The sequence below is a fragment of the Anomaloglossus baeobatrachus genome, chromosome 3 (assembly GCF_048569485.1).
Source record: "Anomaloglossus baeobatrachus isolate aAnoBae1 chromosome 3, aAnoBae1.hap1, whole genome shotgun sequence".
Classification (NCBI taxonomy): domain Eukaryota; kingdom Metazoa; phylum Chordata; class Amphibia; order Anura; family Aromobatidae; genus Anomaloglossus; species Anomaloglossus baeobatrachus.
The window spans coordinates 491,271,966-491,492,642 of record NC_134355.1 but is presented as its reverse complement, the minus strand read 5'-3'; the positions used below and the strand labels follow the sequence as shown (position 1 = coordinate 491,492,642).

Below are 220,677 nucleotides of genomic sequence, written 5' to 3'. Positions count from 1 at the left end.
TCACTTCCACAGCAAGGCAGCCAACTGCTGAGCTCAGCCACTCTGCCCTTGTAGAGGGAATGCTCAGTGATGAGCTGCAGCGCTGATATCACATCCTGCTGAGCTCAGCCGCTCTACCCTTGTAGAGGGAATACTCAGCTCAGTGATTTAGATGCAGCGCTGATATCACATCCACAGGAAGGCAGCCATCTGCTGAGCTCAGCCGCTTTGCCCTTGTAGAGGGATTTCTCCGCTCAGTGATTAGCTGCAGTGCTGACATCAACTCCATAGCAAGACAGCCAATTGGTGAGCTCAGCCGCCCTGCCTTTTAAGAAGGAATGCTCAGTGATTAGCTGCAGCGTTGATATCACATCCTGAAGAACTCAACCACTCTACCCTTGTAGAAGGAATACTCAGCTCAGTGATTTAGATGCAGCGCTGATATCACATCCACAGCAAGGCAGCCATCTGCTGAGCTCAGCCGCTTTGCCCTTGGAGAGAGAATACTCAGCTCAGTGATTAGCTGCAGTGCTGACATCAACTCCATAGCAAGGCAGCCAATTGGTGAGCTTAGCCGCTTTGCCCTTGTAGACAGCATGGAATTGTCGGATGGAATAGCATGCCGCTGCAAGATGCTATGGTAGCCATGCTGGTTCTGTATGCCTTCAATTTTGAATAAATGACCAACAGTGTCAGCAGCAAAGCACCCCCACACCATCACACATCCTCCTCCATGCTTCACGGTGGGAACCAGCCATGTAGAGTCCATCCGTTCACCTTTTCTACAAAGACACGGTGGTTGGATCCAAAGATCTCAAATTTGGACTCATCAGACCAAAGCACAGATTTCCACTGGTCTAATGTCCATTCCTTGTGTTCTTTAGCCCAAACAAGTCTCTTCTGCTTGTTGTCTTTTCTTAGCAGTGGTTTCCTAGCAGCTATTTTACCATGAAGGCCTGCTGCACAAAGTCTCCTCATAATATTTGTTCTAGAGATGAGAAGGTGTGTCCAAACTTTTGGTCTGTACTGTATGTGTACGTGTTATGTATTGTACTCCAGGGGTACAGTTACAGTCGCCACTCGCTATGATATGCCTATGCTGGCATCACCACTAGGATTCAAAGCTTAGTTAATTTCCTCCCGGCAGCAGGGCACTCAGGGCGGACACCGAACTGCTTCACAGCGCTATTAGCCTGCAGATTAACCCCATATCTGCATATTAATAGCATTTTGTTGTTGTTGTTTTTTACATAAGTTCCCTTTTTTTATTATTATTATTATTATTATTATTATTATTATTATTATTATTATTTATATTATATAATACATATATTATATTAATGTTAACCTTTTAATGGTTAACTGCAGGGCTGTGGAGTCGGTAAGCCAAACCTTCGACTCCGACTCCGACTCCTCAAATTCTCTTGCACCGACTCCGGCTCCGACTCCGACTCCGACTCCGGCTCCGACTCCGACTCCTACATATATTGCTTAGTTAGGTGAAAAATTTATTGTAGTACATGAATATGTGTATGTGAACATCAGACATTTAATAATTTTTATGATACGATAATCAAGATATTTGGATATAACATAAAATATATTTATTGGAATACAACTTTAGAACACAAAAAACTGTAATAAATTGTAAATATGTAATACACTATGTAATATACAGTAGATTACATATATATCTTGTGTGTGTGTGTATATACACTGTGTGTATATATATATATATATATATTACATATTTACAATTTATTAGTTTTTTGTGTTCTAAAGTTGTATTCCAATAAATATTTTATGTTCTATCCAAATATCTTGATTATTGTATCATAAAAACAATTAAATGTCTGATGTTCACATTGTACTACAATAAATTTTTCACTTAAATATAAGCATTATACTAAATGTTATTATTTAGTAAAATATTCAGCACATTCTGCATTGCACTCCTGTCCCCAATTTATTATATATTTTAAGAGTCGGAGTCGGTGCATTTTATACCGACTCCGACTCCGACTCCACCAAAATGAGCTCCGACTCCGACTCCACGACTCCGACTCCGACTCCACAGCCCTGGTTAACTGTAAAAATGGTAACAAATAGCAAGGTTTCCAAACTCCTCAGGGCTCTTTATTAGGCACACTATATCTGATGGAGAGACCTGAGGAGTTTGGAAGGCTATTTGTTACCATCTTTTCAGTTGGCGATTAAAAGGAATCAACCACTGAGGAGACTCAATTTTTGAAAATTTTCTTTCATCTATAAAAATAATCTCTACTGCCACCTATTGGAAGTAGCATGTGACCTGTCTCTTACATGAGTGAAGAAATTTGCCTATAGAACAGGTATAATACATAATTGTAGTGGAGTATATTAGATCACAAGTCTCTAGTTGGATGTTTTTCTAGTAGTCAGATAATAAAAACATACATTACTCCTAGGATTGGCCTCATTTCAGCCTCTAGGCCTTTCGTTGTCTAACTTGCTTTACTGCCTGTTGTAAAGGACAATCCATCTCCAGCAGCAAAGACTCCAAGACAGATCATTGGGATTGTAGCCGGTCTTTGGCTCTCTGACCCTGCTGTGATCTCATTGGACCGTGACATGAGAAAATAATGAAAAAGAATGTGCCACAAAAAGGAGGATCACCATAAAAGTAAAAATGTTATTGAAAATGGTGATCCTCCTTTTTGTGGCACATTCTTTTTCCTCCTTTTCTCATGTTTAATATAATTGTGCTAGGAGTGATCCCAGAGAGAGGATTGGTGCCCTCCAATTCATTCAGTTTTGCTCATTTGACAGTGACCAGTGCAATGCATTTAGGAAGTTGGGGGATAAAATGGGCCTAAATAAGAATCTCCCACATTTAAAATGACGTCATGACTTAATACAAGAATCGGGACAGTTCCTGGATAAAACAAAAATAGACTGTGCACCAAAGTAAACTTGTTTTGGCGATGGACAAGCAAGACCATTTTTTTCCCCAGGCTTTACGTAAAAGGACAGGTACGGTATGTTTTTGAAAATGAGTCATAATTACTAATGATGTATTTTTTTTTATTTAAAAGAGAAATTCTGTTTGTCAATTTATAGTAGTGCCATGTCTGACCCCACAAAACACCCAGAGGTGCCCGAAAGCTTCATTCGAAAGTATGTTATTTACATGAATTTATTCCTGCTTTTACAATATTTACATTTAAATATATTCTTTTTGAGCCTTCCTAGAACCTTGTATATACATTTTATCTTAACAAATTTCCACTTCTATAACCTGAGACGAAAATCCTCTTATTTAAATGAGAATGTGTTTTGGATGTTGCTGCGAATCATTGTGTTTATTCCTCTCTGATGAGAACATCTCATTCTTCTCCTCAATTCTGGGGAAAAAAAGAAAAAGAATTGTATTTTTACTATATCACCATGGAGAATACCAGTGAATGGAAATACTTCGGTGTTTTAACCCCCTGATGCTTACAACCTTTACACACTCATTGCCGTGCCCCGTCACACACAGAGATAAATCTTTGGCAGATCTGTGGTTGCAGTGAAATCATGGACATATTGTTCCATTTGTACACAGCCACAAACCTGGCACTGATTGTCCACAATTTCACTGCAACCACAGATCTGCCGCAGATTTATCTCTGTGTGTGACAGGGCCAAGGGAGCAGCTTGGCTGACACATGAGCATGGTGAGAAGCAGTATGGGGACAACTTCAGGCTTGGTCTGATTACTGACCGGTTTAACTTTGTCATAGAAGCAGGCAATGTCACTTCATGTGCTGATGTAGAGCCGTTGTTGCCAGTCTATAAGAGCTGGGATTTCAAAAGCTAATTTTCCTCTTGCAGAGCAATTGTGTGGTGGCAATGTGCGAAAAACTTTCACATATGAAAAACCTACATGTATGACTCACAACTAATACGGTCAGACCTTTCAGGTGGCATTATCTGATCTATAGCTGGAAGCAGAAAAAGCAGATTTGGCTCCAGTGAATTTTTTTGATGCATATTGTCTGCTCTGTATTACTAATGCCAACAACTATCTCCTTTGATAACCTCACCTCCCTATCTGGTTCCCAGATTTTGTCCACTACAGAATAATCATAATCTGATTTGTGCCTTCATGACTGCAATGGCCATTGCTCCTTGAAACCCTTAGGCTATGTGCCCACGCTGCGGAAAATGTGCGGCTTTTGCCGCGGATTTTCCAGAAATCTGCAGCACAGCTACTCCCCAGCCATTTCTATGGCATTTGGGAAATGCTGTGCCTACGCTGCGGATTTTTCCGCAGCGGAAATCGGATTTCCGTGCGGAAAAATCTGCAGCATGTCAATTATTGTTGCGGATTTCTCCGCAGGGTCCCATATACTTACCTGCCTCACCGGAGTCCCTTTCTCCGTCCAGTGTACAGGAGCGCGGTGAATCCAGGTCAGGAAGGAAGAGGTGGGCAGAGCCTGCACGAGCTCCGGTCATGTGACAGCCGGAGATAGTTCAGGCCCGCCCACCTTCTTCTGCAGACCCTGAGAGAGTGACCCGGCTGCCGGAAAGCGAGGTGCTGCATGATGGAGGTAAGTATGAACTCCCCCGATCACTGCAGCACTTGTTCTGCATTGAGGATGCAGTGCCGAAGCCATGGTACTGTATCCTCAATACAGAATGCCCGCACCATATCCTCACGACATTCCGCAGCATGGAAACAGACAAAAGTTGTGGTGCTGTTTCCTGGGAGCTCCTGCGGAATGTCTTGCGGATATATCCGCAGGACACTGTCCCCGTGGGCACATAGCCTTAATGTATTATCTCCCTGATATTTGCCTCGGCTGAAAGTGTTATTACTACTGAAAGTGTCTGTCACATTGGGACGTAGGGCCTACATCACAAGTTTACTTACAATGGTGTTCCCCATCACCACCATCAACATGTCTTAAGAAAATAAAAGCTGATTGTTCATCTCTTCAAAAAAATACTGGAAGTACAGTACAGACCAAAAGTTTGGACACCTCTTCTCATCTCTAGAACAACTGTTAAGAGGAGACTTTGTGCAGCAGGCCTTCATGGTAAAATAGCTGCTAGGAAACCACTGCTAAGGACAGGCAACAAGCAGAAGAGACTTGTTTGGGTTAAAGAACACAAGGAATGGACATTAGACCAGTGGAAATCTATGCTTTGGTCTGATGAGTCCAAATTTGAGATCTTTGGATCCAAAGACCGTGTCTTTGTAGAAAAGGTGAACAGATGGACTCTACATAGCTGGTCCCCACCGTGAAGCATGGAGGAGGAGGTGTGATGGTGTAGGGGTGCTTTGCTGATGACACTGTTAGGGATGTATTCAAAATTGAAGGCATACAGAACCAGCATGCCTACCACAGCATCTTGCAGCGGCGTGCTATTCCATCCAGTTTGCGTTTAGTTGAACCATTTATTTTTCAATAGGACAATGACCCCAAACACATCTCCAGGCTTTGTAAGGGCTATTTGTCTAAGAAGGAGAGTGATGGGGTGCTACGCCAGATGACCTGGTCTCCACAGTCACCAGACCTGAACCCAATCGAGATGGTTTGGGGTGAGCTGGACCGCAGAGTGAAGGCAAAAGGGCCAACAAGTGCTAAGCATCTCTGTGAACTCCTTCAAGACTGTTGGAAATCCATTTCCGGTGACCTCTTGAAGCTCATGAAGAGAATGCCAAGAGTGTGCAAAGTAGTAATGAAAGCAAAAGTTGGCTACTTTGAAGAACCTAGAATATAAGACATATGTTCAGTTGTTTCACACTTTAAGTATTTCATTCCACATGTTTTAATTCATAGTTTTGATGCCTTCAATGTGAATCTACAATTTTCAGAGTCCTGAAAATAAAGAACTCTTTGAATGAGAAGGTGTGTCCAAACGTTTGGTCTGTACTGTAGGTTTTCTGGTCTAGTATGTTCCTTAGCACCCAAGGTGCGTTGGGTGAGAGGACTATGAGCTAGAACAGAACAGGTGGCATTGACAGATTGGAAATTTTGAAATGTACAACATTAAGCTTTATTGCTACAGTGGAGATGGACTGAGCAGAACACTCACTGCAGTTGATTTCACTGTCAGAGGCTACATCATCCTGTTGTGATTGAGATGATTGAATATATACTCTGTTAGGCCGCATTCACACATCACTGATTCTGGTATATATGTTGCTGTATTTATACATACTGGAATCATGGACATATGCAGACCCATTAAAATCAATGGGTTTGCACACACAGTGATTTCTCTCTGACTTTGTTTCCGTGCAGCGCACACGCGTGTCTGTGTGTTCTGCACAGAGACATCTTCGTTTTTCTCTGGCATCACTGATGTCACATGGACCATACAGTGGTGTGATCCATGGGACACGAACCAGAGAAAACACTTCTCTTTGAAATAAAATCAGTTTTATACTCACCTGGGTCCAGTGATGCTGTCTCCGGCCGCTGCTGTCTCCTGCTTCCAGGCCAGCTAATTATGCTCATGAATATTCACTGCACCATGACCCAGAAGTAACAGCAGAGGAGAGACAGCAGAACCAGAGACATCAGCAGCACCAGGGACAGGTGAGTACAGGAGTGCCTGATCTTTGTGGCCTATCATGGATAGCACACAGAGAACAAATCTGCCAAAATCACGGCACACGGAGGGCCAAATATATCTTTAACACGTCAGTGAAAAGCGTTTGTGTTTTTGACTGATGTGTGAAAGAGGCCTTATTCCCTTCACTTCTTCACCACTAATATGCTAGCCAGGGATAAATGAGGCTAACTGTGCCTCGTGTTTGGTATTACTACTGCAGAGATATTTGCCAGCAATGCCAGTGGTGCTGATGCTAGTGAGTAACATTCTTACGTTAGATACCCTAACACCTTTTGTTGCTCATGCCACATTTGGGTTCAGCATACATTCTGTAGTAATAAACTCAGATTAAACCGCATTTTCTCCACTCGTGTGTCCTGGAATTCTCCCTCACGGATGGGCCTTCACAGCAGTGCAGAACAAACATTTTTCGGTCCGATTTCCAGTGTGTGACACAACGTTTTTTGTTTTTGTTTTGTTTTTTTTGCTGATCCTTGCTAATCAAATCACAGAGTGTTTTTGAATTTGTCGAATAATGCCTTTCAAAAAATTCAACTCCTTCGATCCTGTGCAGATTGATCTACTCATCTCTGCTCCATACAATATATAATTCCCCCTTTTTCAGCTTTAGGATTGCATATTTATGTGCAATTTACAACTTGTTAAGACTTTGCTTACACTAAAAATGGTTCAAATTGTCTCTCCAGGAAAGGAGACAAACTCTGCTACTTCCAATAGGTGGCGCTAATCTTAAAAATCAAAAGTGGCCTTTTAACAAGCCTTTTCATGTAACCTAGGATATATGCCAGATCAGAATCCTAATTTGCAGACAAGGTGTTTCGGGGGGATTGACCCTCGTCAGTGCAAAGTGTGGGTAACTGATCTGGCTTATGAAAAGCTATGTGGGGAGCACGGGGGAAGACTATTCTCCTTACGTAGACCTGACACTCCAGTCTGGCTGTCAGTGGTGAGGGGACTTATAGATGCAATGCCCCTCTGGGAATTATTCAAATTGTCTCTCCAGGAAAGAAGACCAACTCTAGCGCCACCTATTGGAAGTAGCAATCATAAAAGTTAAAAGTGGCCTTTTAACAAGCCTTTTCATATGGTGTAATCTTTTTCATTAGTGTGGCCGACTGTCTCCTGCAACTCTTATCAGGTGGTGGTCAACTAGCTTATAGTTACTAAGGCATTTCAGTCGCATTAATTTAAAGAACTCGATCTGGTGGCAGAAACGTTTTTCTTCACATCACAATGTGGTACACAAAATATCACGAGACCTTTTTTTTTTCTCTCGAAGTATAAAGATGTATATAGAAAATGATAGAGGTTCCACTTTTTAGCTCATGAATTGGTGTAGAGTTAAGAACCCAACATTTTCTGCTTCAGCCATTGCAGATTATCCCTTCAGGAGTTATAGAAATGAATCCTAGTGTTTTTGGGTTTTTTTTTTTTTTTGTTTTTTTTTAAATTTCAAAAATGTAGCTTTGTAAATACCCCATATAAGAAGTCATCTTTAGCAAATTAGTATTATTATTTGGTGTTGCTTCCTTTGCCTTCAGGAAGGTCCATTTATTTACCTGAAATACCATTTCCCAGGCTCTAGTCCAATTATGTCTCCAGGTATCCCACTTCTTGGCCATAGACGGCTAGGAATTATCCTTTCCAGCATGACTGTAGTAGCTGCAACCTAAGGATACATTTAATTATACTGTTACTATGCATGTTGAAACTGTCATTTTATTGATGGTGTTATATATTTTTTTTTATTATTTTTTTTTGGTGGCAAAATAAATTTTGTTACATTTTGTCACATTTTTTTTTCCTTTTCATTAATGAATTCCTATGAAGAAGCTGATGGGAAAAACGCCAAAAAAACCCATACCCAGAGCATTCTGTATGCCAATTCTACCCATACCCAATTCTGCCCATACCCAATGCATTCTTCCAATACCCTCCATGTTCAGGGTACTTTATAGGCAGAACATTGTCCCTGTGAATTTAACCACCTAATGACTGATTTCAATTTTTATTTTTTTTTTCTTAAATCTGGTTAGTTCCGCCAATCCCAAATATCTGCGGGTTTGCCCATCACTATTCCTGACATTGCTAAGTGCCGGAGGACTTTGGCATGCACACAGCGCATATGTCTGCACTTATTGGAACAGGAAGAGTACAAGAGGGGGCTGGTGGAAGACTTCTCTGGTACCGAGGTACCTTGGGGGGCTTTGAGACACTTTTTTTTTTATTTTTTACAGTAGATGTCACTTTTTTTCAACTTTATTGCTGTTATTTCTTGAATAACAGTAATGACATGAATGAGGACTGTAAAAACCAGCACCAATCGTGTTCTTCAGGATCTGATACCCCTGGTAGCTGAAACCTCTGAGGTTTTCCGATGCTGGGGGGCACTAATCGCTTTATACTTAGTGTCATTAAAAAGCGACACTGAGGAATAAATACCCTTATCTTCCGCCGATAAAAGGCATATCGGCAGTCGTTAAGGGGTCAAAGGAGTTTTCTGAGCTCATGAGAAATTTATGCTTTCACTGACTGACTGCAGATGACCAAATTGTGAACGTGTGCAATATGCACACTTTCAGGATTCCCCTCTAACTCCAGCGTCCTCCTTCCACAAGTATGTGATTTACATACTTTTGTTCATGTGCCGAGTAGTTTCTCATCCATTTCTCTAAATCTTTTTTTAGCCTTTTATAAAAATTTTATCAGTAATATACATTTTAGTGGAATGATTGTAAATAAATTTTTATTTTTTATGTAAATGAAGGCACTTCAGTACACATATTGTGTGGCCTTTGCATCGTTATGCCTTCTCATTGGCATAACCAGCACTGTGCCTGATACTGATTGACAGACTTCGCTTGCCAAAAGGGAGTGCTGACTAAACTTAAATCCCTGTTTCTGCATGTGCGCACTGACACTTGAGAAGCCCAGCGGAGCACACGGTGTTAGCGTGGTTTCCGGTGTTCTCTGATCACTAGCACTTGCCTGTCGCCACCTGTAAGTGTAGCAAGTGAAAAGCTTCATGGAGGTGCCAGTGATCAGGATGCCCCTGCTGGGTTAATGTCCACCTTGACATTATGTGTGCACCGCTTGGCTCCTCCAGTGTAGGTGTCAGTGTGCATTTAATTTTAGGTAGCACTCGCTCTTGTCAAGCGTGAACTTTTAAACCGGAACAGTGCTGGATATGCAAGTTGAATGGCATAATGCTTAAGTAGCTGAATTTGTATTTTGGAGGTGACCGACTCCCCTATAGATCAATTGATAATGTCTGCTATAACAAGGATGATGTCCATACACTTAAATGTATTCTTATAATTCTTAACTCCCTTTAATCACCTTAACTCTTACCTGAGCATGCCATAATGTAGTGCGTTCACTACTGACACGAAAATGGGTGTCTGTCATCAATGCAATTAATAGATTCAGAAGTAGAACAAAGGCAAAGAACATGTAGACCATGTAAAGAACGTGGATGATCTTTGGAATAGGAACGTTGTGTGGCACTGGTAAGTCATTTAGACCCATCATTAATTGGAATACGGTAGAGAGAGTAACAGGAAAGTCTCTGAAGTGTGTAAATATGGTAGCATTCATGGTCTGAAAGTGGACATGGAGAGCTGGAGAAAAATAAAAATAATGTTATTACACTTATGTAAAGAGGACTGCTGGCAATCCTGTTTTATGCTATGCCAATTAGCGGTGGCCAACCCTCAACCTGGGCATAATAGATTTCAGCTATTTTTAAAGCAGAGATGTCAAACTCAGAGGGCCAAAGTTAAAAACTTGGACAAAATCGTGGGCCAACCTAATCACAGGTCCCACATAATCCTCGCATAGTCCTCCATATCATGGAATCATGGACCACACATAGTCAACCATACAGATTAATAAGCCCAAAATAGTTCTCTATACACAATAATATGCCCCAAATAGGTCTCCGTACAGATTAATGAGCCCCAAATAGTCCTCCATAAGGAATAATGGGCTCCACATAGTCCTCTATGCAGAATAATGGGCCCCACATAGTCCTCCTTACAGAATAATGGGCCCCACATCGTCCTCCCTACATAATAGACCCCACATCATCCTCTCTACATAATAATGGGCCCCACATCATCCTCATACAGAATAATGGGCCCCACATAGTCCTCCATAAAGAATAATGGGCCCCATATAGTCTGCCATAAAGAATAATGGGCCCAACATAACCCTCCATATGGAATCCTGTACCCACATAACCCTCCGTACAGAATCATGTATCCCCTATAACCCTTTATACAGAATAATGTACCTCACATAGCTCTCCATACAGAATAATGTGCCACACATAGTCCCCCATACAGAATAATGTACCCCACATAGTTCTCCATACAGAATAATGAGCCTCACATTATCCTCCATACAGAATAATAGGCGCCACATAGCCCTCCATACAGAATAATGGGCCCCACATAGCCCTCCATACAGAATAAGGGGCCCCACATAGCCCTCCATACAGAATAATGGGCCCCACATAGTCCTTCATACAGAATAATGGGCCCCACGTAGTCCTTCATACAGAATACTGTACCCCACATAGTCCTCCAAACAGAATAATGTACCCCACATAGTCTTCCATACAGAATAGTGGGCGCCACATAGTTCTGCTTACAGAATAATGGGCCCCACATAGTCTTCCATACAGAATTGTGGGAGCCTTGCATCACGGGCCAAATAAAATTAGTCTGCGGGCCAAAGTTTGAGATGTCTTTTAGAGAAATGGCAACCTCACATGCACATTCACTGAACATAGAAAGAAATTCAGTTGTTTCACACCTAAATTTACATTGGAATATAGTAGGTTATAGAAGTATAGGTAATACCTGCAGCAAAGCCAGTAAGGACCGTGAACAGGATAACGCAGAATCGTAAAAGGTCATTTATGATCATCTACAACGAAATTGCTTTAAGTTACTACACAATATACAAAAGTAATGAAAAACTTTCATGGTTACATAATTATTTAATAGCACTGATATGTTTAGAGCTAGGTTAGGTTAGGTTACATTTACCAAAGATGTTATTGGAATTATCATTTGGCTGAATTTATTCTAACTTTAATGGTATAATTTGTGAACAGTCAGATCATTGGCCTGGACGGACCTGTATAACATGATTTTGCTACTTTATTGGAAGAAAGTGACCTCTTCAAACACGTGAATAACAGTAAGGCTATGTGCACACTAGAAAAAGGATTTTTCTTAAGAAATTTCTTAAGAAAATTTCTTGAGAGTGAAGGATTAGCTCACCTGCGTTAAAAAACGCACCAAAAACGCACCTGCGTTTTTACCGCAATTTGGTGGTTTTCGGCGCGTTTTTGGTGCGTTTTTACCGCTGGTTGCTCCCTGCGTTATTGTGCCATTATCTATGGTAACTAACGCAGTTAGCTGCAAAAAAGAAGTGACATGCTCATTCTTTTTCTTAAGAAAATTCTTTCAGTAGATTTTCTTAAGAAAAAAACACAGGAAAAAAACACAGTGTGCGCACAGCTAATTTTTTTTGCCATAGGTTTGGCTGGGGAATGTCTGCAGAAAGGTTACAAGAATTTCTGAAGAAATTTCTGCAGCAAAAACGCACCAAAAACGCAGGTAAAAAACGCAGTGTGTGAACACAGCCAATCCGCTTTACAGTTTGTATTACTTTTTGCTTTAAATTTTTATTTTTACAACTTGGCCCTAAACAAATATAAGATTTTAACTTTAAAGAATGTGTTTTGTTTTTGATACACTTATCTGTGGAATGAAACATGATGAAATAATAAAAGAAAGTGTACTGAGTAGCTAAAGGTAGGTAATGAAAATCCAGCAACTGCGTCCAGTAAAATAAAAACTTCGACTATTTTACTGGACGCAGTTGCTGGATTTTCATTACCTAACTACATGCTGTGGATTCGACTTCCATCCATGCACCGTCTCAGGATCACATCTTTATATTGGGGGTGAACTGGACTTTTTTGTTTGTTTACTTATAGTAGCTAAAGAATAGCTGTATTTTCAAGTAACTTTTCAGAATGTGTACATGACAAATAACACTAGATTAGCCTGCTCTATGACTTATTTTCTGCAATTTCACCAGCATTACCCCCTGCATGCTCTATCTTTAATTTAGGCCGGTTTCAGACGTCCGTTTTTAATCAGGTACCAGTCACATGTATGGTTATGGTCACACGTGTGGCATCCGTGTTTGCATACGTGTGACAGGTATCTGAGAAAACACGGGTCTGTGAAATAAAAAGATTTTTCATATTTACCTGTGTTCTCCGGCTCTGCTGCCTCCTGCTCCTGACTGCCGCTCATTATATTCATCGATTATTCACCGCACTCAGGACCTTGAAGCCGGAGCTGCGCGGGGACAGCCCCGGGTACAGCACCGATGAGGACAGCACCGCGGGGACAGGTGAGTATTCTGCAAGCACAGTGACATCCAGGAGGTCATTGAAGTTCCCAATGAACTTTGATGACATCCTGATGACCCGCGCTACAGCTTCACGGGTTCATCAGAGTTCATTGTGAACTGTGATTAGTCCTCGATGTTCCCTCGATGTTCCGGCTTCCAGGTTCTCGCTACAGCCACACACACACACACACGTGTATACATTGAGCACATATACACACATATGTATACAAACATAGCAGACACACATGGATAATAAACCGAGCACATACACAGACATAGCGCACATGCATGTATACACTGAACACACACACTCTGCTGTGTACTCACCCAGCGATGCGGTCCCCAGCCCATGGCACTGTGGCTAACCTCCTTAGATGTGGAAGGAAAAGAAAAATTGACGAGAGTTTTCAACACAAGATTGTGCGGATGGTGGATAAAGAACCTTGACTAACATCCAAACAAGTTCAAGCTGCCCTGCAGTCCGAGGGTACAACAGTGTCAACCCGTACTATCTGTCGGCGTCTGAATGAAAAGGCACTGTATGGTAGGATACCCAGGAAGACCCTACTTCTTACCCCGAGACATAAAAAAGCCAGGCTGGAGTTTGCCAAAACTTACCTGAGAAAGCCTAAAATGTTTTGGAAGAATGTTCTCTGGTCATATGAGACAAAAGTAGAGCTTTTTAGGAAAAGCCATCAACATAGAGTTTACAGGAAAGAAAAGAGGCATTCAAAGAAAAGAACACGGTCCCTACAGTCAAACATGGCGGAGGTTCCCTGATGTTTTGGGGTTGCTTTGCTGCCTCTGGCACTGGATTGGTTGACCGTGTGCATGGCATTATGAAGTCTGAAGACTACCAACACATTTTGCAGCATAATGTAGGGCCCAGTGTGAGAAAGCTGGGTCTTCCTCGGAGGTCATGGGTCTTCCAGCAGGACAATGACCCAAAACACACTTGAAAAAGCACTAGAAAATGGTTTGATAGAAAGCACTGGAGACTACTAAAGTGGCCAGCAATGAGTCCAGACCTGAATCCCATAGAACACCTGTGGAGAGATCTCAAAATGGCAGTTTGGAGAAGGCACCTGTTACGGTTGCTGCGAGCACTGGAGACTATGTCCAGATTTCTTGCTACTGCACATGTGCGAGCGCTGGAGACTAAGTCCAGATTTCTTGCTACTGCACATGTGCGAGCGCTGGAGACTAAGTCCAGATTTCTTGCTACTGCACATGTGCGAGCGCCGGAGACTAAGTCCAATCTTGGAGCCATTGCACATGTGCGGGTGACATCATCGCTGACACGAGGTCACATGTCTCTGACACCTTCTATGCCGATTGGTTGCTGGTCATGTGCTTGTGACGTCTTGCTCGGTGATAGGCCAGCATGACGTCACTCCTGTCGTTCTGGAAGCGGATTGGCTCTGGTGTCCTCCATCTTGGATGAGGCACAGAGTCTATATAAGACCCTGACACACGCCGCATGGTGCTCAGTCCTCTTGGTTCATGCATATGAGTAGACGCTCTGTGCGCGTTCCTCTAGGCATTCCTCTGTCTATGCTAGGTGAGCGCTACCGGCAGGGTAGCGTTCTTATACCTTACAGCTTCGGCTGCTGTCCGTATCCTTACCTCTTAGGGGAGCGGACATAGGCAGGTGCCTGAGGCACATGGTCTGGCTGGGCCTTGTGATTATACTCGTAGGTGGACGTTGCCGCTAGGGTAACGTTCCTTATACTGCGTCTGGCAGTTGTTCGTATCCTCGCACACTAGGGGAGCGAACAGAGGTAGGAGCTTTGTGCGGCTTACGCTGCTGTTCGTCTCTTTTGCACCACTAGAAGAGCGGACCTAGGCAGGTGCCATATCTAGTGGTTCGTGTCCTCGCACACTAGTGGAGCGAACGCAGGTAGGAGCTTTGTGCGGCTTACGCTGCTGTTCGTCTCTTTTGCACCACTAGAAGAGCGGACCTAGGTAGGTGCCATTTCGCACACATTGCCTTTGTCTCTGTGATTATTAACAGAGATCATTCCACACACCCTCCAAGTAAGGGAGGAATTGCTTTACTTTCTTATTATATCCTTCTGTGAGTTAACAGAGGTATTGCACTCTGCCATAGTCTGCAGCAAAGTCTTTGCACGGTGGACCCTGACTGTCTGATACTCCTTTCGGTTATTATCAGACAGCCCCCCGTAACAGCACCCTTCAAATCTCAGGGACCTGGAGCAGTTTGCCAAAGAAGAATGGTCTAATATTCCAGCAGAGCATTGTAAGAAACTCATTGATGGTTACCGGAACCAGTTGTTCGCAGTTATTTTGGCTAAAGGTTGTGCAACCAAATATTAGGCTAAGGGTGCCAATACTTTTGTCTGGCCCATTTTTGGAGTTTTGTGTAAAATTATCAATGATTTGATTTTTGTTTCATTCTCTTTTGTGTTTTTTCATTGCAAGCAAAATAAATGAAGATAATAATACCAAAGAATTTGTGATTGCAATCATTTTCAAGAAGAAACTGAGTATTATCTGACAGAATTGCAGGGGTGCCAATACTTTTGGCCAGCACTGTACACTGTGAGCTAGAGCAAGAGACTAGCTTTAGTAATCTGTCCCATACATCACACAGCACAAAGAGAATTTCCGCTTTTCGTTCATTTTTTAGCATTCAAAGATAAGCTGCAACAACATGGTCTCCTTATACAGCCATGGTGAGATGTCTGGACAGAAATAGGTTCTGGAGTGAAGGTAAATGACTGGTTAGAAAGTTCATCTTGATCCTTCTATTTCTCCCTCAGCCTGTTTCCTTTCCCTGCTCCTCTACTTTACCTTCTCCCTCCTTTCTTCATAGAGAATATTGGGCTGTATTAGGATATGTTCACACAGGGCTTTTTTGTTAAGTTTTTTAGCTGCAGGTTTGCCTTGGTTTTATGCTCATCCATGCTAATAAAAATCAGCTTTTTCCAGTACCAGCCAAGTCTATGAGATTTCTGAAATCTAATGCGCACACACAAACACCTGCAGATTTTTTCCTGACTTTTGTCAAATACCTGCGTTTTTGCAGCAGATTTCAAAGAATCAGCATGTCAATACTTTACAGCATTTTTGCAACGTTTTTTCATTGATTCAACCCATTTTGTAAACAAAACGCACCAAAAACGCCACTGAATAACACACCAAAATTGCAGATGACTCAAAGGAGATTTCCTGCCACAAGATCAGGTTTTGGTCAGGAAAAAAACTAACCAAAAAAGCCCTGTGTGAACATAGCTTTACATGTATGATATTGCAATCTTTCTTGTCTAAATAAGATTGAAAAAACCCAGCTAAAATCTAAGTGTATGACAAGTTAATGGCGGAGAGGAAGAACTGTCCGGTAAGATTTCTCAGAGTATCTCCCCATCCTCTGAAATTCTGTGCCCCAACACATCCTACTATCTACTACATTTGGAACTTGAAAACACATCTCTTCAGAAAAGCTTACAGTCTGCAATTATCCCACTGCTGCTTCACCACTACCAAAACTGCTGAATCAACCATACACACACCTTCTGTCTCCTTCCCCATTACCCTCAGAATGTAAGCCCGCAAGGGCAGGGATCTCTCCCTTCTGTACAAGTCTCTCACTATCCGTTTGATTACTATTTATATTTGTGATCTGCATGTCCCACCTTCTCATGTACAGCACAATGGACTTAATGGTAGCTTTTTCTGATGAGACATATTGCAGTGTGTTATATATTATATATATATAATATGTATATGTGTGTGTGTGTGTGTGTGTGTGTGTGTGTGTGTGTGTATATATATATATATATATATATATATATATATATATATATATATATATATATATATATATATATATATATATATATATATATATATATATATATATATATATATATAATGACACCCTGGCCTATCAGGTCGTCACAGGACATTGCAATCTGCCCTTCTGCATGGTGTCCATCTCCTCCTTCCTTGGTTACGGGTCCCTGGCTTGTTTTAGCAACACCAAAGGCTGTTCAAAAATCCTAGAAACAATCTGCACCACACCCACCAGACACACCAATGGGTAACCTGAAGGGAATAGGGCCGCCCACTTGGGGGGTTGGTTAGAGTGTCAGGAGTACTCAGTTGTGTGGTAACTCTCATGAGGAGAGGTCACAAGTTAGTTGGAGGAGGTTAGGAGCTGGGCTCCTCAGTTACTAGGTGGCAGACGTTGGTCTGGGCATGGTAGGAGCTGGAACACTGGTCGCAGGGGATTGTGTCAAGGGGCACGGAACTGCCGAGCAGGGCAGCCGGCGGCCTTGAGCCATCTCCGGGCAGGGGCCAGGGCATGGTGGGGTACGTGGACCCTAGGCCAGTAAGTAGCTTCCAGCGTCCTGGTAATTTACCCGATGAAAGCGAAGACTTCATGATTTGTCCTCAACCCGCTCCAAAATTGGAGTACTAATGCAACGAGGGGGACAGGACTTTCCCAATACACAGAGCGAGGCGGTACACCTCGAAACTTCTGGCGTCACGAACAGGATATGAGCAGGACTCACCTGGGTGACGTGCGCCTTGAAACCGAAAACTGCAAGTCAAAATTCCTCTTCCCGCTGATTCCGCCATCTTTTCTCGCCAAAACGCCGTCTTCCCCGAGAAAGCACGCGAAGTCTAAGCCCCGCCCTTCGTCTTACTTGTGAGGCCGGAACTGAAAGTCCCCAGAGGACCACAGCGCGCGAAAGAGTGATGAGTGAAAACCGAGGGGGCGTGCCAGAATGTAACAGCAGCGGAAATTAAGCAGGGACGACGGGACTCTGCGATAACGTTCCTGGACAACGCAGAGGCAAGAAGGCGAGCAGAGCTGGTCACCGGAACGTGCTGTTCCTGGGACCGTGACTTGGATAGAGGAAAAGATGGAACAACTGTGCAGGATAATGCGGATGCAGTTCCTCTTCATACTAAACACTGGAGGGAAGAGATGAGGAGCTTGGCGATGGCAGTACGAGCCCGTGAGATGGAAGTCCCACGAGATTAGAGGGTTAGCGGTTACCCAGTCCCTGTCGATTACCCTAATCCGGCCACTGTGGCTGAGGGATCCGGACCGCCCCCGCTCGCAGCAAGCATTCCACCATCACCTACCCCGTCCTCGGCTGACGCCGAGCTGCCCACACCAATTCTGGCAGTGGAACTCACAGTGCTAGTGTATGAGTCTCCAGCTACAGAAACCCCGGTCTCAACCATCATCCTGGTCATGACAGTGGTCGTCCAGACCCCAGCTAGACCAGACCTGGCCGTATCACTGGGCCTGTCCTCTGAGGCGGAGCACCCGGACCCTGCAACCCCGGCTGTGGAGCAGTCGGTCTCTTTCCCTACAGCTGCGAAAGCAGAGCCTGGAGACCTGCTCGTTCTGCCACCCTAACGGCATCCCGAAGGCTTTTGTGGCCGAAGGATTCCACATCAAGCCAGAGCCAGTTAGGTAGCTGAGGCCGGACGCTGATGCCCCCTGCTGGGAATGACACCAGCGACAACTGACACCAGCAGTGACAACTCCAGACCAACAGCAGTGGGAGATTGTTGCCCGTACAAAAAGAGAGAAGAATTTAAGGAAGGCCACGTTCTGCGTGCGAGGGCCACAGAGAAGGGGCCTCGTACGACGCTTTGACCCTAAGAAGGGGTGGGGTTTCCTCTGGGAAGCAAGTCTCCCCGATGAAGTCTTCATAGCTCGCAGGGATATCGAGCAGCATCTCCCAAAGGATCACCCGGGCCGAAATCTGTAGCGAGGGGAGGTGGTCACTTATACACCGCACTAGAGTGAGCAGGGCTGGTATGCCCTTGATGTGAAATGGCTCGCTATGGTGAATGAGCAAATTATGCCAGCTGCCGCAGTCAACTACCAGCCTCCCAGTGAGCGGTACCAGTGTTGAAAAATGTTATAATGCCAGTAGTTTTACGATGCCATAGAACTGTTAGGTATCGGTGTTTTCGGTTATTATTTTCCACAGTTTGTTTTTTCATGTAGAAATGTTAGCAAATAAATGCTTGAGTAACCAATTGCAAATGAACAAAGAAGTTACCTGATTAACAACCAGATTCCTTTACAGAGTATACACCTGGTACATGAACTCCGTTGCTTTTATATCTATAAGTAAATATGGACCATGGTCATAGGACGGGCGTGACCAACACAAACTTATATATTGTATGTAGTTGCACCTCCTGTGCCAACCAAAATCGTCTAAGACCATGCCCGGGACCTTACCTTGGTAACGGACCCACGGATAGGTTTCCAGGGGGTCAGGTTGTTTGGGTGGCGGGTTATTGGGATCCGGGACATTGGGACTGGACTGTCGCAGGAAGGGGCTGCAACAGAGCAGGTTGAGCCTCCGTTACCACAAAAAACGGTAGCGTCCCATCGTTGGGCGATGAACTCTTTAAAATTAAGTAATGTTTAAGAAAAGTGCCTGCCCTGCGAGGGATAAAAATTTCAAACGAAAAAAAGTTAACCCTTTTTTTACTTTTTCTACAGTTAAAAAAAATAAATAAATAAACCTCTGGTGTCCTGTAGTTTGGGGATGAGCTACGTTTAACCAATGGGGAGTGTGACGCCCTGGCCTATCAGGTCGTCACAGGACTTTGTGCAATCTGCCCTTCTGCATGGTGTCCATCTCCTCCTTGGTTACGGGTCCCTGGCCTTTGGTGTTGCTAAGAAGAAGCCAATCAAAAATCCTATAAACAGTCTGCACCACAACCACCAGACACACCAATGGGTAGCCTGAAGGGAATAGGGCCGCTCACTTGGGGGGTTGGTTAGGGAGGGTCAGGAGTGTCAGGAGTAGTCAGTTGTGTGGTGACTCTCGTGAGGAGAGGTCACAAGTTAGTTAAAGGAGGTTAGGAGCTGGGCTCCTCAGTTACTAGGTGGCAGACGTTGGTCTGGGCCTGGTAGGAGCTGGAACCCCGGTCGCAGGGGATCGTGTCAAGGGGCACGGAACTGCCGAGCATGGCAGCCGGCGGCCTTGAGCCATCTCCGGGCAGGGGCCAGGGCCTGGCGGGGTACGTGGACCCTAGACCGGGAAGTAGCTTCAAGCGTCCTGGTAATTTACCCAATGAGGGCGAAGACTTCATGATTTGTCCTCCACCCGCTCCAAAATTGGGGTAATATCGCAACGAGGGGGGTAGGACTTTCCCAATGCACAGTCCAGAAAATCCCAAGCGTGAACCCTGAGAGCAAGCTCACTTCGTTAGCCATACGGGTGAGCGGGACCCGACTAGTTCTATACTACAGTGGCCAAGAAGTAAAGAAAGTGCCAAGGAAAAAGTCACAGGCTAACAAGCAACAACATCGGGCACTGGATCCCATTGTGCTCCCTCCCTGCTACAGCGGTGCTAAGAATTCCGGTTTACCAGTTGTCGGTGTCAGCGTTATTGGACTGAGTGAGTACGCGGTGACACTTTCCATGACAACGGTGCTCCCCGCTCACCATCACCAAGCCCCGGGGCACTTTCCCCTACCCACGGAGGGGTTAGACACCTGGATGCCATTCCATCGCCAAGAGGCGCTCCCAACAGCAGCGGTGGTATCCCACTTTACCACACACCGTGGGTTGCGTCATGAACTCTAACCAAAAAATCCCCTGTAAATACCCCCTTTTATTTCGAGTGTCCGCACGACCCCTTCCGGGTCCGGAGACCCCTCAAGCCACCGTGGATCCGGATCCGAGCAGCAGCCCGGCTGCTGGGGCGGTACATATAATAAAAATATAAAATCTAATATATAATCTAATATATTTACAGTGCTGGCCAAAAGTATTGGCACCCCTGCAATTCTGTCAGATAATACTCAGTTTCTTCTTGAAAATGATTGCAATCACAAATTCTTTGGTATTATTATCTTCATTTATTTTGCTTGCAATGAAAAAACACAAAAGAGAATGAAACAAAAATCAAATCATTGATAATTTTACACAAAACTCCAAAAATGGGCCAGACAAAAGTATTGGCACCCTTAGCCTAATATTTGGTTGCACAACCTTTAGCCAAAATAACTGCGAACAACTGGTTCCGGTAACCATCAATGAGTTTCTTACAATGCTCTGCTGGAATATTAGACCATTCTTCTTTGGCAAACTGCTCCAGGTCCCTGAGATTTGAAGGGTGCCTTCTCCAAACTGCCATTGTGAGATCTCTCCACAGGTGTTCTATGGGATTCAGGACTGGACTCATTGCTGGCCACTTTAGTAGTCTCCAGTGCTTTCTATCAAACCATTTTCTAGTGCTTTTTCAAGTGTGTTTTGGGTCATTGTCCTGCTGGAAGACCCATGACCTCTGAGGAAGACACAGCTTTCAAACACTGGGCCCTACATTATGCTGCAAAATGTATTGGTAGTCTTCAGACTTCATAACGCCATGCACACAGTCAAGCAGTCCAGTGCCAGAGGCAGCAAAACAACCCCAAAACATCAGGGAACCTCCGCCATATTTTACTGTAGGGACCGTGTTCTTTTCTTTAAATGCCTTTTTTTTCCTGTAAACTCTATGTTGATGGCTTTTCCCTAAAAGCTCTACTTTTGTCTCATCTGACCAGAGAACATTCTTCCAAAACGTTTTAGGCTTTCTCAGGTAAGTTTTGGCAAACTCAAGCCTGGCTTTTTTATGTCTCGGGGTAAGAAGTGGGGTCTTCCTGGGTATCCTACCATACAGTCCTTTTTCATTCAGACGCCGACGGATAGTACAGGTTGACACTGTTGTACCCTCGGACTGCAGGGCAGCTTGAACTTGTTTTGGATGTTAGTCGAGGTTCTTTATCCAACAATCTTGCACAATCTTGCGTTGAAATTTCTCTCAACAATTTTTCTTTTCCTTCCACTTCTAGGGAAGTTAGCCACAGTGCCATGGGCTTTAAACTTCTTGATGACACTGCGCACCGTAGACACAGGAACTTTCAGGTCTTTGGAGATGGACTTGTAGGCTTGAGATTGCTCATGCTTCCTCACAATTTGGATTCTCAAGTTCACAGACAGTTCTTTGGTCTTCTTTCTTTTCTTCATGCTCAATGTGGTACACACAAGGACACAAGACAGAGGTTGAGTCAACTTTAATTCATGTCAACTGGCTGCAAGTGTGATTTAGTTATTGCCAACACCTGTTAGGTGCCACAGGTAAGTTACAGGTGCTGTTAATTACACAAATTAGAGAAGCATCACATGACTTTTCAAACAGTGCCAATACTTTTGTCCACCCCCTTTTTTATGTTTGGTGTGGAATTATATCCAATTTGGCTCTATGACAATTTTTTTTATTTTTTTTCATTGAAGACAAATTAAATGAAGATAATATTACCAAATAATTTGTGATTGCAATCATTTTCAAGAAGAAACTGAGTATTATCTGACGGAATTGCAGGGGTGCCAATACTTTTGGCCAGCACTGTAAAGCTCAGTGTGTGTGTGTGTGTGTGTGTGTGTGTGTGTGTGTGTGTGTGTGTGTATGTCCGCTAAAGGAATCCGCACCGTTGCATGTACAATCACGGAATTTTGCACACACTCCATGTGACTCAGGGAACGTCATAGACTATGTTTGGGCGGGAAAATTTAACCCCGTCCTTTCCAGTTACTCTACAAAAATCCTGCAGCTATTAAACTGAATGGAGCTGGGAGCTCCAGGCTATAAATAGCAACTGTCAGTAGTTGCTATAGGAACAAAATAAACTGTTAGTATACGAAGCTTATGTGTGAGGTAAAAAGATGTCGGTGGTGAGACGGATAGAGAAAGACAGAGACAGACTGGGAAAGAGACAGCGCGGGAAAGAGGCAGACCGGGAAAGAGGCAGACCGGGAAAGAGACAGCCGGACAAAAAGACAGCCGGACGAAGAGACACACTGGCAAAGAGACAGAGAGAGAGAGAGACAGACAGATACAGAGATTGAGACAGACTGATGCAAATACAGACAGAGAGAAAGAAACTGTGAGACAGACAGCGACACACAGACAGAGACTGGGAGAGAGACAGTTAGTATCCCGGGCAACGCCCGGGTACTAGAGCTAGTATATATAATATATATATAATATATATAATATATATATATACATATATATATATACATACAGTGTGTGTGTGTATGCATATATATATATATATATATATATATATAAAAACAATAAATAAAGTATCTGTACTATTTGTGCAGAGTGTATTGAAAGTTGTAGCTATTGTTCTTCGTGCCTCCACAACATTGACTGTTTATTTGGCTGCAGTGTTGATGTGCTGTTTACCACGTGAGAATTACATCCAATTACTGGCCTCAAATGTGATACACCACTGAAACAAATGGTTGACTGCAGCGGTCACACTAGTACATCATTGCTGCAACCAAGTGACTGTTCTGCAGGAGACCAGAATAGCAGTGCTGGAGAGGTAGGTGATTTTAGCCTGAGAGTATGTTTCACTGTTAGGATATCTCGGGAACCTGGGAAAACTCCTTTTAAGTTTCTGATTATTTAAGGGGAACCTGTCATGTTCTTTTTTTATATGTATTAAACCGCACCCTTTATGTGTTTTAAATTATGCAGGTATTTATCTTAAAAAAAAAAAAGACGGGTAAATGCAGCCTTTTAGGTTTCAGTCAAAAAGACGGCACTTTTGCTTGGTTCAGTCACTGTCACTCAAATTCAGGCATGATTCTTTATTTAACTTAGTCACGCCCCCCCATATTGTAATTGATTACACCACAGGTCCTTCACCACCACTTCTCTGCTGAGCTTTGCCCATTATGGTCACTTGGTCACAACATCACCACAGGTCCGTCAGCTCCACTTCTTCAATGCTGAGCCTCGGAGCTAAGCAGAGGAGAAGTAGTGGTGAAGGACTGTGGTGGTGAAGGACCTGTGGGGGTGCTATAACTATGTGACCGTAATGGGCGAGCTCAGCAAAGGAGAAGTGGTAGCGAGGTGTGACAAAGTTAAAAAAAAATCATGCTAGAACTTGAGTGACAGTGACTGAACCCACTAAAAGCGCTGACTGAAACCTAAAGTATGTACTGCATTCACCTAAGCATAAAAATACTTTTTTTAAGATAAATTCATGGAATATTTTCTTAAACCATGCTAGTGATTCACATTACATCATCTAAAACACATTAGGGGCGGTTTAATATAAAAAATTAACATGACCAGTTCCCTTTTTAAGGTAAAAAATCTCAGGGAATTAGGAGTTTAATTCAAGCCCTGTGACATGAAATTAGCTTAGTACTTAGACAATACACACAATCTCATTGCAGAGAAACTACCCTAAGATGAACTGATGTTCAAAAACAACTGCTCATGGTTTCCTCAAAAGAAAGCAGAAGAAAGCTATTATAAAGGGCAAGTCTAGAATTATAGCTTAACGTGCATCCTCAACAAGCACTGTCCTGAGTTATTGGTTTCCTGGAAGAGTAGAGAACCTTAATGGATTCCGTAATGGAGAAAAAATATTGGAAATCACTGATTTTGGAATATAAATTGAACGCTTATCTTAATGAGTGCTTAGTCTTGATGCCAGTAAGGATAAGTGGCCACTGAGGCCAATGAATGTCTTTTTACCTTCTGAATCATTATACACAAAGGACCAAGCAGTTGAAATCCACGAGCGAAATAGATCACATTGCACCAACCACTTATTAGCGATAGTGACATCACGATTGTCTCCACTTCATTGTTTAGCAAACGCATTATTGCCATTGCTATAATAAAGCAGGCATAAAGTAGCCTGCAAAGAAAAATAAAAGTTATACATCCAATGCAGCATATTCTTGCTTTCTTATTTAAGTACAAGCATGTCTTATACAGAGTCTGTAAGTTTCTTCAAACTTGATGGTGTCCACCAGAATTCAACTATATTGTGTATTGTCATTTAACTTTTCAACCATGGGACTTTTTTTTTTTTTTATAAGTGAGCATTCAGTCCATTACTGCTTTATAAGTTGGCACACATGGGACATAATTATTTCCTATGAAGTATTATCACTATAAGGCACAAAGTCTTACTTAGAAAGATAAAAAATGGTGGACATTCTTCCTTTGTGGGGTACAAAGAGGTGTACTACACTCCCTGACAGAAGTTTTGTCACTTATCCATGTTATGTAAATAAAAGCTTGTAACCTGACTTTAAATTCATCCATTGATTTTATAATTATTCTTTTGAAAGCTGAAACCCTCCCAAATTTGGTTTAGGTTATGAAAATAAAGTTGCTGAAATATTGATCATTTAAAGGGAACCAAACATCAGGATTTTCATGTATAAGGTTCAGCCAATGCAGTACTGGCACTATCAGGCACAGTGTTTACATACCATCAGGGGGCAGCTCGTGTGTTTAGGCAGTGAAATTCAACTTTATAAAGTTTGAAAATTCGTGCACTTTTTGATTGACGTGTGCACCTCTCTCCTAATGTCTGGGCGGGTTATGCACTTGTATCCCTGCCCCCACGCCGCCTGTTCCTCCCTCTCTCTGGTTGTTTGTAAATTTCTCTCTTCAGAAACATGATGCCGGAGTTGGCACCTGCGCATAGCGCTTATCTCTGGCGCCATGTTTCTGAAGCCCGCAGTACTTAGTATTTTGCAGGAGAGGGCGGCGCATGCGCCCTCGCTTCTTCAGTTCCCGTTGTGACCGCGTGAGCGCGCTTGGTCACAACAGGAGTGCAGAACAGCTGATGGGAGGACGCGATTACCTGCAGCTACGAAGCAGGGTGCTGCTGGATTGGAGTAAGTAACCCTGGAAGCTCTGAGGCACGGAGATTCTAATCCCTTGTGAGCCAGCGGAAGGGTGAGACTCTGTTGCCTGTTACATTTGTGTGTTTTGCTGGTTATGTGCTATGTGCCGTTACTTGTTTGGGGATCCACTAAAGTCTTAATATTGTGATTCCCTCACCCTGTGTTGTCTGAGTAGTGTTCCACGGTTAAGGAGGTTGGCGTTTAGTTGGGCTGAGCCCTGGGCCACGCTGTCTTTCTAAAGGCGGCCAGGCCAGCGGATGAGAGCACAGACTCACCCCCGGGTCTCCACATATAGCACAAGTGATCAGTCTATATTGTAGGTTCAGTTGTTCTAAGGTGAATAACAAATACACTTAAATGGTTAAAAAAAAAAAGTTTAAAAAAAAATAAAAATTTGAATCACCCACCTTTTCACGCATGAAAAATAAAGATATGAAAAACGTATAAAAATAATGGGGTACCATTGCAACCATGAAAGTCTAATCTATCAAAATATAAAATGAATTAGAAAAAAAACATAAACCGAAAAAAATTTAAAACGCTAAAATTGCAGGTTGGTTGGTTGCAAGGTCTCAAAAAAATGCATTGAGTTCAAAATGGGCGCACCCTGCAAAAAAAGCTCTCACACAGCTCCATTGACTAAGAAATGAAAACATAACAGGTCTCTTAAAATGGAAGCACAAACAAAAACATTTTTGTATCATAAAGTTTAGATTTTTTCACCACTAAAATAATCAAAAATTGATCAAGTTTGGTATTACTGTAATGCCACTGACGTGGATAATCATTGATGCCAGTTAATTTTTACCACAAATTGTGGAGTAAAAACAATCACCCTCCCAAACAAACTGCCTAAATTGCTTTTTTTTTCACAATTTCACTGCACTTAGAATTTTTTTTCCTGTTTTCCAGTACACCATGTGGTAAAATGAACATTGTCATTCAAATCGTCATCTCGTCCCACAAAAAACAAGTTCTCATATGGCTATGCGGATGGATACATAAAAGTCATGGCTCTAAGAATAAGGGGAGGAAAACTGTTTAGCTCTACTACTTTTGGAGCAGTGCCTGATTGTTTTCATAGGGGGTGTTGCCACTATTTATGTGCGGTCATTATACTATTGACAACATTTTTTCTGATTTACAGTATTTGAAGGTACTGCTGTGTGGTGGAGATGCAGTTTGTGGGCAAATGGATGGGCAGTTTGTGTAGGTTGGTAATAAGTAAGGATAGAGATGGAAATGTGAGAAGTCAATTGTTTGCATTGCTTATTTTGCAGACCAGTTGTTGTTGGAAGAAGTCATCATACCTGTATGGGCCAGATGGAAAGACTGAGAAGGTAACAATAGAGCATTACCAATGGTGGCACTGTCAACCCCACCATATGGTCACTGTGTGGTGGTAATATTGATCAAGTGTCTTATATTTACACTGAACAAAAATAGAAATGCAACACTTTTGTTTTTAGAAAAGAAGAAAGGTTTCCAGCGCCTGGGAGGAAAATTAAAAGTCCATTTTATTGAAGAATTATATCAAATATTAAAAATCCAGCAAGTAAGGCATGAGTGTCTGATAGCCAGCAGAACAACGCGTTTCGACGTTGTGTCTTAATCATGTTCTGATAATACCTGCGTTCAGCTTCCTTCTGTTAGTTCCCCCTACTTCCTATAATCAGATACACATGTGTTTGTTACCCAAGATAACTCCCATGTCATTGGCTGTGGGATATCTGGTAGGGTGGAAGTAATTAAAGGAAAAGCTGAAGTGGGAAGATATAAAATAAAACATACAATAACACATATGTTAAAAATAGAGACATAGATAATTCTCTATAATTGGTAGTGGATAAATAGGTTATAGATATACTCAATATTTACAAGTGTAGGGCATATATTACATTACCAACAACATATAAAGCATATTTCAAAATTATATATTTATAGTCTAGATCGGTACTATAATCCGATAAATACAAAGAAAAAAACTTGTAAAATACAAGAATATGTCCCTGTGGAGATCTCCAAAAATATAAATCTGAGACAAGACACGAATAAAGTGTATATAGTCCAGTTTATGTGGATTAAATTATGCTATGCAGAGTTCAGGCGCAGTTGCGATGTACGAGATACCTGATATACCTGATCTGTCTGAACCCTGATATACCAGGTTATATCAGGGATACTAAAGAGGTTGTAAAAGCCTTTGACAGTTATAGATGGGAACCACATTTTTCCTGGCTTTCCTGCGATGTGGTATCCTTGTACCCATCTATACCCCACAATGTGGCACTACGTTGCCTTTTCCAACACCTGGACAGATTCAGTAATTATGACATTTGTCTGCAAGATTTTTTGATCTCATCAATTGATTTTTTACTCAAACATAATGATTTTTCCTTTGATAAAATTTTCTTCCTACAGTGCAGAGGAGTCAGCATGGGGGCTTGCTTCTCCCCCTCGCTGGCAAATATTGTAATGGCGAGGTGGGAGGAAGATTTCCTCTTTGCTGACAATAACCCGTTCTCCAGATATCTGCCATGGTATGACAGATATCTGGATGATTTGCTTATGATTTGGTCTGGCCCAGTAGATGCTATACATAGTTTTGTTCGATACATGAATAATAATGAATTCAACCTAAAATTTACATATTATAACCATCCAAATATTATGAACTTTTTGGATATTACTTTATCTATCAATAATTTGGATCTGGTTACAATTACTCCATACCGCAAACCCACAGCCACCAATTCCATTTTAACAGCAGATTCCTTCCACAGTTTGCCCACCAAAAATAATATCCCGGTAGGGGAACTTATTCGAACAAAACGCAATTGTTCACAACCAAGTGATTATGTTAAGGAAGAAAACCAGGTCTGCGATAGTCTTTCTAACAGAGGGTATCCCCACTGGGTTTTAAATAGAGCTAGGAAAATTGTGGGGGAAATTAGCAGACAAGATCTACTGTATTATAATAAATCTTCACATAAAAAGAGGAATATGGATAACAATATAATTTTTTCCACTAACTACAGTAACCAATATACTGCCATCACCCATATAGTAAAAAAATATCTATCGATTCTAAATGAGGACACAACATTGAAACAACTTACACAGGGTAAAATCAAATGTGTCGCTAAACGGGCTCCGACTCTTAATAGCATCCTTTCCCCAAGCCTTTTTAATAGTGATTGTGGACATACTGAGAAATCCTCCTGGATTATCATCAAGGGCTTTTATAAATGTGGTGCAACCAGATGTAAAACATGTAATTTTGTTCAAAAAGGAAAACATTTCCATTCTACTGTCAATCAAAAAATATTTACTATAGGTTCTTTAATCAACTGTAACGCAACCTATATTGTATATCTGATTACATGTAAAATTTGCAATGTTCAATACACTGGTTGCACCACCGAACCATTAAAAGTTAGGATCAGGAGGCATCTCTCAGATGTGACAAAACAGAATGCGGTCGCAAATTTCTGCAATATCGAAACATTTTGCATTAGTCCATAAGGGGGATGTCAGCGGTTTCCAATTTATGGGCATCAAACAAGTTCACAGACCAACCCGGGGTGGGGATCACAGAAGGAAGCTCATAAACTGAGAGACCTTCTGGATCTTCACCCTGGGCACTGGACATCCGAATGGCTTAAACAACCGTCAGGATCTAATCTTACATTATTAGCCCTATAACTTGGACATATATCTATTTGCCCCTTTCACTTCAGGTAAAATCAGACAATATGTGTAAAAGGGGTTGTTTTTCAATTTTAATATTAATATATCCCCCCCATAGCTCTGCCTGTGATATGTTTCTGCTTATTACATCCTAGTTTATATAATGCGCTACTCGTACATCGCAACTGCGCCTGAACTCTGCATAGCATAATTTAATCCACATAAACTGGGCTAAATACACTTTATTCGTGTCTTGTCTCAGATTTATATTTTTGGAGATCTTCACAGGGACATATTCTTGATTTTTTACAAATTTGTTTCTTTGTATTTATCGGATTATAATACCGATCTAGACTATAAATATATATTTTTGAAATATTCTTTATATGTTGTTGGTAATGTAATATATGCCCTACACTTGTAAATATTGAGTATATCTATAACCTATTTATCCACTACCAATTATAGAGAATTATCTATGTCTCTATTTTTAACATATGTGTTATTGTATGTTTTATTTTATATTTTCCCACTTCAGCTTTTCCTTTAATTACTTCCACCCTACCAGATATCCCACAGCCAATGGCATGGGAGTTATCTTGGGTAACGAACACATGTGTATCTGATTATAGGAAGTAGGGGGAACTAACAAAAGGAAGCTGAACGCAGGTATTATCAGAACATGATTAAGACACAACGTCGAAACGCGTTCTGCTGGCTATCCGACACTCATGCCTTACTTGCTGGATTTTTAATATTTGATATAATTCTTCAATAAAATGGACTTTTAATTTTCCTCCCTGGTGCTGGAAACCTTTCTTCTTTTCTACATTGATTGGTGGCCAAAGCACTTCCGTGCGCAGGATTGGATCATACCAGCAAGGCAGTGTGGTGAGCTGGACTGCTTTTCTCTCTTGCACTTTTGTTTTTACTCCCATTTTTCAAAAGCCCTTTTTCTCAGAAATTGTTCACAAATTTGTCTAAATCTGTGTTAATGAGCACTCTCCTTTGCTGAGATCCATCCACCAAACAGGTGTGGCATATGAAGATTCTGATTACACAGCATGATTACTCCACAGGTGTACCTTAGGTTGGCCACGATAAGGCTATGTTCACACAGGGCATCTTTTACTGCGTTTTTGGTGTGTTTTTGAGGTCTTAAAGATGCACCTAAATGCATGCATTTCCTTCCCCCAGCAAAGTCTATGCGATTTTGATTTTGCTGTTCACACTGGGCATCTTTTTTTGGCTGCATTTTTGAAGATGCAGCATGTCAATTCTTTTTGCATTTTTCCAGCGTTTTTGAGCCCTTCGGTCAATAGATTTGACTTAAAAAACGCACTGGGCAAAACACGGTAAAAATGCGTGAAAAACGCATTACGTTTTTTGATGTGTTTTTGCCATGGTGCGTTTTTGGTGCATTTTTGGGAAAATAATGCTGCATCTTTACGGTAAAAAAAGGATGCAGCGTGTGAACATACCCTAAAAGGCTACTCCAAAATGTGCAGTTTTCAGTATTAGAGGTGGTAAAAAAAACAGTCCGTATCTGGTGTGACTACCATTTGCCTCACGTAGTGCAACACATCTCCTTCACATAGAGTTGATAAGATTGTAGACTGTGGATTGTTGGACCACTCCTCTTCACTGGCTGTGTGAAGTTGCTGGATATTGGCAGGAACTTGAACACACTGTCATATACACCAATCAAGAGCATGTTAAATATGCTCAATGTGTGACATGTCAGGTGAGTATGCTGGCCATGCAAGAGATGGGATGTTTTCAGCTTCCAGAAATTGTGTAGAGTCTTGCAACATGGGGCTGTGTATTTGTCGCGGGCAGAGGGGTCGGGAACGCCGCTTGCCTTGGGAATCGCTGCCGCTTGGGTCCGGTGCTTCTGCTCCTCGGTGGCTCGAGCACGGAGCCGGACCCGGGGGCTCGAGCAGCGCCTCCTCGCCCACGAGTGAAAAGGGGAGCTTTGGTGGAGGGATGTCGGTTGTGACGCCACCCACGGGTTGTGGTGATCGTGGGCACCACCGCTGCTGGTGACGGGGGATCCCAGGAGCGATGGCGGAGAGCAGCTTAAGGTGTTGACCCCTCCGTGGGTAGGGGCTGTTGGTCCCGGGGCCCCGGTTGGGTAGTAGGGAGGAGGGGATAGGTGCAGGTGCCGATGCGGGGAGGCAGCGTTACGGTGCAGCGCTGTGCCGGATGGCACTGGTGTACTCACTCAGGTAGTCAAAAACAGAGTCTCTGGTAAACCAAACGGCTGGATGGACGGGGCCCGCAGTCGGCTTCGGTATCTTCCCTCTCCCCGGACGGGTTGATGGTGTCTGTCGTTCCCTGCACCTATGTGTAAGTGTTTGACCCCTATGGATTCCCACGGGTGGTCCGCTCCCCGGCTTGTACGTGTCGGGAGAGCCCGTTTTGCCCACAGGCGCTGGCCCTTGGATCTCTGGCCGTTGGCGGTGGCTCTTATCCGGACGGGTTGGGCTGTTGCCTTCTGACGGGACTTGGTTGGGAATGAACCCCTGAGGTCCAGACTGCAATCAGAGAATTTGACCGTTACGGCAGTTTGCGAGCCTAGTTGGAGTCTGAGTACCCTGCCTTGGTGCTTGGCTTCAATCCGCTCTCCGGTTCGGTACCGGCGGGCCAACGCCCGACCCCGGTCCTATGGTTCCGCAGACCTCCACCTACTCCTGCAGACAGCCACCACCATCTGCCGACCTTGCTGATTGTGCCTGGGCTCCGACCCAGACACACACAGTCTCTCTCCTTCTCTCTCTACCACCTCTCCACTTCAGCTCCAAAAGTGAACTCTAACTACTTTTCCCGCCTCCAGGCCTGTGAACTGCTCGGTGGGTGGGGCCAACCGCCTGGCTCCGCCCCACCTGGTGTGGACATCAGACCCTGGAGGGGGCAACAAGGGTTTTGTTTGACGGGTGTTCCTTACCAGGGGAGGGGGTGTGTGTGTATGTGATGGTATTCTGTGACCCCAGGGGTCCAGGGAGTCACACTCCCCCTTGTAAAACGCAGACCGTCCGTGGGCTGCCCGTCCACCACCGGTTTTATTTTTTCTGAAAAAGATAAATAACAAGAACAGTATGCATTTTCAAATCTTCCCTTACGGGAGGCATGTCACTTTAAACGTTGCAAACATTAATGAAAACACTTTTAATAACACGGACGGGTCCCATTTCTTCCGCTTCCCCACCCAAACAACCTAAACCTTGATGCTGCCCCTAAGAAGCGGGCAGCACCCCTTTTCCCCTGTCCGGAAAACAGAACCTGGTTCAGGTTGCCCAAGCGGGAACGGGTACGGTATCTCGCACCCGACTGTCATTCAGGGGGCCCCACATCCAGGGGGGACCCCTGACCCCGGAGGATGGTCACCGGTCCTGGTGGTGACCGGACCCCAGCCTGCTCTGCTGTGGGTCCCTCCTCCAACCTGCCTCTACGGAGGCGGTCAACGGGACTCCAGCCCTCAATTATTTACAAGCCCACAAGTTCGTGGGTGGCCTGCTAGTTCTCGGCCGTGTTCATGAGTAGTTTCTCATGTGGGCATGGGCTTTTAAGGCAAGCATGTAACTTAAGGTCCCAACGGAGACAACTGGTCTTCTCAATCAGGTGACAGTCTCGGATAATTAGTGCTCATTCATTCAGATATTTACACAATCAACATACGGCACCCCTAGATGGCAGTTTCCCTATACCTAAGTGGGGACCTACCTAGGTTGGGGCGTGTGGACCTTTGGGCCCAATGACGTCATTGGGGGGCACTGGGACAAAGGAGACAACTGGTTCCTCTTCCCATCTGTCGGGTATGGCAGGTGGAGACCTACGGGGGCTTGGTATAGGTGCATCCCTGGGCACTGGTTCAAGCGGTTCACTGGCGGTTATTTCCGTTTCCACTTTTTCCGCGGGTTGTGGGAAAATTATCACCGGAATAATCACCGCACCGTTCTGCATAGGCCAGTCTACGGGAAAGTCGCCCATCACTGTGTGGATCACCTCTTTCTTTTCCCCGTTCGGTATGGAGACTGGGACTTCATCTGACAATCGTAAGGGGTGTGGGCATCTCTTTAGGTGGTCCCTGGAAACTGTAGCCGTGGTTCTCCCCTGGTCGCGACTAATTAGATAAGTCTTCTCGTTCTCCCATCCAGTGGGCTGTATGACATACGGGGTTCTTTCCAACTGATCATCAAGCTTATGGGTTCTCCTCTTCCGTTTCAGCACTACATCTCCAGGCTCAAAAGGAACAGCTGGGGCCTGTCTGTTGAAGCGCTGCTCTTGTTTTTCTCGGCTCTGACGCAGATTCTTTTCCACATATTCCTGGATCCATCGGTACTGCGCCTGCCGCTTGGTATCCCAGTTTGCAGTGGAGGGAAGAGCCTCCGGAGCGTCCAGGCCCATTTCCAGGTCTACCGGCAGCCGGCCCGGTCGGGCTCTCATCAGATATGCGGGTGTGCACTTGGTAGAACCACAGGGAATGTTGTTGTACATGTCTACCAGGTCAGGCAGCTTCTCCGGCCACAGGTTTCGTTCTTCCAACAGTAGTGTCTTGAGGAGACCCAGGACCAGGTGATTCATTTTTTCACACATCCCATTGGTTTGGGCATGGTATGGCGTGGTCCTGATTTTCTTGCACCCATACAACTGGCAAAACTCCTGGAACACTTCTGCTTCAAAGGCCGGACCCCGATCCGTGAGCACCCTCTCCGGGTACCCATGCGGTCGACAGAAGTAGGCCTGGAATGCTCTAGCTGCGGTACGGCCTGTCAGATCTTTAACTGGTACAACCACCATGAACCGCGAGTAGTGGTCCACGATGGTCAGGGCATAGGTATACCCGTTTCGGCTGGGTGTGAGCTTGACGTGGTCCAAGGCGACCAATTCCAGCGGTTGATGGGTGATGATCGGCTGTAGGGGAGCCTTCTGGCTGGCTTCATCCCTTCTTCTCAGTGCACAGGGACCACATTCTCGACACCAGGCCTCCACAGACTCCCGCATCCCACTCCAATAGAACCGCTCTCTCAGCAACATTTCCAGTTTCTTCCAACTGAAGTGTCCAGCGCCATCATGGTATGCCTGTAGGACTTTGGGTACGCTGGCCTGAGGAACCACCAGCTGGCGAACCTTCTCATGAATTTTTGGGTTGATCAGCTCCCGATACAGCTTCCCTTGATGCAGGTATAGCCGGGCTCTTTCTTTCCACAGCCGCTGGGCTTCAGAGGGAGCTGAGGGATCCATTTTGGAGGAGCCCTGTGCAATCATGGTCTTGACCAACTGGACGGCAGGCGCCTGGTCCTGGGCTTCTTGCCACCCCTGGCTGCGTAACTGGTCCAGGTTCACCTGTTGCTGATTGACAATGTTTTTCGGCCGGTGGAACGCGGGCAACTCTATTTCCTCGAGGTCGTCGTCTTCTGACCCCCCCGTCAGGCAGGTGGGGCATTCGGGATAACGCGTCTGCGTTGGTGTTCTTGCGGCCGGCTCTGTATTTGATAGTGAAGTCATAGTTGAACAGCCGAGCCACCCACCGCTGTTCCAGTGCGCCTAGCTTGGTCGTATCCAGATGGGTCAACGGATTATTGTCTGTGTAGGCAGTGAATTTCGCCGCCGCGAGGTGTGAGGTAAATCCGGAGATATGACGATAAATCATGATATTCAAGTCATGTCCGTAAGCCCTCTCCTGGTGTCACCCCCCCTTTCCTTCACACAACTCCTTCAATCAGAAAAGTTACCACAGGGATAAATGGTTTGTTTAGCAGATAGGTGTCAGAGGAACTGGTCTGTGTTCCACTCACCCAGCAGAAGGCCATCTCCTGTGATATGTAGATCGCTTGTCCTCTCAGGCCTTTACAACAAAGAGAGAGAGGAAGACCCCCTGGGAGCTGTGTCCACTCATCAAAGAAAGTGGACAGTGACCTGGCAGAACCAAAAGGAAGCTAGGCACCACAGGAGAGCATACTGCTGGCTCCGTAATATTATACACAGTTATGATATTACCGTGCGTCTCAGCCATACACCACCTACATCGTTAGAATCGGGACTTCAAGCCGAATCTGTGCATATCCTCGGAGTCTATGTGGCACCCTGGGGCGGTGAGATATAGAGAGCTGCTAGTAGGAGTCCGGTAAATGAGTCGTGCTTGGACTCAAAATGCAGAGGGGACCCGGGCGGATCTGATGGCACCAGAACCGTCCCAATCGGACCTCCCAGTCCGGAGTTGCGGGTAATAGCCCCTTCTGGGATATTACTCTGACTCAATGCAGGGGGAGTGACAGTGCTTCCCTGTGAGGTCACTAAGGTAGGAGGGGACCTGGATTTGCCCAGGTTGATAACCCCAATTCGGCAATTTTCCAGTGTTCTTTCGCCGGGGGTCACGTGTAGGAAACATCTGTGGGAAAGATCCTAGATACCTGGTCTACAGCGCCCCCCTGTGGCCAGACGCACAAGGTAACTGAGTGAATTGTATACCTGTTTGTAATCCATATCTTGCTTGTAACTGTACTCTGACCTATGTATATTCTGTAGATCCCCTATTGTATATATTGTAGTTCTAGTGTGGCTTAGGCCGATTAAATTATATAATTAATCTTGGGCTGTTCTGTTATCTCGATCTTGAACCCCACGTCTGTGTATTCGGCTAATAGTTACCGTAAGTCGGTTGGTGGCAGCGAGTGTGTGCCAAGGATCATTGTGGGACGGCCAGTGAGAGGCGAGGAGGTTCTTATATATTCCATCCGCAGAGGTCGGAGGAATATATACCCTGCTCTCACCGGGAGCCCTTCAATCATCGGCACAGGAGAATAGCGGCCTCCTTGCTTATTTTCGGGCAATTCCATAATTGGCCTGACTATAAGAGGGGCGCTAGAGAGCGCGTCACGTGCTCTGTCGGTCGGGAGGTATAAAGGAGGGGTGTGACTCCCGCTTGTTGCCCCCCCGATCGTGACATTGGTGGCCAGCACGGGGGATTTCTGAGTGACCCCCCGGCTGATCGTGACATATTGGTGGCATAGCGGTGGGATCGAGATAATAGTGTGTGTGAGTGTGAGACCCATACTACCAGACACTAAAGACTGCCTGCAGCAGCTGCGGCTGCCGGGGTCTTCAGACTAGACCAACACTAGAGTGTCAGAGTGCAGATACTGTAAGGTGTGTGGGCGCATCAGGTGTCAGTTCTGTGTCAGTGACCAAAGTCTGCAACAATGGCTGAGAGCACCAGGAGCAAAGCTAAAGAAATGGCCGATGCTCTGGCCAAAGGCGAGGAGGTAGAGGACGGTGCTGTGGACAGCAATGAGGAGGTTGACCACGAGTCCTCCAGGAGCCTGATGCCAGAGAACCGTTCTGCAGAGGACAGCGCACAATCTGGCAATTATGGACAAGATGAGGAGCAGCTCACCCAAGGGTCCTCAACGAGCCAGATGCCAGTCCTCCGCTCTGAAAGGGACAGTGAATCGCCTAGCTCTGCAGCGTGCCGCAGATCACCACGTGCCATTCCACCGAGCCTGGCAGGCTCGGATAGCCTTCTTCAAATGGCTATGGCCCTACTCCAGGCTGGAGACCGGGAGGGCTACAAGGAACTCATGGCAGAGCGCAAGGCAGAGCGTGAGGCTGCGGAGCGAGAGCGCAGGGCAGAACGTGAGGCTGCGGAGCGAGAGCGACAGGCAGAGCGTGACCTCCGGCTGCAGCTAGCTCAGCTCTGGCCCTCATCAGCCACACGTGACCTTCAAGACACCAAACTTCCAAAGGTCCGTGTTGAGGACTTCCCAGTGCTGGAGAAGGATGGAGACTTGGACTCTTTCCTGACTGCTTTTGAACGGACTTGCCTGCAGCACCATCTGGACAAGGATCAGTGGGCCAAATACCTGACCCCCCGTCTAAGGGGTAAGGCCCTGGATATCCTTGGGGACTTGCCTGCTGAGGCAGATCAGGTCTACGACACCATCAAGCGGGCCCTGATCCAACAGTACAACCTCACTCCGGAGTCCTACCGCAAGAAGTTCCGGAGCCTACAGAAAGTACCAAAGGACTCCTGGGCTGACCACCGGCGGGCACTTGCCCGAGCTGCCGACCCCTGGACCCAAGGCCTGCAGCTTTCCACCGGACCGGAGATCCTGGACTTGTTCATCACGGAGCAACTCTTGTGGAATTGCCCGGAGGATCTCCGCCAGTTCATCCGAGACCAGAAGCCAAAGGGGTCCACGGCTACAGCTGCCCTGGCCGATGACTACACCAACAATCGGGCTCCTGAGGCCAGGAGAGCGGCCACCAGCAGCACCTGGAGAGGGGGTAAGATGAATTCTGCGACTGCCCCACCTGCCCCTAGACCACAGGGGGTGTCCCCCTCAACTCCCCTCTCCAGGCCCGTGGCAGAACCAAGACGGTGCCACCAGTGCAACCAACCTGGACACTTCAAGGCCATGTGCCCTCAGCGTCCCAAGGCCCCGTCCCCGTCCCAAGGGCCGCTCAAGGTGTATTGTGTGGGTGGGGGTGGTGGTAGGTCCCTGGACAGCTTCCAACCTGTCACCGTCGGCCGGTCTACGACCATAGGACTGCGAGACAGCGCCTCGGAGGTGACTCTGGTGCGGCCTGAGATGGTGTCCCCACAAGACTTGGTACCTGGAAAAACCCTCGCTTTCTCCGGAATTGGAGGCACTGACCCAGCGCTGTCCGTCGCCAAGCTTTATTTGGACTGGGGCGCAGGACGAGGGGTGAGGGAGGTGGGGGTAACTGATCGGATCCTCGCAAACGTGCTACTTGGGACAGATTTGGGGCAGATAACCTCCCAGTTTGGGCCTCCCCCAAGGGCTGAACCTTCAGCCAGTACTGACATGCCTCCTGACAATGTTAATGTGTTATCTATGAATGATGTAAGGGAGGAGGGAGTGAACTCTGATTTTTCTGCTTGCACAGACACCATAGACAGCTGCAGCTGTGACAGGGGAGGCGGTCAGAGAAAGGTGTGACAATGCCTCTACAAGTAATCAGCCAGTGAGCTGGGATCTGTTGCCCTCTGCAGGGATAAGCAGAGAGCAGGGTGCTGCAGGGGGAGAACCAGTGTGTGGGGTGGGGGCTACCACAGCAAATGTGGGGTCCCCAGAGATTTCACAGCGGGGTTCTGTTGCTGCAGGGGGGGAACAGGCAGGTGAGATTGGGGCCGGTCCAGGAGCAGAAGTGCTCCTAGGTAAGATCTCGGTGCATGGTTCCCCCACAACCGGGGTGTCAGGAAGCCAGGTAGGTCTGCCTGAACCGGCGGCTTGGTCAGGAACGGAGGAGGAGCAGGTACGACCCACGGTAGCAGCGTCTGTGGCTGCTGTCACCCGCAGTGGGAGTGCTGGAACCCAAGGGGCCTCCCGGAGGTCCGATAGCTCTTCCCCTTCTGACCAAGTGGCAGCCGAGTCAGGCGGAGGCCAGGACACAGGTCCCGGGGTACTGACCGAAGATGTGACAGTCTCGTCGATTCTGGCCACATCTAGTCAGGGGTTTCAGGCAGCGTTAGAAGCTGACGACAGCCTGAAAGCTCTTAAGGAGCAGGCGGCACAGCCTCTCTCGGACCCTAAGCGAGTGGTCTGGGACCAAGGACGGCTTTACCGGGTCACGGTCCAGCAGGGTTCACCGGAGGCGTGGCCCAGGGACCGACAGTTGGTGGTACCCTATCCATTCCGGATGGAGTTGTTGCGGATCGCACATGAGATTCCGATGGCCGGACACCTAGGGATCGCTAAGACCAAGGCCAGGTTAAACCAGCATTTCTACTGGCCAAAAATGGGGGCCGATGTGGTTGCCTACTGCCGTTCGTGTGAAACCTGTCAGAGAGTGGGGAAGGCGGGGCCACACCCCAAAACCCCACTGGTATCTCTGCCCATCATCGATGAGCCTTTCAGGAGGGTGGCTGTGGATCTGGTCGGCCCGCTGACCATCCCCAGCAGCTCCGAGAAACGCTTCATACTGACGATAGTGGACTATGCCACCCGGTACCCTGAAGCAGTGGCCTTGTAGTCCATTCGGGCTGACAAGGTGGCCACCGCATTGCTGGAGATTTTCTCCCGAGTGGGTTTTCCCCAGGAAATGCTCACTGACCGGGGGACCCAATTCATGTCACAGCTGATGGAGGCCCTCTGTAAGCAAGTCCAGGTGCAACATCTGGTGGCCAGCCCGTACCATCCACAGACTAATGGCATGTGCGAGCGGTTCAATGGCACCTTAAAGCAGATGCTTAAGATGTTGGTCGACTCCCACGGGCGTGACTGGGAGCGGTATCTCCCACACCTGTTATTTGCTTACCGGGAGGTTCCACAGGCCTCAACGGGATTGTCACCGTTTGAGCTCCTGTACGGGCGACGTGTGCGGGGCCCCCTGGCTCTGGTGAAAGAGGCTTGGGAAGGGGATTTGGCCACCCCTAGAGTGTCGGTTATCGAGTATGTCATGTGCTTCCGGGACAAAATGCAGGCCTTGACGCAACTGGTACACGACAATATGGTTCAAGCCCAGGCCGATCAGAAGCGTTGGTACGACCAGAACGCTTGTGAGAGGACCTACCAAGTGGGTCAAAAGGTGTGAGTACTGGTCCCCGTACCACAGGACAAGCTTCAGGCAGCCTGGGAAGGCCCATACCTCGTGTACCAGCAGCTCAACCCTGTAACGTACCTTGTCACCCTGGACCCTGCCCGTGGAAGGCGGAAGCCCTTCCATGTGAACATGATGAAGGCACATCATGAGCGGGAGGCATGTGCGCTCCCCGTGTGCAACCTGCCCGAGGAGGGAGAAGCGGAAACCCTCTTGGATATGCTAGGGCAGGTGGATCCATTGAGGATGTTGAGGTTGGCCACCAGCTCTTGAAGGTCCAACGGTCCCAGCTGTGGGCCACCCTACACCCCTTCCGGGGGTTGTTTACCAACCAGCCCGGAAGGACTGACTTGGCTGTCCATCACGTGGACACTGGGGATCATCCCCCGATCCGGCGTTCAGCATATCGTGTCTCCCTGGAGGTGCAGCAACACATGCGCCAGGAGATTGACAAGATGCTGAAGCTGGGGGTGATCCAGGCATCCAACAGCGCGTGGGCCTCGCCTGTAGTCCTCGTCCCTAAGAAGGACCGAACCACTCGGTTCTGCGTGGACTACAGGGGGCTCAATGCTGTCACGGTCGCCGATGCGTACCCAATGCCATGCATCGATGACCTGCTCGATCAGTTGGCCGGGGCTCAGTACCTGACCATCATGGATCTGAGCCGGGGATATTGGCAGATCCCACTGACTCGAAAGGCCAGGGAATGCTCTGCCTTTATTACCCCATTTGGACTGTACGAGTCCACGGTGATGCCATTCGGGATGAGGAATGCCCCTGCCACTTTCCAGCGGATGGTCAACACCCTGCTCAAGGGACTTGAAGGGTACGCGTTCGCGTACCTGGATGACATTGCCGTCTTCAGTCCCACCTGGGAGGACCACGTAGAGCATCTAGCACAGGTGCTCAGTCGGATCCACCAGGCAGGTTTGACCATCAAGCCAGGAAAGTGTCAGCTGGCCATGAGCGAGGACCCGTACCTCGGTCACCGGGTAGGCGGGAGAACTCTGAAGCCCGAGCCTGAGAAAGTGGAGGCCATCGCATCCTGGCCCACCCCCAGGACCAAGAAGCAGGTGATGTCCTTCTTGGGGACTGCCGGGTACTATAGGAGGTTTGTTCCACGCTATAGTAGCCTGGCAAAGCCCTTGACGGACCTCACCAAGAAGAAGCTCCCCTCTGCAGTCAATTGGACAACGGACTGCGAGACAGCCTTCCGGGCCCTAAAGGACACCCTGTCCAGCCCGCCCGTGCTACAGGCAGCCGACTTCACGCGGCTGTTTGTAGTACAGACCGACGCCAGTTACTTCGGCCTCGGTGCGGTGCTCAGCCAGGTGGACTCTGCGAGCCAAGAGCACCCAGTCTTGTACCTGAGCAGGAAGCTGTTACCAAGGGAGGTGGCCTATTCCACGATGGAAAAGGAATGCCTAGCCATAGTGTGGGCCCTGCAGCGTCTGCAACCCTATCTATACGGGCGCCACTTCATCGTGGAGACGGACCACAATCCCCTCAGCTGGTTACACACCGTCTCCGGGACGAATGGCAGGTTGTTGCGGTGGAGCCTTGCGCTCCAGCAATACCACTTCACCATTCGACACAAAAGGGGCCGTGACCACGGTAACGCAGACGGGCTGTTCCGACAAGGAGAGGTCGCGGACGGGCGCACGGGGGAACACCGGAGTGTGCTGCCCCCTAGCGCCCTCAAAAGGGGGGAGGTGTGAGGTAAATCCGGAGATATGACGATAAATCATGATATTCAAGTCATGTCCGTAAGCCCTCTTCTGGTGTCACCCCCCCTTTCCTTCACACAACTCCTTCAATCAGAAAAGTTACCACAGGGATAAATGGTTTGTTTAGCAGATAGGTGTCAGAGGAACTGGTCTGTGTTCCACTCACCCAGCAGAAGGCCATCTCCTGTGATATATAGATCGCTTGTCCTCTCAGGCCTTTACAACAAAGAGAGAGAGGAAGACCCCCTGGGAGCTGTGTCCACTCATCAAAGAAAGTGGACAGTGACCTGGCAGAACCAAAAGGAAGCTAGACACCACAGGAGAGCATACTGCTGGCTCCGTAATATTATACACAGTTATGATATTACCGTGCGTCTCAGCCATACACCACCTACATCGTTAGAATCGGGACTTTGAGCCGAACCTGTGCATATCCTCGGAGTCTATGTGGCACCCTGGGGTGGCGAGATATAGAGAACTGCTAGTAGGAGTCCGGTAAATGAGTCGTGCTTGGACTCAAAATGCAGAGGCGACCCGGGCGGATCTGATGGCACCAGAACCGTCCCGATCGGACCCTCCCAGTCTGGAGTTGCGGGTAATAGCCCCTTCTGGGATATTACTCTGACTCAATGCAGGGGGAGTGGCAGTGCTTCCCTGTGAGGTCACTAAGGTAGGAGGGGACCTGGATTTGCCCAGGTTGATAACCCCAATTCGGCCATTTTCCAGTGTTCTTTCGCCGAGGGTCACGTGTAGGAAACATCTGTGGGAAAGATCCTAGAAACCTGGTCTACAGCGCCCCCTGTGGCCAGACGCACAAGGTAACTGAGTGAATTGTATACCTGTTTGTAATCCATATCTTGCTTGTAACTGTACTCTGACCTATGTATATTCTGTAGATCCCCTATTGTATATATTGTAGTTCTAGTGTGGCTTAGGCCGATTAAATTATATAATTAATCTTGGGCTGTTCTGTTATCTCGATCTTTAACCCCACGTCTGTGTGTTCGGCTAATAGTTACCGTAAGTCGGTTGGTGCCAGCGAGTGTGTGCCAAGGATCATTGTGGGGCGGCCAGTGAGAGGCGAGGAGGTTCTTATATATTCCATCCGCGGAGGTCGGAGGAATATATACCCTGCTCTCACTGGGAGCCCTTCAATCATCGGCACAGGAGAATAGCGGCCTCCTTGCTTATTTTCGGGCAATTCCATAATTGGCCTGACTATAAGAGGGGCGCTAGAGAGCGCGTCACGTGCTCTGTCGGTCGGGAGGTATAAGCTTGTTACCCCCCAATCGTGACATTGGTGGCCAGCACGGGGGATTTCTGAGTGACCCCCCCGGCTGTTCGTGACACGAGGTAATGCCGAAACCTTTCAGTGATTGCCCACACCAGGGCTAGGAATTCAAGCTTGAAGGAGCTGTAATTCTCGGGGTTTCTTTCCATGGGCCGGAGTTTTCTGCTGGCGTAGGCGATCACTTTCTCCTTCCCGTTCTGGACCTGGGACAAGACTGCCCCCAGGCCCACATTGCTGGCATCGGTGTAAAGGATGAACGGGAGGCTGTAGTCGGGATACGCCAGGATTTCTTCCCCTGTCAAGGCTGACTTCAGCTGGCGAAAGGACTCCTCGTGCTTCTCTTCCCACACAAATGGGGGTCCAGGGATCCTACCACCCTTAGTCTGTCCCACGAGGAGGTCTTGCATTGGTGCAGCCATCTTTGTGTACCCCTTGATGAAGCGGTGGTAATAGCCTATTGGGCCCAGGAACTGCCTCACCTCCCTCACTGTGGTCGGCTGTGGCCAGTCCTGGATAGCGGTAATCTTTCCTTGATGGGTGGATGTATGCCCGTGGGGATATGATGTTGCACTCCTCTAATCCTCCCGAAGTTTAGCGGGTGTTTGCTGAAAACCTGCTCATACTCCTGTACTACCCTGTATACCCCCTCTTTGTGATGCGTAGGTGTAGCTTCAGTGCCTACATGTAATTCCTGACACCACTCCTCTAGTTGTTCGGGGGGTGTGCCGCTATTGGTGGGGGGGTGCAGAGGTAGGAGGGGTGGCTTTGTGAATGGCGTGGGGATCTATGGTAAGCAGCTTGGCAATGGTAGCGTAACGGGGAAGCCTAACTTCTTCCTCCCCACAGTTCAGCACTCTCACAGGCACTCTCCCATTTTTTATGTCAATCACCCCTCTGGCCGCCATCACCATGGGCCAGTGTTCTGACGGCATGGGTTCCACCATCGCCGGGTAATCACGCCCTTGGGGGCCTACTGCTGCCCTACACCAAATGATCATCTCGCTCCTTGGTGGCACCACCAAAGGGGCCACGTCCATCACCCGCACTCCACCAATCTCTCCACCCGTCAAGTTCACTTGCTGCCGATGCAGGAGGGCCCGGATCTCACACTGCACTGCCCTCTGTCGGCCTCCTCCTGCAGTGGCGGACAACTGTTGCAACAGACTCAGCACTTCCCCCATACAATGCTCAATTACATTAGTCCCTAGAATTACTTTTGGGTTACAGTCACTGGATTCATTCAGCACCACAATCATCCCTTGATGTTTTAACTCGGTACGTCCCACAGTCAGGGTCACTTCTTTAAAGCCCGCCTGTGTCATAGGGAGCTCATTGACCGCAATAATGGTCAGACTGTCATCAGGAGGGGCAAGTTCACTATCATCCCAATACCTCTGGTACAACGTATATGGCATAGTGGTTACCTGTGATCCTGTGTCCAATAGGGCCATGGTCGGGATGCCGTCCACCGCCAGGGGGAAGATGGGGCGGCCTCCCATGTACCGGTCTCGCCAATCGGTAGGGCCGTTAGGGTCTACTCCTGAGGATTGGCCCTTGGCCCCAGGGGTTGCTCGTTTAACGGGCATCGCCGAGAGTAGTGACCAGGCTTGCCGCACCTGTAACAGGTAGGGGGTCCATACCGCTGGTCGTTGATCTTTTTCCACTGCATCCAGGGGACGTCCTCCGGGCTGTCGGCGAGCTGGATTTTCTCTGAGGGCTTGACTCTCGTCGGGAGCTGGAGTGTGGCGAGGATCCGGGCGAGGTCTCCATCCATGCGGCGGACTTGTGCGGCCAGCTCCTCCATCAGTCCACCGGGTTCTGCAGGGGCTGGTAGAGCCAGTAGGGGAGGTGCTACCGAGACAGGAGCGGTTTCAGCCAGCCACGGGGCTACATCAGGGGCGTCAGGGTTTGGGGCTTGCAGAGCCTTGATAGCCCGCTCTTTCAATACGGTAAAGTCCAGATCGGGCTGTTCCAGGGCCCACAGCCACAGCTGCTTGCGGTCCTCCGTGGACCCCAGCCCCTGCAGGAATTGTTCCACTAACATCTTATTGCTGTCCACATCGTTAATGGTGTCCACTCGTTTCAGTGTACGGAGGGCAGTCTGCAGGCGCAAGGCATAGTCTCTTATGTTATCTGCAGGTCGCTGTCGGCATTGATAGAACTGCATCCGCAATGCAGCTTCTGTGCGGGTCTCGAAAGCGGTTTGGAGTTTCTCAAAAATGGTAGTCACTGAGGCCCGGTCCGTGTCGGTCCAGGTCTCCGTCTCCTGCTCAGCCGCGCCGGTTAGCTGCCCTGGCACTACCGCCGCCCGCTGCCTGCCGGTCATGGCATACAGGTCAAAGACCCGGCTAATCTTTTTCCGGAAGGCCTGCAAAGCATCAGGCTTCCCATCATATTGCGGCAGCCAGGTAGCACCGGCGGCGGGAGCGAGGGCTGCCATATTACCATCTCCGGGCGCCGCCGCGACCACGACCGGCGCCCCACCGGCAGCCCCAGACATCTTTTTCTCGCCCACCCTCTTGGTTCTCTCCGGCACCTCCTTCTCCTGGGGGCGGGGCTTCACTTTTCGCGCCTTCCCTGCTCGGGGAAGACGGCTCGAGCGGGAACTTGTCGCGCCCAAGATGGCGGAATTTCAAAATTTTCGGTCAGACACCGCCGGCGCGGACTGCAAGGCGCACTTCTACTGGTAAGTAGATGGGTAGGATCCTGTTCGTGACGCCAATTTGTGTCACCCGGGGGTTAGGGGTACTCAGATCCGGGCCAAGGGTCACTTCAGTAAGTATCACGGTGGCGCGACCCGGTCTGTGATCCCAGGCTCCACAATAAAAGGGGGATTAAGTAGGGGAAATTGTCCGTGACGCCACCAGTGGGTTGCGGTGATAAGGTGGTGGCACCACCGCTGCCTCTGGGGATCGTGACCGGGACTGATGGTGTGGGAGCAGCAAGATGGGATCCCCTCCACGGGTAGGGGAGTTGTAGTCCCGGGGCCCAATTGGGAGTGGTGGTTTGGGGAATAACTGGTGCAGTCCACGGCTTGGTCCGGGTAGTGCAGGAGTACTCACAGTATAATCAATAACTGACACGAGTCCAGAATTGAACCAAGTTGCTGGTAACTGGTGCCCACGGCCGGTTGCTGTGAGGACGGGTCCCACAGCCATGTGTGTGATTCAGGTGCTCTTTTCCTGCCCGAGGTCTGTGTCTGCTTTGCACACTGGTCCGGACTGGGTCCCGACAGCTGGCACCGGGGGGGGCCCACTACCCTCACCCAGTCCACTCCGGGTCCCCACAAGTGGCTGGCCTGCTCCTGAGGCCCTTACTACCACTTCTCTGCTCCCAACGGAGCTGCTTCCAGAACTCTCTCCTCCTGCAGACTGACTCTAAACTCAACCCTGCTCTGCTCTTTCTAAGCTCCTCCCGCCCCTCCCTTTTCCTGGGGAGGGGTCGAGTGGGACCTGATTGGATGGTGTGTTTCTGTGTGTGGGAAACTTCCCAAGGGAGTGTGATATCTGCACCAAAAACATGGATGCAGACCTTTGTGACACCCTGGTTTTGCCAGGGCGGCACATATTATCATGCTGCAACACGAGGTGACAGTCATGGATGAATTGCACAATAATGGGCCTCAGGCAGGATCTCATCACAGTATCTCTGTGCATTCAAAATGGCATAAAAAAATGCACCTGTTTTCATTGACCATAACCTACACCTGCTCATACCATAACCCACCACCACCCTAGGACACTCTCACGACATTGTAATAAGCAAACCGCACACCCACACAACACCATACATGCAGTCTGCCATCTTTCCTGTACAGTGAGAACCGGAATTTATTTGTGAAGAGAACACTTCTCCAACATGCCAGATGCCATTGAATGTGAGCATTTACCTAATCAAGTCGGTTATGACAACGAGCTGCAGTCAAATGGAGATCCTCCAATTAGGACGACGAGCAGCAGTTGAGCTTATCTGAGAGAATTTCTGCACAAACTGTCTGAAACTTTCGTAATGCAAACGTATTGTTACAGAAGCTGTCCAGGTTGCTGGTGTCAGACAATCTTGGAGGTAAAGATGCTGGATGTTGAGTCTTCGGCTGGTGTGGTTACGCATGGTCTGTGGTTGTGAGGCCGGTTGGGTGTACTGCCAAATTCTCTGAAATGCCTTTGAAGACTGCTTATGGTAGAGAAATGAACATTCAATTCACGGACAACAGCTCTGATGGATATTTCTGCAGTCAGCATGCCAATTCCACACTCCCTCAAAATGTTCAACATCTGAGGCATTGTGCTATGTGAGAAAACTGCATATTTTAGTGTGGCCTTTTATTGTGTCCAGCCTAAAGGTGGTGTCACACATAGCGACGACGACAACAACGTCGCTGCTAAGTCACCATTTTCTGTGACGTAGCAGCGACGTCCCGTCGCTGTCGCTGTGTATGACATCCAGCAACGACCTGGCCCGTGCTGTGAGGTCGCCGGTCATTGCTGAATGTCCTGCTTAATTTTTTGGACGTTGCTCTCCCGCTGTGAAGCACACATCGCTGTGTGTGACAGTGAGAGAGCGACGAACTGAAGCGAACAGGGAGCAGGGAGCCGGCGTCTGGCAGACTGCGGTAAGCTGTAACCATGGTAAACATCGTGTAACAAAGAAGCCCTTTCCTTGGTTACCCGATATTTACCTTAGTTACTAGCGTCCGTCGCTCTCACGCTGTCAGTGCCGGCTCCCTGCATACGTAGCTGGAGTACACATCGGGTAATTAACCCGATGTGTACTCTGGCTAGGAGTGCAGGGAGCCAGCGCAAAGCGGTGTGCTCTCACGCTGCCAGTGCCGGCTCCCTGCTCCCTGCATACGTAACTGGAGTACACATCAGGTAATTAACCCGATGTGTACTCTGGCTAGGAGTGCAGGGAACAGGGAGCCGGCACTGGCAGCGTGAGAGCGGCGGACGCTAGTAACTAAGATAAATATCGGGTAACCAAGAGAAGTGCTTTCCTTGGTTACCCGATATTTACCTTAGTTACGCTTCCACGCGTCGCTGGGGGCTGGTCACTGGTCGCTGGTGAGATCTGCCTGTTTGACAGCTCACCAGCGACCATGTAACGACGCAGCAGCGATCCTGATAAGGTCAGATCGCTGGTCGTGATCGCTGCTGCGTCGCTATGTGTGACACCACCTTAAGGCACACCAGTGCAATAATCATACTGTCTAATCAGCATCTTGATATACCACAGCTCTGAGGTGGATGGATTATCTCAGCAAAGGAGAAGTGCTCACTAACACAGATTTAGACAAATTTGTGAACTATATTTGAGAGAAAAAGACATTTGTGTACATAGAAAAAGTCTTAGCTCTTTGAGTTCAGCTCATGAAAAATGGGAGCAAAAACAAAAGCGTTGAGTTTATATTTTTGTTCAGCGTAGTTACACCATTCAGTTCTTCTTCTCACCCTGTGCTGGACCCTTAGGGCTCATGCGCACGTAACTGCAGAATATTCTGCAGCGATTTGACAGCACATGCGCGTGTCAAATCACTGCAGAGAGACTGCATAATGAATGCAGTTTTTTTGTTAAAAAAAAGCAGATGTCATGCGCTAGGGATGCTGCCCCCACCATAGACAGAGCGGGACCTGCATCCAGAACGCACGGAATAATTGACATGCTGCTTTTATGAACGCACGGATTTGGGTCAAACTTTTAGCACCCAAATCACTGCGTTCATTAAAAGCAACGTGAGCCTGTCTTATGCAGAATCTTCATAGATTGTGCAGGGGACGCAGGACGCATGCATTTACGCTGCAGTGCAATACGCAGCATAAATGCATGCTATTACGCAACGTGCGCATAAGCCCTTAGGCTCTATAAGAATTAACAAAAAAGCACTTACATGATGATATGAAATGGTCCTCCCCTCACTGTGTTTCCAAAAAAGCGTCTTGGCCCTTTTCTGACTAATTGGACAACCTAAAATGTATGTATAACACAGAACCAAAATGTAGTATTAATTTGGTGATATTTTATATAGGAGCAATATCAATCATTACTATGCACAGATTTCATAACAGGCTTTATCAATTCTGCTGTGGTCAAGTAATCTGATTTAATCATACATATACAGTGCCTACAAGTAGTATTCAACCCCCTGCAGATTTAGCAGGTTTACACATTTGGAATTAACTTGGCATTGTGACATTTGGACTGTAGATCAGCCTGGAAGTGTGAAATGCACTGCAGCAAAAAAGAATGTTATTTTTTTTTTTTTTTTTTTTTTTTTTTTAAATTGTGAAAAGTTTATTCAGAGGGTCTTTTATTATTCAACCCCTCAAACCACCAGAATTCTGTTTGGTTCCCCTAAAGTATTAAGAAGTATTTCAGGCACAAAGAACAATGAGCTTCACATGTTTGGATTAATTATCTCTTTTTCCAGCCTTTTCTGACTAATTAAGACCCTCCCCAAACTTGTGAACAGCACTCATACTTGGTCAACATGGGAAAGACAAAAGAGCATTCCAAGGCCATCAGAGACAAGATCGTGGAGGGTCACAAGGCTGGCAAGGGGTACAAAATCCTTTCCAAGGAGTTGGGCCTACCTGTCTCCACTGTTGGGAGCATCATCCGGAAGTGGAAGGCTTATGGAACTACTGTTAGCCTTCCACGGCCTGGACAGCCTTTGAAAGTTTCCACCCGTGCCGAGGCCAGGCTTGTCCGAAGAGTCAAGGCTAACCCAAGGACAACAAGGAAGGAGCTCCGGGAAGATCTCATGGCAGTGGGGACATTGGTTTCAGTCAATACCATAAGTAACGTACTCCACCGCAATGGTCTCCGTTCCAGACGAGCCCGTAAGGTACCTTTATTTTCAAAGCGCCATGTCAAGGCTCGTCTACAGTTTGCTCATGATCACTTGGAGGACTTTGAGACAGACTGGTTCAAGGTTCTCTGGTCTGATGAGACCAAGATCGAGATCTTTGGTGCCAACCACACACGTGACGTTTGGAGACTGGATGGCACTGCATACGACCCCAAGAATACCATCCCTACAGTCAAGCATGGTGGTGGCAGCATCATGCTGTGGAGCTGTTTCTCAGCCAAGGGGCCTGGCCATCTGGTCCGCATCCATGGGAAGATGGATAGCACGGCCTACCTGGAGATTTTGGCCAAGAACCTCCGCTCCTCCATCAAGGATCTTAAGATGGGTCGTCATTTCATCTTCCAACAAGACAATGACCCAAAGCACACAGCCAAGAAAACCAAGTCCTGGTTCAAGAGGGAAAAAATCAAGGTGTTGCAGTGGCCTAGTTAGTCTCCTGACCTTAACCCAATTGAAAACTTGTGGAAGGAGCTCAAGATTAAAGTCCACATGAGACACCCAAAGAACCTAGATAACTTGGAGAAGATCTGCATGGAGGAGTGGGCCAAGAACTCCAGAGACCTGTGCCGGCCTGATCAGGTCTTATAAAAGACGATTATTAGCTGTAATTGCAAACAAGGGTTATTCCACAAAATATTAAACCTAGGGGTTGAATAATAATTGACCCACACTTTTATGTTGAAAATGTATTAAAATTTAACTGAGCAACATAACTTGTTGGTTTGTAAGATTTATGCATCTGTTAATAAATCCTGCTCTTGTTTGAAGTTTGCAGGCTCTAACTTATTTGCATCTTATCAAACCTGCTAAATCTGCAGGGGGTTGAATACTACTTGTAGGCACTGTATCACACTAGGACAGTATGTTTTTTGGGTGTGGGAGAAAAACGAAGCACCAAGGTAATTCTACACAATCCTGGGATGAACATATGTTCATACTAAGCAGATATTTTCTTTGGTAATGTTAGAGTGTAGCACTTTATCCCAAAATTGTATCCAGTCAGTAAACTACTGTGCTGTTAGATGCACTGAGTTTTCATATTTACTTTAATTATATTATTTTGTTTACAACTGAGTTCAGTTAATAAAAAAAAATTATATCCTATTTTCCAAACGCAATGATTAGAAGCTTGTTCCATACATTTTAGGCAAACTTTGCACGTTGCGACATCGCAAGCCGATGCTGCAATGTCGCACGCGATAGTCCCCGCCCCCGTCGCAGGTACGATATCTTGTGATACCTGGCGTAGCGAAAATTATCGCTACGCCAGCTTCACATGCAGTCACCTGCCCTGCGACCGTCGCTCAGGCCGGGGACCCGCCTCCCTCCTAAGGGGGTGGGTCGTGCGGCGTCATAGCGACGTCACACGTCAGGCGGCCAATAGCGGCGGAGGGGCGGAGATGAGCAGGATGTAAACATCCCGCCCACCTCCTTCCTTCCGTAGAGCCGCCGGCGGCAGGTAAGGTGAAGTTCCTCGCTCCTGCGGCGTAACACACAGCGATGTGTGCTGCCGCAGGAACGAGGAACAGCATCGTACCTGTCGCGGCAGCATAATTATGGAAAAGTTGGAGCCTGCAACGATGATACGATAACGACGCTTTTGCGCTCATTATTTGTATCATCTAGAATTTACACACAACGATGTCGAAAGTGACGCCGGATGTGCGTCACTTTCGATTTGACCCCACCGACATCGCACGTGCGATGTTGCAACGTGCAAAGCCGCCCTTACACTGAGGACCTATCCTTGAGATAATTCATCACTATCAGATTGGAAGTTGTTTGACACCCAATACCACCGCCGATCAGCTGTTCCCAGTGCCGGCAGTGATGGATGGATGTTTGTTGAGCTGAACAGAACTCCGTCATATGTATAGTGGTGGTTCAAATAGGAGCTGATAAACAGTACCCAGTGGCCACTGGACAGTTGACACAGCTGTGATGCGATGAACATCCGTCCCTTCACCAGCAATGAGAACGGCTGCTCGTGGGGGTGTTTGGGAGACAGACCGCTTCTGATCTGATATTAATGCCCTATCCTGTGGATAAAAGTAGTGGAATAACCCTTCAATGTGCTTTACTTATTTTAAATATGAGTTATCCATTATTATCTCTGTTTGTAGAACCTGTAGTCAAGGTTACATTTTTTTTTTTAGCCTCTAAAAAATATTATTTAAATAATTGAGTCAAAACTAGGAGGCAGAAGCTACGTAAAAGATGTAATGGGAGCTGTGGAGAATCGGTCAGTAAGGCAGGCTTTGCACGTTGCAACATCGCAAGCCGATGCTGCGATGTCGCACGCGATAGTCCCTGCCCCCGTCGCAGGTACGATATCTTGTGATAGCTGGCGTAGCGAAAATTATCGCTACGCCAGCTTAACATGCACTCACCTGCCCTGCGACCGTTGCTCTGGCCGGCGACCCGCCTCCTTCCTAAGGGGGCGGGTGTGCGACATCACACGGCAGGCGGCCAATAGCGGCGGAGGGGCGGAGATGAGCAAGATGTAAACATCCCGCCCACCTCCTTCCTTCCGTATAGCCGCCGGCGGCAGGTAAGCTGATGTTCCTCGCTCCTGCGGCGTTATACACAGCGATGTGTGCAGGAGCAAGGAACTACATCGTACCTGTCGCTGCAGCATAATTATGAAAAAGTCGGAGCCTGCAACGATGATACGATAACGACGCTTTTGCGCTAGTTAATCGTATCATCTAGCATTTACACACTACGATCTCGAAAGTGACGCCGGAAGTGCGTCACTTTCGATTTGACCCCACCGACATCGCATGTGCGATGTTACAACGTGCAAAGCCGTATTGATTGTTTTATCAATTTTATTTTATTATTATATTTTATATTATTATTATTTTATTCCAACTTATATCCTTTTTGAATTTTTTTTTTTTTTGCACCTATTTGACGACCTCTTTCATTTGTTTTTAGTAAGGTGTTACAATACATACCTCAATTATAAGAATTAGAACTCCACCAAGAATGACAATTATTTCTCCACAAAATCGAACATAGTCTTCTTTTGTTTTGTAAGAATCCTAAAAATGTAAATATTATTTACTTTAGGCCTTATGTAAACTGTAAGCCCTTGGTCCATTAAATTAATCTTGCCAAATGGGATAACGTTAGAGGTAAGAGCCCAGGCTGTTGTGTAGAACGTAAAAAACACTTTCATAGTAGTCATCTAGGGGGAGGTCCAGTCCAATGGGTATTGCTGCTCTCCGGTCCAACGCCTCCTCTCCTGTCTGGCGCCTCCTCTTTGCAGCAATCATCGTCTTCCTTGTTCTGAGGACCTTGTGCATTACGTGTCCTACGTCATGCACATTAGCCAGCATTGAGGTCCTGCACAGGCACGCTTTGATCTGCTGTGCTGAGGTCAGATCAAAATATTGTAGTGCACAACCATTCCTCATGCCTGCACATGACAGTACTTTGATCTGCCCTCAGCAGATCAAAGTGCGCCTCCGCAGGACCGCAATGTTGGCCTGTGTGGATGACTTCGATACGTCATCCAAACTGTGCAGGGTAGAAGGAGGACAGAGATCACAACAAAGAGGAGGCGCCGGGCCGGAACGAGGAGGTGTCGTCACGGAAAGCAGTGAAACCCATCGGACCGGACTGCCAATTACAAAGTGCTTATACAACAAGCAACTGTACAATTTGCCTAGGCAGGAAGTGCACACTTACAAGCTGTTTGTTATACAGCTTGTAAGCCCTGCTGTGAAGTTGCTTGGATCACTGAATCAGAGCAACTTCAGTATAACACACTCCTATTATGTTGCAGAGACAAAAATGTATGTTATCTTCATCTAAAAACATAATAAGAGCCATCAGAAAGTTGTATCTACCCAGAAGTGGCACCGAAAAAAAACTACAGGTTGCCCTTGTAAAAAAAAACAAAAAAAAAAACCCAAGAACTCGCACAGCTCTATTAATGAAAAATTTAGAAAAAAAGGTTCTAGGTCTCAGAAAATATTGAGACAAAATGATAGTTTATCAAATATTAGTTTGGCAAAACAAGAAAACCTCTATAGGTTTGGCATCAAAATGATTATATTGTGCTGCTAGGCACTGCCCAGTGAACACCATAAAAATGAAGTAGAAAACAAAATGTCGCAATTATTTTATTTTTTCCACCATTAAACCACACATGGACCTTTTTTTTTCCTATTTTTCAGTATATTTTATGGTAAAGTGAAAGGTGTAATTCAAAACTAGAACTTATACAGCAAAAAATAAATCCTCATCGACAAAAAGATGGATTGATCAACCTTCAATTTATGTTGCAAAGAAGAAATTGGAGCACACAGCATTATGCCCCACTTCATCAAAAATTAATATTATATAAGCAAATAATACCCAATAATAGGCACAAAAAGAAACGTTTTCTTTAATATTTTTTATTTTTCTATCCTGATATCCAAATTAGATTATTACACTGCACAGTCAGGTTCATCAACCTAGGTTATGTGTGGAATATTTTTCTTTGATATAAAATATCCACTTGTACCAGTATATGTAGGGATGAAATCACTGGGCTGTCTAGAGATCCAGAGAGAGTGTAGAAATTTTATTGCCCACAGGAGAAGGAACCCAGTAGTGCAGTGGATATAGAGGAATGTGGTGGTATGTCCCTTCTTATACTGGTGCAAGTGGAATTTTTGCATTTTTTCATCTAAAAAAGATGTTCCACACATACAATCTTAAGTCTGACGAAGGGTACTTTACCCGAAACATTGCTGTACTTTGCCGTGTAATAAGCTTTTTTGGATATGAGGGTAGAAAAATAAAAAGCATTCAAAACAACAATCCTTTTTGTACTGTAAGGACTCACTCATTATATATGATTAGGGTCACTCACTTTGCTTGCTTCAGCGAGGTAGTATAGGAAGACAATCCTTTTCAAAGTCTATTCGGTTTATTTAGCCATACATATACCATAACATAAAACTATATACCAGTCCATTTACCTCACTGGTACGCTCGCACACATTTGTATACACTTCTCCAGAGTAGTATCTTAGTGTATCAATCTTGGGCTCCACTCACTGACCCTGGTCAATAATCACATGGTTTTCAAGTCCGTTATGTGCAGGAGGTTTGGCCACCTCCATACACACTGCCTTCTGTCTTTCAGAGGCTCCTTCCAACAAACTGACCTGCCCCTGTCGACAGGCATCTCTCTTCAGAGGTACCTTGCAGAGGATTCACAAAACCTCTATACACTGACTCCTTCAGTACACACATTTTTAATCTGGCCATGTGTCAAACAAACAGACACCATTAAAACATAAGAGACACACCCATGGATGGAGGTTTGTGTAAAGCCAGACACATCCATACCTCTATTTATCTGTAACCCTGGTCCAGAATGCCTTAAAGGGAACCTGTCAAGTGCAATATGCACCCAGAACCAGTTCTGGGTGCATATTGCTAATCCCTGCCTAACTGTCCCTGCATCTAGTAGCAAACATAAAGAGATCTTCAGGAAAATATTTCTAAAGATCCTATATAAGATGCCAATGAGTGCAGAGACTAGTCGTAAGGGCATTAGTTCCTGCTCTCATTCCGCCCTCTTAGCACATTAGCACGCCCACAGGGGTGAACTTACATTCTTTTCAATGCCCATTGCCTAGTGTCATCAGCGGTGATACCCGTACCTGTGTCCGTTGTCACCGCATAAGACACCAGGCGGTGCGCATGATCAGGAACTTCCGGTCATGCGCACTAGACCTCTCTGATGCCAGAGAGCTAAATGAGCACGGGAACTAGCGCCCTTAAGACTAGTCCCTGCACTCATTAGCATACTATAATCTTTAGAAATGCTTTTCTAAAAATCCCTTTATCTATGCTACTATAGGCAGGGACAGTTAGGCAGGGATTACTAATATGCATCCAGAACTGCTCATGGTTCTGGGTACATATTGCACCTGACAGGTTCCCTTTAACACATCTTGTGGCACTACAGGACTACAGGTACCAGAGAAATTTCCAGTTTTACATCCCAGAAGACAGCAACCTCTGTGATATATACTGGCCATTTACAATGTAGCCGGTTGCCATCTCCTAGTACCTATTATTGATGTGCCACTTCTTTAATATTAATTTTCTGATGTCAATGGATTAATCTTGAAAGAAGGGAAGTAAAAAATAAAATACAAAAACGAAAATGTGCTTATTATACTGTATATTTCATCTTTATTGCAAAGATTAACCTTTAAATCCTAAATTATCCAATTAATCTAGAATTCTCTGTGTTAAAGCAGTAAAGAGCCACATTCATTCTAGAGATTGATGGGAATTAAGAATCACTTTAGCCAAAATATTCAGCAAACAGGTAGATAGATCAGGTCTAATATTCGTAATATTTTTTATCAGCAATCTTAATAATAAAAATAATAAATGAAAATCTACCGTGTCATCACTTGGGGCCGTTATATTACTGAAACGGCTCTGGATGACAATTTCTTTTTAAACTGCCTAATAATAGTTTATCAGTAGCTAGTTATATTACACTCATCCAAAACATATACTTCATACTTGGCATTTTGGAAGCTTTTAATTAGTGCTTGATAAGCAATAAACTATAGACCAATTTATGGATTTAGAGAAATTGTTCTAATCTGTGCAGCAATGCCTGGCAGCATTTTATTAGCAATGGGGCCATTCATTGAAAGACAGATGTATGAGTGCATTACTGTATTGTGCTGTCTCAAGGCATTCTGCAATGAGGATGGATTGCTGTAATGAAATGAATAGAGCATATAACACTTACATAAAATGGCCTTGTGATGATCTTTCTCTTTTCTCCATCTGTGATCTCTTCCATTAGCGGCCGATACAAGCAGCATAAAGTCAAGATTATAGTGTAGAGAATGTACAAAAAAGTGCACAGCAAAAAATATTTATATCCATAAGTAGACAATTTGTACTGAAGCAGCTCCTTTAAAGGTGTAATTTCCAAAAGATTTCTTGCCTTGGGTTGGAGCAAAAAAAATAAAATAAACTAATACAAAGTAACAAATCAGAAGTTAGAGTGAAATAATACTCTGTTATCAGAGGGGTTTTTTTTCATTAGGATGAAACATTATATATTTCCTCTTTATAGAACAGATTAACCTTTAAAACCTAAATTAACCTCAATGAAGCCAAAATGGACTTTGTAATACAACAGATTAGACATCACTTTGTTAGAGAATTGGTAAGATATAAAGCAAGTTTCGTCTGGACAAATTGAACAATTTAAATTAAATTAAAGGTCAGCTCAGGAACAATACAATCTTCTCTTTTTTCTGTTCTTTCTGGCAGCTCCTGTGAGATACAGCATACTAAATGGAGAGTTCGGAGTATTTGGTATGGATGTGAACCTCACTCCTATAGCTCAGGGGTTTCATCTGTACTCTAGACCCCGGGTCCCATAGGAAATGTATACTAGATTATTTCTGAGACATGTGCTTGGTTTTCTATTCATGATATTTTATATCAAACTGTTTAAAGAGGACTTGTTATCTGGTCAAAAGTGGCCAGGCTATGATCATATTTTTATTCCTGCTGCTCCTGGTTTTTAGTTGTTTTTTTTTTTATTTTAATATCCGCCATATGGTCCCAGAGATATGGGCCTCTATATATTTACCTCTAATAAATAAAAAGGCGTGACTCATGGGATTCTCTGGAAGTGCAACTTTAGGCTGCTCGGAAGTATTAAACTGTAAGTCACACCTACTTGTAAAAAGTACAGATGTGAATTTTTTGAAATTCCAATTCACCGCTTTTGCCAAATGGTACCAAAAAATTTGATCTGTGGTGAATACATTTATGTGAATCTCAATACTAGAAGGCTTGCAATTGCTCAGAAAGTGCACTTGGGGGAGAGAGAGAACTCTGCTGACTATAAGAGCTTACACTCTACAAAAAGAGGGCCCTGCTTATCAAAAGAGCTTACAGCCTACAGGAGAGAGAGAGAAAGAGAGAGAGAACCCTGCTGACTATAAGAGCTTACATTCTACAGGAGAGAGAGAGAACCCTGCTGACTATAAGGGCTTACACTCTACAGGAGAGAGAGAGAGATAGAGAACCCTGCTGACTATAAGAGCTTACATTCTACAGGAGAGAGAGAGAACCCTGCTGACTATAAGAGCTTACACTATACAGGAGAGAGAGAACCCTGCTGACTATAAGGGCTTACACTCTACAGGAGAGAGAGAACCCTGATGACTATAAGGGCTTACACTCTACAGGAGAGAGAGAGAGAGAGATAGAGAACCCTGCTGACTATAAGAGCTTACACTATACAGGAGAGAGAGAGAACCCTGATGACTATAAGAGCTTACACTATACAGCAGAGAGAGAAGCCTGGTGACTATAAGAGCTTACACTTTACAGGAGAGACCCTGCTGACTATAAGAGCTTACACTATACAGGAGAGAGAGAACCCTGCTGACTATAAGGGCTTACACTCTACAGGAGAGAAAGAGAACCCTGCTGACAATAAGAGCTTACACTCTTCAGGAGAGAGAGAACCCTGATGACTATAAGGGCTTACACTCTACAGGAGAGAGAGAGAGAGAGAGAGAGAGAACCCTGCTGACTATAAGAGCTTACAGTATACAGAAAGAGAGATCCCTGCTTATCAAAAAAAAAAACAAATAGCCTAGAAGAGAAAGAGAGAGAGAGAGAGAACCCTTCTGACTATAAGTTCTTACACTCTACAGGAGAGAGAGAGAGAGAACCCTGCTGACTATAAGAGCTTACACTATACAGCAGAGAGAGAACCCTGCTGACTGTAAGAGCTTACACTTTACTGGAGAGAACCCTGCTGACTATAAGAGCTTACATTATACAGAAGAGCGAGAACCTTGCTAACTATAAGAGCTTACACTTTACAGGAGAGAGATAACTCTGCTGACTATAAGAGCTTACAGTATACAGAAAGAGAGATCCCTGCTTATAAAAAAAAAATAGCCTAGAAGAGAGAGAGAGAGAACCCTGCTGACTATAAGAACTTACAGCCTACAGGAAAGAGAGAGAGAGAGGAGAGAGAGAACCCTGCTGACTATAAGAGCTTACACTATACAGGGGAGAGAGAGAGAGAACCCTGCTGACTATAAGAGCTTACACTATACAGCAGAGAGAGAACCCTGCTGATTATAAGAGCTTACACTTTACTGGAGAGAACCCTGCTAATTATAAGAGCTTACACTTTACAGGAGAGAGATAACTCTGCTGACTATAAGAGCTTACAGTATACAGAAAGAGAGATCCCTGCTTATAAAAAAAAAAATAGCCTAGAAGAGAGAGAGAACCCTGCTGACTATAAGAACTTACAGCCTACAGGAAAGAGAGAGAGAGGAGAGGGAGAACCCTACTGACTATAAGAGCTTACACTATACAGAAAGAGAGCCCTGATTATTGAAAGATCAAACATCCTACAGGAGAGAGAGTGAGAACTCTGCTGACCATAAGAGCATACACTCTACAAGAGAGAGAGAAGCTTACATTCTACAGGAGAGAGTGAGAACCCTGCTCACCATAAGAGTTTATTGTAATACAGGCACTGGCATTCCCACACTGTTCTGCCCCCCCTCCCCCAGGGGGTGGATTATTGTATAGAGATTATATTCAGTAACAGGGCGGACATCTGTTGAGGTTCCTACAAACCCACTATTAGGGAGTTAATGGCAGCAGACCATAGCTGCCACTAAGTTCTAGGTTAATCATGGCAGGCGTCTCCCCATGATTAACCTGTAAGTTAAAGAAAATAAACACACATCCAAAAAAAATCCTTTATTTCGAATGAAAGACAAAAAAACACCCTTTCACCACTTCATTAACCCCTCAAAAACACCTCCAGGTCCAACGTAATCCACGCAAGGTCCCACGACGCTTTCAGCTCTGCTACATCGGAAGCTGCCAGGAGCGGCAGTAGAACACCACTGCTCCTGTGAGCTCCATGCAGCAACTAAAGTGAGTCACACGATTAGCTGTGCTGTCACTGAGGTTACTCGCGGTCACCACTCTCAGGTGGAGGACTGCATCTGTGGCCGCGAGTAACCTGAGTGAAAGCACAGCTAATCGCGTGGCTCACTGCAGTCACTCAGGGGATTTGCGATCACAGGTGAGTCCTTCACATGTGACCGCAAATCAGGCTGCGACACAAAGCGAGACCCGCGCGATGTCAGTGAAATCAGTTGAAGCTTTGACGTCACTTCTGTGGACTCCTGTGTCCTGGCACTGACCTCGGAGGTTCATCCGAGTTCATGACAGCACACAGAGCCGCGGGATGACAATGAAGTCGGGTGAAGTTCATCCAAGTTCATTCTCATCATATGGCTCTGTCTGTGTCTGCTGTCAGCGGGCATGTAGCAGAGCTGGGGGACCGCACTTACAAAAATGCATGCAAAATGCATCCAAAATACATGCGTTTTGGATGCATTCTTTTTGTCAACACGCAGCGTCACGCCTGCCAGAGGGTGCATTTATTTCTGCACTGGCCAGGACGCAAAGTGCGCATGAGCCCTTAAGGGTGCTTTACACACTGCGACATCGCTAGCGATCTCGTTAGCGATGTGACAGGCCAGATCGCAGATGCGCTCTGCCAAGATCGCACATAGGTCGTTTTTATAGCGCCGGTCACATGTGCGATCTCAGCAGATCGCATCTGCGATCTGGCGTGTCACATCGCTAACGAGATTGCTAGCTATGTCGTAGCGTGTAAAGCACCCTTTACTCTATAAAAGTGGATTGAGTGAGGCGGGATATGTTTAGTCAGAATGTAGCTAGAAATATGCAATTCCCAATTTGCAGTCACATGACTTTCTGATCCCTGTGCTGACACGGGAGAATCGTGATAGTGTGCATGCTGTAAAGATTCACAAGTCTGTAGTCACACAGTGTAAATGCAGACTTGTATGCCAAGACTGGAGAACACTTTTAAGGCTATGTGCGCACGTTGCGTACTGTCCCTGCAGAAATGTCTGCAGCGATTTGAACAGCACACGTGCGCTTCAAATTGTTGCAGAAACAGTCCGTAATGGAAAAAAAAAAGCCGATTCCATGCGCTCTGACTGCAGCTCCTCCCATAGACAGAGCAGGAGCTGCAGGCAGAGCGCAGGAAAGAAGTGACATGTCACTTCTTAGAACGCGCGCTTCGGGCAGCAGCCGAAGCGCTGCGCTCTAAGACGCCACATGCTCACGTCTCCTGCATAATCTTCATAGATTATGCAGGGGACGCAGGACACATGCAGTTACGCCGCGGTGGAGATCGCAGCGTAACTGCATGTAATTACGCAACGTACATAGCCTAAGTTTGTTTCTTGTACCATATCAAGGTATATACAGTCATATGAAAAAGTTTGGGCACCCCTATTAATGTTAACCTTTTTTCTTTATAACAATTTGGGTTTTTGCAATCGCCATTTCAGTTTCATATATCTAATAACTGATGGACTGAGTATTATTTCTGGATTGAAATGAGGTTTATTGTACTAACAGAAAATGCGCAATCCGCATTTAAACATAATTTGACCTGTGCAAAAGTATGGGCACCTCTACTTAAAAGTGACATAAATATTTTGTAGATCCTCCTTTTGCAAAAATCACAGCCTCTAGCCACTTCCTGTAGCTTTTAATGAGTTCCTGGATCCTGGATGAAGGTATATTTGACCATTCCTTTTTACAAAACAATTCCAGTTCAGTTAAGTTTGATGGCCGCCGAGCATGGACAGCACGCTTCAAATCATCCCACAGATTTTCAATGATATTCAGGTCTGGGGACTGGGATGGCCATTTCAGAACATTGTAATTGTTCCTCCGCATGAATGCCTGAGTAGATTTTGAGCAGTGTTTTGGATCATTGTCTTGCTGAAATATCCATCCCCTGCGTAACTTCAACTTCATCACTGATTCTTGCACATTATTGTCAAGAATCTGCTGATACTGAGTTGAATCCATGCGACCCTCAACTTTAACAAGATTCCCGGTGCCGGCATTGGACACACAGCCCCAAAGCATGATGGAACCTCCACCAAATTTTACTGTGGGTAGCAAGTGCTTTTCTTGGAATGCCGTGTTTTTTTGCCTCCATGCATAACGCCTTTTTGTATGACCAAACAACTCAATCTTGGTTTCATGAGTCCACAGGACCTTCTTCCAAAATGTAACTGGCTTGTCCAAATGTGCTTTTGCATACCTCAGGCGACTCTGTTTGTGGCATGCTTGCAGAAACTGCTTCTTTTGCATCACTTTCCCATACAGCTTCTCCTTGTGCAACGTGCGCTGTATTGTTGACCGATGCACATTGACACCATCTGCAGCAAGATGATGCTGCAGGTCTTTGGAGGTGGTCTGTGGATTGTCCTTGACTATTTTCACCAGTCTTCTTCTTCTGCCTTTCTGATATTTTTCTTGTCCTGCCACTTCTGGGCTTAACAAGAACTGTACCTGTGTTCTTCCATTTCCTTACTATGTTCCTCACAGTGGAAACTGACAGTTTAAATCTCTGAGACAATTTTTTGTATCCTTCCCCTAAACAACTATGTTGAATAATCTTTGTTTTCAGATCATTTGAGCATTGTTTTGAGGAGCCCATGATGCCACTCTTCATAGGAGATTCAAATAGGAGAACAAGTGGCCACCTTAAGTACCTTTTCTCATGATTGGATACACCTGCCTATGAAGTTCAAAGCTCAATGAGGTTACAAAACCAATTTAGAGCTTTAGTAAGTCAGTAAAAAGTAGTTAGGAGTGTTCAAATCAAGAAATTGATAAGGGTACCCATACATTTGCACCTGTCAAGTTTTGTTTAAATGCGGATTGCACATTTTCTGTTAGTACAATAAACCTCATTTCAATCCAGAAATATTACTCAATCCATCAGTTATTAGATATATGAAACTGAAATAGCTGTTGCAAAAACCCAAATTGTTATAAAGAAAAAAGGTTGACATTAATAGGGGTGGCCAAACTTTTTCATATGACTGTATATAATATTTAGCAAATCTGTATTATTGAGCTGCTACGTTGTTATTCGGGGAGAACCTGTTTGGATTAAATTAACAGATTATTTTAACACAATGTCAATATTTTCCAAATAAAAGGCCAGGGACTGAGAAGTCTGCACTTTACTTATCTATTCCCATGTAGAGAATGGGTTAATCCGTCCTTGTGGGAATTTTATTAACTTATTTTATTACCACATTACGACAGGATCTGCTGTGATTACTGTTTAAAACAACATTCTATCATCTATGTAATTATTCCTATTTTTTTAATCGTATGTAGAATTTGCTATACTGAAGCGCAATCAGCGGTGCACTGTACATCGTCTGTAATTAGACTGCAGTCACTTTCTCAGTCGCTCTCCAGATGGCTTTAATTATTCTGTGGAGTTTTAGAGCTCATTATTTTTTTAATCTTTTAGCTATTACTCACAATGAATGCTGCTGCGTGCTGCTATTCCAAAGTGCTATACTCACAGCATTGTTGTCACTGGTGCATATAATATCAACCACCGAGGATTTGTCTCTCCAAGAGTCGATTCCAGTTAGATCGTACAATGTGGACATTACAGGTCCAAATGACCAGAAAATGCGCTTTCTCTTCGTCATAAAGTAATTAAACATCTGCAAAACATGTAACCATTGAGCGTTATATACAGGTTTGTAAGCTCAGTCCCTACTACTATATTTTACAGCCGATAAGATGCACTGGACAATAAGAAGCACCTAGGTTGTAGAGGCAAGAGATAGGAAAAAAAAACTGAAGCAAAAATGTGGTCATGACACACTGTTATGTGGGAGATCTGCTGCTGACACTGTTATGGGGGTAATGTTCCCGAATTCTGTACTAATGTCCTCCATTCTGGGCACCTTTCTGGTATATATGATCCCATCCTGGGCCCATCCTGGAATTTATATCCCCCCTCCTGGTATATATGTCCGACCTCCTGGTATATATCTGTGGCGCCCCTGAGGCTTCAGTCGCCACAGAGTATTGCACCTAACATTGGGTGTAATGCTAAAACCGGTTCCTGAGTAAAGGGTGCTTTACACGCTGCGACATCTCTAATGATATATCGTCGGGGTCACAGTGTTTGTGACGCACATCCGGCGTCGTTAGAGACATCGCAGCGTGTGACAGCTAGGAGCGATGATCAACGATCGTAAAAACGTTAAAAATCGTTGATCGTTAACACGTCGCTCCTTTTCATAATATCATTGGTGGTGCATGCCGCTGGTTGTTCGTTGTTCCTGCGGCATCACACATCTCTATGTGTGACACCGCAGGAACGACGAACATCTCCTTACCTGCGTCCACCGGCAATGAGGAAGGAAGGAGGTGGGCGGGATATTCTGCCCGCTCATCTCCGCCCCTCCGCTTCTATTGGACGGCTGCCGTGTGACGTCGCTGTGATGCTGCACGAACTGCCCCCTTAGAATGGAGGCGGTTCGCCGACCACAGCTACGTCACAGGGAAGGTAAGTCCATGTGACGGGTGTAAGCGATGTTGTGCACCACGGGCAGCGATTTGCCCGTGACCCACAACCGACGGGGGCGGGTTCTCTCGCTAGCGATATCGATAGTGATATCGCAGCGTATAAAGTGCCCTTAAGTCAGTTCCGGTTTCACCACATTGCACATTCAATACACATCAGGTTGCCCTATTCCCACTGGGGACTGGGCTAGGCTCGGGTAATCAAGGGGTCGCCAACAGAGGAAGCATTTACAGGATACCCTCAACAGGGGCCCCAGTCCCACTAGCTTAGAACCTGGGAGGGGGGATGTGCAGCCAGCAGGGGGAGTCAGGAGCCAACACAAGAGTCTAAGGGAGATCTCCAGCAGGAGAGCAGCGGAGCAGTCGCATGTACAGATGCTCCGGTGGGAAGGAGGAGAACTTCACCACGGTTGCTGCGTGGAGAGGGATCTCTGCTGCCCACAGAACCGTTGCCACACAGGGCGGTAGGACCCTAGGGAAGATCATACTTCACGTTGGTTTTCCAGAATCTGCCTAGACGGGGAAAGTTTCAAGCTTCCCTGACCACATCGCGCCCGACAGCACAGTACCATATAGGATCCAGGGAGTCGCTTCAAGCTGGACCCCAAATCAGTATATGGAGATAAGGTATGCACACCAGTGACTATGCAAGGGGAATACATGTAATAGCAGAAACTGCTGTGTGAATACTGACATGAAAAATTCAATAGCTATATGTAAGAATAAAATGTGAAAATTGGAACCTGCATTACTGCCATGAATGTATGAATAAAGAGAAATTTAGGTACTGAATTGATCAATGCAATAGAGCCCCAACACTACGCCAAAGTATTTCTCTACGTTGGGGTCCCTAGCTTGTGTGTGTCCTCTCATGTAGTTAAAAAACTTACCGTGTATGGGAAGCTGAGACCCAGGCTATATATACGAATCATGTGGATTGGCAATAGGTGTGAATGGGGTGGGTTCACAAACGAAAAACTACTAACAAATAAGGAATAACGTTTGGAACTCCATTCTATGTCTGAACTGGGTGCAAAAACCTAAAAAAAAAATCACTATATGGAGATAAGGTATGCACACCAGTGACTATGCAAGGGGAATACATGTAATAGCAGAAACTGCTGTGTGAATACTGACATGAAAAATTCAATAGCTATATGTAAGAATGTTAGTAGTTTTTCGTTTGTGAACCCACCCCATTCACACCTACTGCCAATCCACATGATTCGTATATATAGCCTGGGTCTCAGCTTCCCATACACGGTAAGTTTTTTAACTGCATGAGAGGACACACACAAGCTAGGGACCCCAACGTAGAGAAATACTTTGGCGTAGTGTTGGGGCTCTATTGCATTGATCAATTCAGCAGCTAAATTTCTCTTTATTCATACATTCATGGCAGTAATGCAGGTTCCAATTTTCACATTTCATTCTTACATATAGCTATTGAATTTTTCATGTCCGTATTCACACAGCAGTTTCTGCTATTACATGTATTCCCCTTGCATAGTCACTGGTGTGCATACCTTATCTCCATATAGTGATTTTTTTTTTTAGGTTTTTGCACCCAGTTCAGACATAGAATAGACCCCAAATCAGAACCGCGGCACCTGCATATAGGAACAAGAGTACATCTCATGAAACCCAGGGTCCCCTTGTCACTTCAAGCCAGGGGATCCACAGACAGGCGTTACAAGGAGAAACCCACCGAACACCAAACCGGGCTGACCTCTAAAAGTATTTGGGTTCAATGGAACCCATCATAACAAGTGACCGGAATTACCTGGGTGAGCGGCATCGTACAAAAGTGAGTAAAACAACCTGGAACTGCAGCTATAGACTCTGACTCTTTATTACCTGAACTGCTGCTCCCCGCCGCTATTACTACTCTTCTCATCATCCTCCCCGGGACCCGCTCTACCTCTGTAGAGCAATACCATCCCTGGCTGCTACTACCATCTGCCCTGGAGGACAGAGACCGCAGCGGCGGCCCATTCCCTGGCCGCATACCACAGGTGGCCTCACCACTACCCCCAACATCTCTCCCCTGCCATCTTCTATACACCTCGGGGCAACAGAGCCGGGCTAAGGCCACCTGTGATGATGACAGTCGATGGTGCGGCACAAGTAGGTTAAACACACCTGCCCCGTGGAGCACTAAATATCTCTCATCCTGGTACATATGTCCTCATCCTGGGTCCATCAATGTATATATGACCCCATCCTGGTACACATGTTCCCCATCCTGGTATATATGTCCCCCTTCACAGGCCCATTCTGGTATATATGCCTCTTGCTATGCCGCACACATTAAAAAATATTATTCTGGTCATCTTCCATCCACTCCCCCCGATGCATGGCATTCACTTCGGATGCTGCCAACTGACTTTGGTGTGTATGTAGCACCCCAGCCGGTCGGGTGAAAATACTCGTCACTGGGCCGGTGAGGGTCACGGTCGCCCTGCCTGGTTTCGTGACCCCGAGGTGTACTCGGAGGGAGAGGGGGTAATGAGGGTGATGGTGGAGGTTGATTTTGTTATGCCACCTGCGGTATGTGGCCAGTGCATCTTATAGTCTAAAAAATATGGTACTTAGGGCAAGGGCATTTTTTTTATAACATGACAGTAACAGAATCATAACATGATAGTAAAATATTTTGAATAGGAAGAAGCGTATTTTAGAACTCATGCACTTTGTCATATTTCTACAGAACGGGGCTAGGGATCCTATTAAGGCAAGTGGGGTATTTTGGGTACATAAGCCTTATATTTCATATGATGTGATACAGTAGTGTTTTGTTTTTTTAACATAGCATGTGCCATAGGATTTGTATGAATGGTGGCCAGGCCCTCTGATGCCTAGCTATAATTGCATGACAGCTACTATATTAATTCCATTGGAAGTAATTGTTGTTTAGCCTATACACTATAAAGTAGACTTATTAACTCTGGCATCTCATATACCAGTTAAAAAAAAAGAAGAGAAGAAAAAATTGCACCAAATACATTAAAAGTCGCATGCCTTTAAATACAGTAGGCACATGTTGGACTGTCCTACACACAACACGTCTGGCTTTGTGCCAGAATTTGCACCATTTTCTGGCATTTAAAAAGAGGAAAAAAGTCTGTACCACATGGAGATCATTAAAACAATTTAGATTTCAATACATATTTCAATGTCCATATACAGAGTACAAGTATGTGCTGCATATGTGCCGCCCTGGCAAAACCAGGGTGTCACAGAGGTTTGCATCCATCTTTATGTAACATAATGCTGAGCTTTTCAGCTTTTGTGAACATTTTCTACCATTTACACAAACTGTGTTTCTTTAGGTCCCAGTTTAAGCCACAAAGGCCAGTTTCACACATCCTTCTTTTTGCTGGTTTCGCGGATCCGGCGCGCTCCCGTACAGTGAATACAGTACAATGACAGCGCTGTAACTTCCGGGTCATATGCGCCGGTCACATGACAGCACATGACTGGCGCTTGTTGCGCTGTCATTGTACTGTATTCACTGTACGGGAGCGCGCTGCATCCGCGAAACCGGCAAAAAGAAGGATGTGTGAAACTGGCTAAACTGGTGCAAACTGATTAATAATAATAATATGAAAGGTCCTCCACTTTTATGTTCTTTTTTAGGCTGGATTCACATGAGCGTATGGCATCTGATACATCGGATGTGATATGCTAATGACCCCTGGCTCAGGTTCTGCTGCGAACGTGAGCCGAGTGTCATGCAACTGTGACCCAATCCTGCAATCAGGTCACAGCTGTGAATCTGAGTGCGGGCACTGCAGAGGAGAGGGAGGGGTTAATCCCTCTATCTCCTCCATTGTCAGCCTGTGCATATATTGCACTGCACTGGGATAACATCCAGGTGCAGTCCACTGTATCTCTCGCACCCATTCACTTGAATGGGTGCGAGAGATACGGCTCTTGCAGACAATCGCAGCATGCCGCTACTTTTCTCGCATCGAGAATCTGGATGCGAGAAAAGTTGACCAACTGCTCTGCCTCATTAACTAACATTGGTCAGAGTGCAAATTCGAGATTTTCTCACATTGCACTCGTCCGATTTCAACACTTGTGTGAGCGTACCCTTAATATGACCTTTTAGTCTTAAAAAATGTAAAAGATCAACAGAAAATCCTCCTCTGTGTCTGTGCAGGATTTCTAAAAGACAACAAAATGACACATAATGTGGGCAAATACTTCTGCTCTTTTTTGCATTCATTCCTAGGATTTGCATCCATGTATATCTAGATATCATGAATCTATAATAAAACATTAAAGGGATTTTCAGCTTTGTTTAGGTGTTTTTCAAATGTAAATATATAGATCTTATTAATATAATGGTTTTATTAAATGTGCTTCAATTTCCAGATCTCAGTCTTTTTCCGGGTCCAAGTAGCTCTACTTCCAGTTTGTGTTGACCACAGGAGTGAGTTTCCTGTCAGCGCCTCATCATTGCTTTATGTAAAGTGGGCTGGATGATGGGCATGTTTCAGCTCCTTCTCTATGCATTAGCCATTACTGATATTAAAATGAACCAGCCAGCCACCTTTATGCAGAGCTCTGATGACACACACACAGGAAACTCTTAAGGCCATGTGCGCGTGTTGAGTATTTGGTGAATTTTTTACCTCAGTATTTGTAGCCAAAACTCGGGAGTGGGTAAAAAATACAAAAGTGGTTCCTTTTTTACTTTTATACTTTTCCCCCTCCTGTTTCATGCTTGGTTTTGACTTACAAAACATGAGGTAAAAAGTCACCAAACACTGGACGAGTACACATGGCCTATAGTGCAGAATACAAACCAGAAGTGGAGCTGTCAGGACTGGGGACTGATATAGATATCTAGAGATCAGATATACCTTTGCTAGTTAATAAGTTCCATATTATGCCAATTCATACACATTTATACATTCCTTAAAGGGAATCTGTCAGCAGGTTTTTGCTACCTCATCTGATAGCAGCATAATGTAGGGAAGATGATTCTTAATCCAACAATGTATCACTTAGCTTACTACGTGCAGCCGTTAAGACACAATCAAACATTTTAGCTTTAGTTATGCACCAGAGGGCAGTCCCCACCCATACCAGGCTCTCAATAGAGATTATATATTGACAGTGAGGTACCAATCATTGCTGGAGGCGTGTCGGACTGGTATGCATGCCAGTTTCTGGTCCTGTAATGATAAGGGTCCTGCTGCATAAACAAATATTGCAAATAAAAAAAAGATTGAACTGTGACAAGACAGGAATGCCTGAACCTTCTGTGTTAACCCTTGCAGCATGCTGGCTTCAGCTTACATAGCAATGACCTGCTGACAGATTCCCTTTATGGCTCATGCGCACGTAACTGCTGAATATTCTGCAGCGATTTGACAGCCCATGTGCGCTTCAAATCACTGCAGAAAGACTGCATAATGGATGCAGTTTTTTTGTAGAAAAAAGCCGATTTCATGCGCTCTGGCTGCTGCCCCCACCATAGACAGAGTGGAAGCTGTATCCATAGCGCACGGAATAATTGACATGCTCATTTTATGAACGCACGGATTTGGGTCAAAATTTTAGCAACTAAATCGCTGCGTTCATAAAAGCAACGTGCGCACGTATCATGCACAATCTTCATAGATTGTGCAGGGGACGCAGGATGCATGCATTTACGCTGCAGTGCAATACGCAGCGTAAATCCATGTGAGTACGCAACGTGCGCACGAGCCCTATAAGTAGCTTTTCAAATAGCTGTGCAGATACAAATGTCTCCGTCCTCCGTTACAGACCAAAAACAACTGCAACTGGTTAGAGAATACTTATAGAGATTTTACTAACTCTTTATGTCCCTTCAGTTTTAATTCTATTTTTGATGTTTCATTCCATTTATAAAATTGTAAAGTGATTTTTTTTGCGCTCTTACCAGCACATCTCCTTCTTGCGCAGCTAGTGTTAATGCCGTCAATCCTTTGTTGTTGGTAATATTTTCTAGATACCGCATCTTTTCTTTTGAAATCAGTGACATTAAATAATCATACATCTTGCATGCCATTGATTTGTTCGGGTGCAGAACAAGAATATGGAGTACTGTGTTACCTTAGGACAAAAAACTAAAATGTGTCAGTAGTTTTTCAGAGTGAACTCTTGAGACTTTTTGTATTAGGTGTATAACATGCTTTTTATTTTCATATCCAAAATTGACTTCATATTTAGCTATAACCATAACCAACAAATTTATATTGTTTATTAGTATGATCTGATTCAGATTAGATTGTTTAGTTCTCCAACACAATATATAAATACTAGATGGTGGCCCGATTCTAGCAGATCGGGTATTCTAGAATATGTATGTAGTTTATTTATGAACACTTAAGAATAATGCAATGAATATACAGGGTAAAATATATACATTATCATTAAATGTTATTGTTCATAGAACATAGAACGTAATACAACTGAATGAAATTATTAAACAGATCATCAAAATATATAAACTATTACATGAATATCTAACTGTATTTAAATAAATCATCGGACGAAAGACGTACATCGACACTATAATTTATCAGTTAACAGTATCAACCTAAAATATTTTTGTACACCACATTTCTTTTGAATACCTTTTGACTATCTATAAGCAACTTTCCTTGTAGAAGGGTATCAAAAGCCTGAACCTTGACATTGGATCTCATTTTAACTCTTGAAAATGCAACGTAGAGTTGTCCATGACCAAAAATGGAATCTGGTAGATATATGCCAACATACATCATGCAATCACGCCGCAATCATTCTTTTCCCCTGCATTTGCTAATTTTCCCCTCTCCCCTCTATTTGCTCTCTAACATAGGTTCTGTGGCAGTCTGTGTCACGTTGCTAAGGCCACAGTCGGGTATCTAAGGGGCCTGCCCGCACCACTCCCTCAGCAACCCATCCAATCAAGAGGCAGCTGAGCAGAGAGGAGGGCGGGACATGCCGAGGAGGAAATAGGAAGCAGCCGCATCTCCCAGCCTGCAGGGCCAGCGAGGGGAGGGAGAAAGTACTACAGAGTATGAAAAGAGAAGAAAGTGCAAGGTGGGTATAATCGTTTTTTTTGTTTTGTTTTGTTTGGTTTTTTTTACTGTGTGCTGGAGGCTGCTGCTGGGGTGTATATAGAGGATTTGGCTTGTGCAGTGTATATAAAGGCTGCTGGGGTGTATATGCTGGGGTGTATATAAAGGCTGTTGGGGTGTATAAGGAGGCTGCTGGGGTGTATATAGAGGCTTCTGTGTGTGGCAGTGTCTGTGTGCGGCGATGTCTGTGTGCGACGAATCAGCAAAGCGTGGTTCAAGACCCGCGCCAATTCACGGCTGGACTGCGCCTGTCGCTGATTGGTAGCAAGCGGCTGGTGCAACCAATCAGCGATGCCGGATTTCCGTTACAGACAGACAGAATTAGATAATTACAGTACAGACCAAAAGTTTGGACACGCCTTCTCATTCAAAGAGTTTTCTTTATTTTCAGGACTCTGAAAATTGTAGATTCACATTGAAGGCATCAAAACTATGAATTAACACATGTGGAATGAGATACTTACAAAAGTGTGAAACAACTGAAAATATGTCTTATATTCTAGGTTCTTCAAAGTACCCACCTTTTGTTTTCATTACTACTTTGCACACTCTTGGCATTCCCTTGATGAGCTTCAAGAGGTAGTCACCGGAAATGGTTTTCCAACAGTCTTGAAGGAGTTCCCAGAGATGCTTAGCACTTGTTGGCCCTTTTGCCTTCACTCTGCGGTCCAGCTCACTCCAAACCATCCAGATTTGCTTCAGGTCTGGTGACTTTGGAGACCAGGTCATCTGGCGTAGCACCCCATCATTCTCCTTCTTAGTCAAATAGCTTTTACACAGCCTGGAGGTGTGTTTGGGGTCATTGTCCTGTTGAAAAATAAATGATGGTCCAACTAAACGCAAACCGGATGGAATAGCACGCCGCTGCAAGATGCTGTGGTAGGCATGCTGGTTCAGTATGCCTTCAATTTTGAATAAATCCCCAACCGTGTCACCAGTAAAGCACCCCCACACCATCACACCTCCTCCTCCATGCTTCACGGTGGGAACCAGCCATGTAGAGTACATCCGTTCACCTTTTCTACAAAGACACGGTGGTTGGATCCAAAGATCTCAAATTTGGACTCATCAGACTAAAGCATAGATTTCCACTGGTCTAATGTCCATTCCTTGTGTTCTTTAGCCCAAACAAGTCTCTTCTGCTGGTTGCATGTCCTTAGAAGTGGTTTCCTAGCAGCTATTTTACCATGAAAGCCTGCTGCACAAAGTCTCCTCTTAACAGTTGTTTTAGAGATGAGAAGGTGTGTCCAAACCAAAGGAGAAAATATAAATGCATAACAAGCCTAGCTTTTGTTAAACTACATTGCTGCACATATGTACAGTAATATTTCCAGCTATTAACTGGTCTGAGACTCCGAGTATAGCATTATTTCATCTTATCATCATATTGGCCCTCCTACTTTTGCAGATTATATTGTTGCATTCATGCACTGATTGGGGTTTTATATTTCCTTATGATATTTGATCTTCTTGTGACCATTTTATCTTTGTTCGAACCCTGATTTTCTTATTTATAGATACAAGCATTCTGTGTGTCCACATGATATAATGGTCTGTCCTGAATAATTTTGTGTCTCTCTCTTTTGATTAATGTTATGGAATGTTAACTAATAAAGTTTACTATATTACTTGGGCTTTTTTTAATGTTTCCATATTTTCTCCTGGGGTAAAACATTGATATGAAGTGACCTTTAGGCTACCAGGCTTGTTTAGGTATTTATCCTTTCGGGGCAATCAGGAGAATTCTCTTATATAGAAGATCTCCACTGAGAGGTTCCGATATGGTAGGGACCTCCACCTGCAGAGCCGCACACTAGATATATGGCTATTGTTTAGGTATTTACAGTATAAAAATATACTGTAATTTATTTATTTTTGATAACCCAGAAATATGTATTATGTCAAAAGGGTTGTCTGGAACTATAAAGTGTAATCGTCATTTAAATTTTTATTTCATAAGTGGCAGTTGTTACTGATGAGTCTATGATGAAGAAGAGGGAGGACCTAGGAAAAGATGGAGAAGCTAGGGGAAGAGGGAGCAGTTAGAGGCAGAGGGAGGAGCTAGGGCAAAGGGAGGAGCTAGAGGCAGAGGGAGGCGCTAGATGCAGAGCTCCGCCCACTCCTCCCTCTTCCATCTATATAGAATTTCATTAGTAACAACTTCCATCTCTTATATCAGTGATGGGAAAGTCTTCACTGAATACAGATTTTACCTCTTTGATAATAACTGATAAATTCTTTCAGAAAAGATACAAATTTGTCTGATAAGATATATTACAAAGTTACATATTTAAATGTATACTGTTGATATCTAATATATAAAGCTGAGTGTATGTGTGTGTACACTGAATGCAAAATTATTAGGCAAATGAGTATTTTGATCACATGATAATATTTATACATGTTGTCCTACTCCAAGCTGTATAGGCTTGAGAGCCAACTACCAATTAAGTAAATCAGGTGATGTGCATCTCTGTAGTGAGGAGGGGTGTGGTGTAATGACATCAACACCCTATATAAGGGGTGCATACTTATTAGGCAACTTCCTTTCCTTTGGCAAAATGGGTCAGAAGAGAGATTTGACGGGCTCTGAAAAGTCCACAATTGTGAGATGTCTTGCAGAGGGATGCAGCAGTCTTGAAATTGCCAAACTTTTGAAGCATGATCACCGAACAATCAAGCGTTTCATGGCAAATAGCCAACAAGAAGCATGTTGGGCAAAAAAGGCGCAAAATAACTGCCCATGAATTGAGGAAAATCAAGCGTGAAGCTGCCAAGATGCTATTTGCCACCATTTTGGCCATATTTCAGAGCTGCAACATAACTGGAGTATCAAAAAGCACAAGGTGTGCCATACTCAGGAACACGGCCAAGGTAAGGAAGGCTGAAAAACGACCACCTTTGAACAAGAAACTAAGATAAAACATCAAGACTGGGCCAAGAAATATCAAGACTGATTTTTCAAAGGTTTTATGCACTGATGAAATGAGAGTGACTCTTGATGGGCCAGATGGATGGGCCAGAGGCTGGATCAGTAAAGGGCAGAGAGCTCCACTCCGACTCAGACCCCAGCAAGGTGGAGGTGGGGTACTGGTATGGGCTGGTATCATCAAAGATGAACTTGTGGGACCTTTTCAGGTTGAGGATGGAGTGAAGCTCAACTCCCAGACCTACTGCCAGTTTCAGGAAGACAACTTCTTCAAGCAGTGGTACAGGAAGAAGTCAGTATCGTTCAAGAAAAACATGATTTTCATGCAGGACAATGCTCCATCACATGCATCCAACTACTCCACAGTGTGGCTGGCCAGTAAAGGTTGTTGAGTGTCATCATAAAGAAATGTGGCTATATTGGTCACCAATTTTTTTGGGTTTTGTTTTTGCATGTCAGAAATATTTATTTCTAAATTTTGTGCAGTTATATTGGTTTATCTGGTGAAAATAAACAAGTTAGATGGGAATATGTTTGGTTTTTATTGTTGCCTAATAATTCTGCACCGTTATAGTTACCTGCAAAAACAGATATCCTCCTAAGATAGCCAAATCTAAAAAAACCCACTCCAACTTCCAAAAATATTAAGCTTTGATATTTAAAAGTCTTTTGGGTTGATTGAGAACATAGTTCTTGATCAATAATAAAAAAAATCCTCTAAAATACAACTTGCTTAATAATTCTGCACACGGTATATGTATGTATGTATGTCCGCTAAAGGAATCCGCACCGTCGCATTTACAATCACAAACTTTTGCACAGTCACGTCATTTAACTCAGGGAACGTCATAGACTATGTTTTGAGTGGAAATTTTAAAGCTGCACTTTACAGTTATTCGCCCCCCAAAAAATCGCTTACTTACTGTTTGGGTGTGTGAGGTAATATATTGGCTGTTTTGACAGTTATCCTGGATATTTATCAGGTGGCCTATAGCAACCAATCACAGCTTTGCTTCTATTTTTCCACAGGCCAATAATCGGAGCAATAAATCCATGGAATAAGGCGTTGTCCGGCACCAAAACCTATCACACACCTACCTCCACTTAGGTGTCTCCAAGCATAAATAAAAATAAAATAAATAAATAAATCTTTATTTTTATATAGCGCCAACATATTCCGCAGTGCTTCACATACATCAGGAATGCTGTCCCCATTGGGGCTCACAATCTAAATTCCCTGTCTGTATGTCTTTGGAGCGTGGGAGGAAACCGGGGTACCCGGAGGAAACCCACGCAAACATGGGGAGAACATACAAACTCCTTGCAGATGAAGTCCTTGGTGGGATTCCAACCCAGGACCCCAGCGCTGCAAGACTACAGTGCTAACCACTGAGCCACCGTGCCGCCTCAGCATACAACAAAATCTATTTGATATCGGACCCAAACAGTGCGGTGCTCCACCTAATAATCAGCACAGAAGTCAATATCCAGCAAGAAGAAGGAAAGACTGGTGGCACTCACCCTTCGTAAAAAAAACCCCTTCTTTATTTCATCTGGCAATTAAAATCACAGGAGGGTGATGTGGGAGAGGTCTGGGACGATGGTGAAGCGCACGTTCCTGACACAGTGGAAGAGACGCCCCTTCACTTCCCTTTCAGGTGAGCACATCCCCTTTCTGTGATTTTAATTGTCGGATGAAATGAAAAAGGTTTTTTACGAAGGGGTGGTGCCACTAGTCTTTTCTTCTTCTTGCTCAATAATAGGAGCTCTGATTGGTTGCTATAGGCAATGAAGGACATGCTTAGTGTAAGAGCTTATGTGTCAGTTAATATGATTTTGGTGGTGAGAGAGGGAGTGGGAGAGAAACAGAGAAAGAGTGGGAGAGAAGGAGAGAGAGAGAGACTTATTTACTATCCCAGGCAACGCCATTTACTACAGCTGGTATGGAATAAAAATTAAAATGGCGGTTAGGTTACAGTTCAACATTGATGAAATATCCTTCCGATAGATCATCAATGTCTTATCTGTAAGGGTGCGACACCAGCACCCCGGCAATCATCTCCCAATGCTGCTGCTGGCCGGAACTACTCATATTGTGCTATTCGAATCAATAGGGAGCAGATGCGCAGTACCCGGTTGCGGCTACTATTCTGTTGATGGTGGTCAACAGAATAGTAGCAGTAACAAATTAGTTGCAGCCAGTAGCAGGTCCCGAAGCTGTTTGGCAGAGTGCCTTGTGTCGCACACTCACAGATAAGACATTGACACCCCTTTAACTATTCTTGGATCCTTGAATCTAAAATCATAGTTCTTTATTTTCTACTTCTTTTTCTCATCTTGGCTCCACTCGATCAGTATATATGAAACAAAATGGTGAATAGAAAGTCCAGACAGTGTCATATATATAGTGAGTAGTGCATAGGATGTACTAACCAACACCCAGATAAATGCAGTACATAGAAAATCATTAAACTGCATTATAGTAAAAGTACAATTATTTCTATGGGGTACAAGGCCATTTCCCACCTTGGTTGTCCTGAGAATCCAAAGGAGCTCCATTTTCTACTAGTAGCCGTAGTATCTCCTTATTACCCACACACGCAGCAAATGAAGTGGCATACTCTCCTGTAACGTCAACAGAAAATCAGTTTGTCAAGTTTCTAGCAGTTGCCTCTCCAAATTTGCTGTAATATCTACCTCTACCTTACTTCACATCAGAAGGTTTAATATACTCAGCAATATGCTAGTGGGAAAGCCTATTAAATTTTTACTATTGAATACTATCTACTTGTACAAATTACCAAATTATTTAATCATTTTCCAATATAATAATTTATTGACATATTGATAGAAAATTGCTTCTTGCAAACATTATTTAAAGGGGTATTCCCATCTTCAAGATCCTGTCTCAGTGTATAGTAGGTGGAATAATAATAAAATTAGCAAATATGTCCAATTAGAAATGTACTATAGTTCTCCTGACATAGCCATGTCTCTTATCTCATGTGTAGGGCATTGCAACAGACAGGATAGCATTGCCCAGGCACCTCCCCTAATGGAATAGTGCCTTAAATATATGGGCTGAGAGGCATTTACAGGAAATGGCGCCCCAGCCGTTTAAGAGGAGGGCAGGTGTGCGCACGCATGTCCTAAGCAAACTCTCGGGAGACCTAAGCTGTGTGCACAGGCCCTGGGAGAGGAAAGAAGCAGGAGCACATGTAGATGGCTGTGGGAGTGTAGGGGATGACGCAGTCTGGCTGCGGGGGTGAGTGGGTCAAAGTCCCTACCAGTGATGCCTGCACTACAAGTGGTTTCTAGCACTTTCATTGAGATTTATTTGTCAATAGTGGCATTGACCACAACAGTAGTTTTGACGCTTAAATGTAAAATTCTGAGGTTTCTTGATGTGAGCAGATAAGGATGACCAAGGTGTTATCCTGACTTGGTCTGTTCGTCATATAGCATTGTACGTGACTTTTTAATGTGCTTAATTGAGTTTATTTAGAGTAATTCAGTGTGTGCATACCTCTTTCTTTTTCTTTCTGTTTTGTTTTGGGTTTTTTTCACAATTTCTCTACACTTTATTTTTAATGGGACGCCCTGGACACCCCAGGGGTCACAGGTCATTACACTCACCACATACACCCCCACCCCAGTAAGGTACCACCAGTCAACCAAAAGACCTGATTGCCTCCCTCAGAGTCAGACAGACACACCAGGTGGGCGGAGTTAGGCGGATAGACATGCCCTCCGAGGAGTCTTCTGGCAGGAAAACACAAGTAGATAGAGTTTTGGGAGTGAGGAGAGAGGAGTGAGAGGAGTCAGTTCTGCTTGGGGCCTGGGTTGGAGCCTAGGACCCCAGATCAGTCAGGCAGGCAGACGGTAGTGGCCGCCTGCAGGAGACCGGGAATATGACCGGCGGAACCGTAAGGGACTGGGACAGGGTAGTGGCCCGCTGGAACCGAACCAGGAAGCTAACTGGATACCGGAGCACCAGGCAGGGTACTCAGACCCCGAACTAGGCTATAAGCCACCACCATAGTCAAATCAACTGATTGCGGTCTGGACCTCAGGGGTTCATTCCCACCTAAGTCCCGATTGAAGGCAACAGCCCAACCCATCCGGATAGGAGCCACCGCCAGAGGCCAGAGATCCAAGGGGCCAGCGTCTGCGGGCAAACGGGCTCCTGCGATACATATACGCCAGGGAGCGGGCTACCAGTGCTCAGGCACAGTAGCCAAGATCACATACAGGTGCAGGAGAAAGGCGGACATTACCAACCTATCTGGAGAAACTGCAGCCGGCTGCAGGCCCCGTTTGTCGCCCCGTTTGGTTTACCAGTGACTCTGTGGTTTAATCGTGAGTACACCAGTGCCCTCGGGCACTGCACCGCACTGCACCGTAACACTGTGCCCTGCACCCCGGCCCCTCGCCAACCGGGCCCCGGGACCAACATCCCCTACCCACGGAGGGGTCAACAACTAGCTGCACCCCTACACCACTCCCGGGAGTTCCCGTACCTTTACCGCAGCGGTGGTGCCAATAATCACCACAACCCGTGGGTGGCGTCACGAACTTTACCAAACAATCACCCCAAACACCTGCGTGCACCACCACTACACCCTTCCAGAGCGACGTGACCCCTGGGTCCGGAGGTGCTCGAACCACCGACACACACGAGCCCGGACCCGAGCGGCTCGGCGGTCTCAGCCGAGGCCGCGGGGCGGTACACTATGTGGTAAAATGAATGGTGTCGTTCTAACGTACATCATCTCATCTCGCAAAAACCAAGCTCTTATATTTCTATGTGGACAGAAAAATAAAAACACTTATGGCTCTTGGAAGAAGAGGAGGAAAAAATGAAAGTGCAAAAAGGAAAATTGACCACGTCACGAAGAGGTTAATAAAAAAAGAATCTGAACTTTGAGATGGTAGAATATATTGTAAACAACAGACTAATGAAAATGCTGCTGAAATTCAATAATAAACCAGTGATTTCTAACATTTATACCATCATTACACCACAGATAACATTTTTATTGATTTCATATCTTGGGCTGTGAATGACCTACATGTTTTCAAATAATTGGAGGTGAGTTTAATACTATTGGCTAAGATATTCGATATACCCTGACCTCTAACACTAAATATAGTACAATAGAATTTAAAGGGAACATTTCATGTCCAGAAATGCTGTTTTTCTGCAGATGTAGTGTTAATATTCAGGTAAATAACATTGAAATCCTGCCTGGATGCATTACTGGAGCAGAGGGAGAGAATGAAATTGTATTCTCCATGTAGCCACTTGCTCTAAGTCATAGGGTTGGTGCTGGGGGCTGTTACAGTCACTTTAAAGGGAAGGTGTCGTCCAAAAAAAAAATGAAATAAATGAAAAAATGTAAATTATTAATGTTTTAATGTTTTGTTTAAATATTATTATTTGTTTTTAATTGAGCAAAATGTAAAAAATAATAAATAAAAAGTTTGATATATTCCACATTTAAACACTAGGGGGAACAACTGCTGAAATCCCACTGCAGTGGAGAGCTACTGTAGAACTAGCTCACATTACAACTGCAGTAAAAGTGGGTGGAATCTGCTGTCCTGTGTGTGATGTCACAGCTCCCCCTCCCAATCTGGGGGTTTCCAAAAGGATAAGCGAAAAGGAAGTTTAGGATCACAGTGTGGAGCCATTTTGATGGTGACTGAAAACTGATCCTAATATGTCTAAAGTGTCACCAAGGACAGCTGCATAGTGCTCCCCACATAGCGCTGTGCACGCCCTAAACCAAAAATACTCTGCTGCACGCACATCCGCCTGCAATGCTCTGCCGCACACATGCCTGCAATGCTCTGCTGCACACACACCGGCAATTCTCTGCTGTATATAGCACGTCCGTTCGCAATGCTCTGCCGCACGCATGCCCACATGCAATCCTCTGCTGCACGTATGCACACCTGCAATGCTCTGTCGCACGCACGCCCCTGTATATCGCACTCCTCAGTATACTGTGCTCTGCTGAGCTGAGGAGCGGATACCTGAGGTGAGCACACAAGAGCAGGGGGAGCAGCATCGGGTAAGCTGCGGTGGGAGGGTATCGGCAGAGGGGGGAGTGGCGGCAGCAGGGAGAGCGGCGGGGGGAGGGGGAAGAGTAGCAGCTGCCGCGGGGAGGGTAGCGGTTGCGACCCAGCACTGGTACTTACACATCCCGGGTGACAGGGGGAAAGTACAGCACACAGCATATGCAGTCAGCTACACAAAGATGCTGCCGATCTCCCTCCGCTGTGATCTGGACAGCCCAGGAAACATGTCCAGGTCATAGCAGAGAGCTCTCAGTGTTAAGTCTAGGGGTTGGATCACGACTATGAGATTAAATGCCCAAGGCACTGCCATAAATGCGGTGAGTAACTGTCGTTACACACAGCAGATCCAAGATGGCAGCCCCCTGTGTTTCAGTAAAACTAGAATTAAATAAAAACTAATTAAACTGTGAATTTAATTTTGTATTAAAAATACTTGATTCCATAATCACTATTATTAATACAAAAATAAAAAAATGCGACCTTACCTTTAATATGAGCAGTGTTATCACTTTTAGTATTGCTCTAGCCAGTAAGTGGCATAAGTAATAAAGTCCTTTTCCTTCTGAAGAGCTTATTTGCATATTTAAATTTCCAGAGGAGCATTGCATGACTTGTATATGTCCTTATGTCGGCTTGGTACTCTACACAAGGAGAAACGTTCCTCCTCAGTCAGAGGCCTCTCACCTATCAAAATCAGATCTGCTGCTTTGCACAGAGGAGCGGCAAAGCCGTGAAACACGTGGCTGCAAAGGAATTTTCTGGTTTGGCCGCCTATTCTAAGTCATGTGGCAAGTTTGTTAATACATATTGACTTTTAGGATTGCTACAGTGCCTACAAGTAGTATTCAACCCCCTGCAGATTTAGCAGGTTTACACATTCGGAATTGACTTGGCATTGTGACATTTGGACTGTAGATCAGCCTGGAAGTGTGAAATGCACTGCAGCAAAAAAGAATGTTATTTCTTTTTTTTTTTTTAAATTGTGAAAAGTTTATTCAGAGGGTCATTTATTATTCAACCCCTCAAACCACCAGAATTCTGTTTGGTACCCCTAAAGTATTAAGAAGTATTTCAGGCACAAAGAACAATGAGCTTCACATGTTTGGATTAATTATCTCTTTTTCCAGCCTTTTCTGACTAATTAAGACCCTCCCCAAACTTGTGAACAGCACTCATACTTGGTCAACATGGGAAAGACAAAGGAGCATTCCAAGGCCATCAGAGACAAGATCGTGGAGGGTCACAAGGCTGGCAAGGGGTACAAAACCCTTTCCAAGGAGTTGGGCCTACCTGTCTCCACTGTTGGGAGAATCATCCGGAAGTGGAAGGCATATGGAACTACTGTTAGCCTTCCACGGCCTGGACAGCCTTTGAAAGTTTCCACCCGTGCCGAGGCCAGGCTTGTCCGAAAAGTCAAGGCTAACCCAAGGACAACAAGGAAGGAGCTCCGGGAAGATCTCATGGCAGTGGGGACATTGGTTTCAGTCAATACCATAAGTAACGTACTCCACCGCAATGGTCTCCGTTCCAGACGAGCCCGTAAGGTACCTTTACTTTCAAAGCGTCATGTCAAGGCTCGTCTACAGTTTGCTCATGATCACTTGGAGGACTCTGAGACAGACTGGTTCAAGGTTCTCTGGTCTGATGAGACCAAGATCGAGATCTTTGGTGCCAACCACACACGTGATGTTTGGAGACTGGATGGCACTGCATACGACCCCAAGAATACCATCCCTACAGTCAAGCATGGTGGTGGCAGCATCATGCTGTGGGGCTGTTTCTCAGCTAAGGGGCCTGACCATCTGGTCCGCATCCATGGGAAGATGGATAGCACGGCCTACCTGGAGATTTTGGCCAAGAACCTCCGTTCCTCCGTCAAGGATCTTAAGATGGGTCGTCATTTCATCTTCCAACAAGACAACAACCCAAAGCACACAGCCAAGAAAACCAAGGCCTGGTTCAAGTGGGAAAAAATCAAGGTGTTGCAGTGGCCTAGTCAGTCTCCTGACCTTAACCCAATTGCAAACTTGTGGAAGGAGCTCAAGATTAAAGTCCACATGAGACACCCAAAGAACCTAGATAACTTGGAGAAGATCTGCATGGAGGAGTGGGCCAAGATAACTCCAGAGACCTGTGCCGGCCTGATCAGGTCTTATAAAAGACGATTATTAGCTGTAATTGCAAACAAGGGTTATTCCACAAAATATTAAACCTAGGGGTTGAATAATAATTGATCCACACTTTTATGTTGAAAATTTATTAAAATTTAACTGAGCAACATAACTTGTTGGTTTGTAAGATCTATGCATCTGTTAATAAATCCTGCTCTTGTTTGAAGTTTGCAGGCTCTAAAGGCCCCGTCACACTAAGCAACATCGCTAGCAACATCGCTGCTAACGAACAACTTTTGTGACGTTGCTAGCGATGTTGCTGTGTGTGACATCCAGCAACAACCTGGCCCCTGCTGTGAGGTCGTTGGTTGTTGCTGAATGTCCTGGGCCATTTTTTAGTTGTTGCTGTCCCGCTGTGAAGCACAGATCGCTGTGTGTGACAGCGAGACAGCAACAACTAAATGTGCAGGCAGCAGGAGGCGGCTTCTGCGGAGGCTGGTAACCAATGTAAACATCGGGTAACCAAGAAGCCCTGTCCTTGGTTACCCGATATTTACCTTTGATACCAGCCTTCGCCGCTCTCACTGTCAGTGCCGGCTCCTGCTCTGTGCACATGTAGCTGCAGGACACATCGGGTTAATTAACCCGATGTGTGCTGTAACTAGGAGAGCAAGGAGCCAGCGCTAAGCAGTGTGCGCTGCTCCCTGCTCTGTGCACATTTAGCTGCAGCACACATCGGGTTAATTAACCCGATGTGTGCTGTAACTAGGAGAGCAGGGAGCCAGCGCTCAGTGTGCGCTGCTCCCTGCTCTCTGCACGTGTAGCTCCGTGCGGTGGTAACCTAGGTAAATATCGGGTTGGTTACCCGATATTTACCTTAGTTACCAAGTGCAGCATCTTCCACGCTGCGCTGGGGGCTGGTCACTGCTTGCTGGTGAGCTCACCAGCAACTCGTGTAGCGACGCTCCAGCGATCCCTGCCAGGTCAGGTTGCTGGTGGGATCGCTGGAGCGTCGCAGTGTGACATCTCACCAGCAACCTTTTAGCAACTTACCAGCGATCCCTATCGTTGTTGGGATCGCTGGTAAGTTGCTTAGTGTGACTGGACCTTTACTTATTTGCATCTTATCAAACCTGCTAAATCTGCAGGGGGTTGAATACTACTTGTAGGCACTGTACATCCAATACGTGGCGCTAAAGATAAAGTCCTTTTTCTTCTGAAGAGGCTATTTACATAATCACTCCCGGGCACTTTGACAGTCTGCTCTGTATACATATGCTGTATACGGACAATGCAGAGCAGGCTGTCAAAGGGTCAGGGCGTGATTACAGCACGCATGACACTTGGCTTACGCTGGCAGCACAGCAGGAGCAGAGTGTCATGCGAGTGTCACTGCGTCTGAGGTTCGATTGTGCGATCGTACCACAGCTGCGGGGGGCGGGCCAGCTCTGCAGATGGGTGGCCAAGCACTGAGGAGGGGCGGGCTGGCCTGCTGAGGGGAGGGAGGGATTTATCTCCCTCTCTCCTCCGTTGCCGGCTATTGCCATTCTCGCCCTGCACTCGTGGTACACCGGTGTACTGCGAGTGCACTGCGATTTTTTTCCCGCCTTATAGACTTGAATGGGTGCGAGAGAATCTAGGATCGCATTACAGTCGCAGCATGTTGTGATTGTTTTCTCGGTCCGATTAGGGCTGAAAAAATAATCGCTCACGGGTGCTGACACATAGGTTAATATTGGTCCGAGTGGGATGCGATAAACCATTGCATTCCACTCGCTCTGATTTTCAAGCCGTGTGGCTTAGGCCTAAAGTGAATAGTGACTTCCACTGCTCCCTGCATTGACCAATGACTGGAATTTAGTTGCTTCCCATAAGACAAGCGGACATGATTTTAATGTTATCGCTAAGTTAACCCTTTATCTGCAGGTAAATAGCATTTCTGCACAAGTTTTGTTTAATGAAGTTATTACACTATTGGACATGATTGGTCCTTGAAGATTACTAAACTCATAGTTACATGTCCATCAAGTTCAACCTTTCTTCACGATTATACATGAGCAGAGTAGAGAATGCACAGACTTTTCTGGCACTAATAGTATGTCTCTATTAGACAAAATCTCACTATTCAATAATCTTTTAACCAAAAGACATTTAGTAATTTTAGTCCATGCCCCATAGATACGTTTTTGTTTCCAGGGAATGTCTCCGTAAGATACTTTCAACATATTTCCAAGAGTACACATTTTTTAAAAGATCTGGAATAGATGGAAGGGAACATTTTTTACCAATATTTAGAGCACTAAGTGTTGCTTTGAAAAGCTGTTAAGACAAAATAAGGGGGAAAATGATTCCTTATGTGACCAGAACGAAAAGAGATAACAGGCAGAAATTTCAGCTGATAGCAGCAAGTATAAAGAAAAGTCTCAAGAGAAGATTTTTAAAGTATACTTGGATAAAATGGATCTACATAGTTTTGAAAAAAATGGAGAAGCTTTAGGATGATGAGGCGTAAACAAAGCCCTACTTATATTGTAATAATGAAAGATATTAAAGGGGGTGTTGTCTCTGATCCAAATCTTTGCTGGTTATTTATACAATGCTTATCCTGGACGATAACAGACCAAAGGTCTATTCAGAAGAATACTTACTTTATGCTTCTATAGATCAGAAAGTCATAGATGTGGTTAAAATATAGCGTTGTGAAAGCTTTTGGGGTCTGATAGATGTTTTTTAGTTGTTACCTCCAGTGACTTAAATCTACCATGAAGCCTAATTGGAAGAGTCGGTAATTCTTGGGAATGGTCATTCCTAATTATCAGCCTGTCTAAATAGGCCAGCAATTCCCCAACTTACCAGCAAAACACTCTTTTGTCTGGTAAGATAATTTTTAAGTATGCTTAAAAAACATTGTTCTCGGCAGCACATTGTCCAATGTAAACATCATATGTGCTGCCGAGAACTTGATATTCTATGCTCACGGAGAGATCATAGTAAGTGCTGTTGACCTGTCTAAACAGTTAGGCCCCAATTCATCAAAGCAACTTCTGCCATAAATTGTTTTAAAAAGTCACAAAATTTTGGTGCAAGACAGTGTTGCAAAAATGTAGCAATTTTTGGAGTTTTTGTGCCAGTCTCTCTGTTACACCAGAATAGGTGGAGCTGGGGCGCAACATGGGTATGACAGACTATGCTGATTTATGATGACGAGCTCTGTGATGTCAATTACGCCAGAAAGTCAGAGACTGGTATAAGATATCTGGCGTGACGCACACCACGCACTACATGCTCCTTATTTATGAAGAGGCAGGTACCTCTTCATAAATGAAGAACATCTCAATCCACCCCGCCCCCTCACCAAGATTGGAGAGAAAATTAAATGTGGTCAGCTGTTAAGGGCAGAGACAGAATCAGAATCAATCAAAAGATACAGAGCTGCTGTTTTAAAGTACCTGGAAACAACAGGGAGCACATAAAAATGTGAATGGTTTTGGACAATACCTCACTGAAAGTTTTAGAGCTTGAGGGGTCAGATGGAAGAAAAGGAAAGACTTAAAGCACCACTCAAGTGTTCTTTTTAAATGTCCCCACTGTAATGATGCTTTAAATGTAAGTCCCTTGACCCCCTGTCTTATACTCAACTGATGCCGTCTTCATCTTCTGCTACCACCAGTCAGTCTCCAGCAATTTGTGACCTGCCAACAGCTCCAGTGTTTCATGGAGTAAGTGGAAGTCAAAACTCAATGCATGTCTATGAGAGCCTCATTCTGGCCTCATTCTGACTCTCATAGCTTTGCATTGAGAACTTGTGATGCAACGTCTAACTTCCGGCAAGTCAGAGGTTATGGGGACAAGATGACGCCGCCGACTCGGAGCAGCGTAAAAAAAAGGATGAAAATGTCAAAGGGTAAGTATAAGATGAGAGGCAAGGGGATTAGATTTAAAGCGCCACTCCAGCGTTGAAAACCCCCCAACGAGGTGGTGCTTTAAGAATTGAAAGTGTGATGAAAATAGGACTTTTTTTTTTACAAGCTATAACATGTGTGAGACTGTGACCGGGGTTATCTATGACGGCCGGTATGTCTCGCCCCGGTTGTGCTCACTCCATGATAGAAAGTAAATCCACTCTAGGGTTAATGCTGTTTCCCTACAGGCTGAAGGAAGGGTTAAATGGAAACAGGAACAAGGGCAGGTGTGCCGGGTGTGAGGGAGTGAACACAACTCCCTGAGTTCTCTGCTGGAGAGGCACATGTATATTGTTGTGGACTTTTGTTTGGACATTAAACCGTGTGCTGTGAACCTTAATGCCTGGATCCCGTGTCTTCTGCTGCGCAGCCGACCACGCTACCTCACATATGGTGGAGAATGCGGGCATGCCAGCCCGGTGAGGTGTAGCTTCCATTTCTGGTGACCCGGTAGCACATGTCCTGGATTCAAGCGGCTATACTACAGCCCAAACCCGGCAACGCCATGGAGGACATACTAAAGCAGCTGGCTCAGGCTACTGCACAGCAACAACAGATAAATACACACCTGCTCCGGACGTTGGATCATCAGCAGCAACAGCACCAGCAATCCTTGAAATTGCAGGAACAGAGGCACCAAGAACAGATGGTCCTCCTGGCCAAGTCGATCCGTGCCGGACCGGCAGCAACAACCCCGGGACCGGGTGACGACGGCAGCGTCCGGAAAGCGGTGAGACAAGCGTTGCAAAAGATGACCCCGGGGGATGACGTGGAAGCGTTCCTGGCGGTGTTTGAGCGGGTGGCCGAGCGGGAAAAGCTGCCGACCCCCCAGTGGGCTGAGGTATTGTCGCCCTATCTGACGGGGGAACCCCAAAAAGCGTACCTGGACCTCTGTACCGAGGACGCCATTGACTATGTGACCCTGAAAGCCGAAATACTGGCTCGGTTGGGGGTGAATACCTATGTACGGGCTCAGCGGGTAAATCAGTGGTTCTATGAGGAAGCCAAACCCGTACGCTCCCAGGCCTATGACTTATTGCATCTTGTAAAAAAGTGGTTGCAGCCTGACACTCTGAGACCGGCGCAAATGGTGGAAAGGGTAGTAGTGGATCGTTTTGTGCGCACTTTACCCGTCACGGTTCAACGGTGGGTAGGACAGGGTGACCCGAGTACCCTGGACCAATTAGTGTCCCTGGTAGAGCGGCATGTGGCTACGCAGGACTTGATACGGGACACTGAGACTTTGCGTACCGCCCGTCGGTCCGGCCCCTCCAAGCCTAGGGCCAAGGACCCACCGCTGACAACGGTGCAGGAGTCCCCTACCGTCCCGTCAGAGGCCGCGCCCGCCATTCCTGAGGTCCGGAAGGTTCTGTACCCTAAACGACAACCCGTCAAGGGGGTTTCCGTCCCCATTAGATGTTGGTGGTGCCAGCGGGTGGGACATATGGAAGCCCAGTGTCCACTCACCACGGAGCCCATGGATTGTGGGGTTACCCGGCGGGGTTCAATGTATGTTCAGGTGGTGTGTACCGCTGACCTGGTCTCCCCAAAGACGGAGCCCCACTTGTGCCAAATACAGGTGAATGGATGTCCGGTTACGGGATTGTTGGATTCCGGGAGCTTAGTGACCCTTGTGCGATCCACCTTGAGGGCTAAAGTAAAGGCCACAGGACGTACCGTGGGGGTGGTTTGCATACATGGGGACCGCCGAGACTATCCCACGGGGATTGTCACCATCACAGCACCTTGCGGTCAGGTGCAACATGGGGTGGGACTTCTTAACACTCTTCCTTATGACATGATCCTAGGAAGGGATCTGCCCTATTTTTGGACTTTATGGAGGGGACCCCCTAAGTCCCCTCAGATATTGTTCAGTCCGGGACCTGAGCCCTACAATCCTGAATCCGGGACGCCTGCCGTAGGGGTCACCATGATAGGGACAGAGTGTGAACCCGATAGGTCACCCCTAGAGGTATTGGCAGGAGAGGCTGAAATGGTCGAGCCCATCCCGGAGTTGGAGGCGTCCCCGGATATGTTTGGGACAGCCCAACTCCAGGACCCTACGTTAATACATGCCCGGAGTCGGGTGACAGTAGTTGACGGGGTGGCACAGCTGCCCGGTGCCCAGGTAAGGTACCCCCATTTCGCTCTTAAGCAAGATTTACTCTTCCGGGTAGATGAAATACGGGGCGTGGGGGTAGAACAGTTGGTGGTGCCCCAGCCGTATCGCCGGCGGGTCCTCGACTTGGCTCATAAACACCTGATGAGTGGCCACCTAGGGGTCAAGAAAACGCAGGAGCGAATATTGCAAAGGTTCTATTGGCCTGGGGTTTTTGGGGAGGTAAAACGGTTCTGCGAAACCTGCCCGGAGTGTCAGCTTACCGCACCCCTGACCCATTTTCGCAGTCCGTTGGTACCGTTACCCATTATAGAAGTCCCTTTTGAACGGATAGGGATGGATCTCGTGGGGCCCCTCGTAAAGTCCGCTCGAGGGCACCAACACATCCTAGTGATCGTTGACTATGCCACCCGGTATCCCGAGGCGATACCTCTCAGACATACTGCAGCAAAGCTTATAGCTCGGGAGTTGTTTGCTGTGTTCTGCCGGGTGGGGTTGCCCAAGGAGATCCTTACGGATCAGGGGACCCCATTCATGTCTAAAGTGACCAAAGAGCTATGCCGGCTACTCCAGATCAAGCAGTTGCGTGCGTCTGTGTATCATCCTCAAACGGACGGTTTAGTCGAGCGTTTCAATAAAACCCTGAAAACCATGCTCAAAAGGTTGATTTCAAAAGACGGGAAAGACTGGGATATGATGCTTCCCTATTTGATGTTTGCCATCCGTGAGGTGCCACAGGCATCCACGGGGTTTTCGCCTTTTGAATTGTTATACGGGCGACATCCCCGGGGATTGTTGAACCTGGCAAAGGAAACATGGGAGCAAGAGCCCACCCCCCATAAAAGTGTGATTGAACACATTTTGGGTATGCAGAACCGCATAAGCGTGGTCATGCCAATTGTAAAGGAGCATTTACAGGAGGCTCAGGCCGCGCAAAGCGGCCGCTACAATAGACAAGCCACCGTGAGGACCTTTAAACCCGGGGATCGGGTGTTGGTATTAATCCCCACGGCGGAGAGTAAATTCCTGGCTCAGTGGCAAGGCCTCTACGAGATAAAGGAAAGAGTCGGGGCGGTTAACTATAAAGTATTGCAGCCCGGTAGGTGGAAACCTGAACAAATATACCATGTCAACCTATTTAAACCTTGGCAGGAACGGGAAAGCCTGATGGCTGTTTTTTCCCCATCTCCCTCCTCTTCGGGTCGTTCACCTCCGGCTCCAGCGACCTCCGGAGAGGACGAACCGGAAGTAAGGATTGGAGAAGCCCTCACCAAGACTCAGAGGCGAGAGGCCAGACGGTTGGTTCAGCAGAACCCCGATGTCTTCTCCGAGCTGCCCAGTAGGACCAGTCTGATACGACATGATATTGTCACCGAGCCCCACCTGAAGGTACGCCTGAAGTCATACCGGGTACCGGAGGCTCGACGACAAGCCATATCGGAGGAAGTAAAGACAATGTTACGCCTGGGGGTCATCGAAAAATCCCGGAGTGAATGGGCTAGTCCGATTGTCCTAATACCAAAACCCGATGGCTCCTTAAGGTTTTGCAATGACTTTAGGAGATTGAACGAAATATCCAAGTTCGATCTCTACCCCATGCCCCGGGTGGATGAGCTGATTGATAGGCTGGGACAGGCGCGATATTTTACCACGCTCGACCTGACCAAGGGGTACTGGCAGGTGCCACTGACGGAGTCCGCCAAGGAGAAAACCGCTTTTGTTACGCCGGAGGGTCTCTTCCACTATGTTGTCTTGCCTTTTGGGTTACATGGCGCTCCGGCCACGTTCCAGAGGTTGATGGACTTAGTGCTGGAACCCCACCAGGCGTATGCATCAGCGTACCTTGATGACATCATTATTTACAGCTCCGATTGGCAGACCCACTTGGAACAGGTACAAGCGGTGGTGGACGCGCTTTGAACAGCCGGATTGACAGCCAATCCCAAGAAATGTGCGTTGGGACTCACGGAAGCCCACTACTTGGGCTACGTGATAGGCCAAGGAGTGATTAAGCCCCAAATTAACAAGGTTGAGGCGATCCAGAAGTGGCCTAGACCCCTGACCACGAAGCAGGTTAGGGCCTTCCTGGGTATCGTGGGGTACTACAGGAGGTTTGTAAAGGATTTTGTCAGCCCCCTTGACAGACCTTCTCAAAGGCAAGAAGTCCGTCATGGTGCGCTGGACTCCGCAGGCCGAGGACTCCTTCCGGGCCCTGAAGGGGGTCCTGTGCGGACAGCCCGTTCTCATACACCCTGATTTCCGGAAGGAGTTCATAGTACAGACTGACGCCTCAGAGGTCGGCCTGGGGGCAGTGTTGTCTCAGGTGGTTCAGGGGGAGGAACACCCCGTCACCTTCTTAAGTAGGAAGCTCACCCCTCCCGAGCGGAATTATAGCGTAGTGGAGAAGGAGTGCCTGGCGATCAAGTGGGCCTTGGAGTCCCTATGCTATTACCTGCTGGGACGGCAGTTTCGCTTGGTGACGGATCACTCTCCACTGGTCTGGATGAGGTCCGCCAAGGAACGGAATGCCCGGGTTACCCGGTGGTTCCTTTCTCTGCAGAACTTCCGGTTTACGGTTGAACATAGGGCCGGTGGGTTGCAGGGCAACGCCGATGCCTTGTCCCGCGGCCCGTGTTTGATGGCGGGAGTTCAACCCCGCATGCTTGAACTGAGGGGGGGGGTATGTGAGACTGTGACCGGGGTTATCTATGACGGCCGGTATGTCTCGCCCCGGTTGTGCTCACTCCATGATAGAAAGTAAATCCACTCTAGGGTTAATGCTGTTTCCCTACAGGCTGAAGGAAGGGTTAAATGGAAACAGGAACAAGGGCAGGTGTGCCGGGTGTGAGGGAGTGAACACAACTCCCTGAGTTCTCTGCTGGAGAGGCACATGTATATTGTTGTGGACTTTTGTTTGGACATTAAACCGTGTGCTGTGAACCTTAATGCCTGGATCCCGTGTCTTCTGCTGCGCAGCCGACCACGCTACCTCACATATGCTATTGTAGTATAATAAAAAATACTTCTAAGTTTTTTCGGAACTTGAAATGAAATAAATTGATTCATGGTGCAGGCCAAATGTTTCCGCCTTGAAAGATATAATTTTATTAAATGAAGGTTCAATGCCCAGGTATGGCAGAAGAAACAGGAAAATAGAGAAGATAGTTTCAACTAGGACTGCCAAAACAAAGAACTAAACAATCAAAATAAACTCAGAGAAGTAGAAAAAGACAATAGAAGAGTATGAATAAAGCCCCTAGATCCTTTTAATGAGCCTTGTTTAAACTACGTACATTAAGCAGTTTAAACAAGAATGCCCTAAATGCAGTTACATGAATGCTGGCTTAACTGATTGCCTGTGGCAATGCCCGCAGTCAAAAAGATTTGGAAGGAATTTAAAGCTCTACCCCAGGGGGCTGCTGGCTATGAAACAGTGAGATATGGTTATTCATACTTCATTACATCCAGACACATCTTCTCGTAGAGTCAGCAATTGCTTGAAAAAAAATATTATGGCTGTGTAGATGTTATAACATTTGCCTAATAAATGAGTTGTTAAAAATGTTTGAAATGGTGAAGTGTTCAGATTTGTCATTTTTTGCCAATGTTAAAAAATCTAATTTACAATTTTGGTAGAGCTCGGCAAGGTGGCTGCAGAAGATATATAATAAGAATTTTGGAAGGATTATGAGATCTCAAATGTTAATGAAAGGTTAGAAATTATTGTGAATTCAGGTGAGGAGAGAGGTAAAGATATGAATAGGATATGTTATTATGTACGGTACATTTCATACATATTGCCTCAGTGATGCTAAGCCAACCCCCTTAATATCTCTGCATTACAGACATGAGTGTCATCTTAGAAGAGGACTACATGGTCTAACAGTAAGACAGTCAGACCCTTTTCAGTTGCCAACTACTCAGAGAGAGCAATGAAGCTCCTTGCATTTGTTAAATTGATCAACCTGGACCACACGTGGGGGCTTGAAATTAGGACATTGATACTCCTTTTCTCATCAGTGTACACCAATGTTTTGAACGTTTGACTTTCAGGCTCCATATCTCACAATCCACTAAATCTTCGAATGTAAGACTAGATTCATTTTATAGATAATAATCTTGGCTATTTGAGATATAAATTTGACTTGCAACTATTTAGTGCGTGATTAGTTAAGCAGATTCTTGTCATGTCACTGCATTGTTACTGTTTTGCTCCTGCTGGTGGAAAAATATTTTTATTCCTGTATACTACAAATTACAACCTGTTCTGACAATTCCTAATAGCTTATTTTGTTATTAGGTTGATACCCAAGCAAAAGGTCACTGTTTCAAATCAAGGAGCAGCCATGAGGAAGATTTCCCAAGAAAAGAGACACAGCATCATCCAGCTCATCGATAGCTGTTTCTCGGCCAAGAAAATTGCCAAACTGGATCATGTGTGTGCTATGACAGTTGGAAGAATAAGAAGTGCTTCCATCGGTTCAAAAGCCAAAAGGTGGACGTTTAGGCAAAATATCGGAGTCAACAAGTTGGCTCATAACAAGTTCTGTCAGTTCTGGTGCAACAAGCATAGCAGAGGAGGCAGCTTGTATACGTCATAATAGTTGAGCTCACAGATGTCCATGCAAGCACTCTGCGATGCATGTTACACAAGTCTGAAATGGTGGCCTGGAAAAAGATGAAGAAGCCTTGACCTCAACATCATTATAAAAAGCGCTGGCTCAAATTTGCAAAAAAGTAAGAAAAGCGGACAGTAAAAGATTGGAAACAGGTGATTTGGAGCAATGAGATGAAAGTCAATAGAATAGGCTCTGATGGGTGTAGATGAATCTGGAGGAAATGGAAAAGGGGTCTAACAAATCGAGAAATTAAAGGATCTGTCAAGTTTGGCGGAGAACCCTGATATGGGGTCGTTTCACAGCCAAATACATTGGATACTTGACCAGGATTTGGTCTCTCCTGAGCTATATGTGAGTATTCTACAAGATGAGTTACTTTGTACACTCGAGTACTATGGGTATGAAAAGAACGACATAGTGTTCCAGCAGGAGAACAACTTAAAGCATAAATCAAAACTGCCAAAGTAATGGTTCAATGACAAAGCTGAGGTGCTATATTGGCTCCAATGGTCCCCAGACGTCAACCCAATGAACACTTCTGGGTAGAGTTGAAATAAAAGCTGCATGCATACCCAAGTGAGTCGACCAGTATGCACCAACATTGGGAACGTGTAGAAGAGACCTCGGATCAGATTTCTGTCAAAACATGCTTCAATCTGATCTGATCTGCCCAGAAGGATTCAGGCAGTGTTGAAAGCCAAAGGTGGATTTACAAAATAGTAATAAAATAATAAAAAATAGAATATAGAACAAAACAGTAACAATGCAGTGACATGAAAAAAATCTACACAGCTAATCATATGCTAAATAGTTGCAAGTCAAATTTATGCATGAGATAGCCAAGATTATTGTCTACTCGTATAAAATGAAGGTAGTCTCAAGTTTGAAGCTGCAGTGGATTGTGAGACATAGAGCCTGAAAGTCAAAAGTTGAAAACATTGTTACCCTTTTGCTCATCAGTGCAGATTTCATATCAGAGGCATGGTGAGATAGAAGCAGGTGAATCATGTGCAGTAGTTTTCAAATCGAGAGTAGTAGAAGAAAATACCCACAAGATAGAGTGTATCTGTCAGTAGAAATCAATAGTTTAACTCAGCTGACACTGGCACTTTGCTTGCCAGAAGATTATCACAGAAATTAAAGAGTGTTAGGGTGAAAAGATGGCTGGAGCATGGAAGGAGGAGAAAGTTATCTAGCGTTATTTGTTTTATATTTGTTCTCCCTTTGTTTGGTCTGATCCTTGTTCAGTTTTTTAGTTTGAGATTTTCTATCTGATAAAGGGTTGTGCCAAATATTGTGCCAGCTTCCATCTGACAGTGATTTGTGCATGCTATGAAGAGGTAGTATAGGACTGCAGAGAGCACTTGTACTTCAAGTGGACAGAAGTGTGAATGAGTATACTGGAAGACTCAGCAAAGGGAAAGAATCCTTACTGTTATCTCTCTTATCAGAATATTGCAAGAAAGCGTTATACATAAATATCCTTTTTAGTTGATTGAGAAGTTAACGATGCCCAGTTAATTAGTCGTGAAAGGTTACTGGATGCTGGGCAATGATTGTCTTTGGCTACAGCTGTTCCTTACTCGTGTTTGCACGGGTTGTCTAGGCATTGTACTGCTATTGCCACCATTTTAGGAGGACCATTAAAGTTACAGACATAGCAGCCATAAGTAACTACAAAATGACAAACTACTGTACTTAGGTTGGCCACTACTTTAACATTGACAGCCTAGCCTAGCCTTAGAATAAGTCATCAATGTCTAATTGGTCGGGGTCCGACACCCGGCACCCCCACCAATCAGCTGTTATAGTGTCGGCGACAACAATGGGCGGCCGGAAATGCTAAGTTCTGGAGCTGCCCTCTCAACTGTTAGCAGCCTTGGCCGTGTGCTGCATATCAGACACCCATTCACATCAGTAGGAGGAGGATGTGCAGTACCCGGCCGCCACTATCAGAATATCGGGCAGCTCTAGAACTGAGCATTTGCGGTGGCCTGCTGCCACTGCTGGGACCAGGAACAACTGATGTGGGGTGTCGGACCTCGGGCAATCAGATATTGATGACCTAACGTAAGTCTAACTTAATGTTAAAGTAGTGGCCAACCTCTTTGGTGTGGTAGAGACCTATAACGGAATTCAGTACAAGCTACTGAGCCTTCAGTCACTATGGCACAAACTAACGTTGTGGGACTCCTAGTGTGGCCGAGTTCACAGACCTTAATCCATGATCAGCCTTTCCTCTGCAAGTTACTCAATAGGTAAACTAATCTTGATTTGGCATAGGCTGGGATAGGATATGTTGGGATTTACTGTTTTCATTGTGCATGACAGTTTACTGGTCTACACTTCCTATGCACAGGAACATATGCTGCTTGGAATACATTTTGTATAACTAAAGTCAATGGCCAATGTGTGCTATTTGTATGCTTATACCAGTGTTCCCCAACTCCAGTCCTCAAGAGCCACTGACAGTGCATATTTTCAAGAGTTCCTCAGTATTGCATAGGTGATAATGTAATCACCGGCACATGTGATGGTTTCAACACTTATGCAATACTAAAGAAATCCTGAAAATATGATCTGTTGGTGGCTCTTGAGGACAACAGGTAGGGAACACTGGCCTTTACAGTGCAATACTTCAGTAGTATATGTCGGGGAGTACTTCAGTCATATCTCAAATGAAAACATAAAATGAAATGTGAACAGATCCTTAGTGATATAAAACAATATACATATATGAAAAAAAGTTATGTTTCTAAATTGCTTGAAGGGTTGGGGAGACAAAGCTTCTGATGGGTGGTGATGACGTGTCCATTTGAGTTTTAGTTACATAAAAGCTTGTTATTCTATTATCCACATAATGATCCAGAACTCCACCTTCATATATTATACCATAATAATATTGTCCTTTCTTTCTTGGAGCAAAAAAAGTCCCCACAGCTCGAGCGTTGTGCATGTCTGTCTTCCTGTCAATTAGTTCCTTCACCATCTCGGGATTCTGGTTCACAATCGCTATGTGTAAAGCCGTTTCCCCTGGGTACAAGGAATGATAAGAATCATAAGTCTTTCATTTAAAGCCCATAACATTCTTAAGTAACCTTCTACTTGCCAGGTACGTTCCATCTGATCTGCCTCGAGGAGGAATAATTGTCCATCTCTAACTCTAGATTTATGAAGCTCTATTATAGAGTTTAATATCATGTTAATCTCGGGACATTATATTCAGTAAAAACAGATAATGTGATATTAATAAAAGGTAATGTTGCATCAAAGGCAATGAATGGGGCATTTCAGCGATTGATGGAAATGATTTGCTAATATGATAGAATCACAATTATCCTATTCATTAAGCTTCGGCTTGACGACGCCAGCAAATGGGCTGCTGGTATTTAAGTCATGTTTAAACTTGCACCCATGCAAATCTGGAAAATGTTAATGATTAGTTTTGAATTAGCAAATTCTTTCAAGCCACCTATTCAATAACCGCTCACATTTCACTGCTATGTATTACAAAATTAGATATGTATAAAACATTGCCAAGGCTGACTATGGCATGAGTTATATCAGCATAGATTATAATACAGTAAATATTAAGCATCAATTCAAGGGGTTTCCTTTTAATTTGTTCCAAAAATGCAAAATGTTGAATATACTTTGTGTTTCAATGCCCAGTAAATCTTTTCAGTTCTGGTAGTTTTCTATTTGTAACAGTGCAGTCAAGGTTGTGTTTGCACACACTTGCCTCATCTCCACGCTACTATAGCAAACCCTCAGTTACTGACCATAAATGGAGATCTTGATAATGGTAATGGATTAAACTACACAGTATATTAGAAAATTGATTGACCTGTAAACTGTTAATGTGCCACCAACGAAACTGATGTCATAAATGCCTGGTCAGTGGCGATCCAGCTACTGGAACAGCCACCTTCTAAAAATGATGGCTACACCACTCCCAATCAGAGAACTTTGGGTCAGGAGAGTCACTGAAAGAGAAGAAGATTAATTTATTTTACACTCTGACCTCTTTGATGTATAACTCCTTTTGGGTTCCCAAAAATTCAGATATTTATGGCGTATTTTAATAATACGATATCAATTTTCCTGGTGGACATCTTCTTTACAAAACCAATATCTTAAACACAACATGGACATCAGTAGATGGCCAATTAAAGGAGTGACAAGGATAATAGTAAAATACCAATCTTTATTTATATTCATTAAAATACTAAAATATAGCATAAAGGTACCGACAGTAAATAGAGAGACACAGACAGTTAATATATTGAGTCCCAATAAATAATCAAAAGGATTTTTTAGTGAATCTAAGACAAACACATCAAAGACACCAGGTGAATATATATCAACCCTGAGCCAAAAGACCATTCATTGAAGAAAAGTGCGATTCTGTGGTTCCATCTGCGCTACTAATAATGCATCGGAAATAGTTAATTTTTACTGATAAGTACCCCATCCAAAATCTCATACCCATAATATGGGAATAAATAAATAAAAAAAGAGTATATGGATGTGGGGTTCCTTACACAGGAAAAAGGGCATAAATGCCTAGTAAATGCATAAGACGCGCAGAAAGAAAGCACAGAGGCACAAGTCACTAGCTATTCACAGTATGGAAGAGGCAAACAGTAAAATAGCCATTCAAATTACATCACCTGGGGACCGATGAACTGCTGTGACCCTCACACTCCGACACGTGTTTCGCAATAGCTTTTTCGAGGAGCGTGTCAGAGGTGAGGGACAGGCTGGTTAAAAAGGGCAGAGTGGCCAATGTGAGGACAAACCTCGATCATGTTCCATGTTGTGTTTAAATTATGCTGGTTGGAGTGCTAATATATTTGGATATGTGGTTGAAAACCAATATCTTTTAGACTTGTCACAATAAGTCTGAATAGGTATCCCCTGAATACATCTATCTCTTTCTTAGGTAAACGGCCCTCAATACATGGGTTATCTATTACTTCCAAACTTTTTGTTGCAGGAGTTTGTCGAGGCCACCATAGCCAGTGCAGAGCAACAGTACCGGTTGGAGAGACAGGCACAGGTTTGTTACTTTTTTTTTTGATCCTGGACCCATACAAAATAAAATATTAATCCTTTGATATTGAGATAGGTCATTGGTAGGGGTACAACTGTAGTACCTCTTTTCTTTTTTGTTCTCTAAAGAACATGAATATGCAGATCTGGCCTTCAAAAATAAACCATTTATGTACATCAGGGCTGCCCCTGTGAGTTTGTTAAATCTAGGGCAGATTGACCAGCTCCCCCATACCCTCTTTTTAGGGGGAGGGGCATTGCCCCTAGGCCACTAGATTGTTTTTCCTTGTTTTATTGTTGAGGTTGTTAGTTTCTTAAGGCCCCGTCACACTAAGCAACATCGCTAGCAACATCGCTGCTAACGAACAACTTTTGTGACGTTGCTAGCGATGTTGCTGTGTGTGACATCTAGCAACAACCTGGCCCCTGCTGTGAGGTCGTTGGTTGTTGCTGAATGTCCTGGGCCATTTTTTAGTTGTTGCTCTCCCGCTGTGAAGCACAGATCGCTGTGTGTGACAGCGACAGAGCAACAACTAAATGTGCAGGCAGCAGGAGCCGGCTTCTGCGGAAGCTGGTAACCACAGTAAACATCGGGTAACCAAGAAGCCCTGTCCTTGGTTACCTGATATTTACCTTCGTTACCAGCCTCCGCCGCTCTCACTGTCAGTGCCGGCTCCTGCTCTGTGCACATGTAGCTGCAGGACACATCGGGTTAATTAACCCGATGTGTGCTGTAACTAGGAGAGCATGGAGCCAGCGCTAAGCAGTGTGCGCTGCTCCCTGCTCTGTGCACATTTAGCTGCAGTACACATCGGGTAATTAACCCGATGTGTGCTGTAACTAGGAGAGCAAAGAGCCAGCGCTAAGCAGTGTGCGCTGCTCCCTGCTCTGTGCACATGTAGCTGCAGCACACATCGGGTAATTAACCCGATGTGTGCTGTAACTAGGAGAGCAGGGAGCCAGCGCTCAGTGTGCGCTGCTCCCTGCTCTCTGCACGTGTAGCTGCGTGCGCTGGTAACCAAGGTAAATATCGGGTTGGTTACCCGATATTTACCTTAGTTACCAAGCGCAGCATTTTCCACGCGGCGCTGGGGGCTGGTCACTGGTTGCTGGTGAGCTCACCAGCAACTCGTGTAGCGATGCTCCAGCGATCCCTGCCAGGTCAGGTTGCTGGTGGGATCGCTGGAGCATCGCAGTGTGACATCTCACCAGCAACCTCCTAGCAACTTACCAGCGATCCCTATCGTTGTTGGGATCGCTGGTAAGTTGCTTAGTGTGACTGGACCTTTAATCTGCTTTAAAGTAGACTTCCATGAGACAAGTTTACTACACTTTGCATTTGATACATCGGTATACGCTTGTATATCTGCCTCTTTGTATGCCAGTTAGTCCCGGTGATCCACTGTGCACCTGAATGTCTCCCTCTATTACGGTATTATAAAATTGACTTTTGCAGTCTCATTATACAGTTTATCTGTATATATTAAAAACAAATTCTGGAGACAATAAATACCTCATGTCTTCAAAACCTTTCTGGTTTTGTTGAAGGAAAAGTAAACCTAGAAGTGTACTAGAACTCTAAACAGGGCAATTGTTAATTTGTGCTAATCTCTTCCATTTTAGACTAGCCCTTGCGCTTAGGGTACCTTCACACTTTAGCGATGCAGCAGCGATCCGACCAGCGATCTGACCTGGTCAGGATCGCTGCTGCATCGCTACATGGTCGCTGGTGAGCTGTCAAATAGGCAGATCTCACCAGCGACCAGTGACCAGCCCCCAGCCAGCAGCGACGTGCAAGCGATGCTGCGCTTGCACGGAGCCAGCATCTGGAAACTGCGGACACTGGTAACTAAGGTAAACATCGGGTATGGTTACCCGATGTTTACCTTAGTTACCAGCTCACGCCGCTTAACTTAGCGTATGCAGGGAGCAGGAGCCGGCACTGGCAGCTTGAGAGCTGCGGAGGCTGGTAACGAAGGTAAATATCGGGTAACCACCTTGGTTACCCGACGCTTACCTTGGTTACAGCTTACCGCAGGCTGTCAGACGCCGTCTCCTGCTCCCTGCACATTCAGGATTGTTGCTCTCTCGCTGTCACACACAGCGATGTGTGCTTATCAGCGGGAGAGCAACAATAAAAAAATGAACCAGCACTGTGTGTAACAAGCAGCGATCTCACAGCAAGGGCCAGATCGCTGCTCAGTGTCACACACAGCGAGATCGCTAATGAGGTCACAAAAAACGTGACTCAGCAGCGATCTCAGTAGCGATCTCGCTGTGTGTGAAGTACCCCTAAGTCTGCTTCAGTGATTGTGCTATCAGGACTAGAGATGACGAACCGGTCGCGGTTCGGCTCGAGGTCGGTTCGCCGAACGGGGGTCCCGTTCGAGTTCGGTTGGTCGAACGTTAGACGAACCGAACTCGAACGTATAGGCTATAATGGGAGGCAATCACAAACACATAAAAATGCATTATAAATGTACACAAACAGTTAATAAACATTGCCATAACACTTACCGGTCCTCGCGATCCTTTCTGCACTCTGTCTCCTGCCGCTATTCCATCCGATGATCGCTGAATCCTCCCGGTGACGGCACTGCCAGCAGAGATGCAGGACCTATCGTGACGTCAAAATAGCCATGTGACCAGTCACGTGGCTATTATCTCATTGGCTACAGACTGGTCACATGAATATGACGCGTCATGTAGGACCTGCGAGTGCATCTCTCCGGTACACGGTGCACATATGTGTATCGCCGTGTACCGGCGACATGCTCTAGCACACGGTCTACTCCCCGTTCCGTTAGGGACCGGCTGACACAGCCAGTCATTAACGGAGATCACCGTTGCCATAGCAACGCAGTTAGCGGTGACGTCACCGCTAACCGCGGCTCTGAGAGCACCGTTGCTATGGTAACGTGTCTGTCAGCGTTACCACTGTTACCGCTGACAGCCAGCACTGATCACTCACGGAGTGAAGGCTGCACGCTGCTTCCCGATTGTAGTGAGGATTGTAGTGAGGATGAGGTTCCCCAGCCCCAAGTGATGAGCTGGTGCACCTCATCCTCACTACAATCGTCACTACTACTACACTAGTGAGGATTGTAGTGAGGATGAGGTTCCCCAGCCCCAAGTGATGAGCTGGTGAACCTCATCCTCACTACAATCGTCACTACTACTACACTAGTGAGGATTGTAGTGAGGATGAGGTTCCCCAGCCCCAAGTGATGAGCTGGTGCACCTCATCCTCACTACAATCGTCACTACTACTACACTAGAAAGAAAGAAGACAGAAGAGCAGGATCGTGGAGGGCTGACAGGGGGTAATAAAGATGGAGTCTCTAATGTGTCTGTGTATTTATTTCTATTAAAGTATTTTTTCTCTGTGTGGTGTTTTTTTTAACCCTTTATTGGAGATTCTTAATGGCCGGGTCAAACGTTCCTGACATTAAGAATCTCTGGCTTAATACTGGCTAGTAAAACAAAGCCAGTATTAACTCATGATTACCCAACAAGCCACCCGGCTCCAGGGCTGTTGGAAGAGTTGGATACAGCGCCAGATGATGGCGCTTCTATGAGAGCGCCATTTTCTGGGACGGCTGCGGACTGAAATCCGCAGCAGAGGCGCCCAGAAACCTCGGGCTAACCTGTGCTGCGGATTCCAATCCCCAGCTGCCTAGTTGTACCCGGCTGGACACAAAAATGGGGCAAAGCCCACGTCATTTGTTTTTTAATTATTTCATGAAATAAGTGAAATAATTAAAAAAAAACGGGCTTCCCTATATTTTTGGTTCCCAGCCGGGTACAAATAGCCATCTGGGGTTTGGAGGCAGCCCGTGGCTGCCTGCTGTACCTGGCTAGCATACAAAAATATGGCGAAGCCCACGTCATTTTTTTGGTGGGCAAAAAAATTCTGCATACAGTCCTGGATGGAGTATGCTGAGCCTTGTAGTTCTGCAGCTGCTGTCTGCTCTTCTCCATACAGACAGACAGCAGCTGCAGAACTACAAGGCTCAGCATACTCCATCCAGGACTGTATGCAGAAGTATTTTGCCCCCTGAAAAAATTATGTGGGCTTCGCCATATTTTTGTATGCTAGCCAGGTACAGCAGGCAGGTACGGCTGCCCCCAACCCCCAGTTGCCTATTTGTACCCGGCTGGGAACCAAAAATAAAGGGAAGCCCTTTTTTTATTATTTCATGAATTTCATGAAATAATTAGAAAACAAATGACGTAGGCTTCGCCCCATTTTTGTGTCCAGCCAGGTACAACTAGGCAGCTGGGGATTGGAATTCGCAGCACAGGTTGGCCTGAGCTTTCTGGGCCCCACTGCTGCGAATTGCAGTCTGCAGCCGCCTCAGAAAATGGCATTTTCATAGAAGCGCCATCTTCTGGCGCTGTATCCAACTCTTCCAGCACCTGCCTGCTATACCTGGCTAGCATACAAAAATATGGCGAAGCTCACGTCCTTTTTTTGTAGTTTTTTGGCAAAAAAAATAAAAAATGCTTCCCTGGATTTTCCATTGCCAGTGAAGGTAACACCAAGCAGTGGGGGTTAGCAGCCAGTAGCTGCTTGGATTACCCTTAGCTAGCAATACAAAAAATGCAGCGGGAGCCCATATATATTTTTTTTAATTATTTATTTAAATAACTAAAAATAAAATGGGCTTCCCTGTATTTTGATTGCTGGACATCACAGTGCTGTAAAAATAAATCTTTAAAAAAATGACGTAACGCTCCGCGGTATTTTTGATTCTCAGCGCAGATAAAGCAGACAGCTATGGGTTGCCACCCCCATCTGCCTGCCGTTACCTTGGTTGGCAATCAAAATACAGGGAAGCCCATTAATTTTTTCTATTTAAAAAATAGTTAAAAAAAAATGACGTTGGGTCCCCCCATTTTTGATAGCCAGCTAGGGTAAAGCAGACGGCTGTAGCCTGAAAACCACAGCTGGCAGCTTTACCGTGGTTGGGGATCCAATGTGGAGGTCCCCTCAGGCTCTTTTTTATAATTATTTTATAAATATTAATAATTACACAATAAAAGTAGGGTCCCCCCCAAATTGGATCACCAGCCAAGGTAAAGCGGACAGCTGTGGTCTGGTATTCTCAGGGTGGAAAGGTCCATAGTTATTGGGCCTTCACAGCCTAAAAATAGCAGGCCGCAGGCACCCCAGACGTGGCGCATCCACTAGATGCGCCAATCCTGGCGCTTCACCCCAGCTCATCCCGTGCCCTGGTGCAGTGGCAAACGGGGTAATAAATCGGGTTGATACTAGCTGTAAAGTAACCTGAGATCAAGCCCAGCAGTTTGTGATGTCATGGCGTCTATTAGATACTCAACATCATAAACTGTCAGTACTAACAAAAAAAAAAAAATCGACAAAAGAAATTTATTTGAAAAAACAGTCCCCAAAACATTTCCTCTTTCACCAATTTATTGTAAGAAAAAAAATAAAGGGGTCCCACGACGACTCTGGACCGTCTAGAATATGGGGGGGAGACACTCAGGGAACGTATCCACCATTTTCTAGGAGTGCGGACCCTTCATGTGAGGAGTGTGGGTGCAATGAATCTGCACTCACTCTTCTCGGGTCCACAGCAGCAGAGTCCATTTCGTAATGGTTGCTACCAAAGCTGCAATGCCCTGCTCATGAGGTAAGGGCATGCCTAATCAGGAGAACTACTGTAGAGGAAGCTCTGCTCACTGGTATATAGGTGCTCAGAGGTAATAATAGATAAAATTAGTGAGTAACCTCGGCACTCTAAATCTCCCAGACTAAGTCAGTAAGTCACAACGGATAGTAATGCAAAATCACTCTTTATTGGTCCGTATTAAGAAAAAAATTTTTTCATAAGCATATATGTTTTTGTCCAAAACAAGTTACAAATGACGTTTCGGCCTGAGCCTTCGTCAGATTGGACTTATCTGCATGTAATCATGAAAAATGACAATAATCAGTATCACATAAGAGTGAGAGAACAATAACATAAACTCGAACAATATAGAGGTACAATTGGGATGCAGCAAAAAAAATTGCAACACAGCAAGAAATGAAACACATGATACAAATGTCATAATACAGTACAAGGACAATATAGTAATGACAAATATGGGGTCAGGGTAGACTTAGACAGCTCTGGTACGAAAGAGATGTCAATCGTAAAGTAACATGTGCAGTAGGTGTAGAGCTACAGTATGCATGGCAGAGCTAATGGGTAGACCGACCATAGAAAAAGAACGGAGAAAAAGTGGAGAAAAAGTGGAAAAAAAATGGAGAAAAAAATGGAGAAAAAGTGGAGAAAAAGTGGAGAAAAAAATGGAGAAAAAGTGGAGAAAAAGTGGAGAAAAAAATGGAGAAAAAAATGGAGAAAAAGTGGAGAAAAAGTGGAGAAAAAGTGGAGAAAAAGTGGAGAAAAAGTGGAGAAAAAGTGGAGAAAAAAGTGGAGAAAAAAGTGGAGAAAAAGTGGAGAAAAAGTGGAGAAAAAAATGGAGAAAAAGTGGAGAAAAAGTGGAGAAAAAGTGGAGCACCCTTTGGTGCCTTTCATGTGGCACTAAGGGGTGCTTAGCTTTGTATTTAGCCAAAAAATGAAAAAAAAAATGACGTAGGGTTCCCCCTAGTTTTGTAGCCAGCTAGGGTAAAGCAGACGGCTGCAGCCTGCAGACCACAGCTGGCAAGCTCACCTTGGCTGGTAATCCAAAACTGAGGGCACCCCACGCTGTTATTTTAAATTAAACAAATAATTTTAAAAAAAACACGTAGGGGTCCCCCAAAATTGGATCACCAGCCAAGGTAAAGCAGACAGCTGGGGCCTGATATTCTCAGACTAGGGAGGTCCATGGTTATTGGACTCTCCCCAGCCTAAAAATAGCAGGCCGCAGCCGCCCCAGAAGTGGCGCATCCATTAGATGCGCCAATCCTGGTGCTTCGCCCCAGCTCATCCCGCGCCCTGGTGCGGTGGCAAACGGGGTAATATATGGGGTTAATACCAGATGTGTAATGTCACCTGGCATCAAGCCCTGGGGTTGGTGAGGTCAGGCGTCTATCAGATACCTGACATCACCAACCCAGTCAGTAATAAAAAAAAATAGACGACAACCACATTTTTATTTGAAAAAACACTCCCCAAAACATTCCCTCTTTAACCAATTTATTAGAATGAAAAACAAATCCAGGTCTGGTGTAATCCAAGGGGTTGCCATGACGATCCACACTGTCCCAGTCAATGAAGAGCAGGATGTTCCCCATTGGCTGGGAGAGCAGTGCAGTGACCTGAGCTAACATCAATGGGTCAGCCCAGGTCACTGCAGGGCATGACAAGTGCTGCTGTCAGCGAGGTACATTACCTGCGCTGATCTCCAGCACACTGACAGCCCCTGTCACTGAGTTCAATGATCGGCGCCTTCACACCAAGTATCGCGAGAGGCCCGTGACGTCACCGCTAGTCAGTCTCGGGTCGGAAGCGAGAGGTGATGTGACAAGTGGCGGCCATGGAGGACAGTGACAGCGCTGAGGTCGGGATGGCTGGACTTCATCACCGCAGGTAAGCCGAGCGGGACCATGTGTGTGTGTGTGTGTGTGTGTGTGTGTGTGTGTGTGTGTGTGTACGTGTGTACAATACATGCCGCGGGCAGGAGGGGGCGGAGCGAGCTGAGCGGGGAAGTGTGGGCTTCCTGCATGTAACTAGGATAAACATCGGGTTACTAACCAAAGCGCTTTGCTTGGATACCCGATGTTTATCTTGGTTACCAGCTTCTGGCAGGCTGCCAGCGATGGCTCCTGCACACTGTAGCTGTAAAAAGCCCTGCTTTTTGCTGCTAGAACCGTTCTCGAACGTATCTAGAACTATCGAGCTTTTGCAAAAAGCTCGAGTTCTAGTTCGATCTCGAACAGCCCCCAAAATCACTCGAGCCTAGAACTGGAGAACCTCGAACCTCGAACCGCGCTCAACTCTAATCAGGACAGATAAAAACAATTCTGTAGACAGTTCTTCTTTAGTTTTATATTAATTTTACAATCTTTTTTTCCCCAAGAAACATTACCCTTAACACGGACAACCAGCTTCATAAGAGGAGATTAAAATGGTCAGAAAGTTTTCATTACATTTTGTTCATACACTCCACAATATTGCAATTACGGAGAGTCGCTTGCATTTTTTTCTTTGTATTTTCTGCATTTAATATTGCTCTAAGTGCAAAGAAATCAGATATTTTTTATTTATTTGTTATTTTGATTTTTTTAATTTGGAAGTCTTGTGACTTTGGTGTATTACCTTCTCATCACCTATAAGTGGCACTGTTGTCACTGTCCTATTTTTTCTAAAGACCAGCAGCTACTACCGATACTACCCATCAGTGCATGCTGTTCATGGAGAGCAGCGACTCCACAAGAACTAACAGAATGTCCTTCTGTTGTATAAGTCTAGTAGTATGCCGCATAGACTATTTTACGTTTTTACTAGACTTCTAGATTCTCTCTTCATATTCATTGTACCCGTTTAGTTAATGCCATTCTACCCGGAGAATCTTATCTGCTTGAGTTAAAAAATTGTTGTTCTATTCACAAAACTGTAATGGCAACAGAATTCCTTGTAGACCAAAAATATTGAATTGGGCATCAAGTCTCACTGCAAACCATTTACATTTCTTAAATGCAGTGGTGTATGAAAAACTTCACAGTGCCCCTAAATCACAAATTTTGATGCAGTTAAAAGGGTTGTTCCTTACTCAGATATATTGTTCTCAATTTCTGTATTGAGACTATACTCCTCTCTGGTGTGGGCACTGTGACGCCCTGGACTAGCCAGGTAGTCACAAACATACCAACATACACACCCCCACCCTAGGCAGTTACAGCAGCCAAACACAAAATCCTTGTTGCCTCCCTCCAGAGTCTGATGTTCACACCAGGTGGGGCGGAGCCAGGCGGTTGGCCCCACCCACCGAGGAGTTCACAGGCCTGGAGGCGAGAAAAGCAGTCAGTTAGAGTTTGGAAGAGTTCAGTCTTGGAGGTGAAAGTGGGAGGTCACATACTGCAGTGTCTGGGTTGGAGCCCGGACACTGACAGCAAGGTTGACAGACGGTGGTGGCCGTCTGCAAGAGTTAGTGGAACTCCGCAGAGCCGTAAGGACCGGGGTCGGGCGTCGGCCCGCCGGTACCGGACCGGAGAACGGAGTGAAGCTAAGCACACAGGCAGGGCCATCGGACCCCGACCAAGCTTGGAGCCGCCGTCAATAGTCAAATCCGAATGTGACAGGAACCCCAGGGGTTTCTCAACTACCAAGTCCCGATTGAAGGCAACCGTCCACCTAGAGAGGATATACAGCCACCGCCACAGGCTAGAGATCCAAGGGCCAGCGCCTGCGGGCAAAACGGGCTCCTACGGCACCTATACGCCGGGGAGCGGACTACCGGTGGGCAACCATAGGAGTCAAGAACATTTTCAAAGGTGCAGGGAAAGACAGCCACCATCAGCCGTCCGGGGAGAGCACAACAACAACACTGCAGCCGGCTGCAGGACCCGTCCATCCGGCCGTTTTGGTTTGCCAGAGACTCTGTCAGTGATTGTCTGAGTGAGTACACCAGTGCCGTCCAGCACCGTGCCGCATAGTCCCTGCACCCCAGCCATCCAGCCTCCCCGTTACACCATCTGGCCCCGAGATCACCAACCCCTGCCCACGGAGGGGACAACATCTCTGCTGCACCATACCATCTCTCCCGGGATCCCCGTTACCAGCAGCGGTGGTGCCATTATCACCACGACCCTTGGGTGGCGTCATGAACAATCTCCCTAACCAAACCACCCCCCTTTCACTCACGGGTGAGGAGCGCTGTTCGAGTCCCCGGGTCCGGTCCACCACTCGAGCCACCGAGCAGCAGCAGCAGAAGCCCAGGACCCGAGCGTGGCGAGCGCTTCCCCTCCGCCCGCGACAACTTGGCGTCTGCGAACAGGATCGAGCCGATCTACTTACCAGTAGAAGTGCGCCTTGTGGTCCCCGCCGGCGGCGTCCGGCCGAAAAATTGAAAGCGCCGCCATCTTTGGCGCGAAAATCTCCTGCTCGAGCGTCTTCCCCGAGCAGGGAAGGCCGAAAGCGAAGCCCCGCCCCCAACTAACGGAAGTGCTAGAAAGAACCAAGGGGGGGCAGGCGATAGCCTGCCTAATGTAGCCGAGGGCATAAAAAGCGAGGATGCCAGGACTCGGCAACATATCCGGTTACTGGAAGTCTGCTAGCAAGCATGTCCATCCCGTCCGGTGATGCCGAGATTCCCGAGCCCACGCCAGGAACGACGGCGTGGGTGGAAGCCCGGACCGCGCAAATGTGCTGCCGCCTTCAAACCCAGGTCCGGTTCTTGATGGAGCGCTGGGTGGCCGAGATGGAGGAAGTGGCGGCAGCCGTGCGGAGATGCGAGGTGGAGGCAGTGTTGGAGGAGCGGGTAAGCGACCCACGCCCCTGTGTCCGAGAAGGACCGGCCGCTGCGGCTGAGGGGTCCGGCCTGCGCCCGCTCACCCTCCTGCCTCCCCCGCCATCCGTACCGGTTGCTGTTACCCTTTGGACCGCTACCCCCAACACCGGTAGCGGAATCAAACCCGTCCACCCTAGAGGACCGACCTGGGGGCGTTGTCTGTGAACGGCCCGCATCCCTCCCGCTGCCATGGAAGATCCCGCGGGAGGTGCCCATCCGCGACAAGAAGCCGTCAGCCCCGGAAGTGGCCGAACCCGAGACCGTCCCGGCTCCGGCAGTCCGCCCGGCCGTGGAAGAACCGGCTGCTGCGGGCCCGAAGGCCCAACCGGTGAGGCCAGCTGTCCCTGAGTCCCACGCCTCAGCTGAGGCTGCACCGGGCCACCACTGCAAAGCAGCAGTTCAGGCCACGTCACCGCAGGACCCCCGCACGAGAGTACTGGTCGTGGCCGGAGTGGGTGCAGTCCAGCGGGGCCCGACCCGAGCGCAGGGGTCTGCCAACGCCCCTTATTGGGACAGGGAACCAAGTCAGTTGGACCGAGAGATTGCCGCCAGGGAGCAGTAGAGGGCCGAAGTGATGGCGCGAGTGATTAAGGAGAAGGATGCACTCCGCCATGCCACCTTTCGGGTGCGGGGCTCGGTGTATGAGGGCCAAGTCCGGCAGTTTGACACGCGAAGGGGGTTCGGTTTCATCTACGAGCCGGGCCTGGAGGCCGAAGTATTTGTGGCCCGCCGCGATGTAAACTCACACCTGCCCACGGGCCACCCAGGTTGTGATCTGTTGCCTGGTGACCTGGTAACCTACACCCGACACTGCGGGGAGAGGGGCTGGTTCGCCCTGGACGTTAAACAAAGGGAGAGCCGTGGTGTGCAGATGTGGCCCCAGCCCCCTCCTCTTCCGTGCCGTCCGGATATCGAGCTGGAGGAGGTCCTGGATGAGTGCGACCTCAAATAGTGGCAGCGGTCCTCCGTTGCAACCAAGTTGTCGCTGTTGGGACCCTCAGCAGTTTGAATGAATGAAAAATAATCCAACCGAAGCTTCATCTGATTGTCTACTTGATTATTCCGGCCGTTGACGGCAAGTTGTCCCCGGAGGGACCCTATATGTTTACCGTATACATGAGGAACTGCTCATGGACAAGGCCGAGAACTGGCAGGCCACCCACGAACTTGTGGGCCTGTAAATAATGTTGTGGGATGGATACCGTTGCCGCCTCCGGAGAGGCAGATTGGAGGAAGGGCCCGCAGCAGAGCAGGCTGGGGCCTGGCCACCACCAGGACCGGTGGCCATCCTCCGGGGGTCAGGGGTCCCCCTTGGACGTGGGGTCCCCTGAAGTGACAGCTGGGTGCGAGATACCGTACCCGTTCCCGCTCGGGCAGCCTGAACCTGGACTGGGGTAAAGGGGTGCAGCCCACTTCTTAGGGGCAGCATCAGGGCTAGGTTGCTTGGGTGGGAGAGCGGAAGACATCCGTCCGTAATAAAAATGTTTATATGTGCAACGTTTAAGGTGACCTAAAAAAAAATGCTTATGTTTTAAATGTTTACCATTTTACATGTTATTTATATTTTTACAGTTTTTGAAAAAAAATAAAACCGGTGATGGACGGGCAGCCCACGGACGGTCTGCATTTTACCAAGGGGGAGTGTGACGCCCTGGACTAGCCAGGTAGTCACAAACATACCAACATACACACCCCCCACCCTAGGCAGTTACAGCAGCCAAACACAAAACCCTTGTTGCCTCCCTCCAGAGTCTGATGTCCACACCAGGTGGGGCGGAGCCAGGTGGTTGGCCCCACCCACCGAGGAGTTCACAGGCCTGGAGGTGGGAAAAGCAGTCAGTTAGAGTTTGGAAGAGTTCAGTCTTGGAGGTGAAAGTGAGAGGTCACGTACTGCAAGTGTCTGGGTTGGAGCCCGGACACTGACAGCAAGGTTGGCAGATGGTGGTGGCCGTCTGCAGGAGTTAGTGGAACTCCGCAGAGCCATAAGGACCGGGGTCGGGCGTCGGCCCGCCGCTACCGGACCGGGGAACGGAGTGAAGCTAAGCACACAGGCAGGGCCATCGGACCCCGACCAGGCTTGGAGCCACCGTCAATAGTCAAATCCGAATGTGACAGGAACCCCAGGGGTTTCTCAACTACTAAGTCCCGATTTGAAGGCAACCGTCCACCCAGAGAGGATATACAGCCACCGCCACAGGCTAGAGATCCAAGGGCCAGCGCCTGCGGGCAAAACAGGCTCCTACGGCACCTATACGCCAGGGAGCGGACTACCGGTGGGCAACCATAGGAGTCAAGAACATTTTCAAAGGTGCAGGGAAAGACAGCCACCATCAGCCGTCCAGGGAGAGCACAACAACAACACTGCAGCCAGCTGCGGGACCCGTCCATCCGGCCGTTTTGGTTTTTCCAGAGACTCTGTCAGTGATTATCTGAGTGAGTACACCAGTGCCGTCCGGCACCACGCCACGCAGTCCCTGCACCCCAGCCATCCAGCCTCCCCGTTACACCATCTGGCCCCGGGATCACCAACCCCTGCCCACGGAGGGGACAACATCTCAGCTGCACCCTACCATCTCTCCCGGGATCCCCATTACCAGCAGCGGTGGTGCCATTATCACCACGACCCGTGGGTGGCGTCACGAACAATCTCCCTAACCAAACCACCCCCCTTTCATTCACGGGTGAGGAGCGCTGCTCAAGTCCTCGGGTCCGGTCCACCGCTCGAGCCACCGAGCAGCAGCAGCAGAAGCCCCGGACCCGAGCATGGCGAGCGCTTCCCCTCTGCCCGCGACAGCACCATTCCAGCAACATCCGCGCCTAGTTTTCTAGGGCTTGTGTTACACTGGCTGCATGGCTCACGTGGTATAACAGTAAGGCTATGTGCCCACGGGACTCTGTAAGCGTGGAATGTGCCACAGAAAACCTCGCAGGGTTTTAGCAAGCACAGACACTCCCCATGTTATCCTATGGGACATGAGGAGTATCTGTGTCCATGCTGCGGTATGTGCGGCTGCGGAATATGCTGCGGATGTGCCTCAGCCGCACATAACTGCATGTCAATTATTCCTGCGGAAATACCTGCGAAAATCCCGGCCCTCCACTATGAAGATAGAGGGCAGGACTTCCGCAGGTAAGTCACAGGAATGTCCGCAGGTTTACCACAGCTATTTCTCTGGAATCCCGCAGCTATGTATAGCTGCGGTTCTGGGGATAAGCTGCGGGAAACCTGTGGCTGTACCTGCAGATATATCTGCGGGTGCAGAGTCCCGTGGGCACATAGCCTAAGTGGCCATTTCATTCTCCTCCTTCCCAGGTAACTGACATTCAGATGAAGTTAAGAGAGCAGAAGCATTTGTCACTTGTTCCAGGTTTCCATTTCGTCTGTTGGAAGTGAGTGTGAAATGGCCACTGGCTCCAGAGCTCACCGCATAACAACGCCACACAAGCTCCAGTAAACCAGTCATCGATGTCACTGGAACAAAGTTGATGTAGCAGGCCATATTTACCCCTTCCCATATTAAGCCCATGTATAGTTTGGCCCAGGCAAGAGTATACCCCTGAGATTAGCTATCCTAGGCCAAACTGTACCCTGGGGTTTAACTCTTCACCCCTGGATGATTTTCCATTTTTAGTTTTTTTCTTTTTTGCTTCTTTTTTATTTTTCTGTTAATCTTGCCAGATGAGGGCTTGTTTTTTGTGGGACAAGTTGTACTTTTAAATAAAACCATAGGTTTTACCGTATAGTGTACTGGAAAACAGCAAAAAAATTCCAAGTGCAAAGACAATTGCAAAGAAAGTGTCATTGCATGATTGTTTTGGGGGTATTTTATTCACAGTGTTCACTACATGGTAAAACTGATATATCTATATGATGCCTCAGGTTGGTGTGAGTTCAAAGACACCAAACATGCATAAGTTTATTTTTATCTAAGGGGTTAAAAAAATTCTAAAGTTTGTCCAAAAAGTGGCGTACTTTTTGGGCCATTTTCCGTGACGCGTAGCAGTCTCATTTTTCGGGATCTATGGCTGAGGGATGACTTATTTTATGCATCTCAAGCTGTTCTTTTTAATAGTACAATTTTTGCACAAATGCTACACTTTGATCGCCTGTTATTGCATTTTGCGCAAGATTGGCGATGACGAAAAAAAGTAATTTTGGCATTTGGAATTTTTTTGCCGCTAAGCCATTTACCAATCAGATTGATTAATTTTATATTTTGATAGATGCGGCAATACCAAACGTGTGCATATTTCTTATTTTTTTAACCTTTTAATTTTTAATGGGAGCGAATGGGGGTGATATGAACTTTTTATCTATTTTTTTAAAACTTTTTTTTTTTACTTTTTTTTTTACTTTATTAGTCTCCCTAAGGGACTATAAGGATCAGCAGTCTGATCGCTCATTCATTTCTCCTGGTTAGAGCAACATATATAGTTATACTACACAAAATAGTAACTAACATTCCCTATATGTCTACTATACATCAGCGTTATTTTCCAAATGTCCTTTTTTATTTTGTTAGGATATTAAAAAGTTTCAAAGTTCAACAGATGTTTTTCATATGTTTCAAGTGAATTTACAAAACATATTTTATAGAGACCTTTTCATTTTTGAAGTGACTTTGTGGGGCCTATATTTTGAATGATCCCCCAAATTCCATTTTAAAAACTGCATTCTTCAAAATATTCCAAAGTGTCCAGTAGTTTAACCCATCAGGTACATAACATGAGTTTGTATGTTCTCCCTGTTTTTGTGTGGGTTTCCTCCGTGTACTCCGGTTTCCTCCCACACTCCAAAGACTTACTGATAGGGAATTTAGATTGTGAGCCCCAATAGGGACAGTGTTCCTGATGTATGTAAAGCGCTGCGGAATATGTTAGCGCTATATAAAAATAAAGATTTTTTTTTTTATATAACCGGAATTAAGAGAAATGAATGAAATGAAAAATATTTTTTATTTCCACTGATATGTTGCTAACATCTTAACAGGCCACCAAAGCTAGCAGACCCCATGGCCCATAGTCTCAGACTGTCATGGAAACCATCAGGACCACTCAATCATAATCTCAGGGTGTCAATATGGTTAAAGATGGAGCCACTCCCCTCTGTTAACCATCTAGATGCCACTGTTGCTATTGAGGGCAGCATATAGGGCATTAGGCAGCCCTATAGTACACACCTGGCACCCAATGTATTTTCAACTGTCGAATGAAGTTATTTGTTTAAGGCTATGTGCGCACGTTGCGTATATACATGCAGTTACGCTGCGCTTTGTAGTGCAGCATAACTGCATGCGTCCTGCGTCCCCTGCACAGTCTATGGAGATTGTGCAGGGGCCGTGCGCACGTGGCGTTTTAGAGCGCAGCGCTTCGGCTACTGACATGTCACTTCTTCCGTGCGCTTTGCTGGCAGCTCCTGCTCTGTCTATGGGAGGAGCTGCAGGCAGAGCGCATGGAATCGGCTTCACTACGGACATTTCTGCAGCGATTTAAAGCGCACATGTGCTCTTCAGATCGCTGCAGAAATTTCTGCAGTGAACTGTACGCAACGTGCGCACATAGCCTAAGTCTCAAGTCAGCAAAAAGACATATTGGCTGTCAATAATGGGTTAAGACTCATTATTTAACCTGTTAGTGGTCAAGCAGTTGATAATGATAATACTCTCCTTTCCGTATTCAGATGATTCCTCCCTTTTAGTTCAACAAATGAAAGATTTACCATTACACTGCTAGCTAATTGGCAGGGACTTGAGGGTAGAGTGTGTAAATTCCCAAACCCTGACCTCCATGACTGGTAGTGTATACATGTGATGGTCAGTGTCACACTCTCTTACCTTTATATACGTCACATTCAATAGGCGTGTCTATCAGTAGAGGGAAAGCATCCAACAATGTAGCCAGAGCTTCTTTATTATTGTATAGTGCTGCTATGTGGATTGCATTTTCTCCCATTGCACCTAAAGCATAAATTAAATAAATTGTGTGTTTACATAATGTTCCCAGCAATATATTTTCTTGGAATAATAACTCGATTTTAAAGGATTGTACAGGTTTATAAAAATGACTGGTTTATTTCAGAAACAGCCCCATTGAAATGAATGGAGCTGAGCTGCAACCCATGAAAGAAAGCAAAGAAAGCAGCCATGTTTATCTAATTCTGGAAATCACCGTTATAGATCTCCTTTATTTCTGCCACAAAAGAGTGATGTAATTCCACCCAGGATGATGGTTCTACTTTAAAATGAGTAAAGGGAACCTTTTAGGTCCAATATACACTCAGAACCACAAACAGTTGTGGGTGCATATTGCTAATCCCTGCCTAACCGTCCCTGTGTACACTAGCATAGATAAAGAGATCTTTAGAAAAAATATTACTAAAGATCCTTTATGATATGCTAATGAGGCGAGGGTGTTATTTCCCCCAACTAGTCTGCCCTCTTAGCATGTTAGCACACCCACAGGACAGGAGTGTGCTAACATGGTATTCATTGCCCATTGCGCAGTGTCATCGACAGTGCCACGCATGCCTGTATCCGTTGTCATCACCTTAGACACCGGGTTTAGGGTCAGTGCACATGATCAGAATGCAGATTACACTTATGGAGAATTGCTGCCAATGTCTCTTGCTCTTTATGCTTTTCCTCATTAGTTCATGGTTGTATAGAAAGTCTTCAATACATTATGGTATTAAGCTCCAATTTGTTTGTTTTTTTTGTAAGTGTGATCTTATTTGGTGCATTATAAGTATTCATCGCATATGTTGAGTATATACGTTTGTCCTGTATGTTATAAGAATCATACATATTTTTCTTTCCTTTGTGGATCTCACCGTTGTGGCATTGATTTTTTTAACCTGTTACTTGCCATAAATATGTTGGGTTTTTTTTTACCTATTGCAAATGCTGTTTTTTTCCTGAACCTGGCATTCATTTTTTTTCCTGCGCCTCTCAATTTCCAATTTTCCCCACCAGTCCTAATGAACCTCACCGCTGGAGTAAGGTGCACCTAATTCATTAAAACAGGCACTGCACTACTTGCGTGCCTCTCCCAGAAATATTACTCCCCTGACTGGAGTACATTTCTGCATTATTTTGATTAACTATATGGGGAAGTGGGCTCTTCGCCATGCCCAGTCCCGCCCAAGCTCTGCCCACTTTGACAACGGTGGCTGGGACTGGTCTAAAAATGGCAAAAGTGCCAACATTTTTATACAGTTTCTAGTTGTGGCAAAAAAATTTCCAACATTTGAAACTACAGTATTTTATAACAAAATTCTGACAAAAAACACCTTCATAAATTTGGGGAATAATATTTTTAGCAAACTGGGCATAGCCCCCAAGAAGGTGACCAGAGAGAAGAGTTTAATTAATATCACTCCCACTTAGTTGAAAAGATGAGATTTACATACAGGGAAGAGGGAGCCATATCTCCAGAATGGAACGGTGACGGGAATAGAAGACTAAGTCAGATTCAGGAGAACATCGACATTTACACCAGGTAAAAAAATATTAATTTATACCAACTTACAGGTTCTCCTATAGCATACATTGAAAATTGCATTTTAACATGGAGTGCTGTAAGTGAATTTGTGACGTTAAACAAAAATGTAATAACTAATAAAATATTTAAAGTTGACAAGGGAATCTTATGAACAGTAGTGAATCTAGTGTTTTTACAGTTCAGTGTATATAAATACTTGAGTCACCATGTATTTGATCAATTTCAGAATTAGAAGACTAGAAATAAATCATAGAGGAAGGAGCCAATTTGGTAACAAAGCTGAGCCAATCGGCATGGTTGAGCAACCCCTTGACTTAAGCTGGTGTCACACTAAACGACAGCGACAACGACGTCGCTGTTACGTCACCATTTTCGGTGACGTAACAGCGACCTTGTAAGTCGCTGTTATGATCGCTGCTTAGCTGTCAAACACAGCAGAAGCAGCGATCATAAGGTCGCTGTGCTACATGTTCAGAGAGCAGGGAGCCGCGCTTGGCGCTGGCTCCTTGCTCTCCTGCAGCACACATCGGGTTAATTAACCCGATGTGTGCTGCAGCTACATGTCACAGTTCAGAGAGCAGGGAGCCGCGCTTAGCGCTGGCTCCTTGCTCTCCTGCAGCACACATCGGGTTAATTAACCCGATGTGTGCTGCAGCTACATGTCACAGTTCAGAGAGCAGGGAGCCGCGCTTAGCGCTGGCTCCTTGCTCTCCTGCAGCACACATCGGGTTAATTAACCCGATGTGTGCTGCAGCTACATGTCACAGTGCAGAGAGCAGGGAGCCGCGCGCACTGCTTAGCGCTGGCTCCTTGCTCTCCTTGCTACAGTATGCATCGGGTTAATTACCCGATGCATACTGCAGCCACATGTCACAGTGCAGGAGCCGGCACTGGCAGCAAGAGCGGAGGCTGGTAACCAGCGTAAACATCGGGTAACCAGGGAAAGGTCTTCCCTTGGTTACCCGATGTTTACGCTGGTTACAGCTTACCGCAGCTGCCAGTGCCGGCTCCTGATCGCTTCATTTCGTCGCTCTCTCGCTGTCACACACAGCGATGTGTGTGTCACAGCGGGAGAGTGACGACCAAAAAATGAAGCTGGACATTCAGCAACGACCGGCGACCTCACAGCAGGGGCCAGGTCGTTGCTGGATGTCACACACAGCGACAGCGACGGGACGTCGCTGCAACGTCACAGAAAATGGTGACGTAGCAGCGACGTCGTTGTCGTCGTCGTTATGTGTGACACCAGCTTTACTTAAAAGGAAGCACAATCTCACATTTCCAACATACCTTTCAGAAATGGATCAGCATTGTCTCCAATTAGCATTTTCAGAAGTCTGACATTATTTTCTTTTGCTGCTTTGAAGAAAAGATTTTCCAAACTGTTAATATAAAATAATTGGAAATGTTAATACTTATAGATATATAAATAAGTATTTGATATACTGCCAATTTTGCAAGTTTTCCCACCTACAAAGAATAGAGAAGTCCGTAATTTTTAGTGTAAGTACACTTCAACTGTGACAGACAGAATAAAAAAAAAATCCAGAAGATCACATTTTATGATTTTTAAATAATTTGCATTTTATTGCATGAAATAAGTATTTGACCACCTACCAACCAGCAAGCATTCTGTCTCTGACAGACCTGTTATTTTTTCTTTAAGAAGTCCTTACCTGTACTATTTTACCTATGTAAAAGACACCTGTCCACACACTCAATGACACTCCAACCTCTCCACCATGGCCAATACCAAAGATCTGTCTAAGGATACCAGGGGCAAAATTTTATACCTGCACAAGGCTGGGATGGGCTACAAGACAATAGGCAAGCAGCGTGGTGCAATTATTAGAAAAGGGAAGGAACACAAGATGACTGTCAATCTCACTTGGTCTCTGCTCCATGAAAGATCTTGCCTCATGGGGTAAGGATGATTTGGAGATCGATCAGGAATCAGCCCAGAACTACATATGAGAACCTGGTCAATGACCAGAAGAGAGTTGGGACCATAGTCTCAAAGACGCAAGCTAGGTCCCTCTGCTCACACCAGCACATACCCCTTTGAAGTTCATCAGTGACCCTCTGGATGATCCTGAGGATGCATGGGAGAAGGTTATGTGATAAGATGAGACCAAAATTGGGGTTCGTGGATGGGGAGGTCTGCAGTAGGGTTAGCCTTTGCTGGGTTGGAGGTGGCTTGAGCAGATCCACTATGATTCGCTATGGCTTCTTCTTGAATTTGAGTCACAGCCACCACGTACCAGCCTTGCAGTCCATCTTCCTTGAGGAACTGGACTCTCTCTCCCTCCCTTAGGCTAGGTCTGTGATGGAGATATCGAGCATTCACATAGATTGTGTGGCCGGTTTTCTTTACCATCATGAAGCCAAAGCCCTACATGTGGTCAGAATACATGATGGTGCACGAGTTATCTGTAGCTCAAACTCTTCTGCTTTCTGCTGATCGATGTGGTGCAACACCCACACTTTCCTTCCCTTCTTGTCCCTTATGACTCCCACTATCTATCCGGTCTCTATGCTTGGACGTTTTTCTCCGGAATCAAGTATGTTCTTTGGGACAGTGGGCCCCAATGGATGTGGAGTATAAGCAGGGGGTGGGACAGTTGGTAGGGCTGACGGAGGATCCACCAAGCTCTTGGCCATTAGGGCTTTGAGCTGTTTGGCCTACCCATGAGCTGGATGTCTTGCTGAGATGTAGCCCTTTTCTTTGGTCATGGGTTTAGGGGACCAGACTGTGATGACTCAACTTTAATCTGGCTACTTGTTTAGGGTTGAACTGTTCTTAATTATGCCAGATGTATTGTTTCTTTGTTCGGTAAATCAAGAGACATTAGCAAATGTTTCATGCTAAACTGTCTAGAGACCCCTTTTGTTTGCTAATTTGTGGAAAGCCTGCTAATTGTGGATTACCTCAGACTCCTAAAGGTACCGTCACACTAAGCAACATCGCTAGCAACATCGCTAGCAACATCGCTGCTGAGGCACAACTTGCTAGCAATGTTGCTTAGTGTGACATCCAGCAACAACCTGGCCCCTGCTGTGAGGTCGTTGGTTGTTGCTGAATGTCCTGGACCATTTTTTAGTTGTTGCTCTCCCGCTGTGAAGCACACATCGCTGTGTGTGACAGCGACAGAGCAACAACTAAATGTGCAGGCAGCAGGAGCCGGCTTCTGCGGACGCTGGTAACCACGGTAAACATCGGGTAACCAAGAAGCCCTTCCCTTGGTTACCCGATATTTACCTTCGTTACCAGCGCCCGCCGCTCTCACGCTGTCAGTACCGGCTTTCTGCTCTCTGCACCCGTAGCCGGAGTACACATCGGGTAATTAACCCGATGTGTACTGTGGCTATGTGTGCAGGGAACAGGGAGCCGGCACTGGCAGTGTGAGAGCGGCGGACGCTGGTAACGAAGGTAAATATCGGGTGACCAAGGGAAGGGCTTCTTTGGTACCCAATATTTACCGTGGTTACCAGCGTCCGCAGAAGCCGGCTCCCTGCTGCCTGCACACGTAACAGAGTACACATCGGGTAAATAACCCGATGTGTACTGTTGCTAGGTGTGCAGGGAGCCAGCGCTAAGCGGTGTGCGCTGGTAACCAAGGTAAATATCGGGTTGGTTACCCGATATTTACCTTAGTTACCAAGCACAGCATGCTTCCACGTGTAGAGATCCCTGCCAGGTCAGGTTGCTGGTGGGATCGCTGGAGCGTCGCTTAGTGTGACATCTCACCAGCGACCTCCTAGCAACTTACCAGCAATCCCTATCAGGTTGTATCATTGTTGGGATCGTTGGTAAGTTGTTTAGTGTGACTGGGCCTTTAGACTACATTATTCAGAGGACAATTGTGCAGTCAGATTAAACTAGGGACCAAAGAGGGAACTGCCATATTCCACCACTCCTGTAAAACACAATACCCTGAAATGGAAACTGAGCTCCTGTCACCAGTGTCATTCTACAGGACTTCAGCCTAGAGTACATGGATCCAGCTAGAGGGTTACAGAACTGCTCCACTGCCAAACACTGAGCCCATAAATTGGCTTTGAGAACCCAATAATAATTCGCTCGGCTACACATACTGTGCTATGCTCGGTCAGTTTCCTAAGTTTGACCCTATTTCTTCTCAGTGGGTGCCCACCAAAAGCAGAGTGCTGTTTGCTGGCATAGTTGGTCCTGGATTTCCCAAAGTCATGAAGATTGTAATCCCTGATGGGCCAGAGGTAGGGTGAGACTCTGTTGTTTGAAGCATCTTGTGTTCTTGCTGAGAAAGTACTATATGCTATTGACTGTTGGGAACCCAATAAAGTCTTACCGAAGTGGGATACCTTCACCCTGTTTTGTCTGTGTAGTGTCTTGCTCATGAGGAAGGAGTACTGGTATTCAGTGGGATGAGCACAAATCCGTGCAGACTTTCTAAAGACAACCAGGCCCTCATAACTCTACATGGATGACATTCTCCACCAAGCTGCCATGTTGCATCCCTTCTTCCACTAAGGCAATGAATCGCTGCCACTTACAGCAACCTGGTCCTCCCTGAGTGGGTATGCCATACCATAATCCAGTGAGTTGCAACCAGGATTTCTAGGCCACCATTCTTGCCCCTACTCCTTTCATTGCCTAAATGGCAACATCCTCCTCCCTAGCCAATTAGTTTGGCTGTACCTCAGACATAGTGGAGTATCCTCCGGCTGAGCCTCCCATTTATTCCAAGCCTCCGTTTGTTATGTGCTGTGACACTGCCGTGGGCTGGCCTTCTCCTTCCATTTTGTCCATTGAGGGCGTACACCGGTAATTGATAACTTCCATCTCTAGGCATGGCACTTCTGTCACTGGGTATAGCTTCTCAAGGGCTGGCCAGATGTTCAGACCCTTCCACTCTGTTGCCGTCCGGGGTCTTATAGAACTGTGCCACCATCCGCCATCTTGGAGTCGATGTTTAGAGCAATTTTCAACCTCACCATAGTCCTCATCTTCAATGTAGCTCATGGCTTCCCTGCAACACTCAGATGTTCCATCAGCAAGGCTTGATCCTGCCGACTACACCAAATGTAGAGTGGTGCGCGGCTGTAGTTAAGGGCGAGAAACTTACTCTAGATGCCTCAGCATTCTACATGAATTACCCAGCCCTGGCAGGGTGTGTGGACTTCAGTCTTGTGGACTGGCAACTCCTGCATGCCTCATACTGCCACTGGTGTCAGCTAGCTAGGACTAACACGCACAAGGAGATCAACTGTTCACTTTAAATTACAACTCTTACCTAGATGGTTCATTGACGGCATGGAATTGATGGCGCTATAATAATTAATAATAATAATAATAATAAAATTGTCTATCACAATTGTACACTCCAGATAGTGGGCACATATCTTCCAGAATGTTACATTTTCACTTAGCATTAATAGACGTCTCATCTAATTGGGCCGGTGAGTTTCAGTGCAACCTAGTCTAGCTTTACAGTCTACACCGTTACAGTCAACTTCCCTTCGTTCAGTCCCATGTCTAGTCTACAAGGGACCCAAATTGACCGAACTAAAGTCATGGACACCCACCCGTCTATTGGAAAACTACTAGGTTGGTTGAACCACTAGGTTAGCTGAATATGCCAAACGCCAGTTGAAGTTAGCCGGTACCTTGACAGTTAAAAGGTCTGGTCAGTAGATCCTGCACCAGTAAAATACTCAGTACCTTAATGGTTAAGGGGCCTAAATGTAAGGAATGCATCCCCTGGCTTCTATTGAGGATCACGCTATCTTCCCTCCTGTCTCCTTTGCTCCATTTCCACAAAGCACCCACTGTATGCGACCTTCACGACTGACTGACTGTATGTCTGTCACATTTGCTCAGTAGACCTTCACTAACTCCTTCCAGAATCAACCTTCTTTTCGCTGTCAGCTGACCCCTCTCTTTCAACACTGCTATGCATTACATTACTTTACACATTATATGAACACTATACCTTACATTATCATATCCTACATTATATATTACTCTATCTCAACACACACTATGCATTATACTTTAGATTACACATGAAAATATCACATTACAATATTATATATTTTTAAATTACAATTCATATATCACAATATTTGCAAAAGACAAGACATTATTCACACTGCATGAAATGACATTACATTGACACATTCAGTGTCTTTAGTGGCAGGAACGTGACCTCCATTGCTCACTCATGCACATACAGTTTTAGGATTTATTAGCTTAGTATCTTAGCACATTGAAATGTATTTGTTTTTTTCAGATATGCCTCATTCTTGCATTAAGAAAGCAGATAGTTTTTGCTACATATGCGGAGAAATCACTTTTGCATCACCAAGACGCAATCTGACTACCATGATAAGGAAAGCCTTCAACCTGAAATTTAGCTGCAGAATAACAACTTTGGACAAAAGTTGGGTTACACACATATGCTGCCATAAATGTTCATCACATCTTACCTATTGGTTTCATGGGAAGAAGAAATATGCCTTTTGCAGTCCCAATGATCTGGAGAGATCCAGCCAATCACACTATCAATTGCTATTTCTGCATGGTGCCACCATTTGGAAAGGAGTTTCAAGAAAGAAGAAGTGGACTTTACAGTATCCAAACATTCCATCTGCAATACTGCTAAGTATCATGTAAAGAAGAACTTCCACTTTCAAATTCACCATAAACATTTTCAGTTGATTCAAGTATGGAAGAAGAGGGCACTTGGCGTTATGAAGCATCTTCCTCTCTTGACCCAGACTTTCTGCCAGCAACTTCAACTGTACCACACCTTATAACACAAAGTGAACTGAGTGATCTTGTTAGAGATTTGGATCTGCCCAATAGTGAGGCTGAGGGCTTACGTTACAGGCTATAGCAGTTGTTAGGGCCAGGTGGACGGGCAGACCCAGGAGGTGGATCCACTGGGCCGAACACCTTAATGAAGGCAAGGGGTCCGGTAGCCGGAGCACTACGGGTAGCAGGACAGTCCGTGCAAAAGAGTGGAATGGAGAAGTCCCTGGGACCACGGAGTCACTGATGGTAGTCCGGGTGACGGAGCTCAGGTTCGGAGGCCGAGATGTTGTCAGGCAGAGTCCGGAACCGATGGAGCGAGAGGACGGGTCACCACAGGGATCAGAGATGGTATGGACTGACGGGATGGCAGATAGTCAGCGTTCGGGGTTCGGGAATCGGCAGGACCGGATGGCGAGGCAGGAGCGGCTCTAGAAGAGAGATAGGTAAGTATATCACAGAGACACAAGGAGACCTCACTCCTAGCTTAGGAAACACGAAGAACAGGCCCCGCCCACTTGGACATTAAACCCCTTTATACCCTGTACCTGTGTGTTCAATTTCCTGTCAGTGGACGCTGGCCCTTTAAGAGAGGGTCAATGACCGCGCGCGCGCCCTAATGCGCATGCGCGAGGCCCGGGTGCCAGAAGCCAGGGCAGGGAGCGGTGAGCAGGAAGCAGGAGAGCCGGGCTGGGGCTGAGTAGCCGACGGGCGCCGGGAGCGGGGACCGGGCCGCCTGGGGACCGCAGGCGATGGAGGCTGGAGACCGTGGAGCGGGGGACGCCTGACAGAGGAGCCGGGGAGTGAAGCAGGGAAGCCGGGGAGTGTGGCAGGTGAGCCGGGGAGCAGAGCAGGGGACCCGGAGAGCGTGACAGTACCCCCCCCCCCACGCCCCCCTCCCCGCAACCGGAACAGGAAGGCACGTATCAGGGGAGTACCCACATTCTCCCGGGGTTCCCAGGACCTATCCTCAGGACCATACCCTGCCCAGTCCACCAGGAAGAACTGTCGGCCCCGTACAGTTTTCATGGCCACAATATCCCTTACCGCATAGATGTCATCATCAGCAATAGGAGAAGGAGCCGAACTGGCAGCAGCGGAGAAGGGACCAAGGACAACCGGCTTGAGCAGGGAGACGTGGAAGGAGTTGGGTATCCTCATCGTGGCCGGGAGCTGCAGCTTGTAGGAGACCTCATTTATTCTGCAGAGGACTTTAAACGGCCCGATGTAGCGAGGACCCAGCTTGTAGGATGGTAGCTTCAAGCGGACGTACTTGGAAGCAAGCCAGACGAGATCTCCTGGAGAGAAACACGGAGGATCCAGACGCCTCTTGTCTGCGTGTCTCTTCATCCGCAGGGAAGCACGTCCAAGGGACGCCTTGACAGAGTCCCAAATTGTTGCAAAGTCACGGGCTACAACATCAGCAGCAGGGACAGCCGAGGAAGAGGATACAGGTAATGGGACGGAAGGCTGAAGTCCGTAAACGACATGGAAGGGAGAGCTGGAGGAGGACTCACTGACGTGGTGGTTATGGGAGAATTCAGCCCAAGGAAGAAGCATGGACCAGTCGTCATGATGGGCGTTGACGTAGTGACGTAAGAAGGAGGTCAAGATCTGATTGACTCGTTCCACTTGGCCATTCGACTGAGGATGGTAGGCTGAAGAAAAGTCCAGAGTCACTCCCAGATGTTTGCAGAGGGCCCTCCAGAAGCGGGAGGTGAACTGAGTTCCTCTGTCGGACACAATGTGTGATGGAAAGCCATGCAACCGGAAGATGTGCTGTATGTAGGCGTCAGCGAGTTCCTGGGCTGAGGGCAGTCCAGCCATAGGGACGAAATGAGCCATTTTGGAGAACCGATCCACCACGACCCATATGACTGTGTGTGTGTCCGGAGGACAGGGGCAAGTCCGTAATAAAGTCCATTGCAATGTGTTGCCACGGAACAGAGGGTATAGGCAGAGGCAGAAGACGGCCATATGGCAGATGTTTGGGCGTCTTGTTCCTGGCACAAGAGGAGCAGGCTGAGACAAAAGAAGCGACGTCCGTGCGAAGGGATGGCCACCAGTAATGACGTACAATCGTACTCCATGTTCTCTTCTGACCAGCATGGCCGGCTGTTTTCGAGGCATGGCCCCAGTGCAACACTTTTTGCCTGTCAGTCTCAGAGACATAGGTCTTCCCGGGCGGTATCTGGGCCAGGGTGACAGGGGCCACCGGAATGATTTTACTAGGGCAGATGATGGGCTGGGATGTCTCCTCCTCCTGCTCCATGGGCATGAATGACCTGGACAAGGCATCTGCGCGTACATTCTTGTCCGCAGGTCGGAAATGGAGCTGGAAATCGAACCTGGCAAAGAACAAGGACCACCTGGCTTGCCGTGGGTTCAGTCGCTGAGCGGACCGCAGGTATTCCAGGTTCTTGTGGTCCGTGTAAATGATCACGGGGTACACTGCTCCCTCCAGAAGGTAGCGCCATTCCTCCAGAGCCAGTTTGACTGCCAATAGCTCTCGGTCACCGATGGTGTAGTTGCGTTCAGGCGCTGAGAAGCTCTTGGAGAAGAAACCGCAAGTCACCATTTTCCCGGAGGAGGACTTTTGCATGAGCACTGCTCCGGCTCCCGAGGAGGAGGAATCCACCTCCAAAGTGAACTGTCGGTTTAACTCCGGACGGTGGAGCACAGGGGAGGAAGCAAATGCCCGCTTCAGAGAGCCAAACGCGGCGTCGGCCGCAGGTGACCAGTCCTTTGGATTAGCCCCCTTCTTGGTCAAGGCGGAGAGAGGTGCAGTCAGAGCCGAGAAGTGAGGGATGAACTGACGGTAATAGTTTGCGAATCCCAGAAAGCGTTGGATTGCCTTCAGTCCAGAAGGAGGGGGCCAGTTGAGAATGGAAGAGATCTTCTCCGGATCCATCTGCAGGCCGGTATCGGAGATTACGTAACCCAGGAAGGGAAGAGAAGACTGCTCGAAGACACACTTCTCGTACTTGGCGTACAGACGATTTTCCCTCAGTCTTTGTAGTACCAGCTGCACGTTCTCTCTGTGGGTCTGGAGGTCCAGAGAAAAGACCAGGATGTCATCAAGATACACCACCACACAGATGTAGAGAAGGTCCCGGAACACGTCGTTCACCAATTCCTGAAAGACTGCTGATGCGTTACACAGGCCGAAGGGCATCACACAGTATTCATAGTGCCCATCGCGAGTATTGAACGCGGTCTTCCATTCGTCCCCAGAGTGGATGCGGACCAGGTTGTAGGCACCCCGAAGATCCAACTTGGTAAACACACGAGCTCCTCTAAGCCAAACAATTCGGGGATGAGCAGCAGGGGGTATTTATGTTTCACGGGGATTTGGTTCAATCCCCGGTAGTCAATGCATGGGCGTAGGTCGCCCTCTTTCTTCTTAACGAAGAAGAAGCCTGCTCCAGCAGGAGAGGAGGATCTCCGAATGAATCCCCTTGCCAGGTTCTCTGCGATGTAGGTAGACATGACCCTTGTTTCGGCAGGAGACAGCGGATATATCCGTCCTCGAGGTGGTGTAGTTCCCGGGAGCAGGTCGATGGCACAATCGTAAGGACGATGTGGCGGCAGTACCTCTGACTCCTTTTTATCAAAGACGTCAGCGAAGGACCAATAGGCCGAGGGCAGTCCCGGTAGGGACTCTGGAACCGGAGGTCGTCGGATGGGTTGAATAGTCTTCAGACAGTTCTCGTGGCAAGAGGAGCCCCATCGGGTGATTTCACCAGTACCCCAGCTGACTGAGGGTTCGTGTGTCCGTAACCAGGGGAGTCCCAGCAAGATTTGATGAGACATGTGTGGGAGGACATAGAGAACCGATGTTCTCGGTGTGCAGGGCACCGATACGCAGTTCCACCGGCTTGGTGATCCACGAGATGGTGTCAGAGAGGGGTCTCCCATCTACAGAGGCAATCACTAGGGGTTTGTCGAATGGAGTAACAGGCACCTGGTACTTGTCCACCGTGGCCTGCTGGATGAAATTGCCTGCTGCCCCGGAATCGAGGTACGCCTCGGCCGTGAACCGCGTCTCTCCCGTTGTTACTTGAACAGTCCACGTAACCGGGCCTGAACTATGACCCACATTTGTGGCCCCTTTGTGATGACTTTAAGGTGGTTGTCCCCTTACTTGGTCTCCAGGGTGGATACACAAATTACTGCTACTTTCTGTGTGAGTGGGATAGTCATGCAAGTGAATATTACTACAATAAAAGAAACTAGCCTCTCTGACATTCACCTCAGCCAGGGATTAAAAGTGTCCAGCATCAAACACTTCTTGACCCACAACATTTTGCTACTACCATTGCATAGCAAGTCGGGCCTAATGAAGAACTTTGAAAAGATAAATGGATAAAAATGCAAAAGCATTCAAGTATCTCATTGATACATTTCCAAGATTAAGTGAAGCAAAGATTAAGGAGGGAATCTTTATTGGACCTCAGATTTGTACGTTTCTTGAACATGAAGAGTTTTTTTGTTTCAGGGCAAGGAAAAGGCTGCATAGGTAGCATTCACATTAGTGGTAACTAATTTTTAGGGACACTCAAGAGCAGATAACTATGAAGAGTTGGTGGAAAACCTCCTCAAAACATGTAAGGATCTTGATTGTAACATTTCCTTAAGCATTAATTTCTTAGGGGCACTTTGCACACTACGACATCGCAAGCCGATGCTGCGATGCCGTGCGCGATAGTCCCCGCCCCCATCGCAGTTGCAATATCATGGTGATAGCTGCCGTAGCGAACATTATCGCTACGGCAGCTTCACATGCACTCACCTGCCCTGCGGGTCGTGCGGCGTCATAGCGATGTCACACGGCAGGCGGCCAATAGAAGCGGAGGGGCGGAGATGAGCGGGACGTAAACATCCCGCCCACCTCCTTCCTTCCGCATAGCCGGCGTGAGCCGCAGGATGCAGGTAGGAGATGTTCCTCGCTCCTGCGGCTTCACATACAGCGATGTGTGCTGCCGCAGGAACGAAGAACAACATCGTAACATCGGTATTTCCCAATTCATGGAAATGCCGGACCCTACACCGATGATACAATAACAACGCTTTTGCGCTCGTTAATCGTATCCAAAAGGATTTACACACTACGATATCCACTGCAACGCCGGATGGGCATCACTTTCGATTTGACCCCACCGACATCGCAGCTGCGATGTCGTAGTGTGCAAAGTGCCCCTTACAATCACTCCTAGACTTTTTCCACCAAACTTCGAAGCAGTGAGCAACGAGCATGGTGAGACATTTCACCAAGACTTTGCAGCTATGGAGAAAAGATATCAAGGAAAATGGAATCCATTAATGCTTGCAGATTACTGTTGTACAATTGTAAGAGGTGATTTGATGGAGGAGCACAAAAGAGAAGCAAAAAAGAGTTGTCATTGAATGAGGACCAGGTTTTGTAGTGCAATTTCTGTAACTGTTTATAATTAGAAGTAGTATTTAGAAATGTTTTTAGTTATTTGAAATGGTGGTAAGTTTCCTCTAAATAAAAGCAGAAATTTGGCATAAAATATTCTGCATCTTTATATTTATAAAAAATAATAATGTTTCAAAGTCATTCAACTTTTGTGCAATAATTATATGTAGAAGTAAGAGGAAAACTCTTTGATATCATAGAAAAAAAGCGCCAACTAAACATTTTCATTGTCAGATTTGAATTCAGGAGATCAAAACCATTAAGAAATGGCTCATTTCATATCTGAACCTGACAACGTTTGAAAATATATAGAACAGTGTAATACATAGATTCAATTGATAGGAGGAGGAAAAAAGAAGAGCTTGCATCAGCAGTGCCAGTGATTGATTACATAGTGATTTAGTGTATCTGGCAGCTGCTGCATTTCAAATATACATTTGTTTTCATTCTTCATGCAGACACAAGTAGCAAGCCAACAATATATTATTTCCAAAAGCAAAAAAAAAATTAAACTCAGTGTCTGACAGAAAATGTGCATGTCATAAGCTACTGTGCTGAGTGTTTCTTGTTTAGTCTTCTTTAAGAAGGGGGAAATAGCTGTTAAAATTTCAAGATAAAATTAACAAGACATGTATTCCCCTATTAGGGTACGCTCAAATGAGCGTGAAAAACGGACGAGTGCAATGCGAGAAAATCTCGCATTACACTCTGACCAATGTTAGTCAATGACGGAGAGCAGTTGGTCAGCTCTTCTTGCATCCAGATTCTGGATTCGAGAAATGTTGCAACATGCTGCGATTTTCTGTGAGAGCCGTATCACTCGCACCCATACAAGTGAATGGGTGCGTGAGAAACATCGGACTTCACTCGGATATTATCCCAGTGCAGTGAGATATACGCACAGGCTGACAATAGAGAAGATGGGGGATTAACCCCTCCCTCTCCTCTGCAGTGCCCGTCCTTAGCTTCACAGCTGTGACCCGATTGCAAGATCGGTTCACAGTCACATGACACTTGGCTCACGAACCTCCTGAGCTGAGGTTCATTAGCAAATCGCATCCGATGCTCTCGCATCGGATGCCATACGCCAGTGTGACTCCAGCTTTAAAGAAAGTGGCTTGTGCATGATGGTTTAAATGGAGACCAACTACAAAAACACCTTACTCTTGTCATGAGTAGGTACTGAAATCTGTATTATAGTATATGTTGCGTAGTTTGACATTATATATGTTGTGATTAAACTGTGACTGTCTACCTCACAGACTGTGCGTGTCACAAATTACCATTTATTTGCAGACATAACAATGTTGCATCATGCCACTCCTGGTGTTTGGATGAGTATTTAGCATTTCTTGTTTAGTCCCTACTGCCAATGGAGATATTGTGGTTGAACACAATGACAAATATGAAGTTTAGTGTAATAAAACATGTATGGGAAAAGGAAAAGTGGCAATGGATGGTGTAATATGAAAAAAAACATACCACAGCTAAGAATGTGTGAGCTGAAGCAGCAGCACCACCCTCATCACCGATACCAGTTGTCTAGGCAGTAGTGTTACCAAACGCAGGTAACGATTGGTCTCCTTTGCCTCTGGCAAGCGCTTTAGTGGGCAGGAATAGAATGGAATATTTGCACATCATTCATCTGACAGTGACACCACCAGTTTAACCCCTTCATGACCAGCCGATTTTGCACTTTCCATTTTTTTTTTCGCACCCTTCTTCCAAGAGCCATAACGTTTTTATTTCTCCGTCAATATAAGCATGCAAAGACTCGTTTTTTGCGTAACGATTTGTACTTTTACGTGTAATCATAAGTTTTACCATATAGTGTACTGGAAAACGGCAAAAAAAATCAAAATGCAGAAAAATAGCAAAAAAAGTGCAATTGCACAATTGTTTGAGATATTTTATTTACTGTGTTTACTATATGGTAAAACTGATGTGTGTGTGATGCCTGTGGTTGGTGCGAGTTTGTAGACACTAAACATGAGTAGGTTTACTTTCATCTAAGGGGGTTAAAAAAATCAGAAGTTGGTCCAAAAAAAGTGGCGCACATTTTGTGCTGTAGCGTTCTCATTTTTCGGGATCTATGGCTCAGTTATGGCTTAGTTCTTGCATCCCAAGCTGTTTTTAACTGTACCATTTTTGCCCAGATGCTACATTTTGTCGTTTGGAATTTTTTCGCTGCTATGCCGTTTACCAATCAGATTAATATATTTTATATTTTGATATATCGGGCATTTCTGAACATGGTTATATGTGTGTATATTTTGTATTTTTTAAGTCTTCAATTTTCAATGGGGTGAAAAGGGGATGATTTGAACTTTTTAGTTTTTTTTTTTTTTTTTTTTTTTAATTTTTCAAAACGTTTTTTTTACTTTTTTCTTTTTTTTATTTTACTAGTCCCCCTAGGGCAGTCATGGCGAACCTTTTACAGGCCGAGTGCCCAAACTGTAGCCCTAAACCCATTTTTTTCCGAAGTGCCAACCAATCCTATTATGTAAATAATTGATTGTAACCTTACCTTTGCCGTCTTCTCTTCTCTTCAGCAGGGGGCATCACGCTCATTCGTGCTTACCACACATGAAAGCTGAGCCCTTTCCAGACACAGCAGTTGGATTGATCCCTCTGGAAAAAAATTGCAGCATATTAGACAGAGATTTTAGCCTAGAATGCAATCAGATGTAGCCCTATAATCCACATCTATATTTCAAAGTGTGAACATCCTGAAATCCCATAAAGACGTGTGAGTTGCTCCTCTCCCCTTCATTGTGTAGTTCTGTCCCCCTTCCTGGCCACTTCGTGGTAAACATGTCCCCCATCCAGATATATATTTCCTACATTCCCTTATCCTGGTAAATGTGCCCTTTCCTGCTAAAGGTTCCCCATCCTGGCATTTGTCCTCATCCTGGCATGTTCATGTACCCCCATCCTGGCATATTTCCCCCCATCCTTTCATGTTTCCCCCCATCCTGGTAAATGTATCCCCCATCCTGGTAAATGTACCCCCTACTGGCATGTTCCCCTTCCTGCTAAATGTACCCCATCCTGGCATGTTTCCCCCCATCCTTGCAGCCATGTTTCCCCCCCATCCTTGCAGTCATGTTTCCCCCTATCCTTGCAGTCATGTTTCTCCCCATCCTTGCAGCCATGTTTCCCCCCATCCTTGCCGCCATGTATCCCCCCATCCTTGCAGCCATGTATTCCCCCATCCTTGCAGCCATGTTTCCCCCCATCCTTGCAGCCATGTTTCCCCCCATGCTTGCAGTCATGTTTCCCCCATGCTTGCAGTCATGTTTCCCCCATCCTTGCAGTCATGTTTCCCCCATCCTTGCAGTCATGTTTCCCCCATCCTTGCAGTCATGTTTCCCCCATCCTTGCAGTCATGTTTCCCCCATCCTTGCAGTCATGTTTCTCCCCATCCTTGCAGCCATGTTTACCCCATCCTTGAACATTTCCCCCATCTTTGCACGTTTCTCTCCATCTTTGCATGTTTCCCCATCCTTGCAGCCATGTATGCCCCGTGCTCTGTTTGCCCCGCGCTCTGTTTGCTTGCCCCGCACTCTGTTTGCTTGCCCCGTGCTCTGTTTGCTTGCCCTGTGCTCTGTTTGCTTGCCCTGCGCTCTGTTTGCTTGCCCCCGTGCTCTGTTTGTTTGCCCCGTGCTCTGTTTGTTTGCCCCGTGCTCTGTTTGTTTGCCCCGTGCTCTGTTTGTTTGCCCCATGCTCTGTTTGCCCTCGTGCTCTGTATGGTTGCCCCCGTGCTCTGTATGTTTGCCCCCGTGCTCTGTATGTTTGCCCCCGTGCTCTGTATGTTTGCCCCGTGCTCTGTATGTTTGCCCCGTGCTCTGTTTGTTTGCCCCATGCTCTGTATATTTGCCCCGTGCTCTGTATGTTTGCCCCGCGCTCCCATGTTTCCCCCGTGCTCCCCATGTTTCCCCCATGCTGGCTCTGTCCCCTGTGCTCCCCATGTTTCCCCGGTGCTCCCCATGTTTCCCCCATGCGCTCCATGTTTGCCCCGTGCTGGCTCTGTCCCCCGTGCTCCCCATGTTTCCCCCGTGCTCCCCATGTTTCCCCCGTGCTCCCCATGTTTCCCCCGTGCTCCCCATGTTTCCCCCGTGCTCCCATGTTTCCCCCGTGCTCCCATGTTTCCCCCATGCTGGCTCTGTCCCCCGTGCTCCCATGTTTCCCCCTTGCTCCCACGTTTTCCCCGTGCTCCCCATGTTTCACCCGTGCGCTCCATGTTTGCCCCATGCTGGCTCTGTCCCCCACACCTTAGCACAGCCGCACACAGCTTAAAAATAAAAAAAAAAATAAAAAAAACTCACCTTGCAGCAGCCGCTCTATCACTGCGTCCTCAGTCAGTTCAGTTCCCGCGCGGCAACAAGACACTGGCGCCGCCTACTGATGCTACTCCGTCTCCTAGGCAACAGGCCTGCAGCTCAGGAGAGGAGGCATGTCAGAAGGAGGAGAAATGTCTCCGCTGCTCCAACACCACTTTGCACTGTCGGCGCGACCACACCGACAGTGCAAAGTGGCTGAATGTGGCGACAGCGCGCGTGCCAGCAAAAAGGGCTCTGAGTGCCCAGTCTGGCATGCGTGCCATAGGTTTGCCATCACTGCCCTAGGGTCAGAAGAATCTGCAATCTGATCGCCCTTCCATATCTGCTGATCACAACTACACAGCTGTGAACACCAGATATGCTCATCTCCTATCTCACACAGCTCTCGGCCATGTGAGACAGGAAGTGAGTCATGTGAGTTACAGGAGTCATCACATGACACTCTGCTACCATGACAACCATCGGATCGACATGATCATGTCACGTGACATCTGGTGTCAGGCGGTGAGTAAACAGAACACCGTGACCGCTATTATAATGCCACTGTGACAGTTTCACAGTGACATTTAAGGGGAAAACAGGTACAGGCGGATCGCTGTATAAATCAGCTGATATGTGCGCAGATCCCTCCCGACTGCGGTCGTTAAGGGGTTAAATCAGTTTTCTGGACAGTGTGCCTCTTCCACCTACATAACAGTTAAGCTTTTACATTGCAGACTTTCAGAGTCATCAATAACACCTCCATCTTTTCTGTCTCTTAAGCCACAGTACCTTGGGAGCTAAAGAAGATCTTTCACAACAGCAACTTTTTCCACTTGATTTATCGGATAAGATGAACAGTCTGCATTTGTACTTGGATGAGATGAGGGAGGATGAGATGAAGGACATAATCCAAACACCTGGCTATGTTAGTGGCTTTACTAGCCCTGCTGGTAGGAGTACAGGCAGTACAGCCAAGGTGGAGGTGGAAAGCTCAGTTAATCTGGAGATGGGAATCAAGAGGGATGAAGTCACTGCTTCTCCATTTTCCAAACAACAAACCAGTTGCTACACCCCAAGAAGGAAACATTTTGAGACCCCAACTTGTCAACACTCCATGGCATCAGCTTTCAAAAATGGATAATTTTTTATGCACCCATGCAGATTCCTATCCACTGCTGAAATCAACTAAAGTGGATATGCAAGCATCCGCACTGTACCATGCCACTGTTTGCACGAATGTGTGCATGGGCATTGCTTGCCTATAAAAGAGAAAGAACCAGGATGCACTATGGTATGAAGACAACCCTGCAGCGGATTACCCTGAAAAAGATTCTACTTGACATCTTCAGGTCACGGCATTCATGTGGATTTTACTTTGACACACAACCACTGAACATAAACATTGTTGCAGATGAAGAACATCCACTCAGGATAATGGAGTTCCTTTAGGGCAACATTCTTTAATGGGAAATATATCCTGCCACACAAACATCTATTTAGAATTGGTTTGAAGATCATGACAAATAGATGATCACTTCTATCCAAATTCTGATTCTTGTTCAGTGAGATGAGCAGCTGCCAGAGGTGTTTTGCAAAGTTTCTCTCGAAGAACACAGGAGCGCTTGGCTGAGCACCGTGTTCCTGTGTATGGGGGGGGGGGGGGTGTCATATGAAAAGGTTTGGGCACCCCTATTAATGTTAACCTTTTTTCTTTATAACAATTTGGGGTTTTGCAACAGCTATTTCAGTTTCATATATCTAATAACTGATGGACTGGGTAATATTTCTGGATTGAAATGAGGTTTATTGTACTAACAGAAAATGTGCAATCCGCATTTAAAAAATTTGACCGGTGCAAAATTATTATCAATTTCTTGATTTGAACACTCCTAACTACTTTTTACTGACTTACTAAAGCACTAAATTGGTTTTGTAACCTCATTGAGCTTTGAACTTCATAGGCAGGTGTATCCAATCATGAGAAAAGGTATTTAAGGTGGCCACTTGCAAGTTGTTCTCCTATATGAATCTCCTATGAAGAGTGGCATCATGAGCTCCTCAAAACAACTCTCAAATGATCTGAAAACAAAGATTATTCAACATAGTTGTTCAGGGGAAGGATACAAAAAGTTGTCTCAGACATTTAAACTGTCAGTTTCCACTGTGAGGAATATAGTAAGGAAATGGAAGAACACAGGTACAGTTCTTGTTAAGCCCATAAGTGGCAGGCCAAGAAAAATATCAGAAAGGCAGAGAATAAGAATGGTGAGAACAGTCAAGGACAATCCACAGACCACCTCCAAAGACCTGTAGCTTCTTCTTGCTGCAGATGGTGTCAATGTGCATCGATCAACAATACAGTGCACGTTGCACAAGGAGAAGCTGTATGAGAGAGTGATGCAAAAGAAGCCGTTTCTGCAAGCACACCACAAACCGAGTCGCCTGAGGTATGCAAAAGCACATTTGGACAAGCCAGTTACATTTTGGAAGAAGGTCCTGTGGACTGATGAAACAAAGATTGGGTTGTTTGGTCATACAAAAAGGCGTTATGCATGGAGGCAAAAAAACATGGCATTCCAAGAAAAGCACTTGCTACCCACAGTAAAATTTAGTGGAGGTTCCATCATGCATTGGGGCTGTGTGGCCAGTGCCGGCACCGGGAATCTTGTTACAGAGTTGAATCCATGCGACTCTCAACTTTATCAGCAGATTCTTGACAATAATGTGCAAGAATCAGTGACGAAGTTGAAGTTACGCAGGGGATGGATATTTCAGCAAGACAATGATCCAAAACACTGCTCCAAATCTACTCAGGCATTCATGCAGAGGAACAATTACAATGTTCTGGAATGGCCATCCCAGTCCCCAGACCTGAATATCATTGAAAATCTATGGGATGATTTGAAGCATGCTGTCCATGCTTGGCGACCATCAAACTTAACTGAACTGGAATTGTTTTGTAAACAGGAATGGTCAAATATACCTTCATCCAGGATCCAGGAACTCATTAAAAGCTACAGGAAGCGACTAGAGTCTGTTATTTTTGCAAAAGGAAGATCTACAAAATATTAATGTCACTTTTATGTTGAGGTGCCCATACTTTTGCACTGGTCAAATTTTGTTTAAATGCGGATTGCACATTTTCTGTTAGTACAATAAACCTCGTTTCAATCCAGAAATATTACTCAGTCCATCAGTTATTAGATATATGAAACTGAAATAGCTGTTGCAAAAACCCAAATTGTTATAAAGAAAAAAGGTTAACATTAATAGGGGTGCTCAAACTTTTTCATATGACTGGTAACTGTCAGCTGATTGATTGTTCAACATAAGGTGTGTGGCTAACTTTACAGGACTAATGGGAACTGGCCTTCATACTTTTGTCTCAGATACCACTGGACACCTTCTTAAGCGGGCTTAACACACTGCGATATCGGTCCCGATATCGCTAGTGTGGGTACCCGCCCCCATCTGTTGCGCGACATGGGCAAATTGCTGCCCGTGCCGCACAACATCGCCCAGACCCGTCACACATACTTACCTGCCCGGCGACGTCGCTGTGACGGGCGAACCGCCTCCTTTCTAAGGGGGCGGTCCGTGCGGCGTCACAGCGACGTCACTGAGCGGCCGCCCAATAGCAGCGGAGGGGCGGAGATGAGCGGGACGTAACATCCCGCCCACCTCCTTCCTTCCGCATAGCGGCTGGGAGGCAGGTAAGGAGAGCTTCCTCGTTCCTGCGGTGTCACACGGAGCGATGTGTGCTGCCGCAGGAACGAGGAACAACCTCGTTACTGCTGCAGTAACAATTTTTGAGAATGGACCCCCATGTCACCGATGAGCGAGTTTGCACGTTTTTGCAACGATGCAAAATCGCTCATCGGTGTCACTTGTAACGGCATCGCTAATGCGGCCGGATGTGCGTCACCAATTCCGTGACCCCAACGAGTTCGCATTAGCGATGTCGTAGCGTGTAAAGCCCCCTTAAGTCCAGGAAATTTGAACACATTTAAAAAATTGCGAATGGTAAAAAATAGAGATAGCTCTCGAATTTCCACTACTTTCTACTGCAACTGGAATTTTGAAAAAAAGGCCCTTAATTTGCAAGCAAATGCAACCTATAAATTAAATATAAAATCAGCGCTAATAGAAAAGTTCCCTTTATAACAATTTTAATAATATAAAAATTCAATTACTCCAATATGCATAAAATGCATTTCATAAAACAATTACAGTAACAATATAATAGGAGATCAGAGTGATAAACAGAACCCTGGATGGTGGCTACTGTTATCTTTTGAACAATATTTGGCTAATCCACTTAGATCGATTTTCACTGTTAAGGGCCAGTCACATTAAAGAACTTACCAGCGATCCCAACAACGATACAACCTGATAGGGATCGCTGGTAAGTTGCAAGGAGGTCTCTGGTGAGATGTCACACTAAGCGACGCTCCAGCGATCCCACCAGCAACCTGACCTGGCAGGGATCGCTGGAGCGTCGCTACACGTGGAAGCATGCTGCGCTTGGTAACTAAGGTAAATATCGGGTAACCAACACGATATTTACCTTGGTTACCAGCACACACCGCTTAGCGCTGGCTCCCTGCACAGCTAGCCACAGTACACATCGGGTTAATTACCCGATGTGTACTCTGCTACGTGTGCAGGCAGCAGGGAGACGGCTTCTGCGGACGCTGGTAACCACGGTAAACATCGGGTAACCAAGAAGCCCTTCCCTTGGTTACCCGATATTTACCTTCGTTACCAGCATCCGCCGCTCTCACACTGCCAGTGGCGGCTCCCTGTTCCCTGCACTCCTAGCCACAGTACACATCGGGTTAATTACCCAATGTGTACTCCAGCTACGTGTGCAGAGAGCAGGGAGCCGGCACTGACAGCTGAGAGCGGCGGACGCTGGTAACGAATGTAAATATCGGGTAACCAAGGAAAGGGCTTCTTGGTTACCCAATATTTACATTGGTTACCAGCGTCCGCAGAAGCCTGCTCACTGCACATTTAGTTGTTGCTCTGTCGCTGTCACACACACAGCGATGTGTGCTTCACAGCGGGAGAGCAACAACTAAAAAATGGTCCAGGAAATTCAGCAACAACCAGCGACCTCACAGCAGGGGCCAGGTTGTTGCTAGATGTCACACACAGCAACATCGCTAGCAAGTTGTGCCTCAGCAGCGATGTTGCTAGCGATGTTGCTTAGTGTGACTGTACCTTTTAGGTTTTGTTCACCCATTAGTTGGTGTCAATAATTAGTGGTAGGCTATACAGTCAATGCTGCTGGTTACCCTTTGTGGAGGATGTTAAAGTCTCAATAGACAAACAGAAGGGAAACCAAAAGATTAGCCCTGATGTATTCCTGCAGACTGCACATAGATTACACAGTAACCACAGTGATCCCCACTACACTCTGTCACATTCGACGATGGATTACAGATCTAGTAGATCTCCACTGTTATCGCACTTACTTGTCATCCACGTTGCATTCAGGGAAGTTATTAGTGGCCAAGGTGGGATGTTATATCGGAGCTGTAGATGGTCTTACCAGCATTTGCACATTGCTCTGGTTGTATCCTCAAGCAGATCTGTGATGTTCCAATAACCTGCGCCGCAGGTGCTTGGCCATAAATTTACGGTTGTTGTGTCCGCACACTGATTGCTTGTCAATGGCCTCTTAGTGGGCTGTGCATTTCATTCTGTGCATCACCTGACTGTGTGTCCTGTTGGAACCCGGTCACTCTCAGCCCTTAGTCACCTTGAGGCCTAATTTAGACCCATGGTAATGTTTTAATATTAGAGCGTGTAGGTACTATCCCAACTGGGTGCACCTTGTTGTTGGTGGGATGGCTTTATGCTTTATGTGATCAAAAACAGTGTTTATTAAGTACCTTATGTTTATATGCAGTATGCTTTTATTTAGTTACAGCAGGGTATATTTTCACAATTTTTCCCTTGTTTTTTCTCAGCATTTGCACATTGCTCTGGTTGTGTCCTCAAGCAGATCTGTGATGTTCCAATAACCTGCGCCGCAGGTGCTTGGCCATAAATATCCGGATGTTGTGTCCGCACACTGATTGCTTGTCAATGGCTGAGTTATGGTTTTTGTTGTATGCTGAAAAATTATTGATACATTCAAATCTTCAGAATCTATATTCATCTTTGTTCCCCCTTCCCGAAAACCAGATTCTAATAGTCTGTCCCACAGAATCTCCCCAATTTCCCAGGAAACTGCATCTAGAAAACCAACTTCATGACCCTTTTCTCTAAATCTATTTGCCATGTGGTAGGGCTCCATGTCAAAATCCTCTCTTCGTGCTGCAATTTCTGCGTGCGCTCAAATATTGGCTTTTAGGCACGTTACGGAGGTGGGCGCCCGACAACGAAATGTAGCTATTACTGTATGTTGGTTTATTAAAGGTGTGTGAGAGTCAGAAATGTGATTGTGTCAGCAGTGCATCCAAAAAATTGGATTCCACATAGAACATCACATTTTTACTATGTACGCTGGGGTACGTAATACCATTGTTATAAAGATCAGCAGCGACCTATAACATTCTCAAATACACCTAGTAAGTACGACCAGTAGGTATTAAATGTACTCAATGCCGCAAAATGCAAGTAATATACTTAACTGAATAAGATACTCAAATTAGTAAAATACTGCTGAGCATATATCACATCTTCCCACACATGGCGCCTCCTCTTCTGCCCGATACTGCCAGTCTACCTTGATGTTGGCACTATAACATTACTAAATATAAGATTTTGCTTTGACACGATTTACATATCTGCTTCATATTAGTCAAACAGAAAACTGATGGTCAAGTGTGAAAGATCAAAAAGTTACATAGATACAATTTTTTATTTAACTATTATCTACCTAAATTGATTTTATACATGACCCTGAATATTATTAATGTCCCATCTTCACCACAACCTGCTGCCGCATGACATTAATTAACACTTAAAACAGGATGGATATTTCGGTCTGATAGAGCGCTCCAATCCAGGTTCAGAGACTGAGGAAAATTCAACTATCACCGGCCGGTCATAGTTGAATTTTCCTCAGTCTCTGAACCTGGATTGAAGTGCTCTATCAGACCGAAATATCCATCCTGTTATATGCCTACTCCCTCTAAGGGAATTTCGGAAGAGCTGCTTAGAGCAAAGGACCTGCCAGGTCTAATCAGAACATCTTAACCGGAGGACGGAGGATCGCACAGGTGCTTCAAGATCCAAGGTGCCAGTGGATGCAAGGAGCCAAGAGCGATACGAAGCCCGGACTCAGCAACCACACCAGCGGTAATGTCAGTGGAGAAAGTTCTCTCAACTGGAGGATTTATACACATATTACTGGGGTTATGCGGGGGCGCACAACCTCCTAAGGTGAGCAGTTCTATATTTAAACCTTAGATTCATTCCACGGGTGCTTCTCATAAGCGCTATCTTTCCTTTCTAGTTATTAATTAACACTTGTCACATATTGCCTGTAGCAGTTGGATAATTCCAGAGATAATATTCATTGTATATTTTTGACTTACCCTTTGTTGCTGCTGTCCTGGCAGTTCTGTATATTGATTATACTCTTTCCAGGAGTCATATTGCCAAATGTATTTGTAGACCAGATGTTCCCACATTGATCTCTTTTCATATCTCTGGGTTTCCCAAAAAGAAATATGTTCTCTGACTTAAAAGATTCAACATGTCCAACAGGGATTCTTTGTGTCATCTAACGACATGTCCTGCAGCCTTTCTGCAGAGTGTGTACAGTAAACAGCTGTGCAGTATAGTTGTGGTATTACACCATCCATCCGGTGTTCAGATCACATACAGATCAATGCTGGCGCTGACGGACATAAAAACAATTATCAAAATAAAGTGATTCAAAAGAGAACAGGTTGTGTGTTACCACAAGAACCGGGTGCAGCCTGGCCTTCAGCGAGCTTCTGTTGTCCCCTTCTAGGAGACACGCTAAGTTCCTAGAAGACAATGCTGCGTCACACATACAACATGTGGCTTTATTTTAGTTGTAACTGGACATGATTGTCATATGAATTCACAGTAACACACAATGTGGCAATCACAGCTGAAAGTCAAGTGTTCACGAGATGTGTAAATGAGGCATAACAAAATGAATTACAAAATACTGGTAGTTCTCCATTGTAACAACTCTATCTATCTATCTATCTATCTATCAACAAACAAAAGAATACAAGAGCACTCTGTAAGTGCCAAGATATATGAAAACATTGAATATATGAAATTTGGACTCCATTACACCGTGTGCAGAATTATTAGGCAAGTTGTATTTTAGAGGATTTTATTTTATTATTGATCAACAACTATGTTCTCAATCAACCCAAAAGACTCATAAATATCAAAGCTTAATATTTTTGGAAGTTGGAGTGGTTTTTTTTTTAGATTTGGCTATCTTAGGAGGATATCTGTTTGTGCAGGTAACTATTACTGTGCAGAATTATTAGGCAACGTGATAAAGACCAAATATATTTCCATCTCACTTGTTTATTTTCACCAGGTAAACCAATATAACTGCACAAAAGTTAGAAATAAACATTTCTGACATGCAAAAACAAAACCCCCAAAAATTAGTGAATAATATAGCCACCTTTCTTTATGATGACACTCAACAGCCTACCATCCATAGATTCTGCAGCAGCCGTCACAGCCTCCCAGACACTGTTCCAAGAGGTCTACTGTTTTCCCTCCCTTTAGATCTCACATTTTATGAAGGACCACAGGTTCTCTATGGGGTTCAGATCAGGTGGACAAGGGGGCCATGTCATTATTTTTTCATCTTTTAGACCTTTACTGGCCAGCCACTCTGTGGAGTAGTTGGATGCATGTGATGGAGCACTGTCCTGCATGAAAACCATGTTTTTCTTGAACTATAACCGACTTCTTCCTGTACCACTGCTTGAAGAAGTTGTCTTCCAGAAACTTGCAGTAGGTCTGGCAGTTGAGCTTAAATCCATCCTCAACCTGAAAAGGTCCCACAAGTTCATCTTTGATGATACCAGCCCATACCAGTACCCCACCTCCACCTTGCTGGCGTCTGAGTCGGAGTGGAGCTCTCTGCCCTTTACTGTTCCAGCCTCTGGTCCATCCATCTGGCACATCAAGAGTCACTCTCATTTCATCATCCATAAAACCTTTGAAAAATCAGTCTTAAGATATTTCTTGACCCAGTCTTGACGTTTTATCTTGTGTTTCTTGTTCAAAGGTGGTCGTTTTTCAGCCTTCCTTACCTTTGTCATGTCCCTGAGTACGGCACACCTTGTGCTTTTTGATACTCCAGTAACGTTGCAGCTCTGAAATATGGCCAAACTGGTGGCAAATGGCATCTTGGCAGCTTCACGCTTGATTTTCCTTAATTCATGGGCAGTTAGTTTGCGCCTTTTTTGCCCAACATGCTTCTTACGACCCTGTTGGCTATTTGCCATGAAACGCTTGATTGTTTTGTGATCACGCTTTAAAAGTTTAGCAATTTCAAGACTGCTGCATCCCTCTGCAAGACTTCTCACAATTTTGGACTTTTCAGAGCCTGTCAAATCTCTCTTCTGACCCATTTTTCCAAAGGAAAGGAAGTTGCCTAATAATTAAGCACACCTTATATAGGGTGTTGATGTCATTACACCACACCCCTGCTCATTACAGAGATGTACATCACCTGATTTACTTAATTGGTAGTTGGCTCTCAAGCCTATACAGCTTGGAGTAGAACATGTATAAAAATTATCGTGATCAAAATACTCATTTGCCTAATAATTCTGCACACAGTGTACTGCAATATGGAATATACCTCTAAAAATGAAACTACGTTGAGCATAAAGTGGCCAATTCATGAGAGCTCATCCTTCTTTGATGGGACCCTAATAGTGATGGGCGAACCTGAACTGTAAAGTTTGTGGTCCGTACCGAACACATAGTGTTTGGGCACACGATCCTGAACACGAGCTTTCCTGTGAAGCTTGTGTTACAGTTCGGGTCCAGTTCAGGTCCAGGGGCTGTAAAAAGAAGCACATCATTAAAAAAAAACATTATGATTATACTTAAAGGTCCTGCGATGTGTCACTGCAGATTCTGTCTCCCGGCCGCTTCTGCTTCCGGGTCCGATCATTAACTTCTGGGGGTATTCACTGCAATGCACTCATTTGGCAGTCTTTGGCTGTTTTTGGCCATGTTCGCGGTGACATCAGGGTTCACCCGAGTCCATGGCTCATAGACTCAATTGAACTTTAACTTTCACTGTGCGAGTCTTGCATTGCATCACCTTGCATGGCGCACTCTCTCCTAACATTAGTGGGTCAGCTGCATGTATTTCTATGCAACTGAGGCGCTCCTGTCAGGAAAGTGTACACCGTGCGGGGTGATGCAATGCGAGACTCACAGGAGTCATATGCAAGTGGAATCATACCCTCAGTGTCAGCCTTCTTCTCGCTCTGTAGAGACACTTGTCTGTACAGAGTGATGAAGCAGAGCTGACATTTTTTCTCTCTGCTCCTTACTCTATAGAGACACTTGTTTATACAGAGCAATGAAGCAGAGCTGACATTGCTCTACCTGTGGACTATCTCGGACCATGGATTTCTTTATAATAAACATGGAGTCTCTAAATATTTTTTTTGTTTTATTTCTAGTTAAAAAAAATTCCTATGTTTGTGTTTTTTTACTGTTTACTATAAATTCATGGTGACCATATCTAATTTGAGGTTACACCATGAATTTGGGCTTAGTACCAGATGAGAATACAAAGCTGGTATTAACCCCTTTATTACCCAGTGTGCCACCGCCATCAGGGCCGCTGGACAAGCCGGGTAAAGCTCCTGGAAATGGCGCTTAGAAACAATGCGCCATTTTCCTGGGGCGGCTGCCCTCTGCAATTTTTAGCATGGGGGGCCCAGAACGCTTGGACCTTACCATGCTGAGAATCCCAGCGCCCAGCTGCCTGGTTTTACCTGACTGGCGATCAAAATATGGCAGGAGCCCACGTATTTTTTTAATTATTTTTTTTTTTTTAAATAATTAAAAAAAAAAAAATGAATGGGCTTCCTGTATTTTGATTTCTAGCCAAGATAAAACAAGGCAGATGGGGGTGGCAGCCTGTAGCCGTCCGCTTTATCTGTGCTGAGAATCAAAAATATTGAGGAGCGCTACGTCATTTTTTTAAATTATTTATTTATTTTTACACTATTATATGTGTGAGGGACTAAATAGCCAATCACAGACGCTGTCACACAGAATGGGCATCTGTGAATGGCTGATGGCGTAACCTTGAATCTGCCCCTACATTCTAGATTCTAGAATGTTTAAGCTGGTTTCAGGTTACTCCAGAATCTAATCACAGAGCCCACTTTGTGACAGCGTCTGTTATTGTCTGATATTTTAACAGTAAAATACAACAACACAGAGAAAAAAATATTTTATTAGAAATAAAACAGAAGACATTTATGCGGGCGTCACACGAGACGATCTATCGTGCGATCACACGAGCGATCGCACCCGCCCCCGTCGTTTGTGCGTCACGGGCAATTAGTTGCCCGTGGCGCACAAAGTCGTTAAACCCCCGTCACACGCACTTACCTGCTGAGCGACGTCGCTGTAGGTGGCGAACATCCACTTCCTGAAGGGGGTGGGACGTTCGGCGTCACAGCGACGTCACACAGCGGCCGGCCAATAGAAGCAGATGAGTCCCGTCCACCTCCTTCCTTCCGCATGGCCAGCGGGACGCAGGTAAGCTGTGTTCATCGTTCCCGGGGTGTCAAACGGAGCAATGTGTGCTGCCTCGGGAACAATGAAACACCGGCGCAAAGAAGAAGAAACGACTTTTTGAAAATGAGCGACGTGTCAACAAGCAACGATAAGGTGAGTATTTTTGCTCATTCACCGTCGCTCGTAGCTGTCACACGCTACTATATATCAAACAATGCCGGATGTGCGTCACTTACGACGTGACCCCGCCGACATATCGCACGATATATCGTCTCGTGTGACGCCCGCATTAGGACTTCATCTTTATTACCCAAAAAAACCCTCCTCCGACGTAGTCTAAAGGGAACTTTGGTACGCTGCAACATTGCTACTGCGATATCGTCGGGGCCAAATCGAAAGTGATGCACGCTGGTAATGACGTCGCAATGTGTAAAGCCTAGATGCGCCGATAAATGATCGCAAAACCGTCGAAAATCGGTGATTTGTGTAGCGTCGGTCATTTTCATAATGTTGCACCAATAGGAGATACGATGTTGTTCCTGCAGCAGCACACATCGCTGTGTGTGAAGCCACAGGAGCGAGGAACATCTCCTTACCTGCCTCCACCGGCTATGCGGAAGGAAGAAAGTGGGCGGGATGTTTACGTCCCGCTCATCTCCGCCCCTCCGCTTCTATTGGCCGCCTGCAGTGTGACGTCGCTGTGACGCCGCACGACCCGCCCCCTTAGGAAGGAGGCGGGTCGCCGGCCAGAGCAACGTCGCAGGGCAGGTAAGTGCGTGTGATGCTGCCGTAGCGATAATGTTCGCTACGGCAGCTATCATAAGATATCTCATGTGTGACGGGGGCGGGTACTATCGCGCTCGGCATCGCTAGTCGATGCTAGCGATGTCGCAACGTGCAAGGTACCCCTAAAGGCAGGTGAGCATCTTCAGCTCTGCTACATCTCTGTGAGAAGACAAACACAGGTCTGCTCACACAGAATCAGCTGAGAGCTGTCAGAGACTTCACCCGAGTGTATAGCTGAGGCCGGTCAGCTGTGCCTCTGGGTAACCACCACTGACTACAGGACCTTCCATAACATAATAGCCATGTGACCAGTCTGTAATCAACGAGGTAATACAACATTCACACCAGACTGTGCGTGTTTTACATGCCAGTGAAAAACACTGGCGTTTTTCACTGGCGTGTAAAACACGCACATGTCCCTCCATATGCCGTGAATCACGGCACACGTGGGTTGTCTAAGTGCAATCCGGGCTCCGTTCTCCGTGGCCCGTGATTGCACTTAGAGATTAACTCACCTTTGCGCGCTCCCGCTCTCCATGGTGCTGAACGCTCCCGCGGTGCAGCACCCGGCCGGCGCTGACCCCCGCAGCAGCTGCTTCTGGGTCGGCTGTGTCGTGCATCATGAATATGCGTGACAGTAATGAGCCGGCTCAGAAGCAGCAGGTTGCACGGGCTGCAGAGGACATCGCTGGAGCCGGGTGAGTAAAAATGATTTTTATTTTAAAAGCACGTTTTTTTCTGACACATGTCTCACGGATCACACCACTGAGTGGTCCGTGGGAGATCAGTGATGCCAGAAAAAAATGGAGATGTCTCCGTGCGGCAATCACGGACACGCGTGAACGCTGCATGGAGACATGGTCAGTGAAAAATCACTGATGTGTGAGCAGACCCTTTCATTATAATGGGTCTGCGTATGTCAGTGATTCTGGTACGTTTAAAAAAAAGCACAAACGTACCAGAATCACTGACGTGTGAAAGAGGCCTTAGGGGTGCTTTACACGCTGCAACATCGCTAGCATTTGCTAGCAATGTCGAGCGCGATTGCATCCGCCCCCATCGCACGGCTGATATGTGATGATCGCTGCCATAGTGAACATTATCGCTACGGCAGCGTCACACGCACATACCTGGTCTGCGACATTGCTGTGACCGGCGAACCGCCTCCTTTCTAAGGGGGCGGTTCGTTCAGCGTGAAAGCGACTTCACAGCAGCGTCACTGAACCGCCGCCCAGTAGAAAAGGAGGGGAGGAGATGAGCGCCCGTAACATGCCATCCACCTCCTTTCTTCCTCCTTTTCCGGTGGACGGAGGTAAGGAGATGTTTGTCGTTCCAGCGGCGTCACACATAGCGATGTGTGCTGCTGCTGGAACGACAAACAACATCGTACCTGCAGCAGCACCAATATTATGGAAATGAACGACGTGTCAACGAGCAGCGATTTTGCACGTTTTTGCACTCGTCGATCGTCGCTCATTTGTTTTACACGCTGCGATGTCGCTACCGGCGCCGGCTGTGCGTCACTAACGACGTGACTCCGATGATATATCGGCAGCGATGTCGCAGCGTGTAAAGTACCCCTTAGACTTAGGGAAGGCTCTAGCTACAATATGTATCAGCACTTGCCAGTGTTTAGCACCATGCTGAAAATTTGTACCCTCATCCATGTCCCTTTTCACATGACATACTCTATCGATACCCTGTTTCTGGCCCTCTGTATGGCTGCACTTTTATAAAGTATCAAACCATCATCCTCAAGAAGCTTCCAGAAGACCTGGTGTTCTAGAAGTTAATGCAGCAATCAGGGGATTTCCAGCTTCCAGGGTCTCTCCTTCTTTCAGGACCCTCTCAGATGTTGCAGGAAAGTTCAAGTTCTATGACCATGGGTAATAATGAATATCTCTATTTTAAGCATTAACACTAAATTGGCTATGTAGATATGGCATTTTGTCAGTATAGGCAGGGAGGGAACTGAGGGATCGAAGAAGACAGACGGGAAAAGAACTTCTAAATAACAATGTGTTAACAAACTCACATGGCTGCCATGTCTAATGTATTATTTACATGGGACTGTATATACATGGTGCTTACCTAATTCCTTTATGTTTAGATATTGGCTATACAGATACAATATATTGTAAGGTCACGAGAATAGAATTTGCACACGTCCTAGTGACTAATATTAATAATGGATGTATGATTTTTTTTTTTACCTATTTCCTATTACTACCACGCACAGGTGACAATGCCGAAAGCCTGAATAGACAAAAGAGGAATTCATTGATAAAAAGACACATGGATCTCTGGACAGCGGAAATGACGACATGTTACTAAGTAACAGATATTGTCCCTGGGGAAACTAGATCCATGGAGTCTTCCTAAACATCCCACTGTCACCGCACAATGCCGGCAGCACTGGGTCCGCTATGGTGAGCACAAAGAACAAAGAAGTTCTGCAAATGAGAGCTACACAGTGAAGGAAGGAGACATGTCAGAAAGGTAAGAAAGCAGGACCAGACGTTCTGTCTTATTTCTCTACCATCAATTCAGAAAGCAAATGAAAGACAATCTACAGTTACGGGATTAAGTGTCTTATTCAGAGACCTGAACAGCTGATAAAGGCTGAAATGAACAGAAAAAATTGTCTCTTTAATTGAATGTTGGATCTAATTAAATTAACCTTAAACTTTAGATGGCGGCTTATTTAGGAGAGTTTTTATATGAGCAGATTTAAGTGCCTTTGGAAATAGATTGAAATCATTTCTTCAATTCAAGCACCATTTAGAAGTCCTTGGAATGAAGTTTTTATTTTACAGCTAAATCTATTTTGTATGGCCGGGCCCTGAGAGCAGCATTATCCCTAATAACGGCTAATTGCTCCCTGGAATGTAAAAATACAATGTTATCATTTTGAGCTATGCAATTCCATTACCTCTCCTTCAGAATAGCCTTGAAATAATGTAACATTAAATGCTTGTAATAAAATCTGCATTATGTCGGATTTTACACCAAATGCACAACAGAACCATACGTTGCCCTGTAATTGTGTGATCCTTGTGTAACGGGGTGCCAGGGGTGCCTCCGGCCTTGTAGTCGTGGCCCTCGGTATCAGGCTTACCCCTGGTTCCACCGTCACTATGGGGACAGGAGCTGACTTGGTGGGGCAGAGTGTGGTCGTGGTGCAGATGTTGTCCGGCGCACAAACACTCTTCAGGCAGGGTACAATGCGATGAACAAACATTCTTTTATTCTTCACAGTTAAAAGTCCAGACAAAGCAATCCGGTCAGCAATAAATCTGGCAGATGACAATTCCTGTGGAGCTGGGAACACCCTGACCAAACGTCACCTCGGGTGGGGATATGCCCTCCGTACTCTACTTCCTTCGGGCACCCACTATTCAGCCAAGCATACACCGGACCCACACCGGCAGAATAGGCTCTGAGGTTACGTCCACCTCCTTCTCTCCGGTGTCCCCTGCTGTTCTGCTCACACACTCTGCCCGACGTGCACACACTGCTGTCCCGGATGCTACTTCTCACAAAGTCCCGAACAAAGCCATAAAGGTGCTGAGACGCTTTCTTAGCTGGGGGAAGCCTGTCCTTGCGTCCCCTCCAGTGGTGATGTGCCTGACTACTCCACTTCGCCCGGCTCCCACTGCTGGCTACCCACAGTCCGGACCCACACCGGACTGCTTCACACTATGAGGTTCCGCTCGCTCCTTTTCTCACCGGCTTCCCTGATTTCCAGCTCCCTTCTTTCTTTCTTGCTTTCTGCCCACTCAGCTCCACACTCTGCCCCGGCTCTGCTGCTCCGCTCCTGTCCCCGAGACAACTGCTCCCTTGATCTAATCTTTTCCTCACACCCTTGCTCTCTCCTCCCCTTGTCTCTGCCGGCTCCTCCTCTCCACTGTGGTGACAGCCGTCCCACCCGGCCACTAGGGGTACCCTAACACAATGCACATGCACATACAAATAAAACATTTTTATTAATAACATTTCCGGGTTAACTATGCTCCCTTTTGCAGGGGGTCTGCTCACCCACTGCATACCTCCCCTCTTAAAACCCGAGCCTCCCGGCAAGGCTCTTAAACACATAAACACATAAAAACCTTTTGGGTCAGTCCTCAACAGCGGCACCAGTACAGCGGCGCTCCTTCTTTTGAGGGGCGCTTGATGGCGCAGCAGCGCTCCCGGTCTCTGGATAGCGCCCGGAGGCTCAACAGCGCTCCCGGTCTTTGCTGAAGGTGCCCGGAGGCTTCAAGAGCGCTCCCGGTCTTTGCTGGAGGTGCCCGGAGGCTTCAAGAGCGCTCCCGGTCTTTGCTGGAGGGCAACAGGCCCGTCAACGTTAAAGACACTTCTGCCGGCTAAACGGCGCCGGACTTAAACAACAGATCAGCAGTGGTGACTTACTCTGGGGGCCAGGCCCGCTTCCATTCTTCCGCTTGAGCCTGGATGTATGCCCCCAGCGATTGTCCCGGCTGCCGACGGATCCTCTGGAAGGACACAGGGGCGTAGGGTGGCTCCACGGGCGCAGCTGCTGCAGCTCCTCTCGGTGGTGAAGGTGTCCCTGCCCCTGACAATCTTGCTGGTAACGGCGGCGGTGTCAATGCTGAGGCTGGAGGAAGTGGAGGCGGGTCTTCGTTTCCCGCTTTTAAACGGACTCCACCCCCAGCCCCACGCATCATCTTGACTCCTCCGCTGAGGTACTTCTTTTTCCTTTTCTTCGTCTTCAATGCCCTGGAGCTGGCGCCTCCCCTCTTTGGGCGGAGTACTCTGTCCTTTTTCTTCGGCGCCGGCCAGCCCCAGGCTCTTCTTTTGGCGCCAATTCTGCGCGCGCTTGCTGTATCCTCACAGACAACGGCCATCTTGCCGCCATCTTGTGCCCGGTCCTTCACCTCAGGCACTGTTTCTTCTTCCCACCATGGGACTGTAAATCTTCGCTGGGAGTCCGGATCAGGGGCCCTTGGCACCACTTGGTCTCCATCTTCTTGGAGCGGGTCCCCTTGCATACGATCCGGATCCTGCCGACTACGCCACATGTAACGGGGTGCCAGGGGTGCCTCCGGCCTTGTAGTCGTGGCCCTCGGTATCAAGCTTACCCCTGGTTCCACCGTCACTATGGGGACAGGAGCTGACTTGGTGGGGCAGAGTGTGGTCGTGGTGCAGATGTTGTCCGGCGCACAAACACTCTTCAGGCAGGGTACAATGCGATGAACAAACATTCTTTTATTCTTCACAGTTAAAAGTCCAGACAAAGCAATCCGGTCAGCAATAAATCTGGCAGATGACAATTCCTGTGGAGCTGGGAACACCCTGACCAAACGTCACCTCGGGTGGGGATATGCCCTCCGTACTCTACTTCCTTCGGGCACCCACTATTCAGCCAAGCATACACCGGACCCACACCGGCAGAATAGGCTCTGAGGTTACGTCCACCTCCTTCTCTCCGGTGTCCCCTGCTGTTCTGCTCACACACTCTGCCCGACGTGCACACACTGCTGTCCCGGATGCTACTTCTCACAAAGTCCCGAACAAAGCCATAAAGGTGCTGAGACGCTTTCTTAGCTGGGGGAAGCCTGTCCTTGCGTCCCCTCCAGTGGTGATGTGCCTGACTACTCCACTTCGCCCGGCTCCCACTGCTGGCTACCCACAGTCCGGACCCACACCGGACTGCTTCACACTATGAGGTTCCGCTCGCTCCTTTTCTCACCGGCTTCCCTGATTTCCAGCTCCCTTCTTTCTTTCTTGCTTTCTGCCCACTCAGCTCCACACTCTGCCCCGGCTCTGCTGCTCCGCTCCTGTCCCCGAGACAACTGCTCCCTTGATCTAATCTTTTCCTCACACCCTTGCTCTCTCCTCCCCTTGTCTCTGCCGGCTCCTCCTCTCCACTGTGGTGACAGCCGTCCCACCCGGCCACTAGGGGTACCCTAACACAATGCACATGCACATACAAATAAAACATTTTTATTAATAACATTTCCGGGTTAACTATGCTCCCTTTTGCAGGGGGTCTGCTCACCCACTGCACTTGAATGCAATCACTATCACTTGTTGTAAAGCCTATATCATACGGCATATAACCGCAATGGAGGCAGATTATGGTACAGTCATTCTCCATATTTCTTTACTCCAGAAGCATCCAGCTATAAAATGTAGACTTGCAAGGAGTGAATGAAATTTTATCTGTATTATTTGCATAGGTTAGTAGACCTTCACTTTAAAAGAGGACGCTTATGAAAAATGCATGCTGCAGTACGGACAGAAACTATTGTATTGCTGTAGTGAAGACAGTCAAGTATTTATCACTTTATACTGCCAAAGGAAGTCTAAAAGACTAGAAAATTCCGGCAGACATAAAAAAAGAAAATATGGGAACCTTTCAAGCATGAGTAGTATGTAGTTGTGGTGTATTTATTTATATACTCACTTATAGAGCGCTATTAATTCCACAGCGCTTTACAGGCGTGATCATCACTGTCCCCATTGGGGCTCATGCTCTAAATGTGACTAGAACAAGTAGGCTTGTAAATTACTCAGAGTAGTAGGGTCTATTCCAGTTAGATTTTTGGATAAAGGCTCTGGTCTGGTTCCTTTTCTGGTTGTACAAACATGTGAGGGCTGCAGCCAATCACTCACTGTAGCAGTGACACAGTGGTCACATGACCTCCCCCACAGAAGAGAAAGCAAGGAGGAGTGAGAAGCCCAGCACCAACAGGAGAATTGGGGGTTCTTGGTAGTTGACTGTTGAGTATATATCTATTTTTTGTTGGTGGTTGGGGGAGGAATGAGAGGGGGGTTGTGTACTAAGCTGCTTTCAAAGATACTGTGTTGTGGATGACGCCTTTAAGATAGATCACATGGCCGATCATTTTCTAGACTTCCTTTCAGCAATAAGATTGAGAAACAACATTTTCAACATCTCCTCAGCCAGACATGGCTGCTTAAATATAACAAAAAAAAAAACACAGACCAGCACCTCCTAACAAAATAAAGCAAGTGTGAACAGGTGCAAGCTGCTATATCTGCATAATATAGAAAAAAGAATATGGCAGCACGCTGTAATTCCAAGATATATGCAGGTAAGAAAATAGAACAACAGTAGTATCCAGGCCTGAGTCCAGAAAAGGCACCTAGTGTATGTAGAACTAGAGTTGAAAGCAGCTAGCAGCATAAAACACTTCTGTCAAGGAGCCAAAATCAGTACAAAAGAAAGAAAAAAAGCCACTGGGCGTATCAGTCTACAAGAGGGTGCACCACATGGTTTGCTTAAGGCCCAGTCACACTAAACAACTTACCAGCGATCCCAACAATGATACAACCTGATAGGGATCGCTGGTAAGTTGCTAGGAGGTCGCTGGTGAGATGTCACACTTAGCGACGCTCTAGCGATCCCACCAGCAACCTGACCTGGCAGGGATCGCTGGAGCGTCGCTACACGTGGAAGCATGCTTCGCTTGGTAACTAAGGTAAATATCGGGTAACCAACACGATATTTACCTTGGTTACCAGCGCACACGGCTTAGCACTGGCTCCCTGCACACCTAGCCACAGTACACATCGGGTTAATTACCCGATGTGTACTCTGCTACGTGTGCAGGCAGCAGGGAGCCGGCCTCTGCGGACGCTGGTAACCACGGTAAACATCGGGTAACCAAGAAGCCCTTACCTTGGTTACCCGATATTTACCTTCGTTACCAGCGTCCGCTGCTCTAAGCTGTCAGTGCCGGCTCCTGTTCACTGCACTCCTAGCCACAGTAAACATCGGGTTAATTACCCGATGTGTACTCCAGCTACGTGTGCAGAGAGCAGGGAGCCGGGACTGACAGCTGAGAGCGGCGGACGCTGGTAACGAAGGTAAATATTGGGTAACCAAGGTAAGGGCTTCTTGGTTACCCGATGTTTACCGTGGTTACCAGCGTCCGCAGATGCAGGCTCCCTGCTCACTGCACATTTAGTTGTTGCTCTGTCGCTGTCACACACAGCGATGTGTGCTTTACAGCGGGAAACCAACAACTAAAAAATGGCCCAGGACATTCAGCAACAACCAACGACCTCACAGCAGGGGCCAGGTTGTTGCTGGATGTCACACACAGCAACATCGCTAGCAAGTTGTGCCTCAGCAGCGATGTTGCTAACGATGTTGCTTAATGTGACGGTACCTTTAGATCACAAATGGCCATTCATGTGGGGCACCTTCTTGTAGACTGATACGCACAGTGGCTTTTTTTCCTTTCTTTTTTTATGAAGATATATGCAAACATTGAATATATGAGATTTGAACTGCATTACTACTAGAGTACATATATAAAAATGAAGGTACTTTGTGCTCAAACTGGCCAAGCTATGAGAACCCATCTGCAACGACAAGGCAAGCTTTCTTTGATATGACCATAACCTAATATCTAGGTGTCCAACTAGAAAAGGAAATCAAGAGACTAGCAGGGAACATTTGCAAAAGTACAGAGGAGAGGAGAAGGCCTGATCGGTGAGTATAGTTTTTTTTTCCAATTAATTTTAGGACCACTCTAAATTATAGAACAACCCTTATAAGCAACTCAGAAGAAAAGTTATACTATAAATTCCTATTATTGCCGTTTTCTTCCTGTGGTTTTGTAAAGTATTTTATTATTCATGTATAAAAATATCTAGTGGTATAAGAGAATAATAAAATATGCTGAGACTTTCTCATATACTTTGTGCTTTCTTGCCATTTTCATGATCTGTTTCTTGGCAGTGAATGGAAACATTCAGGTCTAGAATGCTTACAACAGTGGATAAAAAATTATATAAAAGAACTGAGAGTCTTTTAAATATTTTTTTTATTTGTACTGGCTAAGGCCTTCTTTCACACGTCTGTGCCTCCGGTATGTGTTTGGCAGTTTCTCACATACCGGAGACACGTACACACGTACACCTATGTATTCCTATGGTTTTGGACACACTTAAGTATTTGTGCACGGAATATGTGTCCGTTCCGTACTTACGTGTGTCCGTGTGTTTCTCACGCCGACATGTCCGTTTTCCCTCCGGCATCACGGGTGTCACACGGAACGCAAACGTGTCACACGTAATGCAAACAAACCACATGGATCTGTTCCGTGTGAAACGCACCGGAGAGAAGACGTGTCTGTGAGAAAAAAAAAAAAACTTTACTCACCTTCTCCAGCCCTCCTGTCTCTGCCGCTGCTGTCACTTGGTGCTGACCGCCGCTCATTATGCTCATTGAATATTCACTTCACTGCGACCGAAGATCAGTACCACGGACAGCGACGCAAGGGACAGGTGAGTAGAAAGTTCCCGTTCTCCGTGTGTTAACACAGATAACACACAGAGAACACACGTAGCCCATAAACACGGCTCACGGAGGGCAAAACGCACCTCTGACACGTCCGTGAAAAACGGGCGTGGTTTTTCACGAACGTGTGAAAGAGGCCTAACACGGTACAAAAATATATTTTACCTGTACAACAATGGATCAAGTCTACACAATTATTTGTGAGATGAACATCTTATACTGATTGTGATATATTGGGGGATATTCGGGCAGCACGGTGGCTCAGTGGTTAGCACTGCAGTCTTGCAGTGCTGGGGTCCTGGGTTCGAATCCCACCAAGGACAACATCTGCAAGGAGTTTGTATGTTCTCCCCGTGTTTGCGTGAGTTTCCTCCGGATTCTCCGGTTTCCTCCCACACTCCAAACACATACAAATAGGGATTTTAGATTGTGAGCCCCAATGGGGACAGTGTTCCTGATGTATGTAAAGCGCTGCGGAATATGTTAGTGCTATAAAAAAATAAAAATTAAAAAAAAAAGATATTTGCTAATAGAAATATGAGAGAATTCTCCCTAAAACTGAGCCATAATTTTAGCTTATAGTCAAGTATTAGCACCCTTGAAATTGTTTCAGAAAATGAAATATTTCTCCCAAAAAATTATTGCAATTACACGTTTTGTTCTACATATGTTTTTTTCCTTTGTGTGTATTGGAACAACACAAAACAGATAAAAAAGGCAAATTGGACATAATTTCCCACAAAACCCCAAAAATGGACAGGACAAAATTGTTGGCACCTTTCCATAATTGTGAGTAAACAATTTTGTTTTAAGCGTGTGATGCTCATTCAAAGTCACCTGTGGCAAGTAGCAAATATGGGCAATATGAAAATCACACCTGAAACCAGATAAAAAGAGGAGAAGTTAACTCAATCTTGCATTGAAGGTCTGTGTGTGCCACATTAAGCATGGAGAACAGAAAGAGGTAAAGAGAACTGTCTGAGGACTTGAGAACCTAAATTGTAGAGGTGTAAGAAGTTTCTTGATGGTTATATTATAGGAAGTGATTGATAGCAGTTATTTATTCCAAAGGGTGTGCAACAAAATATTAAGTTGAGAGTGCCAACACTTTTGTCAGGCTTATTTTTGGAGTTTTGTACAAAATTATGACCAATTTGCCTTTCTTTCAATGTTGTACACACAAAGGAAATTAAATTTGTGTATGACAAAACATATATAATTGCAATAATTTTCTGAGAGAAATACTTTGTTTTTTGGAATAATTTCAAGGGTACCATAACTGTACATGCCATGTGACCCATTTATTAAGGGTTTTAGTTACTAGACACTTTTTAGAAAGTTTCTAGAAAAGTGAAGGAATCTGTCAGGAGGTTTTTGCTATGTAATCTGAAGACAGCATGCTGTAGATGTTAAAATATAGAATTCAGGGATGCCTGTCTTGTCAAGATCCGATCAGTTGTTTATTTGCTGTTTGTTTAAGCAGCAGGACTTATCAATGCTCAAACTACAATGTCATGCACCCTACTCTGATTGGCACCTCACTGTCAATGTACAATCTCTATTGAGAGCCTGGTGTGGGAGGGACAGCTCTAGCAGCTCTGCTACATGCAAAATCTAAAAATTTTGACTGTGTCAGAACGGCTGCATCCAGTAATTTAAACTATACATCATTGGATTGAAAATCTGCATGCTGCTCTCGGATGAGGTAGCAAAAACACGCTGACAGATTTCCTTTAAGGCTAGAGTCACATGACCATATTTTTGGTATGAATGCGATCCAACAAAACATCAGAACACACTCAGACCAATGTTGCTCTATGAGGCTGTGGAATGTAAATCAGATTGCACTCGACCATGCAAGTCAAAGGACATCATTCTGATGACATCTGACTGTGGGCTAATTTTCCCAGACTGACAGAATGGAGAAGATGGAGACATTTTTTTTTCCTCCTCCACATCTGAAAAAATCAAACCACACTCCAAATCAACCAGAATCTGATCAGAGTGAGATTAGCATAATCGTCTGACCCTAACCTAAAGCGGGCTTTACACACTGCGATATCAGTCCCGATATCGCTAGTGTGGGTACCCGCCCCCATCTGTTGCGCGACACGGGCAAATCGCTGCCCGTGGCGCACAACATCGCCTAGACCTTACACATACTTACCTTCCTAGCGACGTCGCAGTGACCGGCGAACCGCCTCCTTTCTAAGGGGGCGTTCCGTGCGGCGTCACAGCGATGTCACTGAGCGGCCGCCTAATAGCAGCGGAGGGGCGGAGCTGAGTGGGACATAACATCCCGCCCACCTCCTTCCTTCCGCATAGCGGCCGGGAGGCAGGTAAGGAGAGCTTCCTCGTTCCTGCGGTGTCACAGGGAGCGATGTGTGCTGCCGCAGGAACGAGGAACAACCTCGTTACTGCTGCAGTAACAATATTTGAGAATGGACCCCCATGTCACCGATGAGCGATTTTGCATGTTTTTGCAACGATGCAAAATCGCTCATCGGTGTCACACGCAACGGCATCGCTAATGCGGCCGGATGTGCGGCACCAATTCTGTGACCCCAACGAGTTCACATTAGCGATGTCGTAGCGTGTAAAGCCCCCTTTAGAATGATTGTAAAATATAACAAATTTACATTTACTAAGGGGATGCTCTAGTTTTTTGGCTTAAAAGTGGTCTCTGAGTAAGTTACTGTAACTAATATTTGATGGAAAATTAGATTCCGAAGATTATCAACCAATGGGAACCACTGTGATTAATTTGTTGCATTTTAAAATTTTCTTGTCTATTTTATTTTAATTATTATATGAAATTAGTAAATCTGCCCTAATATAGCAATATTTCAATAAAGAGGAAAGACTTGTGCTGCTGGTACAGTATGGTTCACAGAAGATTGTCTACACAAGAACAATTTAAATAGAAAAGCTCCTGCTATGGGAAATATAAAGGTGGGTTTATCAGGACAATTACACAACCACTGATGAGTTACAAACAAGCTAATCGGTTGATTTTTAATTGCTGACCTCAATACTATGCGCACATTCAGTGATTGTGAGCATCATTGTTCTGTGCACATATTATATCATGTTATCAGCAGCCCATCACCTGTTTACATGATGCAATGTACTGCCAAGAATGATTTTTACGCTTGCGTTTTCTTTGCTTTCTGAGTTTTTACTGTTCTGTTTAGATGGACTGTTTGTCAGGAATGAGCATTCCTACGAGCACCCTTTCCCTGATTATTGGCTAGTCTAAATTGTCCTTAAAGCCCCCTTCACACGTCCGTGCTTTTGGTACGTATGTTGCAGTTTTTATATGTACTGGAAGCATGGACATACGCAGACCCGTTAAAATCAGTGCATCTGCTCACACATCAGTGATTACTCACTGACGTGTTTCCGTGCGGCGCACACTCGTGTCCGTGTATTCTGCACGGAGACAAGTCCATTTTTCTCCAGCATCACTGATGTCCCACGATGCTGTCTTCAGCCGCTGCTGTCTCCTGCTTCCAGGCCGGGTAATTATGTTCATACATATGCACTGCACAGCTGACCCAGAAGTAGATGCAGCGGGGAGACAGCGGTAGCCAGACAGCGCATCGTGGGAGATATCAGCACCACGGACAGCAGCAGTGGCAGGGACAGGTGAGTGTAAGTGTCTGATCTCCATGTATGATCATGGATAGGTCACAGAGATCACACACATGCCAAAATCATGGCACACAGAGGGACATACGTATCTTTCACACGTCAGTGAAAAATGTCTGTGTTTTTCACTGATGTGTGAAGGAGGACTAAGACTGATCAAGTTTTTAGCCTTTGATCTTAAAAAGAATATTTCTATTTACAGCAAAGAGAAATCTAGAAAAGGTTGAGGAAAATTAAACATATACATGAAAGATATGAAACTATTAATTAAAAAATTATTAAACCTTAGTTAAAAAGAACTCGTGATCCCAATTTTCTTCTCCAAACTAATGGCATATGTATAAAGTGCCTTAAGGCTGATTATTCCTGATATTGCTATTAGAATTTAATTTCCTTGTTTTAGAGAACACCAGTGCTTACATTTTATGCTAATGAGCAGCAAGGCAGCAGTATGGACACTGCCTGTCATGAGGGTCTCCTGTCCTGGGGAGACTTGTGACAAGTGTGGGATCTGAGCTCACATTATCTTGTCAGATTCTAGGTTTTTAATGTAGCCACTTTCTTTTGTTGCAGCAAAGTTTTTAACGAACTTTTCCTTGCAAGTAGTTCCTGGTTAGTCTTACGTCAGGTGCAGCCGCTTTGTGACCACTCCTTTACTCTTTAAACAGTCACATGTTCCATCACATGGTTCCGGTTATAGCAATCATTTTGAACTGACAACTGTGAAGTGAGGAAGCTTCTGGTAGCTGCTGGAGTCCTGTTTCTTGCAGCCCTGGTGCTTGGCTGTAACTGTGGAAGTTGGAGTACATTCTTTTCTCTATATTCTCCTGTCTCTCTTCCTTCCCCTGTGTCTTGTTACTCTACTTAGTCTAATGCACTTACCATTAGGGAGCTCAGGGAGTAGACACAGGTTATTCTCAGCTGGTGACCCCTCTCCCTACTCCCTCTGCCCTATTTCCTTACCCGTTGTACCTCTGTTGTGCCCTGCAACAGACCTCCCCTTGTCCATGGGTGACACTGCCCTTACAGCTCTCCTGTCTCTCTCACTTTTCTCCGCCTGCCTCTTGTCTCTGGTGTCTGACATACAGGTCACTCTTGTTTTAGTCACCTGTCTCCTCTACCTGAGATTTCTTAAAAGCGCCATCATTGCTTGGTGCGATGCCTGCGCAATAAGATCCTAATGACTATGCGAGAGCCGGACTATCAATCTGCGAATGTGCCTCCTACTCTGACGAAATGCCCGTGGCAATGACATTCCCCGAGCCCCTCAGGAGGGGAACACATGGCATTACTTTATACTATCTGTTTCAATGCTGAAGGGGTTAATCTTGTTTTGTTGTCAGGTTTACCCATGTTCAGTATGTTTTCCCACTTCTTTTTTCCCACTCTCCATGCCCTAGGTAACTTGCCCGGGGCATGGTGATTGATTATCTTTGGGCCATTTGCAGTGCGTTGCTGAGGGAGATTTCTTAATCTCCCCCAGTATCGGGCTGTGATTGGTAAAGTTTATTTGTAAATATGGTGGACTATGTGTTAAAAGGTGAGCGGTGCTGGCAGTCTGTGTCAGTCTGTCAGCGCTGTTTACCTTAAGTTGTCCGCCCGCCCGCCCTCCTGTTAATTAATTAATTTTTGTCACAGTCTTGGGGTAAAGGGTGCTTTACATGCTGCGACATCGCTAGCGATAGCTAGCGATGCCGTGCGCGATAGCACCCGCCCCAGTTGTTCGTGCGACATTTGGTGATCGCTGACGTAGCGAGCATTATCGCTACGGCAGAGTCACACGCACATACCTTTTCAGCGACGTCGCTGTTACCGCAGAACAATCCCTCCTTCAAGGGGGAGGTGTGTTCGGCGTCATAGCGACATCACTGCGGCGTCACTAAGTGGCCACCCAATAGCAGTGGAGGGGTGGAGATGAGTGGCCGGAACATGCCGCCCACCTCCTTCCTTCCTCATTGCCGGTGGACGCAGGTAAGGAGATGTTCGTCGTTCCTGCGGTGTCACACATAGCGATGTGTGATGCTGCAGGAACGATGAACAACCAGCAGCATGGACCACCAACGATATTATGAAAAGGAGTGACGTGCCAACGATCAACGATTTTTGACGCTTTTGCGATCGTTGATCGTCGCTCGTTGGTGTCACATGCTGCGATGTCTCTAACGGCGCCGGATGTGCGTCACTAGCGACGTGACCCGACGATATATCGTTAGCGATGTTGCAGCGTGTAAAGCACCCTTTAGTCCTTCATTGTGAAGGGATATATGTGATGGTAAAACGAGCTTCAACGTGTTTGTGCTGAGCTGCGTTCAGTTATCTTTTGCTATGGTTATAGGTTCAATATTAAATAAAAATTTGGTATTGATTAATATGTTATGCTTAAAGGGAACCTGTCACCAGATTTTTCCCTATTAAACAAAAAATACCTTCTGCAGCTCCTGTGCTGCATTTTATGAAGGTGCACCTTGTTGCTGGCCCCCTTTTCAGACCTCCAAAACAACTTTATAAAATATTACCTTTTCATATGCAAATTAGTTTGGTTATCCAGATGGGCAGGCCCTATTTCGCCTTCTATCCCCCTCCTGCCGCTGTTTGCCATCCCTCAGTCTTGATTTGCATGGATGACGACGCCCCCGTCATCCTCCATGCTGATGCCAAAGTCTCATGCAGGCGCAGTTAGCAGAGGCCACTATCACGGGTCTGATCAGAAACTATCCCTTTCACGCGCCGGTGATGTATTTGCGCAGGTTTGAGATTATGGGCGGGTACTAGGATGACACTGGTGAGGTCATGCACAGCGCCGCACATAATAGGAGGGGGGACAGAAGGCGAAATAGAGCCCTCCCATCTGACCAACTCCCAGACCCTGTTCTTGTGGCTCATTTAATCAGCTTTATAGCGCCTACATACAATATATCATTAATTAGGGGTATAAAATCCAATTTCCCCTTAATGACAAAAGTAAAACCACTGCAAAGTGGCTTCAGTATAGAGGTTTATATTTGGAGGGTGAATATTTGGCTCTTCAATTTAATCCCATAGTAGCACACGGATCAAACTCACATTGCAAATAGAGGGAAAACTTCCCTAGGGTCAAAGAATTAGCTATAACTATACTGTATACTGTAACTTTAGAAAATGTTATACTTTAGCAAAAAGATTACTTGCTGTTCACAAAGTCATGATGTGCATCACACTATGATGTTATGACTTCACAGAGGCTTACTAATCACCAGAGGTTCCTGAGATTCTGCCGAGGAAGTTCGCTAGTCTGTAAGACGATGATCCGTTTGCTGTGGAGGACCATATTCTTCCTAATCTTTACTTACAGTATAGCTAGATGAATTCTATATCAATTGTGTACCTGACAAATTAAACAAGTTTTTCAAATTCATAAATCCTGATATTTCACATGCTCTGAGCAAACAGTAAACCACGTTCTATAAACCACTTTAGCTGTGATTTGGCTTGTTGATTTCTATCCTTTAAAAAAAGCGACCTGTTCTAAATCCATGCACTTAACTAAAATCAATAGTATTAAAATCTACGTCTGAACAAGAGGTCCTCCCAAAATTTAGTTAAATACCTTGTAAAATTTTGAGCTCCTCTTTTCTCTATTTTTTTTTTCCTTTTTGTACTGCATCACTCTATTGCAGAGATATTTACATTTGTTGTTTTAGAGGACAAGTGAAACCTGTGCGTGAAGTCCTCTCCCTCCTAGACAAGGTAGTTAACTATTCTTTAATAAAGACTTGATTGTAATCTATGAAGAAATCCAGCAATTATTGTTTTATTGCATTAAAAACTTTCTACACCCACTCTAGAGTATTAAATAAAGCATCATCAGTTAGAACCTTCCCTAGAAAGTTCAAAAGGAAATGAGCAAGACTTTCTTAAAGGGAAGCTGTCAGGTGCAATATGCACCCAGAACCATGAGACGTTCTCTGTGCATATTGCTAATCCCTGCCTAACCGTCCCAGTCTATAGTACCATATATAAAGAGATCTTTAGAAAAAGTATTTCCAAAGATTCCTTATAATATGCTAATGAGACCAGTCACTAGTCGAAAGAGCGTTTGTTATCTTGGCTAGTCAGCCCCCTTAGCATGTAAGTGTGACGCCCCTGGACTATCAGGTCACACAGGGTATTGTACAATCTGCCCTCCCGTGCAATATCCGACTCCTTCTTGGTTATGGGTCCCCAAATATATGGTGTTGCCTACATCAGCTAATCAAAATCCTAGGTACACTCTGCACCACACCCACCAGACACACCAGTGGACGGCCTGAATGGAATAGGGTTGCCCACTTGGGGGGTTGGTTAGGGGTGGTCAGGAGTGTCAGGAGAGAGAAGTGTTGAGGAAGTGAAGGAGAGCGGAGGGGAGCGGGACCCGACTAGTTCCATACTACCGGGACCAACAGAGAAGTAACTTAGTGCCAGGAGGAATGTCACGGTTCACCAGGCAGCACCATTGAAGACAGGACCCGAACTAAGCTCCCCTCAGCGGTAGCGGTATACAGAACTTTGGTTTATCCAGTTGTCGGTGTCAGCTTAATGGACTGAGTATGAAAGTGACCCCTCTGCACCCAACGGCACTCTCCGAACACTATCATTGAGTCCCGTGGCATCCTCCCTACCCGTGGAGGGTTCTAACTCCTGGCTGCCCCACTCCATCGCCCCCCGGATACTCCCAACTACAGCGGTGGTACTCCACATTACCACACACCACGGGTGGCATCACAAACTAATCACAATCCCCTGTAAATACCCCCTTCATTTGAGTGGCCGCACGACCCCCGGGTCCGGACACCCCTCGAGCTACCGCGGATCCGGATCACAGCAGCCCGGCTGCTGGCACGGGGGTGGCACATAAGCACACCCCTGTGGGCATGATAACATGCTAATGAATGCATAGCATCTTTGGATGGTTGCGTGCACCTATCTGCTGCCATCGCATCCAACTCCTGAATTTTGTCTCACTGCGCATGATCCCAGAGTTTAGGCCATGCATACTATGAAGCCGGCTGCACGTGTCCTGGCTTCGAACTTATGTAGTGCATGTGAAGGAAATCCTGGGACATGATGATAAATTATGATGTTCAGTCATGTCAGCCACACCCCCCTGATGTCACCCCCCCCTTTCCTTTCACACACAGAGACCCTTGCAGATATTCAGCATCTGGCAAGGTGTTGAATATCCAATTACACAGCCAAAGGCAATCTCCTGTGATATGGAAATTAGCTGAGCTGTTAGCCCTTGGAAAACAACAAAAGGGAAGGAAGACCTCCATATCTCACCCTGTGGTAGAAGTTCCTATCTAATTAACAGGCTTTTGAAGTCCCCAGACAGACAGGCTCCAGTAAAATATGTGTAATATCTCGTGAGCCATGCTTCCTATCAATATGTCAAGCAGAAATATGGCATCAGGGCAGGCTGACGAGCCCTGCACATATTTTATATAGGTGTGGGACCTTTGGCGGTATCCCAAACTGGATATTGGCCAGTGGGGGACCAGCAGACCAGTCACGTGTCCTATCATTTTGAAGGTAAAATCATAACTGTAAAAATGAGGGCATTGGCGTCCGCCTACGACGTTCCCAGGCAAAGTTATGGCCAATAATCCCTTGGGGATATTATTTTAGACTCCAGCCAGGGGAGGGGCAGTGCTTCCCTGTGAGGTCACTAAAGTAGGAGGGGACATGGATTGAGCCAGGTTGATAACCACAGTTCAGACATTTTGGCTTGTTCTTTGCTCGGGGGTCAAGTGTGCTTCACACCGGTGAGAAAGTTCTGGGAACCCTGGTCAAACAGCGTCCCCCTGTGGCCAGACGCACAAGGTAACTGCTTGAACTGTATGCCTGTTTTTAATCCATAACTTACTTGTAAATGTACTCTGACCTATATATGTATATATTCTGTAGATTCCGTATTGTATATATTGTAGTTTCTAGTGTGGCTTAGGCCGATTAAAATAAATAATTAAACTTGGGCTGTTCTGTTATCTCGATCCTGAACTCCACGTCTGTGTGCTCGGCTTAATAGTTATCGTAATAGATTGGTGGCAGCGAGTTTATGCCAAGGATTATTGTGGGGCATCCAGTGAGATTAAAGGAGGTTTAGATATATTCCATCCGCTGAGGTCGGGGGAATATATACCTTACTCTCACCGGGACACCTTCAATCACCGGCATAGCAGCCTATTGGCTTATTGTCAGGCAATTCCATAATTGGCCTGACTATGAGAGGGGCGCTAGAGAGCGCGTCACGTGCTCTGTCTGTCGGTCGGCAGGGTGGTGGAAAGGGGGGCTGTAGCTTCCGCTTCCTACCGCCCTGTTCGTGACAGTGCACATGACCGGAAGTTTAACGTCGGACATAATGGAAAGCAGAGAGGTGAGTGCGACCATCCTCTGATGCTGTACATTCATTAGCAGGTTAGCACACCCACATGGGCGTGCTTACATGCTAAGGGAGTGGACTAGCCAAAGGAACTAACGCCCTTGTGACTAGTCGCTAGCCTCATTAGCATATCATATGGGATCTTTAGAAATACTTTTTCTAAAGATCCCTTTATGTATGCTACTTTAGGCTGGGACTGTTAGGCAGGGATTAGCAATATGCATCTGACACGCCCGCGTCGGGGTCGTGAGGCTACTCGTTACCGGGCCGCGGTTCTGTTTCTAGGACACTGCGGTGGTGGCAAGGCCCGGTTCCGTGACCCCAGCGGTGTTAGTAAAAATGGTAGATGATGGGGATTGTAGTTCGTGACTCCACTTGTGGTATGCGGCAAGTTAGGTGCCACCGCTGCGGGTTGGGGACCCCCGGGGCAGATGGTGACGCAGCTTGGTTGGTATAGCTCTCCACAGGTAGAGCTGGACCCCAGGGCGGATGAGGGTGGTAGTCAGTGATGGCGGGGGTGCAGGGCCAGAGGCGCAGGTGAATAATGGAGCGACACAGAGAAGCAGTCTCAAGATGTTTACTCACTTTAGCAGGTTCCTAGGTAACACAACTAGTCAGTGACCGACTTTGGAGTGCTGAGTTCCACTGTGAGGGGCTCCAGATGATCCCGGATAGTTCAGAGGTCAAGTCCGGTGCACCTTTCTTATGTACCTTCCCTGGTCGTCTTCCTGCACTGACTTCTTTCTCGCCTGTCCCGCGCCTACGCACACAGTGCCCTGAGCCGCTGTCTGCAGGCCCTGTTGGGTGTCTTGAAGCTCTGACCCTTGGCCCTATGTGGTCACCATCCAGCGGATTCGTGTGCGGGTTTGGCTTCGGTACTAAATGGTCCTCAGCCTCTGGTTTTACTAGCAGAACACGTTGGTTCTTCTTCTCTAGCCTAGGGACCAGTCCCTGTTCCGTGGCCAAGTCCCTCCACTTCAATATGTTGTCTGTGGAATGAGGCCACGGGAGTATAGTGCACTGCCTGTGGTCTCTAGGACCCCTTCTGTCTTGCACCTTGGTCAAGCTGCACCAGCTCCAGACCACAGGTCTTCACTCCTCCACTGCTTCCAACTGTCTGACATTACAGTGTCCACAACTAACTAGACTTCACCCCCAACCCCTGTTGGATTAGGGGGAGGGGGAACCATCACCAATGGTGGCTATACATAGCATTAATGGAACAAGCCCTAACCCTGACCCGGTGGAGAGCTGCTAGATGAGGTATTGTGTGTTTTGTGTGCATACCGGTGGATGACCTCGTCCGTACCCAGGATGGAATACCACACCTCTGGCTGAGGTGAAATACCTCTGTGGTGACTGAAGCCTCAGGGGCGCCACACTCCCCCACAGCAAATCCCAGCATGTCATCGGGCTGGAACAAGACAAAAATGCAGTGGTGTCACGACATGCAAATTTTTGTATGCTGTAAACAATGTAAACATTTTTTTCCCTTTATGGGAGGCATTATCTTAAATGTTACCAACATGATAAATTTGCATTACAATATAAAACTCGACAATATAAAACATTATTTTCACACAATTAACTTTGCTGAGTACCCCATGATGCCAAAGTTCTTTGCACCACTCCTGTTTTGTGCAACACCAGCAACCACGGATAGAACAATGTGGAGGGACCCGCCACAAGCAAACCCCCAACGTAGGTTACCTCCTTAGTCCCAGTCGCCTCCGTTAGGGTCGGCGTCGCCCGATCCATCAGGGCAAGTCCCTACGCTACCACCTCCATGAAGGATTCCTGCCATTGCTGGACGGCACCCGTTTGGAGTTCCATCAGCTGACACCCCAGTTTTTTTTTACCTCCTCCTCCAAGAAGTCCAGATTTAAGACTGATCACGGCAACGGTGCGTGCTCCGGACAGCCAGGGTAGCTGTTCGCTGCCACCCCGCGCTCCAGGTTGTCCCGATTGCTGCTTGCCATGACGCGTTCCAAATCTTTCTGCTCAATTATCACATGACATTTTACTTCCTAGGGAAGCGGGACGTCTCAGCCCTTGGGTAAGTTTCATTTCTCCTCTGTAACTGTAGGGGGCATGCACGGATTTTCGCCCTATGCCACTTCCCAGCCCACGAAGAGCGGATACACCCAAGCTATATGGTTTTACATGGCGTTTCACAAGAATCCGTCCTCACAGCACCTGGACTCTGGCTGCCACCAGGATGGAATTTTAATCCTGGATTCTATCTACAACTGTCCCCTGATGAACCCGGTGAAGCTAACAGGGAGAAACGCGTCGGGCGACGTCTGATCATGAGGATCTGATACATTTTGGCCAGATAAGTCATACTATTATTTTGACAACCTCTGTTATCAGGTTATTTTAATTCACTTTTGTGCACATATTAGTGTAGTGTAGGGCTATCCAGGGTTACTCTAGGGTTTCCCGTTGGTGAATGGGAGCGCCACAACCCTAGGGCGTCATACCGTCCATTGCTAGGTAGGGTGACTGGAGGGATAGAATAGGGATATTTTTATTTTCCCCTCCCTCCCCCTGGTTATTTTTCATTGTCCTTACACAATTAGGGTGAGCGTTACACTTTGGTAAATTAATAATATTATACCTTTTAAATATCATATTAAAGGTTATTTTTTAAGGGAATTTTTCTTTTTAGGAAGAGACCAGACCTAGGGGAAGAGAAAGTGACTTGGGAAGTGTGGCTAGTGAGCAGTCAGAGAAAAGAAGTGAAAGAGTAAGGTGTTGTGAGTTGAGGAGATGAGTAAAAAGGAAAGGTGTCAAGTCAGACACAGACTCTTGAGACACAAGGAAAGTAGCAAAGAATCCGCAAAAACTGAGTAGAAAGATCAGCCACTCAGAGGAGGAAAGTAGCTGGAGAGCGAGAGAGCAAGCTCATAGGAAACAGGGATCCTGTGGGTGGACATTCAGGGCTCACAGTACTTTGCACGCACGGGTTGTAGATCCCAGAACAGACCAGGATTTCAAGCCATCTGTTAACTCTGCCAGGCGGGTCGGTTTCCAGAACTTATCTGCCACCACTAACGTCCAAGGCATCAGCAGCAAAGAGGGGACCAGGACATATTCCCTTAAATAGTCCAAGCTGCCTGCGGCAGGACCCAAACACCAGGAGGACCTCCAAGTGCTCCACGCCAGGGAGGACCCACATACACCAGAGTGCATTGGAGGTAGAGTGGCACCAGGTTGGCAGGCTCAGCTATCAGTTACACGGGCGCACCTGGGATCCAGTACGTCCCCAGGGCGTGAATCCAGTAAGGACAATTAAACTGCACGCGCTTTCTGCACTCTTTCATTGCGCTGCGCCTCCACGTTAACCCTACACCTACCCCTGGGGAAAAGCCCTGCTCATGGAGGGCTTCACCATCCACGCTGTCCCATCCATCATCCCCAGTGGGAACCCACAGCAGCAGCCCTACTATCCCTGGCCGCAAACCATGAGTGGCGTAGTCAGACTCTATTTTTATTTTTCATTTAAAACTGTTCTACGGTGCCCCCGAGTCCGGGACCCCTCGAGCCATGGACCGCCCGGAACCGAGCAGCTCGGCTGCCCCAGGCCGCGACACTAGCTCATTGATTAATAGCATCCTTGTCTGGCTCCTGAGGCCACAATTGATCATCAACTATCAATCAAGGTAAAGAAGTTGGTGCGGGGGCAGGGAAACAAGCCTTTGAGCCATTGGCTCCTTAAATGAGTTCTCTGAGAAATGTGCTAAAATAAATATATAAATAAATTAAATAAATAATACACATTGAAATATAACCCCTTCACCACCCAATATGTTTTCACCTTCCTGACCAGGCCAATTTTTTCAATTATGACCAGTGTCATTTTGTGGTTATAAATCTGGAACACTTCAACGGAATCCAGCGATTCTGATATTTTTTCATGACACATTGTACTTCATTTTAGTGGTAAATTTAGGACGATATTTTTCTAGCTTATTTGTGAAAATATTAGAAAATTGGCAACAATTTTGATAATTTCATGATTTTCAAGCTTTGAATTTTTATGCCCTTAAAGCAGAGGGTTACATCACACAAAATAGTTAATAAATAACTGTTTAACATCAGCACTATTTTTGACACTTTTATGTTGTTAGGGGTTAGAAAGGTTAAAAGTTTCAGTAATTTCTAATTTTTCCAACAAAATTACAAAACCATTTTTTTGGGGCCACATCACATTTGAAGTGACTGTGAGAGGCCTATGTGACAGAAAATGCCCAAAAGTGACACCATTCTATAAACTGCACACATCACACTGCTCAAAACCACATTCAAGAAGTTTATTAAGCCTTAATAGGAGAAAATGGACCATACAATTTACACAATTTCTCTCAAGTTCACCAATACTGCATATACATAGTAACATAGTTTCTAAGGCTGACGGAAGACATTATGTCCATCTAGTTCAGCCTATTTTTACTGCCGCTGTTCTGCAGTGTGAAACCAGGGGAAGGCAAAAACCCACAGAGTAGAAGCCAATTTTCTCCATAGGGAACAAAATGTCTTCCCGACTTCTAAGCTGGGTCAACTATCTACCTGTAATTATTATGTTATTCATAACCTTCTATACTGTTGTTATCAAGAAAAGCATCCTTTCCTCTCTTAAATTCATTCAGTGAGTTGGCCATCACCACTTCCTCAGGAAGAAAGTTCCAGAGCCTCACTGCTCTTACCGTGAAGAACCCTCTTCTATGCTGGTGCAGAAATTTTTATTCCTCCAATCGAAGAGAATGCCCCCTTGTTCTTGTCACAGTCCTTGGTACAAACAGATCATGGGAGAGATCTCTGTATTGCCCTCTGATATACTTGTACATATTTATTAGGTGTCCTCTAAGTCTTCTCTTTTCTAGAGTAAATAGACCTAATTTTGATAACCTTTTTGGGTATTGTAATGCACCCACTCCATTTATTATTTTAGTAGACCACCTCTGAACCCTTTCAAGTTCACTAATTAATTTCTTGAGCACCGGCACCCAAAATTGCACACAATACTCCAAGTGTGGTCTGACGAGTGATTTGTACAAAGGGAGAATGATGTTTTCATCTCGTGCCTCCAGACAGACCTCTTCTAATGCATGACCCTATTTGCTTTGGTGGCAGCTGCCTGACACTGGGCACTCCAATTTAGCTTCTTATTGACTAAAGCCTGCTTTACACCATACGATCCAGCATACGATATCGTATGCGATCGTACCCGCCCCCATCGTTTGTGCGGCACGTTCAATTTGTTGAACGTGTCACACAAACGAATAACCCCCCGTCACACGTACTTACCCGTCCATATGACCTCGATGTGGGCGGCGAACATCCACTTCCTGGAGTGGGAGGGACGTTCGGCGTCACATCGACGTCACGCGGCAGCCGGCCAATAGAAGCGGAGGGGCGGAGATGAGCGGGATGTAAACATCCCGCCCACCTCCTTCCTTTCGCATTGCCGGCGGGAGCCGCAGGACGTAGGTAAGATATGTTCATCGTTCCCGGGGTGTCACACACTGCGATGTGTGCTACCCCGGGTACGATGAACAACCTGACGTTCAATTTTTAGAAATTGAACGACGTGCATGCGATGAACGTTTTACCGTTCAATCGCAATCACACGTAGCTGTTACATGCTACAATGTAACTTACGATGCCGGATGTGCGTCACTTACGACGTGACCCCGCCGACACATCGTAAGATATATTGTAGCGTGTAAAGCGCCCTTAAGATGCCTAAGTCTTTTTCCATGTCTGATTTCCCCAGCAGTTTCCCATTTAGTAAGTAATCGTAGCATCTGTTTCTCCTTCCCATGTGCAGAACCTTACACTTATCTGTGTTAAACCTCATTTGCCATTTTTTAGCCCAATTCTCTTATTTACGTAAATATAATATATGAGGTAAAGAACTGCTTTTGCAGCACAGCGCAAAGTTGAGAAAGGAAGAAGCACTATTTTGGAGTTCAGATTTAATTGGAATGGTTTGGGGTGCCATGTCACATTGGCAGAGTCCCTGACATGTCATAAAAGCAGACCCCTCATAAGTGACCCCATTTTACAAAGTATACCCCTCAATGAATTAATCTAGAGATGCAGTGAGCATATTGACACCACAGGTGTGTCACAATTTTTATACTATTGGGCAGTGAAGAAAAAATAATTACATGTTACCACTAAATTTTTTTTTTGAACCACAGATTTCAAATTTTCACAAGGGTAATGGGTAAAAAGGTCTTATAATTAGTGATAGACTTGCACATAACCAGGATCAGTGGACCTAAACGGATTAAAAAAAAAGTCTGGTTCCGGGCTGGATGCTGGTCCCCATATAAGTCTATGATTAGATTAGTAGATTAAATTTATAGATTAGAAATGGTAGCAGAAGGGATAGGGGGATAGGAGCAAGGAGGTTGTACTTACTAAGTCTCTGGCACAGCTGTAACTACTTCTGGGGCCACTCATTACCTTCATTTAATATGCATCATTTTCCCCACTCACCAGAGTCTGTGATTGGTGTAGTCAGAAGCGCCCACACCCTGAGTGGCAGCGTGTCTGCTGACTGCTTTCAATCACAGATGCTATGTGCGTCTATTGTGGTATAAAAATAAATAAATAAAATATTTGCCATAGGGTCTCCCTATATTATGATACGCATATGCTTCACACAGACACATGGGCTGTGTGAAAACACAGCTGTTTGACCAAGCCCATTGATTCTAATGGGTCTACGTGAGTCCGTGTCTCTGATATGTGAAAAAATAGAAGTCACATGTACCGGAGACACAGATGTGTGGAGGAGGGCTTATAGACACAAAAAAGCAACATGTTATATAGTGAAGTCACATAAAAATAAGAAAGCTCTGGCTACTGCAAGTATGAATGAAGAACAAAAAAATAAACCACAGGTCCCAACTAGAGATGAGCAGGACGTATAGGTAACTTTACCCTTGCCCTGCTCCAGTGCTACAAGGACACAGGAAGAAAGAGATCCGCAGCCTCCCATCCAGCCGCCAGGTACAACTAACTTGGACACTGCACCAGAGTCCCGTGAATCGATCCGCTCATCTCTAGCCCCAAGCATCCTGAATACAATAAACAGTCATGAATTTTAGCCTAAGCCCTGCAGGCCAGGGCATCTGCTAAATATCCCTCATTGTCACCACCCCTCTGACATCTCCTGCCAGGGTAGAAGCAAATGACAAATGGGCGTGGCTTGGGGTGTGGCTAAGAGCGTGGTCAAGCTTTGTTGTGGCTCACATAGTGCACTGCATAACATGCCCCTCGGTTCTTACAAACTTGGGGGTAGCTGCACATAATCTTAAATAGCTGTCGTGTGAATGCTCATTCGGGGACAGGACATTTCGCCCCCACCCCATGCACACTTTGCGTAGCAGAATATGCCTTTGTTGGTGTTGTTACTTGAGAGATCTAAGGTTTTTCAGATATGTCACATGTGAAGTATTTAAAACAAACATACAAGAGTAGATATCAGTGAAGATGTGGAGGTAGCATCAGAGAAGGCTGGAGCCGAGAACGCCCTAAAATCCCATCCACATAAGAAGACAGTAGGGGAAGAGGGAGCTCCTTCTGCATTGGGGCCCAGTATCCTTTGTCATTGTCAGTATTTGTTCAATTCACAGCGTGTAAGCTATGCCACATTAGTATACAGGCCTCAGAAATAAATGATATGGCATAGAAAGAGTGTTTTCAACTTCAATTTTCTCCAGTTACTTATTCCTAGATGAAACTTTTCCAATAATGTGCTTTGTGAAATGAAATATTGTGCATTAGCGGAAGACCGACATCTGTCTGAGGGACAAGCGTGTTGACTAGGAATATCGTGCTGAAATGAAGCATAGCTTGTGATTTCCATGCTCCGCTTAGAATATTATCTCTTCAGCTCCTCAGGTGTGAACACAAGCAGCAACAGCTTCTCTAAATCCTATTCATCGCACTGCTCTGATCTAAGCGAAACCAACACGTCTTTACCAGTCTTGTCAAGTAACAGAAGAGCATTGCAGCAGAGCTGTGATTCCGGCATTTCCTCCCCGGTGAGAATTTTCTCATTTCCATATGTAGTATACTTATAATGACATGGGCGAGCGAAGACCTGAATATTGCTAAATATCTTGTGCTTTAGAATCCAGTCCTCTCCAGCTGAGTGCAGGTCTACTCCATAATGACACAAAACATCCCTGATAGGTCTGTAAAGTTAAGGTGCTTATATTCAACAGGATCTTAAGGCAATACAAGCACTCTCCTTCCTATTGTAAAATAGTTGTAAAAGAGTTTGGAGACATTAGGTGATTTATACTGTAGTTAGAAAAACTCTGTATCTTGACGAGCTGTATTTTGTGGCCTTTCTTGACTATTCCTAGACAGTTTTTCATTGATTGAAGAGTCCATACAACATCAGATGGTTGTTCCAATGTGATAAACTCTGCAGAACATTTAAAGGGTTATAGAGATGGAATTCAGAGGTCAAGGTAAATTGTCATGCTTCATTGATGCTTAAAATGTTGCTGTATTGCTTCTATCAAATATCATTATTAATAAAAACTTGAATTATATTGTATACAGTCATGAGAAAACCAAGTACACCCATTGTGAATCATATCACAACATGGTAAAAATTAACATCTGGTCCTTAGAAGGTCTTAAAATTAGGTAACTACTAGTGATGAGAGAGTGTGCACGGCACTGCTCATTACACGATGGAGCATCAGGGTGCTCACGTACTTGTGGACCTTAGCCGAGTATCACGGGTGCTCAGGTACTTTTTCATCCGTGAAACAAAGACCACAACACACAAGCTTGCTTCACTGCATGATCTGTGTAGGCCCTCCCAGGGAGAGCCTTTTTCAGTCTCTGAATGGCTCTCCCAGTAAGAAAACAATGATCTCAGACATAATGTAACCCCCCTCCTCCCCAAAAAAAACCCCCACTATCCCTCCTGTCGTAAATGCTGGCTGCATGTGGATGGAGACCTGAACAGGCCAGTGATTGATTTTCCATAATGCTCGTTACTCGCGTCAAGCTCATCCGATCATCTGACCAGCTCCAATTGAGTAACAAGAATTTTAGTGCTCACCCATCAATAGTAAATACAACCTTAGGTGAAGAAGAACATATGACAAAATTAACCGTGTAATTTATTTACCAAAATCTAGTTCAAAATGCAATAGCAGTCCGTGAAAAATTGAGTACACCCTCAATTAAGAGAAAAAGTACCAGCCAGGTGCTGCTGGTCAAATGTCCATCAGCAAAAGTGACCAAATATATGAGACATTTAGGCACTTTTCTGGTCTGGAACATTGAGGCATATGTTAATACAATGCCAAAGAGGAAAGCCATCAGCAATGAGAAGCAATTGTTGCTGTCCATCAGTTGGTGCAAGGGGTATTATAACACAATTTGCAAACAATTTGGAATTCATCATTTTACAGGGATAAAGATTATTCACAAGTTAAATGCATTCAGAGCAGTTAACAGTATTCTGAGCAGTGGCCGTCCCTGCAGAGTCATCTCCAAGTCAAATCGTGTAATTCTCAGAGAAACTGCACAAAACCAAAGAGCTATAGCTCAGACTCTAAAGGCCTCAGATAGCATGTTAAATATTTAAGCTCAGGACTTTTACTGACTGGTGGTTGTTAAAATGCCACATTTACACAGCTATAACAAACAATGTGCACTGAGCAATCTATTCTAGCAGGGGCAGACCCAGATTGCAGGGGGCCCCTATGCAAGAAATCTTTTTGGGCCCCCCCCCCTTCCCTCGTTATACCACAAAAAAATGATGTAAACATCTAGATTGCACTGTTTATTCCTAGTTTAGGACACAACTATAGCTATCAAATCTAAACAATAAGAAGGTTCATATTTACCATCTGAATATAACACAGAACAGTCCTGCCACCCCTCTATCTTGCTGCAGCTTCAGCGTTATGTCCAATGCTTCTAGTTACATTGGCTGGAGATGGCACAACCTGGATACCGTGTGTATTTTGCAGCTTGTCTACGGCTCAAGAGTCTGAAACCAGTGATTGTCTGCAGTGGTCACATGGGGCACCTGGGCTGTGGTATCTGCAGCAATTGTAAACAGAAGCATCAGGGAATGGAACACTAGAGCTGTAAGGTGCAAGAAAGATGAGGATTTATAGTTTATTAAATGGATTGTCCAGACAAAAAGTCATTACTTGGAGGCCATAGTCTGTAAAAATAACAAAGTAACTCACCTGCTGTCAGCCTCCTGGATCCAGCGCAGGCCGTCCTGTGATCTGTGGCCGCATTAATTATGTCACTTTTCTATGGGACACAGGACCTGCGCTGGATCTAGGAGGGGGACAGCAGGGGTGAATAATTTATTTTGTTAGTTTTTCAAAATGTAACCCCTATTGGATCCTTTTGCCAGACAATTTCTTTACAGTACATGTATTATTTAAGTCAACGCCATTAAAAGGAACCTGACAGCTGATACACATGATCCGGAGGCAGCCTGTACTGGGCAGTGGCTGTATGATCTCAGCCAGATGTGTGTGACCCTAAAACGCTGCGGAGATTCAGAGACAGACATTAATAGATGTCGGGGACTGAGCCATATGAAGTACTAGTCGTACAGATGTGATGTCTGATACAGGCTGCTCCATCCACGGGTGACATGTATCCGCTGTCAGGTTCCTTGTAAGCAGCGCTCTATACCACAGGAGGGTACAGAAGAGAAACAGATGAAATACAACAAAAAACAGCCGCATCATAGACATTATTAAAGAAGGTCTCACTAATTTGTTTACTGATGGAATGTGTATATGCATGTAGTGTCCTAATATACTCACCTACCACCGCTATCTCCAATGTCCAGAGCTGTTCTGCCCCTTTTCTCAGTGACATCACCGCCACTCTCTCCGGTTTCCAGCGCTGTTCTGCTACTCTTCTCAGTGACCCGCTCTCAAGCATCTCCAGGTCACACTGCTCTGCAGGACCTGAAAGTGACTTACAATGTAAGCCTATGGAGCGTCAGAAAGAGGCTCTATAGGCTTTAATTGTAAAAGACTTCTGGCTCAGAGTGTAGTGTGATCCAAGATACTGGAGAGCGGTGACTGCACTCAGGAAAGTGGAAGAGCGTCAGTAAGTGAGTATATACATATGCTCACACTGCATTACTTGCACAGACACACTCCATCAAGTGAGCAGGAGGCTTCTGTATATGAATGTATTCACCTACATGTTCACATGCGACTTCACCACACACATCCGGTTATTCTCACACTTGTAATGGAGCTGAAATAATATGAGCATATAGGTGAATACAAGAATGTATACAGCTAAATACACAGGCATCACACATACATATGTGCAGAAATACATAGACATGACACATATACAAACATATTAGACATATAGATGAATGGATGGATGGATGGATGGATGGATAGACTAGATAGGTAGATAGATATTAAATAATAGAGAGTTTATAGAGTGATAGACAGACAGGTAGGTAGGTAGATAGATAATGGACAGATAGAGGGATAGACAGAGAGATAGAGGGATAGATAGATAATAGATAGATAATAAATAGACGGATAGACAGACTGACAAATAGATTGATAATGGACAGATAGAGGGATAGACAGACAGAGAGATGGATAGAGGGATACATAGACAGACAGAAAGAGGGATAGATGGACAAATAGATAGATGGCTAGATGGATAGATAGATAGATAGATAGATGGATAGAGGGATAAATAGATAGATGGATAGATAATAGATAAATAGATGTGTTCACACATTACAAATGGACTCACCCTCTCTGCAGATGGCACATTAGACCCAGGACTGCAGACTCTTCTTTTCTCTTCCATCTTCTCTTGTGGTGCAGCCTCTTCTTATTCTCCTGGGGCCCGACTGCTCTGGAGACGGAGCAGGTGGGTGGAGCCTCCTCTCTGTCTCTGAGAAATGACGTCACCCTCTGCGCCGGCCGGCAACTTCTGCAGACATTAATTCTCCCTCCTGCAGGCCCCTAACAGGTGAGAGAAGGGGCCCGTGTCAGCTCTGCATAACCATATCCGTTCACCTGATCGGGCCCCTGCTTCTCCTGTTAGTATTGAACCTGCCTACTGCAAAAAAAAAATCCCATATATTTTCAGGCCCTCGGGGGGCCCGTACCGCTCGGGGCCCCCTCCCGTTTTGGGCCCTTGTGCGACTGCACTGGCTACACATGCGGTATGTCCGCCATTGCGTCTACCCTTATTTTCAAGCAGTCTTAAATCTCTTGGGCATAGAGTTCATTAGAGCTTCACAGGAGTCACTGGAAACCTATTATACTCCTCCATGACAACATCACGGAGCTGGTGGATGTTAGAGACCTTGTGCGCTCCTCCACCTTCCACTTGAGGATGCCCCACAGATGCTCAATAGGGTTTAGGTCTGGAGATATGTTGGCTAACCCAGCATCTTTACCATCACATTCTTTAGCAAGGCAATGGTTGTCTTGGAGATGTTTGGGCATAGTTTAAGAAATGGAGTGGATCATTCTCTGCTTCAGTATGTCACAGTACATGCTGGTATTTATGGTTCCCTCAATGAACTGTAGGTCCCTACAGCTGACAGCATTCTTGCGGCCTCAAACCATAACATTCCTACCACCATGCTTGACTTGCCACACTTGTCTTGTACTTCTCACCTAAAAATTGAGTACTTATACTAGAAGGGAGTGGATAAAGCAGAACAGCTGAGATAGGCCAGGATGGAAATCTAAATGGCTAACAGGTAAGCAAAACAGTTCCAACTAGCGCAGGTGTGCTTGTAGCCACAGGCTGTGACCTTCTGTCCAGAAGAAAAGGAGAGGACACTTTCTGTCATGATAGCCCTGGGACACTTGGTCTCAGGAGACCACAGGACATGATTCAAGTAATCCATATCTTTAGTCTGCTTGTCTTCAGCAAATGTTTCTGTCCTTTCTTGTGCATCATCTTTGCAAAACTGAGGAAAGAGAGTGCAAATAGGGTCTTACCAGGTTAAAAATAGGGGTGTATAGAAAATTAGACTCACCTATCAGGGTTGTGAGAGTCACAACCCATAAGAAGGCTTGAAAAATAATGGCGGCTGCTGTAGCCCCACGTGTGTTAATGTTCAGTACTGGAGAGGAGAAACTGGGTTAAACGCCACGTTACCGCTGATGAAGAAAATCGTTGATTATTAATAAATTATTTTATTTCATAGGTCTACATGTTTCAGGGATCCAGTCCCCTTTTTCAGGACAGAAAGATATTGTTGATTCTTCTTTTTGTCCTGAACAAGGGGACTGGATCCCTGAAATGCACAGACCTATGAAATAAAAGAATTTATTAATAATCAACAAATTTTTTCATTTGGCGGTAGCACATCATTAACCACGCTTCTCCTGTCCAGCACCGAATATTGTGCATCATCTTTAGAAGAGGCTTCCTTCTGGGAAGACAGCCATGCAGGCCAACCTGATGGAGTGTGCGGCATATGGTCTGAGGACTGACAGGCTGACCCCCCCACCCCTACCCCTGTAACCTCTGCAGCAATGCCGGCAGTACTCATATGTCTATTTTGAAAAGACAACCTCTGGACATGACACTGAGAACGTGCAGTCAGCTTCCTTGGTCGATGATGGTGAGGCTTGTGCTGAGATGAACATGTCTTGTGCTATATGGTCTTGGCTACCGTACTGCAGCTCAGTTTCAGAGTATTGGCAATCTTCTTACAGCCTAGGCCATCTTTATGTAGAGCAACAATTCTTTTTTTCAGATCCTCAGAGAATTGTTTGCCATGAGAACAAATTAGGCACAATTTGGCTATTTTCACTTAAGCTGCTGTCACACATCCGGTATTAGCAGAGCCGGCCAGTCCAGCTCTAAAACCTATGCAACGGATGCAGCGAAAAAGCCGCATCCTTTGCATAAGTTTTTTAAATGCGGCCCGTCCGTTTTTTGCCGCTTGCGGCATGCTACTGAGCATGCGCAGTGGCAAAAACCGCATGCGGCGGCCGGATGCGTTTTTTGCCGCATCTGGCATCCATAGGCATGCATTATAAAATGCGCCGCATTGGAGGGATGCGGCACAATGCGTTTTTTTTTGCCGCACAAAAAACCGTGCCAGGCAACGTTCCATCCGGCCGCCGCATCGGCTAAATCTGCCGTATGCGGCAAAAACCGGACGGAACGCAAGGCCATGCGGCACAATGCGGCACTAATTAAAGTCTATGCAGGAAAAACGCAACCGGCAGCAAAAAAAAACGGTTGCGTTTTTCTTGCAAAGTGCCGGATTGTGCCGCACAGGAAAAACCGGATGTGTGAAAGCAGCCTTAGAGGTGTACTCATTTTTGTTGCAAATGGTTTACACATTAATGGCTGTGTTGAGTTAATTAGCAGGCACAACAAATTTACTGTTACACAAGCTGTATATGGTACTAACTAATTTACATTGTATCAAAGTGTCATATCATCAGTTTTGTCAAGTGAAAAGATATAAAATATTTACAAAAATGGGATGGGTGTACTCACTTTTGTGATATACTGTAGTTCAAGCAGGCAGAACTATTTTATATAATTGATTAGGGCATGTTTTCTCATTACATGTATCTCATCACTTTGTGTATTTCCCCTTCATTCCTCAAAAAATACCTGAAATTAAGTAGTAAACAGACTATCCCAGGTTACTGTTTATTAAACATTAAAAAGCATTTGACATTTCATTTGCAGAAAGCAGACAATTATTTACAGTAAAAATACAATTGAAAAGTACAGCATCGGAAATTAGTGCACGTGGCATAGTGTAGACTGATCAACATTTGTAAGCTTTCACGCTACATAAGTCTTCTGTTTTTCTTAAAACAGGTAAATTCAGTCTATTACACCATGAGATCCTGTGACATGCTAATCACAATTTTACTGTAAAAGATACAGAAACAGATATATATACAGTACAGACCAAAAGTTTGGACACACCTTCTCATTCAAAGAGTTTTCTTTATTTTCATGACTCTGAAAATTGTAGATTCACATTGAAGGCATCAAAACTATGAATTAAAACATGTGGAATGAAATACCTAAAAAAGTGTGAAACAACTGAAAATATGTCTTATATTCTAAGTTCTTCAAAGTTGCCACCTTTTTGCTTTCATTACTACTTTGCACACTCTTGGCATTCTCTTGATGAGCTTCAAGAGGTAGTCACCAGAAATGGTTTTCCAACAGTCTTGAAGGAGTTCCCAGAGATGATTAGCACTTGTTGGCCCTTTTGCCTTCACTCTGCGGTCCAGCTCACCCCAAACCATCTCGATTGGGTTCAGGTCTGGTGACTGTGGAGACCAGGTCATCTGGCGTAGCACCCCATCACTCTCCTTCTTAGTCAAATAGCCCTTACACAGCCTGGAGATGGGTTTGGTGTCATTGTCCTGTTGAAAAATAAATGATGGTCCAACTAAATGCAAACTGAATGGAATAGCACGCCACTGCAAGATGCTGGTTCTGTATGCCTTCAATTTTGAATAAATCCTCAACAGTGTCACCAACAAAGCACCCCCACACCATCACACCTCCTCCTCCATGCTTCACGGTGGGAACCAGCCATGTAGAGTCCATCCGTTCACCTTTTTTACAAAGACACGGTGGTTGGATCCAAAGATCTCAAATTTGGACTCATCAGACCAAAGCACAGATTTCCACTGGTCTAATGTCCATTCCTTGTGTTCTTTAGCCCAAACAAGTCTCTTCTGCTTGTTGCCTGTCCTTAGCAGTGGTTTCCTAGCAGCTATTTTACCATGAAGACCTGCTGCACAAAGTCTCCTCATAATAGTTGGTCTAGAGATGAGAAGGTGTGTCCAAACTTTTGGAAACTATATATATATATATACGGTGTGTATATATATATATATATATATATATATATATATATATATATATAGGAGAAAAAAAAAAAAAAAGAATGAAACAGGGGTTCCCTTGCTGGTTTCCCACGCTGGTACTAACCTGACTTCAAATTGTACTGGCAGCACCTTTACAAATGTGGAAAGGTGCGTACATGGAAGATGTGTAAATATAAGACAAAAGGGGGACCAGTCGCACACTGTGAAAAATCAAAATAAATTCTACCTTAAAACATAAATGGAGGTATTTGGAATATTATAATGGCCATTGTAATACTAGCCCAGCGCCCCTTCACGGCACCCTCCTTTGCTGGGTCCTACACTAAACTGCATCTTTTCTGGGTTTTAAAAACCAACAAGATCAGCTAGTGAACAAAAAGGAGGCTAATGAAGCAGCCAGGAGGCAGGGTGCACTGGTGTCAGGGAGCTACATTATATTCATAGTATTATAAATTCGGAGATGTACTGTTTATATTCAAAGAGAAGGTGCTACTACTGTATCACTCTGAGCCCTTGGTAGACTTGCACTTTTCCAACATGACAATTATCCAAAACACAATGATTTCCTCAGTACACATAACATTGTCTGTTATAGATGATTTAGTGACAAAAATGTATAATTTCTGGAGGAAGGTTGAACTAGATGGACCTAGGTCTTTTTTCAACCTATGTAACTATGTAACAAAGCTGTTGCATTTCAGGGTGAAAATGATTCAGTTGACAAATAAGTGCTCATATCTGAGCTCAACTGAACACCTATGGGGAATTGTGAGTAGACAAATTGAGTATCAGGCTATGTGCCCACGGGGAAAGTGTCCTGCGGTTATATCCGCAGGACATTCCGCAGGAGCTCCCAGAAAACCACACCACAACTTTGTCTGTTTCAATGCTGCGGTTGTATTGAGGAATGTCGTGCGGATATGCTGCAGGCATTCTGCATTGAGAATACAGTACCTTGGCTTCGGCACTGCATCCTCAATGCAGAACAAGTGCTGAGTGATCGGGGGTTCATACTTACCTCCATCATGCAGCACTTCACTTTCTGGCCGCCGTGTCTGCACTGTGCAGGAGAAGGTGGGCGGGCCTGAACGAGCTCTGGCTGTCACATTACCGGAGCTCGTGCAGGCCCCGCCCACCTCCTCCTTCCTGCTCCTAGCTCCACTGCCGTCCTGACTTGGGTGTCTGCTATCAAGGCAGGTAAGTATGGGACCAAGGCAGGTAAGCCTCTATCTCCATAGTGGAGCACTGGGATTTCCGCAGGTAAATCCGCAGGAATAATTGACATGCAGTTATGTGCAGCTGCGGGACATCCGCAGCATATTCCGCAACTGCACATACCGCAGCATGGACACAGACACTCCCCATGTCCCATAGGATAGCATGGGGAGTGTCTGTACTTGCTGAAACCTGCGGATTTATCTGGAAAATCCAGATAAATCTGCATGTTTTCCGCAGCAAAATCCGCAGAAGCAAGCTCCCATGGGCATATAGCCTCACTCTCCATCCAATATCCAGACTGCCTTAACAGGTTGTTGCTGAGGAATGGAAAAATTTAGATGTTACAATAAGTTGCCACTTTGTTCATTTCATGCTTAGAAGACTTGGTGCTGTCCTTAAATATCATAGAGGTCATTCAAAATACTAGAGGTAGTAGTTTTTTATGTAGGGTGTAGTCATTTTATCACCAAATGCTTTGAGTAAAACTGAAGATTTTGTAATAAAGTTATATTATTAACCTTAGGGGTGCTTTACACGCTACGACATCACTAAAGCAATGTCGTTAAGGTCACGGAATTTGTGACCCACATCCGGCCGCGTTAGCGATGTCGTTGCGTGTGACACCTATCAGCGATTTTAAATCATCGCAAAAACGTTCAAAATCGCTAATCGGTGACATACTCCCCTATTCCCAATTATCGTTGCTGCTGCAGGTACGATGTTGTTCGTCGTTCCTGCGGCAGCACACATCACTATGTGTGACACCGCAGGAACGAGGAACCTCACCTTACCTGCGGCCGCCCGCAATGAGGAAGGAAGGAGGTGGGCAGGATGTTACATTCTGCTCATCTCTGCCCCTCTGCTTCTATTGGGCGGCTGCTTAGTGACGTTACTGTGATGCCGAATGAACCGCCCCCTTAGAAAGGAGGCAGTTCGCCGGTCACAGCGACATCACTAGGCAGGTAAGTACGTGTGACGGGTCCGGGCGATGTTTTGCACTACGGACATAGATTTGCCCATGACGCACAACCGATGGAGGCGGGAACGCACGCTAGCGATATCAGTAACGATATCGCAGCGTGTAAAGCGGCCTTTACTTTCATAATATGGGTTAAAAAATATTATATGAAACTCAATCTGGTAAACATTTAGGAAATTGTTCTTGTATTCAGAGAGATATTGATTAAAATCTTACTTTTGAAAAGGAGGTGTATTCATTTATGCTGAGCACTATATACAGTGTGTCCACCGCCATTAACATGAGAACGGCGGCAGCTATAGGCATAGAAGTGGTGTCTAGGTATGGTAAAGTAGCCATGTGCTACGCAATAAAACCACCTATAGCGCCACCTGGTGGAAAACAACGGAGTTAGCATTTTTATCTCGAAAAGGAACGAGATAGAGAAAAAATGTGAATTACAAAGTTGTAGGGCATCCTCAATTCAATATGAATCGACACCTTGCATACAGAAATGCTATGATTAGAATGTGTAAAACTCACAAGGCTGTGGACGTGAAGCGATACCTCATGGAGACCTTCCTACAAGTCATTGGGTATGGTGGCTGCGTGGAGTGGCCTCCACGCTCACCTGACCTGACCCCATTGGACTTTTTTCTATGAGGTCACATCAAACAGCAGGTATATGCGACCCCTCCACCAACATTGCAGGACCTTCAACGACGTATCACAGTTGCTTGTGCAATTGTGTCACCTACCATATTGCACAACATGCAGCAAGATACAGTATGCTGTCCAGAGTCCAGATGTGCATTGCAGCTGACGGTGGCCACTTTGAGCATCAAAGTTAAATGAGCGCCATATGCGTGACCAGCATTCAATGTTTTGGGGGGTCATGGGTTTCATATCATAGCATTTCTGTATGCAAGGTGTCGATTCGTATTGAGTTGATGATGCCCTACAATTTTTTAATTCACTTTTTTCTCTATCTCGTTCCGTCTTCGAGATAAAAAAGCTAACTCCATTGTTTTCCACCAGGTGGCGCTATAGGTGATTTCATTGCGTAGCGCATGGCTACTTTACTATACCTAGACACCACTTCTATTCCTATAGCTGCCACCATTCTCAAGTTAATGGCAGTGGACAGGATATGGGTGGACACACTGTATATACCTCTATACATACAGTTGAAAACAGAAGTTTACATACAAAGAAAAAGACACATCTCCATGCTTTTCTCACTATCTGACATGAAATTAGAATAAACTTTTCCCGTTTTAGGTCAATTAGGAACCAAAATTATATATATTTGCCAAATGCCAGAATAATGAGTGAGAGAGAGAGAATGTTTTAAGGCATTTTTATTACTTTTTGCAAAGACAAAAGTTTACATACATTTCATTACATGCACTAAGAGTGCTAGGCCTATGGGACAGCCCATATGATGATTTCATGTCTTTGGAAGCTTCTGATAGGTTTATTGACAACATCTGCGTTGATTCGAGACACACCTGTGGATATTTTTTAATGCACACCTGTAACACACTGCTTCTTTGTGTAGCGTCATGGGAAAGTCAAAAGAAATCAGCCATGATCTCAGGAAGAGAATTGTGAACTGAGAAAAACATGAATATATGTCTTTTTAGATAGTGTATGTAAACATCTGGTTTCAACTGTATATGGGCGGCATGGTGGCTCAGAGGTTCGCACTCTTGCTTTGCAGCACTTGGGTCCTGTGTTCAAAACCCACCAAGGACACCATCAGCAAGGAGTTTGTATGTTCCCTTCGTGCTTATGTTGGTTTCTTCTGGGGTCTACGATTTCCTCCTACTCTCCAAAGACTTAGTGATAGGGGATTCAGATTGTGAACCCCGATGGGGACAGTCATGATAGTGTCTGTAAAGTGCTGTTGAATTAATACTATATAAATAAGCTAAAAAAAAATATTAAATTTAATAAATTGTTTGCTTTTAAGGTAATTGGTCTCTGTGTATCCTTTATATAAACAAATTGGATTGTGAGTCCCACTGGAGCACAGTATGAATATGGGGGTCTCATATAAGCCACAGACTCTAAATTGTATGGTGAAACTATTGAATTTAATGGCCATTTATCTGAGGCATAACAAATCCCTGGCTGAGAACCCTGGTTTTAGCAAGTAGACTTGTGCCCCTGATAGGGACACCCTACTGTTATGCTGTAAGCCAGGAAACCCATTGAAATTGAGGGCAACTTACTAGTATACAGTAATTATTTACAGTACCTACAATACAGACCAAAAGTTTGGACACACCTTCTCATCTCTAGAACAACTATTAAGAGGAGACTTTGTGCAGCAGGCCTTCATGGTAAAATAGCTGCTAGGAAACCACTGCTAAGGACAGGCAGCAAGCAGAAGAGACTTGTTTGGGCCAAAGAACACAAGAAATGGACATTAGACCAGTGGAAGTCCGTGCTTTGGTCTGATGAGTCCAAATTTGAGATCTTTGGATCCAACCACCGTGTCTTTGTAGAAAAGGTGAATGGATGGGCTCTACATGCCTGGTTCCCACTGTGAAGCATGGAGGAGGAGGTGTGATGGTGTGGGGGTGCTTTGCTGGTGACACTGTTGGGGATTTATTCAAAATTGAAGGCATACAGAACCAGCATGGCTACCACAGCATCTTGCAGTGGCATGCTATTTCATCCAGTTTGCGTTTAGTTGGACCATCATTTATTTTTCAACAGGATAATGACCCCAAACACACCTCCAGACTGTTTAAGGGCTATTTAACTAAGAAGGAGAGTAATGGGATGCTACGCCAGATGACCTGGTCTCCACAGTCACCTGAACCCAATCGAGATGGTTTGGGGTGCGCTGGACCGCAGAGTGAAGGCAAAAGGGCCAACAAGTGCTAATCATCTCTGGGAACTCCTTCAAGACTGTTGGAAGACCATTTCCGGTGACTACCTCTTGAAGTTTATCAAGAGAATGCCAAGACTGTGCAAAGCAGTAATCAAAGCAAAAGGTGGCTACTTTGAAGAACTTAGAATATAACACATATTTTCAGTTTTTTCACACTTTAAGTATTTCATTCTACATATTTTCATTCATAGTTTTGATGCCTTCAATGTGAATCTACAATTTTCAGAGTCATGAAAATAAAGAAAACTCTTTGAAACTTTTGGTCTGTACTGTATATAGAGCCATTAATTTCCTTGGTGTTTTACAGAGTATATTATAATTTTATTTTCCATACATAGAAGGCCCTGGGGTGAAGACTAATAAAATAGTGTCCACAAAAGTCATTATCTGCGGATAAGCTTACAATCTGTAATAAATAGGAAATAGGGAAGAGACCACTATTAAATGGGTTTATCCAGGGTTTAATACAGATAATCAAAATATCAAAATGATGTTTCAGTGGGCTCTGACCTATTACAAATAATAAACCAAAAAGATGCCCACCCTCCGTAATCCCCCTCAGGACCCCTGTAGGATTAATCCAGATGTGTGCGCCCCAGTCCCGGCCTTGGTGGGGTCACTGTGGGGAAGTCTCTCTTCTTATCTTTCTCTTTTTATAGTTTTAACATGAGCTCTTTTAAGTATGATTTACAATAAGGGGGACAAGCTGTTTATTGCCTTCTGCTTTTTGTAATTTATTATGTTTTATGATACCCACAGCATAGAGAATAGGAGAGATGTGTGCTGAGCCCTTGTATCCGTATGTGTTTTCGGGAGTCGTATTTTGATGCCACAAAGCATAGTGAGCTTTGTTATCATCCAATTCTCCAACCTCATCTAAGTAATAAAGATTGATTATATGAATTTTCGCGTCAGACGCTATAAGTTGCCCGTGCTGAATGCCGTCATTTAGTTCTTCTTTAAATCAAGACAGAGGTAACTTTTACTTGCATACTTAATCTCAATTGTCCTTGTGCGACTTTGGTGATTTCAAGGTGTTGCTTTCCGTGGTTTAATCATTTTCAAGTGTTCTGTGAATGCACATGAAAACACTTCAAAACATAATTAGCTCTTTCTTCTCCGTATTTAAAGCTTCCATGTGACGCGTTCAAATATCTAACTTGGCACAAGCTGAAAGAACATGATGTACAGGGGACTCAAATTCGCTGTCCTAGAGTGAGAGAAGGTAAAGTAAGAAGCCTCTTATCTGCAAAAGGCATTTGCTAAACTCTTACAAAAATGTTTATCCACTCAAGCTAAACCATGTAAGGCTTGGGTTATTATTATTAGCAGATGAATACCGTGTAACTGTTCTTTCTTTAACATGTATATACATTTTATATGAACAAAGGGCCGACGGAGGATGAACTTGTAATAAGAGGAGAGGCTCATCTATTCCAAGAAAGGACACAAACGAACGATAAAGAGATATGGCAGCAGAGACTGCAAGAAAACTGGGAGAATTGTCTGGTAAGGCTGGATACTCAACTCTTATTTCCTGGAGGTGAAATCTACTAGGATCTGTGGCATCATAGGCATATATAATGTATCTCCTGCCTCGATTACAGTCCACCAGTCTACGGGAGCACTAACAGATGATTGCTCTATAAGCTATGCAATATCCATAAATCACTTGTGAATTTAAAACAAAAAATTAAAAATATAAAAGAGGATTAGACACAGCCACTAGTAGTAGTAATAATAATAATAATAATAATAATATTTTTATTATTATTAATAATAATAATAAATCAACAGACTGTTCTCTACTTTTTAAGCATACCTGTCATTTTAAAATAGACTGTCATGTGTGTCTACAGTACATTATCATAACATATCTGGCCAACCATACTATGCATAGTATAATTGTACATGTAGCAGTACTGAGCTCTGTGGCTGTGAATCCAGCTTTACAGTGTGGTCAGACAGCTGTTTGAATCTGCAGCTTGTTCTATCTGTGTTTGTCTATCTCTCATTGAGCTGAATGCTCCTTGTTCCTCCTGTCCCCTCTCCTATACACATAGAATATAATGGGAGGTGTAACTTGACACCACCCTGGTCTGACAGTTCAATTAAATATTGCTTTAGTGACAGGACCAAGTACATATTGGCACTGCCAAAGCAAGTCGTAAAAATGGGGATGGAGATAGGGGCTCATCCAGGGTGTGGTATAGGGGCTCATCCAGGGTGTGGTATAGAGACTCATCCAGGGTGTGGTGTAGAGACTCATCCAGGGTGTGGTATAGAGACTCATCCAGGGTGTGGTATAGAGACTCATCCAGGGTGTGGTATAGAGACTCATCCAGGGTGTGGTGTAGAGACTCATCCAGGGTGTGGTATAGAGACTCATCCAGGGTGTGGTATAGAGACTCATCCAGGGTGTGGTGTAGAGACTCATCCAGGGTGTGGTGTAGAGACTCATCCAGGGTGTGGTGTAGAGACTCATCCAGGGTGTGGTGTAGAGACTCATCCAGGGTGTGGTGTAGAGCCTCATCCAGGGTGTGGTGTAGAGACTCATCCAGCTACCCTTCCCCCCCTGCTCTCCCCATCGCCGCCACTACCCTCCCCCCTCTGCTCCCCCACCACCGCTACTCTCCCCCCAACGTTCTCCCCGCTGCCGAGACTCCCCCTTCCGTCACCGCTCCCCCCACTCTTGTGTGTTCACCTCGGCCCTTCGCTCCTCAGCTCAGCAGAGCACAGTATACTGAGGAGCGCTGTATACACAGGTGTGTGTGCGGCAGAGCATTGCAGGTGTGTGGGAGAGTATTGCGGGCGTGTGGGCGGCAGAGTATTGCATGCGGGCGTGGATGCGGCAGAGTATTGCGGGCGTGCAGGTGGCAGAGCATTGCAGGCGTGCGGGTGGCAGAGCATTGCAGGAGGGTGTGCTGCAGAGCATTGCAGGCAGGTGTGCGTGCAGCAGAGCATTGCTGTACCGGGGCGTGCAGAGCGCTAATTGGGGAGCACTATGCAGCTGTCCTTGGTGATACTTTAGACATTAGGATCACTTTGCGGTCACCATCAAAATAGCTCCGCACTGTGATCCTAAACTTCATTCTCTCTTATCTTTTTGGAAACACCCAGAAAAGGAGGGGGCGAAGTGACATCACACATAGGAGAGCAGATTCTGTCCTCTTTTACTACAGTTGTAATGTGAGCTAGTTCTACAGTATTTCTAAAGTAGGATTTCAGCAGCTACTCCCCATAGTGTTTAAGAGTGGAAAATATCAAACTTTTTCAATTTTGTTTATATTTTGATCAATTTAAAAAAAATAATAATATGTAAACAAAACATTAAAACATTAAAGGGTGCTTTACACGCTGCGACATCGCTAACGCTATATTGTCGGGGTCACATCGTTAGTGACGCATATCCGGCGCCGTTAGCGACATCGCAGCGTGTGACACCAAGGAGCGACGATCAACGAACGCAAAAACGTGAAAAATCATTGCTCATTGACACGTTGCTCCTTTTCCAAATATCGTTGCTGCTGCAGGTACGATGTTGTTCGTCGTTCCTGCGGCAGCACACATCGCTATGTGTGACACCGCAGGAACGACGAACATCTCCTTACCTGCGTCCACCGGCAATGAGGAAGGAAGGAGGTGGGCGGCATGTTCCGGCCGCTCATCTCCGCTCCTCCTATGCTATTGGGCGGCTGCCGTGTGACGTCGCTGTGACGCCGCACGAACTTCCCCCTTAGAAAGGAGGCGGATAGCCGGCCAGAGCGACGTCGCAGGGAAGGTAAGTTTGTGTGACGGGTGTTAGCGATGTTGTGCGCCATGGGCAGCAATTTGCCCGTGATGCACAACCGACGGGGGCGGGTACACTCGCTATCGATATCGGTACCAATATCGCAGCATGGAAAGTACCCTTAATACTTTACATTTTTTCAGTTTTTTTTTTTTGGACGACACCTTCCCTTTAAATTCAGTGATTCTTTTTTCCCAACCAATGTTTACATAGATGTTTTGGTTGAAATGTCCACCTAATTCATCACCTTGTTTGTGATTGATCTTCAAATACAGTTGGGGTTGGTATACAAAACTTCAAAGAGGATTTCTGAAAAGTTCTGTTCCTAGACGCAGTATGTTAAAAAAAATAAACAAAAAAACCTGTCCTTTAATTACCTTCCACAGGTCCGTCCAGTGCTGAATTTCTGCTACTGCCCCAGTCCAGTGACACATCTACAGCACTGCAGTCAATCATTACAGCCTATGAGCTCAGTCATTGGCTACAGCTCTGTCAACCCGATGCCAGCGCTGCAGACAAACAATAGAGACCAGGGCAGCAGTGAAGATTTAGCCCTAGACCCAGAAAAAGTGTTTTACAACAAACTGTGCCTGAAGACAGAATTTTTCAGAAGCTTTAAACATACTTTTAGATTGGAGTCTTTTGTTCTCTTACATGGATGGATTGTATCAATTTAGTATGCTAAAGGGGGCTTTACACGCTAGCGATATTGGTACCCGCCCCCATCGTTTGTGCGACACGGGCATATCGCTGTCTGTCGCGCACAAAATCGCGCTCCCCCGCTACACGGCTCACCTGCCCTGCGACGTCGCTCTGGCCGGCGATCCGCCTCCTTTCTAAGGGGGCTGGTCGTTCGGCATCACAGCGACGTCACACGGCAGGCGTCCAGTAGAAGCGGAGGGGCGGAGATGAGCGGGACATAACATCCCGCCCACCTCCTTCCTTCTGCATTGGCGGTGGAGGCAGGTAAGGAGATGTTCCTCACTCCTGCGGTGTCACACACAGCGATGTGTGCTGCCGCAGGAACGACAAACAACATTGCTAATGAGAGGTAAACGATTTTTTGTTTTAGAATGACCTCTCCGCGGCAAACGATTTTGGACTCTTTTGCGATCGTTTTAGTTCGCACATAAGTGTCACACGCTGCGATATCGTTAATGACGCCAGATGTCACTAACGACGTGAGCCCGATGATAAAACATTAACGATATCGTAGTGTTTAAAGCCCCCTTAACAGCTTTACGAAGTAACACCCTTACCACCTACCCCCCCACTGGTGGCAAGAAAGTGGCTTTGTGTGGGACATCCACCTTGCTGAGCTGCAACTACCCCTTTGTGGTTCACATGTGGATGGTAAATTGGTATGAATTATCATATTTTTCTCCTAATCACATTGGTAGCTCAGTCACACTTATCATGTTTAATTTATGGTGTGTGCACGCAACATTTTTTTTGCCTTCGGACTTTCTTTTTCATACCAACATATACCACCATACTGTACAGATATTGCCAGATATCAGTCCCTGTCATTGTCATCACTGGTGCTCATGATCTGTTTTCCCTATCTCACACAGCTTAGGGCCAATCTAACATGACTCGATCACAGTGAGGGAAGAAACTCTTTTTTCCCCATCCAAATATAAAGTAATAAAAAAAAAAAATACACATGAAAGTATAACAAAGTCCACCTGTCAAAATGTCAATTTATTTAATCCAGAATATCAAAACTATAGATGTAAAAAAAAAAATAATGTCAGAATTGGCAATTTTTGGTCACCACACCTCCCCCAAAACTGTAATAAAGTGAATTGCATTTACCACAGAATGGTACCTATAAAAATTCCTGCACTTACAGGGCAACTATGGAAAAATTAATTAAACTTATGAGTCTGTGCAAAGCGTGACAATTTTTTTTTTCAAAGTGCAAAATTTGTATTCATTCAAATAATAATAATAAAATAACATATAAGTTTGGTATCAACATATGCACCTGAAGAATAATGTTGTCAGGGCATTTTAAACCATACAATTAAAAATACACCCAAAAAATAAAGGCATAATTGTGTCTATTTCACCATTTCACAACAATTGTTTTTTTTTTCCTTTTTTCTGTACATATTCTGATCAAATAAATAAATAAATAAATAAATCTTTATTTTTATATAGCGCTAACATATTCCTCAGCGCTTTATCAAACTAATTGTGTAATTCAAAGCTACAATTTGTCCTGCAAACACCAAGCCCCATACGGCTGTGTCGATGAGAAAAAAATTAATCTCCCTTCAAGATTTTCCATTTATGTTTTTTGCTCCCCTTCTTCCAAGAGCTGTAACTTTTTTTTATTTTTCCATCAGTCTTGCCACATGAGAGCTTATTTTTTTATGTGACGAGTTGTACTTTTGAATAAAACCATTTGTTTTACCTTATAGTGTACTGGAAAACAGGACAAAAATTCGAAGTGCAGTGAAATTGCAAAAAAAGTGCCATTTGCACAATTGTTTGGAGGTATTTTATTCACAGTGTTCACTATATGGTAAAAATGATGTGTCAGTGTGATGCCTCAGGTTGGTACAAGTTCGTAAATACCAAACATGAAAACTTTTAGTTTTATCTAAGGGGTGAGAAAAATTTCAGAGGTTTGTCCATAAAAAAGAATTGCGCTTTTGGCAACATTTTCTACGACTCGTAGCATTCCCATTTCTCGGGATCTGGGACTCAGTGACGCAGCCATTTAAATTACACTGTCATATTTAACAGCGAGATCTAAGTGGCAAGCAGGCGTGGGTGGATCTGCAATCCACCCGGGCCTGTTAGCCGCACATGTCTGCTGTTCAAATCAGCAGACATGTGCAGGGATCACCGCCAGCTCACCGTAGCAGCCAGCGGTGATTACCACAACATGACCGATGACGTACCAGTACGTCATTAGCCATGAAGGGGTTAATGGCATTTCCCCATCTCCAAGATCCTGTCCCAATATGTAGTAGGTATGATATTATTATTATTATTATTAATAATAATAATAATAATAATATTATAATAATATTAGCAAACACCTCCAATTAGAAATATAGTATAGTTCTCCTGATGTAGCTGAGTCTCGTACCTCATATGCAGGGCATTACAGCTTACGTATCCATGGTTAGGACCACAAGCAACTAACTGTCACTGTATGAGTGAACGTAACCATTGGTACCTAAGTTGCAATGCCCTGCACATGAGGAAAGAGACATGGTTATACCAGAAGAACTATACTACATTTCTAATTGGAGGTATTTGCTAATATTATTATTATTTTTATTATTATGTTTATAGGATCTTGGAGATGGGAAAATGCGTTTAACAATTTCATGACCAATGACATACTGAAGAGACGTTTAAAGAAGACGAAAAATTAAAAGTGAATATGTCACCTAAGGGTTCAATCATTGGATTATTATGATCGGATAAATAGGGCTTCTGTATTTAGGCTTCTTCATAATGTATTAAGTAGATACTCTCACTGCATAGTGATGACTGAAAAGATACAAGGGAAGGTAAGAATGGTGTCACTTGATGCACGAGAACCGAGCACTTTTCCAGGGCAGACAGCCTTTGCAAGTTTTCAGTCTGTTAAACATGCTCACAATGCATTGCAAGTGATATTTTATCATGTTTTAGCACTCCATGGAGACAGAAATTGGCCTTTGCTGGTCTGAACACAGTGTAACATTCCTTGAAATATATATGTAAAACAAAGAGCTGTCTGGAGTCGGAGAGCTGGAAACCATTAGAGACAATAAAGCCAGTATGACATGCCTCAGTGGCTGGTTGCCTTCACTGGTGCAGACAGAGGTTGCAAAGCTTTGCACTACAAGGTGTTGTAGACCGCCCCAGGGAGCCGAGAAGACTCCAGCTTCAGCGCTGTCTCCTTACAATGAATTCATACATAACAAACTGTAAACCATGACTGACTATGTGCAAATGACTTGGAACGTAAGCCGTGATTGTTATAAAGAAATCCAATTTTCTCTGAGAGCAGCTGAAGTGGAACTTTTAGCAGCTTGTTAGGGAGTATGATAAATCTCCAAAATCTCCTAGAAATAATATATTTCCGTGAAAATTATATATTGCTGTTTTTCATAGTATAATATAATTTCAATTTCACTGGGAATCGTTTTTTGCCCTACATTTTATTTATGGCTGGTATATAAATTCGTCAGAAGGAAAGCAAATTGCAAAACATGAGAAATGGGTTGACTGAACGATGAAAATCAAGAATGGGGTGAGGAAGGTCGAATGGTGGGAATCCAACCCTGTGATTGACTTGTGCTTGCTCATTTGCAGAATATAAATCTGTCTTATCAAGATCTTGGGGATCCTTACCAAGAAAACAACTTTCACCGTATTCTTCGACGTTTAATAAGAATTGAAAGACTTTGGTTGGTTGACAACTCATTAAAAGACTTGAGTGCCATTCGATTGCCAAGGTACGCTACTCATGCATGCTAACTGGCTATTAAATAACTAAAAAGAGTTTGATATCAGAGTAAATGCAGATGATTGCTCATGGATAGGGATTTAAGTCTCTCTGTCTCTCTGTTGCAACCTGCTGATGACACTTTGTGACACTCTAAATTCATTTGCCACTTCTGTCTGAGAACATCCTGCTTGACGCCTCACAATGGGGAGTTACTGCTGATCAATTGTTTGTTATTTTCTTCTTCTCATTATGTCAAAATGTGACCAACATGATGAGGAAGACTGTTTAAATACCAATTCTAATTAAATCACAAAATCACCTGTAGTGAATTTTGCCATTAAGCTCCTTGTTAGAGAATAGCAAGTTGTGCACAATATAGTGAAACATTGAACAGTTGGACATGTGCATTGAAAAGTTTAGAGAAGGTCACATTAAATTTATCTGGAAAAGTCAGAGTGCATTTTAGGATCATACTGAGATTTCACCCGAAAGCCAAATATCTCTTTTTATGACCAATCTTTAGTTAATTGGTACAGTCATGTTGTGTCAATACAATTATTCAAGCAGTTTTTGTAGCCATGACAAAATGTATTTTACACATCATGTACTTTCACACATCAGTTTTTTTCCATCAGCCACAATCCGGAAAAAAACGGATAAAACGGATCCAGCGCCGGATCCGTTTTAGCCCCATTGATTTGTATCAGTGCCTGATTGTGCTGGATGTCATTGCGTTGCATCCGGCTTTTGCCGGATCCGGTGTAATTGGCTAATGCGGCGGCCGGATGGAACATCTTTTGTAACGTTTTTAGTCTCTGACAAAAAAACGCATCGCACCGGATCCGGCGTGATACGGCATGATTTACAATGGAAGCCTATGGACGCCGTATCCATCATAATGTGGCAAAAACCTGATGCGGCCACCGGATCCGTTTTTTTAAACTGAGCATGCTCCAATTTATTGTAAAAAAATGGATCCGGAAAAAAAAACGGACAAACAGATGCAAAAACGGATGCGGCGGATCCGTTTTTTGACGGATCTGGTATACCGAAAAAAGGATTCGGCGCATCCGTATTTGCATATTCTGAGCCGGATCTGTTGCATCAGGCACACGCTGGATTGTGCCTGATGCCAAAAAACTGATGTGTGAAAGTAGCCTTATGTGCAAAAACCCCCCCCAAAAAATTAGGACCTGCACTTCTTTAGAATTGAATTAATTGCTCAGCTGGAATATATACTATGTGGTCAATATACAAACCTATAGACACACAATGCTTCAGCACACAGTGACTAATGTATACATCACCTCTAATATTGCTGTAAACGTTAAAAACAAAAGATACTTAGTTAACGCGTAGAGGGCCCTTGTGCAAGGGCAGTATATTGGCCCTTTGCAGCTCAAAAGCTCATCGAAATACCCAATTACACCTGTTTTAGAGGTAGAAATGAGCCCCATTACCTCTTGGGCTCCTGTGCGGCCCCAGAGGTTGCATCAATGATATGTCTGCCCTTAGTGCACATGTATAGTAATTTAATACTAAAGGTGAGTGAGCCCTATTATTATTTATTTCTTTTTTATAGTATACATTAGTAGTGGTGGGGGGTGACCTTATCTACATATTCTTCAAAGAAAGGTTTTAGTTAGTTTTCTTTAATTTCTCCATTCAGATGAGGCTTGGCAAGTGATCAGGACCAGCTATATTTCATATTTAGTTACACCTTGATGTAGTCATATGGCTTTTGCACTTTTGGATCAAAAAACACTGAGTACCCTACATTTTTACCATTTGCAGCAATAGTGAAGTTCCTGTATTGATTAGTGGCAGTACTCTGTAGGTGGTCATTAACCTTTCGTTGACCCACACTATAATAGCACAGCCAGGACTTTGCTTAGGACCTACACCATACCATTAAAGTATGCACACACCAGTTTTTGTGCAGATATTTCTGTGGCAATAACCAGTCAGCAGGAATAACGCTAAATAAAATATGCATGTTTTTTATGCTTTTTCCCATTTGCTTTTTTATTTATTTATTTTTTTTGCATTTCTTTCTCATTCATTTAAATGAGTGAAAAACACTGCAAAAAACATTAAAAATCTCATTCACTTTACTGGTGCTGTCACTGTGGCTTAGATAGTTAGGGTCCTATTCTCCAGATGACTGGAGTCCCACCACTCAGACCACCAGTGATGAATAAGTCCTCTCTTGTATAATGATAAGGGATAATTTGATAATTTTGTACAAACTCTTTACAGCCACAAATGTTCTGATCTTCCAGGGGTTTCAGGGCTCCTGTTAGCATTTTGGATTGTTCAGTAAATTAATTTCCATTCATTGAGGTTAACTTTCCACACATTCCTAATTTCTGTTGAAAATAATACAGTGGTTTTGGTTTTTACAGGTGCAAAGAGTTAAATTTAAGCAAAAATCACTTTAGGTCCTTTAAGCAGCTGCCAAAGCTTCCTGCAATCCTGCACTTGTCACTTGCTGAGAATAACATTGAGTCTTTAAGTGGGCTTGTAGACCTGAAGCATTCTCCACTAGAGTCACTTGTCCTAAAGTCAAATCCTTGTGAGTTTTTGGAAGACTACAGACTACGGTGAGTTGTTAGGAACTCTAGTGTACTTATTTGGAATGAACTCATTTTGTGGTGTTTTGCGTTGCTTTATGCTTTTTATTCTAAGTGACCATATTCAATATTGACCATATTCAGATGACAAATTCTAACAATTACTAAAAAAGTACAGTCCAATAGAAATTGTGTTCACAAAATCCAGGGTCTACTCTAAATAATATTTGTATTCTTGATTCCACCTTCTTCGGTTCCAATGCTGCTTGGGTCTCCCACCTGTCTCCATGCTCTGCTCTAACAGGACAAGTATGTGACCGCTACAGCCAATGACTCAACAACAGTTTTATAGGGGAAGTCCATTTTTATATAACAACTATATAATTAGAAGCATCCTCTAATGATAACCTAATTAGTAGGGTCTAGTTTGATGCGCCCAACAATATTTTGTAATCTTTGCGGGAAACCACTGCAGGTCAGTTATACATTACAGAGTTTTCACCAAAATTAATGAGTTGTCAATGGTCTTTGTTCTGGTTATTACACCAGGATACTAAACAGAGGACTCTCCTTCAATAAGGCTGAAAATTCTATTACAGTGTTTCAAAATCTGTTTTCTAAATTATTTAAAGACAGAATGGTATACACAGTTGGGTCCGGACATATTTGGACAGTGACTGTATCTTCATGATTTGTGGCTCTGCATGCCACTATTTTTTATTCAAAATGATACAACTGAGATGCAACTGAAGTGTAGACTTTTACGTGTCATTAAAGGGGTTAAACAAAAATATCCTATGAAACGTTTAGGAATTACAACCATTTCTTTACAAAGCCTCCTTATTTCAGGGACTCAAAAGTAACAAGGACAAATTAACTTTACCATAAATAAAATGTTCATTTTTAATTCTTTGTAGAGAATTCTTTGCAGGCAATAACTGCCTGAAGTCTGGAAGCCATGGATGTCCCTAAATGTTGAGTTTCCTCTTTTGTGATGTTTTGCCAGGCCTTTACTGCAGCTGACGTCAGTTGTTGCTTGTGAGTGGGTAAATCTGCCCTAAGGTGTCTCTTAAGCATGTGAGATACAGCTCAATGTAGTTCAGATCTGTTGATTGACTAGGCCATTGCAGAATATTCCACTTCTATGAATTAATAAACTCCTCGGTTGCTTTCGCAGTATGTTTTGGGTCATTGTCCATCTGGATGGTCAAGCGCCTTCAATCAACCTTTCTGCATTTGGTGGAATCTGAGCAGAAAGTAAAGCCCTGTACACTTCAGAATTCATCCGTCTGCTTTTGTCTTCAGTCATATCATCAATAAACACTAGTGACTAAGTGTAATTGGAAGCCATGCATGCCCGGCCATCAAACTGCCTCCACCATGTTTAGCAGTGGATGTGGCGTGCTTTAGATTAAGAGCCGCTCCAAGCCTTCTTAATACTTTCTTCTTCCCATTATTTTGGTACAGGTTGTTCTTAGTTTAATCTTTCCATAGAATGCTATTCCAGAACTGGGTGGCTTGCTTAGACGCTTTTTGAAAAAGTCTAATCTGACATTTCTATTTTTAAGGGGGAAAGGGGAGCCAGCACGATCTGAGAGTGGCATTCATCATACAAAAGTGAGAATTCACAAATTTATTCCAACTGTACTATAATACAAAATGAGAACAAATAGTTGATCAATTCTTTCAGCCACTCCTGTCACTTCGCGGCAAATCTCAATAGGGTGATCCTACTCTATATTATTTATTTCATGTGTCATGCGGCCTCCTAGATAAAAAAAATTAAAAGAAGAACCATATTGAAGCACAGATACCTGTAATCTATATATAACCGCTTCCATGTCGCAAAAAGAGGCAACTGCAGATAAAAGGCAGCCAGGTCCCAGCGTGTGTAGCAGACGCCGCACACCAGGACAATGTCAGAACTGACCTTCACAGTGCCAGACCAGCAACCATAAATAAAGGCGGACCAGACCCAAGTATGGTGCTTAATTAGCATTGCCTGTGGAAAAGGGTGAGGCAGCTGAATGTGAACAGCAACTAACAGGAGGAATATAAAACTGTGAAGGCTAGTTCTGATATTGTCCTGGCGTGTGTGGCGTCTGCTACATACGCTGGGACCTGGGCTGCCTTTTATCCACAGTTGCCTCTTTTTGCGACATGGAAGCAGTTATACATAGGTTACAGGTATGTGTGCTCCAATATGGTTCTGTTTTTAATTTACCTAGGAGGCCGCATGGCACATGAAATACATAATATAGAGTAGGACCCCCAATTGAGATTTGCCGTGAAGTGGCAGGGGTGGCTCAAAGAATTGATCAATTATTTGCTAAAAATCTCATTTTGTATTATAGTACAGTTGGAATAAATCCGTGAATTTGCACTTTCTATATGATGTATGCCAGTCTCGGATCGTTCTGGCTCCCCTTTCTTTCTATTATTAAGGCAGATTAATGGTTTTCACCTTGTGGTGAACCCTCTGTATATGATCTCATGAAGTCTTCTCTTTATGGTAGACTTAAATACTGAAATACCTACTTCCTGGAGCGTATTCTTCTCTTGGACGGATGTAGTGAAGTGGTTTTCCTTTACTAAGGAAAGGATTCTGTGATCACCCACGACTATTATCTTCCTTGAACATCCAGGCCTCTTTGAGTTCCCAAGCTCCCTAGTGTGCTATTTTTTTTTTCCAGAATATACCAAACTCTCGATTTGGCCATTGCTAACATTACTGCTATCTCTCTCATGGATTTTTTTTTCCAGCCCAATAATATTATGTTTTTACTCCATTGAGAGCACCTTTGACCACATATTGTAGGTTCACAACAACAGCTTCCAAATGCAAATGCCATATCTGGAATCAGCTCCAGACCTTTTAACTGCCTAATTCATGATGAATAAATGAGGGAATAGCCCACGCAGCCCATTTAAGAGCTTTTGAGATAATTGTCCAATTACTTTTGGTCCTTTGAAAAAGAGACAGCTACATGTTAAAGAGCTGTAATTCCTATACCCTTACTCCAACTAGGATTTGAATACCTCAAATTAAAGCTGAGAATATGCACTTAAAAACACATATTGATTACATAACTGTATATTGAATATGTTTTGGTAAGCAGGTAAAATGCCAAAATTTGTGTCACTGTCCAAATATTCCTGGACTTAACTGTATTATAAAGACAGAATAGTATATATTATAAAGACAGAATAGTAGTGATCATATTTAATAACTCCCAATTTCATCCTTGTGCACAAAAATATGCCAATAATTTGGACTTTTTTATGCTGGAAACTCCTACTCAATAGCAGATTGCAGGGGTTCAGCTGAGATCTCCCTTATCACCGCTATTAACCGTCGATGATGAAATAGCTGCAATTTTTAAACTTAGCCCTCGCTCACACCTGTGTATAAAATGGACAAGTGCAATGTAAGGAAAAAAAATCACCAAAAAAAACCCATGTAATTCAAGGAGGCAGAGCTCATCAGAGAGTTTTTCCTGGCTGAGGAAAAAGTCACAGCATGGTGAGTATGGCCGTGTAAAATGTGTGAGACTCACCAATTCAAGACAATGTGTGTGAGAGAAAAATTGGATGTCATATGGACCATCTGTATGCCGTCCAGTTTTCACAGATACTGTGTTTTTCCAAAAATAAGACACTGTCATACTTTCTTTGCCACCAAAAAAGTGATAGGACTTATTTTTGCAGTAGGTCTTACTCTTGGAGAAACAAAGCTGAGGGTAAGTTTACCCCTCAAAAAAGCAGAACCCCCCCTTCCCAGGAGACTCATACTTACTAGACCCCGGACGTCTGCATAGCTCTCAGGTCCTCCCTGTGATCTCTGGTGGGCCTTCTCAGCAGATATGCTGCACGCCGGCCTCCCCTGTTTCTGGCCAAACTCGCATACATCAGATCACGCACACACACACACACACACACACAATCACCGATAAGATCACACACACATAATCACTGATCAGATCTCACACACAATCACTGATTAGATCACACACACACACTCACTAGTCACTCACCGCAACCGGTGGTACAGAATGCCTCCGGCCACAGGGAAAGATGGGAGGAAGTTACGCATCACAGATCCTGTAAGCATTTCATCCGCAGCCGCAGGTCCTTGCATACCACCGCACTGCGTCTCAGGATTCTGCAGGCCAGAAGAAATCGGTATCATTGGATGTGATGAGTGTGTGCGCGATCTGATGGGTGATTGTGTGATATGATGTCTGTGGGTGTGCGATCCATTGCAAGGCCTCCTGCTCGGCATCTGGTGAGAATGATTGCGAAGTGTCCGCTGTCTATAATGAAGTATCTTTAACTTTGTTAGCTGCATGGATACTTCATTATTGAACCGCGACTAGGGCTTATTTTCGGGGGAGGGCTTATATTTAAGTTTTGCTCCGAAAATGCTGAAAATCCTTGCTAGGGCTTATTTTTGGGGGAGGTCTTATTTTTGGAAAAACACTGTACATTACCATTCTATATCATAGAATATTAAATGGTCCTGTAAATGATTGTAGAATAATAGCTGCTGAGAAATAAAACACATCATACGGATGCTAGGTGATAAAAAAAAATTGTATACTCACATGAGATATGGAATACCAAATGGAAATCACTCATCCAAAGGCAAAGATGCTCCATATGGATGTCCATAGTGTCCGTATCTACAGCTTCCCACAACACAGCCCCATATGTCATTAAAAGAGGATTTCTGATGTATCAAGTTATCACCTATTCATAGGGTAGATGCTAGATTGAAGGGGGTCTTTCAAATGAGACCTCCACAGAACTGGTAACATGTGTCTCTTGATTTAATGGTGTAGCGTCCTGTCCATGCTGCTTCATCCAATCTCTATGGGACTGCTAATACAACCATATCAAATGGAAAACACAAGTCTCTGCTCAGGCAATGTGTGTGAGCATCGGTGGATGGACCCCCATCAATCTAGTAGATATTACTATAACTTATCGCTGGAATACCCTCTGGGTATTATTTATCAAATTTGTCATTGTACAATTTTTAACCTCTTCACCCCCGGCCGATTTTCCGTGTTTTATTTGGGGGTTTTTTGCTCTCCTTCTGAGAGCCGTAAGTTTTTTATTTTTCTGTCAATATTTCCATATGAGGTATTGTTTTTTGCAGGACTAGTTGTACTTTTAAATGAATCCATAAATTTTACCATATAGTGTACTGGAAAATGGCAGAAAAATTCCAAGTGCAGAAAAATTGCAAAAAAAGTGCAATTGCATGATGGTTTGGGGGAGATTTGGGGATATTTTATTCACCGTGTTCTCTATATTTTGAAACTGATGTGTAGGTGTGATGCCTCAGGTTGGTACTAGTTCATAGACACCAAACATATATAGCTTTACTTTTATCTAGGAGGTTAAAAAATTCAGATGTTTGTCCAAAAAAAGTGGCGCACCAGTTTTTGCTCTATTTTCCGCAACCCGTAGCGTTCTCATTTTTCGGGATCTATGACTCAGTCATGGCTTATTGTTTGCGTATTATTGTGTTAAGCTGACTGTTTTAATGGTACCATTTTTTTCGCAGATGCTATGTTTTGATCACCTGTTAATGCATTTTGCGCAACATTTGTGGCGACCATAAAACATAATTTTGGCACTTGGAATTTTTTGCTGCTACACTGTTTACTGATCAGATTAATTGATTTTATATTTTGATAGATCGGGCATTTCTGAACATGGCGATACCAAATGTGTGTACACTTTTTTTAACCCTTTAATAATTTTCAGTGGGGCGAATGGTGGGTGATTTGAACTTAATTTCTTAAAACTTTTTTTTACTTTTTTTATATTACTAGTCCTCCTAGGGCACTATAAGGATCAGCAGTCTGATCGCTCATTCATTTCTGTTGATCACAGCTACACAGCTGAGATCACCAGAAATACTCATCTCTTGTTATAAGCAGCACTCGGCAGCTTGTTACAGGAAGTGAGTCATGTGAGCTACAGGAGTCATCACATGACCCTGTGCTACCATAGCAACCATCGGCTCACAGTGATCACATCATGGCGCCGCCGTGAAGATTTACCACAACGGGCATTTAAATCGAGCTGTCACATTTTGACGGCACGATTTAAGGTGTTACCAGGCGCGAGTGGATCATAGATCCACCAATGCCTGTTAGGCACACATGTCAGCTGTTCAAATCAGCTGACATGTATGCGGATAACCGCCGGCTGCCTGCAGCAGCCGCAGGTGATTGCACCTGTTTGGTTTAGGATGTACTGTTACGACCCGTGGTCGTTAAGGAGTTAATAATTTTTCACCAAAATTGCTGCTAAACCATGGTGTTTTGCTTCAACTTAGAAAAACATAGTAAAAGCCACCCCGTCATATGGTATGTAAATAAACCTTGCTCTCAGTTTGGTAGATGATAGTGACATTCTTCTTGCAGCTGAGTTTGTTTTTCTATAAGTTAATTCTTAAAACTATTTTTATTAAATTGAAATCATCTGCATCAGCACCAAATATCAACAAACTGATAAAATGCAAATCGATATTACCTTCTGTGCACAGATAAAGCTGGTGTCACACACAGCGACAACGACAACGACGTCGCTGCTACGTCACCATTTTCTGTGACGTTGCAGCGACGTCCCGTCGCTGTCGCTGTGTGTGACATCCAGCAACGACCTGGCCCCTGCTGTGAGGTCGCCGGTCGTTGCTGAATGTCCAGCTTCATTTTTTGGTCGTCACTCTCCCGCTGTGACACACACATCGCTGTGTGTGACAGCGAGAGAGCGACGAAATGAAGCGAGCAGGAGCCGGCACTGGCCGCTGCGGTAAGCTGTAACCAGCGTAAACATCGGGTAACCAAGGGAAGACCTTTCCCTGGTTACCCGATGTTTACGCTGGTTACCAGCCTCCGCCGCCCTTGCTGCCAGTGCCGGCTCCTGCACTGTGACATGTGGCTGCAGTATGCATCGGGTAATTAACCCGATGTATACTGTAGCAAGGAGAGCAAGGAGCCAGCGCTAAGCAGTGCGCGCGGCTCCCTGCTCTCTGAACTGTGACATGTAGCTGCAGCACACATCGGGTTAATTAACCCGATGTGTGCTGCAGGAGAGCAAGGAGCCAGCGCTAAGCGCGGCTCCCTGCTCTCTGAACTGTGACATGTAGCTGCAGCACACATCGGGTTAATTAACCCGATGTGTGCTGCAGGAGAGCAAGGAGCCAGCGCTAAGCGCGGCTCCCTGCTCTCTGAACATGTAGCACAGCGACCTTATGATCGCTGCTTCTGCTGTGTTTGACAGCTAAGCAGCGATCATAACAGCGACTTACAAGGTCGCTGTTACGTCACCGAAAATGGTGACGTAACAGCGACGTCGTTGTCGCTGTCGTTTAGTGTGAACCCAGCTTAATTGTCTCATGCTTGTGATTCATTTATCTTTCATGATTACCGTATATTTTTCATTTTTCAGAGTGTTCTCCATTTTGCCAAATTTGAAAACATTAGATGGAATTCCAAAACTTCCAGAGGATTGGTCAGTGGCAGAAGAAAGCCATTTTTTAACAAGCAAGTGCGCAATTTTATAACCATTTCCTGGCATTGGTGCCTGAAATCTGAAATATTCAAGCAAAACAGATTGACTGGTAACATGCAACCTATTTGTGCTGAGCACTTTGTATTTTTGATAATGATAATAAATAAAAATGAAAAAGATATTAATTTCTTTGTTTGTCATGTTTCACTTCCAGTGATAGTAAAAAACAAAACGCCAAAAAAAGAAAAGTTTATAATTATAATGCCATGTTCACATGCTTAGAATTTGCAGTAAACAAATTTGTGGATTTTTAGAAACATCTGAAACTCTTTTTTTCTGCCGCATATTTGATCCACAGCTCTTCAATTAGGATTCTGTGTGAATAATGAATGTGATAAAAACTATAATATCCATGGAGTGCTCAATATTCCAGATTTTCTTCTGGATTGCATGTGACAATAAAACCAGTGAAAATCACAAATTGAGTCTCCGTGGAAATCTGGAAAAAAAATTTACAACATGTCAATATTAGACATCAGTGAATCTGGCAAAATTCACCTGTCCACGCAGATTTTCATGGGAAATTTGATTGGCAGTGAAGATATACTCCATGATTGAGAGTAATATTATTATTATTATTATTATAGAACCATTTATTTCATGGCACTTTACATGTGAAGAGAGGTGCACATAATAGGAAGAAGAACAATAATCAAACAATACAAGGCACAGACTGGTATAGGAGGAGAGAGGACCCTGCCCGCGAGGGCTCACAGTTTACAAGGGATGGGTGAGGGAACAGTAGGTGAGAGTGGAGATGGTTATGCAGAGCTATAGCAGACTGAGGGTAACTGCACCTTGTAAGATTGGCGGAAGAGGTGGGTCATCAGGTTCCTTTTGAAGCTTTTCAAGGTAGGCGAGAGTCTGATATGTTGTGACAGAGAGTTCCAGAGTATGGGGGATGCACAGGAGAAGTCTTGATTGTGAATGTGGGTAGAGGATATAAGAGGGGAGAAGAGAATGAGATTTGTGAGGATCAAAGGTTACGTGCAGGTAAGTACCAGAAGATTAGGTCACAGATGTACGGAGGAGACAGGTTGTGAATGGCTCTGAAGTCTTTTCAAATCCAAAGCTTAATAAACATAAGATGTAAATAAATAAAAACAATCCTAATATCTTACCGCTTATATCTCTCACCCTTTCACTCTTCACTAGAGTTGAGCGCGGTTCGAGGTTCGAGGCTCGAGTGATTTTGGGGGCTGTTCTAGATCGAACTAGAACTCGAGCTTTTTGCAAAAGCTCGATAGTTCTAGATACGTTCGAAAACGGTTCTAGCAGCAAAAAAAACAGCTAATTCATAGCTGGCTTTCCGCTGTAATAGTGTAAGTCACTCTGTGACTCACACTATTATGACATTTCAGTGTATAGTGTGCGGGAACAGCTCATTCAGATCACTGCTGTTTGGATAATGGCTGTGAAGACATGGACTCTCATGGGTTAAAGTTTCTTAAAATCCAGCCAGACAGCATGATAGATTGTCTATAGATGGGGGAGAAGTCCCTCATTGTTTTTACAAGACTCTTGTTGACTCAATGTAATTGTGTTGGCCACTGAAAGCTAGACGTATTGTTCTCCAGACATTTCCAGTAACCATTGTATTGTAGTTGTGTATTGATAATGTAATTACCTTAGTAGCCATTGTCTAGTCGGTGACTCCCAGTTTACATGTACACCCTCAGTCTTTCTACCCATATCATTTAAATGAACATTGTCCATGCAGCTTGAAATTCCTCCAATGGGAGAAGCAATCTTGTCCAACCAATCGATGAGGACGCAGTGTATCCAAGTGGAAGGTTGTGGCTATAAAAAGGACTTCTTTAAGCCAGGGGTTGTTGATGGTTGATGGATTCAGTCTAAGCTCTTTGGAGCTGACTGGAGGATCAGGACATCTTATGGCTTCAATCTAGGGACTCCGGATCCGGTTGGAGACCATATCCACAGCCTAGGGATTTCGACTCCGGCTGCCAGGATTGTAACATCAAACCAGGACTACAAAAGGAGGACTCGCAGGTTGGGACAGTTCAGTCACCTGTTACAGACTTTGCAGACCTCAGACAGCTTGGAACCTGTGAGGCATGGACATTCTAAATCCCTGGTGAGCCAGCGGAAGGGTGAGACTCTGTTGCCTGTTACATTTGTGTGTTTTGCTGGTTATGTGTTATGTGCTGTTAATTGTTTGGGGATCCAATAAAGTCTAATTATTGTTGTTCCCTCACCCTGTGTTGTCTGAGTAGTGTTACGCCCACGGTTAGGGAGGCCGGCGTTCAGTTGGGTTGAGCCCTGAGCCACGCTGTCTTTCTAAAGGCGGCGGGTTTTAGTGGACGAGAGCGCCCACTGAGCCCTGTGTCTCCACAATGGCGATCGCCATTTTTTTTTTTTCCTTGTCTTCCTTCCCTAAGCGCGCGCATGTAGTGGGGAGGGCCAGCATGTCAGCCAATCCCAGACACACACACAGCTAAGTGGACTTTTAGCCAGAGAAGCAATGGCATGTGTGATAAGATGTCCATGTCACATGTCCCTGCATTATAAAAACGGACATTTTCCTCCAGCACGCCATTATCTGCCTTCTGCGTCCTTGGTGTCAGACATCACTGGCGCAGCTCCGTCCTGAGTCCTATCGCCGATACTGCTGTATGCGCTCCATACACAGCGCTGGACAGCTTAGGGAGAGCACTTTCTATCAGTCCTTTTAAGGGCTCATACCGGCAGGGTCAGAGCCATAGGTGACAGGTCCTGAAAACAGAGTTTAACAGCTACACAAGATGACAGCGTCTGTGTAGCTAAGGTCAGGGATTTCCTCGCTGCATTTCCCCATTAGGAGGGATAGAAAGGCAGGCTTCCATTCCTCTACCCAGAGACCCACAACCCTGCCACTGTACCCTCCTGTCCTTTGCACACTCCAACTCATTGTTACTAAGCCATTATACTAGCAAACACTGAGTGAACTTAGTGGCATCCTTAACGTGGCTGTTGGACTGCTGTATCGCCCCAGTAGTGCACAGATATTTGCAGCACGTCTGCCTGCATTGCACACTCAAACTCATTGTAGCTAAGCCATTATACTAGCAAACACTGAGTGTACCTAGTGTCATCCTAAACGTGGCTATTGGACTTCTGTATAGTCCCACTAGTGCAAAGATATTTGCAGCACCTCTGCCTGCATTGCACACTCCAACTCATTGTTACTAAGCCATTATACTAGCAAACACTGAGTGTACCTAGTGTCATCCTAAACGTGGCTGTTGGACTTCTGTATTGTCCCACTGGTGCAAAGATATTTGCAGCACCTCTACCTGCATTGCACACTCCAACTCATTGTTACTAAGCCATTATACTAGCAAACACTGAGTGTACCTAGTGTCATCCTAAACATGGCTATTGGACTTCTGTATAGTCCCACTAGTGCAAAGATATTTGCAGCACGTCTGCCTGCATTGCACACTCCAACTCATTGTAGCTAAGCCATTATACTAGCAAACACTGAGTGAACCTAGTGTCATCCTAAACGTGGCTATTGGACTTCTGTATAGTCCCACTAGTGCACAGATATTTGCTGCACGTCTGCCTGCATTGCACACTCCAACTCATTGTTACTAAGCCATTATACTAGCAAACACTGAGTGTACCTATTGGCATCCTAAACGTGGCTATTGGACTTCTGTATAGTCCCACTAGTGCAAAGATATTTGCAGCACCTCTACCTGCATTGCACACTCAAACTCATTGTAGCTAAGCCATTATACTAGCAAACACTGAGTGAACCTAGTGTCATCCTAAACATGGCTATTGGACTTCTGTATAGTCCCACTAGTGCAAAGATATTTGCAGCACCTCTGCCTGCATTGCACACTCCAACTCATTGTTACTAAGCCATTATACTAGCAAACACTGAGTGTACCTAGTGTCATCCTAAACGTGGCTATTGGACTTCTGTATAGTCCCACTAGTGCAAAGATATTTGCAGCACCTCTGCCTGCATTGCACACTCCAACTCATTGTTACTAAGCCATTATACTAGCAAACACTGCTGCCAGTTTAAGGGCCGTAGTTGCATTGTCAGTGATAATTATTGTTGTTTATTCTGCTGTTAATAAAGATATACCACCGCTGCAATCTACACCACGTCTCAATTTTTACTACCACATTTTAAGTGCACAATTAAAATGAGTGGCAAAATGACAGATGCTGGTGGAAAGGGTAAGAGGCGTGTTGGAAAAGGAAAAAAAGGGTTTGTCCGTGGGGAAGGTGGCAAAGCCTTATTAACATCTGCTGAAGATAGACCATCTACCAGCAAAAGTAAGATGTCTACTACTTACCGTGGACAATCCGATGTGCTCCCTTTTTTACGGACACGGACAACTGGAACAAAGGTAGATGATGGCCAAAAAAGGAAAATGCTTGAATGGATCTCAAGTGGTCCAACAAGTGCCCTCTCCGCCACCTCAACTACCGCATCCAAAAAACACCAGTCCTCTGAGTTGTCATCCCAATCAAACTTGCTTTCTCCCAGCTCTGAAGTCTCCATCCACCCTGCACAGTATGGTGGAACTGAGATGGCTGAGTCTGCAGAGCTGTTCAGTCACACTATAGCCTGGGAATCAGAGGTCTGCTCCCAAGCTACAGTGAGTACAGAACAGGAAATGGTCTGCAGTGATGCCCAGAACCTTTGTGACTCTGATTCAGGCCGTGAGGACCAGGTTTCTGAGCATAATGTTGACCCTTTTTCACAAACTGTAACATCTGTTGTTATAGACAATGAGGAACATACTGATGACGATGAGACACAGATACCAGATTGGGATGACATTTTAAATATTTGGTCAGGGCAAGAAGAGGCTCGGTCTGAGGGTGAGGGGAGTGCAAACACAACAATTGATGAGGAAGTTCTAGATCCCACCTACTGTCAACCCCCAGTCAGGCACTCGAGGAGGTCAACAGATGTGGTGCAGGAGGATGCAACTGATGACGAAGTTACCTTGCGCCTTCCTGGACAGAGTCGGAGTACTGGTAGCACGTCTACAACTGCATCCTCAGCCACCACTCTGCCTCTGAGCACTAGTCGGGGTGGATCAACAGGTCGCATGCCCTCTAAGCCTTGCCTAGCCTGGTTCTTTTTTGACATAGCAAAAGATCGCCCAAATTATGTGATCTGTAAAATTTGTCATGGTTCTCTTAGTAGAGGTCAAAACCTCAGCAGTTTGACAACTTCTTCCATGAATCATCACATGAATAAATATCATATGTCCCGGTGGGAAGCTCACCGTGCTGCAATGCGGCCTAGCGGAGCGAACCATCCACGGCCTGCCCCTTCCAGTGCATCCGCGCGCTCTTCATCTTCTAGGACTGTGGGGACAGCTGTCACACCTGGTTTTCCACACACAACTTCCACCACTGTAACCGCAACAGGCAGTTTGCTTGTTAGGTCGTCAGCTGGTTTGGAAGGGGAAACAAGTGCGTGTGTACAGCTCTCTCAGACATCGATAGCACCAACGTTGGATGAAGGCGACATCATGTCTCCGCCTACACTTTCCTCACAAAGCTGCATTTTTCCAGGGACACCCTACTCAACACCGTCTACACACAGCAGCCAGATCTCTGTCCCTCAGATGTGGACAAATAAAAGGCCATTTCCTGCGACCCATGACAAAGCTAAGAGGTTGACTTTATCCCTCTGTAAGCTCTTGGCTACCGAAATGCTGCCTTTACGCCTGGTGGACACACAGGATTTTAGAGACCTTATGTCTGTTGCTGTGCCCCAGTACCAGATGCCCAGTCGCCACTACTTCTCTAAGAAAGGTGTGCCCGCGCTACACCAGCATGTCGCACACAACATCACCGCTTCCTTGAGAAACTCTGTGTGTCAACGGGTGCATTTCACCACCGATACTTGGACCAGTAAGCATGGACAGGGACGTTACATGTCGCTGACTGGGCACTGGGTAACTATGGTGATAGATGGTGAAGGGTCTGCTGCACAAGTCTTGCTGTCCCCACGACTTGTGTGTCAATCCTCTGTCTGTCCAAGTTCCGCCACTGCTTCTGCCTCCTCCACCTCATCTGGGTCCTCCACCTCTGCCCCAAGCCTGCTTGGTCAGGCCACCAGCGTTCTCACTGCGCAGAAGGAATCACGCACCCCTCATTACTATGCTGGCAGCAGAGCGCAACGGCATCAGGCGGTCTTTACCTTGACATGTCTTGGGAATAAGAGTCACACAGCTGAGGAGTTGTGGTCAGCTCTGCGGTCCGAGTTTAATAAATGGTTGTCTCCACTCAACCTGCAGCCTGGTAAGGCCGTGTGCGACAATGCTGCAAACCTGGGTGCGGCCCTTCGCCTGGGCAAGGTGACACACGTGCCTGGTATGGCTCACGTGTTGAACCTTGTTGTCCAGCAATTCTTAACACACTATCCCGGCCTAGATGACCTTCTGACCAGGGCACGAAAACGGTCTGCTCACTTCCGCCGTTCAACCGCCGCAGCTGAGCGACTTGCATCGCTCCAGAAGTCTTTCGGCCTGCCGGTTCATCGCCTGAAATGCGATGTGCCGACACGCTGGAATTCGACTCTCCACATGTTACAGCGACTGTGGCAGCACCGTCGAGCCCTGGTGCAATACGTCATGACGTATAGCCTGGGCCAACGAGATGCAGAGGTGGGGCAGATCACCCTGATGGAGTGGTCTCAGATCAAGGACCTATGCACCCTTCTGCAGAGTTTCGACATGGCGACGAATATGTTTAGCGCTGACAATGCCATTATCAGCATGACAATTCCAGTCATTTACATGCTGGAGCACACGCTAAACACTATTCGGAGTCAGGGGGTGGGACAACAGGAAGGGGAGGAACTACAGGAGGATTCATATGCGCAAGACACAACATCACCAAGGTCCAGACGTTCATCATCACCAAGGCGGCAGGCATGGGACCATGGGGGACAGTGATCAACAAGGGCACATGGTAGCAGGCGAGATGTTGAGGAAGGTGCAGGAGAACATGAAGAAATGGAGGACGAACTGTCCATGGACATGGAAGACTCAGCGGATGAGGGAGACCTTGGTCAAATTTCAGTTGAAAGAGGTTGGGGGGAGATGTCAGAGGAAGAAAGAATGGTTAGCACCTCTATGCCACAAACACAGCGTGGACTTGGTCCGCATGGCTGCGCAAGACACATGAGCGCCTTCTTGCTGCACTACCTCCAACATGACCCTCGTATTGTCAAAATTAGTAGTGATGATGACTACTGGCTTGCCACACTATTAGATCCCCGGTACAAGCCCAAATTTTGTGACATAATTCCAGCCATAGAAAGGGACGCACGTATGCAGGAGTATCAGCAGAAGCTGTTACTCGATCTTAGCTCGGCTTTTCCACTAAACAACCGTGCAGGTGCAGGGAGTGAATCTCCCAGTTGTAACTTGACAAACATGGGACGGTCTCGTCATCTTCAACAGTCTACCCATACCAGTAGCACCGTATCTGGTGCTGGTAACAGCAATTTTATGGAATATTTTCATAATTTTTTTAGACCGTCCTTTGCAAGGCCACCAGAGACAACAAGTCTGACACATAGTCTACGGCTGGAGAGGATGATACAGGAGTATCTCCAAATGAACATCGATGCCATGACTTTGCAAATGGAGCCTTGCTCATTTTGGGCTTCAAATCTTGAAAAATGGCCAGAGCTCTCCAGTTACGCCTTGGAGATTTTGTCGTGTCCAGCTGCCAGCGTTGTCTCTGAACGTGTCTTCAGTGCTGCTGGGTGTGTGCTGACAGATAAGCGCCCGCGTCTGTCCAGTGACAATGTGGACAGACTGACGTTCATCAAAATGAACAAGTCATGGATCCACAAGGAATTTACTACCCCTGTGTCATCCTGGGGAGAGTAAATGCTTGTGGATTTGGAATGTGCTTGATGCAAATCAAAACATCCTGTTTGCAACTAGGGCACAAGTGCTGCCACTGATGGGGTGTCTGTGTGGCCCAATTTTTGGAAAAAAAGGGAGACTCTGCTTGGAGTAACCCTTGCTTGCTGTGTTTTTTAAAAGGAGCCAAGATGAACAAGTCATGGTTCAGCAAAGACTTTATCTACCTACCCCGGTGTCATCCTGGGGACGGTTAATTATGGCGTATTTTTGAATGTGCTTGATGCAAATCTAGCTGTGAAGTGTACAACTGGGGCACAACTGCTGCCACTGAAGGGGTGGGTGTGTGTGTGGCCCAATTTTTGGAAAAAAAGGGAGACTCCGCTTGGAGTAACCCTTGATTGCTGTGTCTTTTTAAAAGGAGCCAAGATGAACAGAGCTGGGATCAGGAAAGACTTTGCTACCTACCCCGGTGTCATCCTGGGGACGGTTAAGGATGGCGTATTTTTGAATGTGCTTGATGCAAATATAGTTGTGAAGTGTACAACTGGGGCACAACTGCTGCCACTGAAGGGGTGGGTGTGTGTGTGGCCCAATTTTTTGAAAAAAGGGAGACTTCGCTTGGAGTCACCTTGCGGTGTTTTACATGATTTTAGAAGGGCGTGCCATGCCAATATCTGTGTGTCCTCCTCTTTTTCCTTGTCCAGCACTTTTATTTTCGCATGAGTATATGTCCTTGTCACTTTCCCATGTGTTTGTGTTGTGTTGTGAGTTGTTTGTCACCTTTTGGACACCTTTGAGGGTGTTTTCTAGGTGTTTTTATGTGTTTGTGAATGCCTGCCATTGTTTCCTATGCGGTTCGAGTTCGGTTCGTCGAACGTTCGACGAACCGAACTCGAACGGGACCTCCATTCGGCGAATCGACCTCGAGCCGAACCGGGACCGGTTCGTTCATCTCTACTCTTCACTGTCACCCATCCGATTCTCATTGCATCTTGTTATCATTGCCACTTGCACTGAAATCCTGGCTCTGCGCATGCATGTGTAAGGTCATGGGGCACTTTTCAGCAGGAGCAGGAATTCAGCACTTGTGATGACAGTAAGAAGATGCAACTGTGACGCCCTGGCAAAAACCAGGTTGTCACAAAAGTCCACCCTCCTTGAGCCAACACACAAAACCCACACTCAGGTACAACACACAGCCATTAAAGCCTAGCCACCCCCTCATGACAATAGGGACACACCAGTGGGCGGGACCAGGCAGCTGGGAGCACCCACCTAGGGGTCCTGAGGTGCCAGGGGTGGGAACACAGTAGTCTAAGAGGAGTCTTAGTCTGAGTCTAGTCAAGTCTAAGTCAGAGTTCAGACAGCAGAACAGTGCTGACAGTCTGAGTCGTGTAGTCAAGTGCAGTGAGGCAGGGGTTGGGGCCCCTGGACTACCAGACTAGGTGGCAGATTGCAAACAGGACCGAAGGCGACAGAGATCCGGTCGCGAGAAACCTAAAGTGGATTGGAGCATGGTAGTGGCCCGCCGGTGCCGACAGCGGGAATCCGGTCCAGAGGCCATGCATAGTCGGGGTACCTGGACCCTAGGACTAGGACGGTTGCAAGCCCCTTCGTTAATTGACCAGCTGGGGACAAGGTTTCAGGCCTTGTTCCAGAGAAGCCCAGAGAGCGAAACGGAAGCCCAACGTGGGGGATAGGGTGTTTAGGGTGGCACAGCTCCCAAACACATACAGTACCGGGAGTGGACTTCCCTGTTCTATACGGAGTCATCCCAGAGAAAGAGACAGTGAGTGCAGGAGGAAGGGACCCCTGTTTGCTACACCCGGGTGTGGGAACCCGAATACACCCAAAGGAGGCGACCGGTCACTGGCAACTTGGTTTACTACTGGACTTTATGTGCAATTCTTTGAACTGTGAGTACGCCACCGGTCCGCGGTCCAACCCAGCCCGTCACCTCCAACAGTCATCACTCCCGTGTACCTGGGCCCTGGGGGAACACCTCCTCTACCCGTGGAGGGGTTTCCACCTTGCTGCACCACTCCATCCACCCCGGGCGCACCATCACCAGGCAGCGGCGGTGCTACCAAATCTCACCGCGACCCACGGGTGGCGTCACTGACACATCAACCCTCTGTAAATTCTCCATTACTACGGTTGTGAGGGCAGACGACCGTCCGAGGCCCGGGTCCAGTCACTACTCAAGCCGCAGCCACGAACCCGGATCCGAGCGGCCCCTGCAGAGGCGGCGGCCCCTGCTCGTAACACAACGGTGACAGTGAGGAGCATAGGAACTGAAGGGGTGAGTGGTAAGGTAAATAAAATATTTTTCTTCTTTTTAACCCTTTGATGGCTCCTTACGGTTCAGTAAAAAGGTGGTCAGCATCCACCATTTTTCTCAATTTGAACAAAAGCATATTACAAGAAAAATTATACTTTTGGTGAATGTGTAAATTTGTAAAATTCAAGTTTAATTCAGTTGCACTCGAATAAATTTCTGTCAACCCTCGTGAACATACATTGTTTATATAAGATGAATTGTTCAGGGTACGAATTTTCTTCTTCAAAAACCTTGCTATTCTTAAAACTTATTAAGCCATTATAGAGTGGGTAAAATATAGGAAAATTATTGGAAAGAATTGCGCATGGACACAAGTCATGGAAGAATCTGCTTTTCAGTGGAATTCTTCACGGACTTCACCCCTCTATATTGAAAGTGTTGATATTTGTGATGTAAATCTTCATCATTTATTGACAATTATGGATTTTTAAATTTCCATGTTCTGATCAACATCCACAAAGAAAAATTCAGCAGCATGTGAGTGAGATTGAAAATCCATAGGTAAACCCGCACCTTTGTGATCCTGTGTGGACCTACCTTTAGTAAGGAAAAGTTTTCGTAGCTAACAGATTACAGCTCTTTTTTTTCAAAAGTCCATTGGTAAATGCAAGAAGTAGCCAGATTGGTTGCAATAGGCAGTGCATCATTGTTACTTTATTTTGATAAATGTCTCTTTCACTTCTAAGTTTCTTTTTTCCTAACTTCTTCCCACTTTTGCAAACTTTTATTCAGTTCATGTGATTTGTTGTATTATTATCTCCATCTTCTTGTGGCTGGTGGAAAAGTTCCAAGACTGGTCAGCAGACTTTGGATAGGAAGTCTCTTATGTAGCGTATAGAATTTCTGGTGGATGTTTTTGTGTATGCATGTGTGATATATTAAACCCCAACACTAATGTACGCAAAAATCACAAAAATGCCCCTTTTTAAACTAATTTAGCAGTAAGCTACAGAATGAATTGTCTTTGTTGGCAAGTGTGCTATAGTACACAATAATCCCCCTTATGTATATAGAAGAGAATATGCTTAATTAGACCAGGTATGTACTTAGACAAGGTTCACATTCCTACTGTCCACATTGGGTTTGGGCCTCAATCTCCATTGCCAAAAATGGGATTCAGACAAAAATCAAACTAACCGAGTCATTGTACTCAGTTTTGCCTCTGTTCTGGTGATGATAATTTTTTTCTGGACATAAAAAACTGTTCTACCACCCTTTTCTGTGAGCCTAAAAAACTGCTGTTTTAGTCGTTCTATTGGACTGCTCTATTTCAGAGATGTAGATGGACACCCCAGCACTGTACTTAATGCTATGATGGTAACTACCTCACTGAGGTATGGTAGAAAGAAAAGGGAGACATACACAGGATATTGACTGGAAAACTCTTGGAGACCTCTTAGGCTTTTAAGCATAATGGGTAAAGGAACACAGTACTTTCCAGTTCTCAAGATAAAGACATGATACACTAATGTGCAAAAGAGTAACAATATTTTGAACTTTTCGCTTTCAGGCTCCATATCTCACCATCCACTACAGCTTCTAACGTGAGACTACCTTTATTGTATAGATAATCATCATGGCTATCTCATACTTAAATTTGACTTACAACTATTTAGTATTTGATTAGTTATGCAGATTATTGTCATGTCCCTACATTGTTACTGTTTTGCTCCTAAAAATCTACACTTTAATTTTTATAAAAATTATTATTATTTATACCATCTCTGATTAAAGTTCTTCTTGTCCCTTTTGTAAACATGCCAAGATGAGATTTCATGCCCAGAGCTAATCTCTCCAGGCTTTCCTCTTCTTCATCTTCAGCAGCACTTCCCAACATGGTGCCCTTAAATATAAACGCATCATTATACTGCCCCATAAATAAAAATATCTCCCATGCTGTGTCCCTTGCACAAAATATACCCCCCACACTGCCACTCTATAATATACCTTCACAGTGACCCTCTCTATAATGTATCCCCCACACTATCCTTCTTTATAATATCCGCCACCCTGCCCCTCTTTATGTTTCTCCCACACTAGCCTTCTCTATAATCTCCCCCCCCATTCTCTATAACGTCCCACACACACCAAGCCTCTCTATATTATACCCCTACACTGCCCTTCTCTAATATGTCCCCTCACACTGCCCTTCTCTATACTTTTCCCCACACACTGCCCCTTTCTATAATATATCCCCACAGTGCCCTTCTCAATAAAGACCTACTTGCACTGTCTCTTCCTATAATTTCCCTTACACACTGTCGCTCTATAATATACCCCCACAGTGTCCTGTGCCCCTTCACAATTCCCCCACTGCTGCCCCATAATATACCTTCATTGTATCACCAAAACACTCCACACCCCCTCCCTGCCCATAACAATCAAGATATTTAATCTTTGTCTCCTTCATGGAGTTCTTACTGTTAGCATGGACTTCTATGTCCGCATGTATGCCATTTCTGCACTGCACTGCGCACCATCGATAACAACATTGTGATGAGGTGTGCAGCCTTATAATGTTGCTGCACATTGGGGCTGGGGCTCACAAGAGCTGTTCTGATTTGATCAGTTGATTTCATTTTTCCCTGAAGAAGGAGACGGTCTTTGTCTCTGAAACGCGTAGGAATGCTGTAAATAAAAGAGAAATTTTCACATCATTTCCACTTCAGTGGTTTTTAAGCGCGGCATATACCCGTGGTTCCCTCTCTATATATAATTAACATTCTGCTCCTGTCCCGAAATATTCAACTGTAATCATGTCTGAAAGAAATGTGAAGACTTTGACCCTGCTTAATTTGACCACAAGTCCATCCAACATCTCTCTTAACATCCACAGTTTTGTTCCTGCAGTATACAATATACGGCAGTCTCTCCTCACATCTCATGTTCCCTCTGTCAGGTCGTCTGTGGTAAGTTTTATAGCTCTCTACATGAGTCACAGGTATTGCTCCTACAGCTCTCCCCAATAGTATCCTGTTGCTGCCATGCAGGACATGTACACCACATGTTAGTGGTGTGCAAAGCTTTTCATGGCATTATAAGGCTATGTGCGCACGTAGCGTTTGTCCCTGCAGAAATTTCTGCAGCGATTTGAACAGCACACGTGCGCTTCAAATCGCTGCAGAAAGAGTCCGTAACGGAAAAAAAAAGCCGATTTCATGCACTCTGAGTGCAGCCTCTCCCATAGACAGAGCGGGTGCTGCATGCAGAGCGCAGGAAAGAAGTGACATGTCACTTCTTAGAACGCGCGCTTCGGGCAGCAGCCGAAGTGCTGCGCTCTAATACGCACGTCTCCTGCATAATCTTCATAGATTATGCTGGGGACGCAGGACGCATGCAGTTACGCTGCGGTGCAGATCGCAGCGTAACTGCATGCAAATACGCAACGTGCGCACATAGCCTAAGAGATGACATGTAACAATATATTGCTGAGAATAATATAATAATGGACAAACAGCATGGATTCATGAAAGATGAGTTGTGTTTAACCAACATGTTAGGTTTCTATGAGGAGGTAAGTGCAAGTGGGACGCCCTGGACTAGCCAGGTAGTCACAGATAGCGCCCCGCACAACACCTGTCCCCTAATAAGGTGTCACCAGCCAACCAGTAAAACCCTAGTCACCCCTCTCAGGGCTTGATGTTCATATCAGGGGGCGGAGCCAAGCAGTTGGCCACGCCCACCGAGGAGTTCAGACAGCCTGAGGCGGGAAAAACATCAGTTAGGTTTCTAGTTTAGGAGGTGTAGTGAGTGGAAGCAGGCCTGTGCCCAGGTCTGCAGAAATCTGACAGGTGCCAGGGTTGGAGCCCGGGCACCTTTGGTTAGGAGGCAAGCGGTGGCCTCAGCCTGCAGGAGCCAGGAAGATGGCTCGGTGGAACCATGGTGGACCGATACAGGCTAGTGGCCCACCGGTACCGACCCGGGGAACCGACTCGGAAACTGGAGCACAAAGAGGGGTACTCAGACCCTGAAATGAGGTCCAGAAGCTACTGGACCGAGTTAATTAACTGATTGCGGTCTGGACTATAGGTCCTTTCCCACCCAAAGTCCCGACAGAAGACAACAGCCCAACGAGGGGGATAGAAAGCTACCGCACAGGCAGAGAGATCCCACGGGCCAGCGTCTGCGGGCAAAAGGGCTCTCCCGACATTCACAAAGCCGGGGAGTGGACTCCTGTCGCTGAAGCACAGGCAGTCCACAGATACACAACACGGTGCAGGAAAAAGGCAGAGACCACCAACCGGGTGGGGGACCCGATGCAGCCGGCTGCGGGCACCGACCACCATCAACTTGGTTTACCAGAGACTTGTGTGTGTTACTAATCGTGAGTACAACAGTGCCCTTCGGCCTTGCACCTCCCTGCAGCGCCCAACCACACAACACCCAATGGGTCTCGGGGCCATCATCCCTGCCCACGGAGGGGTTAACATCTTGCTGCGCAACATCTCCCCCGGGTTCCCAGTAAACGCAGCAGTGGTGTCCACCTTCACCACAACCCGTGCGTGGTGTCACAAACTCAAATACGGCTCCGGCAGAACACCTACGTGCCCCTAAAGCGCCAGCCCCTTTCAGATCGAAGTGGACCACGGGACCCCCGGGTCCGGAGACGCTCGAGCCACCACCCAGCGAGTCCGGATCCGAGTGGCTCGGTTGCCGCCGATCACGGGGCGGTACACAAATCTGAATGTAACTGATGTGATTTATCTGGACTTTGCAAAAGCATTTGAAACTGTACCACATAATAGCCTTATGCTGAATCTCCAGAAACAGGGACTAGGGGAAACTGTAAGTAGATGGGTAAGGAATTGGCTAAAAGATAGGAAACAAAGAGTAGTTATAAATGATACATTCTCTAAATGGGCTATAGGGAGCAGCGGGGTGCCGCAGGGATCTGTGCTAGGACTGATCCATTTTAATCTCTTTATTAATGACCTTGTGGATGGGATTGATAGTAAAGTGTCAGTCTTTGTTAATGACACCAAACTATATAGGATATTAAAAACTGACCTTGATAGTACAATATTACAAAACGATCTGGATAAGATGTCAGAATGGGCAGATACTTTGCAAATGAGATTTAATGTTAATAAATGTAAAGTAATGCACCTAGGACGGAGTAATCCTATAGCTGTGTATAAATTAAATGGCAGTAAACTCGGGACTACAGAACAGAAGAAAGACTCTGCTTACAAGTAAGCTGAGCAGCAGAGCTCAATGTCAAGCAGTGGCTGCAAAGGCAAAAAAAGTTTAGGGTGTATAAAAAGAGAGAGATAAAATCCCTCTATAAAACACTCGTAAGGTAACAAGGTAACATCTAGAATATGGGATCCAGTTTGGGGCTCCCCATTTTATAAAGGATATTGAGAAGTTAGAGTCGGTTCAAAGGTGGGCAACTAGATTATTAAAAGCGATGGAAGGCCTCCCATATTATGCGAGGTTGAAAAAGTTGGGCTTGTTTAGCTTAGAAAATAGACGTCAGAGGAGATTTAATGTAGACGTATAAATACATGTGTGGTCAATGCAAAGAACTGGAGTATGACTTATTCATTGCAAAAACCATACTAAGGACCAGTGGGCCCTCATTGCAGGTATAAAAAAGGTGATGCCAGCAGCTAAATAGGAAAGGGTTCTTTACAGTTAGAGCAGTCAGATTGTGGCATGCCCTACCACAAGAGGTAGTAATGGCAGATACTATAATAGCTTTAGAAAAAAAGGCCTGGACGATTTCCTCAGTACACACAACATTGTGGGCTATAGATAATTTAGTGACACAACATAATTGGTGGAGAAAGGGTGAACTTGATAAACCTAGGTCTTTTTCAACCTATGTAACTATGTAAGATAGGTCAAATGTGGTGACAGATTCCATTTAAGATGTGTTGTTGTGTCTGATAAGTGCAGGGTCGAACATAAAGGATAAATATTAGAGTCTCAACTAGTAAAATGAGTTAAAAAAAAGGAGTGCTGATATCTTATAAAGGAATGAAGGGCAAAAATGGGTGGATATGTCATTTCTGACAAAATCAATACAGATTCATAAATGAAGCAAATCGTGGTGCCTGGGCTGCACGGAGCCACTAGATGACTCGGGCTGATTAATAGTCTTCAGAGCACTAGTCTCATTTCTGCATTCAACATTGACTTCAGCCTGCAAATGAGTTACAAGAGCATCCCAGAACTGAGTACATTGCTGTAATCTAGCCTTGAGGTGATTAATGTATGTGCCACAGAAAACAGCTCATACCTTGACAGGGCACTACAGATGAAGAACTTGGACACAATAAAACCTATTCTTAAGTGCTGAAG

At 45.4% G+C, this 220,677-nt stretch overlaps 2 protein-coding genes across 2 annotated transcripts; one reads left to right on the top strand and one right to left on the bottom strand.

The window, feature by feature from the left end:
- Positions 1-3,071: 3,071 nt before the first annotated feature.
- LOC142295460 (transient receptor potential cation channel subfamily V member 6-like) lies at positions 3,072-140,556 on the bottom strand. The gene is made up of 15 exons (XM_075338560.1): positions 140,447-140,556; positions 117,626-117,717; positions 114,670-114,792; positions 96,209-96,349; positions 76,948-77,046; positions 70,307-70,479; positions 63,369-63,515; positions 56,672-56,872; positions 52,848-52,934; positions 48,907-48,983; positions 24,583-24,748; positions 11,454-11,520; positions 9,940-10,208; positions 8,148-8,257; positions 3,072-3,362 (listed from the first exon to the last, which is right to left on the bottom strand). The coding sequence occupies exons 1-15, from the start codon at positions 140,554-140,556 to the stop codon at positions 3,278-3,280; spliced, it is 1,947 nt and encodes a 648-aa protein (XP_075194675.1). The 3' UTR covers positions 3,072-3,277.
- Positions 140,557-147,732: 7,176 nt separating this feature from the next.
- On the top strand, positions 147,733-204,290 carry LOC142295459 (uncharacterized). Its single transcript, XM_075338559.1, has 7 exons — positions 147,733-147,920; positions 172,677-172,827; positions 186,882-186,975; positions 187,141-187,259; positions 193,867-194,009; positions 196,408-196,605; positions 204,043-204,290. Exons 1-7 carry the CDS (start codon positions 147,910-147,912, stop codon positions 204,155-204,157), a joined length of 831 nt encoding a protein of 276 aa, XP_075194674.1. The 5' UTR covers positions 147,733-147,909; the 3' UTR covers positions 204,158-204,290.
- Positions 204,291-220,677: the final 16,387 nt, after the last annotated feature.

Coding starts and splice junctions, on each gene's coding strand:
- LOC142295460 (XM_075338560.1), bottom strand. CDS start 140,556: ATGAAAAGAGATCAATGTGGGAACATCTGGTCTACAAATACATTTGGC. Junction 117,718..140,446: donor CAGGACAGCAGCAACAAAGG/GTAAGTCAAAAA, acceptor TTATATTAACAG/TTTGGAAAATCTTTTCTTCA. Junction 10,209..11,453: donor CCTTACTGGCTTTGCTGCAG/GTATTACCTATA, acceptor ATTTTTCTCCAG/CTCTCCATGTCCACTTTCAG.
- LOC142295459 (XM_075338559.1), top strand. Junction 194,010..196,407: donor AGTGCCATTCGATTGCCAAG/GTACGCTACTCA, acceptor TGGTTTTTACAG/GTGCAAAGAGTTAAATTTAA. Junction 196,606..204,042: donor TTGGAAGACTACAGACTACG/GTGAGTTGTTAG, acceptor TTCATTTTTCAG/AGTGTTCTCCATTTTGCCAA.